The following is a 275,637-nucleotide window of genomic DNA, read 5'->3' as shown; positions in this document are numbered from 1 at the left end:
CGCCCCCGCCCCATCCAGTCTGGTTCCCAGAGAACTACATTTCCAAGCTAAAATCCCCTTCTTCCTGCCACACCCCTAACCCATCCTCTGTCCTAGGGAAAATGCGGTTATGACATCCTGAGGAAGAGATGATCCTTGAAACAGCCCTAACAGAAACTTACTCTTAAAAAACAAACAAAAAACTGCAGCTAACATAGTGAAATATTAACTGTGAATAAACTAGAAGGTGAATATATGAGAGTTCCCATTCTTTCAACTTTTCTATCTTTGAAAATTTCCCCATCACCTCATTGTAAAATTTGGGGGGAAAAACAAAAAAGAAAACAATGCTATTAAGAAAATCATTCATTCTGTTGCCGGAAGACCCCTTATTGAAATACTTCTTCCATCAGGAAATCCTCTTGAAACCAATAAAAATGTGTTTTGCCCATGAATGAGACATAAAGTTGCACAGTCCCTTCCCCCCACCCCCGGCTTTTGTTCAATGATTTTATGTCTTCAGCCAGCTCCTGAAAGTTTTCCTTGTTCCTCTCCTCCTTTTTTGTTTTTCATCTTTCACCTGGTGACAGAAAGTAAATAATACAGGACCTGGACGCGCACGTCCTGTATTCCTAGTGCCTGGTACCTCAGGTACCACCCAATGTATATTTGTTAAATAAACAAATGAGAGTTCATTGGTTTTGATATTACATCTCCTCAAACTTTTCTGACAGACATCTCACATCCTCACCTGAAGTTAACAAGATACAAATAAAATCAATAAGGGGCAAGTTTTTCAGCTGAGGGTCTGGAATTTTCTGTGACCCTACTGGTGCCTCACAGGGAACTTGCTCAGAGCACGTCCTCCTGGTATATTTGCTGAATCAAACACACTGCTCCTACACCCAGTTCTCCACTCCTGGAAGGATCAACCTCCTACACAATGTTTTACAACAGTGATTATAGCACCTCACATTTGCATAGCTGGGGCTTTTTTCTAAAGAGCTTTAGAAACTTAATCTCACTGGTCCCTCCCTCCAACCCTTGGACCTAAAAATCATTCAGTCCCATTTTCACTGAGAAAGTACAGCTAGGAGGTTAAGCTCCAGGGCCTGAAGCCAGTTGGCGGTAAAGCCAAGACTGGAACCCGTGTCTGTCTGACTCCAATTCCTGCCAAAGCAAGTTCCAATCTTGTTACTTATACAGAGCCTTGTTGACTTGAAAGAAAAATGCACAATGTGAAAGTTGTGAGTTAAGTTGTATGCCAAAACCTTACCAAGGATCACAACCATAGAGACAGTCTCTCAAATAGCACTGAGAAACCGCTTGAAGAGGTAAGGGATGAGCCAGGTTATATATGAACTTTCTCACCGGGAAAAACAAGTAGTCAAGCTTCAAAAGATTACTGCCAATGATGAAGAACAGACATATCAAATTAACGATTTTAATGTTTTTCTGTGTAAGAAAAGATGCAAGAATTTGGGGTCATTTGAAAATTTGCTTTATATGTGCATCTTAAAAATTTTTTTTTTGGCTGCTTTGGGTCTTAGTTGTGTCATGCGGAGTCTTTCCTTAGGGTACACACAGACTCTCTAGTTGTGGCACAAGGACTCAAGCATCTAGGCTCAGTAATTGTGGCCCGAGGGCTTAGTTGTTCCACAGCATGTGGGATCTTAGTTCCCTGATTAGGGATCGAACCCACATCCCCTGCATTGCAAGGCAGATTCTTAACCACTGGACCACCAGGGAAGTCCCTAGATAGGCATCTTAACTATTCAAGAGGCTGTATATCCAAAGCACAGAATGTTTCCTGCTTTTTTTCCCATCCTGAATTTCCTGGAGGGTGCACTGTCACGGGCCACTGTAGTGGCTAATGGCTTGATCCTTGTAGAACTGGAATGGCAGGCAATAATTGTGTCTTTACACTCTGGATGTTTTGGGTGTCACCAGGCCAACAGACATGGGCATTCCCCTAAGCAATGCTCAAAGGAAGCCTCCAGACGACTCAGAGCTGGGACAGAGCTGGTGCAGTTAACACCCACTCTCTCTGGTTTGAGCAAGGCTGTGACTGACTCTGAGAGAGGACCTGTTAGGAAACACCCTGCCCTAACATCCGGTTGTGTTCCGGGCCACTCTGGACAGTAGAAAATGCCCTACCTAGAACAGTGATGTTGGGGGTGAGTTGGGGGTTCACTATGGGGTCTCTAGCAAAATAGGAGTCTTTCAAAGCCCTAGTTTCACTATCTGTACCTTATGGTCAATGTTTATTGTATTTGCATATGTGCTCAGTTGTGTCTGACTCTTTGTAACCCTATGAACTGTAGCTCCCCAGGCTCCTCTGTCCATGGGATTCTCTAGGCAAGAATACTGGAGTGGGTTGCCATTTCCTCCTCTGGGGATATTCCTGACCCAGGGATCAAACCTTCATCTCCTGCAATGCAGGCACATTCTTTGCCACTGAACCACCAGGGAAGCCCCATGGTCAATGTTTACATCATGAGATTGTCACAGAAATAAAGTTAGGGATTCAGTTTTTAAAGCATCGTTTTAGGTTTTCTGTTTGAGATGCACCCTGTCAGAACCTGTCAGGACTTTTAAATCCCACAATTGGATATTAAACATGAGGCTCAAACACCTCTTAGCTCAGGCTGCTATGCATGGCTACTTTTGTTTTCTTTCATTTTCACCTCCAAAGAATTGAAAACACTCTGTGCTAGGTGCTTTGTGTCCGTTCATTGACATTAAAATTTTCAGTTGACAGATGGCTCAGAGAAACCAATTTACATCTCCAGTTAAAGGGGGAATCTGGATTTGAACACATATCTGAGGCAGTGTCACCCTGATCAGTCTTGGTGGGAGGACTGTGCTGGGGCTCCTGCCTGACTCCACAGCCAACAGTCTTTGAAGCATCCTAGGTCTTTGAAGCCATCCAGCCACCTATTATTTCTGCCCCACTACTCCTCTTGCCAAGTCCCCTCCCTAGAGGTAACGCTGAAAGATTTCTTAGCAACAACCTGCTTTTCTGTTTAACCTCTTGGGGGCTCAGAAAGGATGGGCCAGTCAGGAACAGCTTGAGTAGCAGCCTGGCCCTGGGATCTGGCTCTGAACCCCTTGCTTCAAGGAGTACTAAAAGCCAGATGACAGTATCTTACCAGTCCCCTGAGAAAGGGTTAACCAGGGACTGACAAGAGATGGAAGACTCACTCATCCTAAGGGATGAAAGGAGCCCAGTCATGTGCTGGTGAATATGGAATCACTCTTGGCAGTGAGAAGACAGTATAGTGTCTGTCAGTTTCCATAGTGTAAATATTTCCACAACAGCCAATTACAAGTTATCCCTGTGAAGTTACTGAACCATAAGCACACTCAGCTCTCCCAAGCCTGTACCACTGGAACTTTGTCCCTATGAGACGACTCCAAGGTGGGAAACTTGTCAGGATTATCCAGGAGGAGAACTGGGAGCCAGCTGTATCAGATGACTCAGGTGAATACATTCTCCCATCAAACTCCTGTTGTCAGGAGTTCCCTGGTGGTCCAGTGGTTAGGACCGCCACCGTCATTGCTGAGGGCATGGGTTCAATCCCTGGCTGGGGAACTATATGATCCTGCATGTGTGTGACCAAAGGAAAACAAACAAAGAAGTCCTATTCTCTGCTCTCACATTCACTTTTTTTTTTTAATTAATTAACTTATTTGGCTGCACCTGGTCTTAGTTGTAGCACTCAGAATCTGTGATCTTCTGTGCGGCATGCGAACTCCTAGTTACGGCATGTGGGCTCTAGTTCCTTGACCAAGAATTAAACCCAAACCCCCTTCATTGGAACTATGGAATCTTAGCCACTGGACCACCAGGAAATTCCTTTACCCTCATCTATGGAGTGCATCTGTTGGCCAACATAACTGTTATCTTCCTAACTCCAAATCAGGACATATGGATTGACAATCACAAATGTACTGAATCCATGGGGACAGAAAAAACTAGCAAACTCAAGGTACCCTGAGAAAGCTTGATGAAGCATTTCCCCGAAGTTGTCTGTTTTTTAAACAGCTTTTGCTGTATTCCTGATTATCAACATAGGCATGTTATGCTCATTCTAGACTAATGGGGGAAAAAAGAGACAATAAAATGTAACCATAGTCATCTAGAAGTAATCACCATCATCACTAGAAACTTCTTGTCTGTTCTGCTGAGTTCCAATATGATTTTTTAAATGCAAAGTTGTGATGACATTTTACAGGGCGTTTTCATTCCTCCTTTTTCCCCTTAATTCTATATTAAAAGTAGACTTTGTGTGTTTTTGATGGCTATTTTTTTTAAACTGGAAAATGAATAAAATGCTAGTGGCTTAAAAAAAAAAGTCCAGATGAACCTTGCAGACACTGTGCTAAGTGAAATAAAGCAGTCACAAAAGGACAAATACGGTATGATACCAGTTATTTCAGAGGTACCCAGTGAAGTCAAATTCCTAGACACAGAAAGTAAATGGGGTGAGGGGGTAAATAGGAAAATGAGGAGATATTTAATTTGTCTCTCATTTCCATTTTACAAGATGAATTCTGGATGGAGATAGTTGGTGGTGATGGTGGCACATCCTTGCGAATGTACTTCATGCCACTGAACCATACACTTTAAAAGATTAAGACAGTAAATTTAATTTTAGTTTTTCATTTTGGCCACACCGTGCAGCTTGCAGGATCTCAGTTCCCCAACCAGGGATTGAACCTAGGCCACGGCAGTGAAAGCCCAGAACACTAACCATTAGGCAACCAGGGAATTCTCAAAACAGTAAATTTTATGTTATGCACCCCACTCCAGTACTCTTGCCTGGAGAATCCCATGGACAGAGGAGCCTGGTGGGCTGCAGTCCATGGGGTCGCTAAGAGTCAGAGACGACTGAGCGACTTCACTTTTACTTTTCACTTTCATGCATTGGAGAAGGAAATGGCAACCTACTCCAGTGTTCTTGCCTGGAGAATCCCAGGGATGGGGGGGCCTGGTGGGCTGCCATCTGTGGGGTCACACAGAGTCGGACACGACTGAAGCAACTTAGCATACTTTAAAAAATATATTATTTATTTATTATTTGGCTGTGCTGGGTCTCAGTTGTAGCATGCAAACTCTTAGTTGTGGCATGCGGGATCTAGTTCTCTGATTAGGGATGGAACCCATGCCCCTGCATTGGGAATGCTGACTCTTAGCCATGGACCACGAGAGAGGTCCCATGTTACGCGTATTTTACCACAAATTTTTTTAATGCAGAAAAAAATGGGAAAGTGACAAAACAATGAAGGGAGAAGTGATACATAGACAGGACAGAGAACAGAGATACTTCAATAGGGGTGACAAAAAAATCAAATCAGGACTTCCCTGGTGGTCCAGCGGTTAAGAATCTGCTTGCCAACGCAGGGGACACAGGTCCAGTCTCCAGGGTAGGAAGATCCCACGTGCAGCGGGGCAGCTAACCCTGTGTACCACAACTACTGAGCCCATGCACCTAGAGCCCGTGCTCCAAACAGGAGACACCACTGCAGTAAGAAGCCTGCGCACTGCAATGAAGACCCAGAACAGCCTAAAATAAGATTTTAATTTTTAAATTAAAATAAAAATAAGATTTTTAATTTTAAAAAATCAAACAATCCAAGCACTTTTGTAATGCAGTTATATCTTGAAAGTAAGCCATCTGCCCCCCTCCCCCAGGCTTCTATCCTCTTCCCCAGAGACAACCAGACCCAGCAACTTCCAGAGACTAGTCTTTGCTGGTTACCTAATATGCACCCATTGGAATATTATATATCCAGTAACACTTGTTTTCAAAGTTTATGATATGAAGTAATGATAGTGAAGTGAAAGTCCCTCGGTCATGTCCAACTCTTTACAGCCCCCTGGGGCTGTGTAGCCTGCGAGGTTCCTCTGTCCATGGGATTCTCCAGCAAGAATACTGGAGTGAGTAGCCATTTCCTTTTTCAGGGAATCTGACCTGGGTCTCCTGCACTGCAGGCAGATTCTTTACCAGCTGAGCCACCATGGAAGCCCAGGTAATGATAGAAGATCCGTCTATTATAATTACCCAGATGTGTGACTTTCAATAAAAGTTTTTTTCAGCATAATTATTGAGGTACGTTTCATATGCCATACTTTCAATCTGCCATTTAAAACCTATAACTTTTTAGTATAGTCACAGAGTTATCCAACTATCACCACAATCAGACTTTTTTCGCCCCCAAAAGAAACCCCCTACCCTTTAGCTATGACTCTCAGTTCCTTCCACTTGCAACAGGCAAGCCCTGGCAACCACTAACCTACCTTCTTTCTCTACAGATTTGCCTATTCTGGACATTTCATATAAATAGAATAAAAAAATGTGTTGCAATAGGCTGCTTTCACTTAGCATAATGTTTTCAGTTAGCAAAACATGTTGTAGCGGGTATCAGCACTTCTTTTCTTTTTATGGTGGAATTATATTCCAGTGTATGGAGAGAACCACATAGTGTTAACCTATTCATCACCTGATGGCCATTCAACAGACATTGAAGCTACTAAGGGACTCAAAGAACTTGGGGCACCTCTTTTCTAATTTCCTCTCTGCCTCAACCGTAATTCCACTCACATCTTCTGGAAAGAGATTGTTCTCACTTTCTGTGAGGCTGAGGAGATGCTGGCATTTTACAAAAGCCTGCCTCTCTTTACTTAGACTGGGCTCTCTGTGTGTCAAGGCACCTGCCTGGAATGTGGTCAAGTAGCATTTTATACCATTATCTTTCCTTTTTCCAAAGTCAAACTCCTTTGGCTGTGTAGCCAGAAATTCCCAACCTCTTAGGGTCCCAGCATCTGATCTTTGTTTGATTTGGTTCTTTCTCCTGCGTGCTGTGTAAGTTCTATCACGTTTCTCAAATACAAGTGTATTACGACTGATTCCACTGTAAGATTTTTGCATTCTCTCTCTGGGAGAATTCCCTGTCTCTGCTCAACATGGCATGTGGGATCTTAATTCCCCCAACAGGCACAGAACCCATGCCCCCTGCACTGGAAGGCAAAATTTAACCACTAGACCACTGGGGAAGTCCCTCTTGTAAGAGTTTTGAGAAAATTTTCTCATAATATATACTAATTGCTCTTGCCAGGCACACGTTCCATGGATTTTCTCCATCTTTTGAGCAAACTTCAGAAGGAGGCACTAATCTTATCTACATATTATAAATGAGGAAGCTGAGGCTCAGAGAAATAAAATAACTTTCCAAACAAAGTCATAGCCTCGAGCCCATGCTTATCAAATGAATCACTTCTGCTCTGGGCCTCACCTTCAATGACAGTAGTAAAAACTTCAATTGAAGAAAGGGAGGACTAAGAAACGTTGGATGAAAACTATATACCCTCTTCCCAGGAAAATGGACATATTCACAACATTTTAAAAAGCAATTTCAAGAAGTTAGGGGAAAAAACCATCCTGCAGGTCTAAACTGGAACTGTCAACTGGGTTAGCTGGGCACAGGAAGTGAAAAATCTCACTTACAAGTTTGAATCACCAGGTGGCGCTCTCAGCCCTGAATGGACTTCGGGTTCGACAGCCAAGGTCTTCCAAGAGATAGGAGTTGGCCCAAGTTGCCTGGAACTCAAAGAATTTCAGAGATTGTTGATTCAAACAATAACCTTCACCATCCAGGGGAGGAAACGAGGCCCAGAGTTGTTAGGCAGCTTGCTCAAGGTCAAAGCTCATAGACAAAGCCAAAACTCACCCACTTATCCAAATTCTGTTATTTCTGAAATGTAACACATAGTTCCCTTACTCTGAACAGAGCACAGTGGACACAATGCAATCTTTTCTCATAACGATTCCAGGAATGAGCTTTTTCGCGTGTGAACATTGGCTACCATGCTAACTGTGGGAAGTAGAAGAGCTTATCCCACACACAGAATGGCCCCAGACTGCTGTTTCATTGTTAATTCCTCCTGCAGATTAGGCACTGGGTTTGGGTCTTCCTATCTGTCAGATTTGCTTACATTTCATTGTGTCTTTAGGAAAGTTATTTCCCCCTCTTAGAGCCTCTGTTTCCGGGGGTTATTGAGTGGATTTGATGAGGCATGTGCCAGTAAAGTACCCTGTAGACAATAGATGTTCAGTAATTGATAACTACTGATATAATTGTTCTTGCTCCAGTTAATTTACTGCTTTATATATTCTCTACCTTAGAACCCAGACAACTAAACTTACTAGACCTGGGTAAAATATCTGGAACTTGCCAAGTAGTCCAGGGCTAAGGAATCTGCTTGCTAATGCAGGAGACACAATCCCTGGGTTGAGAATATCCCCTGGAGTGGGAAATGGCAACCCATTCCAGTATTCTTGCCTGGAAAATTCCATGGACAGAGGAACCTGGCGGGCTACAATCCATAGGGTCAGAAAGAGTGGGACACGACTAAGCACACACACAAAACATCAGTAAGAATACAGAGACACTAAATAAGAAAATTACCTGCTCCATTATGGACTCTATGATCTTTGTTTTGTAACTTGGCAGTTCGGATTCTTGGCTGGGTTCTGGAGAGGCAGGGTTTCCAGGTGGAACCTTCTTCAAAGGATATAGAGCATTTGTGGACATAGAAGGGAGATGGAAGATTAAACTTCTTGACAAACAAGTTACTTTTAAGTTTAACTTCCCTAGACCTCTTCTTTCTTTTCAATATGTATTTCTGACCATTCTGTGGACAGAAAGAAGAAAATGTAAAGACTTGTGAGTTTCAGTTTTATTCAGGGATCTTACTGAAGAATACAGTCTGAGAAAGTATCTCTCTGTAACTCTGAGAAACTGCTCCAAAGATGTAGGAGAGGCCAGTATATGTATGATTTTGGAGAGGGACTATGTGCAGTCAAGCATATATCTCAGTAAAAGGATGATTGCTAGTCATAAGGAATAGGTATCTTAGTTCATGATTTTAGCGCTTTACTACGTATGGGAAGATCTAAGAATCTGGGTTCATTAAAATTAATCCTGAAAAATACACCCTAACTAAGGGGCCTGTTTTCCAAAGCATAGAGAGCCCCATCCTGTTTTTCATCCTGAATTCCTATCAGGATGCACACTGTTGGTCAATCACTGGAGTGGCTAATGACTTAATCCTTGTAGAAACGGATGGTGAGCAACATTCTTTGTTGTACAATTCCAATGTCAAATAGCAATGAAATTGTATTTTTACAAATAGGAGATCTCCAAAAGGCAAAGCTCTAAGAAATGTGAAATTTCACTTTTCAGTAGATATGTTCATTGCCAAAGTTCTTTTAGAGATGTACACCCTTCAGTTATTCACACAGAATAACTCTCTTCCCTCTGTTCCCACACTCCTCACTGGAGTTCTGACCTTTTATATATATATACATGAGCAAGTATACACACACACACACACACACACACACACACACACACACACACAATATCAGTAAGAATACAGGGACACCAAATAAGAAAAATACTTGTTCCATTATGGACTCTATGCCCTTGTATGGTAACTTAGCAGTTCTATTCTTGACTGGGTTCTGGAGAGTCAGGGGTTCCAGGTGGGTACCTTCACAGGATATAGAGCACTTGTGGAAATAGAAGGCAGCGTGTGCCAGCCACTGTGCTGGATACTACAGTAACAAAGCAGAACAAAACACAGAGTGGCCTTTCCCCTTGTGGAGCCCACACTCATTCCCATAGCTCCAGCCATGTCTGACAATGAATGTTGTATACTCTTTGCACGTCCTTATCCCTCACGCATGTTCTTGCTCTTTACTACTTGTTACTTGTTCTTCACCTAGCTAATTTCCAGCAATTCTTTGGGCTCAAGTGGTCACCTCTTCCAGAAAGTCTTCCTTGATGTACACAACAGAGACAAATATACTTCTTCTGCCTTCACGTAGCACTCTGTGGAAATTCATATCAGAATCCTTGCCACTCTGAATTGTGAGAATCACTTTCCATGTCTGTCTTCCTGCTCCAGTCTGGAATCTCCTTAAAGGCATGGACAATGTTTCATTAATGTCTCTGTCTTCAGAGTCTAGCACAGGGCTTGGTAGATGTTCAGTATATGGTATGCCAAATTGCTTCAGTCATGTCTGACTCTTCGCGACTCCATGCACTATAGCCCACCAGGCTCTTCTGTCCATGGGATTCTACAGGCAAGAATACTGGAGTGGGTTGCCATTTCCTTCAGTGGATCTTCCGCACACAGGGATTGAACCCACATCTCTTAAGTCTCCTGCATTGGCAGGTGGGTTCTTTACCACTAGCGCCACCTGGGAAGCCCTCAGTAAATAGTATGTGAACAAATAGAGTGTTGGTCCCAACGGAAGCAAATGGCAAAACTAAATATAGCACTCAGGAGAGGATTTATTTTGGCAACTCATGCTCACAAAGATCTGGAATCTTGATGATGTTTCTTGTTTGCCCAAAACTATCTTCTTGACGATCAGTTCAGTTTGTCCCTTTCCAGGGGACATCTGGCCTCCCCAGGAGTTGCTTATCTTCCCTGCTTCAGGCTCAGCTTGTCTTTTGATCATCTTTAATGGGGCATTTTCATTTCAGTTTATATAAAGTCACAGGTAAGTTTCACTGCTCTTGTCCTCAACATTTGCCTCCTTCAGTTCAGTTCAGTTGCTCAGTCGTGTCCAACTCTTTGCGACTCCATGAATCATAGCACACCAGGCCTCCCTGTCCATCACCGACTCCCTGAGTTCACTCAGACTCACGTCCATCGAGTCAGTGATGCCATCCAGCCATCTCATCCTCCGTTGCCCCCTTCTCCTCCTGTCCACAATCCCTCCCAGCATCAGAGTCTTTTCCAGTGAGTCAACTCTTCGCATGAGGTGGCCATACTGGAGTTTCAGCTTTAGCATCATTCCTTCCAAAGAAATCCCAGGGCTGATCTCCTTCAGAATGGACTGGTTGGATCTCCTTGCAGTCCAAGGGACTCTCAAGAGTCTTCTCCAACACCACAGTTCAAAAGCATCAATTCTTTGGTGCTCAGCCTTCTTCACAGTCCAACTCTCACATCCATACATGACCACAGGAAAAACCATAGCCTTGACTAGACGGACCTTTTTGACAAAGTAATGTCTCTGCTTTTGAATATACTATCTAGGTTGGTCGTAACTTTTCTTCCAAGGAGTAAGCCTCTTTTAATTTCATGGCTGCAATCACCATCTGCAGTGATTTTGGAGTCCAAAAAAATAATGTCTGACGCTGTTTCCACTGTTTCCCCATCTATTTCCCATGAAGTGATGGGACCCGACGCCATGATCTTCGTTTTCTGAATGTTGAGCTTTAAGCCAAATTTTTCACTCTCCACTTTCACTTTCATCAAGAGGCTTTTTAGCTCCTCTTCACTTTCTGCCATAAGGGTGGTGTCATCTGCATATCTGAGGTTATTGATACTTCTCCTGGCAATCTTGATTCCAGCTTGTGCTTCTTCCAGTCCAGCATTTCTCATGATGTACTCTGCATAGAAGTTAAATAAGCAGGGTGACAATATACAGCCTTGACGTACTCCTTTTCCTATTTGGAACCAGTCTGTTGTTCCATGTCCAGTTCTAACTGTTGCTTCCTGACCTGCATACAGATTTCTCAAGAGGCAGGTCAGGTGGTCTGGTATTCCCATCTCTTTCAGAATTTTCCACAGTTTATTGTGATCCATACAGTCAAAGGCTTTGGTGTAGTCAATAAAGCAGAAATAGATGTTTTTCTGGAACTCTCTTGCTTTTTCCATGATCCAGGGGATGTTGGCAATTTGATCTCTGGTTCCTCTGCCTTTTCTAAAACCAGCTTGAACATTTACCTCCTTAGTGACTTCATTTTTTTTTAATTTTTAAAATTTTAATACAGTTCAAACCAGCACACATGGTTCATTTCAGCTTCTTCACTGTCCAATCTGGAGGAAGGGACTGCTTCAGTTTGTCTACCTTCTCTTTGTGATAATTAAGGTGTAAACATATCTGCTGCATCAAATTTTAAGCTTCACATTATCCTTATTTTTCTTGATCTTGACAGGCTTGAGGTCCTTTTGCCTGGTTGTAAACAGAAAGTCCTTGATTTCCTCCATTTTGCAAGACATGGCAATGAGGCACAAAGAGTGGGGCCAGCACCTTCGATCTAGGCCCAGGGTCACCAGATGTCATCTGGTCTGGATTACCAAGGCTTCAGTGGATTAGCCCCTATTCCCCAGCCTGAGAAACACTCCCTGGCATTTCAATTTTCTTATGCTCTCTATTCCTTGGTCTGCATTCCAATCTTTTCTAACTGGATGCAGGATAAGACCCTGAGTTCTGGTATCAAACACACTTGGATTTATATATCTATCCCACTACTTCTAAGCTTCCCTAAGAGATCTCTCTGAGCCTCAGTTTCCTCTGCTATAAATGGGAATGATAATTATAGCCCTTACCTTAGGATATGTTGAGAGGATTATATAAGAGAAAATCATTATAAGATGCTTAGCATGGAACCTGGCAAAGAAGAAAGTGGAATAAATATCATTATGTCACTTGAAAGTGAAAGTGAAGTCACTCAGTCGTGTCTGACTGTTTGCAACCCATGGACTGTAGCCCACCAAGCCTCTCCGTTCATGGGATTCTCTAGGCAAGAATACTGGAGTGGGTTGCCATTTCCTTCTCCAGGGTTATGTCACTTGGGACATGCACAATATGTATAATATTATTTTATTTTATAATTTATTATACTGATAATATTATAATTATATAAAATATAATTGTTGAGTCCTCCCCCAAGGCCACAGAAACGGAGCCCAGAACCAAGGACACCTCCGAAGCTAATTGAGTTCCTCTGTAACTGTTGTCAAAAGCCCCTGATTATTAGCAACAAGCTTCCTGACGCCAAATTAGGCAAAGATGCCCACTCCAGTAAACACCTTATATATCCTATAGCACCCTAACCAGTCACCTAATGCCAGCCTTCCAGGAGGAATTTTGTCTCGAGGCTATAAAAAGTGGCTACTAACCCACACATAGTTGGCTTTCCCTGCTCTGTCAGGAGGTCAGCCCCCTGCGCTCACAGTGCTCAATTATCCTGCTCTTTGTTCTTAAAAAACTCACTCCCTTCTGAAATGTACTCTGTCTGGAAATTCTTTTCCAACCCGTGCTTAGATTGCCTCAGCAATAATATTCATAAAATAGGATAGTAAATATCACATTATAATTATGTAAGTTTATAATACATTACAATTTATAATACTTTCAATTACAATTATAAAAATTATAATTTTCTCTACATTTTATATATTAAATAATCAACATGACCATACTAATCATCTGGATTACTTTAGTCTCCTATCTTTTAAAATGCTTTTTGCTTGTCAACTAAGAAAAGATATGTTGTCTTAAAGGGAAATTTTGTAAATCTTTAGTTTAAAATAATTTAGTCCATTTGTGGGAAATAAAAGTCCCTGTAACAAATCTTCTTAAATTTTAGATTTCTCGCTGAAGAAAACCACAGTTAAGTGTTATTTATGCTTCCAGTTCGGAGAAGACAATGGCAACCCACTCCAGTGTTCTTGCCTGGAAAATCCCATGGACGGAGGAGCCTGGTAGGCTGCAGTCCATGGGTTGCTAAGAGTTGGGCATGACTGAGTGGCTTCACTTTCATGCACTGGAGAAGGAAATGGCAACCCACTCCAGTATTCTTGCCTGGAGAATCCCAGGGACAGAAGAGCCTAGTGGGCTACCATCTATGGGGTTGCACAGAGTCAGACATGACTGAAGCGACTTAGCAGCAGCAGCAGCAGCAGCATGCTTCCAGTTGTGTTTATGTACACACACATTATATACATGTAAACAAATAGATTTTTTTTAAAGCATAGATGAGATCACACACTATATAATTTTAAGCAACTTGCTTTTTTTGTTTTTTACCCTTTTAAATGAAGTGTACAATTCAGTGGGTATTCATAAATTCTCAAGGTTGTACATCACTACCACTAATTCCAGCTCATCCTCATCGCCTCAGAAAGAAACCTCGTATCCACTGGTAGTCACTTCCCATTTCCTCCCCTCCCAACCCCAGGTCCTGGCAACCATTACTCTAATTTTTGTCTCTATGGATTTGTCTACTGTGAATATTTCATATAAGTGGAATCATATAATATATGGCCTTTTGTGTCTGACTTCCTGTCACTATATTTAAGTTCAGCTAATACCTTTTAAAGATTGCCCAGGGCGGCGGCTGAAAAGGCAGCGGTGGCGGCAGCGACGACGGCGGCTCCGGAGGCCGCAGTCCCGGTCCTGGCTTCGCCCCCAGCCCCACCATGGTGACGCTCGCTGAGCTGCTGGTGCTCCTGGCCGCCCTCCTGGCCACGGCCTCGGGCTACTTCGTCAGCATTGACGCGCATGCAGAGGAGTGCTTCTTCGAGCGGGTCACCTCGGGCACCAAGATGGGCCTCATCTTCGAGGTGGCGGAGGGCGGCTTCCTGGACATCGACGTGGAGATTACAGGACCTGATAATAAAGGAATTTATAAAGGAGACCGGGAGTCCAGCGGGAAATACACATTTGCTGCTCACATGGATGGAACATATAAGTTTTGTTTTAGCAATAGGATGTCTACCATGACTCCAAAGATAGTGATGTTCACCATTGATATCGGGGAAGCCCCCAAAGGACAAGACATGGAAACAGAAGCTCACCAGAACAAGCTAGAAGAAATGATTAATGAGCTTGCAGTGGCGATGACAGCTGTGAAGCATGAACAGGAATACATGGAAGTTCGAGAGAGAATACACAGAGCAATCAATGACAACACAAACAGCAGAGTGGTCCTTTGGTCCTTCTTTGAAGCTCTTGTTCTAGTTGCCATGACATTGGGACAGATCTACTACCTGAAGAGATTCTTCGAAGTCCGGAGGGTTGTTTAAAAGCCTTTTCCCCATAATCCCAAATTCATAATTCACTGTTTACCAAACATCTTGGTCATAATAATGTCATTAGTTTCTATGTTTTTATTTTCTGAACTGTATCTTCAGAGCTTATGTTTCTTTGTGATTAGTAGATATTGGGGGAAAACACTTTTTTTAGGAAAGCTATAGTGAAAATTCGACATTTGATTGGCATAAATTCATATTTGAATTCTGCCTCCATTATACAGGCCCTCCCAAAACTCAAACACTGTAAGCCGAATATAGGTGTAGAGTCCTTAGTTTTCTTTCTTTTTATTTTCATTATAAAATACAGTTTGTTCAGGATAGTACTTTACTAAAATGACTCTATTCTTGGGATCCCTTATCCTGCAGTTCATGTCATTAGAAAGATTCATTTTGTTGAGAAACAACAATCTGAATCTTGACATTTTCTATCCAGCTTGGTGGTAGAGCTCTATGACTAGAGTATGTGACCAGGTTGGTACTTTTAAACTTTGTCTATCTTGTTTTTGCTTTAAAGATAAGACTTAAACCAACAACCTTTACCCACCCCTCCAAAGTTTCACTTTGAACCTTAGAACTCAATCACCTCCACTTAGAATTGTTGACACAAGCAGCTCATAACCATTTTTTGGTTTCTGCCTAACCTTGTAAGAAGTCTGTTAATGCCAGTTCTCTGGGTGTTTCAGCAGACAGTAGCTCTTTTTCTTTCTAGGCTGGCGCATCCACCTTCTCTACTCTTGGCATGTAGGAGGCATGCATTCATGTAATTGGAAAAATCTGGATTTCCGATGCCAAAGGGTTAAAGCCTCTTGGATTTCTTTGCAGTGATATACAGCCACTATTTTATTTTTGATCAGTGGCATTTTGGCCACTATTTAATTAGGGTACTGAACATCACTGTCAGTACTAGGGTTTTTGTTTTTCTTGGGTCTTTCTTTTTTGGCACATGTGAATTTTGTTTTGTATAGAACGAAACAACTTTCTTTTGGTCTCTGATGATGGGTTTAAAAATCAAGGAGCATCTGGTTTTATTGTGGGGATGATCCAGGATTATGTTGTGACTGATATATATTGGTTACTTGTACATTTTTTTTTTGGATCTTTGCAAGGGGAAAACTACAAGTCAGGAGTTTTGTATAATCAAATTTGTTACAGGTTTTCATGTTCAGGGTAAACAATTTTTCAGCCTTGGGTGAAAATACTTGCAACAGTTTAAGGTGACTGAGTTTTACCTTAGGACAACTGTTGCATGCCAATTTGTGTGCGTGTGTGTGTGCAAACACTTCAAAATTGAGTTAAAAGATGTAAATTTAAAATTGGTTGTATATCTGATCTGCCCCACATTCAGTAAATAAACAGTTCTTTTTAAAATCAGAAAAAAAAAAAAATAAAAAAATAAAGATTGCCCAATATTCTATAGTTATGATGATTCCATACTGTGGCTTCACAGTAATTCGGTTAATCCTCCACTCAATGGTCATTTAAATTGCTTCCTCTTTTTCATTATTACAAACTACAAAGCAACGAACACCCCTGGCTTCACAGCAATGTTCAGGCTTTATGAACCTCATGAGATTTCCTGCAGGAAAAAGTCTTATAAGAGAGGTATTATTATTGGATAAAAAAGCATGAATAGTTGAAATTTTGATTGATCCTCCCAAACTGCCCATCAAAAAAGGTATACTACTCTCTACTCCTGCCAACAGTACATTAGCTGACCATTGCCCCCCACCCTTACTAATGATATATATATTCTTTCCTTTACTTTTTTTGGTTATGCCACACAACATGTGGGGTTTTCTCTAACCAGGGATCGAACCCGTGTCCTATGCATTGGAAGTGCACAGTCCAAATGCTGTATATTGTAGATTTAAAAGAGAAGTTACTTCAAAGCCCACTTGCAATCACACCAGATTTTGTGGTAGAAGCAGTGATATTTTGGGGTACATTGAGTTTAATGGACTATACTATTAAAATTAATTTTACCAGCTTTTTTTTTTAAAAAAACACATTTTTAAAAAGTGACTACATGAAAAATTTTAAATTGCATATGTGGCTCAACTTTTATTTCATTGGATGCTGCTGCTCTAGAGTTAACCATGATCTCTATCCTCCTTTTGAATATCCTGTTATTGCCTTTTATAATCAATGCACATTGATATTTATTCATATATTTACCAGTTTCTTTGTTCTCAAGACTTCTTTTTTGTTTCTTTGTTTAATTTTTTAAAACTTATTTTATTTTTTGGCTGCACCACATGGTATGAGGGATCTTAATTCCCTAGCTAGGAACTGAACCTGCGCTCCTGAATTGGGAGTGCAGAGTCTTAACAACTGGGCGACCAGGAAAGTCCCGTTAGTTTAACTTTTATTGAAGTGCAGTTTGTTCACAATGCTGCATTAGTTTCAGGTGTATAGCAAAGTGAATCAGTTATATATATGCATATATCCACTCTTTTTCAGATTCTTTTCCCATATAGGTCATTACAAAGTATTGAGTAGAATTCCCTCTGCTATACAGTAGGTCCTTATTAGTTATCTATTTTATATATATAGTAGTGTATATGTCAATCCCAATCTCCCAGTTTATCCCTCCCTGTTACCCCCATCTCCATTAGTTCTTGCATCTCTTTCCTTCAGGCACATATATATCTTCCCCAAAGAACTATTTTAGGGGTAGTTTTTTCAGCACAAATATGTGTGGGAACCACTCTATCTTAGTCTAAAAGGTTATTGGAAGATAGCATGTGTGTGTGTGTATATATATATATATATATATATATATATATATGTACATATATTTCTGTGTAAGGGGGTCGGTTATCTAGACTTTTTGTGGGTGGAGGAGGGGTTGAGTTAGACAGATGAAAGATACTTCAGTGAAATACAGTATCTTATTTCCCATGACAGCAATTGAGATGTAAAATCATAGCCAAGGGTTCTCACAGGAAACTGAGAAGAACAAAATACCATATCTTATGGAGGAGTCCAATGTCAGTGTGTAAGGCCAAACATATAGCCCCCTAAACGACTTATATTATCATCAATTTGAATTTTAAAAGTAAACTTTTTTTTCCCAGCAGGGGGCTTCCCTGGTGGTCCAGTGGTTAAGAATTTGCCTTGCAATACAAGGGATACTGGTTTGATCCCTGGTCCAGGAGGATCCCACATGCCATGGAGTAACTAAGCTCCTGTGCCACAATTATTGAGCCCACACACCGTAACTACTGAAGCCCTCACACCTAGAGCTTGTGCTCCTCAACTAGAGAAGCCATCATAGTAAGAAGCCCGCACACTGCTGCTAGAGAGTAGCTTCCACTCACCGCAACTAGAGAAAGCCCACGTGCAGCAATGAAGACTCACCACAGCCAAAAAATAAAATAAATAATGTTTTTAAAAAGTAAATTTCATTTTAAGTAAACTTAAACTCTCTTTCCTAAGTGGAACTCACAAAAGTTATATATGTAGATAATACATTTATTACTTAATATACATATATATTTCTGTATTTGTGACATTTGCCCTTCTAGAACTTTGACTAAAGGAAATAGCTGGGCACCCCTTGGTTATCTAATCTCTGTTCACTTGCCTTGAACTTCTGGACAAATGTTGCTGCTACTGCTGCTAAGTCACTTCAGTCGTGTCCGACTCTGTGCAACCCCATAGACATCAGCCCACCAGGCTTCCCCATCCCTGGGATTCTCCAAGCAAGAACACTGGAGTGGGTTGCCAGTTCCTTCTCCAATGCAAAGTGAAAAGTGAAAGTGGAGTCGCTCAGTTGTGTCTGACTCTTAGCGACCCCATGAACTGAAGCCTACAAGGCTCCTCCATCCATGGGATTCCCCAGGCAAGAGTAGTGGAGTGGGGTGCCACTGTGATTAACAGCAAAACCTTCCTAATTCGAACAAGTTTGGGAAGTCAAAGCAAATGGTAGGTTAATGTGTTTTAATAAATGTACAGTTGACCCTTGAACAACATACTGGTTAGGGGATACCAGTTCCTTCATGGTCAAGCCTAATGCTGACCACAAGCCTTACTCATACCATAACAGTCAATGTATATTTTGTATGTGATATTTTTATTGTTAAAATTCTGCATGTTATTTATTTACATACATTTTATGCACTCATGTCTTACCTTTTTCTTACTTTTTTCTATATTTCTAGGTTATATGGTTCATCTGCCAGTTTTTTCAAATTGTCACAAATATCCAAAAGATTTTTCAATATATATACTGAAAAAAATCCATGTATAAGTGGACCTGCACAGTTCAAATCCATGTTGTTCAAGGGTCAGCTGCAGTTGCTTAATTTCTGGAGTATGCAGAAAGTTCTAGTAAGCTCATAAAATTTTAATAAGTAACGATGGAGTGTAAAAAAGTGGCCAGTATCATAAGTAATTAGTATTAGTATTAGCTGTGAACTCATGCAAAGAGCTTACTAACACAGTGCTTGCAAGTTGCTCTTTTGAGCTGGTTAATAAGATCTCTGCAAAGGTGTATACTTCTACTCCCTTGCTACCTGTAGAATATATGTCTTGCTTTTGCTTTTCTGCCCATTTCTCTTCTTTCTGGTATTGGCACAATTATTTTCCTTTGGAAAGCTGCCCCGCCCCAATTCTAAGCAAACCCAGTTGGAATGGAGCAATGGAGGGGATGAGGACCCAGCCTGGTCAGAGTGATAATGAGTGGGTTAAGGCGGGGCCCACAGCTGGTCTGGATTAGTGAAAGGCAGTCCCTGTATTCTGCTGGAGGTATGGGGCAACCCCTCCTCCTGCTGGAGTTGCTAACCTGAACAAATTCAGGCCTGTAGCAGCTGTTGGCTGTCATTGGTCAGCTATTGCTGCATAAGAAATCACCACAAACTTTGCAGTTTAAAGTAATATTAATATATTGTATATCATCTCACAATTTCTGTGCACCAGGAGCTCTGCCTCAGGGTCTTTCAAAAGACTGCAATCAATGTGTCAGACTTCCCTGGTGGTCCAGTGGTTAAGACGCTATGTTCCCAATATAGCAAGCATGAGTTCAAACCCCGGTGAAAATTTGGCATAAGCAGGGGTCTCCTTGTCAGGATCCCAGTCTAGCTGGGACAGAGTGCTAAAGTGTCAGGTGTGCAAGTAGCCAATTAAAGCTACAAGCTGAAAATGAATAAGTTAAGCTTTTGATCATTTGCTTAGATGGTTTAGAGAAGAGACTGAAAGTAGGAAGTACCTACTCTTTCCGTTGAATTTTCCCCTATATACATCTCACTGTTGAAGGGATTTTATAGCCCCTAACACTTTCAGGGTGGGGATGGAGAGAGAGGAGGAATAGGAGTAGAAAAATACTGGGTATGAGGTCAGAGTGAGCAAGTGACTGCAAGGTCATGCCCACCCCCCCGCCAAATGAGGCCTTGGCAGAGGTGCCTGGAGAGGACCTCTGCCTAGGACCTCAGATAACAGGACCCAGGAAGCAAGGAGCACAATATACATGAGAGTTTGACAGGTCAGAGGGGCTGAGTCCTTGAATGCAACTCCCTTAGAGACAGCTGCCCATGCACCAGGTCTGGTGTGGGAAGGGCAGCTTTCCTCCCGGAGGCCTGCCAGGTAAAGCCTTTGAATTGCCTATGACCTGAGAAATTACACATAGGTTTTTCACTGGAAGCCAGAGTTCGTTCATCTGGAGCCTTGACTGGGGAACAATCTGCTTCCAACCTCACCCGGTGGTTGTTGGCAGGATTCAGTTCCTGGTGGGACATTGGACTGAGGGTTTCAAGTCTTCACTGGCTGTTGGCCAAGGGCCACCCTCAGTTCCTTATCACATGAGTCTTTCTACTTCGCAGGCGATTTTATAAAATTTAACCAGAGGAGATGGCAATAGAGTCTGTGCCAGTAAGAGCTAAGTCTGAGGCTTATATAACCTAATCACAGAAGTGACATCCCATTAACATACAAGGGAAAGGGATTACACAAGGCTGTGAATACCAGGAGGTAGGGATCCCTGAGCTGTCTTAGAAGCAGCTGACCGCAATGGCTGTCTGGTAACATTAAGGGAGAGTCTACTTGGGATTGACACCAGCCCAGAGGCCAACAAAGTTGAGAAATAGAAGGGATACTTAGGGTACCATTTAAGCCTGTGGATCCAGATACTTCTGAAGTCACCTATCCATTGGCATCCCAGTACCAGAACTAATACCTTTTCTTCTTTAAGGATTCCTTTTGCACTGCATTTTAGTCACTTGCAACTGAAAGAGTACTGATTAACATAAAAATAATGTGGGCAGGTTCTCTGGGTTTCTTGGGACAGAGAAGTGCTGGGGTCACCTTAAGAATAAGGTGTTTCTTTTGGTGGTAGGTAGGAACGTAAATTGAGAAAGTAACTGTGGAGAACAATGCGGAGGTTCCTCAAAAAAATAAAAATAGAGTTACCACATGATCCAGCAATCCACTCCTGGGCATATATCTGGACAAAACCATAATTTAAAAAGATGCCTGCACCTCAGTGTTCATAGTAGCACTATTCACAGTAGCCGATACATAGAAACAACCTAAATGTCCTTGGACTGATGAATGGGTAAAGACGTGGTACATACATACAGTGGAATACCACTCGGCCATAAAGAAGAATGAAATAATGCCATTTGCAGCAACATGGATGGATTTAGAGAATATTAAGTAAGAAAAAGACAAATACCATATCTATCACCTACATGTGGAATCTAAAATATGACACAAACTTATCTACGAAACAGAAACAGAGTCACATAGAGAACAGAATTCTTGTTGCCAAGGGGATTGGGGTGGGAGGGATGGATGGGGAGTTTGGGATTAGTAGGTGCAAACTATTATACAGAGAATGGATAAACAACAAGGTCCTAGTATATAGCACAGGGAACTATATTCAATATCTTGTGATAAGCCATAATGGAAAAGAATATGAAAAGAATGTATATATACATATTATATATATAATATATATATACTGAATCACTTTGCAATATAGAAGAAATTAACACAACATTGTAAATCAACTATACTTAGATAAAATAAATTAAAACAAACGAAATGTTTGCTGAAAGGGTGCTGGTGGTCTGGAACCCACCTGGAGCCTTTTCGTGGAGTGGGTCAGCTCTGGAGAAGGGAAGCTATCTCTCCGGTGCTCATTTTTCTCTGTGAATCTGCTGTTTCCCCACTATCTATGGGCCATTTCTCCTCCATGCTATTTACCCTTTTACCCACACTCCCTGTTGCCTCCGATTTCCAGCCTGCACAAGACTCCTTTAACAGCCCCTTTGCACCATCTGTACATCTTCTCCTTTCTGCGCTAGCTCCTACCAGTTACTTATACCTGCCTGTTCCTTCTCATATACTAGTGCAGATTCAAGAGGTCGAATCTGATTGGTGTAGGTCATCTTTTTAGAGCCAGACTAGTTCTCAGGTGTTTTGACAGGCCTGTGCCCTGCCTATCAGATGGGGCAGGAATGGACTCATGAGGACTTCCCAGGGGCTGTGGGCAGGCTGGGCATTCTATGGCTTCTCTTGTTTAAGGCATAAGGCAAGGGACTTCCCTGGTGGTCTAGTGGAATCTACCTGCCAAAAGCAGGGGACATGTGTTCAGTCCCTGGGCAGGGAAGATCCCAAATACGGCAGAGCAACTAAGCCCATGTGCCACAACTACTGAACCCATGCACTGGGACTACTGAAGCCTGCATGCCTAGGGCTTGTGTTCCGGAACAAAAGAAGCCACTGCCATGAGAAGCCCAAATAACGCAACAAAGAGTAGCCCCCTCTAGCTGCAACTGGAGAAAGCCCAGCACACAGCAACAAAGATCCAGTACAGCCAAAAATAAACAAACAAATCTTAAAGTAATAATAATAATACAGATTCCTGGATACAGAGATTTGGATTTTTAAAAAAGACATAAGGCAAGCCATTTTTCATGAAGATAGTAAAGATTCCAGTCTGAATAATCACTGTCTTGATAGCTTAAGGTCTGAATGAATGAGGCTTCACTGAGTTTTAGCATGACTTGGGAGAACTTGTTTCTATTTCTAGCTACTTTTTGATGAGCAGATCATCTGCAGTGATCAAGGACTCATTCTGTTGCAAATGAAAAACCTTCAACTTAAATAGGCACACATCCAAAATGGAATTTGCTGGCTCCGGTATCTGAAAAGTCCAAGGGTAGATCTTGTTTTATGCTTGGCTCCATCTAGGGGTCAAACAGTGTCAATGTCATCATGTCATGATGACCGTCTCAGAGATACTTTCCTCTGTATTGGCTCCTTTCCCAGGCAGCCTCTTTGGTTCTGGTGGTAAGATGACCACCAGCATCTCTAGGCTGACATATTCTCTCCTCAGCAGCACTGCTGGAAGAGAGATTCACTCTTCCCAGTGTCCTGGAACTGAGTCTCACTGGTTTGGCTTCACTCACATGTGCAGATGACACCATCCTTATGGCAGAAAGTGAAGAGGAACTAAAAAGCCTCTTGATGAAAGTGAAAGTGGAGAGTGAATAAGTTGGCTTAAAGCTCAACTTTCAGAAAATGAAGATCATGGCATCCGGTCCCATCACTTCATGGGAAATAGATGGGGAAACAGTGTCAGACTTTATTTTCTTGGGCTCCAAAATCACTGCAGATGGTGATTGCAGCCATGAAATTAAAAGACGCTTACTCCTTGGAAGAAAAGTTATGACCAACCTAGATAGCATATTCAAAAGCAGAGACATTACTTTGCCAACTAGGGTCCGTCTAGTCAAGGTTATGGTTTTTCCTGTGGTCATGTATGGATGTGAGAGTTGGACTGTGAAGAGGGCTGAGCGCCGAAGAATTGATGCTTTTGAACTGTGGTGTTGGAGAAGACTCTTGAGAGTCCCTTGGACTGCAAGGAGATCCAACCAATCCATTCTGAAGGAGATCAGCCCTGGGATTTCTTTGGAAGGAATGATGCTAAAGCTGAAACTCCAGTACTTTGGATGCCTCATGCGAAGAGTTGACTCATTGGAAAAGACTTTGATGCTGGGAGGGATTGGGGGTGGGAGGAGAAGGGGACAACAGAGGATGAGATGGCTGGATGGCATCACTGACTCGATGGACGTGAGTCTGAGTGAACTCCGGGAGTTGGTGATGGACAGGGAGGCCTGGCATGCTGTGATTCATGGGGTCGCAAAGAGTTGGACACGACTGAGCGACTGAACTGAACTGAACACCTGTGCATCCCTGAACCAATGGCTAGACAAGAGGGATCCAATGCTTTGATTGGCTAGAGTTGGGTCACGTGATTATCCCTGCAGCCCCACCTAAACCACAGGAACTGAGAGGGACAGAAGGATGATTCCAAAGGAAGAGTGGGGAGATATTAATTGAAAGAGAAATGGGTGTTGGCAATAGCAACACCAGTGTCTGTATTCCTTAATCTATTGTTGTTTCCCAGTCTCTGAAAGCACATGCCAATTGCAGAGTAACAATGTAAGCAAACTCTGAGCCTAAAAACATTTGCAGGTGACTTCTAGAATTTGCTTATTTTTTAAAATTGAAGTAAGATTCATGTAAGACAGCAAAATGGCTGTCTGAGGAGGCCTTAAAAATAGCTGTGAAAAGAAAAGAAGTGAAAAGCAAAGGAGAAAAGGAAAGATATTCCCATTTGAGTGCGCAGTTCCAAAGAATAGCAAGGAGAGATAAGAAAGCCTTCCTCAGTGATCAGTGCAAAGAAATAGAGGAAAACAATAGAATGGGAAAGACTAGAGATCTCTTCAAGAAAATCAGAGATACCAAGGGAGCATTTCATGCAAAGATGAGCACAATAAAGGACAGAAATGGTATGGACCTAACAGCAGCAGAAGATATTAAGAAGAGGTGGTGAGAATACACAGAAAAACTGTACAAAAAAGATCTTCATGGTCCAGATAATCACGATGGTGTGATCACTCGCCTAGAGCCAGACATCCTGGAATGTGAAGTCAAGTGGGCCTTCATCACTACGAACAAAGATAGTGGAGGTGATGGAATTCCAGTTGAGCTATTTCAGATCCTAAAAGACAATGCTGTGAAAGTGCTGTACTCAATATGACAGGAAATTTGGAAAACTCAACAATGGCCACAGGACTGGAAAAGGTCAGTTGTCCTTCCAATCCCAAAGAAAGGCTATGCTAAAGAATGCTCAAACTACCACACAATTGCACTCCTCTTACATGCTAGTAAAGTAATGCTCAAAATTCTCCAAGCCAGGCTTCAACAATACATGAACTGTGAACTTCCAGGTGTTCAAGCTGGTTTTAGAAAAGGCAGAGGAACCAGAGATCAAATTGCCAACAACCACTGGATCACCAAAAAAGCAAAAGAGTTCCAGAAAAACATCTATTTCTGCTTTATTGACTATGCCAAAGCCTTTGACTGTGTGGATCACAACAAACTGTGGAAAATTCTGAAAGAGATGGGAATACCAGACCACCTGACCTGCCTCTTGAGAAACCTATATGCAGGCCAGGAAGCAACAGTTAGAACTGGACATGGAACAGACTGGTTCCAAATAGGAAAAGGAGTATGTCAAGGCTGTATATTGTCACCCTGCTTATTTAACTTATACGCAGAGTACATCATGAGAAACGCTGGGCTGGAGGAAGCACAAGCCGGAATCAAGATTGCCAGGAGAAATATCAATAACCTCAGATATGCAGATGACACCACCCTTATGGCAGAAAGCGAAGGAGAACTAAAGAGCCTCTTGATGAAAGTGAAAGAGGAGAGTGAAAAAGTTGGCTTAAAGCTCAACATTCAGAAAATGAAGATCATGGCATCTGGTCCCATCACTTCATGGGAAATAGATGGGGAAACAGTGAAAACAGTGTCAGACTTTATTTTTTTGGACTCCAAAATCACTGTAGATGGTGACTGCAGCTGTGAAATTAAGACACTTACTCCTTGGAAAAAAAGTTATGACCAACCTAGACAGCATATTTAAAAGCAGAGACATTACTTTGCCAACAAGGTCCATCAAGTCAAAGCTATGGTTTTTCCAGTAGTCATCTATAGATGTGAGAGTTGGACTGTGAAGAAAGCTGAGTGCTGAAGAATTGATGCTTTTGAACTGTGGTGTTGGAGAAGACTCTTGAGAGTCCCTTGGACTGCAAGGAGATCCAACCTAAAGTTGGATCCTAAAGGAAATCATTCCTGAATATTCATTGGAAGGACTGATGCTGAAGCTGAAACTCCAATAATTTGGCCACCTGATGTGAAGAAGTGACTCATTTGAAAAGACCCTGTTGCTGGGGAAGATTGAAGGTGGGAGGACAATGGAACAACAGATGAGATGGTTGGATGGCATCACTGACTCCACGGACATGAGTTTGAGTAAACTCCAGGAGTTGGTGATGGACAGAGAGGTGTGGTGTCCTGCAGTCCATGGGGTCGCAAAGAATCAGACACGACTGAGCAACTTGAATTGAACTGAACTGATGATTCATGTAACAAAAATTAACCATTCTTAAAGTGTGGAGGGGCTTTCCTTGTGGTCCAGTGGTTAAGACCCTGAGCTTGTGCTGCATGGGGTTCAGACTTGATTCCTGGTGGGTGAACTAAGATCCTACATGCTGCGTGACGTGGGCAAAAAAATAAATAAAAATTAAAAAGTGAATCGTGCAGTGGCATTTAATACATTCACAGTGCTGTGCAACCACCACCTCTATCAGGTTTCTGAACACTTTTATCACCTCAAAATAAAACTGTAGTAATTTCCCATTTCCTACTCCTAGGAATGGTGACCATCAATCTGCCTTCTGTGTCTGTGGATTTACCTATTCTGGATATTTCACATAAATAGAGCCATAAAATATTTGATTTTTATGTCTGGCTTCTTTCACTTATACCAAGGTTTTCAAGGTTCGTTTACATGGTAGCATGTATCAGCACTTCATTCCTTTTGGCGGGGGGTGCTGCTGCTCCTGTTGCTACTAAGTCGCTTCAGTCGTGTCCGACTCTGTGTGACCCCATAGATGGCAGCCCACCAGGCTCCCCCGTCCCTGGGATTCTCCAGACAAGAACAATGGAGTGGGTTGCCATTTCCTTCTCCAGTGCATGAAAGTGAAAAGTGAAAGTGAAGTCACTCAGTTGTGTCCCACTCCTAGCGACCCCATGGACTTCAGCCTACAATATTCTACTGTGTTATTGTATTAGACCATGCTGTAACCAACCTCTGGGACTTTTTCATCTTGCAAAACTGCAACACTATTCTCATTAAACAACTCCCTATCCCCTCCTCCCCACCTGGTTCTTGGCAACACTATTCTATTTTCCGTGTCTGTGAATTGACAACTTTAGATATCTCATGTATTTGTCCTTTTGTTTCTGGCTTATTTCATTTAGCATAATGTCCTCAAGTTTCATTCATGTTGTAGCTTACATCAGCATTTTCTTTATAAAGCTGAAGAGTATTTCATTGTATGTATACACCACATTTTGTCTATTTATTCATCTGTCGATGGACAGTGGCTGCTTCTGCTTCTTGGCTATTGTGAATGAGGCTGTTGTAGACACGATTTACGAAGATCTCTCTGAGACTCTGCTTCCAGTTCCTTTGGATCTACACTTGGAAGTGGGGTTGTTGAATCATATGGTAATTTCATTTTTAATTTTCTGAAGAACTAGAATTTCCTTGTTTTTAAAATTAATTTTCTGCCTCTTTCCTAAAATATTTCATGCAGAAGGTGCCAATGGGAATGAGTGTGTTTTAAAGTGTTTTGAAATTCTCGGAGAGGAAAAGCAAAAATCTCAAAAAAAAAACTAACAAGTGGAATGATGGAAACAAGTTGAAGGTCAATTTCTAGAACAATGTCTCAGTCCATCTCCTTGGCCAAGAGCCAGAGCCTGGACCCCTGGAGTCACAGTTCCAAGGTCACTGAAATGGCCTTGATGACAGTTTATGAACTCAAGTTTTGGCCATAGGTGGCAGATTTATCTTTGTCCAGGCCTCCCTTATGAAACACTTTCTCTAGCAGAAGCACAAGAGTAAAACTGGAATGAAGCCATTCCGCTGAATAACCACATCAGTGAATTTCCTGCCCTTACTCAACAAACAAAAACAGCCTGTGGTTTTACAGGCTCATTCATTCTAGTCTACCCACAGCAGCCCTACAAAAGCTCCTTGCCGAGACTCACAGACAATTTACAACCCAGAAAAGCAAGTTTACAGAGTAGATGTGTGTCCATAAATACTAACATTGTTTTTCTTTTTAAAAATTGCTTTCTCCACCTCCTTTAAGACCTCTACCGTGACCTGAGTAAGCAGTAAATGTCAGGAGCTCCAAAAGGCCCCCAGGGCTGAGCTTTTACCTGGATTTTTAAAGCACTTGTTGGTATCTAGACAAAAACAAGGCTTTCCGGAGGCATCTGTAGATGTGCCTGGCTCCACTGCTCTGGCTGGCAGAAGTCCTCTCCCCACAGACAAGACAGGTTCTCCTTTCAGTTGGATTTCAGCCTTTGGCAAGTCCCTGAGGCTTTCTGAATATCAGTTTCCTAAACTATGGGAGGGTAAATGAGAACCAGTCTCAATATCTAACAACAAATGCATGATCAAATTATTCATGACATCATAATTGACAGTTGTCAATAATTTTTTGAAATGTATTTAGTGACAGAAAATGTTCAACATAGAATATTAAATAAGAGATAATACAGAAGTTTGTGTTCTTATATGGATTGGATATATTCTACATATATTGTTAAAATATAAATATAAAACATCACGGGGATAGAAAGGAACACTGAAAAACAAGTGAGAAGGTAAAACAAAAACAAGCAAAGAAAAACCATGAGAGAAGGACATCCCTGGTGGTCCAGTGGTTATGCATTTGCCTTGTCTGAGTCCCTTCACTGTTCACCTGAAACTACCACAACACTGTGAATTGGCTATGCTGTGCTGGGCTGTGCTTAGTCACTCAGTCCGGTCCGCTCTTTGCGACCCCATGGAATGTAACCCGCCAGGCTGCTCTGTCCATGGGGATTCTCCAGGCAAGAATACTGGAGTGGGTTGCCATGTCCTCCTCCAGGGGATCTTTCTGACCCAGAAATTGAACCGGGATCTCCTGCATTGCAGGTAGACTCTTCACCAGCTGAGCTAACATAGAAGCCCATTAATCAGCTATACCCCAAAATAAAATAAAAAGGTCAAAAAAAAATCTGCCTTGTAATGCAGGAGACGTGGGTTGAACCCCCGGTCAGGGAACTGGGATCCCCCATGCCACAGGGCAACTAAGCCTGAGCACCACAACTACTGAACAGGCCCATCCTGTGGGCTGCAACTCAGACTCAACACAGCCAAATTAAAAAAAAAAAAAAGACAAACTTACAACAGAATAAATCTGTTGACCGCAAGGTTTCCTTTTGGCTTAAAAATCAGTCAGTCACAGAGACTTCACACAGTATGGAATATGGTACCCCAAACTTAAAACGCAAATGTTTGGCTCACTTCTATGATTTTTGTCCTTAGGAGAAAACAACCAACCAAATAAGTGTACATGTAAAGAATATGTAATGTAAAAGAACATACATTGTGAGATGTTTCTAGAGCCTAGTAGTGAGATCACCTTAAGTATTCCCAAATGGGAAATATTGTGTTTTAAACAAGCGATTGATAGACACAATAGAATCCTGTGCAGCCATTAAGAATGTTGCTGTAGAAGTTTATTCATGGACATGACAGGAGGAAGTAAAGAACAGCAAATTACACAGTAGCATGTATGTATAATTTGACCCAGTTCATATTGAATCCAAATTATCATATATGCATATTCACATTTATATACAGTGAAGTCTGGAAGGAAAATCACAAGATGCTCATTGCTTTTGGTTGGTTGGATTGTTAATCAATCAGTTAATTTTATGTTTGTATTTATGAGTTTCATATAATGTAAAAATAGTAATAGCCTCCCATTAGGAGGTGCTAGGTTGTGTATGAAGCACACCACCTGTGTTTCATTTAATTCTCACTATGATCATTTCAGGGGTGTTGATAAACCCATTTTAGAGACAGGAAAACTGAGGCTTAGTGAGGAAAGGTCATATTCTGTATAACTTTCTTATTGTTGCTACAACAAATTACCAGAAACTTAGTGGCTTACGGCAACATGAATGTATTATCTTACGGTTCTGGACGTCAGAAGTCTGAAATGGGTCTCATTGGGCTAAAATCAAGGTGTCAGCAGGGCTACATTCACTCTGGAGCCTCTAGAGAAGAATTTGGTTCCTTGCCTTTTTCAGCTTCTATAGGCTCCCTGCACTCCTTGGCTTCTGGCCCCTTCCTCCACCTGCAAAACCAGCAATGGCTGGTCAAGTCTTTCTCACGTGGAATCCCTCTCCTTCTAACAAGCCTGCCTTCTTCCCCATTTAAGGACCCTTTGTGATTACATTGGGCCCACCCAGATAATTGAGGGCAATCTCCTGATTTTAAGGTCAGCTGACTCTAACAACCTTATTTTCATCTGGTATCATAATCCCCCCTAGTCATATAAATGGAATATATTCACAGACTCTGGGAATTAGGATGTGGCCATCTTTGAGAAGCCATTCTTCTGCCTGTTCCCCTTGCCCAAGGTTTCACAGGTACTAGGTGATGAATTAGAACTGTGAATGCATTCTGATCTCCATTCCTGTGCCCTTAGATTATGTTATTTGGCTGATTAATTGGTATCAGTGGTGGTGGTTTAGCCACTAAGTCGTGTCTGACTCCGGCAATCCCATGGACTGTAGCCCACCAGGCTCCTCTTTCCAAGGGATTTTCTAGGCAAGAATACTCGTGTGGGTTGCCATTTCCTTCTCCAGGTGATCTTCCCAACCTAGGGATCGAACCTGAGTCTTCTGCATTGTAGGCAGATTCTTTACCACTGAGCCTTCAGAGAAGCCCACTTGTATATTACAGATGGTTAAAATTATATGTTAAAAAAAAATAAAAGGACTTTCCTTTCGCTGTCCTTTCAGCTTTTTTTGTTATGCCATCCATGTGCCCCTACCTAAATCTCCCATTCTAGCAAAACCAGTCTGCTCACTGGTCCAAGCCCAGCACCCTCAAGCACACCCCAAGCTTGCTTCCACTGCAGGTGGTCCTCATACTGTCTGTTAAACTTGGGAGTGTCACTCTTGGTCATCTGAGAAGCTGATGACAAGATGGGATTCAATGTGCAAGGAATTTATTAGGAGATATGACTGAGAAAAAATGGGGAGAGAACCTGAGCCAGGGAAGGTAGTAACCTAGCCTGAGGTGCAGTTCAAGGAAACAGGCAAGTTGGTCCTGACCACAGAGATGCCCTGAGCCTCCCAGCTGTGGCAGCTTGACCCTGCCAAGTTTGGTCATGGGCTGGGGGCAGTCTGCCAAAGCATAGTCTTGGCCTCAAAGCAGAGACCAGCAGTTGGGGCCCTGACCAACTTCTCTCCTTGCAGTCAGGGGTGTGAGAGTTGCATTCTCATGGCAGCTGGGCAGGGTCATAATGGTGATTTACTGTATAAACCTTCACCAGTAGAAAGTTTTCTGGAGTCAAAGACCATGCTTGCCTCATCTACTGCCAGCACTTCCAGCTAAAGTATGCTTAAGGACTTTGTGTCCATCTGACATTGGGGGCCAGGTGGGCTTTTAACCTGCTTTGTCACTTCTACTTCTCCAAGTCACAGTTTATTTATTTATGAAATGGGTGAAGAGCAGTGCCTCGCACATTGGATTGGTGTGAGGCGGAAATGAAACTCTGAGCATCAAGGTCTTCGGGCAAGGCCTCGCATGGGGAAGTGATAACCACCAGGTAATGGAAGTTGTTCTCACTGGAGCACACTGACTTGCACGCAGTGCTTAGTAATGATAATTGTTGTTATTGGGGTATACATGCAGTGGAGCTTGGTAAATGTTAGTCATTCTTGGAATGAACTGACCTATAGGGAGCATGCACTTGGTAATGGCAGCAGTCCTTATGGGAGCAGGCTGATCTGCACACAGTGGATAGTAGTAAATACAGTTTGGCTGGTTCCAACTTCCCTGATAGCTCAGTTGGTAAAAATCTGCCTGCAATGCAGGAGACCCTGGTTTGATTCCTGGGTATAGAATAGCCTCTGGAGAAGGGATAGGCTACACACTGCAGAATTGTTGGGCTTCCCTTGTAGCTCAGCTGGTAAAGAATCTGCCCACAATGCAGGAGACCTGGGTTCAATTTCTGGGTTGGGAAGATCCCCTGGAAAAGGGAAAGGCTACCCACTCCAGTATTCTGGCCTGGAGAATTGAAGGAATGTATAGTGCATGGGATAACAGAGAGTCGGACATAACTGAGTGACTTTCACTTTTAACCATTGTTTTAATGGAAGTGGTTCTAGTTCTCTCTTTCACACACACATTCATTTCAGTGACATTTGTAAAATGGAAAAACAACAAAAAAGCATAAATGTCCAACATAAAGAAGTAAATAAATTGTGGTGCATCTAGAGTGGACAAAGCCATTAAAATAATGAAGTTTAAAAAAAAATTTTTTTTCGGGATGTGGATCATTTTTAAAGTCTTTACTGAATTTGTCACAATATTGTTTCTGTTTTATGTTTTGGTTGTTTGGCTGCTAGGCATGTGGGATTTTATTTCCCCAATCATCAGGGACTAAAGGCACACCCCTTGCATTTGGGGAGAAGCCTTAACCACTGTACTGTCAAGGAAGTCTCATGAAGATCTATTTTTAATACAAATATTCTACAATGGTAAAGTAAATGTAATTGTTTTGGTGAACAAACAGAACAAAATTATTTCTATTCATAATTTTAAAATTGGAAAGATATGTCCCAAATTGTTACCGATGTTTATGTCTAAATAGTGGAATAGAAGCAATTCTTAATTATTTCTTTGGATTTTTTAAATCTTAATTTTCTACAAAGCACTTGTATTATTTCCTAGTAGTAACTAAAAAGCAACAAACAACTTGAGGGGTGGGTAGTGATCAGTGTCAAAAATTGTCCTATGGTCATACTGCTAAGTCGCTTCAGTCGTGTCCCACACTTAGCAACCCACAGACGGTAGCCTGCCAGGTTCCTCTATCCATGGGATTCTCCAGGCAATAATACTGGAGTGAATTGCCATGCCTTCCTCAAGGGATTGAATCCAGGTTTCCTGAATTACAAATGGATTCTTTAATGTCTGAGTCACCAGGGAAACACCCCACTCCAGTACTCTTGCCTGGAAAATTCCATGGATGGAGGAGCCTGGTAGGCTGCAGTCCATGGGGTCACTAAGTCAGACATGACTGAGCGACTTCACTTTCACCTTTCGCTTTCATGCACTGGAGAAGGAAATGGCAACCCACTCCAGTGTTCTTGCCTGGAGAATCCCAGGGACGGCGGAGCCTGGTGGACTGCCGTCTATGGGGTTGCACAGAGTCAGACACGACTGAAGTGACTTAGCAGTAGTAAATAGTGCCGATCATATTTAGCAAAAATAAAGCATCTGGTGGCCACAACGAAAGCAGTTTTGAGGCAGAGTCACTTGTCAACAAAGGAGGAATAGTAACTATGGTTTGTTGACTAAAACAAAAATGCACAGCATAGTTCTGAGGAACTGCTTGGAAGAGGAAGGGGGATAAGCCAGTACATATGTAATTTTGGCTAAGGGGTATGTGTGATCAAGCTTAAGTCTTAGTATAAGGTTGCTTCTAGGAGCAAATAGTTCATGATTTTAACGCGTTTTAAAAAAAGTATGGAAAGATGCAAGAATCTGGATTAATTAAAACAAATTCTCTTAGAATGTATCTAATTATCTAATAGTTTTGCCTTTTCTTCCCCAAAGCACAAAGTGCCTCGTTCTGTCCTGAATACCTTTCAGGGTACCCTATATTGTAGGCCGGGGACTGCAGTGGCTGACTTCATTCTTTTAAAACTGGATGGTAGCAACTATACTCCAATAAAAATTAATAAAAAAAAAACCACACTAGATGGTGAGCAACATTCCTTGTTTCACAAGTTAAAAAATCATTTCTAAAAAAAAAAAAAAATTTCCCCCAAATCTTGGCAAGACCAAGTGCGGTTAGGAGAATCAAACGCTATGTGCAAATATTCTTGCCAGTTGAGAAAAGCGCAGACAGAAAGAAAGTGAAGTCACTCAGTCGTGTCCAATTCTTTGCGACCCCATGGACTGTAGCCTACCAGGCTCCTCAGCCCATGGAATTTTCCAGGCAAGAGTACTGGAGTGGGTTGCCATTTCCCTCTCCAGGGTATCTTCCCGACCCAGGGATCAAACTCGGGTCTCCCGCATTGCAGGCAGACGCAAGAGGGGATAGGAGAATCAAACGGTATGTGCAAATATTCATGCCGGTTGAAAACAGCGCCAAGTTCCCCCCAAGACCTTCTCCAGGCCGTTACGGAAGCCAGTGAGCATGCGCAAAAGTACAAAGAGGCGGGGCAATGTGGGTTGCTTTAACAAGTGCGAGAGAAAAGCAAGGCCTTACCATTTCTGCATTTATAAGGTTGAACAAAGAAAAAGGCAAAAAGCTTAAAAAAAATCGAAAGCAGCTCAATTGCAATTCTTGAAACAACAGTCTTGCAAGCTCAGTCATAACTCTTGGGAACTCCTCCAGCAGCGAGTAGCTAGATCTCCCTCTGCAAAAAGAAAGGCCAAGCCTGGTGCATTGACCCGGGAGCGCCGGACGGCCCGCGCTACAGAGCTCGGCCAATCAGAGAGCAGAGTGGGCCTCCCCGTCGGTGACTGGAGGAGCGGGGATGAGGCGGGGCGGTGGCTCAGGCGCATGCACTCCTCGGCCGTGTGACTTGAGCTACCTTGGTACAGTGTGCAGACTGCTGTGAGTCCGCAAGCCGCTTTCTCTGCTGTCTGACTCGCTCGGCTCCGCGATGCCGGTGGACCTCAGCAAGTGGTCCGGGCCTCTGAGCCTGCAGGAAGTGGATGAGCGGCCGCAGCACCCGCTGCAGGTCAAATACGGCGGGGCGGAGGTCGACGAACTGGGCAAAGTGCTGACACCCACCCAGGTACCGAGGGCGGAAGGGGTGCAGCTGCTGGCGGCTCGGAGGCTCTCAGGTCGGCGACCCAGTAGAAGTGGGGAGGACGTTCCGGCCTCTAGTGCGCCAGATCCACCTAGGGAAGGCCGTCGCGGTGCCCAAGCCGCAGGCCTGCCGATCGCTCCCTCCCCCTAACCAGAGCCCGGAACCTGGCACGTGGCGGGCGGGGCTTGCCCTGTGGAAGAAATTGATACACTCTTCTGGGACTTCTAGGAGCAGGCAGGGGAGGAGGCCTTCCCCCGGAGGAAGTGGGCAGTGGCTGCTCACGCCCCCAGAGTGTCCCCTCCCGGCCGGGAATATTAGGCCGCAGTATGGGGAGTAAAAGCCCCACCCGAGGGCATTTGACGCATTACGTAACTAGTGAGCAGCAGGGCCCTGTGATTCCTCCTTTGTTTTTAACGGTCTGGAGCTGGAAGCTACCCAAAGGTAGGTGCGTTCTGCAGCTGGAAGGCTCGAGGGTAACGGCCGGCCGTGTTTTACCGTTTGGCTTTTGACCCCCGACCCCCTCCCCACTTGGCTAAGGCCTAACCAGGTTCTGGCTGCTGCAAGTGGGGGAACTAGGTGCTCGGACACTGTGGCCAGTAGTTGGTCCTGAAGCTTCGGGGCAGCAGTGCGATAAACAGTGCTCAGATGGTTTATTAATTTAGATGTTTACAGAGTTTATTGTTTTGGGTGTGTAAAGTGCCCGTATGGCAGCCTTTTTTTGCCAAACTCACTGTCCACGTCTGTCCATCTTGGTTTTCTCTGCCCTTTTAAATGTACACTTAATTCAGATTTCACTTTAGCAGGCCCCAGATAATGTGGTCTCCAGTCTAGAGATTGTGTCATTGCAAATAATGTAAGGTTGTAGTCAGCAACCCTTGAAATCCTGACCTACCTCTTTCTGTTAATAACATGCTAGGATACTAGCCCCATAGTGTTGTTGGGACTAAAATAAATAACGTATATTAAACATCAGTTCTGGGTTCTTAGTAGAATCAATACAGTTGAGCTTTTATTAATAATTTCTGTGCTCAACCTTTGAGGAATCCAAGGTCAAAGAAAGAGTGCTGGTTTCTTCAGCATTTCTGACTTTTAAGCTCCAAATCTGTTCCTTTCTACAGGTTAAGAACCGGCCCACCAGCATTACATGGGATGGCCTTGATCCAGGTAAATTGTACACCTTGGTCTTGACAGATCCGGATGCTCCCAGCAGGAAGGACCCCAAATACAGGCAAGTTGGAGAAAGATGGGGAATAGTGGGTCATCCAGTGTGACCCAGTGCTTCTTGCACTGTGTAAGTCCCTTGCTGGACATGCTATGTGGGAAGAAATAGACTCAATTTGGGGTGTTCACTTCCATGCTTAAACCCGAGTGTGCTTTTTGCTCCCTAGAGCAAGATTCTAGAATAGCCGAGAGCTGGATCTGCTCAGGCCTGTTTTTGTACAGCTCCATGAGCTGAGAATGACTTTAACATTTTTAAAAGAGCAATAATACTTTGTGACATGTGGACATTACATGAAATTCAGACTTTGGTATCCCTAATTAAAGTTCTGTTGGCTGACTTTGCCTGTGATTTTGTCCTGACTTCCTGTGATGCTGATGGTCCTCTCTTCCTCCATGTAGGGAATGGCACCATTTCCTGGTGGTCAACATGAAGGGCAACAACATCAGCAGTGGCACGGTTCTCTCCGATTATGTGGGCTCTGGGCCTCCCAAGGGCACAGGTCAGTAAAGGTTGCATTTGGAAGGAGATGGGAGGGGAACCTGGGTGTATATTAGGATTGGTATAAAGTGCTACAAACTCTTAGTTTAGCTTTTAGAGTTTTTAATTTATGAGAGCCCTTACCCTAGTGAAGATTTTAGGCAACTCAGTTCCCTTCTAAAGCAGCTGCCTGACAGGGACATTCAGACCCATTATAGTGTCAGGTGGCCAGAGCCCTGGGTACTTGGTTAGATGGACGTTTTTTTAGAGAATAGTGTATTGGACCTTGCCAAGTTGGATCAGTGCTGCCTAGGCTAATGGTGGGAGATGTGCTGTTATCATGTTGTGCCTGACAGGTGTTTCCATTTCCTGGAACAAGGAACTGGAATGAGGCAGAACACTTGATCTTGTACACACTGTTCAGCCATAAGTTACTCTGAAGAGGTACAAGAAGGTCCCTGACAAGGGACCTGGTTTATCTGTAGGCCCAGAAGCTCAAAGCCCTCTCATGCATTCATAAGAGGGACCTCTCTCCCAAGCATCTCTTTAAGTTCTCTAGAGCCAGTTATAAAATCAGGCAGTTTAATTATGGAAAGTATACCTATGAGAATAAAGCAGTTCTCTCAAGTAGCAGCTGTGTTCTCATTAACAAAAAAAGCTTCAGTGACTCACTTCTTTTTCCTTTTCACATTTGTTTAGTAAGGTATAATTTACATATAATAAAACACACAGATCAGAAGGGTTTAATCAATAAATATTGACCACTGCATACATCCATGTTAGCACCATGGGAAATAAGATGTAGGATGTTTCTGTCACCCCAGAAGGTTCTTAAGGGACTTTTTAAGTTAAATTTCCCCAGAGCTAATCATTTTCTGGCTCTTCTCTCTATGGATTACTCTTGCTGTTCTTGTATTCTTATAAATGGTGTCATGCAGTATGCATTTGTGACTGGTCTTCTGGACTTAAGGTAGTGTCTATGAGACTCATCCATGTTATTATGAGATTAGTAGCTCCTTCCTTTTCATTGCCAAGTAGTATTCCCTTGTGCAGATATACCACAAATATACCTCAGTTTGTGTAGCCATTCCCTGGACATTTGGCTTGTATTTCTAGTGTTTGGATATTATGAATAAATTTGCTGTTGCCATTCTTGTCCTTTTATGGGCATGTTTCCATTTTCCTTGGGTAAATACTTAGGAGTAGAATTGTTGAGTCATAGAAGTCCAAAATGGTTGAAAAACGTCTATACTCTAATCAGCAGTATTTCAGCAGTGTACTGAAAGAAAGTTTCAGTAGCTCCATATAAGATCCATGCCATATGTATTGATAGAACCATTCCAAGATTCATCCATGTGGTAGCATGGGACAGGATTTCCTGCCCTTTTTTTTTTAAGGCTGAATAATATTCCACTGTATATATATACTATGTTTTGTTTATCTTTTCATTTGTCAGTGGACATTTGGAGGGCTTTCACCTCCAGGCTGTTGTGAATAAAGTTGCAGTGAACTTAGCCCCCTCTCATAAACGGAGTGGTCTGGGTCCCTCCGAGTTGGTGCATTCTCAGAAAATGGGTGACATCTCCCTCTCAGATGCTTAGCTCTGTGTATGTCTTCCCTCCTGCCTCTCCCTCCAGGCCTGCACCGCTACGTCTGGCTGGTTTACGAGCAGGAAGGACCACTGAAGTGTGACGAGCCCATTCTCAGCAACCGATCTGGAGACCACCGTGGCAAATTCAAGGTGGCCTCTTTCCGTAAAAAGTATGAGCTTGGGACCCCAGTGGCCGGCACGTGTTACCAGGCCGAATGGGATGATTATGTGCCCAAGCTCTACGAGCAGCTGTCTGGGAAGTAGAGGAGATGGACACTGTCCCAGAGTTCCCAAACAGTGTTTCAGTTTAGTAATGCATGTAGATTTTCCTCCATCTCTCTGCCTAAGCCCTGAGCGGTCAGATTTAGATTTAGGGTGACTTTTCTTTCCTTCTGCCTGTATTGTATAATTTTAGGGGGGTTATGTTTTGATCAAATTTGAACTCCGTTTTGGTGGGGGATTCTTTGGTACTATGATGCAGTTTATCAAAATGTTAATACAAGAACAACAACCCAGACGTTAAAGAAGAAAAAAAATTCTGGTAAAAGACCAGGTCTGCAGTATTAAAACAGAACTTCAAAGAATCTTTAAGGGAGGTTGAAAACAACAGAGAGATTGATTGCCTCTGCCTTTGTGAGCCTGAGCACAGAACTGTGTGTGAAGGCACCTACTGGCATGTATTTTCATGGCTCTGTCTCACCAAGACAACCAGGGGCCTGCATGTCCACTAACCCCCAACATCTCAGGCTAGTTACTGCGTGTCAGTGTCCTGCTATGGCTCCTTTAAAGAGCAATACTGGAAAAAGCTCCATAGAAGAAGTTGCTTTGCTGTTAAAGCCTGGCCATCTAGGTGAGCAGCACGGCTGGATAAGAGGTTATCAGAATCTGAAAGTCTGTGCTTGTTAAATTGATCACTCTTTGGTTTAAAAAAGAAAGCCGAAAAAAAAAAATAAAAATAAAAAAGAAAGCCGGTCTGGAGTTGGTGAATGTTGTGTTAATTTTGCTGTTTGCTTATAGTTGAATAAAAATAAAAACACTGTGTAGATGAACGCAGCCTTCAGATACTTTGCCTTTTTTGGTGTGGGGTTTCATAAATAATGAGACATCAAGAGACAATCTCTAGGGAATTCCCTGGCAGTCCAGTGGTTAAGATTCTATGCTTCCACTGCAGGGAGCCTGGGTTTGATCCCTGATAGGCGGAAGATCTGCAAGTCATGTGCTGCAGACCAAGAAGAAAAATACCCCTGACCATCTGTTAAGTGAGAAGCCCCTTTCCCTGATCAGCAGTGACGGTTGGGACTTGATTTAGGAACTATACAGGGGGTTCATACTTATATACGTGCCATTACACAACAGCAAGAGCAACTAGTAAAACTGGAGGTCTTAAGAAAAAGTCACAAAACTTTAGGCCAAATCTTGCCTGTAAAGCACCTTTGTATTTTCTAAGTGGTCCTTTCCAACCTGAGCGTGAAGCTAGTTGAAAACATTCCCTTTTGGTGTAGTTCAGTATAGAACCCACAACAATGCTAAGAAGTTAGTCCACGCTTCTCATTGTTCCGACCGTGATCCGTATAGATCAGTACCAAAAAAGGTGGGGAAGGGGAGGTGGAGGTCTGTTTCACTGACCTGGTCTGTAATGGAGAGGCATCCAGGCCAGACCTGGCAGTGTCAGTCAGCAGGGCTGGGCCTTTCCCCACCTTTGGCTGCAGTACCTCCTCCTTTGAAAAAACTGTTGGGAAATGTTGCCTCATGTAATCTCTGGGGATGAGTAAGGGAGAAAGTAATTTTTTTTAACGTCAGGGTTTTAAAATTCAGTTTTTAAACAATATTTTGTAAAACAAGAGCTATAAAGGGAATGGCTACCCTATTGCCCTTAAAAATAAATGTAAGGGACTTCCCTGGTGGTCCAGTCGCCAAGACTGGGCTTCCAATGCAGGGGGCCTAGGTTCAATCCATAGTCGAGAAACTAGGTCGCTCACGCCACAACTGAAAGATCCATATGCTACAACTAAGACCCGACCAAATACATACATACATAAATATATATTTTTTAATGTGAGAAGCAAGACATGCACTTGTTAAGACATGGTAAAGAAAATGCCTAGCCTCCTCCATGGCAGTTAGCAGTTACTTGTTTTCTTTCAGAAGCAAATGTAAATATTCATATCAGCATATATCTGCATATATATTGTTTAAAGATTAGTCTTCTATACACTGGTATACATTGTTCTGTACTGTTCCCCCTAGCTAATGTACCTTCATGTCATATGTCTTAAGGTAACAGGTCACTACAATTCGTATCATTATTTTGAATAAATTATCTACTTTATAGATGTTCCATAATTAACCAGTCTAGTGCCTTCTGTGGTTAGATTATTTCCGGTTATTTGCTGTTTTAAAGAGTGCTTCAGCAAACTTTTCTATATGTATAAAATGCTTTTGTGAGTAATTTAGTGGGGTAAATCCTTACCATTTTCAGTTCTGATACTGATAAGCCATCCTCCAAAAAGATCACTCTGATTATATTCATGTCAGTGGTACATGAAAGCACCTGTTTTTCCATCTGCTTACCAATTTTCTCAAACTTTACCTGTTTGAACAGTTTGATATTTATGTATGTTTTAAATCATTTATTCTTTTTCTCTAAACTCCTGTTTTCTTTGAAAGTTTTTAAAAATCTGCTAACTCACAGTATTTTTTTTGATTCTAGATACAGAATCTAAAGAGTAATGAGGAATTATAGTAATGTATTAGTTTCCTTGTTAAAACAGGTATGGACTCATAAATGATTCAGAAAAAGGTAAGCAGCCCAACCAAAAGTATCAAGTGTATGCACAAGAAGTTCACACAAAAAAGAATACATATGAAAGCATATATTAATAACCTTAGAAGCAAGGGGATACCCTGTTTCACCTGTTAAATTGGAAGAAGTGAATTTGCCCTCAGGCACCCAGCTAGGAAGTAGGGGATTCTGGTTCTGAATGCAGCTCTGGCCTCAGAGCCAGCTCATCACCACTTCACCCACTTGCGCACAAATTCCTTTTGAGGTTTAGCATCCTCGTGAAAAAATGGGTGGGAGGGAATCATTAATCTGCCTTATTTATCTCAAAGGGTTTTGGAGAACCAAAAAATGATCTGTTGAGATTAAATGGATTAATACAGATTAATAAACTTGACCTGACTGACATACAGGGATCATGTCTACAAATGGCTCACTTTCCTAAAGGCTACACAAAAGTGTGTCTATAGGTTTTAGAACAGAAAGACACAGGAGTCTGTTCTGTAACATGGTGCAGCTTTAGCAGCCCTGCAGAGCCCAGTATTTCTAATAAATCTGAACCCTTGGGAGCTGCTCATCATGCTGACTTAATTATAGAAAACATGGCAATTACTCTGGAGGCCCTCAATCCCTGGTGAACACAGACTCTAAGACCATATCTAGTCCAAGCTCACAAAAATTTTCTTGTTTTCTTCTAGAAATTTTATAGTTTGATTCTTTACTTAAATCTATCATCCATTTTGAATTAATTTTTGTGGATAGTGAAATAAGGATTGGTGTTCAGTGTTTCCCATGTGGATGTCCAGTTGATCCAATACTATCTGCTGAAAAGATTTTCTTCTCTTCATTAAGTTGTACCTTTATACAAATATATATAAATTGACCATATGTATTAATCTATTTCTGAATTGTCTGCATGGTCCCATTGTTCTGTGTCTATCTTTTTGCCCATAGTAAAGTGTCTTGAAAACAACTAATCTCAAAAATATACAAGCAACTCCTGCAGCTCAATTCCAGAAAAATAAATGACCCAATCAAAAAATGGGCCAAAGAACTAAACAGACATTTCTCCAAAGAAGACATACAGATGGCTAACAAACACATGAAAAGATGCTCAACATCACTCATTATCAGAGAAATGCAAATCAAAACCACAATGAGGTACTATTTCACACCAGTCAGAATGGCTGTGAGCCAAAAGTCTACAAGCAATAAATGCTGGAGAGGGTGTGGAGAAAAGGGAACCCTCTTACACTGTTGGTGGGAATGCAAACTAGTACAGCCACTATGGAGAACAGTGTGGAGATTCCTTAAAAACCTGGAAATAGAACTGCCTTATGACCCAGCAATCCCACTGCTGGGCATACACACCGAGGAAACCAGAACTGAAAGAGACACGTGTACCCCAATGTTCATCGCAGCACTGTTTATAATAGCCAGGACATGGAAGCCACCTAGGTGTCCATCAACAGACGAATAGATACGAAAGCTGTGGTACATATACACAATGGAGTATTACTCAGCCATTAAAAAGAATACATTTGAATCAGTTCTAATGAGGTGGATGAAACTGGAGCCTATTATACAGAGTGAAGTAAGCCAGAAAGAAAAACACCAATACAGTATACTAACACATATATATGGAATTTAGAAAGATGGTAACAATAATCCTGTATGCAAGACAGCAAAAGAGACACAGATGTATAGAACAGTCTTTTGGACTCTGTGGGAGAGGGAGAGGGTGGGATGATTTGGGAGAATGGCATTGAAACATGTATAATATCATATAAGAAATGAATCGCCAGTCCAGGTTAGATGCAGGATACAGGATGCTTGGGGCTGGTGCACTGGGATGACCCAGAGGGATGGTACGGGGAGGGAGGTGGGAGGGTGGTTCAGGATGGGGAACACGTGTACACCCGTGGCGGATTCATGTTGATGTATGGCAAAACCAATACAATATTGTAATCACCCTCCAATTAAAATAAATAAATTTAAATTAAAAAAATAAAGTGTCTTGAGTACTGTAGCTTTACAGCAATTCTTGAAATCAGTAGAGTAAGTCATCCAATTTTCCTCTTTTAAAAATTTGCTCTGGTTATACACATACATTTTAGGATCTGTTTGTGAATACCTATAAGAAACTTTGCTGGAATTTTTATTGGGATTTCATTGAAACTACAGATGGATTTAGGGAGAATATGTATCTTAATACTATTGAGTCTTCCTACCCATGTGCAGAGGATGAGATGGTTGGATAGCATCACTGACTCAATGCACTTGAGTCTGAGCAAACTCTGTGAGATTGTGAAGGATAGGTAAGCCCGGCATGCTGCAGTCCAGGGGGTTGCAGAGTCAGACATGAATTAGCGACTGAAGAACAACAATTATTGATATGGTGGGATTTAGGTCTTCCATTTTACGTTTTCTGTTTGTCCTTCTTTTTCTTTATATCTCTGTTCTCCCCTTACTGCCTTCTTTTGGATTATTTGAATTTTTAGATTTTTAATATTATGTGAATATCTTAATTCATCCCTTGGATTTTTGGCTAATACTTTTTTGGGTTTGTTTTTGGTTAAGTTACTCCAGGAGTTAAAATATACTTTTTTTTTTTTAAAACTTTTTGGTCGTGCCATTCAGCATGTGGGATCTTAGTTCCCCAACCAAGGATCAAACCCATGTCCCCTGCAGTGGAAGCTCAGAGTCTTAAACATTCATTGGACTGCCAAGAAGTCTTATACATAACTAATTTTTCATAGTCTGCTTAAAATAAGAATTGTACCACTTCATGTAAAATCTAGAAGCATGGCAACCATATGGGTCAAATAACCCCAACCTTTAATTTATGGTTCTCATATGGATTGCATTTATATACAGTGAAACCCTCCTCAGACAGTGTTATATTTATTGTTTGTAAGTATATGTATATATCTGTATATTTTAAAGACTTACAGGGAAAAAAACCTTTTCTATATTTATCTAGATATTTACCATTTCTTGCTCTTCCTTTCTTCCTAGAGATCCAATTTTCCTTCATGTTATCATTTCCCTTCAGTATGAGGAACTTCCTTTAGTGTTTATTGTAGACTGAGTCTGGTATTGGTTTTAGTTTGCTTTCTTTCCTCTGTCTAGGTTGCTTCTCCACAATCCACCTGCTTTTATTCCTCTGTATCCTCAGATAGTTGTTTTTGCATTTTCGTCTGTTTTTTAGCTGAAGGAAAAGCACACAGCTATGCCAAACTAGAACAGAAAAATGTTTTGTTTCATCATTTCTATGGCAAATATATTACTAAATTAAAATCAGAGGTATATGTAATTCTTACATGTGCATGTTTTCAGCTACCCAGGAATACTTTTTTTTAATCAACTAATTACAGTTGGTGGTAAGTTCAATAAATAAATTTTTACTCAGTTAATTAGACATCAATGGTAAGTATTCTCTGATATTCCCTATGACTGTAATTTTTCCTTTAAACTCCTGGTTGCACCTGTCCTTGTCCACTATTGATTTATATTACTCCATGCTTATTTACTTTTCAGTGGAGATTTAAACCATGAGCAGACCCCATCCATCTTACTTATTGCTACATCCCCAGGCACACAGTAGATGCTCAGTAAATATTTCTTGAATGCATGAGCTGAATGTGTGCTGATCCTGGCACTTCTGACCTCCCCCTTAGTTTTTCCTTTATCTATAGCACTTATTTCTATTTAAGATCATTTAAAATTGTAATTCTTATGTGTCAACATTTTCCTCCTACCTCTAATGTAAGCTCCATTTGGGTGAGGATCTTTAAGGTTAAGATACATTGACAGAGCATAAGCATCTGGCATTTTACCTGACATACAAGGTACTCAGTAAATATTCAGTGAATAGTTTCAAACCAAAGGGAAGCAGCCCTTATAATATTTATGACAAACCTATAATAATTAACTCAGGGGAGTTTAGTATATGCTGGAATAATACCAGACACTGGCTCTCTGCTCCCGTCTCCAGTACTTTTATACCTTTTCTAGCTACTATTCTGGTCCCTGTCTATTCTTACTGCTTAAGGTACTAGAATTGACGCTTTTGAACTGTGGTGTTGGAGAAGACTCTTGAGAGTCCCTCGGACTGCAAGGAGATCCAACCAGTCCATTCTGAAGGAGATCAGCCCTGGTATTTCTTTGGAAGGAATGATGCTAAAGCTGAAACTCCAGTACTTTGGCCACCTCATGCGAAGAGTTGACTCATTGGAAAAGACTCTGATGCTGGGAGGGATTGGGGGCAGGAGGAGAAGGGGATGACAGAGGATGACATGGCTGGATGGCATCACTGACTCGACGGACGTGAATCTGAGTGAACTCCGGGAGTTGGTGATAGACAGGGAGGCCTGGCGTGCTGTGATTCATCGGGTTGCAAAGAGTTGGACACGACTGAGCGACTGAACTGAACTGAAGGCACTAGAAGGAGTTGGAAGACAGTCTGTACCAGGTGTTAGGATCACAAACCCACATTCCTTCTGATAACTCTACCTTGGGACATATCATTGATAAAACTCGGGAGGGAATTTTTATAAAGCTCAGCATCTATAATCTCACAGACATAAGGCCTTTACATAAGCTAGCTAGCTGGTTTTCACTACAGACAGAAATGGATGAAATAAACTACAGGAAGTTTAATGTCTCTTTGCATGGCAGTGTGACTATACTTAGGAGTATGGGTTCAGAAATCAGACAGGTCTCAATTCAGACTCTATTGCCTCCATTTACCCTGGTCTGAGCTTACTTTCTCATCTACAAAATGTTTATAGAGTTCTATCACATGGTAAGCATAATGCAGTACAGCCTTTTCCAATATTACTTTCTGATGTACCTAATATAGGAATTTTAAAGACCTAAGCTGCTTAGGACACTGGATGTTAATTATTAAAGGATGGACTTCCCTGGTGGCCCATTGGTTAACAATCTGCCTGACAATGCAACGGATATGGGTTCAATTCCAGGTGAGCAACTAAGCCCCTGAGTCACAACTACTGAGTCCACGCATCTTAGAGCCCATGTTCCACAACAAAAGCCACCCCAGCAAGAAGCCTGCATACCGCAATCAAGAGTAGCCCTTGCTTGCTGAAACTAGAGAAAGCTCACGTGCAGCAACAAAGACCCAGCACAGCCAAAAATAAATAAATTGATTAAGTCTTCATGCTAGAGATCACTTCTCAATGACCAGGGCTCAGAACCCTAAGAATATGAAATCTTACTGAGACTGTCTTGACCCCAAAATACCATACCCTAGAAGTTATATATTAATATTTTACTCCCTCATTGTCATCTGCATAAAATTATTCTAATAAAAGCTGACTATGAGGGGAGGAGGTACCTACTATTACAGTGGGATCATTTCAAAATTTGCTTATAACGTCTTCTTCATAGCCTGCTTTTAAGGTGCCTCACTTCTCTGAGAGACAGGGATCAAGACCATCCCCAAGAAAAAGAAATGCAAAAAAGCAAAATGGCTGTCTGAGGAGGCCTTACAAATAGCTGTGAAAAGAAGTGAAAAGCAAAGGAGAAAAGGAAAGATATACCCATTTGAATGCAGAGTTCCAAAGAATAGCAAGGAGAGATAAGAAAACCTTCCTCAGTGATCACTGCAAAGAAATAGAGAAAAACAATAGAATGGGAAAGACTAGAGATCTCTTCAAGAAAATCAGAGATATCAAGGGAACATTTCATGCAAAGATGGGCTTGATAAAGGACAAAATGGTATGGACCTAACAGAAGCAGAAGATATTAAGAGGTGGCAAGAATACACAGAACTGTACAAAAATATCTTCACAACCCAGATAATCACGATGGTGTGATCACTCACCTAGAGCCAGATATCCTGGAATGTGAAGTCAAGTAGGCCTTAGGAAGCATCACTATGAACAAAGCTAGTGGAGGTGATGGAATTCCAGCTGAGCTATTTCAAATCCTGATAGATGCTGCTGTGAAAGTGCTGTACTCAATATGGCAGCAAATTTGGAAAACTCAACAGTGCCCACAGGACTGGAAAAGGTGTTTTCATTCTAATACCAAAGAAAAGCAATGTCAACGAATGCTCAAACTACCGCACAGTTGCACTCATCTCACATGCTAGTAAAGTAATGCTCAAAATTCTCCAAGCCAGGCTTCAACAATACATGAACCGTGAACTTCCAGATGTTCAAGCTGGATTTAGAAAAGGCAGAGGAACCAGAGATCAAATTACCAACATCTGCTGGATCATCGAAAAAGCAAGAGAGTTCCAGGAAAACATCTATTTCTGCTTTATTGACTATGCCAAAGCCTTTGACTGTGTGGATCACAACAAACTATGGGAAATTCTGAAAGAGATGGGAATACCAGACCACCTGACTTGCCTCTTGAGAAACCTATATGCAGGTCAGGAAGCAACAGTTGAAACTGGACATGGAACAACAGACTGGTTCCAAATAGGGAAAAGAGTACATCAAAGCTGTATATTGTCAACCGGCTTATATAAAACTAAGATCATGGCATCTGGTCCCACCACTTCATGACAAATAGATGGGGAAACAGTGGATGACTTTATTTTTGGGGCTCCAAAATCACTGCAGATGGTGATCGCAGCTGTGAAATTAAGACACTCCTTGGAAGAAAAGCTATGACCAACCTAGACAGCATATTTAAAAGCAGAGAGATTACTTTGGCAACAAAGGTCCGTGTAGTCAAGACTAAGGTTTTTCCAGTAGTCATGTATGGATGTGAGAGTTGGACTGTGAAGAAGGCTGAGCACTGAAGAATTGATGCTTTTGAACTGTGGTGTTGGAGAAGACTCTTGAGAGTCCCTTGGACTGCAAGGAGATCCAACCAGTCCATCCTAAAAGAAATGAGTCCTGAATATTCACTGGAAGGACTGATGCTGAAGCGGAAACTCCAATACTTTGGCCACCTGATACGAAGAACTGACTCATTTGAAAAGACCCTGATGCTGGGACAGACTGAAAGTGGGAGAAGAAGGGAATGACAGAGAATGAGATGGTTGGATGGCATCACTGACTCAATGGATATGAGTTTGAGCAAGCTACAGGAGTTGGTGATGGACAGGGAAGCCTGGCATGCTGAACTGAACTTCTCTCAGCACACAGTGTGTGTGTGTGTGTGTGTGTGTGTGTGTGTGTGTGTGTGTGATGTGCCACCTTCTATTCTTAAGAGTAAAAAGGTGAACTGACAACATCAGACAGTGTGACACCATCTTCAGCTCTGTAGAAGAACTTGAAGACACAGCTTTACCTGAAAATCTTGAATGGCTCTTCCTGAGGGGCCATGGAGAATGGTTTCTGGAGGGCCGCTCTCCTGCGTTAGGAACTGACGAATCTAGAAAGGAAACTTCCTGCTACAAGAACACAGCAAGGCAATGTGATGAACACTTTTATTTACAAATATAATTAAAAGCTCTGACAGTTATCATGCTCTTCCTTGGAACCTGAAAAATGTTTTTTTTTTTTTTTAAAGTGCATGCAAAAGAAGTAAAGCCTTTTTTTTTTCCATCATTTTTTATTGTAAGAAAATACACAGTTTGAAAGTGTGAATAATGCAATATTTATGACCAAGATATGGGATTTAGGGAGGGGTAGGGAAATAAAGAAAAAAGATCAAGATGATCTGATTGAGAGACAGTGTTGAACTCCAAATACTGAATTGGAAAAGGAGGGAGGTGGGGAGGACTAGAGGAGGAAGTAAAAAAATTTGATCAGAGAAACAGTTAAAATACAATATGAAAATAAGTAATACCTCTCCTTAAATTCCTTCTATACACAAAATACACGATTTGCCAAAGCCCAATTTGTGCTACTGGGATTCTGTGAGCTCCTTAAGTGTATTCACATCCTCTGCAACAGCAGAAAATGATTATGATACAATCAGAATATGCTGAAGACAAGTTAAACTCTTGCCAGCAGGTTCTTAAAAATCACAAGATCTCTTCACCCCACCCACCCACCCCATTCCCCAAAAAAGTAATAATATGTCACCACTGATATGTACATCACAATTAGTTTCTGTAAAATGTATCAAATTTTCAATCTTTAATAAAACTTTGTTTTTTTTTTTTAATTCCTGATGAATAAATACCAAAAAATAAAATAAAATAAAATAATGCAGCAGCTAGTTAAGGTGTAAGGCTGCGGATATTGTGTCTCTCTCCCCCTTGGCATTTATTATTATTATTATTATTATTTTTTGCTTTACTTTCACAGATTGGTGGTAATGAGTGATTGCTTAAAGCAATATACATCCACTTTTTTGTTGTTGTTGTTGGTTTATTGGTTTTGTTAAAACTGTCTCCAAAGTTTTCACTGAAACATTCTGAATCACATCAATACTGTGACATGTACTATGAATAGAAGAGATGGCCAAGTTCTGGCCAGCACTGAAAGTTGACACGGGGGGAGGAAGGGGGCCCCTGATGGAGTAAGAATAAACAGGCACTAGTCCGACACGATGTCAGTAAGAGTAAGAGAGAGAGAGAGTGAGAGCAACGCCCGTTAAAATGGGGAATGTGGTTTTGTAGGGTCTGAATTTTTTTGTTTTCTTTTTTTTTTTTTTGTAAATGGCAAAAAAATTTAATCTCATCTATAGTCCTCCTTAGGAAAATCTAATGTAACCAAATTCCCAAATCCCATTCTGAGGCTCTCCATGTCAAAAGTTTCAATCTCTCGCTCTTGCCTTTCCAATAGGTACTTTATTCTCTCGCTGCGTTCCTTCTGAAGGGCAGCCAGCTCTTCTTCAATCTGAAATAAGTACAATGAGCAGTTCTTAATGGAAAGGAGCCCCTAACAGCATACATATACACAGAGATGCACACAGATGACACACAAACACATGGGAACCAAGTGTTAAACTAGTCTGGGGCAGGCTGGGAGAGTCCTGTGATTGATGCTGTGTGTCTCATCCATCATATTTAAAAGTTGCTCACAAGAATAAAAATGTCTGGGGCCACCTGGGGCTGGCACTGCCCTGCTAGCAAGTCAAGCAGCTGGGCTGATTTAGGTCAGTGTCCTGTCTCAGCAGGAGATGGTTCCGGAGAAGCTAAAAGACACTCAAGCACAATTAGATTATGTAGCTTGTCCAGAGAGAGTCAAAAGCCCCCTGGGTCATTAGCAATTTAGTTCTAGATCAGGAGCTGGGAAAATAGTCTTTCTCGTTGACCTCTGGGAACTACCAGAAGAAACCCCAAATAACTAGTTAAGCAAATACACACTTAATGGCTTTGAGATGCTTTATGGCATCTTTTCTACTTCATATTCCTTGTAACATCTAAAAGCAATAAATATTTAAAAATCTGATAACATTAAGTATAGCAATATCAGTCTCTCTTCATTTTGATTTTTTTTAACAGCTCTGCTGGTGCTTTCTTTTGGTTTAGAAACAGCTGAGAACAAAAACCAGATCTGCATTTGGCTTCTTTGGGCCATTCAGTGGCCATGCTATCAACTTATAGTACCTTTCATATGTGTCAAATCAGCTACCTAGTTACCTGTGTCAGCCCTCAGACTGTGGTGGAGGGTTTCTGAGCAGAGTAATAGACAGAATTCAGGCTGTGGGATCAGATTTACACATGTAATCTAAGCCTTTTGAGCCTCAGCGTCCTGCCTGTGGAATGGGGACTGTGCCTACCTCTCAGGCACTATGAGGGTCAAAGCAGGTGCATAGGGAGCAGCACCTTGTTAACCCCCGGTTACACAAACAAGGGTCACGCCCAACCTCCATCCAGTGGTACAGGACCCCTTGGCAACAAGCTCATACCTTCTGTTCAAGATGTGCTCTGCGCAGAGACACCCTCTGCTCTAGCTTCTGGAGCTCACGTTCATGTTGTGCCTCTGTTTGCATCTTGATTTTGCTCTGGTAGGCATTGAGTAGCTCCATTTCCTGCTGGAGCTGTAGCCTCAAGGCCTGGCATTCTGCTTCTTGAGCCTCATCTAGCCGTAACTGTGGGCACAGAAGACACATACTGTGATTGGCTCCTAGCTTACAGTGCATGGTGACTACAGGAGGATGCTTCCTTGTCTGGACTGAATTGGCCCCCTCAGGAAAACAGATGCCCTGGCTACATTCAGAGTTACAAATCAAAGATAGCACATTTGGCCTGATGGGCTACAAGTTCTAAAAACACTTCCTTTAAAAAAAAAAAACATTCTTAAGAAAGCAAAAACATTCTTTTCTTAAGGAAATCTGGCTTTCTTAAAACTACACTAGCCAGGAAAGCACCACACTCCAGAGATTAAGCCTATAGGCTTTCAGAGGCAGACTCCTGAGCTAGAATTCCAGCCTCACTATTCACTGAAGTGTGTCACCTTAGTAAGTTACTTAATTTCTCCAAGTCTCTCTCTCTCTTTTTTTTCCATCGCAAGCAAGTAACAATAATATTTCTTGCTTACTAAGATTTGTATGAGGATTAAATGAAAAAATTCATATAAAATTCTAGGCATAGTTCTTGATGTCTACCAAAGGATCAGTAAACATCAGCTGCTATCATTATTTTGACTAACCATTTCCATATTTAGATATCTTTAAGCCCCAAACCATCATACATTTAGATATCCTTAGCTCTAAGAATAAGAAGAAGAAAAAAGAGCCCAATCTCCATAACATTTGAGGAGTATACCACAGTACCATTATGTTCTAGCAAGTAAAGTTGGTCCCTATAATGCTGGCTATACTTTATCCTGCTGGCCAGCCATCAAAAACTCAAGTCGTTCAAAAATCTCTTCCCCGTAGAAGGTAGCCTGGATAATCTTAAGGGGCATATTCCAGTTTGAAGTAGTGAAATCTAGATAAAGTTTCCCTTGCTCCCTGCAGCACCCATACTTTGTATTATTTATTCATCAGGATACTGATCCTGTGTGGGGAATGGGCCAAGGCAAGCAGCAGAAACGCCAGCCTTTCAATAAGTACAGTCAAAAATTTAGGGCCATTAGCAGGACTGTGTTTAGGGATGATGGCCCTCCTGCCCCACCAGGTTTAGTTTGGTCTAGATTTAGCAGGCCCTCAGTTCAGCTGGGAACTATAAGATTAGAACCCTTGAATTAGACAGTTCTGTCTACCCTGAGTATATTGGCACGTTTCCATACAGACTGCTTAGCCAAGATATTTACTTTCTACCTTAAACGGCCTTCCCTATTCTGTATAATTTATGACAAGTAACAACATTTCTTAATCTCTTGACTGAGTTATGGCTTTTTGAAATGTTATTAGAATAGTTTTATAAAGCTATTTTTATAGTGTCTTCTTTTGTACTTTTGGAGAAGTGTACTCTATCAAAGGAACACAAAATAAATAATGGAGTTATATTTCCAAAGTACTTTCTAATAATTAATCCTAACCAATTTTCACTCAAACCCACTAGAGGATGCCACTCTTCTCATTTTCCCAATGACAAGTGAAGGGAGAAGAGATACTAGACACAAAGAAGGGTTACTCTGTAGCAGCAACAAGCTCAGGTAAAGCCAAAAGGGTTTATGGCTCCCGATGAGGTTGTTCTTGATTCCCTCTTGATATGGGAGGCTTCTTACCAATAAAGGGAGTGAAGTCTATTGTTTTCTACCTGGTTTGGCTAACTGTCATGAGTACTGGCCAGAGGCTCATTCTCTGGACAATTCAGACCACTGAATCACCTGTCTTCTTTTATTTCTGGCATTCCATTATTAATGTCAGTAACTATGTTACTCTTAACCAGCTCTGACTCTAAAAATGTGTCAGTCTAGAAATCAGAGGATATTCCAGTATTTAAAGTTGCACATACCAAATCCATTAAGAAGTTTTATAAAAGTATAGGTAAATATCAGGTCTGTTCCCTCTACTGGGTTAAATTCAAGAAAGGGATGTCACAGAAGCAGCATAATGTAGTAGTGGCCAGGCATACAGGTTTACAGGGTCCCCCCAAACGTGTTCAAATCGCAGTTCCACCACTAATTAGCTACTTACCAGTAAATGACCCTCTAAGTCAAGAGTGGGTACACTATGGCCCAAAGGGCAAATTTGGCTTGCTGCCTATTTCTGTAAATGAAGTTTTCCTGGAACAGACACACTCATTCATGGCTGGACTATCTATGACTGCTTTTGTATGACAATGGCAGAGTTGAGTAGTTGTGACAGAGACTCTGTGGTCCACAAAAGCCTAAAACATTTACCATCTGCCCCTTTACAGAAAGTTTGTTAATCTTTACCCTAAGCAAGTAACAACTTCAATAAATCTCAGTTTCTTCACAGGTAAATCAGGGTTTAAAAAAAGTAACTACTTCAAAGGTTAGAGGGGATTCACAAAAATTAGATAACACAAAATACTTACAACAGTCCCTGGCACATGGTAAGTGGGTAGTAAAGGAAGCTGTACTTATCATCTGTACTTTTATCTCCTCCCTGCCACAGAAGGAAGGGTTATTTCTCTTCTTTTATTCAAGGGCAATCATGAACCTATATTCCTGACCCTGTTCTCTCTCATCTTATGTAGCAAACATCCATTAAGCACTTGTTGGATGCGAGGCATTGTAGCAGATGCTGAGAATTACAAATAGGAACAAAACCCAATCTTTATTGGAATTCCACCAATCTTTGTGTCCCCACTGCTAATTCTCTCCTTCTTACCTTTAACCCCTATATGCACTCCTTGCCCTGATCTTACATCTCATCTCTGACCATCCTGAAGGGGCACTTATCTTACCTGGCCTCCCAGCAACATTTGATACTGTGGGCTGCCCCTTCCTTCCTGGATTCTATCCTGTCTTCTGAGACACCGCACTCTCTTGGTTTTTCCTCCCTTCCTCTCCTCTTCCAGTTATTCTCTACCCCTCACTGGGTCATTAAATGTGGGTGCTCCTTAGGGCTTTGTGAGTCTTCTTCCTCTAACCTCCCTTCCTAAGGAGTCTCATCTATCTCAAAGGTTTCAATTACCATCTTTCTGCAAATGATTCCCATAACCACACCTCTATTTCAGACTTCGTTTCTGAGATCCAGGCTAGCTTATCCACACTATACGAGATATCTTCATTTGGATGGTTCCCAGGCCTTCAAGCTCAACATGACTAATATATATATATATATATATATATATATATATACACACACACACACACACACACACATATATATATACACGTACACACACACACACACATATATGTGTGTGTGTATTTTTCTGGTTGCACTATGCAGCATGCAGGATCTTAGTTCCCTGACCAGGGATCGAACCCTCGCCCTCTGCAGTGGATGTGCAGAGTCTTAACCACTGGACTGCCAGGGAAGTCCCTCAACATGACTATTACGTTGGTGCAAAAGTAACTGTGGTTTTGCATTGCATTTGATATCGAAATACGTTCTTAAATAAATGTGGTTATGTTATACATTTTAATTCACATTTCTTGATTTATGGTTTTTGCTAATGAATTATTACTTACTGTTTATTTTATATGTACTTTGGACTATGGAAATGATGTTAGACAAAAAGCAAATTCAAGTGATTTTCTTATTTGAGTGTAAAATGGGTCATAAAACAGTGGAGACAACTCACAACATCAACAATGTATTTGGCCCAGGAACTGCTAATGAACATACAGTGCAGTGGTCACTCAAGAAGTTTTGCAAAGTAAACAAGAGGCTTGAAGATAAGAAGCACAGAGGCCAGCCATCAGAAGTTGATAATGACCAACTGAGAGGATCATAAAAGCTGATCTTATAAGCACATGAGAAGTTGCCCAAGAACTCAGTGTTGACTGTTCTATGGTCGTTCAGCATTTAAAGCAAATTGGAAAGGTGAAAAAACTTGGTAAATGGGTGCCTCGTGAGCTGACCAAAAATTTAAAAAAATCATTGTTTTGAAGTGACATCTTCTCTTATTCTGTGCAAGCGATGACAATTTCTTGATTGAAATTGAGATGTGCAATGAAAAGTGGATTTTATATGACAACCAGTGATGACCAGGTCAATGGATGGACTGAGAAGCCAAAGCACTTCTCAAAACCAAACTTGTACCAAAAAAGGTCAAAGTGAGTGTTTGGTGGTCTGCTGTCACTTGATCCACTACAGCTTTCTGAATCCCGGTGAAACCATTACATCTGAGAAGTATGCTCAGCAAACTGATGAGATGCACCAAAAACTGCAACTCCTGCAACCAGCATCGGTCAACAGAAAGGGTCCAATTCTTCTCCACAACAATGCTCAAGTGCACGTTGCACAACCAATGCTTCAAAAGTTCAATGAACTGGGCTACGAAGTTTTGCTTCATCTGCCATATTCACCTGACCTCTCGCCAACCAACTTCTACTTCTTCAAGCATCTAGACAACTTTTTGTAGGGAAAATGCTTCCATAACCAGGAGGTGGCAGAAAATGCTTTCCAAAAGTTAATTCTGAAGCACAGATTTTTATGCTACAAGAATAAACAAACTTATTTCTTATTGGTAAAAATGTGTTGATTATAATGGTTCCTATTTTGATTAATAAAGATATGTTTGAGCCTCGTTACAATGATTTAAAATTTAGGGTCTGAAACTGTAATTACTTTGCACCAGCCTAATGATACTAACTAATCATTGTTTCGGCTCAAATGGTAAAGCGTCTGCCTGTAACGTGAGAGACCCAGGTTCAATCCCTAGGTCGGGAAGATCCCCTAGAGAAGGAAATGGCAATCCACTCCAGTATTCCTGCCTGGAGAATTCCATGGATTGAGGAGCCTGGTAGGCTACAGTCCACGGGGTTGCAAAGAGTCGGACATGACTGAGTGACTTCACTTCAATCATTGTTTCCTTCCCACTTTTCCAATTTCTGATTCATTTTTTGACCATATAGATAAATGGTATCATCATCTACCATTTTATTCAAACCAGAGACTGGGTGTCATTCTTAATATCTCACTCTCCACATTCAATCTGTTACTAAATGCTTCTAGTTCCACCTCCTGCCTTGCTCTCAAACTGAGTCACTTTCTGCTTCATCCTGTTCCCTCTCTAGTCTGGCCACCATTCCTTCACACCCAGTTAAAGGCAGCAACTTTATACATGCTCTCCTTATACCTGCACTCGCTATCTCCCAAGCCATTCTCCACATTTCACCTAAGTTATCATTTAAAAATGTAAACCTGACATGTCTCCTCCTTAATGCTCTTTAATGGCTTCCCAATGCTTTTAGGATAAGATCAAAATTCTTAAGAAAGCTTACCAGCCTATACATGATCTAGTCTTATTCTCGTGTTAGTTGCCTCCTAGTTCTCTATATTCCAAATACAATGGACTTTGAGTTTTTTAAAAGTGACACTGTCTTTCCCATCTTTACAAATGTATAATAGTTTCTTTTGCCTAGAATGTGCTCCCTACCCCTCGGCTTAAATAATCATTTTGTCTGAGAGCCCTTTCCTGACTCTCTAGACTAGCTTCGCTCTGTGGGCACACTGCACTTGTTCTGCTGTTACATGTAGACTTTTCCAACATCTGTTTTCTTCACTCTTTCATAAATTCCATGAGGACATTATCAACCTGTTTTTTTCACCACATTATTTCTGGATGTCAGGGGCACAGCAGAAGCATTCAATAACTACTTATTAGATGAATGGATGAATGAATTACACTGGTTTCTATCCTCAACTAAGGACATGTTTAAGCCTTTCCAATTAATAGAAGTTCCCCTTGAACTGTTTCTTCCTTTAGCTAGAGCTCTATTTTGCCTTTCCTTCACTGACAAGAATCTGGGAAGAGCAGTCTCACAGTTTTTTATCTCATTCTATATTCCCTTTTTCCCATTTCCAGCACTCCACTGTCTGTGACAAGCAATGGACAAAACCACTGCTGGGTCCACCTGGTCTCTCTGAAACATCTGAATTCATCAACTAGAAACCTTTGTCCTGGCTTCTGTGACACTCCTTTTGGTTCCCCTTCCACAATTCTGGTTATTCGTCTTCTTTGGTCTAACTTCTACTTTGCCCTCAAATGTTGGTGCCCACTACTCTGTTCTGAGTCCTCTTCCTCTTTAAACACCTTCTTCTATCCCTTGGAGGTCTCAGGTATTCCCAACAGCTACAACTGCCTCCATATAATAATGACTCTTTTTTTAAAGCTGTGTCTCATGGCATCAGTGATTTTAGTTCCCCAATCAGGAACTGAACCCGTGCCCCCTGCCTCAGAAGCACAGTCTTATCCACTGGATGGCCAGGGAAGTCTTTTAAATTTAAAAAACTTTAAATTAAAAATCTTTTTGGCCATGATGCATGGCATGTGGCATCTTAGTTCCTCGCCTAGGTATCAAACTCAACCAGGGATCAAACCTGAGCCCCCTGCATTTGAAATGCGGAATCTTAACCGCTGGACCACCAGGGAAGTCAACAATGATTAACTTTTTGATGTTAATCCTGACACCCTTTAGAACTGAAGATTCCCATCTCTGCACCTTTCCACCTAGATACCCACAGAGCTCAGTTAACAGGTCAAGTTATCTTCAAGGCGCCCAAACTCATTTCTCCTTCTGATTTTCTCTCTTGGTAAAATGATGACCAGTTCCGCTATTATCAAACCTACCTCTCAAATTGGTCCCTAAGTTCTTTCTATTCTACCTCCTAAATATTTCTCAAATCCTCCTCTCCCTCCTCAGTATCTCCATTATCATGTTCTTAGTTCAGGGCTTCATTTTTTCCCCCTGGACTATTACAATAGCTTTCTAACAGGTCTCATTACCGGCATTTGCCACATTTACGGCCAGTATCTTTCTACAGCCCACACTGGATCCTGTCACTTTCCTTCTTTAGATAGATTTCAGTAGCTCTCTCTCTCATTTGGCCACACTGCACTCATGTAGGATCTTGGTCCCCTAACCATGCCCCCTGCAGTGGAAGTGCAGTCTTAACCACTGGACCACTGGGCAAGTCCTTTTAGCAGCTCTCCATTGTTGATAGAATGTCCACACTCCTGGCTTTTGAGGCTCTGACCCCTGGCTATCCACCAGCTGCCTGTCATCCTCCTACCACCAACTACTCATCGTTTCTCAAATGCACCATCCTCTTTCAGGCCCTGGAATCTTTACATATACTGTATTGTCTGCCAGGAGTAATTTTTCCATTTCTGCTCATTTCACCAACTATTACTCTTTTAAGAGTCATCTCCTTGTGAAACCTTCACTGAATAACTGGGCAAATTCCCATTCCTGGTTCACTAAGATCTAAGTTACGATTTCTCCATTTTGGGCTCCCACAATCCTCCTCCTTGAACTTTTGGGCTCATACCAAAGTTCTTTCACTCCCCAAGTGCACACTTTCTATCTTTGAGCCTCTGTCTATGTAGGCCCTTTTCCATGTAACCTCTTTGCATCAATAAATTCTTTCATGCTTCTTGGCTCCTGATGAGACACTTTTCCTAGACCAGATTAGTTGTTCCTACTTACCCTCCCATAGATCCTGGCACCTCCCAGTTCAAAGCACTTTTATGTTTTATTTTCATTGCTTAATTATCTGACCCTCTTACTTGACTGACAGATGTGTGAGGACAGGGACCACTATCATCTCTCTAGCTCATCACTCTTATCTCTGAGCCCAGCAGAGTGCTGAGCATAGGTGCTTAATAAGATTTTACCAAATGAATGTGTCTGTGTGTCTCATTCATTTGTGCCTGACATTAGCTGTGAAATCTTTGGTGAATGAAATTATGATATTATTACATGCGGTATCTATTGCACTGTGCCCTCAAAGAACCTATGTGCCACAGGTCTCATTTAGTGCATTATTCCTTGAATTCCATCTCTTAAAACACACTCCAGCAAGTATCCGCATTGGCTTGGCTTTATTCAGCGTCGTCATTTCCTTCAGTTCTTTGGGTGGAAAAATACCAATATCTTAAATGTGCACAAGAATCATCCTGGGACCAAAAGGCTGGATCTTGAATTTTCTTGATTCCTAAAGCTCTTGAAGCTGTGGCACTGAACCTAAACCACTTACCGCTTGAGAGGCCATCATTTCATTTATACTCTGTTCATACTGCTCTGCCAAAATGGCAAGTTTTCTTGTCTGCTCATCTTTCAGTGTCTTTAAGATTGTTTTGTGCTCATTCTTTGGAGTAACTTCCAACTGGTGATTCTTGAGTGCTTTATACTGTTTGGTCTGTACTTTGCAAGTGTCCTGAAACTGTTTTTTAATTTGCATTTCCATGGCCTGTATAGAAAAAGTGACAAAAGGAAAAGAAAGACATCAGTAAACACAGAAAGTCTTCCATTCTCATCCAACAGTATAGGTTCTGGGACCAACTGTCTTTTGGTGCAGTGACCGATACTACTAGCCAATGATAATGAAAATAATACATAAGTCACAGACAGGAGTTAACTCTACCAATACTTTTGGTTTTATTGTCTGAATAAAAGTTGTTTTGAATTTACAAATAGATTTAAAAACTGAATTTTTACAAAATCACAACTCGAAGAAGATTGTGGAATACTGTGAAGCTTGGTTTGTTAAAAGCTTGTTCATTATTTCAGTGGTTTCCTAATCAAAAATTTCAGTGTCTTCTATTGCTTGTTGCCTCACCTCTTTTTAATTGTTTTCCCCCATTTCCAAGTAAGAAAGGGGATGGCAACATATAAGTCATCTCTCACTGCTCTGTGTCTCCTTGACAAATCAATAAAGGACAACACTGGATTACACTTCACACCACAATCCATTCCCACTACTTGCATATAGCAACATCAAATATGCATTTTGGCAAAGATAAGGTGGGGTTTTTAATTGTAAGTCCAAAAGGCATTCCATTACGTTGCTTGACAGTCACATGTACACTTTATGAACATGTGGAGGAATCTGGAAGACAAGGATCACTAATTAGACAAGCTAGCATCTGGCTAGAGAGAAGCATGGCCAGTGTGGTTGAGGCTGACCTTGTATCTTTGAAAATACTGACAATGACTTCCTTGACATATAGCAATGGCTTAGTCCACATAGCTTGTTAATGAGCAGTCGGCTAAAATTCTCTGGAGGTAGTGAGGGCTAAAGGAGCTCCATATTTCTAATGTAGGTAAAATAAATGCTTGGTATGTCACTGCTGATTCCCATGCCCAGGACAGATGTTACTAATAAATTATACTCTTTATTACTAAGTGTGGATATGGCCTTGGAGCCTTTCTCAATAGAGTAGCACTCAAGGTAACTAACACCAATAATATGACTGGCATTACTGATAAAATTTATCTGCTATATTTTGTCAGGTAACTTTCTCATTTCCTGGGATAAGAACCACGGACTGCTGTTATTTTATGTGTTATAATTTTAAAGAGAGAATGTCATGAAGGGGGTCAAAGAGGTTGTATATAATGGATACAAAGAAAAAATGGAGGTATCACATGGCCCAGAAACATCCCTTTAGGAGTCTGTTATACCCAGACTCTTGTGCTTCTGATTCAGTAGCCGAGGGGCCCTGAAAAGTGCAATTTTATGGAGTTGCCCAGGTGACTCTGACAGTCATCCATGTGCAGGAACCACTGATATAGCCTAACTGTGTTTTGGAACACAAACCAGGGAATTTCTTCTCACCTTTAAGTTTTTTGGCTGTTGCCGAAGTTCCATGACATGCTTTCTGTGCAGTTCCCTCTCTCGCCTTTTATTGTACTCCAGCTGGTTTTCCAGTTCAGTCTGGTGCTGTAGCCGGATCAGATCCATGCGGAGTTTCTGTAACGTGTGCAGCTGCCTGTACTCAAGCTCTCGGGTGGACTCATCGTGCCGGATCAGCATGGCATGCTCCATCTCCTTCTGTGTCCTCTTTTTATTTAGTTCCTGCATTTAGCAACAAAAAGTACATGGAGAGAGATGAATGGAGATGAACTGGAGGAAAGTCACCACTCAGTAAGGGATGGCAAGGAACAGCACTATTAACTGTCTCTTAATTGCCCATTAGTGTTTGGCAGCATGACTTAATAAGACTAGATGAACAATCCCTGGAGACTGAGATTCTGTATGTGGTTCCACCACTTACAACTTGGGCATCTTCAGAGCCACCACAACTACTCTACCTGTAAAATGGGATTAATTCTGCCTGACCCCTTCTTACCTCACAGAGCTGCGGAGAGCCTTAATTAGGTGATGTGTTATGCATAGGTCTAAATAAATGTTTATTTAGTTAGGCTAGCTGGCTGCCCATTTATATTATGTGAGGAAGCTTTTAAACCAAAAGATGCCTGAGTCTCATAACCTGAAATTCTGAAAACCGAGTGGAGTGTGACCCTGACATTGATAGTTTTAAGAGTTCTCTGCTACTGTTTAGTTGCTAAGTTGTGTCCAACACTTTGCGACCCCACGAACTGTAGCCTGCCAGGCTCCTCTCTCTGTACATAGAATTTCACAGGCAAGAATACTGGAGTGGGTTGCTATTTCCTTCTCCAAGGGATCTTCCTGACCCAGGGACTGAACCCACATCTGCTTGGCAGGTGGATTCTTTACCACTGAGTCAACAGGGAAGCCCCTAAGAGTTCTCTGCTGCTGCTGCTGCTAAGTCACTTCAGTTGTGTCCGACTCTGTGCAACTCCATAGACGGCAGCCCACCAGGCTCCCTCGTCCCTGGGATTCTCCAGGCAAGAATACTGGAGTGGGTTGCCATTTCCTCCTCCAATGCATAAAACTGAAAAGTGACAGGTAGATTTAATATGCAGTCAGAGTTGAGAATCGCTCTGTTAAACTGATCATGTCTGCAATGTTCCTAGTTTTGGGGGAAATACCCTGCTTTTGCATGTATCAAAAGTAGGCCAATTATCTATTTTTCAAAATCTCAGAGATCAGTGCTCACTGGGAAAAAGCAGATGAGATCTCTCCCCATTCATCTTTTCCATTACAGTCTGTTTGGTTATTTCTAGAGCTAATCATTCTGCTCCTCCCAGTTTTACTCATGTCTTTCTCTTTTGTTGAAGGGGGAAAGAAAGGAAACTAGAATTAAAAAAAAAGGAAGGAGGAAGTTGGGTGAAACTTTTTTATTCACCAATTCAAGAATATTTCCTGAATGGTAGTGTATCAAAGCTGTGAAACATGTTCTCTGGGTACATAAAAATATTTACTAAGCCATGACTTGGTGGCCAACTTGCTAACACCCTAACAGGGAAATGTAATAGACACTTCTGAAAGTATATGCTCAACTCACAGCACACTGAATCAGTCTATCTTCTCTCTTGGGGATTTGGATTCAGGGACAGTTAATCTGTGTGTGTGTGGTTAGAATTGAGGGGCATATTAAGAATTACATATGTGGTAGCCACCTACTGCTACAAGGGCTAAGGATTAGATAAAGCTGAGCTTCAGAGCAAAAAGAATGATAAACAAAGAAGAAATAAGGGCAGGAAATATACTGATACCCAAGTTCCTGACTGGTTCTAAGCTCTCCTTGTAGGTCCAGCTATATTATTGCTACTGGGCTTTATGAAACATTCCTATCTTTCTGTAGAAAATACCCTGGTTTTGGTTTTAACCAGCTCAAATAAATTTCAGTAAGATGCAAACAAAAGAAGCTTGATTAATACAGGGACATAAATTTTATGTTTATTTTTTTTTTTCAAAAGTGCAAGGTTGGAAGTGGTAAGAGATACAAAAGAGATGAAGATTATTTGCTAGAAGATTTCCAAAAAGAATGTTATCACTACTAGTTAAGAAGAGCAAGGAAAGGAGAAAGCCCTTGAGCTGAACTTTATATCAGAACAATAGGGTACCTCTCTTTTCCAATGGCATCCACTATGGAGAAAATGCAAGATCATTTTCATAGAGATATCATTAATATTTGTGCCCTGGCATGGTTGAGAAATATCTTGTGTGCTTGGGCCTTCCATCCACTTGAAGAGAAGTCCTTTAAACAGCACAGTATCTGTTACTGGAGCAAAGTTGCTAGTCATTCATTTACTTACTCAACAGATATTTGTTGAGCATTTCCTATGTGTTGGACATTGTTTTAGGCACTAAGAAGGGTCCAGTGAACAAGTACTTCCCCTCATGGGCTTATTTTCTAGTGGGGAAATACCTGGAGTATAAATGCCATTTACATTTGTTACAAACAATAAAAGATCATCTCCAGAGCATCACCCCACATCCTCTCCCATGTTTTTCTTTTCCTTTATTTTCCTTCCTTACCTGGACCATCAAATGTCTTTTTAAAATCACTAACTGGCCCCTGCTGCTGCTGCTGCTAAGTCACATCAGTTGTGTCCGACTCTGTGCGACCCCATAGACGGCAGCCCACCAGGCTCCCGTCCCTGGGATTCTCCAGGCAAGATCACCGGAGTGGGTTGCCATTTCCCTCTCCAGTGCATGAAAGTGAAAAGTGAAAGTGAAGTCGCTCAGTCATGTCCGACTCTTCACGACCCCCTGGACTGTAGCCTTCCAGGCTCCTCTGTCCATGGGATTTTCCAGGCAACTGGCCCCTAGGTGGCACCAAAGGATGGTGAGGGCCTCTCAGAGACTAAAGCCAAGGAAAGCTTTTTGGATGGCTAAAGATTCTGTTCCTAGAACACTATCATCTTCACTCTTTGAGTACCAGGAGCCCCAGTATTGGTCATTTATACATTTCACACATTTTCCTAAATGGAGAAGTTCAAACTGAGTCTGAGCTGTCCAGAGCTCAGAAATTCACAGGGGGAAAAAGATACAAAGCAAACAGCACTTTCAGAAGAAAACAAATGTTTCTCTGTTTAATGGAATGCTTCAGGATGTTGTCCTTGGAATACCTGCATCAGAATCACCTGGACTTGATAACATGCCACCCAGGTAATTCTGATATATACTAAAGTTTGAGTATCAGTAGAAAAATAATTCAGGGTGTGAGTCAGTTTTAGCTTTCCCGCTGACTCACTATGTATGGCATTTGGTAAGACTTCAAATCTACTTTTTGGTTTTCTCAGGTGTAAAGTGAGGATAATAGTATGCATCGTGAATTACCAGTCTTGTGAAGTTGGAAGGAAAGACCATAAGAAGATGCTTCAGAATATATATAAACATGCCATTACTATTTTTCTATATTCAGAAGTGAATATCTGGCATACAATAACAAATCTAGATACTATAAACTATTTAAAAGGTGAGAGAAAAATAATACTGAAATGGTTTTTTCTATTACAATTGTAATAGAAATTACCTTTAATTCATATGTCTGAGTTGCAGAGATGTTAAGCTGCCTATAACATTTTACACTATGGGAAATAAACCATTATTCAGCTTATTATGAGCCCATTGCTACTACCTACGTAATAATGTGTAGTGTGCTCTCAATTATTAAAAGTGATTTTATATATCTTCCTCAATCCTAGCTGCAATCCTTATGCAGTGGTAAGACTGTTAGGATTTAACCATTTTTATATATGATAGTAAGGCTTTTGGGAATGGAAAGGCTAACATAAGGTTACCTAATTTCTATAAAGTAGAATTGAAGCTAAAACTCAGGTTTTTAGCTTTTCAACATTTTCCACTAAAAATGTCCCAAAGAATGGCTTACGTTTTTCTGTTTTATGCTGTTTCAGTCTGGAATACAATATTCTGAAGAATCCCTCTGCTCTAGCTAGACATGATGCAATGGTTGCTTAATCTGTACAAATGATAAAATATATATAGTAGGGCCACATTCTAGCTTATATAAATTCAATAAGGTTAGTTGAGCAAAAATACAAAAACAAATTTCATGGTAGAGGTGATTCTGTGCACTCCATGTATATACACCTTGGAGGGAGTATAAGATGAGAGGCAGGCAGCTCCCTTTATCCCAGCCCACATCACATACATTGAGCATCACAACAGGCTGGATGTGAGCTTAGGGGTGAAACATACATACAACATATGGCCATGACAGTACACCATGGCCACAAAACACATTTCTGTACACATTATTTGAACCTACCTTCTCTGAGATGTGGATTTAGGGTGTACCCCCCAAACAAACCTTCCCCAATCACAACCCAAGCATTCTATTTAAGTTTCAATGGACATACTATTGACTTCTTTAAAAGCATCTGATCTGACTCAAAAATTTTGTGTTCATGCCCACTGACACTGAGTAAGAATGAGAATTCAAAATATAAGTGGGGATGTTGTTAGCCTATGACATTTAATGTTTTCTTAGCTTCAGTTCTTAGCTGTATAACTGGTTAGGAAACAATGAGCACTGACGTGTAGTGACAATAAAAGAGGCTCAACTCAGCCTATGGTGATCTTTTTAAATGTTTTTATTAGTAAAAAGGAATGCTGGGGACTTCCCTGAAGGTCCAGTGGTTAAGACTCCACACTTTCACTGCAGGGCGCACGGGTTTGATCTCTTATTGGGGAACTAAGATCTTGCATGCTGTGTGGCCAGGCTAAAAAAAATTTAGTCTACCAAAAAGGAAAAAAGTGTCAGGTAGGGGAGGATTGCTAATTTTCAGTTTTGGTAAAGGTAGAGAAAAACAAGTAGTTTTTCTTGGTGGGAGTTATAAATCCTTAGAGGGCAATTTGACAATATCTATTAAAAATGCAGGTATATACACTCTGACCTAAAAATTCTCCTCCTGAGAATATTATATCCTACAAAATACTTGCTTACATGTAAAAAGTGATATTGCACAACTCCAGCAAAATACCCAGAAATGTGCCCCATTAAATAAATTATTCTATAGCCATACCAAAAAATAAATACTACTGATGATTAAAAAGAATGAAGCAGAGTTATATGTTTTAGATAGTAAATGAAAAATAATACAAAAGGAAAAGAGTTATGAAACAGTAAACTGGATATTTTTGTAGGTTCAGTATCCATTTTCCCTTCTTTTTGTTAACAGGCTCCTCTTTTTGCTTCAGAAACTACTCCACCCTATGTGGAAATCAGAGAGACTACTGAGTAAGTGAATGAGCACATTACCCAATCAAGTGCTATCTCTCCTAGGAATTTGAGTCTTAATGATACAAAGATGAAACATGGTTGGAGGAGGTACATCCAAATGGCAGTGTCTTGAGGAATGTCAATTAGCTCTTGTCCTTTAGGTCACAAAGTTGCTTTCCCAGCTTGATTCTTCATCTTTTCCAGCTTGGGTCTTCAGCTCTGTCATCTACCCCATATCCTTCCAATAAATTCCTTTCCATGCTAAGTCAGTCAGTTTGTTTCTATTGCTTGCAAATCAAATAAACCCACTGGTACTAACATAATCTTATTTTTGTAAGATTAAAGTTATATATAATATATAAGTTGTATATACATATACACACACATGCATATCTGAAAAAACTCTGGTAATATATCTGCCAAATTAATGGTGACTGTCTCAGGGTAGAAAATGGGTGGGATGGGATTATCAAGCACTTTCACAACTCAGTGTTTTTCTGCATTTGTCATTTTTCAATGTTCTTTTATAAATAGAAGACAAAAAACTGAACATTTTCACTAAGGTGGCTCCAGAATAAGGCTAAACAAAGGAAAACCTAGACTTTTCAGAACTAAACCCTTGTAGAGTTATTCTTCACCCAGTTGGTTAGAATCTGATACTAATGAATATAGTTTCTATCATTTGGAGGAATAATTGTCTTCTATAGTTTTTATTGGCACTAACTGCCCCTTAATCTCAGACTTCTTCCAAATACGTGACACTAGAACAAAAATAATAACTGCCAGATGGAAAGAATCCCAAATACCTTGTTTCTAACTGGCTATTGGACTTTTTGATTTGAATTTTTTAGCCTTCTAACAAACTCAACACATGTTATATTGAATTAACCAGTTTCTTACCAATACCTCTCTCTAAGCTTCCCTGTTTCTGCCCAAATCTACATTTCCCCAGCTCTTAAATCCTAGAAATAACTTTGCCTGTACCCTCATCTCTTTCTCATATCCTTTTGTATACCAAGTCCAGCTTATTTTATACTTCAAAATGTTTCAAACCCATCTCTCTTTCGCCAGCTAACACCCTATCTGTGTCTATAGCCTATTCCTACCACCGGATCTCTTTGCTTCTAGTTTCTTCCCTCTAAATTCAATGTTTCTCAACCTTTTCCCCCCATTATTTCCATCAGGGCCTTTTTAGCCTCCACCCTTCCCTGATTATCCTCACCACTGAAATGCTAATAACAAACATGTACTGTATATTTTTTTATGTACTGTAGCCCTTCAGAGGGCCACAAGTCACTATAATATCTAAGACTCCTCCTCCACAAGAACTCCCTTTTTACTCCCCACGGGGTAATACTGCTCCCACTGACCATGCACGCTCTAATCAATCTGTGCATCACCACCAAACTGGGCTAATCTCTGTAAAGCAGAATGTTAGCCATATCACTCACTGCCTGGCTCAAAAATGTTCAGTTTCTCCCTCTTCCAATAAGATGAGATAACACAGATAAACAGCCTGAGCCTGGCCCATGATTATGTGTTCAATAAATTTTAGTTTGCTCTTTTTCTTCCCATTTGAATACTGCTCTCCAAAAAGCTTACACCAATTCACATTCTCATTAAATGTGCCTGAAGGGCTGGTTTCCCTCCTGCAGCCTAACACTGGGTTTTTAATCTGACTTTGATAATTTTACCAATGTGCTAGCTCACTTGAGGGCTTCTTGTATTATTCCAGGTCACAGTGATTTCCTTCTGAACTTTGTCTCTGCAACCAATTCACATTCTGTATTCCTCATCTCAGCGAATAACATCATATTCGTCCAATTTTCCAAATTAGAAACTCTGCGTTCATTTTTTGACTCTTATTTCTGAAATTCTCACAGCATTTGGTTTGAATTACTGTCAGTTCTGCTTTAGAAATGTCACTCAGATCTAATCTATATCCCCACTGCTTCTTCCAGGTGAGAAAAGGCATTCTTACTGACCTCACTGTATTTTGCCTTGTACCACTCCAGGCTATCTTCAATGCTGAGGCATTCATTCTTCAAAACAAAGAAAAACTCTCACTGTCATTTCTCTGCTTAAAATTCTCTCATTTTGACTTACTTCACTCAATACTGTAAAGCAAGTATCCTTCAATTAAAAATAAATAAATTAAAAAAAAAACCATCTCTCATACCCATGCAACTGACTTCAGGCTGAAATCTAAAAGCCTTGCCTTAAGAATCTAGGCCCTCCATTCTGCTTCCAACTGTTCCTGATCTAACACTCCACTCCACACACCCAGAACACACAACTCCTCTTCAGTCACGGACTCTTCCAAGCCCTTTCATGACTATACGCCTGTCAGAATTTATGTCTACTATGGTAGACAACATATTACACTGTGATTAGTGTGTTACGTGTCTGTTTCTCGCGTCCTCAGAGAAAGCTGAAGGTGGGGAGGATAGCGTTTCAATAGCCCTGGCATCTCCAGCACAGTAAGTAAGAAGGCACTCTGTAAGTGCTGGATGACTGAATGAATTACCTTAACTGTAGAGCACCATTCTGTTCTTTTAAGTGTTTCACAGAGAGTCACAAAAACTCAAGTCTTTGACAAACAGGCTAAAAGCAAAAATTCTCTATTCTACTTCTTTTGATTCTCCACTGCATGAATTTGGCTTATAATAGGTGTTCAAGAAAATTCTATTTGGAAAAAGTTGATTCCTTGTTCTGTAAATAGGCTTTCTCTGATCAATGGTAAACTCATTCCCTTTCACTTTTGTCTATCTGCTTTGTGTCAGACATCACACTGAAGTCTGTATAGGTTAAAGCTATAGGTATGGACAAAACACAGTCATGATACTCACAAAGCTTACAGTCTTCATAAGTTAATGACGATAGTTATGGACAAAATACATACCTCCCGAATATTCTGCTGCTCCACTTCATGCCGCTTGATCATTATTTTCCGCTTGAAGAAACGACAGTTTTTGTCATAGTACAGTCTCTGCTGAGTGAGAAGGTGGGCTTCCTCTTCAGCCTGTGTGTGCTGCAAGTTCTCTTTATGCTTAGATATCCGCTCCTGCTTTTCCTTCTTGGGTGTGCTATGGTCCTCATTCATCTCCTTCACAAAACCAAAAACCAAAAAAAAAAAAGAAAGCCAAGCTCATCAGGCAAAAGGAACTATAGTAGCTTACTGCAGTGTAGATTACATTATTTTTGAAAGCAATTGAGAACGTAAGGTCAGAAAGGCTTGGTGGTGCAAAAAACACTCCCCCCTGCCATATGTCCCTCTCCCTTTTTTTTCAATCAATCAAGAGGGAGACATGTTAGCTCTCATGTCTCTGTCTTCTCATGCTCAGAAATCATGGGTTCCCTCATTTAACCAATATATGCTTGCTGAGATCTTATCATGCAACAGGTGCTGTGCAAGGCAAAGGATACAATGGTGAGCAAACATAGTATCTGCCATCATGGGGCTTTACAGTCTAGAATCAAAAATCAAAGAACCACAGAAATTAAGCGGAGATTACTGTGATAACTACTGTGTAGTTTAAGTACTTGGTTTGAGCAGTGTTTAATAAAAAAATATTTGACCTTGGTAACAACTAAGCTGAAATTTCAAAAATCTGTAGGAGTTAACCAGTGAAAAAGGACAGGGAAGAATACTCTGGGCAGAGGAAACAGTATGTGCAAAACTGTTAGGGCAGGTTAATTGAAACATGGTGCAGTTAAGGAACTGAGAGAAGGTCAGGGCAGGTGATACAGTGTGACATGAGATGAAGCTGGATTAGGTAGGCAGGACCACTGGAAGCCTTACAGGTCAAGTTAAGGATACTGAGCCTTAGCACAGGAGAAATGGATTTTATATATATGTGGGGGTGTCATAATGAGATGCATTTCAAAAAAGATGACTCTGGCTGCTATGTGGAAACCAGAATGAAGGAGGCAAGAGCATGTCCATGGAGACAGCTAGGAAGCTATCACAAAGTCCAGATGAGATATAATTATAGCATGGACAAAGGAGGTGGTGACAAGATGGAGAGAAGTATGCAGATGTCACAGACGGGAGGTAATGCTGCAAATGTCAGTAGTTTAAATTTTAGGAAAAAGCATTCTTCATTTGGTGTTAGAGGGTAAATAATAAACCATCTACATTTCCAAAAGAACAAAATACATAATTGTTTTAGATCATACGGGTGAAGGGAAGAAAGCAGTAAATCAGAACAGTTAAGAAGATGTTAGTCTACGGGGAAAGTAAGATCACTTTTAGAGAAAGTATTGGGCATCCTTTGTTCATACTGTTCACATCTACAAGCTGGACCTTTAATATCTGGTTAACTATTCAGTTGAAATCTTTTATTTATACCTATTTTACTTATGTTTTGTGATGTGGACGTCACACACTGTTTAGACTGTTTTTGCACTTAGCTAAGAAGTCTTTGTAAATCAACTTTCAATTTTTCTGTTCCAGTGAAATCTCAAGTGAAATATTAGAATCAATAAGAACAAGAGCTATTTCCATCATGGAGTAAGCTGGGATCACAACAGGAAGGCTGGTGGACTCATTTCTAGATGCTGTGACTTCACTACTAGGTTTGGCCACTATATTGCACATCCAAACTGAAATATGATCATAAAAATTCATTTCAAAATCAAGAATAAATTATTTCTGGATCATCCATCATTCTGGATTACCCAGACCCCAGTTATCTATCAACAGTAGGGATAATGGAGATTGTTCTGTCATCTCAAGGATGATACCTTTTATTTTTTTTAGGATGATACCTTTTATATCAGTATTTAAGCATACATGACATTTTCTTTTCCTAAAGATTTTTTTTTTTTGATGTGGACCATTTTTAGAGTCTTTATTGAATCTGCTACAATATTGCTTCTTTTCTTTTTTTTTTTAAAATGTTTTGGTTTTTTGACTGAGAGGTATGTGGGCTCTTAGCTTCTCTACCAGGGATAGAACCCCATACACTAAAAGGCAAAGTCTTAACTACTGGACCACCAGGGAAGTCAACAGTCTGAACTAAGCTTTACTTCATAAGGAGTAATACTAGCTTTGCATAGAGAAAGTCTTATTATAGAGGCTGACTTAAATTGAGTATAGGTTTGTTTTTCTTCATGAGAATGTGAAGGACTTGTACGCTTAGGCCTGTGGTCTTTAGCACTCATAAATCTGAGTATGGCAAACCCAAAACAGCTCTATGCCTGAGGACTAAGTGGGGACTCTCGAACGCTGTTCTGTGGGAGCATCTTCTAAAGATGGAATTCATACAAAGCTCCAAATACCTTTGGTACAGATGCTCAAAATGGTGGCTGCAGCCATAAAGTATGGCTTCCAGAGCATGAGAAAACACATGGAGCTCTAAGTAAAAATCTATCTGCAGTTGAGAAAATTCCAAAATTTGTTACTGAAAAATCAAGGTTATCTCTGTGATCTAGTAACATCTATTAGGATAAAATAATCCAGATCAAGAAATAAGTAAGAGAAAACGGAGAGCATGTAAACCTTCTTGGTTGGGCTATTTCTTTCCATAGCCTGGTTTTCCAGACCTTACAGTGTCAGGGATGATTCTCATTCTGTCAGTGCAGGTCAGATAGAAATTCTGTCAGTTCCAACAATTACCAGTGACCCTTCTGGGCAGAGCAAACCCCAAGGCACTTGCTTTTAGTTACTGATTTAAAAAAAGCAAAAACAAAATTAAAGAGGAACCTAGCTAACTCTCATACTGTTAACTTGGAATATGTGCCCAAGTGACTGATTTCATATACTAAATCAAGTCCCATCTGACTTCTGTTAAGCCTTAATACACTAGTAGTCCACAAGTGAGAAACCCTAAGTCTTATGAGAAGGAATGTCTATGGAACTGCAGGCAATGCAGCTATAAGTCCTGGTAAAAGGAGAAGTGAAGTCACTTGAGCTTCCAGTTCAAACTGCAGTTCCTCAGAGGAACTCTCTAAGTCCACCAGAGGTCTTCAACCAAATACTAAAGAATCAATCACTCACTGATCAAATATTTCACATGTACCAGGCATAGGGAAGTAATGACACAAAGGAAAAAGGCATATGGTCTTTGCTCTTACTGCTTACTGGCTAGTAGGGTAAAATAGCTCAAATAATCATATATCTATATATAGATACATATAAAAATAAAAAATTAGTGTTATAACACCAGAGGTACCTATCTTGGTCAAGGCAGTCAAGGGAAGGTTTTCCTGGGGAAGTGAAATTTAAGTTATGGTACTAATAAACAATCCTTAGTCTTACAAGGAGGTTGGAAAGGGATTGGGAGTGGGGATGGGGATGGGGAGAGCACTTTGATGGAAGAAAGAGTGTGAGCGAAGACTGTGGAGATGGGCAGAGCTAGATACACTTGAGGACCCAAAGGTGACCACTGTGGCAGGAGTAGTGCTGAGTTGGGATGGGTAAGAGGTGAAGGGAAAGTTGGTGTGAGGTAAGAAGGGAGGCTGGTAGCTGACCACATAGGGACTTCTAGTATTTTGATCAATGAGCAAATACAAATGAAAGAGCAATGAGAAGTCAATAAATATTATAATCATGAAGTGATATGATGAAACTTATGGTTTGAAAAGATCACTGGCTGACATGTGGAGAATAAACCAGAAGTAGGCAAGAATGGTTTAGAGGGTTCCTGAAGTGCTCCTGGACAAGCACCATGAGCATCATGTGGGAATTAGTTAGGAATGAACATTTCAAACTTCACCCCAGATCCACTGAATTAGAACATCTAGTAGTGGGTTAGCAATCTGTTTTAATAATCACTTCAGGTGATTACATTAGAAAGTTTGAGCATTAATGGGTTACGATATTATTCACAATGTAAGATGAACTGATTTTAAGTCTAGCCATTCTAACGGCAACTTGATGACTGCAAAATAATGGTATGCTTACCTCTTTTATTTTTTCCTTACAAATCTTATACTGCTTCTTCTGACTTTCTAAGAAAGTTGTCAAGTCTTTCTTTTGCTGGGCCAAGATCTGTTGCTGGAACTTCTTCTCATCTGCTGCAGCTACCTTTGCCTGATAAAATAACAAATATAATATAGGATGAATTGTTCTTAACACAGAATTCAGCTGTCTATTCTCCAATGCATTCAAAGAGTCCAAACGTACCGAACAGTATAATTTTTTTGGACACATAATCCATAAAACACAGAAAAGGAAGTACCTGTTTTGATTCTCTTGTATCTTACACAAAAATTTTTTTTAAACTTTTACCATCAAAAAATATATTCCCAATTATGGGAAAAACATGAAGGTAAACTGTAAATGTGTTTTATTGGACACATATATAAAATAAACGTGATGAAAGGTGGACCAAGGATTATAATAAAAACTCTTCATTATATTGTTGGTGGCCGAAGGGCTAAATTATAAAATAGATAAATAACCATGACTGGCCAGTTTCTTTTTTTCCCCCCAAGAATTTAACTCTCTAATTGGTTATTTCAACCATCAGATATCTGAATGAGGTCATCTTTAGTATAACAGGCAAAAAGTAATGACTTTTTGTTTTCTGAAGGATCTGCTATAATCCACAATAGTTGGGTATAGGACATTTTGAGGACTCCTAGATGGATAGAAAACAGACTAGTCTTTGGCCATATAAGCCTGAATGCGTCCAATCTCATCTGATCTCGGAAGCTAAGCAGGGTGGGGCCTGGTTAGTACTTGGAAGGGAAAAAATAAACCAAACAAAAGATAACCCAACCAATACTGGCTCCTGAAAGTGACCAAATTTAAGCTTAAGGGAACCATAGGTGAAGCACACGTGTAAGATGATATACTTAGAGAATAGAGGCGGGGAAGTATGCTTCTTGGTTCTTTCTATGACTCTTTCACTTTTATCTTCTATTATTAACAGTTTTTCCATATGAACAATTTTTTCCACATATTTACCAAATCTAATTCCCAAGAAAGACTGACTGGTTTATTTAATCAATATTACATGGGCAGAGGTTTTCATGACACACTGCCTCTAGATCGGTGGCTGTTTCGGGGAATGATCCTACAATTCTGATGTTTCCTCCCATGTAGAAAGAGGGAGAGAGCTAGTGAGCCTGATTACTGAAGCACCCCTGACACCCTGTCCCCAGTTACTCCATCCCCAGGGAGCACAAATTCACCCCTGCTTTCCCACACTATGTAACTATATAAGTCTTATCGGGGTGGGAAAGGCAACTGGTTTAGTACTGCCAGTGCCTGGGTGGGTGAGTCTGTTTAATTTTGTTTGGGATTGTTAGGCCCATTTCCCTTCAGATATAAATCACTTCTCTAACATTTATTGGTAATAATAAAGTGATATTTTGACTATCTGCATTACCCTCCTGCCTTTAAAATATATATATATATATTTATTTATTTGGCTGTGCCAGGTCTTAGTTGTAGCATGGAGGACCTTTAGTTGCAGCACGTGGGATCTAGTTCCCTGACCAGGGATTGAACCTGGGTCTGTTGCATTGGGAACATGGAGTCTTAGTCACTGGACCACCAGGGTAGTCCCCCATCTTGTCTGTTTTTAAAATTAGTTTAGAACCTGGATAGGGAAGAAAGATGTTCCTAGAAGACCCAACAGTAGCCAGATCAACTATTTGCTGCCACTGGTAAGGTGCCCATTCGTAGGCCAATGACCACTAAAAGGGACTACTTGTAGAGCACTTTTGAAGAGGACTGTGGGTGAGGCAGGCACAGAAACAGACCTGAAAGGTGCAAGTTTCCATAGGATAGAAGCATCTTGTTTCTTTTTATTTGTATCATACCTCCATCAGGGAACTGATGCTCAGAATACAACTGAATAGACAAGGATGCAATATATACTTTCAGTTACTGTTTGAACTTATAATGACAAATTTAAGTAGCCTCATAAAACCTGGATCCCCCTTCCCAAAGCAACCCTGTTCCTCCATCACGAAAAAGCACATCACTCCTGCCTCCTGCTCACGGGATGTGGCTGACTGGGACAGGCTTGGCTTAGCTGTGGCACGAGGGCATGAGAGTGTATACTGACCTCCTTTTCTATGATAGCCACTTGCTTCTTGGCCAGCTTCTCCAGCTCGATGGACGAGTTGTTGGCATGCGTCTCCACCTCTTTCTGTAGCTTGAGGCGGTGCTCGTCCATCTCAGCCTTCAACTTGTTCTCCAGGGCGATCAGCTGCTTCTGGTGCTGGCGCCGCATCCGCTTATAACCTGACATCTGTTCCCGCAACTCGTTCTCCTGCTCATGCTCATGGATCTGTCGTGTAACCTGATTTGGGTTGGGGAACAGAACTCAGGTTACCAGATTCATGGAAGAGGAACATTCAGGCAAAGCAGAAGAACCCTCTGGTAGAATTTTATTTATCATCATCAGCATCAGTTCAGTTACTATTTCCTGAACACTCACATGTTCCAGGCACTCTGTTGGGTCATCTCTAATCCTACAAACCATCTCATTCACTTGTTCATTCTATTGTTACCATCACCATTTTATAGATGAAGAAACTGAGACTTAAGAAATTAATGTATCCATTCAGCCAAAAATATTCACAGATTTTTGATATATCACAATATATATCCTCATGGTCATATAGCTAAAAAAGATTAGAGCTGGGATGCAGACCCATTTCTATCTGATTTCAGAAACAGCACATGCTATTTCCACTACACCAGGATCTTTCAACCTTAGCACTACTGAAAATGAGCCAGATACTTCTTGGTTTTGAGAGGCTACCTTGTGTGTTGTAGGATGTTTAGCAGCATCCCTGGCTGACCCAACAGATGCCAGTAGCACATCCCAAGTCAAGACAACATTAAAAATGCCTGTAGACATGGCCAAATGTCCCCTGGTGGGCATCTCTCTCTGGTTGGGAGGCACTGCACCACAGCATACTGCTTATTTGCTTCTTTTTAAAGATCACATCTCTAACAGTCATAGGGATCTTGAATATCCTTTTAACACAGTTTTAATGAGATTTATTTCTGCTTCTTAATATGAACTGAGTGGGAGTGAGAACAAGCTCTTTCCTTTTAAATCATCTATCTCCTTCCTCCCCTTCCCCACAAAAGAGATATTAACAATTACAAACACACACTTGCTCTCTGATGAGAAAAGATTCCTATAATTTTGGGATGGCTACTTTTCTTAGTAATTTTTCCTTAACCCATTCTCAAGTGACTATCCAACAAACTGAAGATTACAAGTGTAAATTTCAGCATCTCTTGTTTCTATTAAACATTTTCTGATTTTCCAGTCCTTTCTTCAATTTACAACCCCTCATTATTGTCTTGTTAAGAGTCTCTGGTCACTTCCTTCTAATCTTCCCTAGTTTAGTAGAAAGTCTTAATTACATAATTATAACTTTAATTTTGTTTCACACTATATAATTCAGTCATTCCAATCTACTACTATAAGACACTTATCCCCAGCCTAACCCGCAGACAAGTTTTATTGGAAATTTTCATGCTGCTCTTAATTCTCTACTGTTTTCATTTAATGGGTCAAAGTACATTTTGTACAAAGGACAGTTTGTACAGTTTCTTTGCTCTTTTTAGAAGGTGTTCCTGCCTTCTTGACTGAGTCCTTACTATCAAGAGAGTGCTATTCTGTAACTGGATAGCATTATCAAAGTACACCATTAAACAGAAGGAGAACTCTGAAATCTTTCCAGTTGAATCTAACACTAGGTTTCTCATATTTATTTTTCTTTTCTAAAGGACAACACTCTTTAAGAATAAAGAATAAGAGCGGAAGATGTTTCAAGACCAAAAAACAAACAAAAAACAGGACAGCATCACCAAAGAGGCACCTGACACTTTAAAGAAAATAATGTTTTGCCATCATTATTTTTTTTAACATGTATTTATTTCATGATAAAAGGAAAAATTAGCTTGAAATATATATATATATATGTTTCACTTTCTTGTGTCTTTCTGAAGTTCAATTATAGAGGAAAAAAATTCCAGTCAACTGAAAGTAGTTCATGTAGTTCTTTTCACGTTCACTTCTTTTTCAGACAAATACGGCAGTAAAGTGTCTGTTTTGGGGTAATGAGTTTGAGACATGTTTCACACATAAATTTATTTTTTTCTTATTTGATCATCCCTTCCTTAATCAAAGTCTCAAAGTTGAGGCATGGCACACTCTACATACAGCCATCATGACGCATTTAAATTTGCCAGCACATTGTTTGACTGGCTTGTGGTCAATAAATTAGTCTCAGGATAGCCACTTCCCTAAACCAGGCAGCCTCAAGATAAAATGGAAATGAGTTGTATCTAGCACATTTTCTATCCTGATTGGTGGGTGAGTCCCTGTGAAGAGGGTGGTCCTATCACATACCAGATCATATAAGCATGTGGTAGAGACAAATTACAAGCTCACCATGTTATCATTGTACATCACTGAATGTTAGGGGAGACATTTTGCTTGTAAATGCGAATGTATCCCATAATTTGGATAATCACTTTCTTAAACTCCTAATATCACCTTTCATTTGTTACAACCATAATTTCTAAATTTCAAAGTAATTGTCTTCTCAGGTACATTTAGAGTTACTGAGTTTTAGAGTTCCATGCTCAAGCTAGATAGATGAATTTAAATAAAAGTATAATTATATTTCATTTATCAAGTCTAACATGAAAGACATTAAAATATATTATTATAGTTACGTATTCAGTATGTTTTAAGTTTATACTTTGTGTTTTATGAATACACTATCTGGTCAACAATGAAAAATAGCTCATAATTTTAATCATGCTTTATGGTTTACACAACGTGCTTTCACATGTAATTTATTTCCTTAATTTTCATAAAGCCTGGGATTTGAACTAAGGTCCTAGGCTCTTGAATTGACTAAGGAAATTCATAACACCAAGGCAGAGAAGAAATGAAACTTTCTGTTATGAAGTAATGGAGGGAACCAAACACCCAAAAGAGTGAGAGCTGGAGAGAATGGTAAGTCTAAACTACAAACTGAATAACTCTGAAGTTTTGAAAAAGTTATCAAAATGTAATTGACTGGTTTTTACAATGATAGCCTCAAAAATGTGATCAACGAAAAATGGGTAGTATCATCTTACTACACTAAATAGGTTTCTGGGAGATAAATCTCATTCCATCCCTCCCTAAATAACTGATCTTGGGCAAATTACATAAATTTTTGAAGTCTAACAATAATATCTTCATTTGTAAAGGGGAACTACTGTGATGATGAAATAATATTTGTGCCTAGCAAGGTGTCTGACACATAGGAGATGTTGTATATATGTAGGTTTCCTTCTTCTGCCAAACTAACAGTAATTTTTTTTTCCCTCAGCATTTCTGGTGATGGAGACATAGTATAGAAGTGGATCCAAATTTGATGTGTGACACAGACGGCTCAACCCCGTCTCTTTGACAACCCAGAGGGGTGGGATAGGGTTGGGGGGTGGCAGGAAGGTTCACGAGGGACGGAAAATATGTATACCTGTGGATGATGCATGTTGATGCATGGAAGAAACCAGCACAATAATGTAAAGCAATTATCTTCCAATAAAAATTTTAAAAAAAGAAGTGGATCCAAGAGGAAGGACAAATTTAACAATAAAACCGTACCTGTATCCAGGTTGTGGATTATAAGTATATATAATTTCTGACTCTGAACTAGCTATTTCATATATCTGGATTCTGTAGCCATTGCATTCTACCCTACTTATTCCAGCAAAATTTGGCCCTAAAACAAACCACTTCATCCTAAGTGTACTTTATGCCTATCCCAAGTACAGAATATTGCACTAGGAGGCTAATAAACAACTTACTAAAGATAAAAGAGGAGTATGGTGGCTGATAATGTTACCCTCTTAAGAGATCAAGGCCAACTTACAAGACTAATTATGTGGAAGAATCAAAATAACATATATAATAAAACTGGCCACCTCAGCACCCAGAACAAATGAACTTTATAGCAAGTTCTTAAAAAGAATAGAATGAGTCACATACTGGCATCAGAAATTTGTCATTCCACTCTTTATAACACCTAGGGAAAAAAAATGTTTCAAATTCATACTAAAGTAATGACTGATCACAGGCAATTCTGCCTTATACAGAAAAACTGACATAAGGAGCTTTGAAACGCACACTTATAAATCCAAATTCTTCTGTGATAAGAGGACTGGAAGAGACTTCATTCATTCAACACTTTTATTGAGAGACTATGGTCATGTGAGTTGGGCAGTAGCACAAGTGAAAAATATTATCAGCAATGATCTTAGTGAGATTAAAAAACCAAGAAAAAGGAAAAGAGGAGATGTGCAATATTTTGATAAGCAGCCTCTGGTATATTTATGCTGAGGTTCTAGTATTTTTATGCTTGTCTATCAAACTCTTTCAGGTATACAATTTCACAGTCAGCTCAATGATTAGGTTGCATTTTTAAAAATCAATTGAAGATTTCATTTTTATATGAGCTTTTCTATTGAATCTGGTAAAACCAAAGTAAAAGAATCTGTATTTGAATGGATAGAACAATAATCATTTTTCTCTCACATGCTTTCCTGGAGATTAGAAATTAAGAGTTTCATACCCCTCTCCCTAATGTGCATTCTAACATAAATCCACACATGTAGCAAGACCACTGCATTCTAGTTGGAATTCCTTTACAAGGCCAGACAGAGGCTGAACTATCTTATAGAATGACCTTGGTGCTCTCTATAGTTACATCTACTTGGGAACTGCCAGGGACCCAGGACACTATGAAATTTTCAGAAATGACATCAGATGTAACAACAGCTGAAAACACACTTATGGGTCACTAATATAATTAAAATATTAGGGCCTCCATTCACCAATAATAAAAACTCAAGGGAAGCACATCTCAAGAGTCCAAGAAGTCAGATGAGTAATTCTGAAGAACTATAAAAATAACTCTTTTCTTCAGACAACAAATTAGCCCAGTATGAACTTTCTTACAGAAAAAGAAAAAGGATAAAATAAAAGAGATTCTACAAAATGCCCTTCCTTCTAATTTTTCAAAATAAGGTCAATAACTTCTGCTCTTAAGTTACATATATATATATATATAAATTATATACATATATATATACGTGTAAAGTTTCCTTAGAGTTTACTCTGGCATCAAGGTCCTTTGTTGCAAATGTAATTGTGCAACAGTCCATGATAATGTAAAAAAAAAAAATCTCAGTTTTAAGGTGCCAAAATAATAAAAAATATCTAGTAGTAAAAGCCTGTAGATCCCTGGCTTAATATATTTGTCAACAGCCCCATTCAAAAGCACAATGTAGAAAGAAATGCTAAGGGGAAAAACAGCAGAGCTAGGCCTCTTATAAGTTTATGTAGAAGAGGTAGGCTGATAAGAGAAATTTGAGGAATTGCGATCATTTTTTTTTATCAGTTTGCAAGCCTGTTTAAAACAGACATCACTCATTTATCTAGTAACTGAAACAATAATTTCTAAATTCTTTTTCTTTTTGCTGTTCACTTTTAGATCACTCTGTGGCTTGCTAACACTTCTGCTAGAATGTTATAAAGAAAGAGTAAGACCAAAATAAATAAATCAGTATAGTATTTCTACTAACCATGAGAAGTTAAGTTTCAACAGTGACTTGATTATTTAAACCCCAGTCTTTCATTTTCCCATGATCTTGTTCTTACTTTTATGTCATTTTAAGGAATTTTAGACTTTCTCATTTGAGTAGGGATCCACAAAAAATAGTAAGGTGTGAGATAAGTTTTAAAAAATTAGATACTTCCTTCTGATGTTCCAGTATCTTGATTTATACATTCTTACCGGAATCAGCCTTTAAAATAACATAATGGATAGTGGAACTGTAGTAATCGATAATACATATTAAAATATCCATACCAACAGTTAAATTGTCCAAAATAGGACATGGAACAACACAACACGACACTACTTTTCCCTTCATTAATTTTTTTCTCCCTAAAAACCATTCAATACAAATACTGCTGAACTCGAATAAACTTACATCAATCCCACTCTGACTCCCAAATGATCACATTTGCAGAAGATAAACCATAAACCAACTTATTCTCTGACTACAGAAACAGCCTATCAGCCACTCTGTTTTTAACTTAATGCAAGTGCAGGGGCCTTCTAGCAAATCAAAAGTCCATCAGATAGACTGATCCCAGCTGTTCTCTGAATGGGCACTAGGAAGTCTGCAGGATTCAGAAGGGTTCCTAAGGACTCTGCCTGTGGCCCTGAGATGGCCTAGTAGGGAAGCAGCTTTCATCATCCACAGAGAGGGAGACTGATGGCTGATATACACATAGAGTAGCCCTGGGTGAGTCCACAAATGCAAGCGTGAGATCATTCTGGCATGGCAGTAGTGATCTTCCTGGGCAGCAGGAGAGGTCATGAATATATGATGTGGGAATGAGGGTGTGGCAAGTTGACAGAAGAAGAGAACCTGTCCCAGAGAGGGAAAACCCACTTGGTACAATGTCTGCTTCAAATATTCAAAACCTGCTATGGAGCCCTGAATCTCAAGGGCTGTTCATTTCAACATGCACAAGTCTGGATAAAGGTACAAGTCTCACAAGAGTCAGTGGTAAGTAGTCATATTCCAAACACACCGTATTTCTTATGGTATCAGGTATCATGGTATGAAGGTATTTATTCTTTAATAATTTCATGATACTTTATTTAGACTCAAAGCATGTTTTATAGTTGGCTTAAACAATCATTAGCAAATACAGAGTGGACATTTTAAGATCTCCATTACACAGTACGGCATGCATTTAAAATGAAAAATTGTTCACTGAAGAGAATGCAAGAAACTTCGATACAAAGGAACTTAAACGCAGGCTTATTTATAAGCAGCCTAAATTAAATTGCTTGCTTTTAGACAGCAGCAGGCATAGCAATATGTAGGTGCTTTAACTTCCATTTTCCTTATATTTTGGGTTTTTCAAAATTACAATCCATTATCAATTCCAAAGATAAACGAAGCCTTTTAAAACACTTGAGAATTAAAAGTGGAAATCAGATTTTAAAAATAGGACAAGAAAAAAATTATCATTTCTGGGTCGGCCTCAGATGATGTCATCATAGGTTCTAAATGTAATAGCCGGGCAGTGTACACTAACTCTTCCTGCCCATGTGACCTCTAATATCAATTCAGGCAAAACAACTAATATTTCAATAATTTTTTTGGCTGAGAAGTGAGATTTGGAAGCAAAAGATTAAAGAGAGTTTAGACTGCCAAGGATGAAACGATGTGAATGTGTGTGTGTGTGTGTCTGTGTCTGTGTGTGTGTGTGTGTGTGTGAGACTCTAAGTGCGCACGCGCACGCGTGGGGGGCCGAGGGGAGGAGGCATGAAAACTAACTCTTCCAGCACACACCCCTTTTGCTACTACAAGGGCATCCAGCAATCACATTTGCAATAGTAAAAATGCTGAAGGATCCTACAGTATCTTTGCACCCACAACCATCCCCACCCTCTCTTACAAAGCCCTTCTTGCTCTCCGGGTGCCAGGAAATTCTTCAGGGGTTAAATGGGGAAGTGCAGCCACTACCATTGTTGAAATAAATAAATGAATGAACCAGAACGAACCGGCAATCCATCCCTGGGAAGCAAGTATCTTATTTTCTACAATTATATACGTTAGCCAGCAACCATATATATATATTTTTAAATTGTGTTTTATCTTTTGATGTGTGTGTACACATTACAGACACACATGCATCTATACAAAAAGGAGCATAGTGCCCTGCATACACACACATCCAATACCTTTAAAATATTTTTTAGCATTATTATTTCAATGAAAAGACAAACAGCATTTACAAAATTAAGATACATTAGCAACTTCATCTCAAAGGCCTTTTATTTTGCACACACAGCATATATAAATACACACACACACACACACAAAGGGTTTTTTTTCCATGCCGTAGACAATGCTAAAATATCTGAGATCAGGTTGCTATGCCAACAGATTTTTTCTAAAATGAATAAAATTATTAGGAGGGAGAAAACATTCTTGACTCCTTTCCTCCCATCCATGAAGCCGAGAGAAGCTCAGGGAGGGCGAGAGGCTGCCAGATGGGGAGGAGGGGAAGGAAGGGAAGGTGGGTAGAGGGGTGTTTGCTTACCAAAGATGCTGATTTGATCGTGGCAAAGCGCTCTCTGTTCCGGTAGTGGAGGGCCTGGCTCTGAACTGACTGGGTAGGCCGCGGCTCAGGCCTGGGATCGCCGTGGCCCGCCTCATCCCTTATGAATACATGATCCTGCAGAAATGGATAAAAACAAGGAGAAAGTCCAGCTGTGCTCTTTCCTCGCCGGCTGCCTCTCTCTCACCCCTCTTTCTGCACAAGCACTGCTGTTTGAAATGCATAGTTTAGCTCTCTGCTAGTCCCCGCAGCTCCCACGGTACAAAATGAATAAGCAACACATTGCAGCCTTCAGTTAGGAATGTCAGCTGATCGCTAGTGGGATGCCTTCTGAATCCCTGGCAGGCTTTTTCTTTACCTCCAGAATTACATATATGCAAAAGAAAAAAAGAATAGAAAAAACAAGGCAATGTACAGACTCCTTAGAACAGTTTGCTTAAAACGCTGTAACCAAATAATTCCTTTAAAAATGTCATGTCCATGTCTAGCAAGGAAGGTGCTGGTGGCTTTTAACATAAAAGCGAGCCTCCGCCTCATTCCCTTGAAAGATCTGCTTTCTCAATTTAATTTTATTTGAAATCTGTTCGGTAGGATCATCGTTCTGCCTAGAACCAGTGTAGGCTTGTGCTGAACTGCCTCTCTATCTTGTGCTGGGAAGATTCGGCAGTCACTGAGGGATCCTGCTTTCCAGTCATGATCGTACACAGTTCTAGCACCTTCTCTCTACAGCTTCTGAAAGGATCTTTTTTTTTAGATTTAAAGAGACAGGCATACAATTTAAACTAAATGATACTTTCACAAATTCTTCCTCAACTCTGTGTCGGTATGGTCACAAGAGTGAGTATAGCTGGAATTTAATGCCCTTGACTGATTTAATCAAGTCTGTGCTTCTTGATGGGCAAAGATGATTAATCTTATTGTAATGCCCAGTGAAAAATAACATTCCCTGGAAGGATAATAATGGATGTTTCTTAAATGCCATTGAAATGACTTTTAAAGGGGAAAATGCTTTCAAAGGGCGATGCTTTGCTCTATAAAAGATGAAGTGGTCAGTCAGTAAGTAGCACTAACCTTTCAGAAAAAAAATACTATAATAAGTAATAACTCAGAAACATGTACAACCATGGGGAATTTTCAAATAGTACATGTTCAGGACGGGGAAGGAAAAATTCTCTTATTGCCCTGGGGTTTTAGGAGAAACCATTGTGAGAAGTCAGTTTTGCATTCTGTCTCTGGCTATTTGGAATCTTTTATAATTGCCCTTTCTTTCTTCAGGAAATAAAATTATAAAGAGGTTTAAAAAACAAAATTTTGTTCTATAGTGTAAAATGTTGACAAGTCAAAACATATAAACTCCTTGAGGAAAATTAAATTTTACACCCAGGTTTCTAAGTAAAAGAGAAGAGCCATGATTACATTTATCATTGGGCTAATTTTCTTTTCCCTTTTATAAAGTTAGAATGCTTCAGAATGTTTCGAGGGTATCTACCGTTACATCTATATTTAGATTTTTTTTCAGAATTACTATATTGTGGCCTATTTTGCTTTCAAATAATGAAAGTACCTTTAATGCCACTGAAGGCATATATATCAAATTTGTGGGGTGCTCTACCTCTGTGCTGTTCAATAAGATAGGCTTTAGTCACATGAATATTTTAATAAAATAAAACATAAAATTCAGTTTCTCACATGGATATTTTAATTAAATAAAATGTAAAATTCAGTTTCTAAGTCACACCAGCTATGTTTCAAGCTAGCCGCTAACTATGGCTACCATACTGAACACTGCAGACATAAATAATTTCTATCATTGCAAAAAATTCTATTAGATAGTGCCATAGATTAAGAATGCATCTCAACCCATATTTTTGAAATTTGTAAAAAAAAAAAATACTTGATAGGTCAACTTAAAATTTTCTTATTATTTCCTTGGAAATCTAAACTCTTATTTCACTGGGCAAAGAGAGATTAGGTGCAGGATATGTGCACCTAGATTTACGGCTGTAAAGATGAAGGCCCTGAGATCTACTGCCATTCAGATTATTTATTAATAAATATTTATTCTGAACATTAACTCCAAAATCAACCTTACTTAATATTATAATCCCAGAAAAGCAATAAGGTTCTAAATGCCAACAATCAGAAGAGAGAGGCTCAGCAGAGGCCTGTGGTTTTACAGGTCAGAGTTTTGGTATCAGTTAGCTAAGTATACTTACTGAGAGGGAGCTCTTCAATGCTGTGGCAGCAGCTAAATTTCAAATTTTAATAACTTGGTTTACAAAGTTAACCAGTGACACTAGAATCCACGCTATTCATATAACAGAATAAAACAGAACACATTCATGTGCAAATAAGTATAACTCTAATATTAGTTTTCCATCATTTTCTAATAATTTTCTCTCAGATAAAAATTAACACTTGTAGGTTAGGACTCTACTGATCAAATTAAAAGTCACATCATATTAGCTAAGTTTTTAAACTCAAGGATACTGAAATACACTGGAAAAATTAAAATTTGAAATCATAGTGATTTTAGTTGACATGTAGCAAATTGAATAACCAACTATGGCATATTTTAAAAATAATGCTATTTTAGAACTTAGTCTGAGAGAATAGGTCCAAAATTTTAATCTACTTTAAGTATAATAAATAATATTAAAAGTATAATCCCTTGTGTTCTTCCCCATTTTTTTTTTAATTTTATAAAAGAATTCTTAGTTCCTGTAGTAGCTTCTTGACAGAGATCACAAACATTAAAAGTCTCCAAATATATGAGAGACCACAAGATGAGGCAGTATTTTCGTCTAACAGTGGATATCTACTTCAAGAACACAGGGATAAATTTTAAAATATTCAACACCACTGCTTAAAGTTCAAAATTCTACAGACAACTTAAATAATAATGCAATTTTAAAATTAGGGCAATGTGACTTGAAAAGCAAGTAAGAACTGATTAAACTATCAGCTTTATTGGGTATGTATTCTGTTGGTTATATCACCCCTTCAAGCAACAGCCCCTTTGAGAATGACTGTACCTGCCTCCCAGAGTTTCCGACATGAACACATTTTAAGATCAATACTGGAGAGGGTCAATTTGCTATTTTATGCAGCTAAGCACCACTGCATATGATTTACAAATGAAGATGAGAGGGCCAACATCTTCTCTGATACTAAAGAATGATTTTTAGAAGTTTAAGAACAAATATCATGTTTTACTTTACCAAGACAATATATATGACTTGCTTATAATTTATCCTTAAAATCTTATTATCCAGAAGCGAGCAAAATAGCTCTCTGAAATATTCGGTTTTGGGACCAGTTTTAAGTAAATTTATAGTGTCCTTTCATTATAAAAGGAAATAAAATTTCTTCAGATTAAAAACTTTACTATTATTCCCTGGACAAAGGGCTTTACTTTTATGTAGAAGTTTTCCCCTAAATGTCTGACTATTTATGCTTCTGAAGTGATATGATGTGGTCACTCACTCAGAGTTTCTAGATTAACTTGAAATTAACCTTGGAAACCACTCCACTGGACTCTGTTATGCTTTCAGTATACCTTTATCACACTCCTCATCATACGTAAACTCAGCTGTGCATGAGACTGTGAGCTTTCTGAAGGCAGAGCAAGTGTGGTTCAAAAAACCTCAGTATTTGCAGCACCTATCATGGTGCTTGATACTTTGCGGGCATTCAAAAAATGTTTGCTGAATAAATAAGCTCAAGAATATAGGTCTGAGAAGATTCTGAGAAAGTGACTTTTTTTTTATTATTTAACAGAATCCTAATTCATATTTCATAAAAACCTGTCACTCTGTACTTTAAGGCAGTTGCAAAACAGTGACACACACACAAGCACATCTTTACATGGGAGGATTGGAGGGGATCTAAGAATGGCTCTTTTCTCTGGTGATGAGAAGTCTTTTTATAGATTCCCATACCTTTCATGCAGTGGAGAAGGGATCAGCAAACTCACCATCTCTTTTGTTTTGTTCACTTCAAAATGATTAAATGATTGCCTAAGCAGGTGCAACTATCAAAAACTTTACTAGAGGAAGGGGAGAAGACGGAAAAGGGTGTCTTCACCTGGAAAGATAGCTGTTAGGGAGAAAAAATGACTGGCAGAACACTGAAAGAAGGTACCATGGAGGGGTGGTTTGTACGAATGCTCTGTTCAAGAAACATTATCTTCATATATTAATTTACTTTTACTTGGCCAAATACAAGTTGAAGAGTCAAAGAAACTGCCCTGAACTCTTCAGCAAAAATAATAGGAAAGGCCACTGAAGCAAGTGAAAATTAAACTAGAACATCCTATCCCCTCAAGGACATTTCTTTTTTTCCTCTCATGAAAATGGGGAAAGCTGTTCTTTTTTTAAAGAAGGGGAAAAGAAAACCCTCACTAATAGTGATTAATAGGACGGGTCAAGGAAAGCTTTAGGAGTTAGAAGAGAACAATTAAAAAAAAAACTGATCTCTAAACAGGGGCCATGATGACTAGAGTTCATTAGGCATACTGGAAACAACAAACTGATTAGTGAACAAAGAATTTAATACATAAGTCTCATGATCTATATTAACAGAAGGCAGCAGCAAGCAAAAATAATTGATTGTAGACTTTAACAAAATAAAAATATACCTTTCAATTGACAAATTAAAAACAACAGATTTTGTTGCTTAGAACAAAATTAAAATGTGCTTGCTACTGCTGTACACCCAATGGTTAAGGTGTAGAGTGGAGGCTCAGAGGCAGCCTAGGCTACAGCAAAAAAACCAATCTGGATTAAGAGTTTGCCCTGGACTCACTTGTAAATAATCAAGAACTGAGGTGTAGAGTTGTGTCCCATTAAAGTTCATCTTCATGTTAGTTCACAAAACATTTATTGGGTGCTTACTATGTGATAGGAGTTTCCCAGGTGGCGCTAGTGGTAAAGCACCTGCTTGCCAATGGAGATAGCCTAATAGGCACAGGTTTGATCCCTGTGTCAGGAAGATCCCCTGGAGGAGGGCACAGCAACCCACTGCAGTATTCTTGCCTAGAGAATCTCATGGACAGAGGAGCCTGGCAGGCTGCAATCCAAAGGGTTGCACAAAATCATACAAAACTGAGCAACTTAGCATGCATACACGCACAATGTGATAAGATACCCGGCTAGGTGGTGTTTGAAGAGAGGTGTCCTGGAGAAGCAAACAGTCTAGAGATGCAGTGATATTCATGTTATTGGAAAAAGCAGTGTGGCAACACTAGAACGGAGAAAAGAAGTAAGTGCCTAAAGTTTATTTTGTCAGAATATACCTTTATTTATTTATTTTTTGGATTGTCTGACTTTCTTCCTTTTTTTAAAAATTTATTTATTTTAATTGGAGGCTAATTACTTTACAATATTGTATTGGTTTTGCCATACATCAACATGAATCCACCACGGGTGTACACTTATCAAACCATTCTTGTTCAAAAGGAAGATTGGATTAGGATTTCTTCAGGGCCAGGGAAAGACCAGTATAGAGGCAAAGATTGTAGAGAGGGAAGTAAGTTGAAATTCTGGTGTTAAAGGAAAATTTTCAGTGTGCCACTTTGTATTTTTGGGGCTTGATCTATGATAGGTCTGTCTTCCTAAAATCAGGGCATCTTTATTCTGGATGCAGAACAGTTAGTTGCAAATCACCCTCTTAACAGTTATACATGGCCCTTAAAAGTAAGTTTACTTCCTATATAAAATGGGCATTCTGTTCATATATATGATTTGACTAATTCAGCATATGTCTGCAATCTTAATTGTAACAGTCAAGAGCGGGGAAAAAAACAATTCCCCATCCTTATTCTTACATTTTAATATTTATTAAGCAAGTTCTTATTGTCAAGAGTACTGTTATCAGAGACAATCTATTTGTTTAAGTCTTTCAAACCATAACAATAATATTTCATATTATTCAAGCTTTTTAAACTATTATGTTCAAAATAGCACGGTGTTTAGTATCTGGTAAGCAATTTATTCACTATGTATTTTTTGTTTGTTAATTCACTCATTCCTTAGATATTTACTGAGTGCCTATGCTGTGCCAGGCACTGTTCTAAGGTGTTGAGATACAGCACAGAACAAGGTAAGCATAATTTTAGCTATGATGGAATTTACACCCAAATCATGAAATAATGAATTAGTACACAGTATAATTTTAGATAGTGACAAGTATAGAAAAGACAACAAAATAGGATAATGAGATAATGGGTAGGACATTGTTTATAAAATGATAATTCAGTGATGCATAGGCTTTTCTATATCAAGGCATCTCTTTACCAAACAACTTGAAAGTCACATTAGACATTTACTCTTTTAAAATTTACAGGAATAGAAGCACAAAATTTTAGAGCTGGAAACAATGTTGGAAATCATACAGAACAACTCCTTATTTTACAGATGGAAAAACTGAGGTTTGGAGAGGTTTGTGACTTGTCCAAAGTAAAATAAAACTAATGGTGGCAGACAGAATTTAAAACTAGTTTCCTCATTCCTAGAGTCCACTATCTAACTTTCTGTTGAGAGTTTAAAATCCTACTTTATGTTCCCAAGTGAAAAACTTTGAATTCAAGTAAAAAAACAAATATGAAACTTGTGAAAAATTTATTTTTATTATGTTTAAAGATTTGAAGCCCAAGTATAAGGCTAAATGGGTTTCATGAAGAGATACCACTATTCAATATTAAGTTTTTATATACAATGGGCTTCCCTGATGGCTCAGATTGCAAAAATCTGCCTTCAATGCAGGAGACCTGGGTTCTATCCCTGGGTTGGGAAGATGCCTTGGAGAAGGGAATGGCAACCCATTCCAGTATTCTTGCCTGGAGAATTCCATGAACAGAGGAGTCTGGGGGGCTACGGGTCACGGGGTTGCAAAGAGTTGAACACGACTGAATGACTAAGCACACATATATAACATGCTCTATTCTTCTAGCCTGCTTCTATGTTTTCCTTTTTTAAATTGTGGTAAAATAAAAGTTACCATCTTGATTATTTTCAAGTATATGGTTCAGTGCTGATACACTTATAATGTGTAACTATCAGCATCATATCACCCCTATAACTCTTTTCTGTACTTTCCATGAATTTGATTATGTTAAGAGCCTCATATATGTGGAATCATACAGCATTTGTCTTTTTGTGACAGGTACATTTGTTCCACTTGGCATAATGTCTTCATGGTTCAACCACATTGTATTAATAGCATATGGCAGAATTTCCTTTCTTTTAAAGGTTGAATAATACGCCACTGTACATATATAACACATTTTGTTTATTCATTCATCATTTACATTGCTTCTACCTCTCTGCTGTTTTTGTGGATAACGCTGCAATGAACATGGGTGTACAAAAATTTCTTTGAAACCCTGCTTTCAATGCTTTTGGATATATACTGAGAAGTGGAATTGCTAAGTTATATGGTAATTCTAGTTTTAATTTTTCAAGGGACCACCATTTTCCACAGTGGTTGTACCCTTTTCAATCCCTACCAATAATGAACAGGGTTCTAATTTTTCTATATCCTCAGCAACACTTGTTACATTCTGTTTTTTTAAACAGTGGTCACTCTAATGTGTGTGATGGCTACACACATGGGTGGTATCTTACTGTAGTTTTGATTAGAATTTCCCTAATGATTGATAATGTTGGACATCTTTTCATATGCTTATTGATCATTTTTATATCCTCTTTGGAGAAATGGTGATTCAAGTCCTTACTTTTGATTCCAGTTTTTTTTTTCTCTTTCATTGTTGCTGTTGCGTTTTAGGAGTTCTCCATATATTCTGGATATTAATCCTTTATAAGATAGATGATTTGCAGGTATTTTCTCCCATTCCGTGGGTTTCCCTTTCACTCAGTTGATTGTTTCTACTATCTTACTTCCTTGCTTATATTTTAAAGTTAACTGATTCATAGTTTTATTTGCGTATGTTTTTCAATATTTTTCATCACATTACCACTATATTTAATAATTAAATAGAAATACATTTTAGAAAAATTTTCCTGACAAATATTTTCTGTATATCAAACACAACTACCTTCTATTTCGGGTTATAAATTAAAATCTTATCTTCTTAAGATTATACCAAGGAGAAAAAGGCACTGAAAGGCCCATATTATTACAAGAAAGCTCTATATCAGCCTGCAAAAATTAAAATTAAAACCTCCAAATGGTTCAAGACCAAGGTCTTCTTTCTTGTTGATTATGCCAGTAATCTAATTTTGTTGATTATTCCAGTAATCTAATCTAATTATCTCTCTTCTAATTTGGGGTGCTCATTGAGATGTCCTAGAGTAAAAAGATCCAACAGAATTCCTCTTTTTGCTCTCTATCCCCACAAAGCCCTAGAGCTAAAAGAAAGGAAAAAGTGAATATCTCTCAGCATCCATGATAACTCCTTCTAAAAAGAGAACCCACCAAAACTTTTCCACCCTTCAAATACATGACCATTTGCCCATGTTTAAACACGGCTGACTGACAATGCTGAACTCTTAGCAGATTTCTTCATCTGCATGGTATCACTCGTTTCCTCAAAATGCTTTTATGGCTTCCTAATAATCTGGGTCCTTGCTGTCACTCTGGTCCCAATTCACTCTCCACATAGCCCTCCAAGCTCTAATTTCTCAGATTTTTTCCCCTTTTCCTTGAACGTACAAAATTCCTTGTCTCAGGGCCTTTGCACATATTGCTTCCTGACTCACCCTCATCTTTCACCCCAAATTAGCTAATCTCTATCTGTTTCTGAAGTTTGAGCTTACATGTCACTTCACTGGGGAGATTTTCCTCTACTCCCCAATAGAATAAGTCCTCCTTTTACCCAGAACAAGTTTTATAATTACACAATAAATTTACTTGTGTGATTATCTGCTTAATCTCCCTCACAGATAATAAGCGCTATGAAGGCATCTTGTCTGTTTTGGTCTGTATCCAAAGGGCCTACTACAGTTAGTTGCAGATAACAGGGGTCCCCACCAATGTTTGTTGAATAAATGAGTAAGTTAATCAGTTCAGAAAATAAACATGATCCCTCCACTATTCATGACTAGGCACCAATATATTTTCACATGCTCTTCATCCTTACCTGTTTAATTTTCTTTTTCTCCCAATAAAAATATACAACCAGCAGACATCTAAGTGAAAAAATTCTCAAACCTGCTCTCCTACTGGAGTTAGAATGTAATCACTCATATTTATTAAAATGAGTACATACAGCAGAGAAGGCAATGGCAACCCACTCCAGTGTTCTTGCCTGGAGAATCCCAGGGACAGCGGAGCCTGGTGGGCTGCTGTCTAAGCAGTACCACAGAGTCGGACACAACTGAAGCGACTTAGCAGCAGCAGCAGTACATACACAACTCACATATACCTAATATGGAAAAAGTTATAAAGGATTCTTTTCTATAGTTCCATATTGTGAAAGTGAAGTGAAGTCATTCAGTCGTGTTCGACTCTTTGCAACCCCATGGACTGCAGCCTATCAGGCTCCTCTGTCCATGGGATTTTCCAGGCAAGAGTGCTGGAGTGGATTGCCATTTCCTTCTCCAGGGGATCTTCCCGACCCAGGAATTGAACCCGAGTCTCCCGCATTGCAGGCAGATGCTTTACCGTGGGAGCCATTAGGGATGAACTGCTTACCTAAGGTATTAAAACATTTTTGGAAATTCCTCCAAAAAAATCATTGATAATTCTGTGAAATACTCATCTTATTGCTTTGAAAGAAGCTTAAAAATCATTTTTCATTTTAAAAATAAAGCACGTCAAATTATAAATCATGATAGGCTTTGTATGAAATGAATGATCCTCCATTGGAAAAGTAAAGTCAAAAAAAAAAAAACAGAATCATTAACTCAAAAGTCAGACTATTTAAGCTGACATAGAGCTGGTCTTAGAAGAATTAGAAGTGATAAATTCAAGAAATAACAAAAAAGAGTGGAAACTTTTTCTAAAACGAAAAGTATTTTGAGACTACTCAGTAAGAAACACGTATCTGAAATACTTCTAAAAGGTCACAACCAACAGGTTTTACTCAGAAAGCTTTTAAGGTCAATAGTATTAAGGTTATCGGTTTAGAAAGGAACTTAACTGGTTTCTTTGATGTGGAGATTTATGGATTTATTTGTTTTTGTTTATTTGATGGTGGTGGACATCAGAGTAACAGGAGAGGAATATGAAGAAACAGGCACAAATACAGCTTGCCTAGTCCTTCATTATCTTTTTTACCGAAAAGAATTATCATGTGCTCAGCTGAGTTCCATAATTTCAGTTGTAAAGAGGGAACTAAAATATCTGAATGCTAAGTGACCTGAGTTGGCTTCATAATGATAGGCAAAGCCTAGCACTGTGAAGGGGATCATGAAACTTACTTTCTTGTACACAAGAGAGGAAGTGGAATTTACTGGGCTTTCATCATCATGCATCATGACAAGTTCAGAGCTGCTATCGTCCATGACCTCTTGCATGCTGTTGACGCTGCTGCCCTGGCTGCCTGTACTCACAGACATGCTTGGGATGGAATGGTTGCTGCCCAGGCTGTCCAATTCCCTGCTCAGGCTGGTTCCATGTTCACTGTCCTATAAAAATGGGGCACTTGGGTTAAAAAAAAAAATGACTGGAGATAAAGCACCAATCCGTTGACTAAGCTATTAAGTACATTCAATTTTGCAGTGCCAAGTTGCTTTTCTGCCAAATCTGCAAGAAGAAACTTTTAATGTAGTGGCTCCACTACTCCACCACCATTTTCAGACATCTCCAATTCACTTTGATGCTTTCCTCAAGGGCTATTCTGGACATGGGTCAAAAGGCTCCAATGCTGCTACCCCAGGGCTTTCCCCCATCATATGCAACTATCACACTGTATTGCTACTTGGTAAGCAGAACTAGCCAGGTCAGTTTTCTAAGAGACTTTCAGGAACTCAAGGTGCTAGGGAAAGACTGCAGGCTACTGAACAGGGGATCTCTAGGAAAGCTACAAACACAGCAGTGGGCACTTGAAGCTCAAAGAGGATAAAAAGAGTTTTCAGAGATTTGACAAGCAATATGCACTTTTTGCAAGTCATTATTGAGAAACTTCATATCTGAGCAGGGATATTAATTCTACTGTCCTGGACAGGTAATTAAATTCTGCCTCCCTCAAGCAATTCTATCAAGCTTACCTCTGTAATCTTATTAAATATATCTGTTAAATAATACTGGTATTCATCACTACTAGTCCAAAGACTACTATTTGAGAAATGCTAAAATAATCGGAACATATAATTTATCCATCACAGTGAGTATCTTTTGATACAAGATTAAGTAATATAATTAAAGCAACTTAGCTCCAAATAAACCCTGTTTTCAAAGAACCATACTCTGTACCTACAAAACTTTAATGAATTGCTACTTAGCCATGGCAATATAAGGAATCACTGACAAAGGTAATTTGAGTAATTTAAAATGATAGATAATACATTATATTTTAAATAGATTTATTTTCCCAATTAGGGCTCCCAATTAAAGGAGCCCATTTGTATATATGCAATCAAGAGATTTTTATATTCCAGTTCAGCTTTCTGAATTTTACAATTATTGATAAAATAATTTTATTTTCTTCTATATTAAAAAGTTAAACTAAAATTCATCCTTCATTCTTTCCCTCTTTTTAATCTATTTTTAGAAGAAGAGTCCTTTCTTTTGTTCAAGGCTAATCCCTGCACTAATGCTCTTACTGAGATTCTAATTCCTTAACTGTGTCTCTTTCCTCTATCTTCAACGCCTCTGTCCCGGCTCCTTTCCTTCTGCATATAAGTAGGAAGAGACTTGCCTTATATGTATGTACCTTTCTACATACTGCCCTTTGTCATTTTTCCTTCTTGACCCAATTTATGAATCTTAAAATGACCAATTTTCACTATCTTTACTTTCTCACTTCCCACTTATTCTACAACACACAGTAAATGACTATTCATCCTAACTATTCCTGTAAAACTGATTTTACTAAGGTCATCAAGAAGGTCCTACTTGTAAAACCCAGTTAACACTGTTTTTGGTCCTTGTTTAACCTGACTTCTCTGTGGCATCTGATGGTATTTGTAGCTCCCTCCTTAAAGCTGTGTATACTTGTAACATCTATGATGCCTTTATCTCCCTGGTTTCCCTTTTCTTATGTGGCATGGACTCTTTTCATTCTACATTCAACTACTGATTCATCATCATTTTAATGTCCTTGACCCCCAACCAACTACCCTTTCCCCAGACCTCTTTCCTATGTTCTGGATTTGTATTTCCCAATCAAATGCTAGACATCTCTATTCAGGCCTCTTCAACTAATCCTTCTTAAACTATTTGAATGACTTAAACTAAAGTCATCTTTCTGTAAAAACTCCACCAGTACACTGTGTCAACAGCATATGATGCCAAGACCTTAGACTCAGCAGGCATCAAACTGAAATCATCCTAAACCAACTCTTCCTTCTTGGTTCTTCTCTGTTCTTGGTACTAACACACTCTAGTCACTGAAGCACAAATGCTCAGAGTCACCATAAGCTCCCCTTCATCTGTCACTGACAGTGAGAAGCAGTGTATTATCAAGTTCATCTCTCTAGTGTTTCTCAGTGTTCCTTCTCCCCAATTCCCACGGATACTGCCCTTACTGCCTCTTGCATGGACTATTACCCAGAAAGTTATCCATTCAAATCCATCTTACATTTTGATGCCAGGATAATCTTCCTAAAGCACAGCACGAAAGTGCCCCATAACTGCCTGTGAAAAGTGACCCACCTCTTCACTAATCCCACCAGCAGATGACTTATTCTGTCCCCACTATGGACCCCTACTGTGTGCTCTACCTCTGTAACACTGTTCATATTTTATCTTATTATTTTTTCAATGTCTCTTTTGCAACTGCGCATGTCTCTTAAGGCAGAGAACATCAATTGTAATACATTGTTATTCCCCAAAGTGTTTTTCATAGCATCCCAGTCCAGAACCTTTTCCCATAGTAGGTACCCTATGAGTGTTTGCTAAAAGAAAATCAACCTACTTCTTCATCTTCCTGTGACTCATTCAAGGGTCCATTTCGTGTCTCTTGGAAAAGGATTTTTTTCATTTTCCGGTATTGTAGGTTATCTAGCTCACGAACAGCATCTTTTGTCCTCTGTATAAGGTCAATAAGGACACGAAGTGGACGGTCTCGTCGAACGAAGTCATGCTGATTAAGGGAAGAGAAAAAAACAGAAACTGATAATGAGGAGACATATTTTTAGGTGCAAGATTAAGATGTAAAAGATAAATCAACGTAAAACAGTTCTGTGGATTTTGCAGAAATAACAAGATACAATTTTCATCTCATGTAGTCTCTTATCTTGTATAAATCTCATAAAGTGATAATCATGTTTTTTCTCTTCTTCCTCAAGCCACATTTCGTGGATTTGTCCTAGAATTTACTTGAGAATTCTTGAGGTTTACTTTGCCATGCAAGTAATAACAATGACTAGAACTTTAAATAGTAGCTGAGAGCTTGAGACTTTCAAACCTGAAACTATGTAATAAGCAAAAGCAATGCAGAGTATAGAATATGCTTGTTATAATCTGCCTCAATCCTCTTTCTCACCCTACACTACACTTTTAAAGACAGACTTCTGAATATTTTGTTTTCTATTTCTGTGGTCATACACAGCGTATGCTTGAAAATGTGGCAATTATTCCATTTATCTCAGAGGTCAGAATTTTGGCTTCCCTTTACAGAGCTGTACAATGAAAAATAAGGCAAAAGGGTCTCCAAGGGGTTAAAATATTCACCCCAAGTCCGTAAGCTTTTCTTGCTGTAAACAGGCTTCACTTTCAATATTATCAATGATCGTTAACACACATTCTGGTTTCCTGATTTCTCAGACAACAGCAGTTTAGAATGAGGGAACAAAAGTAGAACAGAGGACTGAGAACTGTTAGAGAGTTACTTGTTGCCAAAAAAAGAGTGTTGAAAAGGTATCTGACCACCTGACAGTAAAAGAGAAGGAAATTCCATGGTTAACATACCAAGCAACCAATCAACCAAATAAAAACGAACTAGGGTTTGTGGACTATTTTGTAAAGGGGCAACTGTCCTTCATACACTTTTTTTATACTCCCAAGATTTCATGAAATGCTATTATTTCTGAGTAATCAAGAAGTGGCATTATATTCATTATGCTTTCTTGAGGAAGGCAGAGAAGCATATCATGTATTTTGATAAGATCACCACACAAAATGATCAAAAGGAGGAGGAAATTTTGCTTTCTAAAGTTTCAGTTATGTGGAAAATTCGCTTATGTGAAATTATAATTAGAATATATTGGAAAATGAGGTATTAATGTGGTAGGCCTCAGATGATGGAATGGGTTTAATTTCTTTACAAGTTAAACATATAAAAGAGGAGCAGGACCACGTGAGAAAAAAAATTCTGTATGTCTTGCAGTTCTTCACTCTGACTTTGCTGTCCAGGGAATTGTGGCTTTTCCTCCTATTTTAATAAAATATCTCTTTCTCTGCAAAGAGTCCTTTCTGAAAATGAAACACCATTCCTGGAAGGAAGAGTCGCTTGCATATTTGAAGAGGAGAATGCAAGGGAGAAAGCAAAATTATTTGGCTACTTCAGTGCTTATAATTAGACAAGAATAAATCAGTCTCTAGTAAACTTTAAGCTATAACCTAGGATACTGAATTTTAGAGAAGTAGCTCTTAGTATGGAGAAGGCAATGGCACCCTACTCCAGTACTCTTGCCTGGAGAATCCCATGGACACAGGAGCCTGGTGGGCTGCAGTCCATGGGGTCGCGAAGAGTGGGACACAGCTGAAGCGACTTAGCAGTAGTAGCAGCAGCAGCAGCAGCTCTTAGTAATTCTTTTATTTCCAAGGTGAGGAATTTTAGGCCCAGAAGGGTTAAGTGATTTACCTAGCTAAACAATAGAAGAGCTAGAATGGCCACCCAGGTTTCTTTATTTGGGAGTTTGTTTTCTGGTGGTCTACCACAGAGTTGATCATGGTATTAACTGTGACAGACACTGTGACCTATTTATCCTTCATTTCAATCACTTTTCCTTGCCTTTCTTTCTTGAAAGTAGTAAAAAGTATAAGACCTGGATTCCACCTTTCTTTGCAGGTATAATTAGCAATGTGACCAAGTTCTGGCCAAATTCTGAGATATAGGCAGAAACCCCAGAGGAAGGCTTTGTTTTCCAGGATACTCTTTGTCCTGCCTCCTTTCTCCTGCCTGGAATAAAGTTTGAGTTCCAGAAACACAGGAGCCATTTTGTGACCAAGAAGACAAAAGTCAAGTGCAAAGAATGGTAAAGTGGAAGACAGGAGGAGCTACTGAGCTGCTTATAGGTCTGGACTGCTTCTAACACCTCCTTTTCTAAATCCTGGATTTCTTATTGTGGGAGGTAATTAAACCTTAAAATACTTCAAAACTGATACACCCAATGTCTTAAAAACATCTCACAGCCTCCATTGTAAAGTCTGGCCTGAACAGTCAGTTCCTGATTGAATTTCTAGGCTCCACTCTAGTCACTCCTATTCCCTGTTCCACCCAATGCAGTGTACTTGTAGATCATTCTTGTCTCTGCCATGGGTTTTGCACCTGCATGTCTTTTTCCCTGTTGTTCTCTCTGCCTGCAATCCCATCTCTTCACTGTTCTCCAAACTCGTACAGTTGAAAGGTTCTCAGATCATTTTCAAACAATGCTTCCATTGTTCTTGGAAATATGTTTACTTTAAACATTTAAATAATACAGAGAAATCAATAAAAGATAGTAAAAGAAAATAAAAATTCTGCCATCCAGAAATTAATATCATTTTAGACACTTTCCCTCTCTCTCACTCTCTCAGAATGATGGATATTCAGAAATAATTTTACATGAGAAACTTATTACACATAGTAATTTAAAAAATAATTTATTAAATTAAGGTATATTTGAATTTCATAGAATTAGAGGAGTCTGAAGTAAGATGACTGCTTAATGTTAGTTAAAATTTCTTCACCAAGAGTTACCAGTTCCTAAAAGGCCCTCTAAAGTTAAGGGGGAAAAAAAAGATCATGTAAAGCTTTAAGAGATTAGAGTTACTTAAAAAATATTTTCAGTTTAAGAACTGTTATTGACTACCCTGAAAAACAAGAAAATCAGTACATTTACATTTCTTTCCTACCCCTACTTCTTTCTAGATACATTATTATGTTCACATTGTTAATACATATACTGTCAACGTGTATAACATTTACATTCTGCTTTTTAATCACAGCAATGATTTTATTGTAGTTCTCTATTTAATTCTTTGTGAAGGTGACATTTTAACATCAGGAAGAAAATGTTTGGAAAAGATGGATTATTTTAAAAATATTTGGGAATAATTAGAAAGCCAACTGGAGAAAAAAAAAAAAGTTGAATTCCTTATAACAAATTTCTGTATCTCCCCCCAAAATCCCAGAAAAAAGAATGTCAAAAGTGAAGTAAGAAAATAATATCTGTAAGATTTACTACAAATTAACAAGGGAAAAGCCCTCAGACAAATGAGAAAGATCAACAGAGAGTTCACAGAAGAGGAAATAGAAATGGCTTGTCAATGTAAGAAAGACAATCTAATTCATAATGAGAAATACAACTTAAAATGACAGTGAGAAAAGTTTTCCACTGAACTGATTAGAAGGTCAAAAAGTCTTAGTATTCATACTTTGCTAACAGGACCATAAATTGGGGCATCCTCTTTGGAGAAAAATTGGCAACACCTTTTTAAATTTAAAATTCACATTCCATTTGATTAGCAATTTCACTTCTAGGAATTTATTCTTTGGATATCTGTATATACAGGTACAAACTGACACATGTGTACGGATATTTATTGTAGAACAGTTTGTAACAGCAAAAGACTGTCAACACCATAAATGAATTGGTTATAAAAACAACCATCCATCTGACTATATAATGCAGTCCTTAGAGATGATGAGATAGTTCTGCATGTAGTAACATGGAACAATACACAAAACACACTAAAACTTAAAATATTCAGAGTAGAACAGTTTGCTACCATTGGTTCAAAAATTTAAAAGGATATTTACTTCCATATGCATAGAATATTTCTAGAAGGACGTGTACAAAATTTGCAGCAGTGGTTGCTAATTCTAGAGAAGGGCCTTGAATGGGAAGGTTTTCTCTTTTTATTCTCTCTCTTCCACTGTATTTTTATCTTTTGAAATTTGTATTGGCTATTCAAAATGAAGAATGTAGTCTCTTTACCATGCTATACAAACACACAAACTAGTAGTGAATGAATAAATAAATGAATATTGGAGAGCAAACTTAAATTCAGTGATCACCACCAGTTCTTTCACAGGTTTCTCCAGTCCCTAATTCACTCTTTCTTCTCTTACTTTTTGTTTCATTGAGAGACTGGTTGGATTTCCTTATCAAGCAATTGAGAAAAAGCTTTTAAGAAAGGAAAACTGCTTAAAATTTGTGAGGCTTGAAAATGTCCAGCTGCATTTATAATTAAAGAGCACCTTAGCTGGGTCACAAATCCTTGGTTTACATTTTCTTTTTCTTAGAACTTTGTAAATACTGTTATACAGTTTTCTGGCTTTGGGTGTTTCTGAAGAGGTAGATCTGAAGCCAACTGGTTTTTCTAGCCCCAGATAAATTTTTTTCAGCTGATTATGAATCTTTCTTTATCCTTTGAGTTTAGAAACTAGATACAGGTAGGATTTTGATCACTGAAGATCAGTTTCAACTCCCTAGAAATGCCCTGTCTTAAACAGCAGCCCCTGTCACTCTTTATCCCAGTCCTGGCTTTATTTTTTATGACATTATATCAAATTATTTTTTACTCCTGCATTAGAATATAGGTTCCAGGAGGGCAGGGACTATCTTTATCTTTGTACCACTGTATGATTTTCAATGTTTAGAACAGTGCTTGGCACCAGGTAGACAATCAGTAAACATCACTGACTAAATGTTAGGCTTACTTGATTTGGTCCACCAAATCAAATAAAGAGTAAATCAGGGGACTTCCCTGGTGGTCCAGTGGCTAAGACTCTGTGCTCCCAAGGCAGGGGGCACGGGTTTGATTTCTCATCAGGGAACTAGAGCCTGTGTATCACAACTAAGATCTGGCATGGACAAGTATACATGTGTGTCTGTGTGTGTATATATATGTGCGTGCGTGTGTGTATACACTTAAGTAAATCAAATAAAATAAAGATCTTAACATTTATTTTCAAAAAGTATATCTTCAAGTATATCTTTAAATATCTTCTACTCCATGTGTTTTGCTTTCTTTCTTAGGAATAATAGGTTGAAATATATATCTCCTCTGCCTTCCACATGTCATCTTTTCTATAACCATCTTTAGAAATTTTTCTTCTTCATTTAATTTTATTTCCCTTGGGCTACCCATCATTGGAAATACCCTACATGGGTGTGTTTATTATATTAGTTTGTTGTTTATGATATGATTTGACATGATATGATCTATCTTTAAATTTTTCTCTTTCATTTTTTCTACCTCTGCCCATTTGTTTTTTATATCCTTTTGTTGTCTGTTGCCATATCATCTTTGAAGGCTTGTAGTATCTTCTTTTTTGAGGCAATTTTTTTTTTGCTTTATAATTTCTAAAGCAAATTTATAATTTTTTTTCCTCTTTTTTCTTTCTCTAAACTGCTGTTTGTGTCCTGTATTTATAAATCTTTGCCTACTTCAAAGTAATAAAGACACTGTCTTGTGTTTCTGGTATTCTATTGTTTATAGTTCATGTTTGGAACATGTGATAATTCTACACCAAAAGAGAATAAGGTAAAGTCCATTGCCTTGTTGCTTCTGTCACCATATTCCTGTGACCTGTTATTCACAAGACAAAACTTAATTTTGGGTAGAAAAGCTAGTCAGCTTCAGACCTACCTCTTCAGGATACTCAAAGCCAGAAAATAACAGAATAAGATTTCTGAGAAAAAGAAAATATAAACCAATAATCTGTGATACTTAGCCAAGGTGCAATTATAAAGGCAGCTGACATGTTTAAGCTTCACAAATTGAGGCAATACAATTCTGAGGTTTTCTTAAAACAAAGTAAGAAACAAAAAAAGACTGGAAAATACACACGCAGAAAAAGATTAAAGAAACCTGGACTATTCTGTGGCCAATAAAAGACATTTATATTGTAAAAAAAAAAACTCCCACATACTTCATTGATATTAATGGAACACTGCCTATGTACACAGAGCCTATAATACAAAGTTACATGAAAACAGATGCTCAAAAATGCTATATTTAAATCAAATGAATGCAGTTAACACAATAATTTTGTCACCAACATGTATGATGTAACACTATGTAAATATCTGTCTTATATATTTATCACATATCTTCACTGCCTGATGATTTGGCAACAACCTAACTGAAAGCCTAGAGTGGGTATTTGAACCACTGGCAGACTCTGTCCTGAAAACTTTGAATTAAAGTTCAGGCAGATATTAGTCACTGGAACATCACAGTGATGACCAGAGCAAGGAGAAATGTTCTTTGTCATAAGGCAAAAAAGGTGGGTGGGGTGGGGGGCAGAAAAAGGGAAAAGTTGGAGGGAAAAGTATCCAAGAGGAATATATAGCGTATCAGTTCAATTCAGTTCAGTCGCTCAGTCGTGTCCAACTCTTTGTGACTCCATGCACTGTAGCACGCCAAGCCTCTCTGTCCATCACCAACTCCTGGAGTTTACTTAAACTCATGTCCATTGAGTCGGTGATGCCATCCAAGCATCTCATCCTCTGTTGTCCCCTTCTCCTCTCACCTTCAATCTTTCCCAGCATCAGGGTCTTTTCAAATGAGTCAGCTCTTCGCATCAGGTGGCCAAAGTATTGGAGTTTCAGCTTCAGCATCAGTCCTTACAATGAATATTCGGGACTGATTTCCTTTAGGATCCAACTTTAGGTTGGATCTCATTGCTGTGCAAGGAACTCTCAAGAGTCTTCTCCAACACCACAGTTCAAAAACATCAATTCTTTGGTGCTCAGCTTTCCATATAGTCCAACTCTCACATCCATATATGACTACTGGAAAAACCATAGCTTTGACTAGACCATTTTTGGCAAAGTAATGTCTCTGCTTTTTAATGTGCTGTCTAGGATGGTCATAGCTTTTCTCCCAAGGATCAAGTGTCTTTTAATTTCATGGATGCAATCACCATCTGCAGTGATTTTGGAGAACCCCTCAAAAAAGTCTGTCACTGTTTCCCCATCTATTTGCCATGAAGTGATGGGACCAGAAGCCATGATGTTAGAGCCAACGTTTTCACTCTCCTCTTTCACTTTCAGCAAGAGGCTCTTTAGTTCTTCTTCACTTTCTGCTGTAAGTGTGGTGTCATCTGCATATCTGAGGTTATTGATATTTCTCCTGGCATTCTTGATTCCAGCTTATGCTTCATCTAGTCCAGCATTTCTCATGATGTACTCTGCATAGAAGTTAAATAAGCAGGGTGACAATATACAGCCTTGACATACTCCTTTCCCTATTTGGAACCAGTCTGTCATTTCATGTCCAGTTCTAACTGTTGCTTCTTGACCTGCATACAGGTTTCTCAGGAGGCAGGTCAAGGGGTCTGGTATTCCCATCTCTTTCAGAATTTTCCACAGTTTGTTGTGATCCACACAGTCAAAGGCTTTGGCATAGTCAATAGAGCAGATGTTTTTCTGGAACTCTCTTGCTTTTTCAATGATCCAATGGATGTTGCCAATTTCATCTCTGGTTCCTCTGCCTTTTCTAAATCTAGCTTGAACATATTGTGATAATCTTGCTACTTCTATGCCCAGCTATTGTCTCTGGACTTTAAATGACAAGGCATATGTTCTAATCCACTTTGTCATGATGAGCTGCCACAGGAATGATTTACTATATTTCATTACAGTTCAGTTCAGTTCAGTCACTCAGTCGTGTCCGACTCTTTGTGACCCCATGAATTGCAGCACGTCAGGCCTCCCTGTCCATCACCAACTCCCGGAGTTCACCCAAACTCACGTCCATCGAGTCAGTGATGCCATCCAGCCATCTCATCCTCTGTCGTCCCCTTCTCCTCCTGCCCCCAATCCCTCCCAGCATCAGAGTCTTCCAATGAGTCAGCTCTTCACATGACGTGGCCAAAGTATTGGAGTTTCAGCTTTAGCATCAGTCCTTCCAAAGAACACCCAGGACTGATCTCCTTTAGAATGGACTGGTTGGATCTCCTTGTAGTGATTTTGGAGCCCCCCAAAATAAAGTCTGACACTGTTTCCACTGTTTCCCCACATGACTTTAAATCCCCCATCTCAAATATAAATTTGAAAAATTACCCGTAACAGTTCCGCTGATGTTGGCCTTTCCTGAGGCGTTTTCTGCAAGCAGTAATCAACAAATCTCCTGAAGGGATCTGTCCTGTGTGTGCAAATACATTGAAAGAAAATAAAATCAGGGTCTGTAGAACATACTGATCACTTTAAATAATTTTTATCCAAGGGAAAACTTCTTGTTTTGGGAGATTTTTATTAAAATACTTTGGAGTGTCAGGAGAACTGGCCCATTTTCAAGTTTGAGGTATCTAAAATTAATTCTTTAGGATAATGAATGTGGACAGTTTCAAGTCAGTCAACACATAAACGTATCTTATGATATAAGCAAAGTCAAATTGCAATATATCTCAGAAAATGAAAAATACTATATTTATATAAAACAATTTCGTATACATTTTTCTCTCCAAAGATAACAGCTCTCATAAGCCTAAAGCCTATATTCTTCACGACAAATTGGTAACTCTTTCATCACCCAGAACCTATAACCAGGTAGTAAAACTTGAAGCATAAGGGACAGAGAACCTAGGAGGATGCTCTCTGGATGAAAATGCCTTCTCTCTAGAAAATTTCATTCTGTTTACTCTTCTTGGACATTGCCCTTTTACAGTAGCTCTGTGATTCTAACAGTTATTAAAATGTTATAATTTTCAGAGAGGGCACTTTATCCTTGCTGACAAATGATTATAATGAGATGATCAATATAAGACCATCATGACTTAGAGACTAGACTTGTTAGGAAGGTAGCAGGTCATATATGTACCTGTTAGAATTTCCGTTACTACATATATTAATAACACAGTACAAGCCATAGTGAGGGCAGAAATACTGTGTGTGTGTAAAAAGTTCAGGCTTATAAAGCATCAGTGTCTGTTATCATAGCATACAACGAAGGAATGAAATGCTTCTAAGTCAGATATTTAAAACATAGTTTAGTGAAAGTGCCAAAAACATATGGTGATTTTCTTACAGATTAAAAATGACAGCTCAGCCTTACCATTCATTAGACTGTAACGTGGGGGAGTCATTCTGGGCAATGTGATATAAGGCACTCATGGCATTCATGTTGAAAAGAGGGGGCTTCCGTTCCGCTGAAAGAAGAGAAACACAATAAAGCAGTTCTTGAAAGACATTAGGCAGATGGGAAAATAAGGAACTGTGAGCAAAGCTTGGCCACTAGCTTGCTATTATCATCATGCTGCATAATCCACTTATTGTAATCTCTAAGGTTGCTCAGGATAGCCATTCAAAAGAAGCTGCTGGTCATCTTAAAGTACACTGGAAAAGCTCCAAACAGAATCCATTTCAAGAAAGTAAAAAAATTTTTCCTATGGATCTTCAAAAAGTTGAACTTTGTTTTCCTACAACAGGTACGAACATCTTTGTGTGTTGTTTTATTTCAAATAAAAATGTGTATTCATTGAAAAAAAACAGAAAGCAGAGCAGTTGAATTAAAAAAAAAAGATTATGGAACATCTTAATCATCACCAACAGAGTATGGAAGATAAGAGTAATTCAATCCAATAAACACCATTTGAGGGCTCATCCAGACCAATGAAGTGGTACAAGTAGGGGTGGCGGGGAAAAAGGAGGATAAATGTAAGCAAGGTTTGGTCCATCCATTTTCTAAGGAGAAACTCACTGAGTCAGTTACTTCTTTGTAAAATACATACTCCACTTCAGCCCACTGTGAACTCCTCTTTGGAATTTCTATTACTCTTTTAGTAGAGTGCTCACTTGGCATGCACTCTCCTATTGCATTTACATAAACATACAAATCTTTCCTCTCAACACAAATCATAAACTCTTAAGAGCAAGATCTTATAACCTTAATACTCTTGTTCTTTTATTTATTCTCTAGCATATGTAATAAGATCATATTCAAATATTAGGTGTTCCACTTATTGATCAAAGGAAAGAAACAAGGTTCTAGTTCTTAGCACAGCTAATTTTACGCTATTTACTAGTTATGTCACAGAAGATAAATCACTATCTTGTTCCACGTGCTTATCCTAATGGATTCTTGATATAGTTCCACTCTGTAATTCATAATCTGATCTCAGGTTTCATCAGAGCATCTTGGTTTTTAAGTAAAGATTTAACCACTTTAAAAAAAGTGAATCCAGCTTATTCTATGCAATTCTAAGAAACAGAACAAGAAGTAAGGGCAGGGAACAAGAAGTTTCACGTAAGACATTTTTACTCATAGAAGGAAGAACTTCTGAAAAACCAGAGTGGTAAAACAAAACCAAAAAACCCCATGAAACCCAGAATGAATAATGTTGAGATAGTGAACTTTAAGCTATCGGCAGAGTTCCAGTAGAAGCCAACTATACTTATCAGTGATCCTCTGGAAGGGCCTCTTATATTCTTAACTGAATGATCTCTGATATCTTTGACATGTGACAGTCTATGATTTGATAAGTATTTTTGATTAACTTCTCAATAGGATACTTTACACTTACCAGATATCAGTATTATAGGGACATGGACTGTTAACAAGTGGAAATTTGAAAGTTGCAGTGTGGACAAAAGGATTTTATACCTGTTTCAAGCATGGAAGGCAAAAAAAAAAAAATAGTCTCAGGTTTATTTTATTTAGCAGGAGGTAGATCTGAGAAAGTTTTTAGAGCTTGGCCTTCTGACAACTTCAAGTATTTGAAGCCATGTGGAAGCAGGAACTCATCATGTAACCATCAATGGATTCCCACTGTTCTTAGGACAAAGTCTAGATTCTTAAACAAAGTCTCCTGGCCTTTACTAACATGGCCCTGGCTACTTCCAGCACATCATTCTGAGGAGAAATTTTCGCCCATTCTCATGCATCTGTTGCTTCACTGAAAGAACCAAGGTCAGAGCCTTTCACACATGTTGCTTTCTCTGTCTGGTCTCCCTTTTCACTTTTGTTCCTTATACTTTACCTGGTTAATTCCTCCTAATCCTTCAGGTTTCACCTTAAATAAAGTTGCATTTCTGCATTAGTTTAATACATATTTATTCAAGGCTTTTTATATGTTCACAATCTCTTCCTTAGGGAACCTCTGAAGACTAGGTGTCCCACTAGATTTTGTCACTGAAAATTATATTTTAACTTTTTACCACCTATCACAACCATAACTAGTTATGTAATTCTTTATTTAATGTGTATCTTCCTTGCTAAATTTCATTAGGGACAATGTCTATTATGTTCATCTCTGCATTCTCACTGCTGAGTATAACATCTGGTATATATTTTTGGTGGCCCCAAAATACCTCTAAAATAAATAAATAAAGGTTAAGCAAATTAAGACAAAGAAGAAACTTTGTTAACAAAGAATCTTTGTGCAGCAAGAAGTCACAAAGATGACTGAGAAGTGACTAACTCTTGGGGCTTACATCAGATACTATGTGGTGGCTTCATTCACTATTAGAACAGTAGGAATCTTCTCACCGGCCAAAGAAACACAATTCAAACTGCTCAGAACATGAAATTGCACAGGAGAAACAGTAAGGAAGGGGAAATAGAAAAAGAACAAAGGAGAAATTTAGAAAGAGGAGGATGAAGGAACAACAAAATCCAATTCAATTATGATAAGGCTCCAAGATCTGCCTTTTCAAATAGACCTCAGTGTCTCTTCAATAATCCTGTGCATTTTATAAAGATAGTACTGGTATTTCAATTTTTAAGAAGATTTTAAAAAGGAAGAAGCTCTGCAAGACTAAATATATCTCTATCCCCTCAACATACATTACAACATTCATTTATTAACACAAACAGTGAGTGGCAATAAGAAAGTGAATGGAAGAAGAATATTCCAGGCAGAGAAACTATGTAACAACATTTATGTCCTCCTGCCCCCATTCCTTGGAGAATTCATTTCTGAAAAGTCAATTCCCTATCAATGCTGATGAACCATTTGCCAGCTTCTACCATGATCTGTGCTGGTGAACTAAGCATCTGTAGATTAAACAGAAAAGCGTCAGATTAACCTATTCTTGAAATAATCTCAAAAAATAAAGTATCTGGTGACTGGACAATTTTAATGTCCAAGAATTTTCCAAGGATGCATGAATTTAACTAGTTTTTTTCCAGTGGAAGATCAAGTTAGCAAAGAGAATTTGTAAAACAGGTTTAACCACTCAGGAATCTTGGAGCTTGATCCAGGAAAGAGGGATGGTGCCAGTAAAAGTATCATCTTCTTGCTTTCTGATAATACCTCAGTGATTCAATGTACAGATTAGGGGCCTTCTTAAGAATATGCAATTCTACAGAAGAGATATCATAAGAAAAGGGGACAAAACATTATTCAGTCACTACAACTTGTACTGTAATTTCAACATTAAAAGCACAATTTAGAGTACACTGTCTGTATGTGAAATTTCATTAAACCTCAAACACACAGAAAACTTAGAAAAATTATTGCTTAGGATTATATATGCAGCAGTTTAATCATCTTTCATTTAAAAAAATAAATTTCTTTTATGTGTCCATTAACAAGACTAATGCAGAAGGAAACGGCAACCCACTTTAGTATTCTTGCCTAGAGAATCTCATGGACACAGGAGCCTGGTGGTTTACAGTCCATGGGGTCACAAAGAGTCAGGCATGACTGAGTGACTGAACAACAACAATAGACTAATGCCAAGGAAATAGAGATGTTATGGTAAAGTTGTCAAAAAGGTACTTGTATGGTTTATTACATTACCAATATAATATGTTTTGAATAACTGCTGGGAACTTTAATATCCTTGGTAACAATTTTATTTTATGAATATTAACTGAGCATGTACTATCATCCTTCTCCGAATCTGTCATTAACAATAAGTTGCATTGCAATTCAAGATGCACCACTATTTTAGGTATAACTTAGAATAAAATGCTGCCAATTATAATCATGAAATACTGTTGCCTGTAAAATACCTTCCTATTTAAAGAGATGTTAAAATGTAAATTAAAAATTTGATGAAATATCACATATATTACTAGGATTGTGCTGAGGATGCCTAACATTTACTGAACACATACTATACAAAAGATTTAATAATAAGCACATTAAGTCCATATTTTCATTTAATCCCAACAATCTGCATAAGGTAGGGGATCTTATTAGGCAAATTTCATAGAGAGTTAAAACATCTTGAACAAAATCATACAACTAAGAAATGGCAGAGCTGGCATTAGAACTCAGGTTTATCTTCTTTACAACAGAGCGTGCGTGCTCTCAGGCATAATGTGATACTGTCATCTATCAATTTGAAGGAATAGCTGCCATGGAGGATAAGACAATTTGAGAGAAAGTTACTTTGTTCTTTGATTCAGTAAGTTCAGTTCACGTCACTCAGTCGTGGCCGACTCTTTGTGACCTCATGAACCGCAGCACGCCAGGCCTCCCTGTCCAACGCCAACTCCCGGAGTCTACTTAAACCCATGTCCATTGAGTCAGTGATGCCATCCAAGCATCTTATCCTCTGTTGTCCCCTTCTCCTCCCACCTTCAATCTTTCCCAGCATCAAGGTCTTTTCAAATGAGTCAGCTCTTCGCATCAGGTGGCCAAAGTACTGGAGTTTCAGTTTCAACATCAGTCCTTCCAAAGAACACCCAGGACTGATCTTTAGGATGGACTGGTTGGATCTCCTTGCAGTGCAAGGGACTGCCAAGAGTCTTCTCCAACACCACAGTTCAAAAGCATCAATTCTTTGGCACTCAGCTTTCTTTATAGTCCAACTCTCACATCCATACATGATACTGCAAAAACCATAGCCTTGACTAGATGGACCTTTGTTGGCTGTAAATCACTTTATAAAAGGCAATCAAAGTTAGGTTGATATAGAGAGCATGTTGTTATATATATTTCAATTTAAAAAGGTAAAATCAGAAATTAAGCACATACAAGGGACTCTTAAGAAAGGAAATACCAAGTTATCTCCTGGAACCTGTAGCTATTTTGCCAATATCCACGGCTGTTTGAAACTCCAGTCATTATTACATCTACAGCATATTAAAAAGCAGAGACATTACTTTGCCTACAAAGACCTGAAGAGTCAAAGCTATGGTTTTTCCAGCTGTCATATACAGATGTGAGAGCTGGACGATAAAAAAAGGCTGAGCGCCAAAAAACTGATGTCTTCGAAATGTGGTGCTGGAGAAGACTCTTGAGAGTCCCTTGGATTGCAAGGAGATTCAACCAGTCAGTTCTAAAGGAAATCAACCCTGAATATTCACTGGAAGGACTGATGCTGAAGCTCCAATACTTTGGCCACCTGACATGAAAAGCTAACTCACTGGAAAAGACCCTGATGCTGGGAAAGATTGAACGCAGGAGGAGAAGGGGATGACAGAGGATGAGATGGTTGGATGGCATCACCAACTCAATGGACAAGAATCTGAACAAACTCTGGGAGATGGTGACGAACAGGGAAGTCTGGCATGCTGCAGTCCATGGGGTCGCAAAGAGTCAGACATGATTGACTGACTGAACAACAACATATCTACATAGTATAAAAACTGATGTGATGATGATCTTGAATCATCATAAAAGGGTATGTGCCAAATCCATGTCATAGTTTAAATAGATTTAGGTAAGAAAAAACTTGTTAAAACAATGGGTGGGCACTAATTAGCTGTAATGTTCAACTCGGGGGACAACCTTGTAAAGTGCTGTAAGTGAGGAGGTGTTACTATAGTTTCAGTGTTACAAGTAAAATTTTGATTCATTTTAGAACATAAATGACAAAATAGGAATAATCCTTTCTTCTAAAAAATAAGTAGATGTAACTTCCTCTTCTATTCTCCAAAATTCAATATTCTGAAATGATATCTCTTACATCTATTAGTATACATGTATACTCATAAACAACATATAAAGTTGCTTGTAAAACTTTCATAATTGGTATCATACTGTATCTATACTCTTGTGACATTTTTTGTTCATTCAGTGTTGTGATCTGAGATTTATCCATGATGACACATGTAGATCTAGTTCATCCTTAACTGTGATACAGTAATTCATAATTAATTCAGTCATTCTTAGGGTAAGAAATTAGGTTGTTTCCAACTATTCTTGCTTCTACAAACAAGGTTGAAGCCTTCCACATTTTCTAGTGTATATATATAAAATTTCTAAAGTGTATACTTAGAAGTGTTGAGTCACTGACACTCATCAACCTTACCAGATGTTGCCAACTTGCTCTCCAACATGGTTATACCAATTTATACTCCTATCAATAGTGTTTGGGAGTTCCTGTTTCTTTAGCAGCTTCCCATCTGGCTTTAAAAAATTATACCAATCTGATAAATATGAAATGGTTCTACTTTGCATTTCACTGAATACTAATGAAGTGGAGTATCTTCTGATGTTTGTTGTCCATTTATGCTTTCTTTTCAGTGCTAACTCCTTGATCATACTCATTGTCCATTTTTCTGCTGGCAGTTTGTTGTTTTCTTTTTAATAAAGAAATTTGGTAAAGAAGTTGTGAGAGTTCCTCAGAAATTCGGGGCCAATACTCTGTTAGTTATGTTTCAGCTACTTTCCATTAGTCTATACGTAAAGTAATGCTCAAAATTCTCCAAGCCAGGCTTCAGCAATACCTGAACTGTGAAATTCCAGATGTTCAAGCTGGTTTTAGAAAAGGCAGAGGAACCAGAGATCAAATTGCCAACATCCCCTGGATCATGGAAAAAGCAAGAGAGTTCCAGAAAGACATCTATTTCTGCTTTATTGACTATGCCAAAGCCTTTGACTGTGTGGACCACAATAAACTGGAAAATTCTGAAAGAGATGGGAATACCAGACCACCTGACCTGCCTCTTGAGAAATCTGTATGCAGGTCAGGAAGCAACAGTTAGAACTGGACATGGAAAAATGGACTGGTTCCAAATAGGAAAAGAGTACATCAAGGCTATATAATGTCACCCTGCTTATTTAACTTATATGCAGAGTACATCATGAGAAACGCTGGGCTGGAGGAAGCACAAGCTGGAATCAAGATTGCCGGGAGAAATATCAATAACCTCAGATATGCAGAGGACACCACCCTTATGGCAGAAAGTGAAGAACAAAAGAGCCTCTTGATGAAAGTGAAAGTGAAGAGTGAAAAAGTTGGCTTAAAGCTCAACATTCAGAAAACGAAGATCATGGCATCCGGTCCCATCACTTCATGGCAAATGGATGAGGAGACAGTGGAAACAGTGGCTGACTTTATTTTTGGGGGCTCCAAAATCACTGCAGATGGTGATTGCAGCCATGAAATTAAAGGATGCTTACTCCTTGGAAGGAAAGTTATGACCAACCTAGCAGCATATTAAAAAGCAGAGACATTACTTTGTCAAAAAGGTCCGTCTAGTCAAGGCTATGGCTTTTCCAGTGGTCATGTATGGATGTGAGAGCTGGTCTATAAAGAAAGCTGAGTGCAGGAGAATTGATGCTTTTGAACTGTGGTGTTGGAAAAGACTCTTGAGAGTCTGTTGGACTGCAAGGAGAACCAACCAGTCCATCCTAAAGGAAACCAGTCCTGGGTGTTCATTGGAAGGTCTGATGTTGAAGCTGAAACTCCAATACTTTTGCCACCTGATATGAAGAACTGACTCATTTGAAAAGACCCTGATGCTGGGAAAGATTGAAGGCAGGAGGAGAAGGGGACAAGAGGATGAGATGGTTAGATGGCATCACTGACTCAATGGATGGGTGTTTGGGTAAACTCTGGGAGTTGGTGATGGACAGGGAGGTCTGGTGTGCTGCGGTTCATGGGGTCGCAAAGAGTCGGACGTGACTGAGCAACTGAATGGAACTGAAGTGAATCTTTTAATTTTTTGTGTTTTATATAGCTTTATATTTTAGAGCACTGGGTTGGCCAAAAAGTTAGTTTGGGTTTTTCCATAGATCTTATTGATGGAGGTATTCCCTAATATGAAGTTTTATCTGGGACTGCTCTCTATGTAGGTCAGTTTTTAGAGTCTAATCTTTGGTAAGTTTGCTAGTACTTTCCCAGAGTTCCCTTATATAAGCTGGAATGTAAATTAAGTAATGGACATTACTATGAAAGAAGGACATATGTCATTATTTGTGGTATGGAGAATGGATATTTTTCAAATATTAATACCAACTGTTGTATATTTTTACACTGGTTAGCTGCCATATGTGCTCTAACTCTTTTACTTAACATAATAACATGAAAATATAACAGAGAGAAAAAGCAATCTTATGATGTTATAACAAAGCATAGAAAAAATATAATAAATTCACATTACCTAGCACATATGTACCAGGAACTCATTAAATATTTAATAATAGCTGGATAAGTGAATTTGTAATTGTAATAAGGAGTGATTTCAAAAGTACAATGGAAACAGCTCTTTGCTCACCCATTTCAATGCAGGTGATCCCAAGTGACCAAATATCAACTTTCCCATCATACTGTCCTTCATCCATAGCTAAGATCACCTCTGGAGCCATCCTGCCAAATATAATTCACAAAACTCAAGTTGCAAATTAAAAATAAAATTCACTTAATAGATTCAACGAAATAGCTGTTTTTGAGCATATTCTAAAGTTTTATCTGATAAAGTTACCATTTCTTTACACAAACAATTTGAAAAAACACTACTGAAAATACAAAAATATACCCAGTGATTTACATGAAAAAATACATGATTTTCAACAGGCCTTTTACTATCCTTTGATCTTGGCTAAGTTACTTAATCTTTCTTTATATCAGTCTCCTCATCTGTAATATGCAGAGAATTTTATTAGCTACCTCAGAGATATTTGTAAAGGATTAATATGTATGAAACACTTTAACTACTTTAAACAATATGAAAAATACTTCATGCAATTACATAAAGCAATATATAATCAGGTATTTCCAAGATGTTATAAGTTAAAAAACAAATAAACTGGCTACAGTAATGGATATTATTTTATTTGTCCATAATGGATTTTCATTAGGAGGGTAAGGGTTATATAGTTTAAGATGATCTGTTCTCTATTAGTGTGTGTAAGTAGTTGCATAGTATATGTTATTTGATGATGGTGGGAAAAATTTCAAATAGTAGCTAATTTTTTTTTAGTAGGCAAGTAAGTTTCCAGGGGTGTAAGTCATTCCCCAAGGTACAATGAAATTCCAATGTGTCTATGAAATAAATGAAAGGAGTCTTGAATAGAGTGAGATGAAACTTTAAGTCAGAATGACAAGTGAAATAAAGTATCAGAGAATTCAACAGAAATAAGAACATGGATTTCTTTCATTGAAAGGTAAAATTTATGTTCATTGGCTAGAAAAGGCTAAAGAAATTAACTTGTTCTTGCCTAGGGACTCTGCCTGAAGAGAAAAGTTCAAAAGAAACTTTAAATGAAATATAAAACCTGAGCTTGGTCAGTGAGTTGATAATCCTACTCAGTTTACACACAGTGACATCAATCTTATTTGAACAATTTAAAGTCACTGGAAATTTTATACTCAGTCTAAGTGTTTCTTTTTTGCTAGTGAAGTTTCTATCCTTCCTAATGTAATCTCATTTGAGGCACATGGTGAGACAGTGTAAAAAAAAAAAGAACCAAACAAAACCAGTGCTATGAGCCCATCTTGGTTACACACACATATTGTAAAACTATGTTGTGTTTTCTAATTCCACATACCAGTAAGGTGTGCCCACGAAGGAATTGGCAGGAGAAGCCATTGAGGCAGATCCAAAATCCGCTAGTTTCACCTGACCTGGCTCTGTTAGAAGAATGTTTCCTGCTTTAATATCCCTATAGGAAAAAATAAGAGGGTTAGAAAATTACTTTTCAATTTTGATTATGGAATAGGTCAGAGCATGCAATTAATAAGACAAAAAATTCATTAAAAAAAAAAACTTGCTCAGTTAGCCAGAAGGGGATTTAGTAATTACTGCAAGTTATAAAGGGGACCAAATTCCTTGGTGTACTTACTGGTAGGTCATAGTAATTATTAAAACATACAGCTTCCTTCAGAGGTGAAGAATGAAATGAGAAAAGAGGCAGACATGGCAGACAAGGTAACCTCTCAGTTCCTACACTTACAAAAGCATATGAATTGCTAAATTCAGTCATCAACAGTATTCTTCATGCTGGGAAAACTGGTGCCATTTGTAACACTTTTTTTCTTTTCTAAATTTCATGACATTTTTTGAGTCTAAACAAATCTTTAATGACTCTGAATTGACTACCTACCAATAAACCTCAGCTACACACATACCTTTTCTTTCTTGCCTGTGACCCTTTCTCTCTGCCTTTAATTGTAACTGCAACTCTAAGGCATTTGAGGGTACATGTTATAGAGAAGGTGTTATTTTAAAAATAACACTGTACAGTAAAAAGAAGACCCTGAAAGATCAAAACAAACAAGGATTAGGGGTTAGGAAATTGCATTTCTATTGTATTATTACAAAGAATCTCAACTAGTTACTATTAAAGCTATTAGAAGTTTTATGCAACAAAAAGTTAAAAAAACATGATTTTAAAAAATTCAATCTCAAGTGGTTACTACTAAAGCTGTTAGAAATTCTATGCAGCAAAATTTTTTAAAAATATGATTTAAAAAATTCAATCTTCAGTATGAAAAATATGATTTAAAAAATTCAATCTTCAGTATGAAAATTCAGAATGAGAAGATGTGGATGTACTCTTTATTATTTTTAAAAAAGGGATGAGGTGTAATGAGTACTAGGAATTAAGAATTATACATTGATGGGCAATGGAAAGATAAAGCAGAGGGAATGAGGAAAACTTATGTCAAGGTGAAAATAAAAGGTTCAAATGCTCCCAAAATAATTTTTCCAAAAATCTTCCCTTGAAAATTCAGTTTCTTTCCTCATGATGACATTAGGCATTGGCAGAGAAAACTAAAAAAAAAAGAAGCATTATTTAATTCTCATACAATAGAAAAATATCTTTTCTCTAACACTGACTTGCCTTTTAAATTAAAACAATAAGAATCTGAATTTATTTTTAACTAAAGAGCATTCTTTAAAAGTTTTTTTGTCTTTTCAATTCCCTTTACATATTAAAAGATAAAGTGTAATATGGAACAAAACATTAATGTGTAAATTAAGGTAACAAAGGCACAAAAAACTGAACTGTGACTTTTATAAACAGAAACAAGCAAAACAAGTTGACATTCAGTAATGGCACCTTATATACATTCATATTAAAGTTGTCAAATCTTCAGAAATTATAGTTAAATCAATTTTGTCAATATTTATTAGCCATGGTTAGGGTCATTCTTCATCCTTACAAACAAGCCAAACTCATGATAGGAATTTTGGTCTATCTGTCTTGAGGGAGTTCTATTTTGCAGTATGTACTAGTAACTGACAATGGCTACTCTAGAGTAATGAGAAAAGAAGCAAAAGAAGAACCTATGACTTAATAGTTTCATTTCTTCCTGGTAAATGTAAATTTTTTCCTTATGGCTTTAAGCCATCTCAGATCCTTTCACTACTACTTGGCCACTATTCATTAAAGTAACAGTACTAGAAGTTCTTTACTGAGATGAAAAACTGGTAATGACAACTTTGCTTAGAAATTAGTGCTGGGAAGTAGGTTGGAAAGAAGAGAGTGGGGCTGTGACAAACAAAATGTAACTTAGAGGGAAGCCTTGTGTTGCTGCTGCTAAGTCACTTCAGTCGTGTCTGACTCTGTGCGACCCCATAGACAGCAGCCCACCAGGCTCCCCTGCCCCTGGGATTCTCCAGGCAAGAACACTGGAGTGGTTTAGCCTTGTGTTAGGCATTAGAAAATCTGAGTTTCAATCTTTATTACATAAATGCTAGGAAACTATGGGCTAATTATTTAAATTGTTCTAAGTCTCAGATGGTTTTTCATCATCTGCTGAAATGAAGATGATAATACCTTCCTATATATCTATATGGACTAAAGAAATGCAAAAAATTTTAAATTGATAGAATAGCATATATTCACGTGAGACTGACTTGTTATTTGCAACAGGAAAAGAAGAACTCAGCTAGGAAATAAACATATGTAAGCAAAGCTAATTTTCTTTTCCTTTTTTTATTGACAGTATCTAAAGGTTGCTGGGCTCCTCTTCAAATTTCGCTGCAACATTAAGCCTGGAGAATAGTTACCTAGAGAACAGAGATGATATAAGTCTTTATGGATATATGGGAGAGATGAAGAGATAGGAACTAAATTCTGGCAACTTTACTCTTTACATTCAGAAGCAGCAGCAATCTGTTTGCTTCCCATAAATCCTCAGGCACCCTAAAAATTGGAGCATGCACTAATTTTCAAGGTTCCTTGAACAGACAGTCCTGTAACTGAAATGAAAATGTAACTGGTCTCTAATCTTACCTATGAATCAGTGCATGAGAATGCAGGTAGGCTAGCCCCTGCAAGGCACCGTGAGTAATGGCAGCGATCTCCACTTCCTGAAGTGGTTTCTTATGAACTGAGGAAGGAAAAAAAAAAAAGCCAAGAGTGGATGATCAGTTTCATTCCTATTTTTATTATCTTATATAGCAATACCAGACTGAATTATGTACTTTCTTAAATGACAATTTGGAAACACATTCACCTAAATACATAGGATATATTTTCCTATATTTTCCATAGAATATATTTTCCTATAGAATTTTCCTAGAGAATAAATAATCAGAAAACTCAAGCATAAAAACAAACTCCTTCAAAATAAAATAAAACAAAGCCTGATAGTCACTGTGCTGCTGTGCTGTGCTGTGCTCAGGTGAGTCTGATTCTTTGCGATCTTATAGACTGTAGCCCTCCAGGCTCCTCTATCCATGGGATTCTCCAGGCAAGAATACTGGAGTGGGTTGCCATTTCTTTCTCCAGATACTCACTGTAAGGAACTGTTAATTTACTTGTCAGTTGCAAGTCAAAACCACACTGATTCCAATGTGTGGAATTTGGCCAGGTCCAAATTTACCAGTCCCGCTGACACTTTAAATGCCTAGAGTGTTTTCAGTTCAGTTCAGTTGCTCAGTCATGTCCAACTTTGTGTGACCCCATGGACTGCAGCATGCCAGGCTTCCCTGTCCATCACCAACTCCTGGAGCTTGCTCAAACTCATGTCCATCCAGTTGGTGATACCATCCAACCATCTCATCCTCTGTCATCCCCTTCTCCTCCCATCTTCGGTCTTTCCCAGCATCAGGGTCTTTTCTTTACATCAGGTGGCCAAAGTACTGGCGTTTCAGCTTCAGCATCAGTCTTTCCAATGAATATTCAGGACTGATTTCCTTTAGGATACAGTTGGTTGGATCTCCTTGTAGTCCAAAGAACCTTCAAGAGGCTTCTCAAACACCACAGTTCAAAAGCATCGATTCTTTGGCATTCAACCTTCTTTATGGTCCAACTCTCACATCCATATATGACTACTAGAGTGTTTTAGACTGCATTATTCTCCTCTGTCACAAGCCACCTGTAAGTACTCCTTCTAACCACAAGTTTTCATTATTGGTGAAAGCAGCTAATAAGCAATTTCTATTCATAGATCAAGGATAATATAAGAAAGTCTTTTTTAAAAATGTAAAATTTTAACATAGTCTCTGGTTATAACAGTGTCCTGCATAGGAGAACTGATGCTGATGCTGAGTCGCTTCAGTCGTGTCCGACTCTGTGCGACCCCACAGACGGCAGCCTACTAGGCTCCTCTGTCCCTGGGATTCTCCAGGCAAGAATACTGGAGTGGGTTGCCATTTCCTTCTCCAATGCATGAAAGTCAAAAGTGAAAGTGAAGTCGCTCAGTCGTGCCCGACTCTTAGCGACCCCATGGGCTGCAGCCTACCAGGCTTCTCCGTCCATGGGATTTTCCAGGCAAGAGTGCTGGAGTGGGGTGCCATTGCCTTCTCCGTTAGGAGAACTAGGTCAGTCAAAAGATGTGATAGGGTTAAATATCAACATAATTTGATATCATCTGCCTATATTTCATATATACACATGAATTTGATGTTTCTGGCTACATATACTACACGACATTACCCAAATATTTTAGTAGTATCTGCCGTGGATGGCCATGAACTAAAAGAGTGAGAGGGCTACTAGTCATTAATCAGATATCAGCGACAGTGCAGAGACACAGTCTGCATGGCTTATCCACGTAACCCTTAAGTCTAAGTGGCATTAACCTTTTAGTTTGCCCAAGGTGTGCTTTAGTATAGGAGCAGATAACACTCTGGTCAAGGTAAAAAGGAAAGAAAGGGAAAGTGCTTTTATCCTTACCTTCTAACAAATCAGAGGCTGAGCCTAAGCAATATTCCATCACCAACTGTAACAGATTGAAATAATAATCAGAATAATTATTCTTATTAACCTAAGAATAAGAAATTGCTAAAACCAATCAACTAACCAAGAACTAAGAATACTAAGAGAATAAATACTCTGATATACCTGAACCTGGATTAAATCTTGGTCATCTGGCACTAGAAATTGATTTTTATAACTTTTATCATCTGCTTTTGCTATTTTCTATTTGAAATTGGAATTGGTCTAAGACAATATGGGGATTGTACTCAAGGATTTAAGGTAGTTAGGTTACAGTATAACTTTAAATTTTGTAACTTTAAAAAAAAGTGGTAACCAAATACACGACCCAGTAAAATCTACACTAGGAATTACTAAGTAGAATAAGTCAAAAGCTATAAGCTCTCTACTTTCACATTTTAAAAAGTTCTAAACAAGAAAATACTAGTTAGAATCTCAATCTAAATATGTAGCCTTCTATGTGTCATTACATTAGCTTGAATCCCCAAGACAGATGGGATAGTTCAATGTATGTCTTAAAATATTTCTAGAATATTACTAAAATTAAAATAATATTTATTTTTGGGGGGTTTGCAACCTTGGAAGGTTTTTGAAAAGCAAAAATGAGAAAACTCTTTACTCTCATCTTAGATTTTTTTATGCATCCCAGACTATTGCTGATTTGTAGCCAAGGTCAGAAGTGGAGTGTTCAGTTACCAATCTACACACACACACAAGCATGCACACTCTTACAAATTATTATTTCTTAAAAACATAGTATGTTTATTATGAATACAAATTTCCTATAATCATATAGATACAACTACTAATAACATATTAATTCCTTTCATTTAAAAAAGTATATGTGAAAACACTTGTGTATTATTTACCCTGCATTACTGGAATATTTTAGAAGAATATGAGATACAATATTATATATTATATTATAATTATATGTCATAATATAATAAATAATTATATACTATATAACAATATAATACATAGCTCATAGTCTTAATTATTCTAGTAGCAAGGTACATAATACATAATCTATTATATATCATACATTATATATAATAATATAGATATAACTTTATATTATTAAATTTATTATATATTTATAGGTACAATTAAATATATATTATATAAAAAAGATTCTATTTCTAGAATACTCTAAAAAGTATGAGAAATTTAGAAGTTTAAAGTTTAGAAACTTTATTATAGCTTTCTGCTTTATATTAAAAGTAAGAAGATTCAGAAATATTAATTTTATTTCTTATTGTGAAATGAAACAGTTCACATAAGTGAATATTATAATGAACATTAGCCTTTTATGGGCTTCCCTGGTGGCTCAGCTGGGAAAGAATCTGCCTGCAATGCAGGAGACCTGGGTTCAATCCCTGGGTTGGGAAGATTCCCTGGTGAAGGGAATGGCTACCCATTCTAGTATTCTGGCCTGGAGAATTCCATGGACAGTACAGTCCATGGGGTCAACAAAGGGTTGGACATGACTGAGTGATTTTCACTTTCAGCCTTTTATGTGTACTATTTTTCTTTTTTATTCTGCTTTATTAAGGTATAACTGACAAACACTATTGTCTTCTTAGTTTTGATGGAAACATTTCTCATCTGTATTACTTACTTTTCTATGTTATTTTTAATTAAAAATTTAAAAAAAATTTTTTTATTTTTTTGGTGGAGTCATACAGCTTGCAAGATCTTCATTCCCAAACCAGGGATGGAATCCAGGCCCTCTGCAGTGGGCCTGGGTCAGGGAATTCCCTCTACTTTCTTAAATTATGTAAACTGATATGCACATATAACTGAGTATAAGGAAAATGAACATATAATTTAAAAAATGAATGGAGTAAATGTTTATAGTTATGCTTCTATGTTTTAAATTACATGTTAACTCTGTATTTCTGCCCCAAATATTCTTTTTCCAATTACTACACAGCACAAGAGCACCTGAGCAGTGGCTAGAAGTTTGACCCTGACATTTAACAGCTCTGGTTGTTCTGCTTTTAAATTATTAGGTCTGCTCTCTAAATTCTCTAACTTCTTCCTTAAGGTCAAAGTAGTTGTGCCTATTTGTATGCATGTCTCTGGCAACTTAGTTCTATGAGTTCCTTCTAATTAGCCTAACAAATGCTTATAAACACAGACTAAGTAACCAAACTTATTAGCACTCTATGTAATCAAAGAGTAAATAGGCTTCAAATAAGAGCTCAGAGAATTTTCTGAAGTTCTGAAATATATGAGATTTAGCACTTGATTTTGTAACATTTACTTTGCCTGCTCAAAATCTCTTTCTTGGCTCCTTCAAGATAGCTGAGATTGCCAGAGAATTGATTTCCAGAGATACTCCTCTTAATTTCTTCTACTCAGGACAGATGCAGTGGCTCTACATATCTTAAGAACTGCTTGAGCAGAAAGGTTTTATGTTTAACCTTTTCTAGTCTATCTGAGAACAAAAATTCCATTCCCTAGCTGGAGATCATGTATAGGAAACGACTTATACAGTGGTGAGTATTCAGTAAATGATATTGATATTGAATACTTTAAACTGAAATGTGCAATCCTGTAAAATACAAACTATAGGATTTTCTGGTTCTATACAATGTCTACTATGTCAGATTAAAATCAGAAGCAAAATCATGTAAAAATAAAAACATACCAAGAAGACAGAGTGGAACAAAAGATTGTTTCATTTAATCATAACCTAGCAAAAAAAATCCAGCAAAAAACCTTAGACAGTGATAGTAGTATCAAGCACAATTCTGAATTTGTGGGGAACTGGAGTAGAGGATGAGAAATGACAAAGACAAAAACTGTAGGATGAGAATAAAAGGCCTTGCTTCTTACTTTTGAAAATAAATCATTGTAAAATGATGTTATTAACTTTCCACTATCTTTTCATTGAATGTTTAACAATAAATTTCCTATAGACTCTTAGATGTCATATTTAAACTTTAGAATGTATACCATATGACACACACTGGAGTAACAATTGTTAAATACTGAAAACAAAAATCAAATGGGACAGAAATGGGCTGATAATTTTATAAACCAAAGACATAATAGAAAAAAAAGGAAAACACAAAAAAATTTTATAGGAAAAAATTAAAAGATAATAGAGGTCCTTTGACTTACCCAAGCAGTGTGCTCTTTCAAGTAGCAACCTTTGTATTCAATGGTATTAGGATGTCTCAATTGTTGTAGAAATTTGACTTCCTTAAGAATATCTTGCCATTTCTATTGAAATCAAAAAGAAGTATCATGATTTTTTAACAGAAGACAGTGTTTTATTTTCAAGTATACATATATAACATTCTTTTCATTATTTTAAGTGGACAAAGAAAATGCTTAATACATGAAGTAGCTATTTAAACTTGTGTTACTTCTTGTTTTAGTACATATAAATGAAATCAATCACCAAATACATTATAACAAATCCATTATACTAATCCTGCGGCTTCACAAGTGGTGCTAGTGGTAAAGGACCTGTCTGCCAATGCAGGAGACGTAAGAGACGTGGTTTGATCCCTGGGTCGGGAAGATCCCCTGGAGAAGGAAATGGCAAGCTGCTTCAGTGTTCTTGCCTGGAGAATCCCATGTACAGAGAAGCCTGGAGGACTACAGTCCATGGGGTCGCAAAGAGACATGACTGAAGTGACTGAGCATACTAAATTCATATTTTATTTCACAAAAGAGTTGATTGAGGTAGAATATTAGTAAATGTTTATTAAATTATCCATAAGGGGAAAAAAAGAACTGTGATAAAGAAATGCTCAGGAAACTTTGTTTCTACTGTCACTTTCATACTAACTTGCATATGTCAGTTTAGTGACACAATGTCTTTAACATACCTCATGTGCCTGCTTCCCACTATAGGACATTTTCTTAATCGCCACCACCTCATTGGTGTGAGCATTTGTGGCCTGTGTTAAGAGAATAGAGAAAAAAAGTTAAAAAAGAATGAACGGTGTTTCAGCCAGTTTAATTTAAATATTTGACTTGACTTTTATAACATTTCACATTCATTCTCTTAGCCTAAAGATGTTGCAACTTTTGACAGCCTAGACAGACCTTTCCAGCCCACTTTAAGGCACCTTTCTTTATCCCTTTCTGAATACATGCAAAGGCTATAACGTAAAAATGGATTGTTGTTGTTCAGTTGCTAAGTCATGTTTCATTCTTTGTGACCCCATAAACTGTAGCATGCCAGTTTTCACTGTCCTTCACTGTCTCCTGGAGTTTGCTCAACTCATGTAGTGAGTTTGACTCAGTAATTGAATCAGTGATGCCATCCAACCATCTCATCCTCTGTCGTCCCCTTCTCCTCATACCCTCAATCTTTCCTAGCATCAGGGTCTTTTCCAATGAGTTGGTTCTTTGTATCAGGTGGCCAAAGTACTGGAGCATCAGCAACAGTCCTTCCAATGAATATTCAGGGTTGATATTGGTTTAACAAAACATATCCAGTCAAAAAAAGTCGTATTTCCAAAATATCCTTACAGGCTTCACCATGTAGAATGTCTACCACTGGAGAAACAGTTAATATGGTAGAGTCATGTAATGAAATAAACATTAAAAGAATGAGGTGATCAGGACTACCCTGGCAGTGGTTAAGACTCCACGCTCTCACTGCAGGGATCATGGGTTCGACCCTGGTCGGGGACCTAAGATGCTGCAGGTGGGGCTGTATAGCCAAAAAAAGAAGTGTTAAAAAAGATGAGGTAATCAATATGTATATGTGATAACAGTAAAAACTAAGATGATCACTGGGCTCTGCATCAGCGTTATACCCCTGATGTTCAATATGATCTTATTTTTGCAAAACTGTAATAATGAGTATATGTGTAGAAAAAATTATGAAAGAATTTATACTGAGATACTTATCAGTGATAATCTCAGGATTATTTAATATATTATTAGTAATTATAATAATTAATAATTACTGTATTATTATTATTAATATATTATTATCTAATAGAACTTTCTGTGATGATGGAAATGTTCTATATCTACATCTACATAGTAGACGTATATAGTATATAGTAGCATGTCAAATGTGGCTCTTGTGACTGAGGAAGTAGATTTTAAATTTAATTTTAATTAACTTAAAATTTAAATAGCGGTTAAAGTACTACACAGTGAAGCAAAGGGTAACATTAAACTTAAGAGGGGCTTTGACTTTCAAAGATACTTATAATAAGAAGGTATTATATAGATATATATACATATTTAAGTGTACATGTGTATATTCATTTATAAAGGTTGCCTTGTCTCATAATTATCTGTATGTATCTTCTCCATGGGGCTTTCCTGGTGGCTCAGTTGCAAAGAATCTGCCTGTCAATGCAGGAGACGCAGGTTCGATCCCTGGGTCGGGAAGATCCCCTTAAGAAGGAAATGGAAACCCACTCCAGTATTCTTGCCTGGGAAATCTCATGGACAGTGGAGCCTGGCAGGCTACAGTTCATAGGGTTGCAAAATGAGTCAGACATGACTGAGCGACTAAAAACAACAATCTTCTCCAAACTGAAAACATAACAGTTCACTGAAAGCACACATGGCAACCATAAATACCTCGGGTAATAATCTTTCCCTCCAAATTCACTTAAGAAATTAAAAACTAAGTAATTTTCTAAAAATTTTCAGAAAAATATAAACATAAGACATTGAAGATTATCTAATCTTAGCCTTCTTTATTAACAGGGCTCCACATCAATGTCATATCCTTGATGTTAAGGAAGCTATTTTGGTTCTGTGATATTATTATTGTGGACTATTGGAAAACTGAAATCCCATTGATAGTTTCCTTTCTCTGTACTAAAACATTGATTTCTTTTTTTTTAAAGTTTCAGTTTCAGTTCTGAATTTTAACTAGTGTAAAATGCATTAAAAATGTCCCATCTATAGATAAATGGAAATATTACAACATGGCTATAAAGCTATAGCAGTGTTTCTGAAGTAAAAGATTGGAATTCACTCTCTGGTAAAACAAGGTCACCGATTTTAGAGAAAAATCTCTAATCAGTTTCTTAAATATAATTAGAAAAGTTCCTCAGATACAGCAATGTTTTCTTTCTAATTAAAAAAAATTAATTTCAACAATAAATAATGGTATAAAAAGAATTCAACCCCAGAGTCTTATTCCAAAATGCAGAGAAAATGGAAACTGACCAAATTTTTTTTTGTACAAGCACTCAGGTACAAGTATCCTATTATAAAAACAAGGTATCCACTTGTTACAGTTTTCAATCGGCAGGACTCTGTAAAGGCACTTTTTAGTATTTTATTCATTTAGAAGGTACAGACTGACTTTTGCTAAGAGTAAAAACCTCTCACATTTTGCTGGTTTCTAAAATGCAATATTAAGACTATGCTTGTGTAACAACAAAGAAAAGTTGATGTAAATCCAGTAATACAATAACAGTTAGAGGGACTGTATCTGTAAAGCAGGTATTTTGGGTATGAATCTATGTACTATGCAGCTTGAGGAGCCTGGGAAAGGCTTAGAAAACACTAAAACAATAATGAATTTTAACTTATAGTAGGAATTTATAACAAACAAATCCTTATACTTTATAGAAAGAAAAAAAAAGGTCCACACAAATGGAATCCAACAGTATTATCTAATTGCAATATTATTAAGGTTATTTATTATCAATGCTTACTTGGAACAAGAGAAACGAAAAAAGAATCACCCTAAAATAAAAATGTATTTTTCACATTTACAGAGTTATCATCACTTAGATGGCTAGGCAAAAACTTGAAATTTGAAAAACATTTCCATTTATCTATAGATGGGACATTTTTCATGCATTTTACACTAGTTAAAATTCAGAACTGAAACTGAAACATAAAAAAAAAGAAATCAATGTTTTAGTATAGAGAAAGGAAACTATCAATGGGATTTCAGCTTTCCAATGCATCATACTGATTTATGAATGATTCAGTTCAGTCGCTCAGTCATGTCTGACTCTCCACGATCCCATGAACCCCAGCACGCCAGGCCTCCCTGTCCATCACTAACTCCCGGAGTCCACCCAAACCCATGTCCATTGTGTCGGTGATGCCATCCAACCATCTCACCCTCTGTTGGCCCCTTCTCCTCCTGCCCTCAATCCTTCCCAGCATCAGGGTCTTTTCAAATGAGTCAGCCCTTTGCATCAGGTGGCCAAAGTATTGGAGTTTCAGCTTCACCATCAGTCCTTCCAATGAACACCCAGGACTGATCTCCTTTAGGATGGACTGGCTGGATCTCCTTGCAGTCCAAGGGACTCTCAAGAGTCTTCTCCAACACCACAGTTCAAAAGCATCAATTCTTCTGCAATCAGCTTTCTTTATAGTCCAACTCTCACATCCATACATGACACTGGAAAAACCATAGCCTTAACCAGAAAGACCTTTTCGACAAAGTAATATCTCTGCTTTTTAATATTCTGTCTAGGTTGGTCAATAACTTTCCTTCCAAGGAGTAAGCGTCTTTAAATTTCATGGCTGCAATCACCATCTGCAGTAATTTTGGAGCCCCGAAAAATAAAGTCAGCCACTGTTTCCCCATCTATTTGCCATGAAGTGATGGGACCGGATGCCATGATCTTCGTTTTCTGAATGTTGAGCTTTAAGCCAACTTTTTCACTCTTCACTTTCACTTTCATCAAGAGGCTCTTTAGTTCTTCTTCACTTTCTCCCATAAGGGTGATATCATCTGCATATCTGAGGTTATTGATATTTCTCCCAGCATTCTTGATTCCAGCTTGTGCTTCATCCAGCCCAGCGTTTCTCATGATGTACTCTGCATAGAAGTTAAATAAGCAGGGTGACAATATACAGCCTTGACGTACTCCTTTTCCTATTTGGAACCAGTCTGTTGTTCCATGCCCAGTTCTAACTTGCTTCCTGACCTGCATACAGATTTCTCAAGAGGCAGGTCAGGTGGGCTGGTATTCCCATCTCTTTCAGAATTTCCTACAGTTTATTGTGATCCACACAGTCAAAGGCTTTGGCATAGTCAATAAAGCAGAAATAGATATTTTTCTGGAACTCTCTTGCTTTTTCCATGATCCAGCGGATTTGGCAATTTGATCTCTGGTTCCTCTGCCTTTTCTAAAACCAGCTTGAACATCTGGAAGTTCATGGTTCAGGTATTGCTGAAGCCTGGCTTGGAGAATTTTGAGCATTACTTTACTAGCGTGTGAGATGAGTACAACTGTGCGGTAGTTTGAGCATTCTTTGGCATAGCCTTTCTTTGGGATTGGAATGAAAACTGACCTTTTCCAGTCCTGTGGCCATTGCTGAGTTTTCCAAATTTGCTGACACATTGAGTGCAGCACTTTCACAGCATCACCTTACAGGATTTGAAATAGCTCAACTGGAACTCCATCACTTCCACTAGCTTTCTTCCTAGTGATGCTTCCTAAGACCCACCTGATTTCACATTCCAGGATGTCTGGCTCTAGAAGGGCGTGAGTGATCACACCTTCGTGATCATCTGGGTCGTGAAGATCTTTTTTGTACCGTTCTTCTGTATATTCTTGCCACCTCTTCTTAATATCTTCTGCTTCTGTTAGGTCCATACCATTTCTGTCCTTTGTTGAGCCCATCTTTGCATGAATGTGAATGATTACGACTTCTAAACATTTCAAGTTTTATTCTTGAAACTTATATTCATTATTACTTCCAATTGCCTCAATGGTCTCAGTAATGTTAATCAAGATCACCGATTCAAAATATATTTATTGAGAACTTACTACATATGTGCTTCTAATATTTTCATAACCATTTCCAGCTACATTTAGACTATTGTCAACTCTTTGCTAGTTTATGGAGAAATATAAGAATTAAAATGTAAGCGTTTCCTTTTGCCCTAGTTATTAAGCCTCAACTAAAACTAAAAGGCATTTATACCCGGAAGAACAAAACTAAATTATCTGCTTTAGGTAGATTATGGATGATATACTGAATTCAACAAGGCAACACTAGAACCCTAGAAACTTTATAACTGTCTTTAAGTGAATACAAAAATGAACATGTTCTGCCCTTATTTTCCTTGAATAGAGTTTTTCATTATTTCATTTTTACTGCTACTAAATTCTAAATTACTTATGTAAATCCAAATACAGAGATATTTCATCAACAGTTTCAATTTTCTCTGGAAATAATATATATTCTTAACTGATTGATTCTACAAGAGCAGTGCCAGCATACAATTCACTTTTAACATATTCCCTGGCATCATTCTGTGTAAAAGTTATAAACTACAAAAAACCTAACAGAATTATAGTGCTGAGGTATAAAAATTTTGAAAATGTTGATTGCTAGACTCTGGTCTTTACAGCTTGCTAATATGATTCTGCCACAAGAAAAGTACTAATAAGCAGTGCCAAATTCTCTGAGTACTTCATAACTCAAGTATTTATTAGGCGTTCAAAATTTGGCAGGTATTGGGCTAAATGTTAGGGATAGAATTGTGAGTAAGTATGCCAAGTACCTATCTCTCTTCTAGTAGCATAGACAGCAACAAAAATAAAATCATAATTAGTATAGATCCTATGATGGATGATTAACAGAAAACTTTTATGTATTAGCTACAGCAATGAGAATAAGAGGGAATATAGAGCAAATAGAGCAAATCAGTGAATCCTAAAGGAAATCAACTCTTCCAATATTCATTGGAAGGACTGATGCTGAAGCTGAAGCTCCAATACTTTGGCCACCTGATGGAAAGACCCAACTAACTGGAAAAGACTTTGATGCTGGGAAAGACTGAAGGCAAGAAGAGAAGGGGGCGGCAGAGGATGAGAGGTAGATAGCAATCCTGACTCAATGAACATTAATTTGCGCAAACTCCCGGAGATAGTGAGGAGAGAGGAGTCTGTCATGCCGCAGCCCATGGGGTCACAAAAGAGTTGGACACGACTTAGTGACTGAACAACAACAGTTCAGGTATAGAGGGATCACCTCATAAAGGACCTTAGAGGCTGAATGCAGTAAGGAATTTGAACTTAACCTAAGGACAGAGGAGGAGATCCCTGAAGACTTTATAGAGAAAAGGTGATGTGCCCATATTAACATGTTTCTGCTCCCCAACAACCCTCAGGCTCTCTGTGGTGTGGCCGAAAGACTGGACAGAGACCAGAATGGATGCACAGAGATCAGTTTGGAGGTTACAGCAGTTGTAAGAGATGATAGTCTTCTCAGTTATAATGGAATGAGTGACAAGAGGAAGAATCTATTAATAGGGAGGAGCAACATGGACTGGCACAGGAGAAAATCCATTTTCTGCCTATGAGACTACGTTAGATAAAAGGTTAAAGCTTTTTAAGTTTTATAGTAAAGTATCAGTTAATTTCCCTTTAATCTATTTTTTTATGTGCCTTATGGGTTTATATGGGGCTGCACTATACACTTTTGTATACAGGCAATATATATTTAATGATTACATTTCAGTATCAAAGCCATCCAGGTATCTTTGTGATTTCTCCAGTCTATCATTATCAACAAATAACACATTTTAAAATACATCATGTCACTCAGAACATTTAGCAATTTAAGATTCAAGAATTGCTTATTTCTGGATTTTTCCATTTAGTATTTTTGGACTGAGGGTGACCACTGATAACTGAAACTGTGGATAAGAGGGAACTAGTGTACTCTAGCTAATCAGACAGGACTTAGTCCAAAAAGTACTGGGTTTTCTACAGCAAAGTAGGTCTCATTTAACCCCTAACACAAACAGCCTGTTAGTAAGTTTCAAAGCATTCTTGGTTTATTGCATTTATTCTAAAAGAGAACTTTGAGAAGGGTCTGGCTGCTTTTTAAATCTGAAGAGTCAAACAGAGATTGGAACCACTCTCTTTCTTTAACCAAGAGAGATTCTGAGATAATGAATTAGTCATAAAATAATAGAAGGACAGTAAGAAAGATGACTGACTGAAGAAAGTATCTCTAAGCAAAACAAACAGGTCACAACCAAATGTATACAGAATGCTTCCATAGTTAAAAAGTTCAAAATGAGGCAAAACCAAATTACATTATTAGGGGGTGGAGAAGTAAGTGGGTTATATATAAAGACAAGGAAGTCATCATAACAAAATTCAGCATAGTGTATTCTTCTAACCAAAAAGGGGCTTTTGGGTGCTGGCAATATTTTATTTCTCAGCATGGCTGGCTGGTGGTTACAAAGGGATTTACCTTTTAATTATTCTTTAAATTATATATTAAAATATATGTGTGTATGTATCATGTACACTGTATATATAATTGTAATTTTAAGAATCCTTTTTAAAAACTGTGTCTCAGTGAATGAGAAAGACAGGACTTTGATTGGCCTGTAAATACTACTATAACCTCAAAGGTTAACGTGAGTGTATTAACTAGAAAATTAGCATCCTCTTCAGCCCTGGAAGGTAGTACTTAATGGTAAAATGTACTTGAGTGGGAGCCAAGTATTAGATGGGGGTGAGGGAAGAGGAGTGGTGGTAGTGCTGAGTATAGACATGAAGGAATGAGAGAGCATTCAGAGAAAACTCAGGCTTAAGATTTGGCTAGAAACAAAAGGATGAGCTCAAGATGCAATTAATATAATCGCATTTGGAAGGACAACTAAAGATAAGCCCTATCTAGATGGAAGGACATAAAGGACCCTTAAAAAAGAGTCAAATACTGTTTAAGAAAAAAAAATGTGATAACAGGTTTGGAAGAGAAATAGGTAATAAGTCATACTTAAATATTACTTGCTTTAATGAACTAGTCCTCTTAAGGAAGTATGTGTTAATTTGATGATGCAAACTTCTACAGTTATTGAAATAAAGAAGTACATTTTTTATGAAATGAACTAGGTGAATGAGGTATGTTAACACTTAGCTGATCATTTCTCACTCTTCTCATCAGAAGCTAAAGTCTTGGAATTCAAACTGACTCTATGGAGCTAGGCCAAGTACACCTTAACCTAAGATACTGGGTTAACATGATTTCTACTAAAAATCTGTCAGTCCATCTAAGTGGTTGCCCATTTGGCCATCCACCCATCTATCTATCATTTACTGATGTCATTTACATCCTACTACTCAGACATTATACTAGTTACTGGGGATATAGCAATCAATAAGTAGATATAACTCTTGTCCTTATGGAGCTTATTATTTACTGAGACATAGATGAATCAAAAAAATTCACACATAATTATACAATTATAACTGTGACAAATGCAACAAAGTATAAGCACAGGGGGCTATGAAACCATAAACGAAGTCTTAATTCAGTGATGGAGGGTTGAACAGAAATGGCTTTCTTGTGGATTTAACACCTAAGCTGGTATCTGTAGGAAAAAATGAGAGTTAGACAGGAATGGGGAAATAACAAGTAGAATTCTTAATAGGAAGAATAGCATATATAAATGCCTCGAGGCAGAAAAGAACATGGCATGTAAGGGAAATGCACGGAGTTCAAATTCAAGCTTATAATGTTTTTGCCTCACTTTGAGAGCAGAGTCATTTGATATAGATACCACTGACTTAAATAATGTGTAGAATTCTAGGACTGGCTTTTCAGAAAAGACTATTTGCCTGGACTGTAGACATCATTTAATTTGTAGAATAAACATTAAAAACATGTGCATTTCACAAGTAATAGTTGGAATGTATAGAAATTAAACTTTCATAATTTGATCCAAACAATTTTTAATCACTTACAAAATAAACTGCTCCAAAACTTCCATGTCCAATTTCATGTAAACCAATAAAAAGTTCCTCAGGGTCATCTTTATAGAACAGATCAGCAATCTCTGGGTCTCGTGGCACGCCTTTCCGCATGATGACCAATATGTGCAAACACTTTGCTTTTGAAATCCCAATCAGCTTTCTCTCTCATTGACAAATATTTGAGGGGGGAGGGTGTAAAATTTCAGTACCTGTAGGAAAATAAGGTTTGACATTAAATTATACATTTTGTTTGGTGGCAATTACAAATTCATATTAAAAAGCATCTTGGTCTTACAAATTTTAATAAAAAGACAGGTAATCCAAAAGAAAAATGGGCAATGGATCTGAGTAGATATTTCTCCAAAGACATACAAGTTGCCATTAAAACATAAAAAGATGCGCTACACCATTAGTCATAAGACAAATAAAAATTAAAAACACATGAGACACCATTTTCATACCCACTAGGATGGCTATTATCAAAAAGTCAAATAATAAGTAATGGTAAGGATGTGGGGAAATTTGGACCTTCCAAAACTGCTGGTGGAAATGTAAAATGGTACAGTTATCTTGGGAAAAAGATTGGGAGCTCATCAAAAACTTAACATAAGAGTTGTCACTTGATCCAGAAATTCTCACTCCTTGGTATATACCAAAGGGAAATAAAAACACATGTCCATACAAAAATTTGGATGGATATTAATAGCAGCATTATTCAGCAACAAACCAAATGTACACTTGGTGAAACAAAATAAGGTATCTCAATACCATGGAATATTATTCAGGGATGAAAAGGAATGCAGTACTGATACACACCACAACACAGATGCAACATTACACTAAGTGAAGGAAGCTAGTCACAAAACACTATGTATTGTAGGATTCCATTTATATAATACATCCATCACAAGTAAATTTAGAGAGACAGGAAGTAGATTTTTGGTTGCCTAGGGCTAGGAGGTGAAAGAGTTGGGTTGACAGCTAAAGGATACAGGCTTTCTTTTTAGTATAATGAAATGTTCTGAAATTCATTGTGGTGATGGTTGTAAAATTGTTCATATACTAAAAACTACTGAAATGTACTCTTTAAATGGGTGAATTGTATGGTATCAGAATTATATCTGAAATGCAAATCAAAACTACAATGAGATATCACCTCACACCAGTCCAAAGGGCTATCATCAAAAAATTCACAAACAATAAATGCTGGAGAGGGTAGAAATGTCAATTGGTACAGCTACTATGGAGAACAGTATGCAGGCTCCTTGAAAAACTAAAAAATAGAACTACCGGATGACCCTGCAATCCCACAGGGGATATAACCAGAGAAAAACATGGTCCAAAAGGATACATGCCCCTCAGCGTTCATTGGAGCACTGTTTACAACAGCCACCATAGGGAAGTAACTTAAATGTGCATAGAGGGAGGAATGGAAGAAGAAGATGTGGTACATATATACAATGGAATATTACTCAGCCATTAAAAAGAAACAGATAATGCCATTTGAGACAACGTGGACGGACCTAAAGATTGTCATACTGGGTGAAGTAAGACAGACAGATGAAGGGAAATATCATATGATACCAGTTGTAAGTGGAATCTAAAAAGAAATGATATAAATGAACGTACTTACAAAACAAACAGACTCACAGACATAGAAAAGGAACTTGTGGTTACCAGAGGGGAAGGGTGCAGGGAAGGGATAGTCGGGAGTTGGGAATTGACATGTACACACTGCTATACCTAAAAATGGATAATAAACAAGGACCTACTATGTACCACAGGGAACTCAATTCAGTATCATGTAACAATCTAAACTGGAAAAGAATTTGAAAAAGGATAGATACATGTATAGGTATAACTGATTCACTTTGCTGTACACCTGAAACTATCATAACATTGTTAATCAACTATATTCCAATAAAAATATAAAGCTAAAAAAACCAAAAACAAATAAAATATAACAGAGAGACTTCTGTCCTAGATAACTGAAACAAATGGGAAGTAAAGATAAGAAAATCAAAATATCAGTGACAGATTTTGAGAAGAGAACGAACTGATAAATTATCAATTATATAAGGGGAAAAAAACTCAAAAGAAAAAATTTCCAAAACGGGACTAAAGAAATATAAACATGATTATTCTGAATTGATCCTCCCATTAATGGGCTAATCAAACAGTCTGTAAGACTGCAAGGCGAAGTATATATCCTTCCTGACCATTAGCTACATAAGATACTCTCTCTAGTTGATGACAACTGCAATAGGCAACTGGAAAATGTCACTTAGCCAGCATGCCAGCTGGATCTTCCTTGACTTCCATGATGAAAGCTTTTCCTATGGAGAGACTACATATTTATCCCAGATACATGACTGACAATAGAGGTAAGACATGCAATGTGCTTTGGAGTTTGTAGACTGATATCTAATCTGGGGTAGGGGGTGGTTGATACTATATAGATTCAGAGAGAAAAGTTTGGTGAAAAAAACATGTGTTAAAATATATTACAATTCAGCTGCTACCTTTTTATGCAACAATAATTTTGCTTTTGAAGTATATTCATTTAGGTGTGATCTGCTGTACTTAGAGCATCAGCAGTGGTATTTAAGTTTCTATACTGGGAAGGTTACTTGGACAAATGCAAAAAAACAATGAGCACTGATTTCGAAGTAGGTAATAAGTAGTCATTTAAAAAACAAATTAGCTTAATTTTAGTTTGCAATATAATCTAAATTTTGGATAAAACGGTTTCTGTCGTTGTTCAGTCACTAAGTAGTGTCTGACTCGTTGCAACTTCCATGGACTGCAGCCTGCCACGCTTCCCTGTCCTTTCCTATCTCCTGGAGTTTGCTCAAATTCATATCCATTGAGTTGGAGATGCTATTTAACCATTTCAACCTCTGCCACCTCCTTCTCCTTTTGCCTTCATACAGTCCATGGGGTCACAAAGAGTCAGACAGGACTGAGTGACTAACATTTTCAACTTTTTTCCCAGGATCAGTGTCTTTTCCAGTATCAAAGCCTTCATGCAGTAATGAAGACTCACCACAGACAAAAAAATAATAACAGTAACTAACTAAATAAATCAATCTTTAAAAACGTCTAAAAAATAAAAGCACAATCCATAAAGGAAAAAAAGGTTAAATTAGGTTAAAAACATATTCTTTTTGAAAGACCTGGTTAATAGAATGAAGCCACAGTCTACAAGAAGGTCTTTGAGAAACATGTCTCATGATGGATATGCATTCAGAAAATATAAAGAATCCTCAAAACATGAACAACCCAATTTTAGAAATGAGAAAAAGAGGGTGAGAGACTTTCAGTTCAAGATGGCAGAGCAGAAGGATATGCGCTCATCTCCTGTGAGAATACCAAAATTGCAACTAACTGTTGAACAACCATTGACAGGAGGATGCTGAAACCCACCAAAAAATGATACCCCACATCCAAAGACAAAGAAGAAGCTGCAGCGAGACAGGAAGAGGGGTGCAATCACAATAAAATCAAATCCCATACCTGCTGGGTAGGCGACCCACAAAAGAGAACAATAATACCAAAGAAGTTATACCACTGTTGTGAAGATTCTGAACCCCACTTTAGGCTTCCCAGCATGAGGATTCAACAAAGGGACTGGGAATCCCCAGGAAATCTTGCCAGCAAGATTTGATTATAGGACTTCCATAGCACTGGGGAAAACACAGACTCCCATCTTGGAGGGCACAAACAAAATTATGCACACATTAAGACCCAGAGGAAAGGAGCAGTGACCCCACAGGTGATGGAACCATAACTACATGCTAGTGTCAGACAGTCTCCTGTGGAGGCGTGGATCAACAGGGGCTCACCACAAGGACAGGGGCACTGGCGGCATTAGGCTGGGAAGGTCCCCCTTGGTGTAAACCCTCTTGGAGTTAGCTATTAATCCTACCACAGAGTCCTTAGACCCCCGGGCTGGGTCGTCTCAGACCAAACAGTTAACAGGAGGGAGTGCAACCTCACCATCAGCAGATAATTGGATTAAAGCATTACTGAGCAAACGCCCTACCAACTTGAGCAAGACCCAGTTTTCCCCATCACCAGTTCTTGCCGTTAGGAAGATTATACCAGCCTCTTAGCCTCATCCATCAGGGTGCAGACAGAAGAAGCAAGAAGCAGCACAGTCCCACAGCGGCTAAAACAAAAACCATATTACAGAAAGTTAATCACGATGAAAAAAGCAGAAAGTTATATCCCAGATGAAAGGACAAGATAAAACCCCAGAAAAACAACTAAATGAAGTGGATATAGGCAAGCTTCCAGAAAAAGAATTCAGAATAATGATAATAAAGATGATCCAGGATCTTGGGATAACAGTGGAGAAGATGCAAGAAATGTCTGCCAAAGACCTATGAGAACCAAAGAACAAACAAATAGATGAATAATACACTAGAAGGAATCAATAGCAGAATAACTGAGGCAGAAGAACGGATAAGTGACCTGGAGGACAGAATGGTGGAAATCACTGCTGCAGAACACAGAAAAAAGTATGAAAAATGAAGACAGCCTATGAGACCTCTGGGACAACATTAAACACAGCAACATTTGCATTATAGGGGTCTGAGAATAGGAGAGAGAGAGAAAGGACCTAAGGAAATATTTGGAGATAAAAATGAGAAAAAGACTAGAACACACACTTCACCAAGAAAGATAAATGGATGGCAGCTAAGGGGAAAAAAAAGATGCTTAATATCATTATTGATTAGGGAGGTACAAATTAAGACCACAATAAGATATTACTACAAATCTATTAGAAAGATTGACATTAAAAAGACAGACTATACCAGGTGATGGTTAAGAATTTGAGGTAACTGTATCTCTCAGATGCTGCTGGTGGGATGTAAAAGTGGTAGAAATACTTTGAAAAACTATTTGGCAGTTTTTTAAAAACTGAACATACATCTGCCATATGACATAACTATTCCACTCCTAGGTATTTACCCAAGAAAAATGAAAGCAAATGTCCTTAAGAAGCACAGCACACAAAAGTTAATAACAGTTTTATTTTTAATAGTTAAAACTGGAAACAACCCAAATATCCATCAACAGATAAATGGATAAAAAATTTGTGGGACTTTCAGACAATGGAATGCACCTCAGAAATAAAATGAACTATCGATACATGTTACAACATGGATAATTCTCAAAATAATTATGCTGAGTGAAAGAAGTCAGAACAAAAATAGAGAATATATTTTATGATTTCATTTACATAAAATTCTGGAAAATGCAAACTAACCTAGAGTGACAGCACATCAGTAGTCGCCTAGGGACAGGGCTAGGGTGAGAAGAGGTGTGAGGAAGGGATTGAAAAAGGATATGAGAAGCTTTTGGGAGTGATGAATATGTTTACTATCTTCATTATGATGATGGATGCACATACACACACACACGTTTAAACACTGTGACTTAATATGTTCAGATTACAGTATGTCAATAATTATTGCTTTAAAAAGTTGAAATAAATAAAATTGAACAGCAAGTAGAGATTGTTCTTGCAAAATAAGTCCCAGTTAATTTATTCTTAACATCAGATAAGTAAACATATAAATACATACACATACTAACCCACACACTCAAAGGACATAAATAGGAAATTAAAGAAGAAAAAAAGCAGTGTCTATTAATGATATGAAACATATATAATTTCAATAGTAATCAAAGAAGTATAAAGTAAAATAACAAAAAACCTCATTTTACCCACCAAATTGATAAAGTAATAAAGAAAAGATACATTTTATGGTGAGAGCATAAGGAAACAGTCATCTTTATACATTCCTGGAAGAATAAAATGGGAATTCTCTGACCAAGTGTTATTCTTCTACAAGGCAGTTTCTACTTGTTTTGCTTTGATTTATTTTAGTAAATGAGGCAGGGTTTAAGGTAGAGTGGGCTTCCTACATGGCTCAGTGGTAAAGAATCTGCCTGCCAATGCAGGACATGGGTTCAATCCCTGGGTCGGGAAGATACATTGCAGAAGGAAATGGTAACCCACTCCAGTATTCTTGCCTGGGAAATCCCAAGGAAAGAGGAGCCAGGTGTCCCAAAGACAGAGGTCGCAAAAGACTCAGACACAACTTACTGACTAAACAAGAACAACAATAAATAAGGTACAGTACAAGAGACAGGCAACAGTGAAGATGGGAAACAAGGCTTCTTTCACCTACAAATTTGAATTTCTTTGTAGCCTTGTGTTTTAGCTGAGGTAGGAGTTGGGATTTCAGGTTATTTTTTATTTTCTTCTTTTTGCTTATTTGTACTTTCTAAATGTTTTGCAAAGCCTGTTACTTTAACATGAAAAAAAAATTATTTCAAAGTTGAATTATGAAGCAAAAGCTATAAATATACAACAAAAAGCAATATATATTTCTGTAAATAACAATAATAAAAATAAAATAACTTTAGCCAAGTAATTATCCATATTTTATGCCATCATCGAAAATAATGAAAATGGGTTGGGAAGATCCCCTGGAGAAGGGAACTGCTTCTGGCTGTTCTGGACAGTATACTGGCCTGGAGAATTCCATGGGCTGTATAGTACATGGGATTGCAGAGTCGGACATGACTAAGCAACTTTCACTTTCATAAGGAAATAATTTGAAACAAAAACATTTTTATAAAAGAATATTTTATCCCAATTTTATTAATTCCTTTTAATTTTTTGTATAAATATAATAAAATTTCACTGTAGAAAAACCAGAAAATACCATTTGCTCCCATTTTGTAGGAGAAAGCTAAGTTATAAATCTATAGACAATACCTTTTCATATATGGCACAAAATATACTGTATTGTTCAGAGTCATTATAGCAGCGATCTTTTTTTTTTCTCTTTTGTAACTTCAGTCTTTTGTATTTATGGTGCACCTATGGAAAAAGAAGAATAAAATATGTAATCATGGGGTAAAATTCAAGAAGCAGTAACTGATAACATGACAGTTTTAAGTAGTTACAAATGTAGTATTACAAAGTTAAAATTTTATCTTAATCAATCAGTTTGTGGATGACAAATGTAAAAGGTAAAATTTTCCCAACAAAGACCCAGGCTACTCTGGCATAAACAACACCAGGGAGACAAATGAGTCCTTAGATTTCAGAATCTACAGTATGGCTTCCACTGGTCTGTCTGAGTCTAAGGAACTCAATAAAGGCTACCAGTAGACAAGACTAATCTGACAGCATATAGTGATGCTACTGATTCTCTGTCACTAAGGTTTATATTTTGAATTGCTTTTCTGATAGGCATGATGATTTAAATTGACTCATCTATCTTCCCTTTCCTAGTCTCCCTATAACTCATCTCTCAGATTTGAGGGGTAGTGATAATTCTTTATTATCTATTAAAGAAGTACATGCCCAATGTAGAGTGGGAAATATGCACCATTATGAAAAAAAAAATCCATAATCCTACTAGGATAAAACTTCATTAACAATTTGGGATTGTTTTCTTCATGAACATATTTATTTCTTCGTGCATATATTTTTTTTGTTATACCTCTGAGATCATATTATACACATGATTCCACCAGTCAACCTCTTTTATCTAACTCTAGATTATTAGCATTTTGCCATGTTACCAAACATGGCAAACTATTCACAAAGATCATTTAAAAGCTGTTCAATGTTTATCTATGGAAACGCCACAATTCATTCACAACTGTTTCTCCACAATTTGAAATCAAGGCTCTTTTCAATCTTTTGTTCAAATACTAAAGGTTACTGTGTTTTGAAGACCTTTGTCTTATTGTCCATTTACATTTTGGGTTTTTTTGGAATGTATTTCTAGAAGTAGAACTATTGGGTCAAAGAATATAATAATTTAAAATGTATGTATACTGAAATAATTTGGGGATGCCTGACTAGCTTTGGAGATGAAATCCCTACAGAGGGAAAAATACTATAAAAAAAAGGCACTGACTCCCATTTGCACATTCCTCCTGCAGAGGATATCCTAATCTCCTCTTACATCTATACTTATAAACTAATTTTTCATTATTTTGTTATTCCCTCTGATTCTATGGCTGTGGAATGCTTTAGATAAACTGGTAGCTAAAACTTGCCTGAATTCAGCATCACATTTTACCTAAGCATCACCCAGTCAAAAACTACAATGTCTGCATGTATGTCCTGCTAATCTAGTCTGACTATAGCTTCAAGGAACTAAAACATTCCTTGTTATATGAAGACTAGTTGCGAAATTTCTGAGAAAGTAGTTTTAAAATAAGGCATTTACTAATATCTTCATGTCCTGACTAGTTTTAAATGCAGGAGGTGTTCTCTCTTAGAAAATATTTTTCTAATGCTATGGACACACACACTGAGTATTTTTCTTCTCTCTAAATACTTATTCATTTTTCAATAATTTTCCTTAAAATCGGTACTCTCTCCATCTGCAGTTACACAGATCTATAAATGTTTTAAAATAAACTCTTTAAGACTTCTAGGAATTCAACTTTCTTGGTTTTATTATTCCCCCTCCCCCACTAGAATACTGCACACGGCATTAGGGCTGAAAACCATACTCCTAAAGTCTATCCATTACACCTAAGAAGTTCTGTTTTTTTCCTCCATTTAACCATCTTCCTTCTTTATGTATAAATGTCCCTTGGGTTCCCTGAAACTGTCCTCTCCTGTTTTTCCACATTATTCCTTCTGTAGCTCCTCTTCTCTCTGATCTCTAAATCAATGTTATTCCTCCAGGTATTTACCCAAAGGCCTCTGTGTGATGTAGGCTGCTATCCTAATTTCTGTCCACTTAATGGTTTCAAGTAACACTTTGTCAGTAGAAACTTCTGGCCATCATTTTAAACCCCAGTCCCATTCTTTCAACTATCTATTTGGCTTCTTCCCTAAATGTACATGCATGCTCAGTCACTTCAGTCATGTCCTACTCTTCGTAACACTATTGACTGTAGTCTGCCAGGATCCTCTGTCCATTGGATTTCCCAGGCAAGAATACTGGAGTGGCTTGCCATTTCCTTCTCCAGGGGATCTTTCTGACTGAGGGATTGAACCTGTGTCTCCTGTCTTGCAGGCAGATTCTTTATCGCTGAACCACCAGGGAAGCCCCTTTACTAAATGGCTCACATCAACTTTCTGACTCTTCCCTTCTCATTTTCCTTAACATTCAATTAAATCACAAGTGTGTGTGTCAATATTTCTTTTTATCTGTTCTTCACTTTCCCTTTCTATTAGCATTTGTTATCTCTCTCCTTTGTTTCTGCTCTTTTAGCCTCTAGTCTATCTTTTCTGGAATTCATCTTTAAAACACTATTATTATAATCATCTTCCTGAAGCATAGTTAAGATAGTATCACAGCTCTGTTCAAAATACTTCCATGTTTCCATACTGCCTACAGTAGAAACATTAACTTTACCTAACTAACATTCAGAGCTGGCCTCAAACCTCATGAAAAAATGAATTACTACAGTTGCCTCATCTTACCTTTGTTTTTGCTTATGCTAATCCCTCTGCCTAGAATATCCACATCCCAACTATTCTCACAGTCTAGCTAAATGTCACCTCTCTTCTAAGGTCGACTGTTTTCTCTTTTCACTTTCAGTTTTAAATACTTAAATATTGGTATAAGTAGTATAACTGGATGACAAGTGCTTTCTTCAGAGGAGGATACATGTGTAAATCTATGTTTTGATTAATCACTATATTCCCCCATTTTCATGAGATAGAATTCACATACCATATGATTCATCTATTTAAAGTGAACAACGGCTCTTAGTATATTCACCAATGTGTGAGAGCATCACCATGGACAATTTTAGAACATTTTCATCACCACAAAAAAGTTTTATTTCCTTCAACTATTAACCTCTCCCACCCAACCTCTCCATTCCTTAGCAACCACTAATCTGTCTTTATAGATTTCCCTGTTTTCAACATTTCATCTGAATAGAATCATATAATATGTGGTTTTTTTGTGACTGGATTCTTTCCCTAGCATAATGTTTTTAAGATTCACCCATGTTGTAGCATGACTCAATATTTCTTTTTATTGATGAGAATTCCATTGTATAGATATACCACACTGTTTATCCATTTATAAGTTGATAGATATTTGGGTTGTTTCCACTTTGGGGCTATTATGAATGTTGCTGTTATAATCACTTGTGTACACATATTTGGTTTCTCTTAATTATATTCCTAGGAGTGGAACTGCTGGTCCCTGTGGCATCTTTATACAACAGATAGTCTATAAAAATCTGCTGACTCTCCTTCCCTTTTCCACTCCAGTCTTAACACTGGAAATGATCTTTAAATTCATCCTTCCCTCAAAAGCTGAACTAGAACATTTTTCCTTCCAAGAGGATAACATTGTAAGAATTAACTGAAGATGAAGTGATATGCATGAAATTATTTTCCCCCCTCTTCCTTGACCTCCTGCAACCTCAGGTATTAAATTTATAGTGAGAACTCAGAACTGTGCCAAGAATGTAGAATTTCAGGTCTCAAGCTCTTGGGCCAACTGAACAATCCAGCTAGCTTAGAGGAAAAGATTGCATCAGAGATGTGGAACTGAAATACTTTTCCTCACGCTTTATTCTGAGGAATGGAAATCCTCCAACAGTGATAATCAAATAAATTATTTTTCACAGACATTCTAACTTAATATACACTTGATAGAGAGCAGAAATATAAATATTTTTCATGTTTTCCCTTTTCCCAGAAACTTTCAAGAAAGATGATTCAGAGAAGATCTTAGTTGCTTTTCAATGTTGTAGTCACACTTCTGCAACAATAAACCTGGAGCCAACTAGACTGAAAATCCACAATATTTCAGCATTAAGAAAGGAAGTAAGAAAGCTTCATATTGGATGCTACATATATGCAGAAATCTAAAATATGACACAAATGAACTTATCTACGAAATAGAAACAGAGTCGCAGCCACAGAGAACAGACTTGTGGTTGCCAAGCAGGATGGTGAGTAGGGGAGGGATTGATTGGGAGTTTGGGATTAGCAGATGCAAACTACTGTATCAATATATAGAATGGAAAAACAACAAAGTCCTACTATATAGCACTGGGAAATATATTCAATATCCTGTGATAAACCATAATAGGAAAGGACAGGAAAAGAATTTATATATATATATGTATAAATGAATTACTTTGCTGTACAGCACAAATTAACAAAACATTGCAAATTAACTATACTTCAATTAAAAATAAATAAAAAGAATGTTTCATATAGGAAAGAATTTTAAAGATCAAACATTTCACAATTTTTTTTAACTCAATCTCAGAAAAGTTCAGTGTCAAGTCATACTTATGCATAAAGAGGTGGACAAACCTAGAGCCTGTTATACAGAGTGAAGTAAGTCAGAAAGAGAAATATAAATATTGTATACTGACACATATATATGGAATCTAAAGAGATGGCACTGATGAATATATTTTCAGGGTAGCGATGGAGAAACAGATGTAGAGAACAGATCTATGGGCGTGGGGGAGGAGAGTACGGAAAAGGGGAGATACATGGAGAAAGTAACATAGAAATTTACAATACCATATGTAAAACAGATAGCCAGTGGGAATTTGCTGTATGACTCAAGGAACTCAAACAGGGGCTCTGTTAACAGGCTGAAGGGAGGGGTGTGGAGGGAGATGGGAGGGAGGGGACATGGATGTACCTATGGCTTATTCTTGTTGATGTATGACTGAAAACCACAAAATTCTGTAAAGTTATCTATCCTTCAATGAAAAAAATTTAAAGCACACTTATGCAGTACTGTTTTCCCAAATTAAAATTCCTTCTAACTTTTCACTCCAGAAAACTTTTTTTCTGAATCAAGCTGCCTAAATCAGACTTCAAAACACCAAAAAGTTTTCTATTTTGGAGGGTGATAAGAAAAGTTTAATTTAATATAAGATTGAACTTCTCTGTCACTATTTCTCCAAATATACTTGAATAAATAGTGGTGGATTCAGTTATTATGGATACAAATTTGGAGATCTCTTTAAGAAATATTTTTTTATAAACTTTCCATACAAGAATAAGGTATAGGACCTTAGGAGCCGGTATAAATAAGGAGCTCTGAAATGTAAGTTTCACAGTAAATCTGCCTGTGTAAATTTCTATTACTGTATTCATTATTTTGTTCCCAGAAAGTACACAGAGGCAGGTAAAATCTTCATTTTACAGCAATGAAGAAAAAAGTAGAAATTGGTGATTGGACTTTTTCAAAGTCAGGACTACTCTGATATTTTTCATCCTCTGATCTTATAATACAACCTCCCACACAGACTTAAAACTATCTTTAAAGAAAATAACAGAAAACTGGTTTTGAATAGTTTTTACCACTGTCTGTCACTAATACTTAACTGTTATGCTGAGGTAACGAACCATTTTTATGGTACTTTCACTGTGAAAATGAAGTGTTTTCTTTATGCCAAATGATCACACAGCCAATTGTGACAGAATTTGAGAACTGGAAGGGGATTTTAGTGATCATCTAACTTCTACTTGAGCAAATAATGCAGAAGTATCTGCGACTTATCATCATACCCTGTGGACTACTTCTGAGTTAACTGATATTAAATTATATGAAAACAATCATAGTCATCATTTAACACTACGTGTGCTTAAAAAGTAAAAAAATATTACTTTCTCCCCCTCTTAAAAAAAGAAAAAAAAAACAAAATGAGTTTAGGTTGAGAGACAAATGGGAAAGGAATTGTTCCTTTAGATTTCTTAAACTTAATACCAAAAGGTTTTGTTTTGCCTGATAGTTTTATATGTGGCGAGAAACTTTAAATTATGCATTCATTTTTGGGAAAACAGTACATTTTTAAAATTAAGACCACTATAAAAATAGTGTCTACATTTACATAAATTCTGAACTATTCGAATGGATTTAACCAATCTTTTGAAGCCTTCATTTTGCACAACTTAAACACGTGTGGTATAAAAATTGTAATGATTATAATATACACAATTTACTCTCTAATACAGGTTTTTTTAAATCTGATTAATATTTAGCTTCCTTATAGAAAAATACTCAGACCGCTAATGTTTTCTCAAATTATTTTTAGTCGTTTCTTTATTCAGATGTTCATTCGTCCCAAAAATGTTTATGAATTGCTTAATATCTGCCCAGAACTGACAAAGCTTTAGGCTCTTTCCTACTCTTATAAAACTTACATTCTAATGGAGAGAGACAAATAAATATTGCTATGTCAAGTACTAAGAAATATCATGAAGGAAAATAAGATAAAGTAGAATCAGTTAATATTTTAATATTTTGGTAACTTAGGAAAGTGAAAGGAGTTATCTTTTGTCATCCATGACAAGTCCCTTCCAATCATGCCTCTGTGTGTGTGTGTGTGTGTGTGTGTGTGTGTGTGTGTGTGTTAGGTGTATATGTATTAGCTGCTCAGTTGTGTCTGACTCTTTGTGATCCCATGGACTGTAGCCCTCACCAGGCTCCTCTGTCCATGGAATTCTCCAGACAAGAATACCAGAGTGGGTTGTCATTCCCTTCTCCAGGGGAATCTTCCTGACCCAGGGATCTGAGTTTATATTAATATGGTGACTTAGAAAACCCCTTAGTATAGGGGCTGATAGCCAGAAGAACGAAACCTGATGGAATTGGAATTTTCAGCCCTAATCCCAGACCTCAAGGGAAAAGGGAAGGACTGGAGACAGAGTTCAGTTACCAGTGACCAAAGATTGATTGTACTTCCCTGGGAGTTTGGCTGCTAAAGAATCCACCTGCAATGCAGGAAGCCCTGGTTCGATCTGTGGGTTGGGAAGATCCCCTGGAGGAAGGCATGGCAACCCACTCCAGTATTCTTGCCTGGAGAATCGCCATGGACAGAGAAGGTTGGTGGGAGACAGTCCATGGGGTCACAAAGAATTGGACTAAGTACATAATAAACCGGTAAATGTAACTAAATGTTTCTCTGAGTTCTATGAGCCACTCTAGCAAAACCTGCTCCACAAACTCAAGGAGGGCTTTTAGGAACCTCCAATCTACAATTATGGTTTTTTCAGTGGTCATGTATGGATGCGAGAGTTGGACTGTGAAGAAAGCTGAGCACCGAAGAATTGATGCTTTTGAACTGTGGTGTTGGAGAAGACTCTTGAGCGTCCCTTGGCTGCAAGGAGATCAAACCAATCAATCCTAAAGGAAATCAGGCCTGAATATTCACTGGAAGGACTGATGGTGAAGCTGAAACTCCAATACTTTGGCCACCTGATGCAAAGAACTGACTCATTGGAAAAGACCCTGATGCTGGGAAAGACTGAAGGCAGGAGGAGAACAGGATGACAGAGGATGAGATGGTTGGATGGCATCACTGACTCGATGGACATAAGTTTGAGCAAGCTCTGCAAGTTGATGATGGATGGGGAAGCCTGGTATGCTGTAGTTCATGGGGTCTGAAAGAGTCAGACACAACTGATTGACTGAACTGAACTGAACTCATTCATAGCCCAGAGGATAAGAAACAAACTTGGATTTAGAGCATTTCAGTTTTTAACTCTGTCTCATTACTCAATTCCTTCTATTCTAAGTCCTGTATGTTTAAGCTTTTTCTACATCTACAAAATCTTAGTTTTCTTATGAGTTTAATCAATGGTATAATGACCCCAAAGCAGTGTTTAACTATTCATTCATCATTTACCGGATACCTGCTATGCTTAAAGACATCATGCTATGTGTTAAAAAATACATAACCCTGAAATGTGTTCACCAGAAAATAATTATCTAGAATAAGTGCATGTTCCAAGTACTACAGAAGTTCAAAAGAGGGAAAGAGAACTTCTAACTCTAAGGAGTAGAGGTTGGGGATGGGCAGGTGATTGATGGCTTCATGGTAGAAATAGCATTTGGAATGCTATGTTATGAACAGGAAATAACTGCCGCTTGTAGCATGTACTGGCAAGTAACTAAAGGGGTTGTTTTGCAGGTTCAGGATAGGATCCTTTGGAAACAAACCTGGAAGAGTCTAAAGGATATAGATTGTCCAGGTCAAGACTGAATACCATGCAAAGAATTTTAAGCTTTTTAACTGTAAATAATGAAATCATTTGATATTAAAATTAGTCTTCAAGAATGACACTCTAGTTGTTTGGGAGTAATATATAGGTTAGAATTGAAATAGTATATTTAAAAACATTATGCACACATCACAGAAAAAAATTGGAAGAATATAGACCAAAATGTTAACAGTGATTATCTTTGGGTATTGGGAATATAGGCATTTTGTTTTCTTTTTCCTTTCTGTATTTCCTATATTTTCTCCATTGTAATAGAAAAAGTAAGCTAAAAATGTCTTTAAAAGAATGGACTGAAATAGGACACTAGAGCAGGAAGGTCAAGTTAGGGCTACCAAGCAAGAAAGAATGATAATCTTCTTCTATAACGTTGGGAATAAAATTGAAACCAGAAGGCAAGTACCATGTCTTCGGATTCAAGAATAAGATAGTAATAACATGGCCGTAGAACCAGCAATTGATGGGCTACACAACATGAAAAAGATACAAAAGTCAAAGTTAGCTCTGAGGCTCTAAGATCAAGTGAAAGAGAAGATAACTGTTCTATAAACAAAAATAGGGAATTCAGCAGAAGGCACAAGTTTAATAGTTGAAAGATGGTAAGTGTATCCCTGCCAAAATGATGTTTAAGTGCCAGATGGGCATCCAGGTAGAAATATACAGCAGGAGAAAATAAATACAGGCTGAAGTTCAGGGGAAACAATGGAGTCAGAGATTCAGATGTGGAATTATTTGTGTAAGGTAGATAAGAAACTCAAGAGGGAATGATGGTAACTTTGGCAAAAATTGCAGACAGAAAGGCTGAGAATAAAATTTGGGAGAAATATTTAAAGTTGAATCCTTAGTGATATTATGTAAGTACTAAATACAGTATTTCTATAATTATGCATTCACTCCATTTTATATATAATCAAAAGGTAAAAATGACTTCTCTGAGTTTAACAAATTAAGATGAATAGTCAAAAGAATAGTATCAGAAATAAAATTCAAAATAAAATTTTTGGCAGTTCAGTGATTAGGACTCTGCATCTTCATTGCTGATGGCCCTGGTTCAGTCCCTGGTCAGGAACTAAGATCCCATAAGCCATGTGGCATGACCAAAAAAAAAAAGAGAGAAATTAAATTTAAATTTTAAAATAAATTGGCTTTTGCTTCATGCCAATTATATATATGTATATATATATATATAAAGTTCCCCGTTTTTCTGTCCTTGGAAATGTATTTTGAAAAAAGAAAATACGTGCAGTACAGCAATAAAATGAACAAAATGACTGGTAATTGTTAAGTTAACCTGTATATTTTTTACATTCTCTTTATAATCAGAATTTTAGATTTGGAATGGATCTAGCATGGTTCAAGTAGTTTCTAAATAGTTTAGCAGCAATGCATTGGTGTCATTATGGTCTCAATTGAATTAACGATCAGAAACTTGCAGTGTGGATTGCAAGCATCCTGATTCAGTGGAAAGAATTCTGAGTGAAAGACAGAAGTCTTTGGTCCTAATCCCATATTGGTCCCCAAATGGCTTTCCAGAATTAATTAAGTTATTTAATTTCTCAAAGCCTCAGTTCCCTGGTGTTGGGGCTAACTCAGATAATCTCTAAGTTTCATTCAACTCTAAAAGTCTATGATTATGTATGATATTACTTATATGTGCATTCTAAAATATGAAACAAATGAACCTATCTAAGAAACAGAAACAGATTCATGGACATAGAGAACAGATCTGTGGTTGTTAAGGGGGAGAGAGTTAGGGGAGGGATAGAGTGAGAGGTTGGGACTAGCAGATGTAAGGTATGACATGTGTAATAGATAAACAAGGTCCTAAGGAGCACGTCAAGGCTGTATATTGTTACCCTGCTTATTTAACTTATATGCAGAGTACATCATGCAAAATACTGGGCTGGATGAAGCACAAACTGGAATCAAGACTGCTGGGAGAAATATCAATAATCTCAGATATGCAGAGGACAGCATACATAATGGCAGAATTTGAAAAGGAACTAAAAAGCCTCCTGATCAAAGTGAAAAAGATGGCTTAAAACCCAACATTCAAAAAACAAAGATCATGGCATCCAGTCCCATCACTTCATGGCAAATAGATAGGGAAATCATGGAAACAGTGACAGGCTTTATTTTCTTGGGCTCCAAAATTACTGCAGATAGTGACTGCAGCTATGAAATTAAAAGACCCTTGCTCCTTGGAAGAAAAGCTATGACCAATCTAGACAGTGTATTAAAAAGCAGAGATGTAATTTACTTTGCCAACAAAGGTCCACCTAGTCAAACATATGGTTTTCCCAGTACTCATGTATGTATGTGAGAGGTAGACTATAAGGTAAGCTGAGCGCCAAAGAACTGATGCTTTTGAACTGTGGTGCTGGAGAAGACTCTCGAGAGTCCCCTGGACTGCAAGGAGATCCAACCAGTCAATCCTAAAGGAAATAAGTCCTGAATATTCACTGGAAGGACTGATGCTGAAACTGAAACTCCAATACTTTGGCCACCTGATGCGAAGAGCTGACTCATTTGAAAAGACCCTGATGCTGGGAAAGACTGAAGGCAGGAGAAGGGATAAGGATGAGACGGTTGGATGGCATCACTGACTCGATGGACATGAGTTTGAATAAGCTGTGGGAACTGGTGATGGACAGGGAAGCCTGATGTGCTGCAGTCCATGGGTTTGCAAAGAGTCAGACACAACCGCGTCACTGAACTGACTGACTGACTATATAGCATAAACAGCTAGACTCAGTATCTATGATGAACCATAATGGAAAAGAATATTTTAAAAAAATGTATGTATATGTATAACTGAATCACTTTTCTGTACAGTAGAAATTAGCAAAGCATTGTAAATCAACAAAACTTGAAAAAATATGTATGATTATGGCATGTTGATTGCTTTTTAAATCGTACTCAAATACACACACACACATACACACAGAAAGTGTCCTGAGTTCAATATAACTGAAATTCCCAGTAATCTTCACTTTAATTGTTCCAAATTCAAATAAAAGAAAAGCTAAAGATAAAAACCCTTTTAGTCTCTGTGAATTTTACCTGCCATTGATGAAGGTACTGCAAGAGTCCTGTACTGACAACTTTTGACTCCCTGCTACAGGATTACAATGCCAGGCACTGGAGATAAAAGAACATGCAGCAATAAGTGCTTTGAAAATAAACCATCTTAGAGCTAATGAAGGATTATCTGGCATGCAATTTTTCTAAAATGCCACAGCTATTAGCACGTTCTTTTCTCGTTTGTTTGTTGGGACAATTTCTCTCCTGTCTCCACTTTGTTGCCCAGAAAGCTTTAGGGACCTTAAAAACCCAGACTTAGGGATCCTAAAACATCAAAATTAAATTGTGTATACTTAAATTTGGGGCTTTCCCAGTGGCTCAGTGGTAAAGGATTTGCCTGCAGTTCAGGAGCCTCAGAAGACACAGGTTCAAATCCCTGGGTTGGGAAGATCCTCTGCATGAGGGTATGGCAACCCACTCCACTAATCTTGCCTGGAGAATTCCCATGGACAGAGGAGCCTGGTGAGCTACAGTCCACAGGGTCACAAAGAGTTGGACATGACTTAAGCGACCTAGAACATATACTTAAATTTATATTTACTTTTATGGAAAATGGCCTACTTAGCATCTGCTATGCATCGAATTATATACCCCTCAAAATTCATATTTTGAAACTCAGCAGTGGCCACAGAATTGGTAAAGGTCAGTTTTCATTCCAATCCCAAAGAAGGGCAATGCCAAAGAATGTTCAAACTATCACACAATTACGTTCATCTCACACACTAGCAAAGTAATGCTCAAAATTCTCCAAGCCAGACTTCAATAGAACTTGAACCATGAACTTCCAGATGTTTAAGCTAGATTTAGAAAAGGCAGAGGAACCAGAGATCAAATTACCTACATGTGTTGGATCACAGAAAAAGCAAGAGAATTCCAGGAAAATATCTACTTCTGTTTTACTGACTACACCAAAGTCTTTGACTGTATGGATCACAACAAACTGTGGAAAATTCTTCAAGAGATGGGAATACCAGACCACTTTACCTGCCTTCTGAGAAATCTGTATGCAGCTCAAGAAACAACAGTTAGACCTGGACACGGAAAAAGAGACTGGTTCCAAACTGGGAAAAGAGTACGTCAAGGCTGTATGGAGAAGGCAATGGCACCCCACTCCAGTACTCTTGCGTGGAAAATCCCATGGACGGAGGAGCCTGATAGGCTGCAGTCCATGGGATTGCTAAGAGTCGGACATGACTGAAGCGACTTAGCAGCAGCAGCAAGGCTGTATATTGTCACCCTGCTTATTTAGTTTATATGAAGAGTACATCATGTGAAATGGCAGGCTGGATGAAGCACAAGCTGGGACCAAGATTGCCAGGGAGAAATATCAATAACCTTAGATATGCAGATGATACCACCCTTATGGCAGAAAGCGAAGAGGAACTAAAGAGCCTCTTGATGAAAGTCAAAAAGAAGAGTGAAAAAGCTGGCTTAAAACTCAACATTCAGAAAACTAAGATCATGGCATCCAGTCCCATCACTTCGTGGCACACAGCTGGGGAAACAGTGGAAACAGTGATAGACTTTATTTTTGGGGGGGCTCCAAAATCACTGTGGATGTTGATTGCAGCCATGAAATTAAAAGATGCTTACTCCTTAGAAGAAAAGTTATGACCAATCTAGACAGCATATTAAAAAGCAGAGACATTACTTTGCCAACAAAGGTCCATCTAGTCAAGGCTATGGTTTTTCCAGTAGTCAAGTATGGATGTGAGAGTTGGACCATAAAGAAAGCTGAGCATCAAAGAATTGATGCTTTTGAACTGTGGTGTTGAAGAAGACTCTTGAGAGACCCTTGGACTGCAAGAAGATCAAATCAGTCAATCTTAGAGAAAATCAGTCCTGAATATTCATTGGAAGGACTGATGCTGAAGCTGAAACTCCAAAACTTTGGCCACCTGATGTGAAGAACTGATTCATTGGAAAAGATCCTGATGCTAGGAAAGACTGAAGGCAGAAGAAGGGATGAGGATGAGATGATTGGATGGCATCACTGACTCCACGGTCATGAGTTTGACCAAACTCCAGGAGTTGGTGATGGACAGGGAAGCCTGGCGTGCTGCAGTCCATGGGTTCATAAAGACTTGGACGTGACTGAGTAACTGAACTGAACTGAATATTCTTTGTGACTATATTTGAAGATTGAGCCTTTGGGGAGTAATTTAGATTAAATGAAATCATAAGGATGGGGAATATCTGTTAGGATTGGTGACCTTAGGAGAAGAGGAAGAGAAGAAAGATCTCTCTGCACAACACATACCTCACACACGTAAGGAGGAAATGCTGTATGAGTACAACCCCAGAAGGTGAACAGGAAGAGAGACCTCACCAGAAAACTTAACACTGGCACCTTGTTCCTGGACTTCCCACACTCTATAACTGTGAGAAAATAAAATTTCTATTGTTTAAAGCACCCAGTCTATGGTCCTTTGTTATACCACCCTGGGCAGGCTAAGACCGCCTCCTTAATCAATTTTTGGACCAAGATTTCAAACAGTTTACTAAACTAATAGTCAAAATGTAGTTTTTTTTTCAGGTAGCTAGAGAAACTAATCCTTTGATAATCCTTTTCCATTCAAAAATATATCTTCATAATTCAAAGCATTTGGTAGGGAAATATTTTTTGAACTACAAGAAAAAGTTTACAATTACTCCATTAGTTTCTACCAAATAACTTTAAAAAACATAAATAAATATGGTAATTAGAGCACACATACTTGATTAAGTGTAAAATCTTGACCTAAAATCGGTTTCCTAAAACCCTTTGCATTTATTTGACCTTTCAACAATACTACTCTGAATGAGAACCTCAAATGTTTAAATTCCACAGATAGAAGTGATTTCAAGTACTTTCCTGTTCAAGTATTTACAACAATTTCTTCATACTTGAGTGATTTACTTGAAAGTCAGAAAGTGAATGAACCCTATCAGTTCTCTATATACCACTTGATTAAAAAAAAAAACAACACATCTCTGTAAAGCTGTTTATGAATGGAATCCATTCCCAACACTAATGCCAGCATTATCAATCTGAAAGTAAAATCTCACCACACCACTCTCCAGCTTAAAACCCTTTAATCCCATCATGTATAGGATATAAAATCCAAGCTCCTTGTAATCAGATGGCAAATAAAATCCTCTGTGATCTGCTCCTTGTCTGCTCCTGAACTCTGTCCTTAGTAACTTCAGGGCCTCACCCTGGATGCCCAGCTATCTCAGACTGCTTCCCTGGGATATCAAGAAGCATCTGTTGGCAAACTCTTTTCTTCTGAGATATCTAGAATTTCTTCAAGAATCTGCTCATACAGTACCTCATCAGAGAAACTTCTCTGATTCTCCTCCAGGCTGAGGTGGGTTTTTTCCTTTATGTTTGCACAGAAGGGCACTGTGAACATTTACATACATGGTATAAACACAGATTTAGGTTGTCTTAGGTAAATGTTTCTCCATTTGGACCCTACACTGCTAGGAACAAGGGATCATATTTCTATCACCAGTGCCTAGCAAACTTGTTGGTACACTGCATTTGACCAAAATATGTTGTGGAATTATACTAATTCAGATACCAAATACACTAAGTCATTTATGATTTTAAGGATATTATGGCAAATTTTTTTTTGTTAAACGATAACCATCACTCCTCCAAGTGTTTTTGAATTACTGTTTCTCCAGGTTGCTTTACTTCAAAATGATCCTGACCTTCATTTTGAAAATTTATAACTTTATTGAACTACCTGGTACAAATGTCAATAATTTTAGAGTTGTCAGCACTCCCAACTTACTTGTTCAAGAGCCTATTTTTAATGGGTGTCTTAAAGAAACTGGCATCTGGTAATACATCATTTAAACATTGAGAAACATCCCTGGCAGTTGAAATTAGCATGTATTATTTTTTTTAGTGAAATAAAAAATATATTACATAGTAAACAAAAATTTAATACCATTATACTGTATTTTTTCCACATGGACAGTTATAATACATGGCATCTTTGCATTAAGCAATTTAGAATCCATTCCTTAGGCCTGCCTTCCATCAACAAGGCAAAAATTTCACTTATATTGGTTTACAGGACTTCAACCTTTTATTCAGTCTTTTTCTTTCAGAATATTCATTCATTATTGCTTTTGACAAATGAACTGAGCTTAGAACAAATATAAAAGAAAAAATCAACAAGCATTTATTTTAGATTATTATAGGCACTAAGGAAAGAAAGAAATAAAAGCTGCTTTCATTAGTAGGGCCTAGTTAAATGTAATCAACAGTCACAATCGTACTGACATTTATTCAAAGTTCACTATGTACCAGGCATTATATATTACCTCATTTAAACTTTAACACAATACCATGAAAGACTTACCATTATAGATATCAGTTTACAGATAAAAATCTGAGACCCAACTTCACAGAGCTAGTGTAATGTAGAGCTGGGATTTAAATCTAGACTGTTCAACCTCAAGCTCATTTTCTCAACCACTATGGTATAGTTCAGTTCAGTCAGTTCAGTTCAGTCGCTCAGTCGTGTCCGACTCTTTGTGACCCCATGAATCGCAGCATGCCAGGCCTCCCTGTCCACCACGATCTCCTGGAGTTCACTCAGACTCACGTCCATTGAGTCCGTGATGCCATCTAGCCATCTCATCCTCGGTCATCCCCTTCTCCTCCTGCCCCCAATCCCTCCCAGCATCAAAGTCTTCTCCAATGAGTCAACTCTTTGCATGAGGTGGCCAAAGTACTGGAGCTTCAGCTTTAGCATCATTCCTTCCAAAGAAATCCCAGGGTTGATCTCCCTCAGAATGGACTGGTTGGATCTCCTTGCAGTCCAAGGGACTCTCAAGAGTGTTCTCCAACACCACAATTCAAAAGCATCAATTCTTCGGCGCTCAGCCTTCTTCAGAGTCCAACTCTCACATCCACACATGACCACAGGAAAAACCATAGCCTTGACTAGACGGACCTTAGTCGGCAAAGTAATGTCTCTGCTTTTGCATATACTATCTATGTTGGTCATAACTTTTCTTCCAAGGAGTAAGCGTCTTTAAATTTCATGGCTGCAGTCACCAACTGCAGTGATTTTGCAGCCCCCCAAAATAAAGTCTGACACTGTTTCTCCATCTATTTCCCATGAAGTGATGGGACCAGATGCCATGATCTTCGTTTTCTGAATGTTGAGCTTTAGGCCAACTTTTTCACTCTCCTCTTTCACTTTCATCAAGAGGCTTTTTAGCTCCTCTTCACTTTCTGCCATAAGGGTGGTGTCATTTGCATATCTGAGGTTATTGATATTTCTCCCAGAAATCTTGATTCCAGCTTGTGTTTCTTCCAGTCCAGCGTTTCTCATGATGTACTCTGCATATAAGTTAAATAAGCAGGGTGATAATATACAGCCTTGACATACTCCTTTTCCTATTTGGAACCAGTCTATTGTTCCATGTCCAGTTCTAACTGTTGCTTCCTGACCTGCATACAGATTTCTCAAGAGGTAGGTCAGGTGGTCTGGTATTCCCATCTCTTTCAGAATTTTCCACAGTTTATTGTGATCCACACAGTCAAAGGCTTTGGCATAGTCAATAAAGCAGAAATAGATTTTTTCTGGAACTCTCTTGCTTTTTCCATGATCCAGTGGATGTTGGCAATTTGATCTCTGGTTCCTCTGCCTTTTCTAAAACCAGCTTGAACATCAGGGAGTTCACAGTTCATGTATTGCTGAAGCCTGCCTTGGAGAATTTTGAGCATTATTTTACTAGCATGTGAGATGAGTGCAATTGTAGTTTTCAATTAAATCGCTATATAAAAGATTTCAGAAATTAATGACTTGATAAATTATAAAGGATTCCATCTAGCCAACAATATTTCTGAATGCATTGGAGGAGGAAATAGCAACCCACTCCGGTATTCTTGCCTGGAGAATCCCAGGGACGGGGGAGCCTGGTGGGCTGCTGTCTATGGAGTCACACAGAGTCGGACACGACTGAAGTGAAGCAGCAGCAGCCACTTAATCTTTTTTACTTTCTTTACCAAACCAGAAGATCAAGCCCCTCTGTCTAAAACTTTCTTATCACTTCGTGCTTTAAAAAAAAAAAAGTCATCATTGAGAATTTCTGTTCAGCAAATAGTAGCGTGCCAATTCAAGACAAGGGAAGCCTAAGTATTCCAAAATCTTCTGTACAGGAGGTAATCCTGTCTTGGGACTTTCAGAGATGCCTTAATAAACAAGAAAGTATTTAAAACTTTAACTCTTGCCTAATTTCTAATGTTGAAAGAATAACTCAGCATTCTTAGTCACTTTTAATTTTGCTTTGCCACTGGCAGAAGGGCAAGCGTCCATATATGCTGACAGGATACATGTTAGAGCAGTTTAATCCCGTTGAAAGTTGCCTTACACTGTTTCAGCAATTCTCTCTCACAGGAACTGCTGTTTTCAAAAATATATGAACCTACATCTATTATAGATAGTATATAAGCAAAAAAATAGCAGTACTAAAATGCCTTTAAAAAGTAAACAGTCTTTTAACAACTGACCTGGGATAGCTTCAAATTTTTACATTAATTTTTAATGGTAGAAAAAGTATAAACGCAACTGAATTTAATATCCAAAGGAAAAGTTTTATCCTTTATGTATTTAATACGTAGAAGGAGAGACAAACCACACAAGCAAATGATACTTATAGCAAATTCAATCTCTTCCTAAATAAACCTTGCTTCCAATCTCATGGACCGGAGAAGAGGTGAACTAGTGAACCACTAAAGAAATTTAGCTCTTTAGGTGTAAAGAAAGAAAGGATGAAAGACAGGATGAAAGAAAGAAAGAAGGAAGAAAGAAAGTGAAGACACTCAGTTCTGTCTAACTTTTTGCGACCCCATGGACTGTAGCCTACCAGTACTCCATCTATGCAATTTTCCAGGCAAGAATACTGGAGTGGGTTGCCATTTCCTTCTCCAGGGGATCTTTCCGGTCCAGGGTTTCAACCCAGGTCTCCGGAACTGCAGACAGATGCTTTTCGATCTGATGATCCACCAAGGAATCCCTGACTGAAACAAGGCTTCTCAATAAATTATTCCTTAAATTTATTTCAACGATGTAGAAAGAAAACGCTTTCTAGGATATAAAAGAATTGCCAATAATGTGAATATATCTGTTCAGTCCTTCAATTTTTAGTCCAGTCAATTTTTAAGAAAATCTTAGACCAATTTTGACAAATACAAAAATTCCATGCCATTTTAGGACATCCCTGGTGATCCTGTGGCCAAGACTCTCAATTCAGTTCAGTCGCTCAGTCGTGTCTGACTATTTGCAACCCCAAGGATTGCAGCACACCAGGCTTCCCTGTCCATCACCAACTTCCGCAGCTTACTCAAACTCATATCCATCAAGTTGGTGATGCCATCCAACCATCTCATCCTCTGTCATCCCCTTCTCCTCCTGCCTTCAATCTTTCCCAGCATCAGGGTCTTTTCCAATGAGTCAGTTCTTCGCATCAGGTGGGCAAAATATTGGAGCTTCAGCCTCAGCATCAGTCCTTCCAATGAATATTCAGGACTGAATTCTTTAGGATTGACTGGTTTGATCTCCTTGCAGTCCAAGGGATTCTCAAGAGTTTTCTCCAACATCACAGTTCAAAAGCATCAATTCTTTGGTGCTCAGCTTTCTTTAGAGTCCACCTCTCACATCCATACATGACTACAGGAAAAACAATAGCTTTGACTAGACAGACCTTTGTCAGCAAAGTAATGTCTCTGCTTTTTAATATGCTGTCTAGGTTGGTCATAACTTTTCTTCCAAGGAGCAAACATCTTTTAATTTCATAGCTGCAGTCACTATCTGCAGTGATTTTGGAGCCCAAGAAAATAAAGTGTGTTACTGTTTCCATGGTCTTCCCATCTATGTGCCATGAAGCGATGGGACTGGATGCCATGATCTTTGTTTTTTGAATGTTGAGTTTTAAGCCAGCTTTTTCACTCTCCTCTTTGACTTTCATCAAAAGGCTCTTTTGTTCCTCTTCACTTTCTGCCATAAGAGTGATGTCATTTGCGTATCTGAGATTATTGATATTTCTCCTGACAATCTTGATTCCAGCTTGTGCTTCATCCAAACCAGGATTTTTCATGACATACTCTTCATATAAATTAAATAAACAGGGTGACAATATACAGTTTTGATGTACTCCTTTACCAATTTGAAACCAGTCCGTTGTTCCATGTCTGGTTCTAACTGTTGCTTCTTGAGCTGCATACAGATTTCTCAGGAGGCAGGTAAGGAGGTCTGGTATTCCCATCTCTTGAAGAATTTTCCAATTTGTTGTGATCCACAGAGTCAAAGGCTTTGGTGTAGTCAGAAAAGCTGTAGATGTTTTTCTGGAACTCTCTTGCTTTTTTCTATGATCCAACGGATGTTGGCAATTTGATTGTTGATTCCTCTGCCTTTTTTCAATTCAGCTTAAACAACTGGAAGTTCATGGTTCATGTACTGTTGAAGCCTGAGTTGGAGAATTTTGAGCTAGTGTGTGAGATGAATGTAATTGTGCGATAATTTGAACATTCTTTGGCACTGTCTGTCTTTGGGATTGGAATGAAAACTGACCTTTTCCAGTTCCGTGGCCACTGCTGAGTTTTCCAAATTTGCTGGCATATTGAGTCCAGCACTTTACCAGCATCATCTTTTAGGACCTGAAATAGCTCAGTTGGAATTCCATCACCTCCACTAGCTTTGTTTGTAGTGATGCTTCCTTAGGCCCGCTTGGCTTCAGACTCCAGGATATCTGGCTCTAGGTTAGTGGTCACACCATCATGATTATCTGGGTCATTAAGATCTTTTTTGTATAGCCCTTCTGTGTATTCTTGCCATCTCATCTTAATACCTTCTGCTTCTGTTAGGTCCATACCATTTCTGTCCTTTATTGTGCCCATCTTTGGCTTCCCTGATAGCTCAGTTGGTAAAAATCCGCCTGCAACGCAGGAGACCTTGGTTCAATTCCTCGGCGAGGAAGATTCACTGGAGAAGGGATAGGCTAACCATTCCAGTATTATTGGGCCTCTCTGATGGCTCAGCTGGTAAAGAATCAGCCTGCAGTGTGGGAGACCTGGGTTCTATCCCTGTATTGGGAAGATCCCCTGGAGAAGCAAAAGGCTACCCACTCCAGTATTCTGGCCTGGAGAATTGCATGGACAGTCCATGGAGTCGCAAAGAGTCAGACACGACTGAGCGACTTTCACTTTGCACAATATAGGAGGGATAAGATTCTATGCCACATTTACCAGTTCACATCCCTCATCTAAAGGTCTCGCATGCCTCAACTAATATCGAGGATCCTGAGTGGTGCAATCAAATATATAAATATTTTTAAAATGTCATGTCCTCTTTTTAAATGATTTAAAATTTCAAAAGACCTCACCTGCACCCATTCTGAGTAATACACTGCACTTCCAGAGTTAGGAATCATTGTTCTAGTATTAAAAATGGGAGGAATGGATATAATATGATTAGAGTAGGCAACAGCTAATACATAATCTTCAGGTTCTAATTGATTCAGATCTCCTAGAATGCCCTGGTATGATATACTGCCAAATGACCAGATTTTATACGTGTGTGTTTGAGTGAGAATATTTGTCTTAGATGCTTCAAGGGAACGAGGAAGAGAAAATGATAAAAGAAAACATGGCAAAAGCTTAAAACCTGGTGAAACTAGGTAAAAGATACATGGACATTTTCTGAATTATAACTTCCTTGCATTTGAAAAAGAAATAAAAAGGAATAGAATGAGGAGACTGGTAATCATCTATCTTTAATTAAACAGCACCTTAATTTTTACTTTGACAATACAGCATCTTAGGCCAGCCATTTAACCTCTGTACCTCAGTTTATTTTTCTGTAGAATGGGTGACATTTATACTGTTTTCATGGTTAAAATATGTGATATTTCATTACTATATATACATTCTAAAACTTTGGAAAATGCCCAAGTATTTATTTACACCTAAAAGTTTAAAAAGAATGAATATTTCAAACCACATTTAGCTTACTGCATCTAGCTATTGAGTACCTACAGTAAATTTAATATAGATAGGGAAAACTGAGTTATTATATATGATTATGGATTTTTAAACAACTATGATATGGGAAGCAAAACTGACTAATGAAATAAAGCCATTGACCTATTTAGCTAGCACCTCACTGTTTTAGAAAATAGACAACTACGTATTTAAGAGGCTGTCTTTGGGTAGGAAAGGCACTATTTCCTGTGCCAGTTTCTATTACTTCCAATGTCTTTCACTACAAAGCTACGCATGTTTTCTTATGTCTCCAGTCCTGAGTTTGCTACCTACTCCTGGAAAGATTTCTTCTTTCTCATGATTAAGAAGAATTTTTAAAATGATGTATATTGGCCACAGGCACAGCAGAAGTGAACAAGGTAAAAAGTTGCCCTGCTGCTACTGCTGCTAAGTCGCTTCAGTCGTGTCCGACTCTGTGCGACCCCATAGACGGCAGCCCGTCAGGCTCCCTGTCCCTGGGATTCTCCAGGCCAAGAATACTGGAGTGGGTAGCGATTTCCTTCTCCAATGCATGAAAATGAAAAGTGAAAGTGAAGTCGCTCAGTCGTGCCCGACTCTTAGCGACTCCACGGATTGCAGCCTACCAGGCTCCTCAGTCCATGGGATTTTCCAGGCAAGAGTACTGGAGTGGAGTGCCATTGCCTTCTCTGAAAAGTTGCCCTAAGAACTAGAATAATGGAAGGTAAAGGGCTTAAACAGTGAGTTTTAAAAAACTCAGATACCAGTCATTGGTTAAAGAAAGAGAGGTCATATTATGACAACTATTAGTCAAATGTCCTAAGGTTAAATTTTATGTGATCTGCCTTTCCTTAATTGCCTGACTGTATTCCACATCATTCTCTGCTCCTTTTTGCCACACCTCAGCCACACTGGCTTCTTTCACACCTTACGGCTTGACTGGGCTGGTTCCTTCTGGACATGAAGATCTCTGCTCAAATGTTACCACTTCAGAGAGCCCCTCCCGGAACACCCTTATCTAAAGTACTTTTTCTTCTTCTCATTGACTATCACTATGTTTTCCTTTACATCACAGCACTTGAACTTATCTGAAATTATTTTATATGTTTGTTTATATTTTTATTGTTTCTCCTCTGTTATTCCCTGTTATATAACAGGCATTTGACAAGTATTTGCTGAAAGAATAAAGCAGATACCCAAATTATGTTCTTTTACTGGGATCAATCGCACGGAAAAAAGTTATCTGCAAAATTCTATTAAGAATTCAAAAATAACTACTGTCTACTCAGATAAAGCACACTGTTTAAAGTGTAACAAAAATATAATATTCAGGAATGTGAACGGCACAGTTGGTAATGCCAGGTTATATATAAGGTGCTTTTTACTTTAATCCAAACTACTGTACTTCTTGGGCTTCCCTGGTGGCTCAGATGATAAAGAATCTGCCTGCAATAAGGGAGACCAGGGTTCGATCCCTGTGTCAGGAAGATCCCCTGGAGAAGGGAATGGCTACCCACTCCAGGATTCTTGTGTGCTTAATTACTCAGTTGTGTCTGACTCTTTGAGACTCCATGGACTGTAGCCTGCCAGGCTCCTCTTGAGGGATTCTCCATGGGAATTCTCCAGGCAAGAATACTGGAGTGGGTTGCCATGCCCTCCTCCAGGGGATCTTCCTAACCTGGGGATCGAATCCAGGTCTCCCGCACTGCAGGTGGATTGTTTATAGCCCGAGGCACCAGGGAAGCCCAGTACTCTTGCCTGGAGAATTCCATGGACAGAGTATCCTGTGAGGCTATAGTCCATGGGGTTTCAAAGAATCAAACATGACTGAGCGATTCACACACACACACACACACACACACACACACACAGTCGAACACAAGTGAGTGACTAACACACACACATACACACCATTTCTCACAAATAGGGAGTCAATCCAAATTTCAACACTTCCTTACGAAGTCTCTCAAATTCCAAGGCGCTCTCACAAATTCTTTAGAACCATAAATTATTCATTGGGGAAGACATATGCTTTGAAACAACCCAATTAACACTACATTAATTGGATGCTTACTGAGGTCACTGAAAATAAAGGGAAGTTTAGCAATTAACTATTCTTAAGGCTGTCACCATCCAGTAATTCTGGACCAGGAATTCTCAAACTCTGCTGTGTATCTATTACCTGGTATCCTGTTAAAATGCAGATTCTGAATGACAGTAGGTCTGGGGCCAGGGATTCTGTATTTCTAACAAACTCCCAGGCAGTACTGGTGGTTTATGGACTACACTTTGAATTGCAAGGCACAAAATGAAATTGTAAATAAGGCTCTATTTTTATAATTAAAAACTGTGTTTTGACGTTCGTTAGAAAGGAAAAAAATGTGCTAGGCAGCTGAATGCTACAAAGGGAATGGAGCTTTTCATAAAGCTTTTACTAATAATTCATCCTTGTCCCCCCATAAATTCAAGTTCACATTTATAAACCAGATTTTTTTTCAAGGCAATGCCTTTACCCAGAATTAACTACTTAAACTTAATTAAATACAAAAAGGAAAAATCCATTTATTATATTTAAAACTATTATTCTCTACCTCCCAATAAGCCAAATAATTTCATTTTAATCAGCATACATGGAAGCATTACAGTTAGAAAGAGAACACTAATTTTGGTAGTCATATCTGGACAACTTTACTAGTCAAAAATATTTTCCCTCCTTTTAAGTTCTTGGCATCTCTCAGGAAATCATTAGCCAATACATAAGTTTCTAAGTGATATCTTAGATTTTTTAAAAACATCAAGTAGCTAAAGACTATATAAGATTAAACTGAAATGATAACTATCAAAAAAGTTAAACCAAAAATTAGAATCCCCCAAATATATAAACATGAAAATCAAACTGAGTAGGACACTCTGGGACCTTTCCGGGTAAAAAAAACCCCTCCATGTCACCTGTTTCTTGTTCACAGAAAAAAAATGTCTTTAGTCTTGGAGACCTTCCCAGAGTTCCAGATAACAGACACAAGTAGTTAATGATAAGAACAACAGAGTCACAGGACTTCTAGTTCCTCCTGAAGGGACATAGATAACAGTCTCCAGCATACCTTTGAATTGCTCTAGCGGAGGACAGTGACTACAGGCTGACCACAGGCACACAGGCCCCAGACTAGTTTGAACCAGAAGGTTAATGACTGAGATTCCTGAAACATGACCCTGTTATTTCACCACCAACAAAACAGAAGGATGTCCAGGAGTTGCTCAGGCACCCTGCAACCCTCACCTCTAAGGCTGCTTTAAAAAACCCTTCCCAGAAATCCAGCAGGGAGTTGGGTCTTTTTGAGTGTGAGCTGCTCATCCTTCTTGCTTGACATCCTGCAGTAAACACTGTACTTTTCTTCACCAAAACCAGTTGTGAGAAGATTGACTTTGCTGCACAATGGGCATGTGGACCCAAGTTCAGCAGCAATGATCTTTCCAAATCTTGGAAGAACATTCATTTGTTTCAGCACTGTTTTTCCTCCTTTCATAAGTAAACTTCTTTTAATTTAACACACTTAACAGACTCATATAACCTTTTATAGCTATCTTGAGATCAGCACACGGTACCCATTTTTTAGAAAAAGATAATAGTTCATAATGACAAATCAAAAAAGGCACAAATGTGTTCTGAGATGCTTTTAATGGGTCTATGGTACTTAAGGTTTCCCACAATTTTGTGAACCATAATTATTAACAGAGTTCTATTCGTGTTCAGTTTAAGTTACTAAAAGTTGTTTCTTGTTTTTTTTTAAGTGTTTTATTCTTTGTGGCTGACAACTAGGGGTAAAGAACAGTTATAATATAAAGGCATTCCTTTAAGTCTCTGTTGAAGGAGTCAGGCTGATTTGACAGAGCTCAATTCGGGGGCAGTTGGTATTTTTTGCTTTCCTCTCCATCCATCCTCTTAACCGTGTCCTGTAATTAAAGCCTAACATGTACAAATTGAGCAGGATTACTGGGCAAGAGCCATTTCAGGAGGGTATGAATTGCTTCTGTGCTAGTTCTAGACTATCAGCTGGGAAACATCATCAAAAGGAAATCAAGGCAATTCCTTTGCTGATAAGGAAATTGTAAAGAATCTCTTTAGGACTAGAAACTGCCAGTTCATTAATGCAAATGCCCTTGTGTTTATCTCAACAATAACAATCTCCCCATTTACTATTTAGCAAAGATTGAAAGAGCAAAACCAAAAACTCAAAACATGGAAGGTGTAAAAGAAGTCTCTTTATTGCTCAGTACTTTGGCAAGCATAATACCACATTTGCATCTGTCTGAGTGGTAACTTCCAAAAGTCTGAGAAAATAAATGTGAGCTGAATATCAATCAACAAGAGAGATAATTCTGAGCAACTGTGTGTTGTGTGTGGAGGGCAGGGGTTGAGTACCAAAGAGGTGAACATTAAGCAGAGTGAAGAAAGCTCACAAAACTAAAACTCAGTAGCTTTAGCTCCTGAATAAAGATGAACTCAGAGCAAGTTTTCTAAATCATCTCGCCATGTTAAATACACACACACTGAAAAAGCTTCAGTACATTTAAGGATGTTTTGTAAAGCACCCTTTTCTTCCTGAATTCTGCTATTCTTTCTGTTCCTCAACAATTATGTGTGTCCATGGTCTAATTATTTCCTCATTCTCTGCTCATCTCTCCTTTCTTAAGACCCTCCCTTCCTCTTTTTTTTTTTTTAAATCTCCCTCATACAGCCAGAAATGAGCAAATCCAGTTCTCTTTCAGTATTCATGTTTTAGTTAGATTCATATTTTTTGTGCCTTCTCCATTAGTACTCATTCACAACTGCCCTGGTTTCCTTGGTGCCTGATAAATGTTAGTATGATGCCACAAGTAGCTGGGAAATGTCACTCAAGAAGGCTTGATAACAGTGGCAAAGAAGTGAAAACATCAAAGCAAAATAGCTAATGGAAACTTAAAAAAAAAAAGTCCTCACATTTAGCTGAGTGCCTAAGAGGTACATGGAGGGAACTCAATAATAAGTTTGCTTCAGTGTTTGTGTGGAAATTTTAAAGACCTTTCTTACCACAAGCAACCTTGTACTCTGCAGCTAGACTCCTCCCAAAAGCTAGAAGAATTCATGAATGGTGATTGAGCAAGGAGTTTTTTTTCCCTTTCATTGAAATTTCCAGGTATTAAAATCTAAAGTAGTGGTCAGGATAAGTGAGAGTTCAAAGCATGACAAGAATGACTGCATTAAAAATAAAAAAGGCTGGAGATGATCCTATTATGATATATATATTTTTTCTTCTCAGATCATCCCTCTTCAACTTCCACAGAAATCACATGACTTAAAAACAACATTAAAATTAAAAATGTCTCTTTTAGAATTTTGGTATGCTTTCAGATATTCTACTCATAGATGTTTTTTGTCATCCTCTGTCTCCATTTACTCATCTTTCAGTTAAGTTCAGTCGCTCAGTCGTGTCTGACTCTTTGCGACCCCATGAATCGCAGCACACCAGGCCTCCCTGTCCATCACCAACTCCCGGAGTTCATCCAAACTCTTGTCCATCAAGTCGGTGATGCCATCCAGCCATCTCATCCTCAGTCATCCCCTTCTCCTCCTGCCCCCAATCCCTCCCAGCATCAGAGTCTTTTCCAATGAGTCAACTCTTTGCATGAGGTGGCCAAACCATTGGAGTTTCAGCTTTAGCATCAGTCCTTCCAATGAACACCCAGGACTGATCTCCTTTAGAATGGACTGGCTGGATCTCCTTGCAGTCCAAGGGACTCTCCAGAGTCTTCTCCAACACCACAGTTCAAAAGCATCAATTCTTCGGCGCTCAGCTTTCTTCACAATCCAACTTTCACATCCATACACGACCACTGGAAAAACCATAGCTTTGACTAGATGGACCTTTGTTGGCAAAGTAATGTCTCTGCTTTTCAATATGCTATCTAGGTTGGTCATAACTTTCCTTCCAAGGAGTAAGCGTCTTTTAATTTCATGGCTGCAATCACCATCTGCAGTGATTTTGGAGCCCGAAAAAATAAAGTCTGACACTGTTTCCACTGTTTCCCCATCTATTTCCCATGAAGTGATGGGACCAGATGCCATGATCTTCGTTTTCTGAAAGCTTTCAGCCAACTTTTTCACTCTCCTCTTTCACTTTCATCAAGAGGCTTTTTAGTTCCTCTTCACTTTCTGCCATAAGGGTGGTGTCATCTGTATATCTGAGGTTATTGATATTTCTCCTGGCAATCCTGATTCCAGCTTGTTCTTCCTCCAGCCCAGTGTTTCTCATGATATACTCTGCATATAAGTTAAATAAGCAGGGTGACAATATACAGCCTTGACGTACTCCTTTTCCTATTTGGAACCAGTCTGCAGTTCCATGTCCAGTTCTAACTGTTGCTTCCTGGCCTGCATATAGGTTTCTCAAGAGGCAGGTGAGGTGGTCTGGTATTCCCATCTCTTTCAGGATTTTCCACTGTTTATTGTGATCCACACAGTCAAAGGCTTTGGCATAGTCAATAAAGCAGAAATAGATATTTTTCTGGAACTCTCTTGCTTTTTCCATGATCCAGCAGATGTTGGCAATTTGATCTCTGGTTCCTCTGCCTTTTCTCAAACCAGCTTGAACAACTGGAAGTTCACAGTTCATGTATTGTTGAAGCCTGCCTTGGAGAATTTTGAGCATTACTTTACTAGTGTGTGAGGTGAGTGCAATTGTGTGGTAGTTTGAGCATTCTTTGGCATTGCCTTTCTTTGGGCAATTTCACTCATCTTTAAGTGGGGAAAATGAAACATAGCATGACTTTCTGCACACACAGATCAAGGAAGGAAATTAAAGTAACCTGTGCCATCCTCAATAAATGGATCATATCTACATTCTGCTGGAGGAGTCAGGAGGAAGAACAAAAAGGTTAGTAAGAGGAAAAAATAGGTCAAGCCCTAGGTTTCAAAATAAATGATGGTGCAGGTTTTGGCTATCTCATCTCTACTGCCAATTACTGAAGGCAGTTTAGATGCTAGCTAAGAATATTAGCTCAGATACAAGATTACCTGTGTCCTAACCGAGCTTCTGCCTGACTTACAGTGTGGTGAAGTAACTTAACTTCTCTAAGCCTCAATTTCTCATGAGTTAGTATGGACACTAAAAATACCCATAACTTATAGGCTGTTATAAGGATTACATGAGATTTTTCAAGGAGAAGGCTAACTGTCACACATCAAGACCCACTTAATAAATTCATCAGCAATACTGCTAGTGGAACTTCCCTGATAGCTCAGTTGGTAAAGAATCCGCCTGCAATGCAGGAGATTCTGGTTTGCTTCCTGGGTGGGAAAGATCTGCTGAAGAAGGGATAGGCTACCCACTCCAGTATTCTTGGGCTTCCCTGGTGGCTCAGCTGGTAAAGAATCTGCCTGCAATGTGGGAGACCTGGGTTCAATTCCTAGGTTGGGAAGATCCCCTGGTGAAGGGAAAGGCTAACCACTTCAGCATTCTGGCCTGGAGAATTCCATGGACTGCACAGTCCATAAACGGCAGTTCTTATTTTGTACATAAACTGATACTCCTATAAATGCATGCTCAGTCATGTCCTATTCTTTGTGACCCCACAGACTGTAGCCCGCCAGGCTCCTCTGTCCATGGAATTTCCCAGGCAACAATACTGGGGTGGGTTGCCATTTCTTCCTCCAGGGGACCTCCTGCATTGTGCGCAGATTCTTTACTGCTGCTGAGCCCCTGGAGAAGCCTCTCCTATAAATAGTATGTTCTTAAAGGAACGGGGTGTCTTTCTAAATCCCCAAAGTGTCTCTTATACTAAATATTCTGTATGTTGTAGTCCATGCTTAAAGACAATAATCACAATATCTACTCCCAGAAAGATGGCTTGCTAAGATGCCAGTGCTTTGCAATGGATAAATCCAAAATGAAGAAATAATGCTAAGGCAGACTCTGCCTGTTGGTTACCTGTCTAACAACCACGTCTCATTATTCTGCTAACAGAACGATTTGCTACCCTATGGTGATACAGGATAAGCCACAATAGGTATAAGCTAGTTGTGGTAATATTTTAATTATCATCGCTAGTGACTGATCTGGGGGTGAGCATGTGCTCCAGTTTGGCCCAAGAGAACCTGAGAGGATGTCTGCTAGAAGTTTCTGAATAAGTAACCTGTGTGTATGTGAGTACCTAGTGAAATAAGCACCTAGTGAATAAGTGAAATGAGGACCTAGTCAGTAAGTATCTAGTGAATAAATACCTAGTAAAAACGAAATCTTCCCCATCTGCACAAAGAATTAGTAAGTTAGCAGTATTTGTTATTTATCCAGTGTGTACAATTCTAGATAGACAGTTTCAAATAAGTATAAAATTTCCAACAGTTCTCATTCATTTTTTCATGGTATGTTTCTAAAATGATGGGGGACAATAAGTAAGTAACTATAGGGAAGTAACAAAAACACATATTAGATAGACTTTTCTACCTGTGTTAGACTTGTGTAAGGATTAGGCATGTATGTGTATATCCCTTGGGAAAAATACTATATCAGCTGATGTAAGGTAAGACAAGGAAGTGGAAAAGAAATTAAAGGTGGTTTCAAGTCTGAGTGATTAGGATGATTAAAGTGTCACAACTAAATCACTAAAAAGGAGTACATTCTGAGGTAATTCTGATGAGGTCTGCTTTAAACAGGTTGAGTTCAACACATGAAAGCAAGATAACTCAGAGCAAGCAGCTGGAGGAACAGGATACAATGTCAATTTCTTTTAAACTGAAGTACAGTTAATTTACAATGTTTCAGGTATACAGAAAAGTGATTGTTTTATACACACACATACACATATATAATTTTTCAGATTCTTTTCGATTATATTATAGGTTATTAAAGACACTGACTATAATTCCCTGTGCTATACAGTAGGTCCTTACTGTTTGTCTATTTTATATACAGTAATGCATATTTGTTAATCCCAAACTCTTAATTTATCTCTCTTCATAATGTCAACTCTTAAAGTGTTGATTTTGATGTCACTAGCATAGAATTGCCAATTGAAATCAAGAACTCTACATGGGAGAGAAGAGTGTGAAGAATGGGCAGAGAACTAATATCTAAGTGCCAGAAAAGCTCAGTTAGTTTAATTGGTGGCTCCACCATGTACTGGGCTTCCCTTGTGGCTCAGCTGGTAAAGAATCTGCCTGCAATGCAGGAGACCTGGGTTCGATCCCTGGGTTGGGAAGATTCCCTGGAGAAGGAAAAGGCTACCCACTCCAGTATTCTGACCTAGAGAATTCCATGGACTGCATAGTCCATGGGGTTGCAAAAGCTTCCCTGATAACTCAGTTGGTAAAGAATCCACCTGCAATGCAATAGACCCTGGTTCGATTCCTGGGTTGGGAAGATCCTCTGGAGAAGGGATAGGTTATCCACTCCAAAATTCTTGGGCTTCCCTTGTGGCTCTACTGGTAAGGAATCCACCTGCAATGCAGGAGACCTGGGTTCTATCTCTGGGTTGGGAAGATCCCCTGGAGAACGGAAAGGCTACCCACTCCAGTATTCTGGCCTGGAGAATTCCATGGACTGTATAGTCCATGGGGTCGCAAAGAGTCAGACACGACTGAGCAACTTTTACTTTCACCACCATGTATTAGCTAAATATGTGGGCCTGCTAATTCACTGAAGAGTTCTAAGTATCATTTTCCTCATCTGTACAAGAAAAATAACTACCCTATCAGGTGGTTCTAAGAAATAAATGACATAATTAATACAAAGCCTTCAGCACAATGACTAATATATATGTTCTTAAGCAATAAGCTTCGGGCCAGAAAGAGGAAGACAGACCATGAAAGGAGACAGATAAGAAGTGATAGGTTCATGCATTCATTCATACAAACCAGAGTGTACCAAGTATCTACAATATGTAAGACAATGAGTTGGAACAAGAACCCAGAGATGGTAAAGACATTTGCAGTTCAAATTCAACCAACATTTGTTGAGTACTGTCTTATGTCAGATACTATGATATGCTTTCACTGATCTCACTTCAGGGATATAACACAAGGTGGGAGACCGTTCCAAAGAGATCAGGTAGATAAGTTAGGAACTTAGAAAAGATGATTAATGTGGGTAAAATGGAAATTACTTGTGATCTTTGAGAAAATCTTTTCGGTTTGCAAGAATAAGGCTGGGATGAGTGGACAAAAAGGGAAGGAAATGTGGGCTGGGGCGGGGTGTGGGGGGTGGGGTGGGGTTAGGTGGTTTACAGGCACACTAGAGCAAAACAAGAAAGTAATACTGGTTTATGTAGGTGAATTAGAGATTGTGCTTGCCTCAAAGAAAATGAGAAGGGGTCAGTGGAAAGGAAGAGACAAGAACAATTAATACTTCAATTGGTAAAGCATCCGACTGCAATGCAGGAGACCCCGGTTCAATTCCTGGATTGGGAAGATCTGCTGAAGAAGGGATAGGCTACCCACTCCAGTATTCTTGGGCTTCCCTGGTGGCTTAGCTGGTAAAGAATCTGCCTGCAATGCAGGAGACCTGGGTTTGATCCCTGGGTTGGGAAGTCCCCTAGTGAAGGGAAAGGCTACCCACTCCAGTATTCTGGAGAATTCCATGGACAATGTAGTCCATGGGATCTCAAAGAGTCGGACACAACTGAGCAACTTTCACTTACTCACTCACTGATTTTTTAAACTGTGAAAAAGAAATACTCAGCTATACTTGGAAAAGAAAGTATTTTTTGTACAAATTAGTCACTCAGTGAATGAACAACTAAACTAATCAACACTTCGGTAGGCTCGGTTTGATAAAGAGACATGAAAGAGGAAGATTTTTCTTAACTATGATAACTTCACAAGATTTTAAGAGGATAGACAAAACATTTTTTCTACAAGTGAAAATCTCATTCTCCTGAACACTACTCAGTAGGGGTGTTCCTTATGCTTGCATACAGTGTGTGCCAAGATCTCAGGGCAAGGTGAAGGGAACCATGCTCTACTATCAGTGAAAATATCTTCAATACCGCTCTCTCTATCCCATTTTATCACAAGAGCCAATCAGCACTATCAAAACACCAAATTTACTTTTTTTTTGCAGACTTTTTTTGGGAGGCTTCACTGGGTCTTTGTTGCTGTGCATGGGCTATCTCTAGTTGCGACAAGTGGGGGCTATCTCTTGTTGCAGTGCTGTACAGCATGGGCTTGAGGACATGTGGGCTTCCGTAGTGGTGGTGCATGGGCTTAACTGCATCGAACCCATGTCCCCGGCATTGGTAAGTAGACTCTTAACCATTCCTAACCAGGGAAGTCCCGAAATGTACTTCTAAACATCTACCCAAACAAAAGGATACAACCAGGACCAGGAAAGGGGTAAACAAAGTGCCTGACACCAGTCTCATCCCTTCATTGACTTCCTCTCACCAGTTTCTTCACTAGAGAGAAGGGCTTGGTCCTGTTTTAACTTTGGCTCCAACAGACTAACATGATTTTAATAAAAGATATATTATAAACCCTACCTACCCTTCTTAAAATTATAACCTCCCCCAGTGTCCATCTTGCTGCTTTTATCACCTTCAAATACACTATATGCTTAATTTCTCTCCCACTTCTAGAATGTAAACCTCTTAGGGCAGGTTTTTCAGTCTGCTTTGTTCACGATTGCATCTCCAGATGTAATGTTGGTCAGACAGTACTCATGAAATGTACACCCGTGGTGGACTCATGTCAATATATGGCAAAACCAACACAGTATTGTAAAGTAAAATAAAGTTAAAATAAAAATTAAAAAAAAAAAAGAAAAATAGAGTTGATGAAAAACTGAGTAAAATCAATCCCATCATAATAAAAACAATGTTGTGAAAAGTTTCTTTTGCATGGACTTTTGCACCATTTTCCCTGTGTTAATGTTATTTTGCAAATCTCACAATATTTCATATGAATTGGTTTCTTTCAATTAGATTGTGACTTTCTGGAATGTAGCTCCACATATTATTTTTAATTATTTCCTTATTGCTCTCATGTACTAAATGCCAGCTAATAAATAGTCTAGTTACCTCTTCTTTACATTCCTGCTCCTGCCTTTTCCTTTTGCTGCCTCATGCCAACGCCACTTTGCTGGAGAGGGTTTGGCACTGTTTCAGCGAAGTCATTCTCCACACTACTTTGTTATGAAGTGATTGAATAGACCACAGCTCTAAGTTGTTGAAATGGCAAGCAGTGTTTTCCAAACGGAATTCTTTTATGAGTTACAATGCAATAAAATAGTTCAGTGATTCAACTTGCTGTATTACGTTTCATTCACTTAGAGGGAAATTCCACTACAGACAACTGAAGAGAATTCACTTTTATTTTTATTCTTCAGATACTTCACATTTGGTGAGATTTCTCAGACTGAGTACCTGAACCCTCAAAGGTCTCAGAATAGACATGGGCTGTTTAGACTAGGTTAACTACAAAATATATTAACCACAAAGAGCCCTTCACAACTTGGTCTTCGGTTACTGATTGCCTCTTCCTAGACTTCTTGGTATGATATTTGAGTATTACTTCATAATCCAGTTTAGAAAAATTGTAATTTATGTTTACAAATAAGGAATTCCCTGAATATTTCTTAACAAGTTTGTAAGACTGCCACATTCTCTAAAAGATGAATGTAAATAGAAATTAAGTTAAAACAAGCCTCTGATAAATATCACCTCTATTGATTGAAGGATTTGATTTTTTCAAAGTCACGTGAATACAACCTGCATTTCAGGTGTATTTAGTGATCACTACAGTTCATTTTAGAAAAATTATTTATGCCTACAATAATCAAGCCACAATGGTTAAGTTCCATCTTTAAAAATAGTATATGTAATAAATATACTTTAGAATACTTATGAATTTTTGCCTAGCTAAAACATTTATGACATTTTGATTCCACTTATTTGACTTAGTATGAACAGAATGCTAGATTTCTAATTTAAAAAATAGGTATGTAACAACGAAGGTTTACGTATAGCACAGGGAACTGTAGTGAATATCTTGTAATAATCTACAATGGAAGATAATCTGAAAAATAATATATGTGTATGTGTATAACTGAATCACCTTGCTGCATACCTGAAACATTGTAAGTCAACTCTACTTCAATCAAATAGCTATATCAAGAAAAAAAAAAGGACATTTTTTTACATACTATACTTTGGACTTCAGTCATTTGTTTGTAAAGTACTTTTATTTAACATTACACTTTTGCTGTCGGAGTTTGTTCTAGATCAGCACTTTCAGTTAGAATGTTTTATGATAATGGAAACAGTCTATATTTGGAGTGTCAAATACAGCAGCCTGTACCACATGTGGCTACTGAGCACTTGAAATGTGGCTAGTGTGACTGGGGAACTGAATTTGTAATTCTGTTAAATTTCAATTAAACTGTAATTTAAATAGCTACGTGGCAAGCAGCAACCAGTTGGACAGTACAGTTCTAGACAGTTCAAAAAACACTGGTAATTATTATTGAAAATAAATAATAATGATTCTCATAACTATACTATAAAGCTTGTATCACTGCCTCAGGAAATGCTGACGCATCTTGACTAATTGTGCAAGAAGTACTGAAGTTTCAGTACTGTTTGACCACTTTATAAGTCAACCTTCCACTATACTCTCCCTCCCCACCATCACTTGTCGCCTCTACTCTCTCTTTGAAATCAGTTGTGAAACAAAAAGCTAAGATCTAAAAATCTAACCAGTAGTCTAACTCTGACGCTAGGCTGGAGGTATAGTCACCAATGCCATCTCTATAATGCACCTTCTCCTCAGACTAGTCACATTCAATTAACTCTTGACCAGGCTGTCTTTGTTTTAAGCAGGAATGAAAGAGAACCACAATAGGAAACAGGAACTGTTGCATTTAGTTATCACACAGCAGTGAGAGTGTATATGTGTATGTGTGTTTTCACAGGGTCTAGGAGAGCAATTATACCCACCCCTTCCTTCTTCTTCCTGTTAGATATGTTTTCAAGCACTTGACAGAAGAGTCCCACAGCTAGCTAAAAGTAATTCCTCCCTGAATTGTTAGTGAAGTTCAGGTAGTCTTCCCTTAAAAGACTACTTGTTCTCAATAGCTGCTTGAAAGAGACTGCTAGAATTAAGCTTGGTTTCTTTTCTCATTTTAATAAATAACAATATTAATGCTTACACTGGGATAAAACGCTTTCTTTCACATACCTGTTTGTCAGTCACTCAGTCATGTCTGTTTCTTTATGACCCTGTGAACTGTAGCCCTCCAGGCTCCTCTGCTCATGAAATTCTCCAGGCAAGAATGCTGGAGTAGGTTGCCATTCCCTTCTCCAGGGGATCTTCCCTACCCAGGGATCAAACCTGGGTCTCCTGCATTTCAGGCAGACTCTTAACCATCTGAGCCACCAGGGAAGCACCTTCACATACCTAATTGCATTCAATTATTGTAACATCCTGGTAAGACAGGAAGATGTTATGATTATTCTGACTTTTTTTTATGAGTGGCATCTGATTCCCAGTTTCTCACGTTTTTCCGGTATACCAACCATTGGCAAAAGTGCTACCCAACGATGGCTCTGGGAAAAAGTGGACACTGTAGAAAAAACCTATGACCCACTTCTTTATGATATTTGAGTGTAATTAACTGAGCTCTCAAATTCAGTCCTTGAAACGTTTTCATTCCTTTCTTGGTACTACATAGTTTTAAAATGGTTTAAAAGGGAAATATGAAAAGTATCCATAGTTTTGCTTGGGAAGGTTTCTATTGTTTGTCTACTTAATATATGATCTCTGATATAATTGGTTAAATGCCTATAATCATCCTTCTATTATATTGTTACTAGTCATATAAATAGGTTTACCACATGTGCTTGATGATGTTGCTAGCTCTTTTCTGCTTATGTGACAGTATGGAGAAAGGATTTAAAGAATGGGACAGAAAAAGTCAAGAGTATGTAAGACACATAGTGAAGATGACGTTAATATGTTCTGAGTTTTACAGTTTCAGGACTGTTGGAAAACTAATCACATTCATAAGACATTTTGCAACTATATTATTTCCTCAATAAATCTATAAATAATAGCTACTGGCTATACCTACAGAATTAGTGTAGATATTCATAGATTGTCTATAGTTCCTACTTGTTCTTATAAATGTTTTGTGAATATTCATGCAATTTTGCTGTTTTTGTTTTTTGAGCATACCATGAAGCTTCTAGGATCTTAGTTCCCTAACCAGGGCTCAAACCTGGGCCCTTGGCAGTGAAACTCGGAGTTCTAACCACTGGACAACTAGGGAATTCCCTATTTTTTTTCTTTTTCAAATACAATTAACGAATTATGTCAAGAAAAGGTCTGTATTGGTCTTTCCTTCAAAATTAACACAATAAAGTTGCAAATCTGTTCTTTCAGTAAAAGTAAGGACTAAAAGGACTCAGAAATAGGTTTGTTCTAATGATATTTGTCTCAGTTAAAATAAAGGCTAAAATAACTCATAAATAAGCTTGCCAAAAGGATCTCCACCAGTAAGCAGGAAAAATTCTTACTACACTATAATAAAACATGGTCCTGGGCCACCCCTCATAGGAATCTCATAAGACTAAGGAGAGCTCATCTCATTTAAAAATGAATACTAATAAAAAATGCTGTCATAGATCAGATGGAAGCTGAATTAAAAAAAAAAAAAGGAGGTATTCAATGAAGTAATTGCTATATAAAACCAGGGCTCATGGGAGGGATATAAGAGTCAACCCAAAAAGGGAATGAAAAATGAGGTGGCAGAAGTCAAGAGAGATGTGAGAATAAAATAAAACCACTACTGAAATGTAGCCTGCACTGGGAAGCAGACGAAAATGTGCAATGCTGAAGGAGCGTGGTAAGTGACATGTAGCACAGAATTGAGAAAATTAACCAGATAGCCCTGAACAAAGTTTTAAAAATCAGAGAGAATTAGAGCTTTCAGTGATGAATATACTCATAATCAGTAACTGGGAAGAGGATGAAAATATAATAAAATTTTAAAATTAAGATAATTAAAAAAAAAATCTTTCTAAGAATAAGACTTAAAGCTACATACAGATTGAAAGAGTCCACAGTATGCCAGGGAAAAGGAACACAGAATAATTAAACACTGAAACATGTCCTAATTAAGTTACTAAATTCCAAAGATTAAAGAAAAAAAAATCTTCAGGCGTTCAGACAAGAAAGGCTCAAGAATAAGGCTGGGAAAACATTTACAACCTAAAGACTACAATAAATCCAATATTTATCCACTTGAATTACTGGTTTAAAAATTAACATTCATCATCACAATAGTTTTTCACATATGCATTACTTATTTTATTAAAAAAACCATAGATAAAAATTATAGAAAATTAAAACAGATTAACTGAATAAAACTGTAAAACCTAAGTGATTCCTTAGTATTAAGGATTAAGTTTTTTAAGAAAATCTACTACCTTATGGTTGACATTTATTAAGACTAGTTACAACTTCATAGAAGAAAAACAGTTAAATCATATAAGCAATTGTGATTTTTAAAATAAGCAACAATGCCATAATTTTGGAATATATTAGTTACCCATGTTTCTATAACCTATAACTAGTTAAGTAATTTTTTTTCTTTTTCTAAAAATTTTTGTTGGAGTATAGTTGATTTACAGTATTGTGTTACTTTCTGCTGTTAACCAGTCATGTCTTAAACAGCTGCAATAAAGGAAGGTAATTTTCTTGGGGTAGGGACATAGACAGTTGTGAGAGAATAGCTTCTTACAATCATTTATTTATAATATTATAGGTTTATGACTAATATCTAATTCAATGGACATAACAAGCTACAAATGTTTTATAATTCAATTATTTACAAAATCCAAAAGATAGCTTGTTAGCTTCATTTTACAAATGAAGAAATGAAAGTAAAGCTAAAGGAAACTAATTGGCTTAAGTTGCATATTGAATCAATGGGAACAGAAGAGTATCACTTCTACAATGAATTTTTTGTCTCTAACAGCTTTAGTCACAAATTTGCACTCATATTATTTTGGCTACTGAATAACACTGATCTAAAACAGAGCCTGTAGTATCATGATCTAGCACAACAAAATCACGAGGAGAATGCTGAAAGACTAGGGGGGAAATACATTTTGGGGAATACAACAGATGAGAATTCCATCAGTCAAAAAAGCACTTATCTGATAAGACTATTCTGCTGAGTCTTATATCAAAAACTGGAGTTTTTTTTGTTTTGACCAAAAAAAAAAAAAAAATCCTATTATTGAAGAGGGGGAAAATGCAGAAAAGATGTTGAACAGCTAACTAATAGAGTTAAAAAAAAAAAAAGAAATCTTCTAAAAATGACAGTTTAAAACCCATATATAATAGGGAGCCAACCACCTAGGGGCAATGGTGGATCCTAGTAGAAAGGTCAGGCCTGACATTACAGAGGAAGGTGTTTTCAGCTGTATTACAAAGAAAGAAAGACCATCTCCTAACCTCACCTAACCGGGATATCTAAGATTATTGTCAATAGTGACACCTTTACAAGGTTGTATTAGATACTTAAATGGTAATTTTTTACACAAGAGAAATTATTAAATTGTCCAGTAATCTAGAGATTACTAGATGTCCAATAAACTAGACATCTCTTCAAGAAAATTAGAGATATCAAGGGACAATTTCATGTGAAGACTGGCACAATAAAGGACAGAAACGATATGGACCTAACAGAAGCAGAAGATATTAAGAAGAGGTGGCAAGAATACACAGAAGAACTATACAAAAAAGATCTTCATGACCCAAATAACCACAATGGTATGATCACTCACCCAGAGTTGGACATCCTGGAGTGTGAAGTTAAGTGGGCCTTAGGAAGCATCACTATGAACAAAGCTAGTGGAGGTGATGGAATTCCAGGTATTTCAAATCTTAAAAGATGATGCAGTTAAAGTGCTGCACTCAATATGCCAGCAAATTTTGAAAACTCAGCAACGGCCACAGGATTGGAAAAGGTCAGTTTTCCAATCCCAAAGAATGTTCAAACTACCATACAACTGCACTCATCTCACACGCTAGCAAAGTAATGCTCAAAATTCTCGCCCTGGAGAAGGAAATGGCAATCCACTCCAATATTCTTGCCTGGAGAATTGCATGAACAGAGAAGTCTGGTGGGCTACAGTCCATGGGGTCACAAAAAGTTGGACATGACTGAATGACTAACTTTCACATACTAGCAAAGTAATGTTCAAAATTCTTCAAGTGAGGGTCCAACAGTACATGAACCATGAATTTCCAGATGTTCAAGCTGGATTTAGAAAAGGCAGAGGAACCAGAGATCAAACTGCTAACATACAATTTGATTCCTGAGAAATCTGTATGCAGGTCTGGAAGCAATAGTTAGAACCCGACATGGAACAACGGACTGGTTCCAAATTGGGAAAGGAGTACATCAAGGCTGTATACTGTCACCCTGCTTTTTTAACTTACATGCAGAGTACATCATGCAAAATGCTGGGCTGGATGAAGCACAAACTGGAATCAAGATTGCCAGGAGAAATATCAATAACCTCAGCTATGGAGATGACTGGAGAAGGCAATGGCACCCCACTCCAGTACTCTTGCCTGGAAACTCCCACAGACGGAAGAGCCTGGTAGGCTGCAGTCCATGGGGTCGCGAAGAGTTGGAAAGGACTGAGCGACTTCACTTTCACTTTTCACTTTCATGCATTGGAGAAGGAACTGGCAACCCACTCCAGTGTTCTTGCCTGGAGAATCCCAGGGACAGGGGAGCCTGGTGGGCTGTCGTCTATGGGGTCGCACAGAGTTGGACACGACTGAAGTGACTTACCAGCAGCAGCAGCATGGAGATGACACCACCCTTAATGGCAGAAAGTGAAGAGGAACTAAAGAGCCTCTTGATGAAAGTCAAAGAGGAGAGTGAAAAAACTGGCTTAAAACTCAACATTCAAAAAATGGAGATCATGGCATCTGGTCCCATCACTTCATGGCAAATAGATGGGGAAACCATGGAAACAGTGACAGACTTTATTTCCTTGGCCTCCAAAATCACTGCAGACGGTGACTGCAGCCATGAAATGAAAAGATGCTTGCTCCTTGGAAGAAAAGCTATGACCAACCTAGACAGCATACTAAAAAGCAGAGACATTTTGCCGACAAAGGTCTGTCTAGTCAAAGCTTTGGTTTTTCCTGTAGTCATGTATGGATGTGAGAGTTGGACTATAAAGAAAGCTGAGCGCCAAAGAACTGATGCTTTTGAACTGTGGTGTTGGAGTGGACTCTTGAGAGTCCCTTGGACTGCAAGAAGATCCAACCAGTCAATCCTAAAGTAAATCAACTCTGAATATTCATTGGAAGGACTAACACTAAATCTGAAGCTTCAATACTTTGGCCACCTGACGTGAAGAACTGACTCACTGGAAAATATCCTGATGCTGGGAAAGACTGAAGGCAGGAGGAGAAGGGGACGATAGAGGATGAGATGGTTGGATGGCATCACCGACTGGATGGACGTGAGTTTGGTAAGCTGTGGGAAGCTGGACATGGGAGATGGACAGGGAAGCCTGGTGTGCTATAGTACATGGGGTTGCAGAGTCGGACATGTCTGAGCTGGTGATGGACAGGGAAGCCTGGTGTGCTGCAGTACACAGGGTTACAAAGTTGGACATGTCTGAGTGACTGAACTGAACTGTCCAGTAATCTGCGGCCAAAAATTTAAAGAAATGAAATCTCAACATTTTACTTTAAAGGAAAACAAAGACAACTTCTTCTGAAGAACTGGAGTAAATAATAACGGTTTGTTTAATTTGGTGACTCAGAGTAGTTATTTACCATTATTGCTCTTGAAGTTCTATTGGCTTTTCTGCTTAGTATTTGCTAAAAATTTTCTCCACACAGTGACTTTAATCTTGTCTTCCTTTCTCTAGAAGTAGAAAAATGAATGGTGCTGCTGGTGGAGAAAACAAAGCGTAAGAAAGAAGTCCTAGGCCCTTCCAAGACCACAAAATGCAAATCTTTTCACAGTGACATTTTAATTTTCCATCACAGAACACACCATTCATATATCTTGAGTTAGAACTGTATATTTGTCTAGGATTTCCTGAAATTAACGTTAAATCCGTTTGCAAAAGTGTTGGGTTCCAAATGTTTGCTTCCAAGTTAAATATCTGTTTTTACCCACAAGTCAATGTTTCATAAGAAATGTAAGTTAGTTCACAGAGTTTATTAACTATAATGCAAATCTAATACTTCATTTTGCATTTTAAAATATCTTTAAAAAACACAGTTGAGATACAACTAATTATGCAAATCAGAAAATACTGAATTGAGTAATACTTTCAAAGCTCTATCTTGAATTAAGATAGAGTACATACAAATGACACAGCAGGTGGAGACTTGAGACTACTGTGAACTGAACTTTTTGATTACTTAAAGACTTTAGGGACTGCTGACATTCAGTTCAGTCGCTCAGTTGGGTCTGACTCTTTGCGATCCCATGAATCACAGCACGCCAGGCCTCCCTGTCCATCACCAACTCCCGGAGTTCACTCAGACTCACGTCCATCGAGTCAGTGATGCCATCCAGCCATCTCATCGTCTGTCGTCCCCTTCTCCTCCTGCCCCCAATTCCTCCCAGCAGCAGAGTCTTTTCCAATGAGTCAACTCTTTGCATGAGGTGGCCAAAGTACTGGAGTTTCAGCTTTAGTATCATTCCTTCCAATGAATATTCAGGACTGCTTTCCTTTAGGATTGACTGGTTGGATCTGCTTGCAGTCCAAGGGACTCTCGAGAGTCTTCTCCGACACCACAGTTCAAAAGCATCCATTCTTCGGTGCTCAGCTTTCTTCACAGTCCAACTCTCGTATCCATACATGACCACTGGAAAAACCATAGCCTTGACTAGATGGACCTTTGTTGGCAAAGTAATGTCTCTGCCTTTCAATATGCTATCTATGCTAAAGTTGGTCATAACTTTCCTTCCAAGGAGCAAGCGTGTTTTAATTTCATGGCTGCAGTCACGATCTGCAGTGATTTTGGAGCACAAAAAAATAAAGTCTGACAGTTTCCACTGTTTCCCCATCTATTTCCCATGAAGTGATGGGACCAGATGCTGCTGACATTAGCCTTGTATTAAATCAAATTTCATTAAAAAATGTATGGCTCTTCTGTTGCTCAACACACAATACATCATTAGCATTAAAACCACAGAAAATCAAGGTTAGAAAAGACTTCAGAGATTACATTCAATTTCACCTTACTTTAGAGGTGGATAAAACATATTCAGATGGAATAACTTAATATAAGTTATGCAACCAATTAGTTCTGGAACTGAAACCCCATCCTAATTTTCATCTAGTATCTTTTCCATTATTGGGGCTTCCCATGTGGTACAGTGGTAAAGAATATGCCTGCCAATGCAGGAGATCCTGGTTCAATCCCAGGGTCCGGAAGATCCCCTGGAGTAGGAAATGGCAACTGGCTCCAGTATTCTTGCCTGGGAAATCTCATGGACAGAGGAGCCTGGTGAGCTATGGTCCATGGGGTCACAAGGAGTTGGACATGACTGAGGGCCCACAGACACACACACACACGTATATCTTTTCCATTATAATAATGCTTACTAGGCTGCAGTCCATGGGGTCGCAAAGAGTCAGACATAACTGAGCGACTTCACGTTCACTTTTCCCCTTCATGCACTGGAGAAGGAAATGGCAACCCACTCCAGTGTTCTTGCCTGGAGAATCCCAGGGACGGGGGAGCCTGGTGGGCTGCCGTCTATGGGATTGCACAGAGTTGGACACAACTGAGGCGACTTAGCAGCAGCAGTCATAATCAATGCCATGTTTTTGCTCAGAAATAAAGTAAAAAGAAAAAATTACTATAACCATTTTATCAGCATAATTTAGCATTATCTAGTGAAGCTGGGGATGAGTATACCAATTGACTGTCATATGGGCACATGAATTCATTAAAGCATTGTTTGTAATGGTAAAAAATGAGAACTTAGACATCTATCCACAGGGGAAAAAATAATTATAGCATAATCATCTGATGTGTCAATAAATGCCATACTACAGTTAAAAAAATTTTTTTTAATTTTGTTTTTTGGCAGTGCCACACATCATGCAGGATCTTAGTTCCCTAACCAGAGATCAGAACCCATACCCCTTGCACTGGAAGCACAGACTAGGTTATTGGACCACCAGGGAAGTCACTGCCATACCGCATTTTAAATCAGTGAACTTGATTTAACTTTCATATATAACTCTCAAAAACATAATGAAAGAAAAACCAAATTGAAGAAATACACATAGGATATATTGAAATTGATGAAAATTTCAACACAGCCTAAATATTACTTGTAGAAAAGCACATATAATAAGAGTACAAATAGGAAGGGGAGGGAAACACACCAACTTCAGAAGATGAGACAGATCTTGGAAAGGAATGGAACTGGGAAGGGGTACAAAGAAGACTTAAATTCCCCAACACTGTATTTTTTTTTTAATTAATTCTGAGAGAGAAGTTCATAGATGTTAATTACAGTCCACAAGTTTGAAATACTTTAACATAGAAAAAAAAATCCTTCTCCCCCGCAAAGAGGAAGATATAAAAATCGACTAGATTGAACAGTTATTTGAGGTAATTATGACAGCCCTAGGAAAGAGTGAATTATGTATACGTACATGAGAGAGAAAAGTTTTGGGGAGTAAAGTTAAATAAGTATAAATGTCAAAAATTGATGAAAAAATACTAAATAAAGGAGACTGTGAATTTTGGATTGGATAATTCTACAAGTTCACCATAAGCTAGTAGGTACTGCTAATAGGACAGTTTGACTGCTGCTGGGATATTTTTTAGGATGCTGAGAAAAGAAGGTTATTATGAGGTACAAAGGTGAATAAGGGCACTGGCAAAGATCACAAAGGGATGGGGTGGGACATCGCATATATGAGACCTAAGGCGGTTTCTAGTTATTTGATTTCTTAGATCTCCTCTCAATTTATGCCTAATGCTAGTATCTAAAATATAGAAAGAATTCTTGCTACTCAATAAACATAAAATACTCAATAAACATAAAAACAACACAATTTAAAAGTGAGCAAAGGTTTTGAACACATATTTGTCCAAAGACACACAAATGGCCAAAAATCACTTGAAAAAACGCTTAACGCTATTAGTCATTCCTGCTGCTAAGTCACTTCAGTTGTGTCCGACTCTGTGCGACCCCATAGACGGCAGCCCACCAGGCTCCCCCGTCCCTGGGATTCTCCAGGCAAGAACACTGGAGTGGGTTGCCATTTCCTTGTCCAATGCATGAAAGTGAAAAGTGAACGTGAAGTCGCTCAGTCGTGTCTGACTCTTCACGACCCCATGGACTGCAGCCTACCAGGCTCCTCCGTCCATGGGAGTTTCCAGGTAAGAGTACTGGCGTGGGGTGCCACTGCCTTCTCTGATTAGTCATTAGGTAAATGTAAAGCAAAACCAGAATGAGATACCACTTCATACCCAAGGATGGCTATAATTTATTTTATTTATTTATTTTGGCCACACCTCATGGCATGTGGGATTTTAGTCCCCTGATTAGGGATGGAACCCCTGCTCCCTGCATTGGGAATGTGGAGTATCAACCACTGGACCACCAGAGAAGTCCTCATCATTTTTTATAATGGCAAATAAGTGTTGGCAAAGATGTGAAGACACTTGAACCCTCTTACACTGGTGGTAGAAATACAAAATAGTGCAGCTGCTGTGGAAAACACTTTGTTCATTCCTTAAAAAAGTTAAACATAGCATTAAGAGCAATGTATTGCTAGCAATGATACAGCAATTCTACTCCTAGGTAAAACTGAAAACAGGGACTCAGATACTTGTGCACCAATGTTAACAGCAATATTATTCATAGTAGAAAGGTTGAAATAGCCTGTGTCCATCAAGAGGTGAAAGGATGAACAAAATATGGTTTAAACTTACAAAGGAACATTATACAGTCATAAAAAAGCAATGACGTTTTGGGACATGATATACCATGGATGGGCCTTGAAAATATGCTAATTGAAATAAGACAGACACAAAAGGACAGATATTATATGATTCACTTGCATAAAATATCTTAGAAAAATTCATAGAGGCAGAAGAAGATGAGAGGTTGACCAGGGGCTGGGCAAAGAGTGGGGAATGGACAGTTAATGCTTAATGGATATAGAGTTTCTGTTTGTGATGTCAGAAAAGTTCAAGAAAGGTGGTGACATACCCATAATTATTTGCTTGGGATACATTTCTACAAGTGGACTTGATATGTCAAAAGATATTTGTTTGAAAAAGACATGTATCCATTGTTCATTGCAGCACTATTTACAATAGCTAGATGGAAACAACCTAGATGTCCATCGACAGGTCAATGGATAAAGAAGATGTGGTGCATACACATAATGGAATATTACTCAGCCATAAAAAGGAATGCATTTGAGTCAGTTCTAATGAGATAGATGAACCTAGAGCATATTATACAGAGGGAAGTAAGTTAGAAAGAGAAAGATAAACAGCGTATACTAACACGCTTACTCCTCAGAAGAAAAGTTATGACCAACCTAGATAGCATATTCAAAAGCAGAGACATTACTTTGCCGACTAAGGTCCGTCTAGTCAAGGCTATGGTTTTTCTTGTGGTCATGCATGAATGTGAGAGTTGGACTCTGAAGAAGGCTGAGCGTCGAAGAGTTGATGCTGTTGAACTGTGGTGTTGGAGAAGACTCTTGAGAGTCCCTTGCACTGCAAGGAGGTCCAACCAGTCCATTCAAGGAGATCAGCCCTGGGATTTCTTTGGAAGGAATGATGCTAAAGCTGAAACTCCAATATTTTGGCCACCTGATGCGAAGAGCTGACTCATTTGAAAAGACCCTGATGCTGGGAAAGATTGAGGGCAGGAGGAGAAGGGGATAACAGAGGATGAGATAGTTGAATGGCACCACCGACTCAATGGACATGGGTTTGGGTGAACTCCGGGAGTTGGTGATAGACAGGGAGGCCTAGCGTGGAGGCCAGGAGGAGAAGGGGATAACAGAGGATGAGATAGTTGGATGGCACCACCAACTCGATGGACATGGGTTTGGGTGAACTCTGGGAGTTGGTAGACGGAGGCCTGGCGTGCTGCGGTTCATGGCGTGGCAAAGAGTCGGACACGACTGAGTGACTGAACTGAACTGAATGGAGGAAAAAACACAGATAACAGACTTATGAACATGGGGAGAGGGGAGGAAAGGGTGAGATGTATACAGAGAGTAACATGGAAACTTACATTACCGTATGTAAAATAGATAGCCAATGGGAATTTGATCTATGTCTCAGGAAACTCAAACAGGGGCTCTGTATCAACCTGGAGGTGTGAGATGGGGAGATAGATGGGAGGGAGGTTGAAGAGGAAGGGGCTGTATGTATACCTATGGCTGATTCATGTTGAGGTTTGACAGAAAACAACAAAGTTCTGTAATTATTCTTTAATTAAAAATAAATTAAAAAATAAAAAGATATTTGTAATAATTATAATAGTCTTACTCTAATTTATATTTTCAGATTATTAATAAAGTTTAACATTTTCCCACTTAATGAGAAACTATTTGTAATCTCTTTTAATCACATGTCTAGTCAAATATGTCTAGCATCACAGGTCTAGTGAAATTTAGTGATCTTGTAAAGGCTTATGACTTTTTTGTTTCGAAAGTTAAGTTTACAGCAGTTTAAACCATCACTTCTTGAAACTGATGCTGGCAGCACATGAATAATGAAACATGACAGTATATTGATTATGCTGGGATACTCAATAGGATATTCAGTTCAGTTCAATTCAGTCACTCAGTCATGTCTGACTCTGCGATCCCGTGAACTACAGTACGCCAGGCCTCCCTGTCCATCACCAACTCCTGGAATTTACCCAAACTCATGTCGATTGAGTCGGTGATGCCATCTAACCATCTCATCTTCTGTTATCCCCTTCTCCTCCTGCCTTCAATCTTTCCTAACATCAGGGTCTTTTCAAATGAGTCAGCTCTTCGCATCAGGTGATAGTACATCCTCTTTTTTTTTCTGTTTCCCCTATTAAAATATGTATATTTGCCTAGCAGATGAGAGATTTGTTTTGGCACAAGCCCACCAGTAAACAGCATCTTGCTACCATTTCCTATACACTTTGTTTCACATACTTGATTATCAGCCTGTCTCCCTCCAATCTGTTGGAGGCCCAGGGCAATAAGAGATCAGCTCATAGTCATGACCAACATTTTACAACTTATAATTTGTAATAATTATCATCGATTTGATACATGATGGTCAACCACACTGAACTGTAAGCTCATTGATATAAGGACTGTTTTATTGTTGTTGTTGTTTAATCACTAATTCCTGTCAGACTCTTTACAACCCCATGGACGTGTATGTGTCCAATTGTAGCCCGGCAGGCTCCTCTGTCCATGGGATTTCCCAGGCAAGAATACTGGAGTGAGCTGCCATTTCCTTTTCCTGGGGATCTTCTTGATCCAAGGATCAAACCTGGGTCTCCCACACTGGCAGGCAGAGCTCTTTTTTTATTATTCAGGAAACAAACAAAAAAGGACTTTCTGTTAGCAACTGCTCTAAAGTAAAGAGGCCTTCATGCTGATGAAGTTCAAGGAAAAAATAGGGTCCTTAAGCTGTAATACTTCAGAGTCAGAGTAGATGAACTGAAAATGAATCATACTGCTATTTATAATGATAATTACATCATGGTTTATAATAGAAAACATTTGGAAACAACCCAAATGTCCATCAAAAAGAAACTGGTACAATTACATTTGACTGTGTACCTAACAGAACCCGAGACAGATCTATAGCAAAGATGTCTACTAATGTAGACATCTGTTTACTGTGAGTAAACAGTAACAGGCATGATATGATTACAGTTAAAAATAACATCAATAATATGAACAATGTTACAGATAAAAGAAAAATTTACAAGAATATGCTTCAAACTGTTTAGTGACTATATCTGGTGGAGAAAAGTTTAGTGTAATATGTAATAGGTAAATTTTATTTGATTGGGGACATCTACTTTCTATACTGTGTATTGCTGTATCATTTAAAATATAAGTATCTTTAATTAAAAATAATTTTAAGCAACAAAATTAATACTTTTGCCTTTGACTCAATTAAAATGTGTACAAACGCAATAAGTTAGATTTTAAAATATTTCAAGAAAAAATATGTAAAATTCCAGGAAAATAATTTCCTACTATCAGTTATATTTTAAGTAAACAACTTCTACATCTGTTGTTTCACTTATCTGATTGAGGCAGAAATCTTATTTTCAATCAGTGAGGTTCTTATGATACATCTTCATTATTTCTGTAAGTATGTATTTTTAAACTTTTTTTTAAAAAACAAAGCATATACACAGAGACACAGATAAAGAAGAAAAAAAATCAAGTATAAGAAAAGATCCCTTTAACAACTGCATTTATAAAAACAACCCCCAAAAGTTCAGGAATAAATTCAGTAGAAGTAATATACAGGAACTAGATGGGAAAATACTATAAAATGCTAAGAGATGTAATAGAATATCTAAATAAATGAAATATCTTTTGTCCTTTTCAATACTGAAAAGATACTATTTCTCTTGAATCTATATATTACATGAAATTCCAACAGATTTTCCTTTTTAACTATTAAAAACTTAACCTAGTACAAGGCTTGGAGAACATTTTCTATCTGTAACTTCTTAGGTTTTGTGGGTCATTGTCTCCAAAACTACTCAATTCTATCCTGTATGGTGAATTCTACCTTGTAGTGTGAGAGCAGCCATAGATAATAAATTAGTGTGCATTCTAATAAAAACTTATGGACATTGAGATTTGAATCATATAATTTATAAATTTCAAGAAATATTATTCTTCTTTTGATCTTTTTCTCCCGATCATTAAAAAACTTAAAAACTATTCTTGGTTTGCAGGTTACACAAAAACTGGTCACATGACAGATTTGGTTTGTGGGCTATAATTTGCCAAGTTCTAATCTAGATGAATAAATATCTAATGGCATCCGGTCCCATCACTTCACGGCAAATAGATGGGGAAACAGTGGAAACAGTGGCTGATTTTATTTTTCGGGGCTCCAAAATCACTGCAGATGGTGACTGCAGCTATGAAATTAAAAGACGCTTACTCCTTGGAAGGAAAGTTATGACCAAACTAGACAGCACATTAAAAAGCAGAGACATTATTTTGCCAACAAAGGTCCGTCTAGTCAAGGCTATGGTTTTTCCAGTAGTCATGTATGGATATGAGAGTTGGAATATAAAGAAAACTGAGCACCGAAGAATGGATGCTTTTGAACTGTGGTGTTGGAGAAGACTCTTGAGAGTCCCTTGCACTGCAAGGAGATCCAACCAGTCCATCCTAAAGGAGATCAGTCCTGGGTGTTCACTGGAAGGACTGATGTTGAAGCTGAAACTCCAATATTTTGGCCACCTGATGCGAAGAGCTGACTCATTTGAAAAGACCCTGATGCTGGGAAAGATTGAGGGCAGGAGGAGAAGGGGACGACAGAGGATGAGATAGTTGGATGGTACCACCGACTCGATGGACATGAGTTTGGGTGAACTCTGGGAGTTGGTGATCGGGGAAGGCAATGGCACCCCACTCCAGCACTCTTGCCTGGAAAATCCCATGGACAGGGGAGCCTAGTGGGCCGCAGTCCATGGGGTCGCTAAGAATCGGACACGACTGAGTGACTTCACTTTCACTTTTCACTTTCATGCATTGGAGAAGGAAATGGCAACCCACTCCAGTGTTCTTGCCTGGAGAATCCCAGGGACGGGGGAGCCTGGTGGGCTGCCATCTATAGGGTTGCACAGAGTTGGACACGACTGAAGTGACTTAGCAGCAGCCGGGAGTTGGTGATAGACAGGGAGGCCTGTCGTGTTGCGGTTCATGGGGTCGCAAAGAGTCGGACACGACTGAGAAACTGAACTGAACTGAAATAGTCAGGGAAACTCTGTGGGGGGAAGGTGGGAGTGAGTAACAAAGAAGGAGTTCTTCCATCAGGTACTGAAACAAATTGTAAAACTACAGAGTATCAAATATTGAGATCTAGCACTGGAAAAGGACAAAAAGATCAATGAAGCAGAATGGTGGTCTCAAAAACAACCAAATACATATGATATAGCTGGCATTTCCAATCAGTGTGGGAAGATGAATTATTTATTCACTAAAATGATATAAAGATAAGTACGTATTCATCCAAAGTAAAAAAAAAAATAAACTTCTACTTCATTCTTTACACCAAAATAATTTGGATGTTTATATAGAAAAAAATAACACTGAACTATTACCAATGTGAACAAATATTTTTAAAATCTCAGAGTTTAAGTATGATACAAAATATAGAAAATTAAAGACATTAATTTTGCTAAATAAAAACATAAACCTCCAGAATGATGTTGAAGGGAAATTTCTGAACAGTAACTGAGTAAGTGTGCAGTAGTATTATGGAGACAACCAGTCCAGATCAGAGCAGGACACAGAGATCCTACAGGGAAGTCTTCAAGAAGATGAAACTAATAGATTAACATATCTGAGTATACTAAATGGATATATCAAGACGATATTTATAATTTTAGCATAGAATATGGTGATTAGTTAACACATATTAATAAAAGAAAAATGAAGCAATCATTTAGGGAAAATGAACTGTTATACAGAGAAAGCAAATTTAATCATTGTACACTAAAAATCATAGCTGTAAATAATATACAGAATCAGAATAATGGAAATATTATCTATTGACCCAACAAAAATTATAACTATATCTGAAAGATGGAGGTCAAATGTGTATATATGTAGGCATGTATAAAAGCTAAATTTTCATCTTTTATCTAAGACATGAGTACTGAGATGGCAGTCTAAATATGTTCTTTAGAAAGAGAGGAAAAAAAAATAGAGAAAACCTCTACTAAACTTTAAAGTGGTTACTTCTGGCAAACAGGATTTGGGAGTGGGAGTAGAAATGTGAGGCAGGAGACAACTGTTTATCATTATAAACTCTGAAGAAAATTCTTACTTTTTAAACTGCATAAACATATAATTTTGATAAACATATGATTACATAAAAATTAATGCTTCTTTGGCATAAAACACTATTAAAAGATAGAAAGACAACAAACGGGGGAATATCTGTCTCATATACTACAAAGATTGTCATTATCCTAAATATATAAAGAGCACTTGCAATTCAAAAAGAGAAAGTAAAAAAAGGTAAGGTATCAGAATGGGCCAAAGAAGGTGAATAACCAATTTATAGAACTATAAATGGCTAATGAACATACGAAGAGATTTTTAACCACAATAGCAAAGAAACGTAAATTATACTGATTTCCTTATTATTGTTGTTGCTCAGTCATTAAGTCATGTCTGACTTTTCGCAGCCTCACAGACTGCAGTACACCAGGCTTCCCTGTCCTTCACTATCTCCTGGAGTTTGCCCAAACTCAAGTCCATTGAGTCAGTGATGCCATCCAGCCATCTCATCCTCTGACGCCCTCTTCTCCTTTGGCCTTCAATCTTTCCCAGCATCAGGGTCTTTCCCCAGAGCAGCAAAAAATAACTTATTCTTAGATTTTACCAGCACATTCAGCAGTTTATTCTACTTACAATCTCTGCTCTACCAATTGCTGCCAAAACATTCAAGTGCTGGAACAAGTAATATTGGGCCCTGTGGGTGGATGGGTGGGTGTGCCAGTTGTATAATAATAGAATTTTCATTGGCGGACAATCTGGCACTGTCTATCAAATTTGAAAATAGAGATACCTTGTCATCTGGCAGTTCTACTTCGGGCCATTTGTTCTACTGAAATGCACAATGGGATAGGAGTGTTTGACACAGCAAGGCAATGCAAAAGCTTTAACTTTCATCAATAACATTGATTAGATAAACTATGGTACAAAAGGTTAGAGATTAAAAAGAGTTAAGTATATATGTACTGATCTTATATAAATACACAGAGTGAAAAAAAGCATGGTGCAGAACAACACATATAATGAAATCTCATTTTAAGAAATGTATGTATATAATTTTATGTGGGTTTATGTATGCCCAAAGGAAAAATTCCAGGAAAATATACATCAAGTAGTTAACAGTAAATAAACTTCAGTGATGGTGTTACTAGAGAGGAACTCCACTTTCAACTCTTATGTATTGTTTGTATTATTTATAGAAAAGAAAGTACTCTGAATTAAAACTATGACAGGGAATTCCTTGGCAGTCCAGTGGTTAGGACTCTGTGCTTTCACTGACGAGGGTCTGGGGTTAACCCTTGGCTGGGGAAGTAGGAACCCATAAGCCTCATGGCATGGCATCGTTAATGTACCTAGCATTTTTTCAGGTATTTGGGATTAATTCATTGTAATTTTAACATCAACATTTCTATATCATTCACTTCTGTATCTTCATTTTTATGATCATGGGTTTAATTCTTCTGATGCTGTTATGAAAAAAGGTAACTTACTCTTAGATTTCACCAGCATATTTATTCGGCAGTTTACTCTCATTTACAATCTTCGCTCTACCAATTGCTGCTAAAACATATATTTTTTTAAAAAATAAAAAGTAATATGTTGAACAACATCAGCTCAAAAAAGGATGCAGAGAAAAGAAAAGGTTTCTCTCTCCCCTTGGTATCTCTATTCTCACTCCTCAAAGGTAATTCCTAAGAAACTACTGTGTATTCTTCAAAATTTTTCTATCAATATGTATAATGATTGACCCCTTTTTCTTACACTAACGAAGTCATAGTAGTGAGTAGTGAAGTTGCTCAGTCGTGTCCGACTCTTTGCGACCCCGTGGACTGTAGCCTACCAGGCTTCTCCATCCATGGGATTCTCCAGGCAGGAATACTGGAGTGGGTAACCATTTCCTTCTCCAGGGGATCTTCCCGACCCAGGGATCGAAGCTGGGTCTCCCGCATTGGAGGCAGACACTTTAACTTCTGAGCCTTTGCGACCCCATAGACAGCAGCCCACCAGGCTCCCCGTCCCTGGGATTCTCCAGGCAAGAACACTGGAGTGGGTTGACATTTCCTTCTCCAATGCATGAAACTGAAAAGTGAAAGTGAAGTCGCTCAGTCGTGTCCGACTCTTAGCGACCCCATGGCCTGCAGCCCACCAGGCTCCTCCGTCCATGGGATTTTCCAGGCAAGAGTACTGGAGTGGGGTGCCATTGCCTTCTCACATGATGAAAAACAAATAAGCAAATCAAAATACCTAATTCAATTCCTATATATGGTTTTAATAACAAAAATGACTATTGACTCCACCTTATCACTTACCTATCTGTGAAATGCTTATTTTGTGGTGCTGGAGGATTTATATATATTATTTCAATTAATTCCCCCAAAATCCTAAGAGATAGATACTTTCATTCCCATTGTCCAGAGGAAAAAGCTGAAGTTCTGAAAAGGTTAAGAACCAGGACTAGTGAAAGTTCATTTTGCTAACTTTCTAATTATAGCAGGAAAGCCAAAGTCTAAACAAGTTTGAACCACTTTTTTATATAATGTAAAATATATCACTTTGAAAGAAACATACTTACATATATTAAGAAATAATAATAGTGAAGGAAAATTCTCAAAACATACATATAAATGCTATGTCTAAGCTATTTTTCTCTTGGGTCAAAAATAATGAAGCCAACCAGTGCTAGACAAAGAGTTAAGTTCATTCAATATCAAATCCTTAGAGACTGGTTCTCAAACTCAAGTTTCCTTTTTGGCAGAAGACGAACTTTAATAAAAATCTTAAAATATAATGTTCACAATAAGCCTCAGGATTATTGGCATTTAGAGTTTCCATTTTATGTCTTCCTGAATCAAGATCTACATAGAGGCCACAGACACTATCCTTTTCAATTTTTATTGGCAGATAAAATTTGAAAGGTCGATTTGCTCTTTATGGATTAATTTTAGACTCACTAGGCCTGAAAGAGTAACGATACTGTATAAAACCGATCCCAAAGTTGTGGTTTTCCTAATTCCAATAGGGCCTTTTTGCTTATTTCCAGAAATCATACTATAATAGACAGTAAGTTCTACTTTTGAAATTGGCCATATAAAAAACTAAGATTGCCACTGTAAGGTTTCCCTTCTTTCATGAATTTACACAATAAAATTTAACTGAGTTCCTAAAATGACCAGTTTGTGCTGGGTACTAGACAGAAATGTGACAGCCCCACACCCTACTTCCAGGAAGCTTGTAGTCTACAGAAGAATCAGTTAATTTAATGATCTACCCATCACTTTCATGGGGATGGAGAACCAGACTCTACTTCCCATTCAAGCTCAAAGCTCTACACTGGGAACAGCAAACTCTGTCACTTACTATTAAAAAAACAAACAACCCAGCTATTTCAGAAATTCACATTAATGGGTAACATGTTATACTAATTATTTCCTCTGGGTAGATGAGCTACAACTTTTTTTTTTCTTCAAAGGAAACTGGAGATCTCTTACTAAAGAATCGATTTTGACAGTCCCAAATTTAAAATATAACCAAGCTATTGAAACTTTCCACTTGTATGAAGAAATGTAGTGTTAACAAGGTAACATATATCTTGGTATATGGGATCCATAATGGCTTTATTCTAAAGAAATATGAAATTAAGCAACATTATTTTTCCTATAAATTGTATTCATATATTCAGCAAATACTTAATACCTATTGTGTGTCAGGCTTCATGCCAGATAAGGACATAACTGTGAATGTATTAAGATTTCTGTCATGGAAGGAGAAACCTGGTAGGCTGCAGTCCATGGGGTCTGTATGAGTCAGACACGACTGAGCAACTTCACTTTCAATTTTCACTTTCACGCATTGGAGAAGGAAATGGCAACCCACTCCAGTGTTCTTGCCTGGAGAATCCCAGGGACGGGGGAGCCTGGTGGGCTGTCGTCTACGGGGTCGCACAGAGTCGGACACGACTGAAGCGACTTAGCAGCAGTAGCAGCAGCCTCAAGGAGTTTATATTTAGTGAGAAAGCAGGCCCAACAGGACAGTGTAGCACATACAAAGGTTATCTAATCTACTCTCTTGAGGAAAGAGAGTAAGGCAGTTTCAGAGCACCCAAAAAATATTCAAGGCAGGGGGCACTAATACATTGGCCTGGAGGCAAGAGAGCATGACAGAGTTCAGAACTAATAAACACAATCAACAGACTGGATAACAGAGTTTGTGATGCTTCCTAAAGGAAATAGTGTGCAACTCCTTTCTACTAGGAATAGTGATTCAGTTCTTGAAATTAGGATCATTTTCTACAGAATTAACATAGGAACACCCTAGGATGCTGTGTCCTGAAAGACTTGAATTCCAAAGCAATTCAAATTGATTCTCACCTTTAAAAACTCAGCAAAATATCAAAATTATCATTTATTTCAGAATATATTTAGGGAAAATAAAATAGGGGAAAAGGAGATAATGTACTAAGATCAATGTTAAATATTTGCCAGAATCATAAACAGCAAGTTATATGCAGAGTACATCACGTGACGTGCTGGGCTAGATGAAGCACAAGCTAGAATTAAGATTGCCAGGAGAAATACCAATACTTCAGGTATGCAGATGACACTACCCTAATGACAGAAAGCGAAGAGGAATTAAAGAGCCTCTTGATGAAGGTGAAAGAAGAGAGTGAAAAGCTGGCTTAAAACTCAACATTGAAAAAATGAAGATCACAGCATCTGGTCTCATCACTTCACGGTAAACAGATGGGGAAACCATGGAAACAGTGAAAAACTTTATTTTCTTGGGCTCCAAAATCACTGCTGATGGTGACTGTAGCCTGGAAATTTGCTCTTTGGAAGAAAAGCTATGATCAACCTAGATAGCATATTAAAAAGCAGAGACGTTACTTTGCCAACAAAGGTTTATATAGTCAAAGCTATGATTGTTCCAGTAGTCATGTATGGGAGTTGGACCATAAAGAAAGCTGAACGCTAAAGAATTGATGGTTTTGAACTGTGGTGTAGGAGAAGACTCTTGAGAGTCCCTTGCACTGCAAGGAGATCCAACCAGTCCATCCTAACGGAAATCAGTCCTGAATATTCACTGGACAGACTGATGTTGAAGCTCCAACATTTTGGCCACCTGATGTGAAGAACGGACTCATTTGAAAAGACCCTGATGCTAGGAAAGATTGAAGGCGGGAGGAGAAGGGGATGACAGAGGATGAGATAGTTGGATGGCTTTACCAACTCAATGGACATGATTTTGGGTAAACTCTGGGAGTTGGTGATAAACAGGGAAGCCTGGCATGGTGCAGTCTAGGGGGGTCCCAAAGAGCTGGACACTACTGAGTGACTGAACTGAACTGAATAAAAATCTATTTGCTGGTGGTATAAAAAAAAATTCCCCACTTCTGAATGAATTTTTAAACTATGCCAAAGCAGCTTTGCGTATTTTCTTTTCAGGTAGTATTCAAATCCTTGACTGAAACTCTATTATCATAACTCAGGCCTTAGGCACTCTCCCGGCAATCTTGATTCCAGCTTGTGCTTCTCACAGTCCAATGTTTTTCATGATGTACTCTGCAAATAAGTTAAATAAGCAGGGTGACAATATACAGCCTTGACGTACTCCTTTTCCTATTTGGAACCAGTCTGTTGTTCCATGTCCAGTTCTAACTGTTGCTTCCTGACCTGCACATAGGTTTCTCAAGAGGCAGGTCAGGTGGTCTGGTATTCCCATCTCTTTCAGAATTTTCCACAGTTTGTTGTGATCCACACAGTCAAAGGCTTTGGCGTAGTCAATAAAGCAGAAATAGATGTTTTTCTGGAGCTCTCTTCCTTTTTCCATGATCCAGTGGATGTTGGCAATTTGATCTCTGGTTCCTCTGCCTTTTCTAAAACCAGCTTGAACATCTGGAAGTTCACGGTTCAGGTATTGCTGAAGCCTGGCTTGGAGAATTTTGAGCATTACTTTACTAGCGTGTGAGATGAGTGCAATTGTGTGGTAGTTTGAGCATTCTTTGGCATTGCCTTTCTTTGGGATTGGAATGAAAACTGACCTTTTCCAGTCCTGCGGCCACTGCTGAGTTTTCCAAATTTGCTGGCATATTGAGTGCAGCACTTTCAGAGCATCATCTTTCAGGATTTGAAATAGCTCAACGAGAATTCCATCACGTCCACTAGCTTTGTTCGTAGTGATGCTTTCTAAGGCCCAAGCCTCTTGATGAAAGTGAAAGGAGAGTGAAAAAGTTGGCTGAAAGCTCAACATTCAGAAAACGAAGATCATGGTATCTGGTCCCATCACTTTATGGCAAATAGATGGGGAAACAGTGGAAACAGTGTCAGACTGTATTTTGGGGGCTTCAAAATCACTGCAGATGGTGACTGCAGCCATGAAATTAAAAGACGCTTACTCCTTGGAAGGAAAGTTATGACCAACCTAGATAGCATATTCAAAAGCAGAGACATTACTTTGCCGACTAAGGTCCGTCTAGTCAAGGCTATGGTTTTTCCAGTGGTCATGTATGGATGTGAGACTTGGACTATGAAGAAAGCTGAGTGCCGAAGAATTGATGCTTTTGAACTGTGGTGTTGGAGAAGACTCTTGAGAGTCCCTTGGACTGCAACGAGATCCAACCAGTCCATTCTAAAGGAGATCAGCCCTGGGTGTTCTTTGGAAGGACTGATGCTAAAGCTGAAACTCCAGTACTTTGGCCACCTCACGTGAAGAGCTGACTCACTGGAAAAGACCCTGATGCTGGGAAGGATTGGGGACAGGAGGAGAAGGGGACAACAGAGGATAAAAGGGCTGGATGGCATCTCCAACTCGATGGACGTGCGTTTGAGTGAACTCCGGGAGTTGGTGATGGACAGGGAGGCCTGGCGTGCTGCAATTCATGGGGTCGCAAAGAGTGGGACAGGACTGAAGGACTGAACTGAACCGAGGCACTCTCCAGATAGTTAAGATATAATGTCTGTGTATATCTGGTTCCAGCTGATAGTACAACAAAGAGGAAACTCTTGCAAAGAGGAAGTATACTGCACAGCAACCCCTTTGGATTACAAAAGAAGACAGTTGGCCATTAAATTTTAAATGTGTTGGCAGATAAGAAAAAGACACGGAAAAGAAACCATGAAAGAAAAGAGGCCAAACAGAGAAAAGGAGAGGACAAAAAGAAGGAAAAGAAAATAAAGAAGGGGAAAAGAGAGGAAGAAAGCCAGAAATGTGTAAAAAGGTACAGAAGGCAATCTTGGTGAACAATGATCCTTTGGTTTGACAATTCTCATTTATGTTTAGGAGGTTCCTAAGTCTGAAACTACCATAGACCTTGTGAAAATGTTGGGTGCTTCCTTTGGTGTGAAGAATGAGACTGTTGGGTTTCTTGGATCTATGCCTAACTAACTGCCACCTACTAAAAACAATCAACAGACCAAGAAGCACTACCTACTCTAGATACGGCATGCACAGGTCTGTGGTCTCATTTTATGTTGTGGGGAGTTTCTTCCTACACACACACACACACACACACACACACACACACACACACACATATGTATATATGATTGGTATTTTTTAAGAGGAGTAATTACTAGAGAAGAGAAATGTAATAGGGAAGTCAGTTGCATTTCTTTTAGATGGAAGTCTATACTGTTTTACCTTTGATTATTGAATTGATATAGACAGGGAGTTGATGTATGAGGCAGACAGCAGGAGGTCCCAGAAAATGATTCTACCACACTAAAATCAGAACCCAAAAGCTAGGTTCTGTCCCATCTACCCTGTGACTTTGGGCCAGATGTTTACCTAAAATGAGAATAATAATATGTGACCTTATGATAGTCTCATGGATAAAATAAAATAATGTACATAAAGATGCCTTAGAAATTGCTATAAAATATAATCTATGATTAGTAAGTAAAAGCATTTTGAAATCTATAAAGGTAAAGTATGATTATCACATTACAAATTAATAAATTTATTTTTAACACCTATGATACCTATGAATAGGAGAGAAAATGAGGAAGAATCTCTGTTTATACTAATTGTTTATTTTTTTAAAACTAAAGATCATCTTTATTTATGGCTTTTCTTGTTATCATCGGCCTGCCTCCACCCCCAATACTATCCAGCCTTCATTTGTTATTATATGACTTTATTTTCTAATACTTGTGGTTATAAACAAAGCTATCTTTTCTAAGATACTCATGTCCATTAAAAAAAGTCATTAATATATCTGTCTTTTAGAAATCTTTTTTTAAAATTAATCATCTTTTTCGAGTATCATTACAGAAAAATTTCTCCTCTATCTGTAGGCTAACTGACATCTCAGTAGCACCTTATACTTTATACTTCTCTTTTAGTATAAGCCTACAATTAGATAAGAATAAATAGAGTGTCTTCATTAAACAATTCTTTTCCTGTATCCATTCCTTACAATACACAGAGAAAAAAACTATGCTGTTGTCCTGTCATTAAGTCAATTAGTCATTCCCCATTGCCCAATGATATAATTTTCCATAAAGAGAACGGCATGCATAGTCTATTACACAATGGTGTGGGTGGGTGGTAAAATTAGATCATCTAATCAGTTTCTTTATTTAAATTAAATTTTTGAAATCATTTAAATGTGATCTAGAGTCTCTTTTGTCCTATTTGATGTGACTAGAAAACCCAAAATTACAAAAGAAAAAAAGGAATTCTGTTTTTATAAAACAGAAACACATACTAAATAACCATATTATAACTTACAGATTTACATCACTTAACCATCACAAATTCAACCACAGCTCCTTCTCTATACTACATATTAAAAATTATATTCAGGGGGTCCATGTCTGTGATGGGACTGGGGAACACCTCAAATTTCCTTGACACCCACCATACTGGTTAGCCTGCTCCAGTTCAGCTTAAAGAGAAAGAACTGAGAGGCTAAGCAGAACCTCAAGTTTGTTACAACAAAAACTGGGAAATCATGGTTATCTCAGGATAAAAAAATGAATTTGGTAAATTTACCATTTTCTACACTGATTGTAAAAAAAAAAAACAAACCCATGCTTTAAATTTTCCTTTGTATGAGTTTATTTTAATAAAGTTCTTCTGGTTAAAAGATTTTCATAATGATGACTTGGAATCATGTAAAATCCTGAAGCAACAAATACATTATCAGAAATCTGGTTACGTTCAGTGTTGCTTTAGTGTTGGCTGTATAACATTTCTCTGTAAAAATCCACATAAGTTTCTTGTTTGGGATGAGATGGCTCAATTCTCCCTGTTCCTTCCCTCCAAGTACAACTATACAGACTGTCAATAATTCAGTAGATAACCATAATGGACTAAGAAAGGTAGAAAGGAGGAGGGAGTGACCTCAGAATTTGAAGAACATCTTGACAGAGTCTCACTCCCTTTTATCTCAGTCTGTGTATGGCAGAGGTCTGCATCCCTTCAGCCACAGCAAAACCCAAGCAGGCCAACCCATTCTTGTCCCACAGCAGGTGGTAGCAGGTGTGCTGCTCCACTCACCCCAGTGACCCAAGGAGGCCTGACATCTCCCCCCTTTCATCCAGCAGAGAACTACCCAAAACTGGTGGCCCCTGGCCATCTCCCAGCCCTTCACTTAAAAGCAGAAGGGGAACCAAGCCCGGAGTCTCCTGCCTTCTACCCAGTAGCAGAGGCCACCCAGAACTCTTAGCTCCTGGCCCTCCATCAGCAGCAGAAAGTGGCTGCAGAAGGGTGTTCTCCAGGAGCACCATCAGAGACAGAGTGGAAATATTAACTAGGAGAAATGCTCTCCATCCTGGAATTCGGCATCTCACACACCCTACCTAATAACGATGGTAAGTTAGGAGGTTCCAGGGGAGTGCCATCCATGCCTACAGGTGGCATCAGCAGGGATCCAGCAGGGAGCTCAAGTGGGGCCAGAAGAATGAAGTAGACCAAAGTTGCATTGAAAAGAAGACTCAAAACTAAATTGTCACTGAAGCTACCACCCACAAAATGTGTATAACCTATGCTAAACCTAAACAGGGCAAATGCCTGGAAAAATAGAAGATTTAAAGAGGATCAGTGGTTGCAAACATAATATCCATTATTCTAGCACACAATAAAAAAGTAAAAAACTTTTTGTTGTTTTGTCATACCAAAAATCACAACTTGAATGAGAAAAAACAATCAATTGATGTCAATACTAAGCTGAATCAGAAACTGGAACTAAGAAAGCTGTTAAAGTGGCCATCATAAAAGACTAAAGAGTGAATGAAAATACATAAACAATATGATGGTTGTAAGAAACTCAATTCAAATATAATGTCATAAGTAGGATGAAAATATTAAAGCATGGAAAAAGATATATTTTGCTAATCTGCATAAAAAAGAGGGAGTAGCTATGTTACTATCAGATAAAATAGACTGAGAATATAAAATTACTAAGGACAAAGAGGGACATTTCAGAATGACAAATGGATCAATCTACCAAGAAGACATAGCAATCCTAAATGTGCACGTACCAAACAGCTTTAAAAAAAAAAAAAACAAAAAACTACCAAAAAAACCCACAAAAAAATCTGAGAGAGCTAAAAGGAGAAACAGGCCTACAGTTACACTTGGGGACTTTAACAGTCAACTCTTAGTAATTGGTAGAATTATTAACTAATAGAAAATAAGCAAAGATATAAAAAAGTTGAAGAACACCATCAACCAATATGATCTAATTGACATTTATAAAATACTTGACCCAATAACAGCAGAATACACATTCTTTTCAAGTGCCTATAGAACTTCACCATATCCTGGGTCAAAAAACAAACTTCAACAAATACTAAAAATCATGCAGACTATGTTTTCTGACCACAATGAAATCAAACTAGAAATCAATAACAGAACAAGGAAACCCTTAGATTAAAAATTAAACATTTCTGAACACTGCATGAATTAAAAAACTAGTTTCAAGGAAATAATACACTGATCTGAATGAAAACGAAAACATGGGACATCAAAATGTGGGATGCAATTAAAGCAGTGCTTAGAGGGGAATTTGTAGTACTAAATGCTTATATTAGGAAAAAGGAAAGGTCTCAAATCAATAATCCAAGTTTGTAAAGAACTTAAGAATCTAGAAAATGATTATCAACATAAACCCAAAGTAAGCAGAAGGGAGGATATAGTAAAATAAGAGCAGAAATCTATGAAATTGAAAAGGTGGGGGATATAAGCAAAATCAATGGAATGTAAAGCTATTTAAAGCTGATTCTTTGAAAAAGGATCAGTAAATTAAAAAAAAAGTAATACATAAAAATTCTTAACAAAATATTAGCAAATTGAGTCTAACAATGTATAAAAAGAATTATACACCATAACCAAGAAAGATTTATTTAAGTATGCAAGGGTGGTTCTGTATTTGAATGTAATCTACCTTATCAACAAGCTAAAGAGAAAAGTCATATCAATCGATGCAGGAAAAAACTGACATAATCCAACACTCATTCATGATGAAAATTCTTCGCAAGTTAGGAACAGTGAACTACTTCAACTTGATAAAGAGCATTGACCAAAAAACAAACAAACGAAAGCAAATATCATACTTAATGGTGAAGGATGATGGTTTTTCTATAAGGTCAGGAACAAGACAAGGATGTCCTCTCTTGTCGCTTCAATTCAGCACTGTACTGAAGATTTCCAGCCAGGACAATCAGGCAAGAGAAACACATGAAGATTGAGAAATAAAATGGTCCCTACTTGCAGAGATATAATTGTCTACATAGAAAATCGCAAGGAATCTATTAAAAACTAGAACTAATAAGTGAGTTGAGCAAGATCACAAAGATATGAGAGAAGCCCATAAAAATCAGTATCATTTTTTCATACTAACAATAAACATGCATGCAGATACTAACATTAAAAACAGTATCATTTATAATCACTCCACAGAATATTAAATACTCAGGTATAAATTAAAAGAACATATAATCTGCATGCTGATAATTACAAACTGCTGATGAAAGAAATCACAGATTTAAGTAAATAAAGAGATATACCATGTTCAAGAATCACAAAACTCAATTTCAAAAAGTTGCCAATTTTCTCCATGCTGATTAATAGTTTTAATACAAAATTTCAGTAAGGTTTTTTGCAGATATAGTAAAACTCATAAATTTATATGGAAATGGAAAAGAGCTAGAATAGCTAAACAATCTTGAAAAAGAATAACTATCAGCAATCACCCAATATTGTAATATTGCTTAGAATATAGCTACAATAACCAAGATAGTTTGGTACTGGTGGAGAGAGACACAAAGATCAACTGAGCAGAATGGAACACCTAGAAAACAGACTCACAAATAGATCCAACTGATTTTTGACAAAGTGCCAAAGTAGTTCAATGGAGGAAGGACACCCTTTCAACAAACGGTGCCAGAGAAACTGAAGATCCATAGGCTAAAAATAAACCTTGACCTAAACCTCATACCTTATACAAAAACTAACTCAAATAGATTATGAATTTAAATGTAAACATAAAACCATAAAATGTTTATGGAAAAAGCACCAGGGAAAATCTAATAGGATCTAGTCAAAAGCAAAGAGTTCTTAGACTTGACACCAAAAGCATCATCCCTAAAAGGAAGAATTGATAAACTGTAGTAAATCAAAACTTAAAACCTCTGCTCTTCAAAACTCTTAAAAGTATGAAAAGACAAGATATAGACTGAGAAGAAATATTTGCAAACCACATACCTGACTAGTAGGTCAAAAATAAAGAACTCTCAAAACTCAACAGTAAAAAAAAACAAAAATAAGCTCCCCCCCGAAAAAAAAAACACCTCATTAGAAAATAGAAAAAGACAAATAGTAATTTTACTGAAGAAGATATACAAACAGCAAATAAGTACATGAAAAGATGTTCAACCTCATTAGCCATTAGGGAATGCAAATGAAAACCACAATGAGCTATTACTACAAACCTATCAACATGGCTGAGAAGGCAATGGCACCCCACTCCAGTACTCTTGCCTGGAAAATCCCATGGACGGAGGAGCCTGGTGGGCTGCAGTCCATGGGGTCGCTAAGAGTCGGGCACGACTGAGCAATTTCACTTTCACTTTTTACTTTCATGCATTGGAGGAGGAAATGGCAACCCACTCCAGTATTCTTGCCTGGAGAATCCCAGGGATGGGAGTGCCTGGTGGGCTGCCGTCTGTGGGGTCGCACAGAGTTGGACACAATTGAAGCAACTTAGCAGTAGCAGTAGCATCAACATGGCTAAAATAAAAAATAGTGACATAACCAAAGGCTGGTATGGATATGGAGAAACTGGACCTCTGCTATACTGCTCTGCTATATATAAAATGGCACAGCTCTCTGGGAAACAGTGTGGCACTTTCTTATAACACTAAACACGCAATTACCACATGACCCAGCAATTATATTTCTGGGCACTTATCCCAGAGTAATGGAAATTTATGTTCACATAAAAACCTATACACAAATGTTCACAGCAGCCATTATTTGTAATAGCCGAAAACTGGAAAACAACTCAGATGTCCTTCAATGGATAAATGATTAAAGAAGCTGTAGTATATCCATACCATGGGATACTACTTAGCAATAAAAAGGAATGAACTATTGATACATGAAATATCTTGGAAAAATCCCCAGATTATGAGTTTAAAGAAAAAAAAGGCTAACTCCCAAAAGTTATACACTGTATGATCCTATTTTACAACTTTCTTGAAATGACAAAATTATAGAAATGTAGAGTAGATTAGTGGTTGCCACAGGTTAAGGATAGAGACTGGGTAGAAGGGGATGTGAGCAGGTGTGGTGATGAAATTATTTTTCATCTCAACTGTGGTGATAGATATGCACCCCACACATGTAAGTAATTGCATAGGTCTAAATACACACATACAAACACTCTCTCACAGAGAGGAGGGGCAATAAAACTGGGAGACATCTGAATAATATCAATATCTTAGTTGTGCTATTGTACTATGGTCTTTTTTAAGATGTTATTAGGGAAAACTAAGTAAAAGGGTATACGAGGTATCTCTGTATTATTTCTTACAACCGTGTGTGAATCTATAAAATCTCAAAATGAAGCTTAATTTAAAAGTTCCATGTAGTTCATGTATAGTTATATATTCATTGCTGACTTTCTAAAACATTTATTGAGTTGCTCATATATGTGAGGCATTAGCTTAAGTGCCAATGGCCTGGAAGTAGGGGGAAAGAAGGGTGGGAAATCTATAGAGGTATTGAGAACCCACCTTCACTGATGTCACAATTGAAATTATATAAATATTTTCGTTGTAATTTTTTTAAAAAACATGTGTCTCCACTAGCAGAGGACAGAGACTGTTTTAATTACCACTCTATCTCCAGTGTCAAAACAGAATATAATAACTATTCTCCTGATGAAAGAGTGATTAAATGAATAAAACAACAGAAAAGGTGGAAAACACCATCAAATGGTTAGAATACAGTATAAGCAATAGTGATATGCTGAAAAGTGCTTATGAAAGCAGAGAAGGGAATAACTAGCATTGTCTAAGGGGTCTGGGGGAAAACTTCAAAGATGTGATCTTTTAGCACAGTTTTATAAGATGAGATGTGGAAGAGGAGAAAAACCATTCCAAGCAGAGGGAATGGGGCATTCAAAAGCTCAGTGGTATAAGAAAAGCACAGGATTTCCTGGGGCCAGCAGAGTTTGTTGTACTTGAGTTTACAGTTCTCTACTGAGGAAGGCAGTGGGTGAAGCTAGAATTGTGGATTCGACACTAAGGCAAACAGTGCTTTCATATGAGCAATGTGGTGATACTAGTTTTTGAAGCCTGTAAATGATGATCAGATTTATCTTTAAGAAAGTTAACTCTGATGGCAGTGAGGGAGATGTACAGGAGGGAGAAGGAGAGAGAGAGAAGATGAGAAACCAAGACAAGTGCTTGAAATGAATGAAAATTCTCAATTCTTCATTACCAATTTCCAAGAAAACTCAATTCCCCAAAGTCCTGCATTCATGGAAGTGTTTGTAATTGCTGACCTGAATGGGTTATAACGTTGTTATCTTTAAATCTATGTAATTAATCATCACAAGGCTGTGAAGTAAAGACATTTATTGAATTGGTCTTTTCTGCAGATTCTTCCAATAGAAGCATGCTGTTTTAGTTTCTATTTTGAAATTTCCTTACCAATTTTAAAAAATTTGAAATAATTATTTTTATATTTAACAAAATTTTGCATGCTATTAATCTTTTGACCTCAAAAATGACTATTTTAACAGCAAGTTATAGCTTCAGTAAATAAAGTATTGATCTTTGGAGAGACTTAATTATAAATCTGAATTAAAGAGAATAACTATAAGTACTTTCCACATGTTTCTGTGTGTATATACATGTAGTACTTGTTTATGATAAAACGTCAATACAACTGAATGGCATCTTTCTAATGTGATGATAACATGGCTGAACCACCCCACCCTCCTCGCCCTGCAAAAAAGAAAACTTTTTGCCAGGTTGGAAAGGGAAGAGCAAAGGGGTTAAATACAATTCCTTCGGGTAGAATGAGATGACTTTATACCCCTTGCTTTCTTTTTCCACTGTGTGACAATTTTAACAGTTCTTTTCTAACAGCAAAGAGAGGAATATGGATTATGGGAAGAGAAGAGAATAGTGAGGTGTGCAATTTATTGTAGGTAATATTTTCTTTCATTTTACAAGGAATAAAGACTTTTTAAACGGTTTTATATATAAAGCCTCACAGATGAGTATTAAAAGTTATTTTTTATTTTTTTATTATAGAAAAAGTCACATATAATGAAAAGTTGACAGAATGATATAATGAACCATCTGGGGCCCAGCTTTAAATTATCAACTCACTGTCCACTCCGCATTATTTTGAAACTTAACCTAGATATACCATTTCATCCCTAAACACTTCAAACTGATTCTCTAAAAGAACTACTTTTAAAGACATAGTAACTATACCATCAGTATAACTAAAATTTAACAATCAACTTCAATGTCATCAAAAATAAGGCCAAATTTTTGAAGTTCTCAGACTGCCTCATAATTTTTTTTTCTGTTCTACTGTCTTCTATACGAGACAAAGTTTAGGTCCACATATTGTGGTTAACTGATCTGTCAAAATTTTATTTTAATGTCAATAATTCAATATGCTTTAGAAATGGAACTTAGAAATTTTAATGATTTAAATAATTAAATCTCATAAAATGAGTGAATAACCAGATTAAGTCACCCTAGAAGGATAATGTTGATATGGGTGCTACAAAAAGTTAAAAAAAAGTGGTGGTGGGGGGAGGTTTGATTTCATTTTTGCCTGTTTTAAAAACACTTCCTTTTTTGGTCAGTTTTAAGTATAAAACTGCCTATAATAATGATCTTAATAAGATTTTTAATAAGGGAATCCATTAAATCATGCTAAGAAAACTCTTGTAATCTTTCAGTTATGTGTTTTAACATTTTCCCTGTTTTACTGTGGCCAAATACTTCCTTCTTCTATTGAAATTAACTTGAAATCATAGGATTTCAGAGTTTAGAGGGATTGTGGCTTCCTCATCTCAGACAGTAGGCAGCTTCAAGATGATTATAATACTGTGTTTTCAGTGAGAAAGCTAGCGTGAGAAATAATCTGCTGACAACTACAGACTATGTTTTAATTTGTTGACAGACAGTGCTATGTAAACATAATCAGTAAAAGTTTTATTAGCACAACATGAAATTACTTTGGATTTTATCCTTTTATAAAGCTAGGTTAAAGTTAATATTTTCTCCATGTTGAAAAGATCTTGTTATATGAGTAAGAAACACATTTAGCTCAAGATTTGAAATAAAGATTAGTATCTTTTATTTCACAGAAGCTTACAGAAATCAACAAAGTAAATGCTATAGACTCTTTAATTAGATGATATTACAGCAAAAGTTATAAACTTGAATACTATCAATAAATTTAAAATGTAACATAAAATACTTTTTGTTTATGTGATACTGTAATTAGAAATTACTAGGTCATCTGAAGTTTGCATATCAAATTTTAATGGTAATTCCTAGGTTTTAAAAAAGTACACTATGGTCTCTTTCAATATCCCATTAGTAAATTCTAGAGAGCAGTTCACTATGGAGTAAATTAAAAGCAAAAGTTTGTTATGGAAATTCAGGAGTCTCTGTGCACTCCACATATGTGACACTTTACATTAAACCTGGGGCTTAGAATGCCCAGTAAAATAATTAATAGCACTTAGTGAGTGTTTGATATGTGTAGGGGACTACATTAGGTGCATTAGCAAACTATAAAATACCAAGAGCCAAAATGATACCAAATTAAACCATTAATACATTTGGTTTTAAAAGAAGTGCTTAAAGTAATTTGGAGATGGAAAAATTTGAGATTTAATGTTTTCTTTTAAAAGAGAATCTTGTAAAAATTCCCAGGATTTAAACTGTTCCAAGTTCTACTACATAAAAAGAAAAGCCCTGCATGGACTTTTAAAATTTAGAATGTTGACAATGAACTGACTTCTAATCCTGTTTATTTTTATTGTTTATATTGATGTCACTCATTTTCTCCCAGAGTCTCTCATGTACTAGTTGCACTTTATCCTGTGTACATTCCAAAATTTTCTTTCTGACTTACCAAAATACAAAAATTCAAGTTCTTGATTCTTTTAAAACAAAGTAAATGAAGGTATAAAAGCAAATATAATTCACTAGATTGCAGTAAGGCAATTATAAAGTCAAACTGTTCAGTTATTATATAAAAGTACAGGTGTAAATCTCTGTTAATGTACAGAACAGCTGGAATACCACATTCTAACCTAACCATCCATCTTACCTGCCTCACAAGGGAGAAGCAGTGTTCACATCAACAATACCTATTTACATTTTGACAATGATGGAAATATCTAAGAAATGTGCTATCAGCACTATCACTTTTCAATATGTTCAATAACACGAAAGATATGTGGCAATTAGAACTTTCCGTTCCCACAGTCCTGTTTGTTTTGTTTTCGTCACTTGCGTATGTCTCTCCCTCTCTTTTTTTCCCTCTGTCTTCTCTTTTCCTATTCTCCTAAAGCATATTGGAAATGATGGAGAAAGCTTAGTCAAAAAATAAATTTATTAATAAGGCTCCTTCTTAATTGTAAAATAAGTCATGATCAGTCAATAACATCTTAATAATATTATGGATAGTTTTATGGCCTTTATGATGATAACAATAATTTACTGTCCCATACTTAACACTGGTTCTCTTTCTGTCATGCCTTTTTAGTCTGGAGCCCCATGCTGTATTTATACTTCAGTTTTTAATTCAATGAATCATATGTCCTCTACTTAACTTTCTCCTGCTATTAATACCCATGTACCCCTTCACCTTGTCAGGGATAGTTAGACTTCAATTTGTTCTAAGAAGAACAAATCCAGTTTTCAGTTCAGTTCAGTCACTCAGTCGTGTCCGACTCTTTGCGACCCCATGAATCGGTGCACGCCAGGCCTCCCCGACCATCACCAACTCCTGGAGCTCACCCAAACTCATGCCCATCAAGTCGGTGATATCATCCAGCCATCTCATCCTCTGTCGTCCCCTTCTCCTCCTGCCCCCAATCCTTCCCAGCATCAGGGTCTTTTTCAATGAGTCAACCCTCCACGTAGGTGGCCAAAGTATTGCAGTTTCAGCTTCAGCATCAGTCCTTCCAAAGAACACCCAGGGCTGATTTCCTTTAGAATGGACTGGTTGGATCTCCTTGCAGTCCAAGGGACTCTCAAGAGTCTTCTCCAACACCACAATTCAAAAGCATCAATTCTTCGGCGCTCAGCTTTCTTCAGAGTCCAACTCTCACATCCATACATGACCACTGGAAAAACCATAGCCTTGACTAGATGGACCTTTGTTGGCAAAGTAATGTCTCTGCTTTTGAATATGCTATCTAGGTTGGTCATAACTTTTCTTCCAAGGAGTAAGCGTCTTTTAATTTCATGGCTGCAGTCACCATCTGCAGTGATTTTGGAGCCCCAAAAAATACAGTCTGACACTGTTTCCACTGTTTCCCATCTATGTGCCATGAAGTGATGGGACCGGATGCCATGATCTTCGTTATCTGAATGTTGAGCTTTCAGCCAACTTTTTCACTCTCCTCTTTCACTTTCATCAAGAAGCTTTTTAGGTCCTCTTCACTTTCTGCCATAAGGGTGGTGTCATCTGCATATCTGAGGTTATTGATGTTTCTCCCAGCAATCTTGATTCCAGCTTGTGCTTCCTCCAGCCCAGCGTTTCTCATGATGTACTCTGCATATAAGTTAAATAAGCAAGGTGACAATATACAGCCTTCACATACTCCTTTTCCTATTTGGAACCAGTCTGTTGTTCCATGTCCAGTTCTAACTGCTGCTTCCTGACCTGCACATAGGTTTCTCAAGAGGCAGGTCAGGTGGTCTGGTATTCCCATCTCTTTCAGAATTTTCCACAGTTTATTGTGATCCACACAGTCAAAGGCTTTGGCATAGTCAATAAAGCAGAAATAGATGTTTTTCTGGAACTCTCCTGCTTTTTTGATGATCCAGTGGATGTTGGCAATTTGATCTCTGGTTCCTCTGCCTTTTCTAAAACCGGCTTGAACATCACTTAAATTCTGTAAGTTTAGTCTACTCAAACACCTAGTCATTAAATACAGTGTTAAAAACCAAGGACTTCCCTAGTGGTCCAGTGGCTAAGACTCCACACTCCCAATGCAAAAGGCCTAGGTTTGATCCCTGGTCAGCAAGCTAGATCCTACATGCTGCAACTAAGACCAAAAGCAGCCAAATAAATTAATTATTAATAATAAAAAAAAAGCAACCAGGCCTACTGAATCATATCTACTTTTTGGAAGGAGCTTCTAAATTGTATTCAGATTTACTATCGTGATATAAACTTGAAGTAAAATTTTAAGATGAGAATGAAGACTTCTGTTTTTTAAAAGGGTCAGACCATGAAAAAAATTTAAAATAATACAAAGAGAAAAGATTAAATTGAGGAGGCTGAAATATAGCCTTTACAATAATGGACAAGATATAATCATTAATCAAAGAACTATAGTAATTGGTTCTTTTGAATAAATCCAGATTATCTCCCCTCTTAATGATACTCCTAAAGGACCCATAACCAAGAGGTTTAAATGTAAAACTTAAACAAAACAGCCAGAATAGGAGGGACTATGACAGGAAGGAAGGCTGGTGACAGTCTAAGGGAAGAAGGGGAGCTAGAGTTCCTCTGGAACAGATGAAGGCCAAGGAAAGAGCCATGTGTTTAGGGAGATAAGTATATATCCCTTGAAGCCCTTGTTGGCTGGTAGAACTGTCAGAACACTACTAGCTCACGTTTCTAGATGGAGAAAATGGGAAACATTCTTAAACAACAGTCGGCTTGGTTGAGACATATAGTATGATAATGCTATTCACTCTTCCTATCTGAAAAAAAAAAGTAAATCATATTTTGAAAAGTAATTTCTTATCTATCTGCTGTAGAATTTCCTATGATTGGAAAAAAACCTAGAGTTGTACTGGAGATAAAATTACTGAGGAACTATCCAGAACAATTTGAAGAATAAAAACTAAAAAGAAATAACCTACCATGAATAGCCATCTGGTTTGAAAATGAGGTAGAAGAACTATATTTAGACACAGAGAGATGAGTATTTGTTAATATGGTATAGAGATACACTGTTAAAGCCTTTGTTTTTTAAAGCAGCCTTAAAACAATACATACAGCATAATCCTCCAAATTACTATTTTTAAATAACTGAAAAAAGTCTGAGAGGTTATATGTAAAAAATATTTGGGTATAGAAGATAACTTATTTTCTTCTAATTACTTATCTGTGCTTTCTATTTGTTAAAATTAAAAGCATATATAACTTAGCTGTTAAAACTTATATAAGAAAAGCTATACTGGGTCAAAGATTTCCCATCATGTTGTGTGGAAAGAAGAAAAAGTTGAGAATAAAAGAGATCCTAGTTTCCATATCCACACATTTACCAGCAAGTCTTCTTGCTGGGAACTCTGAAATTCAGGAGTAATAAGGAACTGATATTATAACATTACAGGGAATTTATAATTTCTGAGTGATATAAATTCATCATTATTATTTAACTAAATTCACTAAATTTAGTTATGTAATAATCATTACTTTACTAAATCATTATTTATTAAATATTCAAATAAATATTTATATCTAACTAAATATTAATAAATAATTATGCAGATTAAAATGTTCCCACAGTACCTGCTACACTACAGAATGGAAGTAACAAATTTCTAGTCTATGGAATATAACAATAATACTGGTTTTAGGTATCTTTCAGAGAAAATAAAACATTTATATAAAAAGAATTCAAACCAAGGATTATGATAACCTTTAAACAAAATACCTTATTTGGGTTCCAACTATTACTAGTGCTTAAAATATACAGTTTGAATAATTATCAGAAAAATGGACTCCACAGGCCTAACTCGTAGTCTATATATTCTATTACATCATGTAACTATGCTTCAGGAACAAAAATCTATTTAAAATCACAGGCAAAGGCATGCTCAATACACAGGCAAAGCTATGCTCAAAAAAACATTTATATAGGATAGAAATTCAGAATCCAATCTTTCTATATAATAATTTAAGGTATTTTCTAAATTTCAGTTCAGTTCAGTCGCTCAGTTGTGTCCGACTCTTTGCCACCCCACGAACAGCAACACGCCAGGCCTCCCCGTCCATCTCCAACTCCTAGAGCTCACCCTAACTTATGCCCATCGAGTCGGTGATGCCATCTAGTCATCTCATCCTCTGTCGTCCCCTTCTTCTCCTGCCCCCAATCCCTCCCAGCATCAGAGTATTTTCCAAAGAGTCAACTCTTCGCATGAGGTGGTCAAAGTACTGGAGTTTCAGCTTCAACATCAGTCCTTCCAATGAATACTCAGGACTGATCTCCTTTAGGATGGACTGGTTGGATCTCCTTGCAGTCCAAGAGACTCTCAAGAGTCTTCTCCAACACCACAGTTCAAAAGCATCAATTCTTCAGTGCTCAGCTTTCTTCACAGTCCAACTCTCACATCCATACATGACCACTGGAAAAACCATAGCCTTGACTAGACAGACCTTTGTTGGCAAACTAATGTCTCTGCTTTTCAATATGCTATGTAGGTTGGTCATAATCTTTCTTCCAAGGAGTAAGCATCTTTTAATTTCATGGCTGCAATCACCATCTGCAGTGATTTTGGAGCCCCCCAAAAATAACTCCTACTAATAAGCATTAATAGTAAAAATTCTACACTGAGGCCATTCAATGTACACTTGCTTCCTCAGTTTTTCTCCATTTCAATTTAAAATTTCTCTTCACCCTTCAGGCTTCCTTTTTCAGGTTAAACTATCTCTTCCCATCCATGCCCAAGAAACGGCCTCATAATTTTGTAGCCTACTATCTTCTCATTTCATTAATTCACATTTCTCCATTTTCTTAAATCGTTCATTCCTTTTCATACACTCTTTTTGGCCTACAATATGCTCAAGGTATCGTTTATTGAGGGGAGAGGCGAGAACTTGCCCTGACGGGAAGACTCCCTGGGGCTAACAAACTCACCAGCTCCTAATCTCATCTCCAAACCCAACAGGATCCTTCTCAGGTGGATCCTTCCATGACATTCATGCAGTGTCTCCCTACAAGGCTCTTGTTTCTTGGTACATATGGCACTTTGCTCAGTGGTTTCTTTCCAACCATCTCTGCTTAATCGTCCTCCTCTTACCTCTTAACACAGCATCTGTACTGGGCCTCTTCTCTTCTCTCTACACTTTCTCTTATTTATCTGACATGCTTTCGGCTCTCTCCCCCAAGCTGTGGATACCCTCAATCAATCTCTTTACAGACTGATCATCTTCTTTTCCTGGAGGCTGTCCTAATTCCAGAACCTCATTCCCAGTCCAAGTTCTCATTCCCAATCTCTTTCTTCTATTAAGGCATTCTAGGAACTCTTGGTGGGATAGTCTTTCAAAGGCTCTGATTGTACCAGTCTCTAATCAAACACTGTAAATGGCTCTCCAACATCTAGTATTTAAAATTCAAATCTCTTGGTATGTGATTCGAAGGCCTTTGATCTGAGGGACAGAATACTATCCCTAAGTATTCTATACTGTATTCACAATGTCTGAACTGGGATAAAAAAAGATACATTAATTATATCCTACCACACCTGCTGAAGAAGTTATTAAGTATTTAAACTCAGCTCAAATTCTATCTCAAAATTGCCCCATCTCCCTGGTACAGAAATGATCTCTTCATTCTTCATGTGTAGAAAGTACTTGACAACTTTTTGTAGCACTGAAGTCATTCTGTCTTGATTTGAAAGGACATGGACATTTCTTAATTTCATTAATTGAACATGACCAGCAGTAGGAATCTTATTTACTTATTTGTCCTCCATAGTGTCTTGAATGTAGTAGGCAGTGCAGATTATATTCATTTAGAATGAGAGACTACTCCAGAATCTGAGCTAAAGTTTGCCTCTGCCTTATTTCTGAAGAAAAGTCCTGGGAAACAAATAAGCTAAATAAACAATGATGTGTGAGTGTGTGTGTGTGTGTGTGTGCGCACGTGTGTGTGTGTGTCTTGTGGGGCTGGTATTTAATAAAGGACTTAAAATGCTTTAATTTGAATTATTTTACAAAAATAAGCAACTCTACTCCTAGGCCTATACCCAAGGGAATTGAAAACAAAGTTCACACAAAAATTTGTACATGAATGTTCACAGCAGCATTATTCATAAAGCCAAAAAGTGGAAACAAATGTCCATCAATTGAAGAATGAATAAACAAAATGTGGAATGCCCACACAATGGAATAGAATTAAGCCATAAAAAGGAATAATTGATATATGCAACATGGATGACCCCTGAAAACGTTATGCTGGAGAAGCCAGACCCAAAAGGCCATATACTATATGATTCCATTCATATGAAATATCTAGAATTGGTAAACCCACAGAGACAGAAGGTAAGTTAGTGGTTGCCAGGGGATGGAGGTAATTGAGAGTAACTGCTGACAGGTACAGTGTTTCTTTTCGGGGTGATGAAAATGTTCTGGAATTTAGACAGTGGTGATGGTTGCACAATATCGTGAATATACTAAAATCCTGAATTGTACACTTTAAAATGATGAATTTTATGTGAATTTTAGCTTAACTAAAAAGAAAAGAAAAAATAGTTGTGAGTTTGGTCTCCTGAATAACTTGATTTGTATTTGTGGTATAATTGAAAAGAAGTCTGACCTTTGAGTCATCAAATCTAGGTTTAAGTTATTTCTGCCACTAACCAGCTGTGTGATCTTAAGGACATTACTTAACATCTCTAAGCCTCAACAGCCTCATCTATACAGTGAGAATAATTAATGCCTCACAAAGCTGTGAGACTCATGAAATAATGTAAACTATAAAGCCTTTCATATAAACTGAAAAAACTTTCATATAAATAAAGCCTTTCATATAAACTGAAAAACCTTATTGTCATTCTGTATACTTAAAATGATTTTTTAAAATCGTAAGCTGTACTGAATAGTCCATAACTTCAGCTTTTATCACTGGAACATTACCTAACCAGCTTTTATTGTCAAATATGAATGGCATCCTGGACTTGTAGCAGTTATCCTGTGGGCACTAGTAGTAAGAATGTTACAAACTTATTTAATTCTAATTTTCAAGGTGAAAGGTAACATAAAATGATGGTTATGACCAGAGGCACAGAACTGAGTTTCAGTCCAGATTCTTGCACTGACCTTGAGCAAATACCTAACTTCTCTGACCATCAGTGTACTATAAAGTATGTGTCTGTGTGAGTGTGCATGTGTGTGTGACAGAGAGACCTACTTAGTAAAGGAGTTATAGGATTCATTGAGATATTTGATATATAAGGCACATATTGCAGTATCTGGTACCTAGAAAGCAATCAATAATCAGTAGTTGTTGTTATTATTTCCATTCTGTGGAGTAATGGGTTTAAATAACTGGTCTAAGTTAACAAGTCTGAAGCATAACCAGGAATGAAAAATAGATATTTTGCTCACACTATTTCAGGTAATCAGGATAGGGGATGATTCAGTATGTTTCCTATGTGTTAAATAGCATGATATGGAGCACTCTAGTACTGCATTAGCCAAATAGCTTAACTTTTTGCTCATCAGTCAAAGAAAAGACATAATCCTATTGAGCACTAGCACAAGGTCTGACACAAATAGATACTCAGTAAATATTTACTGAATAAACAAATGAATAAAGAGTGTTACTGTTGACTGTATTTACAACCACGCATCAACACAAAATCCAAAGCATTGATAAGACATTTCTAAATACCTGTAGTTTTACATATATAAAACATTTTGTATTTTGAAAGTTCTCATTTCAGTATACTGTATACTTGAAAGTTGCTAAAAGAGTAAATCTTAAAATCTCTCTCCCAATGGAAAAAAAATTATAACTGAAAAGTGATTTTGTGTGTGTGTGTGTGTATGCGTGCATATAATGAGAACTCTTTGGGATTTACTCTTAGAAACTACCATGTACAACATATAGCAATGTCGATTATATTTATCATGTTACATTACATCCCTTGATTGATGTTAACTAAATTTACAGTGGTAGTCACTTCATAATATATACATATATCTAATCATTACAGTATATACTTTAGACTAATACACTGTTAATGTCAATTATGTCTCAAAAAAATTGGAAAAATATAAAAGGGAAAACAGTTTTCATTTGGCAGCTCCTAAATGCTCTCTGGCATCAATACAAAGGAAGGCATTTACTATTTCAAACAACAGGAGACTGAGAATGAAAGCAAGATATTCAACAAGTATTCTTATGTTTCAGATTCTGAATATATAGTTTGTCTTCCATAACAGAATTCTGATAGTTTCCTAAGAGCAGGAATCATATGCAATTAACTTCAGTATACCTTTACAGAGCCTATCCTTACACATAGCAGGCACTTAATTACAATACATTTAAATAGCTGTGTAAGAAAATTTCTTGGCTATATAAAATGTATTGATCATATTTAACCTATTCTGCAAAACACTGAAGGTTAATATCAGAACTAAAACTCTCCATGTATGGCTAGCTATATCATTTTAAGAAAATAAAATCATACAGATAGACACACACATGGTTTCTCATAAAGAAATGCAAATATGCCAAACTATAACCAGTTTATAAAACTGTCTTCATTTGCCTTGCCTATTTCTATAAATGAAGTGATAGATCTGCACCAAGCTCAAAAAATATTCAAGTCCCCTCAATATTACTAGGATTGCTGACTTGACTTTAGACTGGTATGATGAAATAGATTCACTACTTTGTTTTTTTCCTTCAAGTCATAGTTAGGTACCTCAGCATTATGCTAGGAACTGTTAAAGATTTAATTGTAAGATATTGTCCTTGTACTCAAAATACTGACATCATTAGTGAAGATAAGACAACGGACAATGTAAAATGATATGCACATTTTCGTTCACTGCATTGCTAATTAAAAAATCACTTGGGAAAGACAAATATCATATGGTTTCACTTATATGTGGAACCTAAAAAAGAAAAGAATGATACTAATGAACTTAAACACAAAACAGAAATAGACCCACAAACACAGAAAACAAATGTACTGTTACCAAAGGGGAAAGGGGACAGGGAGGGATAGATCAGGAGTTTGGGATTAAAATATACACACTACTACCTATAATGTAAATAACCAACAAAGACCTACTATATGGCACAGGGAACTATACTCAATATTTTAAAATAATCTGTGAGGGAAAAAAATCTAAAGAAACAGATATATATGTTTGTATGATGGAATCAATTTGCTATACACCTGAAACCAATACAACACTGTAAATCACCTATGCTTCAATTCTAAAAAATCACCTGGGAGTTTGCAGCAAAACAGTAAGAACTGAATAGGAAAAGTTTCAAACAGGAAGTAAATTTTACACAAGGTCTTGAAGAAAAGGTAAAATCTGATGAGGCAGAAACAAGGGAGGAGGGTTTTTTGAGTGACATAAATAGTAACAGAGGCTCAACACTTGAATCAGCACAACGTTCGAGAGACAGACTGACTTCAGCAGCAGAAAGAACAGGCCAAGAACACAGGAAATGAAGATGGATGAGTAGCATGGGACAGATTAGCCAGGGCGTCAAAAGTCAGGCAGAAGAGGTTAGACTTCATGTGGTGGATAACAGGGAACCATTGAAGCTTTCCAGTAAGGGGAGAGGTGTGCTAAAAGCAGTAGCATTTAAAGAAGGTTAATCAAGATGAGCTGGAAAAAAGAGGGAAGCGAAGGAAGGCAACTGTAGTAATCCAGGAATGAGGTGATAATGGTATGAGTGGGATAGGTGCACAGAGTGTTTCTTAGTGGCAATGTGATGGGCCTTGAGACTGTAAAATTGGGAGGGGTACCAGAAAAACAAGGACGAGGCACAGACTAATCAAGGGACTGGCTACAAGGTAAAGGAGTTGGACCACAGATTAAAACCTGGACATCTCAAACACTAGAAATACTTCCACAAGGCCTAAAGGTTTTGCAAGTACTCTCTCTGTAAGTAGTTCCATTGTTTTGTTTAGTAAATTTACTGAAGGTGCTCCCTAATTTCACAACTGTTTTGCTAACACAGCCCCATGAAAATCTGTTTAGGTAAAAATTCATTTGTTTTCAATACATTTTTCAATACAAAGTTAATTAACCTGTCACAGGATATAAGCTCTCAGAGAATAACATGGGGAAAAGAGAAAAACATTCTTCTTTACATTCAAGTGTATGTTCTTTACAGTCTGGTTCTAGTCCCCCTCCGCCTAAAACAAAAACCAAAAAAACTAACACATCCCTTGAAAACCCAACCTGGTGTTTTTTTTTTTCCCCCAGCTGATCCAAAATCTCAAAACATAATCCTGACTTTAATCTGGTAATGAGCCAGTCCGAAAAAAACCAACAAACTCTCGTGAGAAAATGAATTAAGAAATCAACACTTTGCCATGTTGCTTTCCTGAGTTGTGCTATCAAATTAGGAAGAAATTCGCAGCAGTGAAAAACAAGGAGAAAAACGTTACTAAAGCCAAATTTAGCAGGTTCATTTTTTTTTTTTAACTAAATATTTAAGTCTACAGTCAACTGTTCCCTGCTTCCACTCTCCTTCAGTTCAGTTCAGTCGCTCAGTCGTGTCCGACTCTCCTTAGAGAGTAGTAAATACGGAAATGGCATAAAGAAGATTTACAGATTTCATTCGCATGCTCCACAGTTTTTTCGGGTTCTTTTATTACTGCAACACTGACCCTGCTATCTGTACACAGGTGCATGCACTGTTTCATACCTCCTCTCAAGATCATTTTCTGGTAGAACTATGCATAACACTATATGCATAGCAACAAACAGCAAAAATAACCCTATCTGCTATCATTCACTGAACTCTTCCTTTACTATGTGTAATCAAACTTGTGCCTTAATACACACCTCATTTAATCCTCATAGCAATCTTGCAAGGGAGGTACTATGATTATGCCCATTTCACCAGTGAAGAAACCGAGGCTTTGCGAGTTCAGGGAATTATACAAGGTCACAAACCTAGTGACCTGGTAAGTGGCAGACGTGTTCATCTGACGTGCTCTTGTGAATCGTTAGAATACACTGCCAATCCTACATATATGTGAGTGAAACCAAAAGTGAGAGATAAGGAAGGGTGGCGTGCTATCCACAGAGTCAAAGGGTTTGGGAGGAGCATCAAAGATACAAATGGAGAGATTTCTGGACTCATCTCTAATCTTTCCTTATACTATTCCTGGAGGAGAGTGAGACACTGCTATGAAATGGGAGTGAACTGTCTCCTCTTGCAGGAGGACACATATTACACGACTATTTCATGGTATTAACAGGATCTCAACATCTTAATTTGATTCACATTAAAAAAAATGTCACTTAGATAGGCCAGGTCAAGACAACTTAGGCTTTATTGGTGACATCAAAATGCTTTAAAAAAATATTTTCTTAATAGAATTCCAGTGACCTGAGCAACCTATGTAACTCCTACCAATGACCCTGAAATAGAAACTAGCTTTTTAAAGCTACTTCTCAGTACAATATATATATTCATAAGAAAACATTTTTAAAAATAACTCTCCTCCTTATGCATCTGGGCAGAGATGTCATATTTCCTCCACAAAGCTTCCTTTTATGTTGCAACACTAAGAATCTCAATTTCAGGCTGAACTAGAACAACTGAGAACTGCAAACTCCTTCACAGGAGATGATTATTTTTAATAGTTTTTATATAAATTGTCTAAATACAATTTTATATAGATTGTCTAAAACTTTACGTTTTAACTCTGCAATACTCTTCACTAGAGGGTAAAGCAGTTAAAGTTTCAAGTTCTGTTTCCCCTCACCCCTCTCTTTTTTTTTTCTGCTAACACATGGTCTTTCACAAAAGAGTCAGTGTGATCTCTGCTGATTGAAGATAACAGATATGACTGCGGTAAACTCAAGAAGATTAAGCACATGTCAAGTAATTCAGAAGTTTAAAACTTGTCACCTGTGTGTGAAACCAGCAAGCAGTTGTAACTGGTTAAATAAACATGTACAAATTAGTAGGATGCAATTAGTAACTACCACTTTTCCCTCCAATGAGTGGTGTCTGGGCAAGCAGCCATTAAATCTGCAATAATCGGTCACTACTGTGAAGCCCCAGCAACTTCCTCTGCCCCACCTCCATCCAGCTTCCAAAGGGGATACTTTTGGGCTGCTAAAAGAATGCTCAGACAATCACAAAAGTCCTCCTTATCAGTGAATACTGAAATTTACCTAATTTGCTTTTTTAGATTTTTAACATTCATAAATATGAAGAAAAAATGCAATATGATCATATTTCAAAGATTATTTGAAGGTTTTGATTTCCTTTTTATATGTTAGAAAGACTAGTGTCCCCAAATCAGTAATATCCACTGCAATGCTTCTTGAATGAAAATGTATCCTATGCATCTGACTCATTGGAAAAGACCCTGATGCTGGGAAAGACTATAGATAAAAAGAGAAGAGGGCAGCAGAGGATGAGATGGTTGGATGGCATCACTGAATCAATGAACATGGATGTGAGCAAACTCTGGGAGACAGTGGACAGGGAAGCGTGGCATGCCCTTCAGTCGACAGGGTCACAAAGAGTTGGAAACGACTTAGCGACAGAACAGCAACAACAATCCTATGTACCATCATAAGACTTTACAGATAAAGACTTTACATAAAATATCAGGAGTTTAGAAGTCAGGGTTATACACATTTCATTTAAACCATGTTCCAAGAGTCTAGTAAATTTGGGAAAAACTGTTAAGGTAGCTTTCCCGGTTTATAAAATATTACGAATGACATACAAAGTATGAGATATTAAAAAAGTATCCACTTGCCTACTTCATCTAATTTCATCTCTTGGACTGGAGGAGTCCCATAAATTATTACCTCATGCCTAAGATATTTTATTTTTATACTTTAATAAGTAAACTACCCTTACTACTAAAGAAAAAAAATTACAAAACAAAGTAAATGTGATCAAATCTTCTGACTTTTGTCTCTAAATGTGATATTACATTAAAAAAAAAAACAAACTGCTTTGCTTTCTCTCCTTTTATCCCTTTCTGTGAAAGAAGAAAAATGGGAAGTGGCTTGTTATTTTTTAAGCTCTCCAGGATAAACAAGTGTGCTGTTTTAAGTAACCTAATTTTGAACTGTTGTCTTAGAGTAATAATATCATTCATTACCAAAAACTGCATCCATTTAATAAAAGTGGCCTTCAGTATATTTAAAATTTGTGTTTAAAAAACTCTTCTGACAAGATTTTGATGTTTTATTCGCAGCTTAATATTTACCTTACTTATCCAGGAGAAAGGAAAAAATAAAACACTTTGAAAATAATCCCCACTAATAGTTATTTGTAGAATATCAAACTACAAATTAAAATAAATAGAGCATATGAATCCAGTGAATTTTTAGGTTGATTACTCTCAGCTGGACTTTTGAGTTAAGGCCATAAATATTCACATGAAACTCAACAGTGTTTATTAGCTATGTTAGGCACAAACTATATTTATAATAAAACATTACATTTAAAACAAAACACCAAGCTTACTCTAAGTAGATCTTCTCAGATGCATGTCCTACATTCCCCATTCAACATCCTAAAGACTTTAAAAATTCTTTACTTAGCTACAGCAGTCAGTAAGATTGCCCCAGAGATGGCTTTCTTTAAAAGGCAGCCTCTTATTCACTTAGGAAAGATAAAACTGAATTCCACTTAAGTTGTAAGAACAAGATCATGCTATCAGCACCTTCATCCCGAGAAAGGAAGTTATTATAGACACAGTTTTATAAATGAGGCTTTAAGAGAGTACTTCCTGGTCAGACAGTTAACGTCAACAGCATTTTATATAGCTTTACATTTCGACATTTTGGAAAGAATTTTCTGAAAACTTTTCCTGATTCTTTTTCTCCTGTCCCCACAACAGAGGAAAACCAGCTCAAGCTAAAAGAACCTTAAGGTAAAAACTACAAAATCCTACCAATGCCTACCGTTATGGTATCATGTAACTATCAGAACTGGTTGTTATTGTTGATAACATCAGCTTAAGTTATAGTTATTGTACATTTACGCACCCTCTGTCTAATCCCCTCTGTGCGCTGGAGTGAGGTTTCAGGGTACACAACATTAGAAGGAAAAGAAACGTTAGAAGGAAAAGAAAGGAAAAGACAACTCACCAGTTCCTTGATAATGAAGATGATGCCAGTCAGCATTCACAGTTCAATTTTCAAATTTAAAGTTGTTCTCTTTTAAACTTATATATATATATATATATACACACATATACAAACAAGCAAAAAAAAACCCAACTCCACGAAACGTTGTACAATCCGAATAAGGAACTGCAGATAAAAGCGGCGTGACCTGGGCGCTGCTCATGACTATCTGTATTGCAAGCTCAAGTATTTCCTGTTACGACGCCCATTGGTTCCCACAGGTGCAAGTGCCTATGGGTGTTGCCGATTTACCCTTCCTTTGGTAAGTGAACCGCTAAAGGAGATTTCAGGTTGGCACAATCAATGCTGGGAACTATTGGGGCAGAACTACCCTGGGCTAATACCAAGAGCCTCCCGAACTAGATTGATTGTGAATTGATGATTACCTAATTCAAAACGGCTGGAGAAAATTTATTTTAGTAGATGTTCATGATTTTTCTAAGACACACTGTTATTAAAGAATATTTGTGACTTTACTCAACAAATATGTATTAATTGCTTTCTCTGTGGAAAGCTCTATTTAGGCACTAGGAATATAGTAGTGAACAAAACAAAATCCCTGTGGTCATTCATACACTGTCTGGTAGACTTTTGACTATTTCACATATAATGAGAAAACTTCCCTAAAGGCAGAGACAAAAGAAATTTGTATGGAAATTTGGAGAGTCAATCATAGTGCTTTTTATACAAAGCTAAAATGCACTGTAATTAAGGCCATGCCACCTTAAACCTTAAAGAACTTTTCTAGAACCTAGTACAGAAAAACAAGATTCTTTATGTTTGCAGTGTTTCAAAAAGGCCAGGTTGGCAGCAATGGCGTATGTTCCAGCAGGGAAAAGGAAAAACTTCTCACCATGAGTCACCAGTGACTAAGTTCTTTTAATTCAGGCTTAAAACACATTTCAAACCCAATTACTTGTACATGCAGAAAACTGATAACCCCAAATTAACATCAGGAGCTTGATTTGACCAATTTTCAGGGTTAATATCAGCAGCTAAGAAAAATAAATGAAGTGCTCTTAATGGGATAATGCCCCTGTACTGAATTTTGTTATCATTTTGGTCTTATAAGTCTTTACTGCCTCAGGGCCATGTTAGAAGCTTCCATTAGATTTTATTACAAGGAATGTTGTTTTCTTAGATTGTAGCCAGACTGGGACACAATTATCTTGGATGTATGATGTCATGGTAGGAATGGCTTTTATTTGTATTCAGTAAAACAAAAATACAATAAATTCAGGGCTGCTCAAAAAAATGTAAAGCCCAGAGAATAAAATATATGGATAAACTCTACTCTTCCCAGCTATGCTTCATTTCCTTAGGATTTTATTTTTTATGTTTCAAATAACAAAACCTTCTTTTTAGACACCAAATGGGAGAAATTCCCAGAGCCAAATTCATCCATTTAGTGAGTCAATAAATCTTTATTGAGCAACTACTACATGTTTCCCTGGTGCCTCAGTCACTAAAGAATACTCCTGCAATGCAGGAGACAGGGGTTTGATCCCTGGGTCGGGAAGATACCCTGGAGAAGGAAAGATCAACTCACTCCAGTATTCGTGTCTGGGAAATCCCATGGACAAAGGAACCTGGCAGGCAGTTCTTGGGGTTATAAGGGTCAGACACAACTTAGTGGCTACACTACCACCACTACATGCTAGGTAGGCACTGTTTCATGAGTTGGGAGAAAGCAATGAATAAGAAAATCTCTGCTTTCATGGAGTCTAAATTCTAGTGGAGGGATATAAGACAAACAAAAACATAAATAAAATATCTGGTGTGTCAGAATGGTGTCCTCTCCAGTATAGAGAAGAATGCAATATGAAAGATAAGGATAAAAATAAGAAAATGTACAAAGTAAGCACTTAAGGAATTTAGAGGAGAGAGTAGCAAGAAGATGATCAGAGAAGGACTCAGGAAAGATGGCATTAAAATTAGATCTGCGGGAATTCCCTGGTAGTCCCAGTGGTTAGGACTCAGCACTTTGACTGCTGGGGACCCGAGTTTGATCACTGCTTGGGGAAACTAAGATCCCACAAACTGAACTCTGAAATATGAGGAATAGAAAAGGCATTCCAGGGAAAAGAAACAGCAGGAACAAAGGCATGAAGGTGGAATCAGTAAGTGCTTGGCTGTAAGCAGGCTGTTCTGGGGCACAGGAGATATAGCTATATACAGATAGAGATATAGACGGATTATGGGGCTACAGGAACGCTAAACAGGTTGATAAATCTGTACTGAATTTAGTAGGCCACGGGGTATTAAAAGTTTTGAACACAGAAGTGACAAAATCAGAGCTGTATTTTAGGGGGAATAAGAGAGCAATAGTGTATACAGGAAGAACAAAAAAGAAGGGACTGGAAACTTGTCACAGTAGACCTTTCTGAGCACATATTTTGGGCTTTCATTAGCTTTTTCTTGGACCTTTAAGAAATATAAAGTAAAACATGTATTGAGTTGAAAAACCAGATCTAGGTTACAGTGGTCAAGTTTGCCACTGTTGGTATGGCCGTCGCCCAGTCGTGTCTGACTCTTTGTAACCCCATGGACTGCAGCACACCAGGCGTCCCTGTCCCTCACCATCTCCAGGAGTTTGCCCAAGTTCATGTTCATTGCATCGGTGATGCCATCCAGCCATCTCATCCTCTGACGTCCTCTTCTCCTTCTGCCCTCAATCTTTCCCAGCATCAGGGACTTTTCCAGTGAGTCATCTGTTCACATCAGATGACCAAAATACTGGAGCTTCAGCTTCAGCATCAGTCCTTCTAGTGAGTATTTAGGGTTGATCTCCCTTAAGATTGACTGGTTTGTTCTCCCTGTAGTCCAAGGGACTTTCAGGAGTCTTTTCTAGCACCACAGTTCGAAGGCATCAATTTTTTGGTGTTCTGCCTTCTTTGTGGTCCAGCTCTCACAATAATACATGACCGCTGGGAAGACCACTGCCTTGATTATACAGACCTTTGTTGGCAGAGTAATGTCTCTCCTTTTCAGCACACTGTCTAGGTTTGTCATCACTTTCCTGCCATGAAGCAATGGTCTTCTGATTTCATGGCTGCAGCCACCATCTGCAGTGATTTTAGAGCCAAAGAAGAGGAAATCTGTCACTACTTCCACCTTTTTCCCTTCTATTTGCCATGCAGTAATGGGGCTAGATGCCAAGATCTTAGTATTTTTAAGTCTTAAGTTGGCTCTTTCACTCTCCTCCTTCACCTTCATCAAGAGGCTCTTTAGTTCCTCTTCATTTACTGCCATTCAGAGAAGGCAATGGTACCCCACTCCAGTACTCTTGCCTGGAAAATCCCATGGATGGAGGAGCCTGGAAGGCTGAAGTCCATGGGGTCGCTGAGGGTTGGACACCACTGAGCGACTTCACTTTCACTTTTCACTTTCATGCATTGGAGAAGGAAATGGCAACCCACTCCAGTGTTCTAGCCTGGAGAATCCCAGGGATGGGGGAGCCTAGTGGGCTGCCGTCTATGGGGTCGCACAGAGTCGGACATGACTGAAGTGACTTAGCAGCAGCAGCAGCACTTACTGCCATTAGGGTGGTAACATCTGCATATCTGAGGTTGTTGACTTGATTCCAGTTTATCACTCATCTAGCCCGGCAATTCTTGTGATGTGCTCAGCATATAGGTTAAACAAACAGGATGACAGCAGACAGCCCTGTCATACTCCTTTCTTGATTTTGAACCAATCAGTTGTCTCATATAAGGTTCTAACTGTTGCTTCTTGACCTGCATACAGGTTTCTCAGGAGATAGGTAAGATAGTCTGGTATTCCCATCTCTCTAACAGCTTTCCATAGATTGTCATGATCCACATAGTCAAAGGCTTTAGCACAGTCTATGACACAGAAATAGATGTTTTTCTGAAATTTCCTTGCTTTCTCTGTAATCCAGAAAATGTTGGCAATTTGATCTCTAGTTCCTCTTCCTTTTCTAAACCCAGCTTGGACATGTGGAAGTTCTTTGTTCACATAACGCTGAAGCCTAGCATGCAAGATTTTAAGCATGATCTTACTAGCATGGGAGATGAGTGCAACCGTCCAATGGTTAGTATATTCTTTGGTACTACCCTTCTTAGGGAGTGGGGTGAGAATTGATTTTTTCCAGTCCTGTGGCCACTGCTGGGTCTTCCAGATCTGCTGACATAACGAATGCAAAACCTTGCTGGCATCATCCTTTAAGGATTTGAATCAAATTGATTACATTCTTTGAGGCTGAAGATGGAGAAGCTGTATACAGTCAGCAAAAACAAGACCTGGAGCTGACTGTGGCTCAGATCATCAGTTTCTCAAAGCAAAATTCAGGCTTAAACTAAAGAAAACAGGGAAAAATAATAGGCCAGCAGGTATGACTTAAATCAATTCCCGTATGAATTTGCAGTAGAGGTAATGAATAGATTCAAAGGACTAGATCTAGTTAACAGGGATCCTGAAGAACTAGGGACAGAGGTCTGTAATATTGTACAGAAGGAGGTGAACAAAACCATCCCAAAGAAAAAGAAAAGTAAGAGGGCAAAGTGGTTATCTGAGGAGGCTTTACAAATAGTGGAAGAATGAAGAGAAGCAAAAAGCAAGGGAGACAGGGAAAGGTACATCCATTTAAATGCAGAGTTCCAAAAAATAGTTAGAAGAGAAAAGAAGACCTTTTTCAAAGAACAATGCTTAACAACAGAACAACAAAAGGGGAAAGACTGGAGAGCTCTTCAGGAAAACTGGAAACATCAAGGGAGCATTCTGCCCAAAGACGGATACAATAAAGGATAAAAATGGCAAAGACCTAGTAGACGCTGAAGAAATCAAGAAGAGATGTAAAGAAAACACAGAAGAACTGTATAAAAAAGATCTTAATGAAGTGGATTACTACAATGGTGTGGTTAGTCACCCAGAGCCAGACATTCTAGAGTGCAAAGTCAAGTGGGCCTTAAGAAGTACGCTGTTAATAAAGCTAGTGGATGCAATGAAATTCCAGGAAGTCACTCATACTGAGTCTCAATTTCCCTACGTGTGACCTATTAATTATTCTTTTTGGAGCCAGGAGCCACGGGATACAGCAAGTGATTAGATACTGAGGATAGAGCAAAAACAGCACTGAAAAATGGTTTCAAGTGATTAAAATAATAAGCAGCTATCACTTGTTAAACACTTCCTATGCATTTATCACTGTACTTGGTGCTTTACATAAACTGCATCATTTATTCCTTATAAGCCATAAGGGCTCAGCTGGTAAAGAATCCACCTGCAATGTGTGAGACCTGGGTTCGATTCCTGGGTTGGGAAGATCCCCTGGAGAAGGGAAAGGCAACCTACTCCAGTATTCTGGCCTGGAGAATTCCACGGACTGAATAGTCCATGGCGTCGCAAAGAGTCAGACACGACTGAGCGACCATCACTTCACTATTCCTTATAAGAATCTTGTGAGGCCCATATTTTTGTTTTACAGATGAGAGAACTGAGAGCTTTAAATACTTAAGTAACTTAACCAGCATAAGCCAGCTGGCATAGTGATAAAGCCAAAATAGGTGCCTGGGTCTGAGTCTCAGGCCCTTTCTCCTTTCAATGTATCATGCTGTTTCCTACATGGCAGATAAATAATGCTAACATTTGTTCTTGGGTTCCAACAGAATCATTCTTTTAACACTCTTTTGATGCACTAAAAGCCCTCAGTGAAAATATGAAACTAAATGTGAACATAAATATAATCTAATAATTTGCCTATCATTAATTCACTCACATTCATTCAACTGACATCTAGTGAGCACCCTTCATACTCTGTGCTTGCTATTAAATCTTGATCTAGAAGAGTTAAAAACTATTTATGTGGTTTGGGGAAATATTTGTGTATTTACACAGAACATCTTCAAGAAGTAAAGGCAAATATTCACAATAGAATGAAAAACTGGCCATGAACTCCAATTCTGTTTTGTATGCCTACTGCCAAGACCAATTAGGTTATTAGTGTATTTAAGAAAGCATTCTGTCTTGATTAGTGCCATCTATTGTAATGGGTAAATAAAATGTATTTGAATTGTCATAAGCCTTGATTGCTATGGACAAAAGCCAGTGTCATTAGACAGAAAATGAAACATATAAAAATAAATACTGCACAGAGTCCTAGTTTGATTTGGAAATGAAAGGTTATCCCTCTGTCCGTCAAAAATAGTGTGAGGAAGTAAAACTGAAATCTTCTAATGAGTACTTTGATAAGTGACCCAAATAGTAAGCATAACAAATATGGGGTTGATTTTGCTATCCATCATTTTTACTGAGGCCAGGGGTTAGGTGAAAGGTTCCCAAACACTAGGCTACAATGTATCAGTTCCAATGTTAGGAGCTAAACTGACATGAGCCACCTGTGAGTATGTTTTGCTAGGTGTAAAATGTTTATTACCCCTCTTCTCACTCTAGGGATGATAAATGTGTATCTGTGAGAAAGGGGATAATGGTTAGGAGTTGATCTTCGTATCATGAAACTGACCCCTATGCCATTCTGATGTAAAATAGAAATAATTTACAAAGACTTTAAATATACTCATTTCTAACAAAGGTCAGAGAGAAAAAAAATGCATTAGGTTGATTTATAAAGTATTTAGGTAACTTTAAAAACATGTAGCTGGAATGATAATCAATTTAATTCCTACTATCATAAAATTTCTGAATACTTGTTATTTTTAATTTGTTGTCCATAGCCTGGTAAGTGAGTTACATCATATTTTGGTCCGTTAATTCAATGCATCTAATCCATCATTAGACATAAGTAAATTTTTTTTTTTACTACAACGAGTTCGAGTTTGAAAATAGTAACAAATTTTTAACATATCCTTACAAATGACAGAGTAACCAATTAAATGAATGTTAAAGCTAAATAATCACAAACTACACTTTCCATGAAGAAATGCAATTGTACAATATCCCATAACTCAAAACTACTAATTCAAAACTACAGTGGGACTCTCTCATTGAAGACTGAAAAGAAGTCTTCTTTTAGAACAGTCACAAAACACTGTTTGATGAAAGCTTTCCCTCTGTCCATCTGCTTTCTTTTTAGGGGGAGGGAAAAAACAGACTGAAGGAAAAGATTATAAAGGAAAGATGATTTTAATGTCTATAAAATAAACTCTAAAAAGACCCTAAAGTCAAAGTACCAATAGTTACTTTTCATTTTCCCATATCACTGAAACCAACAAGTATGAACAGTGGCAAGTAAGAGACCTTTTTTCAGGTTGGCTTAAAAATTAAGCCAAATTAGATATCAAGGTAGACTCTGAGATTACAATGATTTGACTGTATATGACTCAAGTGCTAAAGAAAGTATAAAATGGGTTATTGTATTTACTAGGCAGTACTTGGATCCTGCTAAACTAAGAATTATTTAAGAACTCTAAACTAAAAACAGCATGTATTCTCTGGTGGTTATAACCATTCATATGGAAAGATGAGGCTCCTTCTTAATCTCTGCTTTTGATTATATTTTTTTCAATCAAAAATTAACATGTATAATGAGCACAGGTTTCACTAATTTACATATTAATAGCTTCTCAAAGTGTAGTTTTATTTTGTGAAACAAATGAAAATAAATTCCCACAAAATTGCTACCCTTCTAACCAACCTCCCCTACCTCCACCCCATGTCCCCAGGAGTAAAAAGTTATTATGGGCCCTGCCTATCATTAAAAATTCTATTACAAGGGTTCTCTTTTCATCGTCTCTGGGTCAATACCATAGCATAACATGGTTTAAATGACTGGTTTAGTAATCACTCAGGGGAGTACCAGAATATTTTATTTTCTTAGAAGGAACTAAAATTTCATCTTGAGAGACCACCATTTGTACCAGACAGAAACAAGCTAACAAGGATGATGGAAGAGCTTATCTGCTCAAACATTTCTATTACTTTGCAGGATTATTGTTACTAAGATTCTCAATCCCTCTACAGACTATTTCATACATTACATGCATTACATAATGAATACATGCCCCTTATAAACCTAGGCTTTCCAGGTGGTTCTGTGGTAAAGAATCTGCCTGCCAATGCAGAAGATATGAGTTTGATCCCTGGGTCAGGAAGATGCTTTAGAAAAGGAAATGGCAACCCACACCAGCATTCCTGCCTGGAGAATACCATGGACAAAGGACCATGGTGGGCTACAGTCCAGGAGGTCGCAAAGAGTCAGAGTCAACTAAGCACTCATGCCCCTTGTAAATAACCCTCTGGAGTTAACTAACCCTCCTTTTACTTATACCTAGGGTTCTGGAAAAATAAATTTAATGTAAAAATGTTACACTTTTTACATCTTAAACATAGTCTCTCATATTTTAAATTTGTTTTTGTGTATCTACTATTTGTATTTGTGTATTTGTTCCTCTTATCACCATAACTTCTGTTTCTGAGGACTTCTCAGAAAGAAAAGTCCTTTCTCTTTCTGGTGGAATTTTCATAACCACACCAAACTCCACACTCTCTGAAACCATTGTACCTGATACAAAACAGTTCTGTATCAGGTAATATCAAATGAAAATCCTCAAATGATACATTACCTCTACTTATTATCACCCTAATATAAGACATCTTCAGTAATTTTTGTCTTGGATTTAAACATGCAGTTATCTGTAAGCCTTCTACATTATGTCTTTGAGAAATAATACAGTATTTCTTTCTTCTTCTTAGCTGCCCATTACTGAACACAGGCAAAGGCTTCTAATAAGACATTATTTTCAACCTGAAATAAAGATGATATCTAAATAATTGCAAAATGATAGGGTAATTGTGTGAGATAAGTGTGAGATAAGTCACTTCAGTCCTGTTGGACTCTTTGGGACTCTATGGATTATAGCTTTTCTGTTCATGGGATTCTCCAGGCAAGAATATTGGAGGGGATCATTCCCCAGTATCTCCCCCAAGCCATCATTTTCTAAGTCTACTTCTATGAAAAAGAAACCTGTCGCAAGATAAGCGGTGAGGAGAAGCAACACACAGAAGAAAAGAGGTTAAAAAATTCAAATGTAAAACCCCTGGGAACAATCATAACAAAGCATGTGCATTCAAGAGAACACTGGAAAGGTAGTCAGGACAGTATTAACATATCCCAAGTATTCTGAACAACTAGCCTGGTCATTAATTTTCACATCTGTCAAGGTAGGAGGCTGCCCCCATTTCCCACCCTCTATGGCTTTCCACTATTTGTTTTAGCATTTTAGTAGACATACACTTGCTTTCCACCAGCGCATGCTAGGCTAAGTCACTTCAGTCGTGTCCAACTCTGTGCGACCCCATAGACAGCAGCCCACCAGGCTACCCCGTCCCTGGGATTCTCCAGGCAAGAATACTGGAGTGGGGTGCCATTGCCCTCTCCAATGCATGAAAGTGAAAAGTGAAAGTGAAGTTGCTCAGTGGTGTCCGACCCTCAGCGACCCCATGGACTGCAGCCTTCCAGGCTCCTCCGTCCATGGGATTTTCCAGGCAAGAGTACTGGAGTGGGGTGCCATTGCCTTCTCCGTCCACCAGCGCATAGTGTCTGTTTTAAATAGGCTTCTCTCTCTCCTTAGCTTGTCCTGGAATTATGCCTAAAGTTCAGTCCTGGTAGCTTTTAGGACAAGAATTCTAACTGGAAAGTGCTGTTAGTTCAGTGGCTCCAATATCTATTTTCAAAATTTAGTTTGACTTTCCAACTATCTTTCCAACACATCAAAGATAAACAGTCAAACTTACTATATTCGTTCCTTTAAGTCTGCCTTGTAAACACTGATATACTGGTATGCTGCCGAACCTGAAAGAATTTCTGAGCTCCTCGCTGAGCCGAAGTGAAAAAAGAAGCAGGGTCTATCAAAATTTAAACAACCGAATGAATCAAAAACCTGCATCTCCAAGAGGAGCCCTTCCCTTTCCACTTGTTTGTGGGAGTTAAAGCAGCCCGCTTCAACTTTTCACGCTCTGAGGAAGCTACTGAAGTCAGGAAGCCCCTCACTTTCAAGGTATCCACGCCCAACTCGGAGAAACAGATGGGAAACGAGGCGGCCAGGGAGCAGAGGTCCCTAGCCCCTCGCCCCTGCCCTTTCCCGGATCCCCGCACTTCACCCAGACCCTCCAGTCCGTGTGTTCTCCCTGAAGATGTTCATTACATAATCCCCGTTCCTCAGAGTCACCCACGGAGTCCTGGGGGCTCCCGCGGTCCCCTGTCTCCCACTCGGTCCTAAGAAAGCTCAGCTGACTGCACCCGGGGAGCGGCGGCCGGCTGTCGCGATTCGCCTAGCGCCGCGACCCGGACCCAGACCCCTTTTTCTCGCCCACGCGGGGCGGGGCCACACCTCCGCCGCAGCCCCTGGGGACCCCCTCAGACTCAGGTCCTCAGCCCCCAAGGGGTCCCCCGTCACAGCCGCTGTCCCAGCTCCTCTTGGTGTCCCCCAACACACCTGCTGTCCCAAGCCTCTCAGAGTCCCCTTTGCCGCTCAGACCCTCTGTCCTGGTCCATTTCTGGGTCTCCTCCTTTGAAACCCCCTTTCCCAGCCGCTCTCGGGGTCTTCCCTCAGACCCACTGTCCCAGCTCCTTTCAGGGTCTCGCCCCCCTCAGATCCACCGTCCCAACTCCTCTCAGGGTTCCCCCCCACCTCAGATCCCCTATCCCAGCTCCTCAGGGTTCCCTCCTTACACCCGATGTCCCAGCTCCTCTGGGGGCCCCCTCCCGTCACACCCGCTGTCCCAAGCCCTCTCGGGGTTTCCCTCTCAGGCCCGCGGGGCCGGCCCCTCTGAGGGGTCTCCTCTCCACAGAGCGGACTGTCAAAACCACTCCCGGAACTCCTCTCCCTCGAGTACTCGCCGACCCCACTCCGCCCTGGGTCCCCTCGTCTCGACTCACTCTGTCAACTCCTCGAGCCCCGGTGCTCTCACCTCAGACCTGCTGTCACCACCCCGGGCCCCGCGTCGCCGCCGCCGCTTCCTCTCTCACACTTGCTCCCGAGTCGCTCTTCTGCCGCTTGTTTCCCGCTGAATACCTGGGGCCAGTCACTGAATGTCCGGTCCAGCAGCGCAGAGCGTCCGCCCGCGGTCTCCGCGTTGGGTCCCACTCTCGCGCGCAGGACCCCAATGCCGCCGTCGCCACCGGGCGCCTCACGGACCCTCCCGCGGCAGCCGCTGCTGCTGTCCGAGGTGCGGCTCCTGCCAGGGGTGGCCAATCGCACCCGACTGCGCCGAGCGCGCTCCGCCCCATCGTCCCCGTCTGCCCGCCCCCTGCCCCCGGTCACGCCCCTAGTCAGGCTCCGATAGGCTCTCTACTGACCTTCCCTGATCGTGGGACACAGACCCGTGGCCGGATATAGGTACTTGATTGGAGGCGCCTGGGAAGCCGAGCGGTCGATGGCTCCCGAGGATTGGCGGAGTTGAATGTGGGCGGGATAGGGAGGGGCGGGGTTTCCTCAGACGCGGAAGACTCTGCAACTTCAGATACCCGCTGGCCCGCCTCGGGTGGGGTCTGCCTGGTTTGTGCTGCGTTGGGGTCAAGGTTCATGGCACTCCTTTCTGAGTTTTCTTGGGAGACTCCCAAAGGCTGAGGCCCTTGTTAAGAGTCTTTGGGATCCCCATTCCCCCGTCATACCTGGCACAGCTTTCTAAGTGATTCTGTCATAAATTGATAATGGCATTTACTCACTAAGGACTTGTAACTGTTTCCTGAATTTAAACTCTAATATCTTTGTCTAGGGAGTTGCCCTTCCTTGCATTGCGTTCTACAGACGTCAGTTTGATGCTACTTGGGGGAAGACAGTCTATATACTACATGCATACTCTGCACAACTAGGCAGTTAACACTGACGGGGCACATTTTGATAGGTACAAAGACAAAGCTTAAGAAAGACTTAGTTTGTGGGTTATGATAATCATTTTGACAAGTAGGAACAGGAACTGTATGCTAGGGGAACCCTTGCTAGCTTTAGCAAGGCTTCAACCTACTCTTTTTCAGGGCAACATGAAATGATTTTAATGATTTGGTGGGAATTAATGGCCAAAGTATAATGAACTTTGACCCCAAAGCAACCCGTGATAACCAGAGAGACCCATCTTGACCCAAGTGGCAAGAGGATACTTGCCAGGGGTGAAAGTGCATCCTATTAACTCAGAGTCATTCTTTATATTTTTGTGAAACTGGCTATGTTGATTAAGTCAATGAAACCTAAAACTGCTACCGTCACCCCTGAACCTTCAAGTTTATGGACTTTGACAATTCAGCCTTTTGTGAAGACATTGTTTCAATTTAGGAACACAGTTTGTTCCTAAACCTTGTCAGATGTATACAGGACTTTGCTCTTAAAAAAGTCTCCATCATTAACTCTTTTTAAACTCCTCCTAACAAAAATTTTCTAAACAATATTCAGGTTTTTCCTAACATTTTAAAATCATTGTTGTGTGTTGTGTTAGTCGCTCAGTCATGTCCGACTCTTTGCAACCCCATGGAGGTCCTCTGTAGCCCACCATGGTCCTCAGTCCACGGAATTCTCTAGGCAAGAATACTGGAATGGGTTGCCATTTCCTTCTCCAGGGTATCTTCCCGACCCAGGGATCAAACCTGCATCTCTTGAGTCTCCTGGATTGGCAGGTGGATTCTTTACCACTGTGCCAGCAGGGAAGGATGGCACAGTATGATTTAAAATCATTATTTAAAGTAATGCTCATTCCAATTAAGATCATACTGATCTAAGATCATACTGTAGATAGCACCTGAGCCGTATGACTGAGTGCCTTTTTGGGAAGGGATGCAGAGATTTCAAGGTGGTAAAACTTGGGTTTAAGGGAACTTGATTTTTAGAGGCCTAGGGAAAGACTGTCCAAAATCATATTAGACAACTATACATGTTGGCTAAGACTAAAGTCATGAGAGAATTTTTTTGACTAGGTCCTCTTTCTTTATAAAGTATTTATTAGTTAAGAGCTCATCCTGAAAATGTGAAAGTGTTAGTTGCTCAGTTGTGTCTGACTCCTTGCAACCCCCGTGACTGTAGCACCCCCCCCCCCCCACCCCCCGCCAGCTCCTCTGTCCAAGGGATTCTCCAGGCAAGAATACTGGAGTGGATAGCCATTCCCTTCTCCAGGGGATCTTTCTGACCCAGGGACTGAACCCAGGTTTCCTGCATTGCAGGCAGATTCTTTACCAACTAAGCCACCAGAGAAGCCCAAGAGCTCATCCTACTAATTGCAATATGGATAGGAAAAAATGGGGTAAGTACACTATGCAAGTGTTCAGTTCTGTCTAGTTACATAAAAAAGAAATGCCTGATCATTAACAGATGCTATTTTCAATTAAGTAGACAAAAGTAAGCAACATAGACATGCCAGTGTCTTGAAAGGAAACCGATTAGCAATGATATCAACTCTTTTTTAAAAAATCATTGTATCAATGAACTCTGATTTCTAAAATGTTGGTGCTTTGTTTGGTGTTATTGCTACTGATGGAAACTCTAGTTGCTCAATATAGTTGATTGCAAATAATTTAGACGGGACCCAACAGCATAAAAAAAGAAAATGACTTCATCCTTTGGACAAGAGACAATTTTGAAGTTTTAGTTTTAAAATAGATGGTGGACCTATAGCTAGCCATGTGAATGCCTCTTATTTAGGAGCTTCAGAAGATCTCTGAACTTCTGGGAAGACATTACAGCATTCCATTCTGAAAATTTTTGAGTTTTGTTGGGAGGAAGAATCTGTCAGAAGTAGAGCCAAGATTTTATTTACAACAAAGCATAAAATAAGAAATGTTAAGTGGGATGAGAAATAAATTTTTCTTTTTGAGAAGTCCCTATGGGGACCAATTTAGAGATAAATTTGGTCACAAAGGATCTGATACTGGGTTCCATCCTGGCTTTTACATGTGTTCAACTTTACTGCTTGTACATTATTATTTCTTATGGAGACTTGTTTAGTTGCTCAGTTGTATCTGACTGATTTGAGACTCCCTGGACTGTAGCCTGCCAGGCTCCTCTGACCATGTGATTTCCTAGGCAAGAATATTGGAGTGGACTGCCATATCCTTCACCAGGAAATCTTCCTGACCCAAGGGTCTAACTCGAGTCTCCTGCATTGGCAGATGGTTTCTTTACTACTGAGCCACCAAGGAAGCCCTGTGATTTGGGTGCAACATGAAGAATAGTGTTACTCTGGACAAACCGTTAAACATCTCTGGGCCCTTTTACCCCTTTTCTTACTACACACACCTGGATGAGGGACATCCTTAATTTGTTCATTAAGCAAAGCTTATAATACCATGTCCCCTTCTACTCAGAGTAATCACACAAATGAATTCATACAGATATTAAACTCTCTTTTTTCCAAGTTACCAGCTAGCACCTTCCTTACCTGTGTCTAATTAATTTTCTGCAGGCACATGTTCCACTTGCTCAGTTGAGAGTTGGTTAGCAAGTTACTGGATTGGGAAAAACAACCTTTTAAAAAATTTATATTCTGAGAAATATAAGGCAGCTGTACTGGAGAGGACCTAGGGGTGACAATCTAAACAAAGCAGGCTGGCCGTTACCTTTTTTTTTTTTTTTTAAGGAAACTGACAGCTCTTTTATCTGTAAAATCGAGATAATACCGTACTGAGCAAACCTACACAAGCGGAAAGTCCTCCCACCGACTGGGAAAATACAGTTTTGCTGGCTCCAGCATGGAATATTAGCATCTTCGTTTTCATTTTAGTTCTTCAAAAGCTCTAAGCAGTCAGACGAGGAGCTGGGCTCCTTTTCTTCCGGATGATCACTCAAACTCTAAAGGTCTAGGTTTCCCGACCTATAAACAGGATGGTTCATGCCATTGACCTGTGTAAGTTAGAGACCCACCTCCACCTACGTAGGAGAGCCCTGGGAACCCTTTGCCTCCCAAGTCCCTAAAAAAGCATCTCTGGTTTTGGCTCCAGGCGCCGCCTGGTGGCTGTTTCCGTAGGTGCCTCTGAGCGTTAGGGTCCTAGCCGCGGTCCGGCCTGCCCAAGAATTTGCCTAACTCGAGAGCCTGTCTGTGCCCCTCCCCTCTACCCGTCGAGGATTTTAAAGACGGCGATGAAGGAGATGGCGTTAAGGCGAAGAGGGCGACTGGCGGCCTCGCCACTCCCTCTAGGATGGCGGAGTCAGGCGGTCGTCAGGCAGCTCGCGACCCGGAAGTTGCCGCAGGCGCGAGGCCCCCGTTGCCGAGAGCGGGCGCGCGGGGCGGGGCTTGGCGAAGACGGGGAAGGGGTCGCCGGCGCTCCGGCTCTGGGAGTCGGCGGCTCCCTCAGGCGCTGCGACGCGGACGTAGAGCCTGGAGGGCGGGTGGCTGTGGTTCCCGGGGGGCACGCTCAGCTTCGGGCGGAGGCGACATGAGTGCTGCGGGGCTTTTGGCGCCTGCTCCGGCCCCGGCTGGAGCGCCGCCGGCCCCGGAGTACTACCCGGAGGAGGACGAAGAACTGGAGAGCGCCGAGGATGACGAGCGCAGCTGCCGGGGCCGCGAGTCGGACGAAGGTCCGTTTTCCCGCCGGCTGGGCAGCCCCGGGCCGGGGTGGGACGGCTGCGGGAAGGGGTGGGGCTGTCTGGGGGCGGGGCGGGGGCAGCTTCTGGGCCTTGGGGGTCGGCTGGAGGGGCCGCCCGGAGGAGCGCGGCTCCCGGAAGTTCCCCCGACCTGTGTTGGGGAAGGGGGAACCTCTGAGGACTTGGTTGCCGACAGTTAATGCGGAGAAGGGTCTTAAGGAGCTGTTATCAGAGCTTGTAGGTCCCTTTAAGGTTCTGCTCGTCTCCTCTCAGCTGTCTCTGTTTGAACTTCAGCTTTTCACCGGTTGGAGTGAAAGCCGCCATTCATTGGGTCTATTGAGCACTCCTCGCCTTTTAGTTCCTGAGAGGATCTGAGCAAAAGCCCAGTTTAGCTTCCTAGTTACCAAAGTGTCCCCACGCGCCCCCCGCCGCCCCGGGAAATGCTTAAGTCAGCCCCGCTCACAGGTTGGTTAAAAGGAGACCTGAGATCGACCAGATCGAATTAGATCTAAATTTGGCTCAATGAACCCAGCTTAATGATATCAGGCAATTTACTTAAGCTTGTGAGTCTCAGTTTCTCTAACAGCAGTGGGGCTCGCAGTAGTACCTGCTTCCTAGCGTAGGTGCCAGGATTAAATGAGCTTCAGGCCTAAAGCAGATCTTCCCTAGTGGCTCAGTTGTAAAGAATCCCCCTGCCAATACAGAAGGAGACACGGGTTCGATCCCTGGGTGGGGATAATCCCCTGAAGAAGGAAATGGCAACCGCTCCATTTTGCTTGCCTGGGAAATCCCATGGACAGAGGAGCCTGGTGGACTACAGTCCATGGGGTCGCAAAAAGAGCCAGCGAGGACTTAGCAACTAAGCACACACACTGGCTTAAAGGATGTGAACTGGTCCTTGATAAAAATACTCAGTGTTTACCATTGGGGAAACACGCTCAGGGAGCAGAAGGTATGGATTTGCTTAATGATGCTCAGGTGTTGGAGAAGGCAATGGCAACCCACTCCAGTACTCTTGCCTGGAGAATCCCATGGACGCAGGAGCCTGGTAGGCTGCAGTCCGTGGGGTCGCTAAGAGTCGGACACGACTGAGCGACTTCACTTTCACTTTTCACTTTCATGCATTGGAGAAGGAAATGGCAACCCATGGCGGAGCCTGGTGGGCTCTGTGGGATTGCACAGAGTCGGACACGACTGAACCGACTTAGCAGCAGCAGCTCAGGTGTTATTTTTTCAGTTCCACAGTCTATATTATCATTACTGAAGTTTGGCAAGTGTGAGGAACACTTTTTGAGGAACTGAGGAAGGAGCTGGCCGCAGGAGGAGAAAGGTGAAGAAGTTTTGAAAGGACAAGAGAGACGAAAGAAGAGAGATAAAGAGAAACATTTGGGTGGACTGGTCTGGCTCAAAATAGCACGGTGGAGCAAAAGCTAGAGCAGCTGTCTGGAATCAGGAGTATGTTTTATTAATCATCTCACTGGCAGACAGGTACTACTCAGGGTAGGCTCCTTCATTGAAGGAGGGAGGAAAGGTGGGATGGAGGATTGGATCTGCAGCAGGCTTTAAAAAGGCAGCTGTGTGTGCAGTTACAAAGTTGAAGGAACTTGCTACAATTCTGGTTGAAGGCAAGGCTTAACCAGAGAATTTGAAGGTGAATCCCTTGTATTGCTTTTAATGCCCACAAGGGGGAGTAGTGAAGCAAAAATTGATTTTCGTTTCCCTCTCAAATAGGACTGTTGAAATTAGGTAGACACTCCAGCCATTTGCTTACTCTAAAAACTGTTTAGTCTTCTGAAACAGTTTCTGTTTAATATCCTTGTCCCCTTTCTTCTCCCTTTGAAAATATTTCTGTAGTTAGAGTTCCTTTAGTTGGTTTGGATTCTCCTTTGTATATGTGCTTGCTCAGTTCTGTCTGATTCTTTACAGCCCCATGGACTGTAGTCCACCAGACTCCTCTGTCCATGGGATTTCCCAGGTAACAATACTGGAGTGGATTCTCCAGGGGATCTTCCTGACCAGGGATCGAACCTCCATCTCTTGAGTCTCCTGCATTGGCAGGCAGATTTTTTACCACTGCGCCCCCTGGAATATATGATGTAAAATCTCATAGGGATTCAAACTGGGCATATACCAAAAGAGGATGCATGTATTAGGTTGTTTGGAGTAGGAGCAAAGCTTGCTGCTTGTAGTTTTCCAGTCTTACACCCACATCTTCTTTTCCTGAACTGCCATTGTTGTTTCTGCCAGTTACAGCCTTGATTGTGACCAGTTGTGTCTGATGCACCCTGTTCTCTGGCTGCAGTTCAGATAAAGGCAAGCTCTTTTTATAAGTCTGGCTGTATACAAGTTGGAAATGGCGTTTCTTGTTTCTTTGATGGCTTCATGCAGGTCTGCATTGAGTAGAAATTCATTTTTCAGAAGTCTGTCAAGTGTCACTATATCAAGTGATACCAACTCTATGAATTATGATTTTAACAAACCCTTATTCCCTAATTTTGCTCAGACACTGAGGATGCTAGTGAAACTGACCTGGCAAAGCATGATGAAGAAGACTATGTAGAAATGAAGGAACAGTGAGTATGATTTTTTACGTTTTTTCTTTGGAATACAGAATTGACAAGGGCATCTTTAATGGTGGCCTGGTGTAACAATGGTTTTCACATAGTGCTTCCAAAGACCATGCATGTGGGTGCAATTTCCCCCCTTTAAATTTGTCACATTTAACTAGTCTTCCTGTGATAAGAATCTTTTGAGGGTTAGGCTAGAAAGAACCTGGAGGAAGCTGTCCCAGAGGAAGAAGACCATGGAGGAGGGAAGGGGGGACGCATTGGTCCCTCCCCCCCACCCCCTTTTCTAAGTGAAACCGTTGCTTGGAGAGGGGAAATGGTGTTTCGCAGTCCCTTGGTTCTCAGGTGGGTGTGACCGCACTGAGCACTGACCAAGGCAGGGCTGCATGTAGACGCTGGAGAGCTCGGGAGACCAGGCTTGGAGAGCAAGGCCGGGCCCCTGACTCCTGCTCCAGTGCCCTTTCCGCTCACCCTGCGCCCACACCCAAGCCTCAGTGGAGCCACACCTCAGAGCAACTGAAAGCACTCCCTCTTATCCAACACTCAAGAGAGCATAACACAGATCTCATAAATATTTGTGGAATGTATTTTGAGAATCTAGCCTTGGCTTTTCAAATTCTTTGAGGTGAAGTGAAAGTTGCTCAGTCGTCTTTTTGACTCTTTGTGACCCCGTAGACTAAATAGTCCATGGAATTCTCCAGGCCAGAATGCTGGAGTGGGTAGTCTTTTCCTTGTCCAGGGGATCTTCCCAACCCACAGATCAAACCCAGGTCTCCTGCATTGCAGGCAGATTCTTTACCAGCTGAGCCACCAGGGAAGCCCAAGAATACTAGAATGTATAGGCTATCCCTTCTCCAGGGGATCTTCCTGACCTAGGAATCAAACTGGAATCTCCTAAACTGCAGACAGATTCTTTACCAACTGAGCTATCGGCTGCTGCTGAGTCGCTTCAGTCGTGTCCGACTCTGTGTGACCCCGTAGATGGCAGCCCACCAGGCTCCCCTGTCCCTGGGATTCTCCAGGCAAGAACACTGGAGTGGGCTGCCGTTTCCTTCTCCAGGGAAGCCCTCAAATTCTTTACCTTCAAACTAGATGATCTACATTCTTTTCCTTAGGGAATGTTTTCGTATGCAAATGTTTTGTGACCATCCTCCGCTTTCTGTTACCCTTTCAAGCTTTGGAATATAAAGGGGAAACTCAGCTAAATCTGTCCAGGGTTGAACGGAGAACGGCTTTAATAATCGATGTGATTTTTCTCACAACTTTAGCTGTGAAACTGTGCTGCTGGCTTTTTTTTTTTTTCTTTCACTTGGCCTCTCTCCAGGCTTGTTACTGACTTACCTGGACCCATTTGAGATGTATTTTTCCATACCTGTTTTCTTCCCTAATCTGAATTTTCTTATTGTTTACTTCTTGAATCTATTAATACTCTCTTTTAAAGGCAGACTAAGGATTCAAAGGCGTCGTCTGTCACACTCTGTGGTGGACAATTTAAAACACTGGGTTCCACTTTTTGTGTGCAGTTTACCTATCTCTTCCCTCTTCTATTCTTAGCATGTTTAAGTGAATATACCCCCTAATATTTGATGATGGTGAAAGTAATTTTAATTAAATTTAAAGCACTGAAAGTACATCACCGTTCTCCCTAAAAGAATCTGGGCTTCCCTTTCATTCTCAGATTCTTATTCTTCCTCAGCCTATAGACAGATGGATTGTATTTGCATTGCTTATTTGAGCAGTCATAAGGCTATCCTTCCTGTTACCTGTTGGACGGTGTTCTTTGGGGTTGCAAGTCTTTTTTGTTCTCGTGAAATTGAGTATGTTTTTCAGGTAGAAGCAAAAATATGGCTGAAATGTAATTTATGTGTGGCATTCACAGTTTGAGCAGATTTACCAGGATGCTCAGTTGCCTATGATCCATTCAGTGCGAGGGGGGAGAAGTAACATGCCAAATTCTTTTGCTTCCAGTGTGCTGTGTTCTTACCCTTCTGGGGCTGCAAATCTGCATTTTTACTTTTGTCACTGAATTGCTGTTATTTCTCAGATCATAAAAGAGTAGTGTTTTTAAAAACAACATGAGGGTTTATTAACTTAGTGCTTACACAGCTGTGCTGTCTATACAGAAAAATGTGGTTGGAGGCATAATCTTACTCCTTTTAGTTTATAGTCTAATTTCAGAGTTGATATAAGAGCCGTGTTTAATGCTTGTTATGTTTTTGTGTGTATGTTACCCTTCTGAATCTTGAAGAAAATGGCATTACACTTTCAATTTTTCTTTATATTCTTGCTTAACACATTATTATTGTTATTTTTATTAAAATTTGTGTGTCTTCATATGTGGATTTTAGACTGATTCTCTAAAGATGAGAGAACACAGGAGTACCTGCCTTTCAAGAACACAGAAGCCTTATCTCTTTCTGATCCCTTTAGCTGTGGGCATATTTTAAAACACCAGCAGGCTTTCATTTTCTCTCTCACTAAAGGATATTAATGACATTCCCATAAAAACCCAGGCAGTTTCTGTGTACAGATTATTGTGGACTTGGGTATTGGTTGTTTTTGTCTCTGAGTGTGGCTTTTTTTTTCTTTTCTTTTAAACAGGATGTATCAGGATAAACTGGCTTCTCTCAAGAGACAGTTGCAACAACTGCAGGAAGGTTGGTGTGGGATTTCATCCTTTTCTAAACATCCTTCCTAATATTACACACCTTTGAAATCTGTGTATTTCACTTCTCAGCGGGCGTGATTTAAAATTTGGTTTGGTTGATCTTAGCTGTCATTAAAGTGGCCATTTTCAGACTTTTTTGAAATCTCAATGAAGGCCTGCAGAGCAAGTACTGAAAACCACCATTGCAAAAGCTGTCTGATTTTAGGAGAGATGCTTTTACCAAGAATAAATATAATTGTACTGTTCTTTCTAAACTAGATGCTAATGAGCTGTGGGTCATCCCCTGTTTCCTCTCTTTGTTTCATAAATGACAGGTGGGGTGCACCTTCTTGAAGGCTGTTTGCTGCTAGAGGCAGTTTAGCACCGGGGGAAGAGCACAGGCTCTCAAGTCCTGTCATTGAGTTTGAATCCCACCTTCACTACTTTCTAGAAATTTGACCTTGGGCACATCACTGTCTCCTCCTTAATTTTTTGAATCCCACCTTCACGACTTTCTAGAAACTTGACCTTGGGCACATCACTGTCTCCTCCTTAATTTATCTTCTGTTTTGTGAAATGAAGAAAATGGAGGCAAGTGAGATTGTGGAGCAACCAGCTCATCCGGGTGCCCTGTGACAGCTCAGGGCCAGTGGTTGCAAACCTTGATTTCCCCTGCAGAGTGAAACACTCCTGTGACTTGCGATCGCGTGTCTGTTTTAGTTTTCCTTCCTGTGGGAAAGGAGGTGTTGCCAGAGAAAGAAATACGGCCCCCTCTAGCAGGTCTGTAAGGTGTGCTTGGCAGGGTTGAGTGAGGAATTGTGAAAAAGGTGCCATTAACGTATCCCACTGAAGCAGTCATCAGAAAGCAACTTCTCACACGAATTGGGACCCTCCTCATTAGCTGTTTCCGGGAAGAGCCACTTGATCAGGCTCTGTGCTGGAGTGTCTGTCACTAGCCATGTGTGGCTGCCTACATTTGACTAGATAAAATTAATAATTCAGCTCTTTGCTGGTACTAGCCCCATGTTCAACTGCCGTATGTGACTAGTGGCCCCATGTTCAACTGCCCCATGTGACTAGTGGTTCCATATAGCCTGTTTCCACTGTTGCACAGTAAGTTCTACTGGATGGCCTTGACCTAGACCTTACTGTGGGGGAAGGAGTTTCTTCAGTAGAGGGAGGCCCATGGACCAAAGCTGCAGCATCGAATGATGAGGGTCCCTGGTGGGTGGCCACTCTTTTCTTCAACTCCTCACTTGCTTGAGAGTCTTAAAACCACGGTTGGGGTGATTTCTGCTGTGCTCCTTGCCCGGGAACCGAGATGGTTCTGTTCGTGGGTGCCTATTCACAGTGTGTTTTCCTCTAATGTTATTTGAAACATTCACTGTCGGTGCTAGAAAATAATTTTAGGAACCAAAGTGTAGAGCAGTTTTACCTTCACAGTAACTATTTTATGAATCTCTATCAGGTACATTACAAGAATATCAGAAGAGGATGAAGAAGTTAGATCAGCAGTACAAAGAGAGGATACGAAATGCAGGTGAGGCTCTCTAAACTGGAAGTAAACCCAGTTAATCCAGATTTTCAGCAATTTGGACGTACTGTGGCCAGAAGAGCCATTCTCCAAAATGTGTCTCAGACATCCCATTGTGGGGCGAGTTTTGGGAGACTCCAAAGCTGCACTTCCGTAGAACTGTTCTTCTTTGCCAGCGCGTGGCCTGTAGTCAAGGTTGTTTTCGGAGGTGCCTTGTGGTCAGGCTCCCTCCGTGATGCCCCCAGAGTGGTCGTGTGCGGTTTTTCATACATCTGTGTAGTTGGCTTAGCAGATGACAGAGGAGCTGATGTGGAAAAGGGTTGTTGGCCACTTCACTCCATTTTTAAGTTTGCTGCTTCTGGTCTTTTCTTCCAAGAAGACAGGGTGCCCTCATGTCATTCCCCTCAAGTATGGTATCAGAAGCATTTAGAGGGAAAGGTGGTGTGCCTTTGTTTTGTTCTGTTGTGCATAGGAACTGTATTCCTTCAACACACGTGTTGAGCCTATGCTCCATCCCTGCTCTTTGAGGACATACAGCCATGAAATGCCTTGTCCTTGACTTTAGGAAACTCACTATTTCTTTGGTAGAAGATCTTAAAAAACATATCCAGGTTAAGGAACATCGTGACTCAGAGTCACACGAAAAGTAAGATGTGATCAATGTTGAAATAGCGTGTAAACACACATCCCTGTGCTTATGGGAAATCTTCTATAAGTGGTGACTCTCGAAGCTCCTTGGCCAGCATTTTCTGGGCCAGTATGGTGCTTGTTCCTGCAGAGGTGAAACTCGCGCCTGGTTCCAAAAGGAGGTCTGGACCCCGCTCCTCGAGTTGCCGTTCTCTTGCTGTCTGAGCCATTGACTTTCCAGCTTTCTATGGATGGAGGCCTTCTTTCCTTCAGTGAGCAGGTGTCCATGTGCACCAAGGCACAGCAAAGGAGCTGCGGGGTGTGGGGGATGCAGGAAAAGTGGGGGATAGAGCCTCCGTGGTGACCCAGCTCCGCTCCCGCTCCACTGCCACCCCCTCATTCTAAATTCCTGAGGTGTCTCCTCAGGGCATTTTTCCTGGAGCCTTCTTCCTGGAGTCCCTTTTTAGCAGGGAAAGGAGGTAGCATGTCAGAGGCCGAGGTTCCAGGTTGAGGGCTTCCTCCCAGCCCTTAAGGGCCTAAACCTCTAAGCTACTGTTTACCCTTGGAGCCTCCGTTTCCCCATCTGGAGAGAGGAGTACTAACGTCTCATGGAATTGGTTTGAGATGCAAGGAGGGAAAGAAAATTGATGTGAGCCTCTTCTCTTAAGTGAGGACTCTAGGTTGAGTGTTGATTTCTCTCTCTTTTTTTTTAGGTTACTCATTTAAAATTTTTAATTTATTTATATTTTTATCTCTCTTTTCTTTGGCTGCACTGGGTCTTGTTGCCTTGCTCGGGCTTTCTGCAGTTGCTGTGAGTCGGAGCTACTCTTCAGTGTGGTGCTCGGGCTTCTCACTGTGGGGGCTTCTCTTGTAGTTCAGCTCAGGCTCTAAGGTGCACGGGCTTCAGTAGTTGCAGCACCCAGGCTCACTAGTTGTGGCGCATGGGCTGAGTTGCTCCATGGCATGTGGAATCTTCCTGGACCAGGGACTGAACCCGTGTCCCCTGCCTTGGCAGGCACGTTGTTATTCACTGCCACCAAGGAAGTTTTACTTAACTCTACTCTCAATCTTCTGGGTTTTCATCAGCACCGCCTACCCCCACACCCATCCCCAGGTGAAAATGTAGAAGAGCTCCTGAATCAGTCGCATCTTGAGCTTTAAAAAGCACATTTCCTGCAGTGCTAATCCACCTGTTTTTGTTGCGTCTGGTGTCTGGCTGCTTTGAAACATCCACCACCAGCTCTGAGTGCTAATTGTCGCTTAACTCGTTGGTGCAGGTGTGATGTCTCAGAATGGCGCAGACCTCACACGTCTGGCCCGTTCACATGGTGCGAGTGCAGCAATCATAGGAGTGAGTATGTGGGGCTGGGTGCACTGGGGCTCATGTGCGCCATGCTTCCTGGTGCCGCCGGGATGGCAGCTTCTAAGGGTTAGAAAATTGCGATTGGCTTGTCTGTTTCCTCAGTTAATTTTCTCATTCAGCAATTGTTGGTTGACGTTGGAGTCTTCATCCCAAGTTACTGAAGCTGTCAGTTTTGTGTGACTGTGCATATGTGCTCCTCTGTGGGTGGATGAATCGGTGGGACTGGTTGGGGTTGCACAGGAAACCCTGTCAGATGGGATCAGCTTCCCCTGGAGGTGTTACTCCCCCAACAGTCTTTGTGGACCATTCGCAGCAGCTCTGCTGTCACCCAGAAAAGATGAGAAGCCACGGACTTACTTTGTTCTAGCTGCTGGGTTCGCAGAGGCCTTGTAGTCTAGGGGTGGGGGAGCTGCTGGGTTAACAGCCACTACTCTCCTGGCACACAGTGGGTGCTAAATAGTTGGTGATCCTGTGAGTGGACGCTCTGAGAGGGCCTTGGCAGGTGGCGGGGCCTCGGGAAAGGCCCTGCTGAGGAGGCTGCAGCAGATCTAGAGCTTGGAGTCGTGGTTAGAGCCTGGAGGGTGTTGTGGGTGGAGGCCTGGGTGTGACCAGAGGCTGGGTGGCCTGTGACCAGAGCCCCAGGAGGCCTGGGGGCCTCTGCCCTCTGTCTGCTCAGGGAATGTCCTTCCTCACCACAGAGAGCCCTGTGCACGAGGCTTTAAAAACATCCACATTGCCTCTGCTTCTGGACTAACTGAGTTGTTTCTTCTGTCCCTTAGGACTGTTGAGGGTGTGTGCTCAGTGAAAGAAGGGCTAACTTTACTTTTGCTTTGCCAGGGTAGCTTGGTTGCTGCTGCCCCCTTTTGCCCTTGGGCAGAGCTGCCAGAGCGGATTCTGTTCAGGGCCAGATTTTAACTAGTCCTGCCTCTTCACGTAGCCACACTTTACTGATGGAAACATGTGCTCTGTGTAATGGTGCTCTCAGAAAGCAATTACTGCTTCTAAATGAATCCTAACGTCACTCTCTAGAAAGGTGGTACAGCTTCGCGAATCTAATTGCATGTTTTTTCTCTTTCAGAGCTCTTCCTCCAGCTGGAAGTAAGTACCACGGGTCTTCTGGGCTTGCAGGATCTTTGTCATGGTGGGATCTTGCTCTCCCAACCCAGTGGCCTTTCCTTCATCACCACATAGACATAGGGAATCCCCGCTGGAAGCCTCGACTAGGGTTCTGTTTGACTAAAGGACATTTGGTCTCAGCTCAGAAATTCTGTTTGTTGGTCGGGCAGCCTGTGCTTATCCCAGGGGCTTGACAGATGGATACTCACCCCCCACTGCTTTCTTGTTGACTCTCATCTCACATTACAGCCATTTGGGGGTACATGGTAAAAAAACTCACTTGCCCGTGCAGAAGACATATAAGAGATGCACATTTGATCCCTGGGTCAGGAAGATCCCCTGGAGGAGGGCATGGCAACCCACTTTAGTATTCTTGCCTGGAGAATCCCATGGACAGAGAAGCCTGCTGGGCTGTGGTCCATGGGGTCATAAAGAGTCGGACCTGGCTGAAGCAAATTAGCACACATGCACGCACTGAATTATAATGGCCTAATAGTTGGTTATATTGGTCCTCAAAGCAGCCAGGTCTCTGAATCAGCTCAGTTTCATCCTTTTGAAACTCTGGATGGGAGGGAAAGACTGATTAAGATCTTTGAGCAGATGCCTGAGTGCTGGTTCCATGTGAGGTGCAGAGCTACAGGCAGTGATGAGGGCCAAATCTTGGGTGATGTGCTGGCTCCTAAGGGGCCAGTGTGTGTGTGGCGAAGCGGGAGGGTGGGGGAGTGGTCATGGTTTCTCACAGCTGTGTTATTGGAGACTGAAGTCAGCACAAACACGCATAGTCATGGCCCAGAGGGTCACACGACCCACAGCCATACCCACCAGGAGTCCCCTTGTTCTTCACTTCAGGAAATGATGAGATTTGGAAAATGGATGCTTATGCATTTTTTTTTACTTAGTATAATTTCACTGTTTGAGTGTCTCGGGGTTCAGGCACCTAATAAGTGATCTTGTCCTCTTGTTGGTCTTTATCTTACTGCTGGATCTAACCTTACTGTACGCATCAAAAAATAGGGCAACTCAGGCTGTCTTGGTATCTTATAACTCATCTTGAATATAGGTATTTCATCTGGAATATACTATTTTCCTTCGAAGTTGTGTCTTCAAAAGGGTTTATTTACTGTTTTTGAGAAACTTAGGTTTTGTTTCCACATACAAGCCACAAAGTATAAGATGTGGAAGAGAGGAAAATACCTGATTACAAGTGAGGGATTCACATAAAAACCGGAAGTTATGTGGTTCAGTTTCATGCATGCATTGGGAAGCTTGCTCCTAGACACCCTGTTACTGCTCGTTGGTGTGTGACTGCTGCTGTCTCTCTTATTTCTAGAAAAGGTATTTTCTTGGTGCTTACGCACAGAACAAGGCTTTGTGTTCAGACCCTGGCTCCCAGGGTTATATAGCCACAATCTATGTTTCTCTTTTGCTTAGACGGAACAAGTGGAAAGAAATTACATCAAAGAAAAGAAGGCGGCAGTGAAAGAATTTGAAGACAAGAAGGTTGAGTTGAAAGAGAACTTAATTGCTGAGCTAGAGGAAAAGAAGAAAATGATTGAAAATGAAAAGCTAACGATGGAACTGACTGGAGGTACGAAAGCACCACAGAACAGGATCCAGGGAAATTTGAGGGGGTCTTTGAGGGAGGAAGGCACTCCAGTGCTGACTCCTGTCAGTTCCTCATCATCAGAGCAGAGTGAGCTGAAAGAGGGGTGGGGGGGCAGTCTTTGACATGGCAGGTCATAGTTATAGCTCTGTTTTGTATTGGCTGTGTGACTTTAGTCAAGCCACTTAACCTCTCTGAGCCTATTTTCCCCTCTATAAAATGAGGCTGATCATACCTTATTCCACAAAACTGATTAGAAATATGAGTGCCTAGTACAGGGCCCTGTACATAACAGGTGTTGGGTAAATTAAATGGTAGACCTTTAACAGTGACTGCAGCATTGGGCTTCTGCTTTATTTAACAAAATTCCTGGGTCAGCTGTCATTCCAGTCTTGCTTATCTTCACGAGTTACTTGCCCAAGTTCCGCTCTGCTGGTGGAAATCCCTCTTTTTTTTTTTTTTTTTTTTGGTTGGGGGGAGGTCTACCTTTGTTATGGAAAAAGCATTGTCTTAACTCTGACCTGACTGTGAGAACAGCGGCTTTGGCTATATCATCTGTGCTGTTGCTTCACCCCAGGTGTTACTGTGAACATTTCAGCAGGGGTAGCTAAACTGAGTTGTTCTCCCATGAAGCTAGTAAAGTTACGTTAGACTTGGAGCCAGTCGCTCCCTGGCCTTCTAGGATTCAGTCGTCTGCATATGAGAACTCCGCAGGTTTGAGGGAGAAGCAATATGGGCTGCTTTTTCTGTTGCCATATGTAGACCAATGACTGAGAAGGATACAGGATGGGAATTGGCTTGAACTAGCTGTTTTGGAACTTGGCAAAATTTCCATCAGCAACTACTGAAGGCATGTCAGTGGTGAGTTTTTCACTTGGATTTGTAAATGGCATGCCTTCTGCGCAGCCCCAGATTTACTCTTATAATCATGTTCAGAAGGTCCTGGGGCTCTGGCATGTCTCATTTTTGTTGAATGCTCCAGAAAGACCTTGTTTTATGTAAGTCCTCAGGGCTGACTTTGAAGCTAGAAGTAACAGTTTAGAGCTTTATTTCCCCTTTGGTGTTTCTGGTGCTGTTAGCCAACCTGGCCCTCCCCCTGACGTGGACTTCTAGCGCCAGTCCCCACAACACACCAGTGATAAGTGGTTGTGTCTAAAGTAGGGGTCTGGCTCTTGAAAAATCTCTCTTCTGATACCTTCCTTTTTGAAAGACTTGGCAAAAGGAATGAATTCCTTGAAGACCACTGACTGCAACTCAGAAATATGTCCTGGTGAGAATGGATGCTATATAAAACAGCATCTTCAGAACAGCACCGTCTTGTTCTTGTTGAGGCGCTTTTTTGATTAAACTGAGAGCACAGTGGCGCCTTGTCCGGTCCCAGTCTGCGTGGCTGTATTCTGACGTGCACACCCTCTTCTCCAATGTGGCTCCGGCGGCATTGACGCCTCATCGATCCCTGCTAGAGCCACCAGATGCTCGGAGCCTTCATTAGGCGAGTGGGAAACATTGTCAGTTTACAGCCTCTCCCTTTCCATCTGTGGGGAAGGCTGTCAGCCCCTCACCTGTGATTTGGCATCCTAAATATTGACAGGCAATAGTCATTGTTGAGCCAGGCTGTTTTACAGCCGGAATTTTAACAGGGACAGGAGACATCCTCAGTGACTTAAGAGGCCGAGCCTGCCAGGGTAGAAAAGACAAATAAATGCAGGGAAATCATTTGTGACGCAGTAAAATAGACTACAGGAGTGCTTACAGCCTGCCATGGGCATTAAAGGTACTGATGTCCTTCCTCAAGCTGTTTGGTACCCTTGGCATGGAAAGCGCTGCCAAGGTAATGATGGACTGTCTGAAGGGAAGGCACTGGAGCTAGAAGGGTAACGAGCGTTTCCACAGATGGTGCTGCCATGGTGTTGGCTTAAAGGCCCGCTGCCTTCCTCTTGCTGAGTGACTGATTTTACCTCTGTGGATTGATGCCCAGTATCAGTGCTGCCTAGCTCTGCCCAGAAAAGATGTTTCTTAAAATTTCCTTTTCTGGTTCAACATGAAGATCTCTTGAAAAACAGAATGGAGTGTGGGTCCGATGAGAAACTCAAACCAAATAACCCGTTGGAAAACAGGCGTTCCTGGTGAAGTGCTCTATCTGAGCAGGACTTCAGCCTTTACAGCCCTCTGTGGGAAATGGTGGGACATTCTCTAGGCTGTGTGAACCACTGGTGGAGACCTCGGGACAGCTGGGTTGTTCAGGCAGGAAGGCGTACTATCGTAAAGAAACTGGGATGTGAGCCGCGATTCCCTCACCTTGAGTGTGGATGTGAGTCACCTGTAGTCTTGGTAAAATGCACATTCTGATTCAGGGGTTCTGCGGTGGAGCCAGTGATCTGCATTTCTGACCACCTCTTCAGGGCCTATGATGCTGCTGGTCAGACCACACTTGGAGGAGTGAGATTATAGATAGAATCACCCAAGTGTGAGTTTTCTCTGCAGTTGAGACCAAAGTTATAAGTAACCGTGATAATTAATGAGACCTTCATGAGCTTGAAAACGTGTGGGGGCTTTTTCTTTGTTTCTGTGTCCCCTTCCTACCTTAGGCCAGCCGTCTTTTCTCCTGCCTGCTGACAGCCCACTAACCACCACTTCATCTTCTTTTTTAAGTGCGTGCCTCACCAGGGGCGTCTTCCAACCAACCTGCAGGCCCCTGTGGAAGATATTCATGACCTCAGTAAAGCCTGTGAGGTTCCTTAGAAGATACTGGATTCATGGCGAGAGCCATGAGTAATGATAACATCAAATAGGAGCTCTGAGTACTTACCTCGAGCTAGGTGTTACATGAAAATATGAGAGCTGCCACTGAAGGCTGACAGGAGTGGATGAACCCCAGCCCTGCCTTGAACTTGCTTCTGTGGTGGAGTTTTGTTGTTTGGGAGGGAGCTGATAGAACCCGCTGTGGAGGTCTGATGTGGAGATGGTGCGATGTGCCCCTTGGGAGGCTGGCACACAGAGCAGGCACTGAGGGCTGGTGAAACTGGAACCTCATTCAGCCCCTGCGACTCCTTCAACTTGACTTAGGAGGGCAGGCGCGTGGGAATGGAGCCCTTTGCTCCAAGCGTCCCAGTGAGATGATTCTCCGACTCCAGGCATGTTCTGTTAACCACCACGTGATGCTGACTCCAGAAGCCCTCCAAACTCCTGTGGCACTGGGTGCGTCACAGAATGAGCTGCCCCGAAGGCCTGTGTCCCCAAGGAGCCCGTGTTCTCATAGTTACAGGACTGACGTGGTTCCGTGCCTTCCTCAGTGTGAGGTGGTTCTGACAGAGGAGTGTCCTAAATGAAGATAAAGATGTGTCAGGCTGGTTTCTAGTGGCAAGGAAACTTTACAAAACACGTGTGGTTGTAGTGATGCAGGAGGGCGTTCACACCACACAGACCAGATGCCGGTGAGCAGGGACCCTTGGAAGTCAGAAGAGGCTCCAAACAAATGGCATGGGGGAGAGGATGGAAGAGGGAACCTGGATTTGGGGTGGGGCGGGCTCGTCCCCCATCGTTCTTTTCTGATGCTGCCATTGTGGAATCCAAGCATTGTGGGGGCCTGATGGGTTCACCCTTGAAGTGCGACCTCTGTATTGTGGGCTGCTGGCCTAACGGGGATCAGTCCCCTCGTTCCTACCCAGTTTGGCTACGAAAGACCTGACCTTGATTTTCATCCCCCCGCCCGTCTCTCACAGGCACCGATTTATAGTCACCGTGCAGCCTTGGTTTGTGACGTTGCCAGTAGAAAGGGGTGCCTGGGGTTTGCCTCGGGCCTGCAGTCTGGCCCCTGGATTGGGGGTAACTGCCCACCTGCCACAGTGTTGACCCTGCTGTGGCTTTTCTGTCGGAGACAACGCTGTTTCCTGCTCGAGTGTCTTCTCCAGGGTGGCCACCCTCTTGAAGTCTGAGTTTCAGTCCCAGAAGTTTGTCTTTTGTCAGAGCATTTGGGACCCCTGGTTAAACCCAGGAGACTGATGTAAACCCAGCCTGTTGATTCTGGTGAGAACTATAATTTCCAGATCAGCTCAGACCCAGGTGGCCAGCACCTCTCATCTTTCTATGAAAGATCGTCTGTGGAAGCCAACCATGCAAACCTTGCTGGGACTGGGGCAAAGTGAGTTAAGTAAACAGTCTTAACTGTGTTGCCCTTCCCCTTGAATTACATCCTCCACCTGGACCCTGGGCCAGGACAACTTCCTGCTCACTCACTCTCGTAGCCAGTGGTGGGGACATGCTAATTAATTTCAGAGATTTCCTCAGAGCACCTTCCTTATGCTGAAGTAGTCTTTTGGGTAAATTCATTAGGCTAATGTCATGACTAGGCCAGTGAAATGGATTGATTTTTACCATTGCAGAGGAGAATTCGATTATGTTTTCTTATCTGTGAGTGATTGGGTGCAGTTATTTTTTCCTGAGTTGTTTGGCTTTGAATGGACCAGCTTATTCCCAGATCTTCTCAGCTCTCCTGCTCCGTGCTTGTTTCCATCATGTATCTCCTACCCCTGGAGGGCAGGGCACACTTGGCTGGAGTCTTGGTGCCTTATCTCTGGTGTGCTTTCATCTTCCAGATTAGGTCTAAATGTTGTAAAGCCTCATGGTTGACAGCAGTTGACTTCAAGTTTGTAACTTCTATTGCAGCTGTTTGTGCCATGACTTCTCAGAAAGATCTTTGTATGGTTTTTATCCTGGCTGAGAGCTCGATGATAAAAACTGGCATTGACTGAACTCAGGTTACGCCAGGCACCATGTTGAGGGCTTTATACCTGTCATCATGTAATCTTCACAGCACCCTGTGAGGGAAGTGTTACCGGTATGTACATTTTATAGAGGAGGAAACTTGAGATGCAAGAGTATTTATTTACTCAGCCTGCCTGACACGTCACACACTGCCACGGGGATTCCCACCCACCCAACCAGTAAGAAACTGGGAGGGTGGCGTCTCAGCACAGGGTAAGAGAGGTCTTTTAGGGAGACGGCCTCTCACTCTCCCCCGTTATATCCTCTGGGGCCTTGCGCGTTGCCGTGGTGGACAGGCCATGTTGAATTCTGTCAGGCTGTCCTGTCAGCTGTTCATGTAGGTGACAGTCACAAATGAACTGGCCCTCAGCCTCAGACTTGACTTCATCTAGTTGTTCTGTGGGAAATCCTGTGCAGCCAGCCCTTGCTGTGTGCCGGAAGTGTGCTTGGCCTTGGGGTGGAGTTCGTGTGTCTGCTGGGGGAGCGACCGGAAGCTCGGTGGAGGGGCTCGTACAGATGCTCTGGTTGCTGGGAAGAAGGCAGGACTTCTCAGAAGCCGTAACAGCAGGGGGAGTGTTGAGCTGGCTCTCGGAGGTTGCTGTGTGTAGGAGTTTCCTGGCAGAAAAGAGGCGGCTGGGCAAGGGACGGCCCGCAGTGGCTGAATGCATAAACAGGGCGGTGCCTGTGGGTGACAGAAGAGTTGAAAAGCTCGCGCAGAGACTCTGTGCAGGGAGAAGGGACGGAGACCAGAAGGGAGAAGTGAGTGAAGTTGCTCAGTCATGTCCGACTCTTTGTGACCCTGTGGACTGTAGCCTACCAGGCTCCTCAGTCCGTGGAGTTTTTCAGGCAAGAGTACTGGAGTGGGTTACCATTTCCTTCTCCAGGGGATCTTTCCAACCCAGGGATTGAGCCCGGGTCTGAGCCACCAGGGAAGCCGGCATGGCCTTTATTCTGTAGCTAAAGCAAGGCATTGATATGTTTCCTGAGAAGAGGGATGTGGTGAATGATGTGATTTGTGTCTGAGGAAGAGCCCTTTGACAGAGGTGAGGGTATGATGAGAGGATGGAGTTGAGAGGTAGTGAAAAGGCAGCATGTGTGAGTGCTAAGTTGCTTTAGTCGTGTCCGACTCTTTGCGACCCCACGGACAATAGCCCACCAGGCTCCTCTGTCCGTGGGATTCACCAAGCAAGAATAGTGGAGTGGGTTGCCACGCCCTCTTCCAGGGGATCTTCCCAACCTAGGGATCGAACCCACATCACTTAAGTCTCCTGCATTGGCAGGTGGATTCTTTACCACTAGTGCCCTTTGAGAAGTCCAGTGAAAGGGCAGACCTGCCATTATCTGAGGGATCTGATGTGTAGGTGCAGAAAGTCACAGATGACAGTTGGCTCTGACTAGGGAGGGTGGGTGGTGGAGGAGATGGTCTTGGGGGTAAATCACAGGGAAGAAGTGGTTCACTCGGAACCTGGAGAAGAATGTGTGGCGGTGTAGGGTGCTGTGCGGCAGGGTGGGTGGAGCTGGAGCGAGAACTGACAAGACCTCAGAGCTCACTTGCATCTAAGGAGCAGGCCAGCAAAACGGAGGCCAAGGATGGAAACCAGGAGAGAAGAAGGGACCTTGGGGAGAGGTTGTGTATGAGGGGAGGTGGCCACAGTGACAGCCAGTCGAGAGAAGTCAAGGAGGAGGAAACTAGACCTTTACCAGGAGCCTTCAGGGTATATCAGTCTGGATAGTCGAGTAGTTAGAAAAGGTGGTAAAATAAAATAATAAGAGTTCAGGTTTGTAAATCTCATGTAAAAATGTTGAGACTGAGGCTAGAGGCCTCTCAAGAGCCTATTACACCACTGGGCTTTGGTTCACTCACTGTCTGTGGGAAGGGCAGGAATTAATGGAGACAACCCAGAAATTCCTTCCAGTCCTAAGCGCCTACTGCTCTGTGGCCTCTTGATTGGAGAGAGGCGGAAGAGGGAAAACGCCTAGTTTCCAGGGAGTCGGAGCAGAGCCGCAGCAGCTGCAGTGGGAAGCTGCAGGGGGCTGCCGTTTCTGAGGGGTGTGTGTGCTTGGGTCAGCCTTCAGAGTCTCCTGAGCACAGGCCCCTCCGAAGTCATCCGGCGTCTGACTCAGGTCATGCGTGGACTGGACATCCCCCATAAAACAACCCTGATGGGGTGGCTCTGGGGCTGATAGTCCTACTGTGGATTCTTGCTGACTTCAGGTGGCAGTTGGATAGCTTTACCCGTTCCATTCTTGCCACAGACTCCATGGAAGTGAAGCCCATCATGACCAGAAAGTTGCGGAGGCGACCGAATGATCCTGTCCCCATCCCAGACAAGAGGAGGAAACCTGCTCCTGATATCCACTCGCATCAAGCCTTCATCACGCCTTTTCCTTTAGACCACTGAATCCTTTGCTTTTCCTTTTGATAGACTGAACATGGCCATTGTCCTACAGGAATTGTCATATTAGGTTGGAAAGCACATATATTCGTCCGTGAGATAGAGGGTGGCCATTTTATGATTGGAGTTCTCAGTCGTTTCTGCTTTGAGTGGGAGGGAGTTGCAGAGAGCAGTCATTTGGAAGGGGACTCTGGGCTCCTTTTACACTCACTTGGAGATTCGGGACAGCTGGAAATTTCATGTGCCCTTGATTTTTCCACTTAGCAAATGAGAATATTAACTGCCTCTTGTACTTCAGTCAGCTATATCCCCCAAACAGTGGATTGCAAACTGCTGTTCAATTGAAACAAAAAAGAGTTTAGTTCGACATCAAGAAACCCCTCTCATCATAAGAATGGAAAGGGGATACGTGGTGGGTGGAGGGGCAGGAGGCTGTTTATCTGCCAGGAGGACAGGGCATGACTTCAGGTCCCTTCATCTTCCCAACCGAGAATTGAAGCTGCTAGGCAAGATTATGTATGTGTGTGGAAGTCTCAGATCTTCGGGACAAAGCACTTCACAAGTGGCAGGTGAAGTTTTTTCCTGTGTCCTGGGCTCTCACTGTTACTGTAGTTACCTGTGGAGTTTCACCTTCTTAACCATCGACATTTGTAAGATGGGGGAATGTGGATTCTTTTACATACCTGACTCCACCACGTTGTGTAGGAGGATCAGAAAGTTCTGAGAGGCAAACTGTAGGAACATGGTGGAACTTCCTCTCACTTGGTAGATTGTCAAACTCTGGCACCATCTTGTTGAATTCTGTTTGCTTAGAAACTGTCCTTTTTAGACACATTCCTTTAACTCTCAACACCCCAGCTCAACTATTTGTTAACAGATGAGCAGATCATGGAGGATCTGAGAACGTTAAATAAGGTACAGTGTGATTTTTTTAATGTTTATTTGAAAGCTCGGGCTTTATTTTGTTCACATGTTACTTGTGAAATCACTGTGATACCTTTGATACCGTAAGTTGCATCTGAAATGATTTTCTCTAAGATTTTTTTGTTGTTCTTCCTACAGCTGAAGTCACCCAAGAGACCAGGTAAGTGCACAACGTTACAGGCGTTTGGGCAGCCTTTTATTGTATCGTTGGAAAAGCATGTGAATGCCTGACAAGGAGTTGTCATGGTTTTCAAAAATAAAACATTCATCATTTACCTAAGAGCAGTCATCATGAAAACCAAAGGGGACCTTTAAGCTCATCCTCCCCTGATTTTTATTTTTAACCCTGCTATGTTAAAAGTACCTTTGTTTTTTCCTTAGGATTTATTGTAAAAAAGACATGATTTTTTCCTTTCCTTTGTATGCATTAGGCCTAAGATGTCAGCACAGATCCATTTCTGAAAATGAAATCAGAGGATATTTCAGTGTTAGTCGCTTGGTAGAGTTCAGCACGACGCGTGCTTATCCAGTGGCTTTTCACAGGCTGGTTCTCCTAAGGGCCTTTCAGGCTACTCCCAGTCCCAACTTACAGACGAGACAGGCCCAGTGTTTAGGGTGCTTCATTCAGAGCAGCACTCAACGGTCTTTGCTAGGCTGCAAAATAGAACTCTCAACTGGCAAGGCATTTTTTTTGTTGTTGTTTTTAAACATGGCAATTACTTACACATCCGTCCATGAGGTGAGTCTTGTGAAAGGAAACAAGATTCTTGCCACTCTAAATAATTCCCTCCTGAAAGCCACTATGGTCCGGAGAGAAGTTCTGAGTGTCTGAAGGCCTGGTGTGAATTTAGATGATTTGATCCCATTTTAGTTATCAGCGCTATTAGCTTGACTCGATACATACCCCAATAACCTGCTCTATCTCTTAATAAATATTTCTAGACATTTAATTTTTATAAATTTAAGGAGATTTTTCCAGTTCTTGCCCACTGGAGCTTCTTATTGTCAGTGGTGTTTTAGTCCTACCCCCAGTCACCTTGGGCACATCCTTAGCCTGCCTGAGCCTCAGGTTTCAGTTTCTCTTCTGTGGGGAGGTAAATCTTTGCCTTGCCTGCTCACAGAATTGCTTTGAGGATGTGATATACAAGAATTTTGTTGAATTTCCATTTATTACAACGGTAAGAACTTGAGGATCACGAGGACCCTTACCCCCTTTTAAATAGCATTTCACTTAAAGCATGTTAGTGAATGGACTCGCATGCTTGTGACATGCTTAGTCATGGGAATATCTCTTTGGTTCCTCCAGCATCCCCATCCTCTCCTGAACACTTGCCCACCACCCCTGCAGAGTCTCCAGCCCAGAGATTTGAAGCTCGGATAGAAGACGGCAAACTGTACTACGATAAAAGATGGTAAGTTCTGTGTGAACATAGGTTACTCATTAGTATCTCGAAAGAACCGTTTGGAAAGAGGGCCAGGGCTGTCTCTAGTTATTATTTCAGAGCATGGCTGCTGCTTAACTAAAGGTGGAGGGAGGTTAAGAAGTGTGTCAGGAGTTTTGGATTGATGCTGCTTGTTAGATCTCTGAAGGCAGTGTTCCCCAAAACATGTTCTTCTGATCATGCTGCTGCCACCATGCTAGAACCTGCAGGCTTATATCTTTTGTGGTGCCCCTGTAGCCTGGGGTCAGGGTTTATGTCCCCCTCTGTCTCCCCTTAACTGTGCCCTCTGCATGCTGAAATTAATAGGGGTTCTGTGGAAGAAAAGATTCCGTGGTCAGGTGAGTGTGGGCCGTGGCTGTGTTAACTAATAACTAAGATCAGTGAGTTTCGTCATTGTAGCACTCTGGGTCTTCTGATACGCTAATGTACATTGAATTTATGAGATGTTACTCAGTACTGTTTATCTGACCAAGGTACCCTTTTACACAGGCTGTCCTCGTGGCTCAGTGGTACAGAATCTGCCTGCCAGTGCAGGAGATGTGGGTTCAGTCCCTGGGTTGGGAAGATCCCCTGGAGGAGGAAGTGGTGTCCCACTCTAGTATTCTTGCCTGGGTAATCCTTGGACAGAGGAGCTTGGGGGGGCGTCGCAGAGAGAAGGACATGAGTGAGTGACTGAGCATGTGTGCACCCTTTTACACACCACATCCTGCAGCACAAGTGTTCCAGGGAAAGTGCCTGGGAGAGGTGTAGCCTGAACCATTACTAGTTTAGATTGAAGATGGTTTGAAACCTTCAGGCCACCACTGAGGTCATTGGAAGGAAATAGCAAAACAATATGAAAAACCTTATTCATGCATTTGCTCTTTTTGTAAAGGTTTCCTACTGTTTGCTCTGTGACTGGGCATCTGCTAGGTGTCAGGTCACCTGGACCCTGCCACCTTTTCTTTAAATTCTCAATTCTTCCTTTTATTCATTGACCACGTGTAGGCATACTGTTGGTCAGGGTAAGTCATGGTGGACGTGTTTTCATGCTGCCTTTCTACTTGTTTGTATGGAGAATGTTTCTCTGGGTTATTGTAGGGTCTCTGTAATTGCCATTTATAATGGTTATATAATGTTTTGAGTTTCAGTCTTTAAACCAAAATTCAAAAATTAGTTATGATTATTTTGAATGTTTTGAGGTTTCTTTAAAAAAAAAAAAGCCCCAGTGTTAAATGTCTGAAGTTGGTAAAAATGCTCAGAGACCTAGTGGTGCCTGAAGTAAATCAGTTCCACCCGTGAGGTTACAGTGAGTTAATAACCCAGTAGAGGATGAAGGCTGGATCTGTCTGTTAGCCTGATCTTGGTGACTTCTGCTCCTGTCATTTGATTCTTCGGTGTCCTTCTAAAAGGCCAGTTGTGTTGTTTTCTAGGGTTGCTTGTCAGAGCACATCACCACTAGATGGCAGGCCCCGACAACTCAACACATCAAGGGGCAAAATAAGATGAAAAATGTTTCTAATAATGAAAGCCAAATAACCTTTAAAGATCAAGCCCACACATAAGAACCATCTTCAAAAGTGATGAGATTTATCAGTAACTTCTTTACGAATCTGTGAGTCCTAAAGCCCTGTGATATTTCAGATGATGCTCATTTTGTCATTGTGTCGCTTTCTGTCTTCCTTTTCCTAAGGCTTCGTCCTCAGATTTACGGGATATGAAAAGGCAGTAAAATAAAATTCTTTGTTTTTCTAAAGAAAGGATCCACAGTGACGGGGGTTTCACTGTGTAGACCATGGTCAGGTGGGATGTGTCCAGCCACCTAAGCATTTGGAAGGCATTTCACTGTCTTTCTCCCAGTGGCAGCAGAGATCTTTCAAGTGTCTGACTTTCAGGCTGCTTCCTCTGTGGTTAAGTATGATGACTGTTGTTTTCTGCGTTCTTTGTGTTCCTCTTCTGTGGCCTTGCTGGTCAGAGTTCACGTCAGATCTGCTGAGAGAGGGCCCCTCCCTGTCCGCTGGGTCTGGCAAGTGTTTGCCAGAATCCTGGCTGATCCACTCCCCGTGCAGGACTGGCCTCTCACGTCTGACCAGGCTCCTGATGTTTGGCTCCGTGTCCTTGTCAGTTTGGAGGCTCTCATTCTTGCTTCTTTCTCAGTAGTCCTGGCCTATAGCCGAGAGGTCAGCTGAACTGCTTTCTGCTCTTGCCGGTGGCGTGAAGTATTTTTGTGAAACGGTATTTCTGGCAAAACACATTTCATTGAGTTTTAAATGACTTCAGCACAAGGAGTGTGATTTGGGCTGCCCATCTTGGCCTGAACGCTTATTTATCAGGCTACGTTTCACTTGGGAAGATGAGCATCTGCCCTTGCCTCTGGGTATACTGCTTTTAAGATATTTTATGTCCTGCTGGAGGTTTTCCTCACGTTTTGATTTGTACTAATGACCCTCCTTAGAAAGCACTGTGAAAGTAGCTGAGATTTTAAGGTGACTCACTGATGGTGCCAGTGGACTGTATTTTCTCCCCTCACTTTAAATCTGGGGCTGCTAAAGTGAATCCAGTGAAATGACCCACGTGCACGGGTGGATTTAACCTTCCGGCCTGGCTGTTATTAATAACTCAAAGCAGTGACTCTTTCTTTATTTTTAATTGGAGGATAATTGCTTTACCGTGTTGTGTTGATTTCTGCTGTATAGCACCTTGTATCAGCTATAAGTGTACGTATATCCCCTCCCTCTTGAGCCTCCCACCCCCACCTCCCCAGCAGTGCCTCTTTACAGCTGGAACTGGGACTCCTTGCAGTCCTGTAGTTGTAACATGGCATTCGTTTTTTTGGGGAAATTAAAGCATTAATATCAGGATTCCCAGGAGGATACAAAATTAAATTAATTCTATCCCTTCTTTGCCCCACTTTTTGACCCACCTTCTAAAGAAATTGCTTTCTTCAATAATAGTAATGGTGGTTCTAGTTCACTGGGTTTAATAGTAGAGGCAAAACTTTAAGGACTTAATTGTAGGAATTCTCCCAGGTCAGAATTTCCATTAGTAATAGAGTCAGTTTGACGTTCGGGGCTTGTTCTCTGAGGCTATGTAAAATATTTTTTCAGCAGAGATGAGTTGTAGCTTATCAAACCAGTTCAGTTCAGTCACTCAGTCATGTCCGACTCTGTGTGACCCCATGAATCGCAGCACGCCCGGCCTCCCTGTCTATCACCAACTCCCGGAATTCACTCAGACTCACGTCCATCAAGTCAGTGATGCCATCCAGCCATCTCATCCTCTGTCGTCCCCTTCTCCTCCTGCCCCCAATTCCTCCCAGCATCAGAGTCCTTTCCAATGAGTCAGCTCTTCGCATGAGGTGGCCAAAGTACTGGAGTTTCAGCTTTAGCATCATTCCTTCCAAAGAAATCCCAGGACTAATCTCCTTCAGAATGGACTGGTTGGATCTCCTTGCAGTCCAAGGGACTCTCGAGAGTCTTCTCCAACACCACAGTTCAAAAGCATCAATTCTTCAGTGCTCAGCCTTCTTCACAGTTCAACTCTCACATCCATACATGACCGCAGGAAAAACCATAGCCTTGGCTAGACGGACCTTAGTTGACAAAGTAATGTCTCTGCTTTTGAATATGCTATCTAGGTTGGTCATAACTTTTCTTCCAAGGAGTAAGTGTCTTTTAATTTCATGGCTGCAGTCACCATCTGCAGTGATTTTGGAGCCCCCAGAAATAAAGTCTGACACCGTTTCCACTGTTTCCCCATCTATTTCCCATGAAGTGATGGGACCGGATGCCATGATCTTTGTTTTCTGAATGTTGAGCTTTAAGCCAACTTTTTCACTCTCCACTTTCACTTTCATCAAGAAGCTTTTTAAAAGTTCCTCTTCACTTTCTGCCATAAGGGTGGTGTCATCTGCATATCTGAGGTTAATTGGTTTTTTAAAAAAAGAATACATTTTTACTAATTTAACTCAATTTTTGTTGCTTTTTTTTTTTAACATTCTTTGAACATACTTTGAATTTTCCGCTATTTTAATTAGTATTTAGAATTAGCAAGTAAATTTGTATGGTAAGGTTGCCATATACTTTCTGGTTTTATCTTGAAAACTTACCCCTCCTATCACCCACTATGTATGAACACTTTAATTTCTGAGGACTTGTTTTTTCCCAGAGAATTTGGGTAATTAGTAGATTTGATATTCAGGGATAATGGTTCCCCAGGACCACTTTGTGATGCGAGAGAACCCGCTGGAGGTCCCAGAGCCTCTGCTTCAGAAGGACTTGGGAGTCAAGTTTGGGAAACAGTGGTGGCCAGCTCTCCTGGGGAGCACACAGTAGGCACAGGAGCATGTGAGCAGTGGTGGGCGTTCAGTGACCCCAGAGCAGGCAGGGTTGAGAGGTGGCCAGTCGTGTAAGCCTTAGACCATTTCCCAGGCTTACCGGACCAGATTGCATTTACTCCCAGTATCTGCTTTAAAGCCAGTCTGGTATGTTGGCATTTGGATGCTGAGTGTATTGGAAGGAAGATACAGTGCGTCCCAGGACAGCTGTTCTGATTGTCTCCCAGAATTGCCTTTAACAGATATTAAGACATGATTTGTGACATTAAGTTTTCTTCTCACCATTTTTTGGTTACTTTGGTATTTTCCAGTATCGCGGCTTATAAGTAAGTGAAAGTGAAGTCGCTCAGTCGCGTCCGACTCTTTTTGACCCCATGGGCTATAGCCTACCAGGCTCCTCCCTCTGTGGGATTCTCCAGGCAAGAGTACTGGAGTGTGTTGCCATTTCCTTCTCCAGGGGATCTTCCCAACCCAGGGATCGAACCCGGGTCTCCCGCATTCCAGGCAGATGCTTTAACCTCTGAGCCACCAGGGAAGCCCATAAGTAAGTACAGTATACTTTTTAATACAAGTAATAAGGCTTCCCTGGTGGTTCAGACAGTGAAGAGTCTACCTGCAATGCAAGAGACTCAGGTTTGATACCTGGGTCGGGAAGATCCCCTGGAGAAGGAAATGGCAATCCACTCTAGTATTCTTGCCTGGAGAATTCCATGGACAGAGGAGCCTGGTGGGCTACAGTCCATGTGGTTGCAAAGAGTCAAATATGACTAGATGACTAATGCTTTCACACTTTTGTACCTATTTATTCAAGAAAAGAGGAAAACCATTTGGTGAAAAGAAATATCATTCTTTTCTGAGGTTTTTATTTTATATTTTGGTGAAATTTTAATATATATTTAATAGACATTTTAATATATAAGCTTACCTGGTTTTTTTCTGTGTATATGATACACACGTAACACACGTTATGTTGTATTATGTACCCAGGGACATAATGGATGTAGTTTTTTCCTTGACTTAGCAGTATATTGAGCACATTTCACACTAGTTATATACTTCTATACCACACCTACTTATGACCTTTCTCTATTAAAGTATTTAGAAAGTAGTATCAGGGTGACTTGAGGCTAGTTGCATGTTATTTTGTGTTTTTTATCTCTTTAATAACTCATAATCCCCATAGAGTAGCTGTGAATAGTCTCCTCTTCTGTTTTTATTCTAACCATTACTCACAACGTTACCAATTACACAGGATGGTTGGCTTAGATGTGGAAGGGAAACTCAAGTTTGAGTTTTGCCGTGAACCAGTTCACCCTTTCCTCATGTACTGTAATGTTAACATATTTAGTGTTATGGAGGGCCCCTGACCCAGTTTACCAACTAATCCCTGGCCAAAAGCAACTTTAAAGCTGAGTCTTAACCAGTGTTGCTGTTCTAATTGGATCTGTGATTCTGTTTCTTTTCTAGTGTTCTCAGGAAATAAATTGACTTGGAAACTTAAGTTTTTAGCTCTAAGTAGCATGTTAAAGAGTGCTTAGAACCTTGATTGAAAAAAGCCCATTTGGGCGTGAAGTGAAAGTGAAAGTCGCTCAGTTGTGTCCAACTCTTTACAACCCCATGGGCTGTAAGGTCCATGGAATTCTCCAGGCCAAAATACTGGAGCGGGTAGCCATTTCCTTCTCCAGGGGATCGTCCCAACCCAGGGATCGAAGCCAGGTCTCCCACACTGCAGGTAGATTCTTTACCAGCTGAGCCACAGGGAAGCCGTTGTAGGTGTTAAGTGCATCCTTAACTGTGATTTCTTAGCACTGGGTTATTTCATTGTACCAGCAGAACAGAGTCTGTCTTCTTCCCCAACGGAAATCGTGGTAAGATGGCGATGCTTTGCTGGGAGATGCATTTTGGTGGAAGCTACATGAGTTGGTGGGTCTGTTAAGTCAGTTCTGCACAGCCAGAATGAATCAAAGGTTACGTTCTTGACTGTACTGGACTGGCCCAGGCCAGCGTTGCCAGCAGCACCTCTGCTGATGTTTCCAGCTCCGGTCACACAGCAGCTACTCCTTCCCTTGTGGCAGCTGTTAGTGACTCATTTGTGCTTTGGCCCTTGTTTCCTCACTTTCATCCTTGGCCTTGTCCCTGAACTTGTAAAAGAAAGTGAAGATGGTCCTGCACTACAGGCCAAGAGAATAGATGCAGAGACTGAAAGGGGGAGAGTCTTGTCTTATCTCCTGGTCAGTTCTCCCAACTGACCAGGGCAAAGTTAGGTACCTTTTGGTCCAAGTCTAATGCTCAGAACTTCACCTAGTTAGACTTGGCAGGTATGAGTATTTAATAGTCACTGCCACTATATTCAAAGCTCCTGACAGCAGAGACCCTATGGCCTTGTTGGCTGTCTGCCCCAACTCTCTAGGGTGGCCAGTGATACCGTGAGTGGCTAATGAGTATTTGCTGAATGAGCAATCAGAATAAGGGCTGAATTTGACCTATTGTCTTGTTGAGAAAGGCAGGCCAAATTTGCTTATTTTGTATTTGTTATCTGAACAAATAGAAAATAATGGAACAGTGTGTTCAAGCCCATCTATTCATTTTGTCCACCCTTCTGCCTCAGTGTTTTGGGGGTAGAGATAGAGAGTAGGGACATAGGTTTTACTTGAAAAATTATAATTTACTTTTTGAACTGGGTCAGTTCAGTTCAGTCGCTCAGTCATGTCCGACTCTTTGCGACCCCATGAACCACAGCACTCCAGGCCTCCCTGTCCATCACCAACTCCCGGAGCCTACCCAAACTCATGTCCATCGAGTTGGTGATGCCATCCAACCATCTCATCCTCTGTCATCCCCTTCTCCTCCTACCCTCAGTCTTTGCAGCATCAGGGTCTTATTCAAATAAGTCAGCTCTTCGCATCAGGTGGCCAAAGTATTGGAGTTTCAGCTTCAACATCAGTCCTTCTGATGGACACCCAGGGCTGATCTCCTTTATGATGGACTGGTTGGATCTCCTTGCAGTCCAAGGGACTCTCAAGAGTCTTCTCCAACACCACAGTTCAAAAGCATCAATTCTTCAGCACTCAGCTTTCTTCACAGTCCAACTCTCACATCCATACATGACGATGGAAAAACCATAGCCTTGACTAGATGGACCTTTGTTGGCAAAGTAATGTCTCTGCTTTTCAATATACTATCTAGGTTGGTCATAACTTTCCTTCCAAGGAGTAAGCGTCTTTTAATTTCATGGCTGCACTCACCATCTGCAGTGATTTTGGAGCCCCCAAAAATAAAGTCTGACACTGTTTACACTTTTTCCCCATCTATTTGCCATGAAGTGATGGAACCAGATGCCATGATCTTCGTTTTCTGAATGTTGAGCTTTAAGCCAACTTTTTCACTCTCCTCTTTCACTTTCATCAAGAGGCTTTTTTTAGTTCCTCTTCACTTTCTGCCATAAGGGTGGTGTCGTCTGCATATCTGAGGTTATTGATATTTCTCCCAGAAATCTTGATTCCAGCTTGTGCTTCTTCCAGCCCAGCATTTCTCATGATGTACTCTGCATAGAAGTTAAATAAGCAGGGTGACAATGTACAGCCTTGACGTACTCCTTTTCCTATTTGGAACCAGTCTGTTGTTCCATGTCCACTTCTAACTGTTGCTTCCTGACCTGCATATAGGTTTCTCAAGAGGCAGGTCAGGTGGTCAGGTATTCTCATCTCTTTCAGAATTTTCCACAGTTTATTGTGATCCACGCAGTCAAAGGTTTTGGCATAGTCAATAAAGCAGAAATAGATGTTTTTCTGGAACTCTCTTTTTTGATGATCCAGTGGTTGTGGGCAATTTGATCTCTGGTTCCTCTGCCTTTTCTAAAACCAGCTTGAACATCTGGAAGTTCATGGTTCATGTACTGCTGAAGCCTGGCTTGGAGAATTTTGAGCATTACTTTACTAGTGTGTAAGATGAGTGCAATTGTATGGTAGTTTGAATATTTTTTGGCATTGCCTTTCTTTGGGATTGGAATGAAAACTGACCCTTTCCAGTCCTGTGGCCACTGCTGAGTTTTCCAAATTTGCTGACGTATTCAGTGCAGCACTTTCACAGCATCATCTTTCAGGATTTGAAATAGCTCAGCTGGAATTCCATCAGCTCCACTAGTGAACTGGGTCACATAGTCTTAAATAAAAAACTAAATACAGAGTTGGTTTTCCATCCCTTTCCTTGGCCCCCTTTTCCACTCTGCAGTGAGACCAAGAATGTAGATTTTAGACTTAGAAGATTAGGAGGTTGTCTAATCCAAGGATGGAAGCATTGAAATTAAACCTGAAATCCAGGCTGTTCCTCAAATATAAATTAAGACTCCTTTAATTATATTTTTTGTTGTGATGGTATTTTTTTCCTTCCCTCCTTTTCTTCATTTCTTTATTACTTTCTTAAATTTGTGCCAGTACTTACATACTTAAAATTTTAAGAGTGTAAAGTGAAAGTGAAGTGAAAGTTGCTCAGTCGTGTATGACTCTTTGCAACCCCATGGACTATACAGTCCATGGAATTCTCCAACTCAGAATACTGGAGTGAGTAGCCTTTCCCTTCTCCAGGGGATCTTCCCAACCCAGGGATTGAACCCAGGTCTCCCACATTGCAGGTGGATTCTTTACCAGCTGAGCCACAAGGGAACCCTTATATTAAATATTCTTACCAAAAAAGAAGGAAAAAAGCTACAAAACTATAGTTATGATAAAAAGGGTGGGAGGAGACAGATGTTTATGATGGGTGGTGATGATTTCATGGGTATGTACTTGTCCTCAAACTCACTGATTTGTGTACATTAAATATGTACCACATTTCAGATGTCAATTATATCTCAAAAAAGTGGTTAAAAAAATAAGTGTATGTCTTGTTTCTGGCAGGTACCATAAGAGCCAAGCCATCTATCTGGAGTCGAAGGACAACCAGAAACTGAGCTGCGTGATCAGCTCTGTCGGAGCCAACGAAGTAAGGACTGAGCTAACTCCCTCACCCTTTAGGAGTGCAAAATGGGACAAACCTACAGTGCAAGTACCACCAAGAAAGTACAGTGGAATCATTATATTGTATGTGGGTTAGATTTGAAAGATAGCACTTTCAGGCAGAAATTGCACATATTGTTCTTGAAAATCTCTTACTTTGCATGACTACGGTATATGCGGGTTTGTATATTCCTTGTGATTGTGAACTCCCTACAGAGTAGTTGAGTTGGGCACCACTGAGATAGACTGCAGGAAGGAACACAAGGCAAGTCAGCTTGCTGTCTGCACATTCAAATCATGCCACTTTTTAAGGAAACAATCCACTGAGGATGGGACTTGCCTGTGGAGCCAGCTCGTCTTTGTTGTTCTCTCTCTTGAGTGCCCATGGGTACTCAGATTTGTTTCTCGCTCTGAGGATCTAACAAGGCACCTGGCACACAGTAAGTGCTCAGTAAATGGGTGGTGGTCTCTTCTGACCCACACGCCACTCCTCGCCTGCTGTCTCTCTAATCCTGCATGTCCTGTTGTGCTTCTGAGCAAGGAGATGCTAGGCTTATATCTTCAGGGACTGGTGTCCTCCAGTTACTCTTGTAGGATGGGGGCTGATTGAAAGTCAGCTCACAGGGTCATGAGGCCGAGGACGATGGGACTGGCCTGTGAGTTCTCCTGCTGGCCCTTCATTAGCAGGCTGTCAGCAGTGTGTAACTGGGTATTGTTAGTAGTCAAAAAATAGTTTAAAACTTTAATAGCTGTTTTGGCTTGATCTTTTATCAGTCCACAAATGTCTGTAAAGAAATTGATTTTTATGTGTCTACCCTCCAACTTAGTCATGCCCAGTGCACAGTAAATCTAATGAAGCTGGATTATAAAATAACTTAAGCCTATTCTATTCTCCCAGCTTCCTGAATTGAAAATGCCCTCCAATGTGACTAGTTTGCAGAATGATTGTTTACTTAGCAGTTATGGAGAGATTACCAAATAAATGAATGTCATTTTTCTGTAGGCTTGGGATCTGTATGTCATCTCAAGCCAAGTCAGAACAGGGCATCTCAGAAGCCTGCTGTTTCACAGCAGAGCACATGTGCCTGGCCTTATGGGCCACTGTACAAGGTACATGTGGCTTCCTGGTACCTGAACCTAACTTCAGAACCTGTGCTGTGACCTCAGGACTTTCAGGAAAATAGAAATGCAAATTAGGTTTGTTTTTTTTTCTTTTGAAGATTGTCACCCTTTGACAGAGTATCTGCGAGATCTGACAAGGGAACAGTGAGACTGAGACATGTTTCCTGGAGGGAAGAAGCCTCAGTGCATTGGAGCCTTGCAACTCTGGCAACGGGGAAACTTTTCTCAATTCTTGGAAATATTTCAGCTCATTTTTTTAGGTCAAATCCTAAGCAACACTGAAGCTACTTGGCCACTGCATAACTTGACCGTGGGCAGACTTGGTGCGTGGGTCGTGGGTCTGAGCATGTTGGTGACTGCCTACTTGTTTAGCCCTCCTTGGAGTCAGTTTTCAGTTTAAAATGGTTCTACAAGGTCCTTTAGAAGTTTGGCTTCATGTGAGGTCTTTATGTTTAAACCAGGGTACTTGACTAAAGTCTTTGTGTTGTTAAATAATCACAGTAAGGAAATTGAGATGAAACTGAAAATAGTCTGTGTGTGTCCTCTGACCCCCCGGTGGGTCAGATGGTAAAGAATCTATCTGCAATGCAGGAGACCTGGGTTTGATCCCTGGGTCAGAAAGATCCCCTGGAGAAGGGAATGGCTACCCACTCCAGTATTCTTACCTGGAAAATTCCGTGGACTGAGGAGCCTGGCCGGCTACAGTCTGTAGGGTTGCAAGGAATCAGATGTGACTGAGCGACTTTTTTGAATAAGCTTTTTTAAAGCCTGAAAAATCAATGGGGGAAAGAGGAGAGCTGTGAACTTGCACTTGCATATATAGTGAGATGCAGATCTTTAAAAGGCTTGCATTACACTTTTATCTCCATCTGATTGCATGTTAGGTACATGGTTGAGAGAACAGGTGAGACCAAGAGTCAGGCGCTGTGGTTTAGTGAGGAAGAGCAAGGGGCCTTGATGTCGTGTGCCAAGGTTTCCATCAGACAAGTGGGCTCAGCCTTGCTCTTCTGTAACGTGGGGATGATGCCAGTACTTACTTCTGAGGGTTTTTCTGAGAATGAAGGAGCTCAGCTTGGTCATCACAATGCCTGGCCCCCAGGAATTCCTCCCTCAGGTGGGGTGGATGATGGAGGGGTAGCCCTCCTTCCCCTCCCTGGCTGCAGGATGCTGTGTATTGAGTGCCCCTGGCAGCTCTGGCAGTCCCCCTGCTGGAAGAGTTCTTTCTCAGTTCTGTGGAAGAATATACCTGCCCTGTCCAGTGCCAGACGTCTGATCGCATCTGTGGGAGAATGGTATGGTCAGGAGGGAAGGACTGTCTTAAGCTAATTTGCCTTTTCAGCATCCTAATTGGACTTTCACTCACTTACAGGCATTTTTTGTTGTTGTTAATTTTTCTATCCTTTCTTGTTATGACCATAGCCTTAATTGCCAGGAAACGAGTTCTGGAAGGCTGTACCATGAAAGTCCCTTGGGTCAAGGAAAATATTTTCCTATTTGATTGGAAGTTTGTTTATCAATATGTGTGTCTTAATGTTGCTAATGCTGTAATCAAACCAAACCAGAAAGAGTCCTTAAGATGGAGGCAGAAATGAAAAAGAAACTCAGGATCACTGTGCTTTCCATTTTTGTACTCAAAGTTGTAAAAGAGATGACTGGAAGAAATGAGTTCACAGGCGGATGCCTACTGTCTGCACTGGAGGCCAGAGGTCAAGGAGGTGTCTATGAAGGCCTCTTGGGTTGACAGGAAGAGGTTGCCAGCTGTCTGCTGGCACCTAGTTCATGCAGACATCCCTGTGCTCTGAAACATGTGTCCCTCAGTACTGGCTTCTCATCCTGTTCCTTTTCCTTCTTCCCCACAGATCTGGGTGAGGAAGACAAGCGACAGCACCAAGATGAGGATTTACTTGGGCCAGCTTCAGCGTGGGCTCTTCGTGATCCGCCGGAGGTCAGCGGCTTGATGTTCTCCAGTATTCTTCTTCCCTCGACCCCTTTTCTGGAATGGTTTTTGGTTTTGTCTTGTTTTCTTAATAGAAAATTTTTAACTTGGGAATGGCTCCTTGGCCTTGGCAGACGGAGAACACTGTGGTGGATTCTGCAAGGCACTCTCGTGGCCAGCCCCGTCCCGCCTTGCATCATTCTTTCCCTGCGCCAACTTCTTCTAGTCGTCCGTCACCCTGAGACTGTTGTACTCTCTGGAGCATTGGGAGTTGGCTTTACCGATTTTTTTTTTTTTTTTTGCTTATGCTTTGTCTTTTGTTTTTTCTCTTTTAAAGCCTCCTCTAAGTTTGAAGAGGCAGCTCTCTCTATTATCTGTAGGTCTTTCTTCCATGGCGAGGAGCAGGAAGGGGTACCCTCTGCAATGCGTTTTCACCTTTTGAATCCAATCAGTGGATCACGTAGGTCCCTTCCTTGTCAAGCACAGTTCACTGCTTCCTCAGGAGCTTGGGGCAGAGGTCCTAGCAGAAGAGTCATTCTCCGGACTCTAAGCCTTCTTGGAGAAATGAATGTCTTGTGTTACATCTGGTGTGTTCCATCCATTCCACTGGCTGAAAGACAGAAAAATTTGCGTGAGAGACAACGTGCACTGCAGTAAACAGGGCTGGGGCAGGGAGAATGTTTCATATTCATAAAGTGCTGAAGTTACTGATTTCAAATGTTGTTTAGACAAGTGGTTTATTCACACAGATTTATTCTAGCTCAGTCTGGAACACAAAGTGTTCATTTTAGAAATGTTAGTGTGTAGTTCGCTGCTGTCTCCTGCTCTCAAGTAGATGAGGTGGTCCCTGCTGCCAGCTGATGGTCTGGGTTGTCTGGGGAGGTGAGATGGATGGTGGAGCCATCAGTGATCTGTGCACTCTAACTCAGGTCACGCTCTTGTTGCTGATGCCAGTGTTTCACCTTGGCCATTCCAAACCCATGAAACCTTGTCAGCTCCCAGGAGCTCTGGCCCAGGTTGGAGACAAAGAAGGCCATGACCGCCATTAAACCCACGCTCTCCCTAAATGAATCCTGATGAAACAGCCTGACCTGCTCACGTTCCTTCACTCTCCAAATTAGACAGATGACTTACTGGCTGATTGTTTGCTTTAATATTCTTGTTGCCATCTTAAGATGTTAAAATATTTGGGTCAAGTGTTAGCATTTCTGAGCAATCAGTAGACGTTATGTGTCCTAGGAAACCTTTGTAAGCAATTCCCTTGGTCTCAAGTGATTGTCTTTGTATTATCTCTTGATACACATGTCCCAAAGTAGGTTGTGGAGCTGTGAGGACAAGTAGATTACCTTCTCGAGTCCTGGCGTCAACAGAGACCAACCTTAGTGACCCAGAGTAAAGGCTTGTACAGGTACATTTGAGTTTTAATTTATAATCCAGTTTTTCTCTCATTTTCTTCTGGTGTTGGAGTCTCATTTAGAAAATAGGATAAATGACGTCATTTATCAGAAGTTGCCTGGGCGTTCTGAGTTTCTCTGCCTTCCAGCCTCCCACGGTGATGATTTTTACAGTAGTGAACCAGATCTGCACTAAACAGGGCCTTCACCTTTTATTTTTTCTTGGCAGCCTTTGCTGTAAGGGCGGCCCTCTCTTGGCTGAATTTTCCCTGTGGGGTGTGTCGCCTCCCATGATATCAGGGAGCTCTTTGTTATCCCCTTGCACAGTGTGCTGGAAATTCATTTAGATGTATTTTGTGTGTGTTGCCATCAAAGATGGTTTAAAAATTGGTTTTTAATGATTGTCTCCCTACCACTACTCTATAGTTTCTCTGGGGGGTGGTGAGAATTGTGTTGATAACAACTTCCAGCGTTGAAGCAGCAGCAACTCACCTTGTTTTCTGGCCTTGCCTGGTGGTTCCTTCGTGCTTTCATGAAAAGATGAGTGATTTGAAGACCAGGCACTTCAGCCTTTTCCCTTCTGTAAATTGGAGGATGTTTGAGGCCACGCTTCAGCATGGACTCTGCCACACCACTACCTTCTCCTCAGTATCCTCACAACCCTTCACAGTCATGATGTGGTGAGAATGAGGGAGACCGTGTGGTCCACTTGAGGCATGGCGCAGTAAATTATATTCCTGATCCTGGTAGATTTGCTTTTTATTGAGTCACTCCAGAGGTGAAGAGTCAGCAGTTCTGCCCCTGTGGTTGGTGACCAGGGAGGGAAGAGCCTCCTTGTTAGGAGATAGAGGTGCTTTTATGATGGGCAAAGTCAACCAAGACAAGGAAAAGACAGATTCTGAGCTTCCTAGAATAAGAGGGGCCTGGCTTTAACCCAGGTGGTTATTCTTCCAAAAGGCCTTTGTCTCGTCAGGGCACCAGATAAATTCCCAGATTCAAACTATTTCCTGAAAGTGGTACTTGGATAAAGTGTGGTCCAGACAATTCCAATCAATAACCTATACATTTGTTAATCTGATCAAGAACCTGTATGTGTGTTTCTGTTCAAGAAGCTGTGTGTGTGTGATCCTGATCAAGAACCTGTACACGTGTTTTGTCGTGGCGTCAGCCTCACGCGGTGCCCGCGGTGTTTGCTGCAGGTGTGCCCTAATATTTATTTTACCTCCACCTAGGAGCTGTGTCTCCCTCACCTCCCTCTCTAAGCCAGTGTCGTCTTGAACAGTTTCCAGATTTCTGTAGCCATACCAAAGCCAGGATATTTTCCTTGATTTGGATACCAGTATTTATAGAAGTCTAACTAACTACCTAACTTTAAGTTTTTTTTTTAAAGAAATTCTAACTGGGGCCAGTAGAAGATCCCAGAAGCTGATCTGCAAATCAAGCTACTTGTATTGGTGTGTGAGACCCTGTGTTTAGGATTGGGTGACTTTTCTAAGAGAAATACGGGGGGGTGGGATGGAATGGGTTTGGTTGCAATTTTTTTTTTTTTTTTAACCTAACTTGACTGGGTTGGGGGTGGGATGGAATGGGTTTGGTTGCAATTTTTTTTTTTTTTTTAAACCTAACTTGACTGGGTTGGGGGTGGGGGGGGTCCTATTTTTTACAATATTTTTGTTTTTTATTTTCTATTAACACTTCCTTTTACCCTTGAATTTTTACTAAAATTCCTCCTGATAAAAAAATCTTGTTTCTAATCTGGGAATTTGAAATCTCGGTACTTAATGTTACACCATTTTTTCCAAAGAGTTTAAAACACTTTAATACCAGAACATGACAAAAAAGAATAATAACATACAGCCATTTCAAGCAGTTGGTGGGCTTTTTTTTTTATACAATAACATCATTAACTGGTACATTAAATGTTCTGAGAGGTGAATGTAACAAGTAGAGGGTTTTATTTTTTTTCTTTAAATGACAATAAACTTTCAAAGAGAAAACCAGCACGTAATCTGTGTGACATCCATTGATTGCCTAAATGATTAAAATTTATTTTAGGTTTTCCCTTCAGTGGTCATGGGGGAAGGAAGTTGGAGAAGAGGGAGGGACCTCCTAGACAGTAGCTTGCTGTGAAGAGTGAAATATGCGTGATGTCCAAGATGAACTCCCAGGTCTGTAAAGAGCCAGTCTACGGTTGTTGACCCTTAAGTGTAGCCAGCTAAGCTGTCTTCTGCTCAGAAAGGATAGAAGAACCTGACTAAAAACGGAGTAAATACAGTTGACCTAAGGTAGGAAAGGCCTTAAGGTAAACTGGTCTGATGAGGAGGATGCTATTCATTGAGAACTCGAGAGCAGTACTTGCCAGTCTCACCAAAAAACATGGTGTTTCTGCAGCTCCCCAGGGTGGGGTGAAGCGATGAGGTCGCTTTCTGCCCCCAGGGGCCAATGACGTCTTGTGCTCACAGCCCAGTTGTGCTTGTAACACCCATTGGGAAGGGCTGCTCCACACTTTGGATAATGAAGAAGGGCAGTCACAATCTGAATAATTCTTTATTGTTATTGTAACTACTCGTTGGAAATGAGTTGTTTATTGTTATTTCTACAACTCATTGGAAATGACCCCGATGCTGGGAAAGATTGAAGGTTAAAGGAGAAGAGGGCAGCAGAGGAAGAGATGATTAGATAGCATCACCGACTCAGTGGACATGAATTGGAGCAAACTCCAAGTGATAGCAGAGCACAGAGAAATCTGACGTGCTGCAGTCCTTCGGGACGCAGAGTCAGACATGACTTAGTAACTGAACCGCCACAACAGTCATATAGAAAAGTGCACAAATCTTAATTGTACAAGTTGTTTTCTCAGTGTGAGCACATAGGTGTAACCAGCATCAAGACCAAGAGACAGCGTCCATGAGCTCCATAGACCTTCAGTTATCATTCCTTGCCCTGGTAACTCCTTTCCTGACAAGTTTCCTCTGTTCTAATCACCTTAGCCTTCAAGCTTTTCAGGTCTATGGGCCCTTCCGTAGTCGCAGAAGAGCCAAGTCTCTGGTGTCGGCTAGGGGCTGTGGACCCGGCATGTGAGAGCTGGCGGCAGAGGGTGTGGTTCAGACGCAGGTCACCCAGCTCACTCCTATTTGTTACCAAGGCAAATATGGCTTGCCCTTGATGTTAGTATCTGCCTTTTAGTTGAGTACTCTATATATCAGGCACTAGACTAAACCCTCCGTAGGAGGTGTTTTCTCACTTAATCGTGGCAGT

General features: G+C 39.6%; 4 protein-coding genes across 6 annotated transcripts; 3 read left to right on the top strand and 1 right to left on the bottom strand.

The window, feature by feature from the left end:
- Positions 1-14,192: 14,192 nt before the first annotated feature.
- Positions 14,193-15,245, top strand: LOC128062652 (transmembrane emp24 domain-containing protein 2). Its single transcript, XM_052655181.1, has one exon. The coding sequence runs from the start codon at positions 14,270-14,272 to the stop codon at positions 14,873-14,875; it is 606 nt and encodes a 201-aa protein (XP_052511141.1). The 5' UTR covers positions 14,193-14,269; the 3' UTR covers positions 14,876-15,245.
- Positions 15,246-34,614: 19,369 nt separating this feature from the next.
- PEBP1 (phosphatidylethanolamine binding protein 1) lies at positions 34,615-39,203 on the top strand. Its single transcript, XM_052655182.1, has 4 exons — positions 34,615-34,849; positions 35,983-36,092; positions 36,485-36,585; positions 38,201-39,203. Exons 1-4 carry the CDS (start codon positions 34,715-34,717, stop codon positions 38,416-38,418), a joined length of 564 nt encoding a protein of 187 aa, XP_052511142.1. The 5' UTR covers positions 34,615-34,714; the 3' UTR covers positions 38,419-39,203.
- A 9,773-nt stretch (positions 39,204-48,976) lies between these two features.
- Positions 48,977-233,203, bottom strand: TAOK3 (TAO kinase 3). 3 transcript variants are annotated; one of them, XM_052655171.1, is made up of 22 exons: positions 233,041-233,203; positions 138,936-139,040; positions 132,131-132,348; positions 123,296-123,367; positions 122,580-122,681; positions 119,406-119,451; positions 117,519-117,615; positions 114,825-114,938; positions 113,552-113,643; positions 105,209-105,302; positions 104,218-104,299; positions 95,913-96,080; positions 93,256-93,462; positions 88,022-88,117; positions 82,856-82,990; positions 74,768-75,004; positions 72,652-72,780; positions 68,647-68,850; positions 60,464-60,703; positions 58,883-59,095; positions 50,720-50,902; positions 48,977-49,704 (listed from the first exon to the last, which is right to left on the bottom strand). In XM_052655171.1, exons 3-22 carry the CDS (start codon positions 132,248-132,250, stop codon positions 49,543-49,545), a joined length of 2,793 nt encoding a protein of 930 aa, XP_052511131.1. In that variant the 5' UTR covers positions 132,251-132,348; positions 138,936-139,040; positions 233,041-233,203; the 3' UTR covers positions 48,977-49,542. The 3 variants fall into 3 exon arrangements, with proteins under 3 accessions (XP_052511131.1, XP_052511132.1, XP_052511133.1); XM_052655172.1 differs by lacking the exon at positions 88,022-88,117; XM_052655173.1 differs by lacking the exons at positions 88,022-88,117; positions 93,256-93,462.
- Positions 233,204-237,250: 4,047 nt separating this feature from the next.
- SUDS3 (SDS3 homolog, SIN3A corepressor complex component) lies at positions 237,251-271,215 on the top strand. The gene is made up of 12 exons (XM_052655178.1): positions 237,251-237,629; positions 240,139-240,208; positions 242,804-242,859; positions 244,318-244,389; positions 247,452-247,471; positions 248,921-249,077; positions 256,113-256,208; positions 257,106-257,167; positions 257,315-257,336; positions 258,483-258,588; positions 267,829-267,913; positions 270,909-271,215. Exons 1-12 carry the CDS (start codon positions 237,251-237,253, stop codon positions 271,005-271,007), a joined length of 1,224 nt encoding a protein of 407 aa, XP_052511138.1. The 3' UTR covers positions 271,008-271,215.
- Positions 271,216-275,637: the final 4,422 nt, after the last annotated feature.

The sequence above is a fragment of the Budorcas taxicolor genome, chromosome 17, assembly GCF_023091745.1.
Source record: "Budorcas taxicolor isolate Tak-1 chromosome 17, Takin1.1, whole genome shotgun sequence".
NCBI lineage: Eukaryota > Metazoa > Chordata > Mammalia > Artiodactyla > Bovidae > Budorcas > Budorcas taxicolor.
This window is presented reverse-complemented; position numbering and strand designations above follow the sequence as displayed.

Excerpts from the sequence above, each read along its gene's own strand:
- LOC128062652 (XM_052655181.1), top strand. The coding sequence starts at position 14,270 with ATGGTGACGCTCGCTGAGCTGCTGGTGCTCCTGGCCGCCCTCCTGGCC.
- PEBP1 (XM_052655182.1), top strand. The coding sequence starts at position 34,715 with ATGCCGGTGGACCTCAGCAAGTGGTCCGGGCCTCTGAGCCTGCAGGAA. Across the intron at positions 36,093-36,484 it reads AGGAAGGACCCCAAATACAG|GGAATGGCACCATTTCCTGG; the intron begins GCAAGTTGGAGA and ends TCCTCCATGTAG. Across the intron at positions 36,586-38,200 it reads TGGGCCTCCCAAGGGCACAG|GCCTGCACCGCTACGTCTGG; the intron begins GTCAGTAAAGGT and ends CTCTCCCTCCAG.
- TAOK3 (XM_052655171.1), bottom strand. The coding sequence starts at position 132,250 with ATGCGGAAAGGCGTGCCACGAGACCCAGAGATTGCTGATCTGTTCTAT. Across the intron at positions 59,096-60,463 it reads AACAGCCAAAAAACTTAAAG|GCCATGGAAATGCAAATTAA; the intron begins GTGAGAAGAAAT and ends TTTTCTATACAG. Across the intron at positions 49,705-50,719 it reads GAGCACATCTTGAACAGAAG|ATTGAAGAAGAGCTGGCTGC; the intron begins GTATGAGCTTGT and ends TACTTATTTCAG.
- SUDS3 (XM_052655178.1), top strand. The coding sequence starts at position 237,251 with ATGGCGGAGTCAGGCGGTCGTCAGGCAGCTCGCGACCCGGAAGTTGCC. Across the intron at positions 256,209-257,105 it reads GAGGAGGAAACCTGCTCCTG|CCCAGCTCAACTATTTGTTA; the intron begins ATATCCACTCGC and ends AACTCTCAACAC. Across the intron at positions 257,168-257,314 it reads ATCTGAGAACGTTAAATAAG|CTGAAGTCACCCAAGAGACC; the intron begins GTACAGTGTGAT and ends TTCTTCCTACAG.